Source organism: Siphateles boraxobius, unplaced genomic scaffold (assembly GCF_051911475.1).
Source record: "Siphateles boraxobius isolate OS27281-9 unplaced genomic scaffold, OSU_SipBor_1 8, whole genome shotgun sequence".
In the NCBI taxonomy this organism is placed as follows: domain Eukaryota; kingdom Metazoa; phylum Chordata; class Actinopteri; order Cypriniformes; family Leuciscidae; genus Siphateles; species Siphateles boraxobius.
In genome coordinates, this window is record NW_027509208.1 from 31,308,630 (window position 1) to 31,536,766 (window position 228,137).

The following is a 228,137-nucleotide window of genomic DNA, read 5'->3' on the forward strand; positions in this document are numbered from 1 at the left end:
GTCGCGTTTCTTCGTTTGTCTTATGAGGAAACTATTGTAGAAGCGAGGAAGACGTGAATGTCAGGTGTGACTCACTCCTCCAGAGACGGGAATAATGTCAGCTCTTCTCAGATGTGTGGATCTGCTCTTTGCACACCAGGTTTCAATATTGTAAACACTAGATGAGACGTGTGAGAGCAATAAAGAATGCCATCAACTTTAGCTGTGACAGTTCAATTACGAGTGACAACCGCTGAGATGCTCACACATCCTTATAAATGACAAAACAAGAATTGCGACAAATCCAATGTTGAGTTCAGCTAAAATGACCTTGTATCATATGACCTAGAATCAATACGGACACAAGAATACAAGTTGTATGAGTCTTACCCATTTCAACTGAGGCTATATATCATTTCTGAGCAGAAATATCTTGTATCAATCCGTTGTATGTAATGCTTTGTATGTGAAGGTACTGGCACCTGGCACTCTTTATTTTTGGATTTATTGCTTTAATATTTTTTCTTTCTCCAAAACAATGAGCCAAAAGATCCAGGAAAACTTAAATACACCTGGCATTTTTTAAGAAACAAAACCTGAGAAAAAAGGGTTGGGCGACATTTTCAAATGAGCAACATGACATACAAAACACTCATGATCCTATGGTTTACTGATCAGTGCTAAGAGTTACAGGTCTGGTGAAATTTCCACAGTGTTTTCAGTGTTTCAGGTCTGAATCTAGACAATCAAGCACATTTTACTGTTCTGTTCAGTAAAAAAAGTAGCTGCAGAACAAAAGAATGCAGAGAGAAGGAGCGCCTGTAACAAATACAGAACATAAAAAAGAAAAACAATGCAATTCATTTGAATTTTTATTCTTTTAAATAAGAACGTGCCTCGGCACTCAATGTTGAAACAAGCTCTCTCAACAGTGTCTTTAAATAGATCGTCAACATCATCAAGATCATAAGCCAAAGTCAGGCCAAAAAACACAACGTTCTACAAAAGTCTCTCCTCTTGCGGCGTGGACCGGCAGAGCTTCGGAACATTTTGGGAATAAAAAAATATCAAACTGGTTGAGTTGTGCCCCGTGGGCAGTGCGCTACTGCGGGATGCTGTGGTTGGCTTTCTTCGGGGGCGGGGGGGGCATCAGTTCGGAGTCGGCCGGGTGCTTGCGGGACTGCATCTGAGCGCACCGGTCCAGGAACTCGAAGAGAATCTGCTTTGTGACGGGATGCTGGATGCTGTTGCACACAGCTGTAAGGACAACAGGACACAGGTGAGAACAACAAACCTCAAAGTTTGCCTCAAAGAATCTTGCTGAGCAAGCCAAGTTGTCAGCTTGTTCATAGCTAACTATATGAATAATAACCTTTGGTTTAATGGTGCAAACATTAAATCCAACTCAGTAATATTGCATGGCTTGCGAGTATATACAGTCAAACCAAAAATTATTCAGACACCAGATATCATTTTTGATATTGTTTTACTAGTGGGTGCAGGACACTATAATTTATTTATGTAATTTAGGATAGCAAAATAAAGTAAACTGTGACATCTTATACTCAAAAATTCTTCATACAGAGACTACCATTAAAATTGATAAGAATTTGGGACCACAAAGGATTCAGAAACTTTGACCAGACCATGTGTTGCTGAAGTGTTTTTTCTTTAATTGCTAATGCAACCTTTTACAAAATTAAGCATTGCTTGGTAATCGGTTGACCTAAATTGGTATTATCTAATTGTGTAGTTAAATTTAACAGCTGACAGATATTCAACATAATTCATCTGTGAAACAGTCTAACAGAAGGATGGCCAAAACCAGTGAAATATCAACTGATTTGATAACTCCTTTTCATTTTCTATTACCATTTTCTAAACTATAGCGAATAAACTGTGATAATGTGAGAAATGTTGAAGTGAATGTCTGGAATACATTTAGGTTTGACTGTACTTCTAGCCTTAAGAGTGTGGTTTCATCTAGTCACCGAAACAGAAACTGAGCTTCATGTGAATCTTACCCATGGCTGTGTCATATGAGTTGGGGAAGCTCTTGTCAACCCTCTGCCGCATGAACACCCAGGTGTTATTGACGAACGTGCACTCGATTATTTTATTATCGTACTGTTTCAGGTCCTTTGATATCTGGAGCAAAAAACAATTTTGAGAAAGAGATTACACAGTTGCATCTTTCAAACCGAAAAACATTCTTGTAAACGTATACAAACCACATTGTTGAAGAGTTAATATTTTATTTCAGTAATATTTTAGATATTTTTTAATATTTAATATTTAATATTTTAGAAGTCCTGAATTGATACAGTTTAGCTTCAACAGCAATTTAAGGGGTGGTTGATTATGATTTCACTTTTTTAGCTTTAGCTAGTGTGTAATGTTGCTGTTTGAGCATAAACAACATCTGCAAAGTTACAACACTCAAAGTTCAAAGCAAAGGGATTCTCTTTTACAGAAATAACTTAAGGACTACAACAAACGGCTAGAGACTACACGAAATATGCTGATCAATGAGTAGAAGATAGTTAACTCCACATCAGCAACATACATTCATCAACTAAACATTCAGAAAAGTCCTGTTGCTTCTACATGTTGTCACTTCTTCTTGAGTCTCTCCATCTTTGCCCAACTCCGGTTAGAACATAAAAGACTAAAAGTTTTTGAAATTTTCACACACACACACACACACACACACACACACACACACACACACACACACACACACACACACACACACACACACACACACACACACACACACACACACACGCTGGGAGCAGCAGCTCATTTGCATTTAAAGGGACACAATTTTAAAACAACAAAAAAAATATCTGTGGGGTATCACATGATTTCACATACACACTCTGGGGACATCAGAGACTTATTTTACATCTTGTGAAAAGGGCATTATACCACCCCTTTAAACACACCTGAACCAGCTAATCAAGGGCTTCGGGATCACAAGACACTGTCAGGAACTTGTGTTGGGGCAAGTTGAGTCAAGCTTTGCAGGATGTCGGGCCTCCATGTGCAGGTTTGGACACCCCTGGATTCATTACAATTTGATTCATTACAAAGTCTTCTGACAGCATTGTTTTTCTGGTTTTCAACAGTGAATTTTGCGAAAAATTACTGCTTTATTTGACTTCATTAAGTTGTATTGCATCTGTTAAAAAAGTTTATTTGTTGACCACTACAAGAAATGATGCAGGAGGAGAGGGAATCAGTGTCGGGAGACGAAAACGGGATGGATACAAATATCCAATCTCTCTGCAGCTTGCCTGCTAACCACCAACCAAAATGTTGACAATTTTTGTAGGTTGTAAAGTAACTGCCGACGCGTGATGTGTAATTACTGCCACAACACAGATGTCTCAATACATGACAGTTTCACAAAGACCTTAAGAAAACAGGAGCGTGTTTGGCCCAAGTAAGCGAGAGAAAGGAATATCTCAAAGATAAAGAGACTCGATCCTCAGTAAAGCGCGGCAGGTTGGTGTGTGGAGGAGGACGTGAGCTGGCAGTAAAGCCGCCCCCTTCTGGGCCTATTGGCATGATGGGATGAGTAAATATCCTCACCATCCAACAGTGAAGGGCATCTGTGAGCACAGAGGGGAAGCTGAACATTTCAGTACTGACATTCACACACAATAATATTCAAAGATCAATTAACCTTTGGTGGTACGGTACCTTTTCACGCATCAGACGCGTCCTGCCTTGCCGTCGCTGAGAGAACGCAAACACGGGCAACTTAACAGTCTCCGGCTTGGCATAACAGAGCCAAATATAATAGAGGCGTCTGGCCAAAGATTCAGTGCACGCTTTCACACCCCACACAACTACACACGCACAACGGTGGCGCAGATCCAGGGATGTTGTTCGGCTTTCGTCTGGCACAGAACATGATGCTCCCGTTAGTTTTGGATGGGACCATCATAACACCCCGGTCACCCTCTTGAAGTCCTGGCACGCATTTACAAACTCCACACGATGCCGAAAGCAGCCAAATCCACTCCATTACAGCTAAAGCCTGCCAAACACCTTCATGGTTTGTAATGATAATACGGTAGTCGACAATACAAAAGTAAATCAATTTAATGAAAGTAACAGTCGGGGGCATCACAGCTCCTCCAACCACATTTTGGCAAATCATCATTATATTTTAAGAGTGCAAACAAAACAAGGTTGTATCGACAACATGCAAATACTACGACTACTGCCTATTCACCAACCAATCAGGTGTGACTATCACATAATTAATATTCATGAGTCAAGCATTTTTATACGGTTCATATACCTCTTTTTAAGAGAACCAATGACTTTAACAAGATTGTTAAAACGATCTCGTTAAATAGCAGGTCCATTAGTGATGCAACTGCAACTTCAGTTCAGATGTGCCCTGTCTTGTGGAAATCTAATTATTTGGGATGCTCTACATCAGACTTGACTTGGACTCATGAACAAAACTCTCTCTATATACAGGTCCTTCTCAAAAAATTAGCATATTGTGATAATGTTAATTATTTTCCATAATGTAATGATAAAAATTAAACTTTCATATAGTTTAGATTCATTGCACACCAACTGAAATATTTCAGGTCTTTTATTGTTTTAATACTGATGATTTTGGCATACAGCTCATGAAAACCCAAAATTCCTAACTCAAAAAATTAGCATATTTCATCCGACCAATAAAAGAAGTGTTTTTAATACAAAAAAAGAGTCAACCTTCAAATAATTATGTTCAGTTATGCACTCAATACTTGGTCGGGAATCCTTTTGCAGAAATGACTGCTTCAATGCGGCGTGGCACTGAGGCAATCAGCCTGTGGCACTGCTGAGGTGTTATGGAGGCCCAGGATGCTTCGATAGCGGCCTTAAGCTCATCCAGAGTGTTGGGTCTTGCGTCTCTCAACTTTCTCTTTACAATATCCCACAGATTCTCTATGGGGTTCAGGTCAGGAGAGTTGGCAGGCCAATTGAGCACAGTAATACCATGGTCAGTAAACCATTTACCAGTGGTTTTGGCACTGTGAGCAGGTGCCAGGTCGTGCTGAAAAATGAAATCTTCATCTCCATAAAGCTTTTCAGCAGATGGAAGCATGAAGTGCTCCAAAATCTCCTGATAGCTAGCTGCATTGCTGCCCTTGATAAAACACAGTGGACCAACACCAGCAGCTGACATGGCACCCCAGACCATCACTGACTGTGGGTACTTGACACTGGACTTCAGGCATTTTGGCATTTCCTTCTCCCCAGTCTTCCTTCAGACTCTGTCACCTTGATTTCCGAATGACATGCAAAATTTGCTTTCATCCGAAAAAAGTACTTTGGACCACTGAGCAACAGTCCAGTGCTGCTTCTCTGTAGCCCAGGTCAGGCGCTTCTGCCGCTGTTTCTGGTTCAAAAGTGGCTTGACCTGGGGAATGCGGCACCTGTAGCCCATTTCCTGCACACGCCTGTGCACGGTGGCTCTGGATGTTTCTATTCCAGACTCAGTCCACTGCTTCTGCAGGTCCCCCAAGGTCTGGAATCGGTCCTTCTCCACAATCTTCCTCAGGGTCCGTTCAGCTCTTCTCATTTTGCACCGTTTTTTGCCACACTTTTTCCTTCCCACAGACTTCCCACTGAGGTGCCTTGATACAGCACTCTGGGAACAGCCTATTTGTTCAGAAATTTCTTTCTGTGTCTTACCCTCTTGCTTGAGGGTGTCAATGATGGCCTTCTGGACAGCAGTCAGGTCGGCAGTCTTACCCATGATTGCGGTTTTGAGTAATGAAACAGGCTGGGAGTTTTTAAAAGCCTCAGGAATCTTTTGCAGGTGTTTAGAGTTAATTAGTTAATTCAGATGATTAGGTTAATAGCTCGTTTAGAGACCCTTTTCATGATATGCTAATTTTTTGAGATAGGAATTTTGGGTTTTCATGATGTGTATGCCAAAATCATCAGTATTAAAACAATAAAAGACCTGAAATATTTCAGTTGGTGTGCAATGAATCTAAAATATATGAAAGTTTAATTTTTATCATTACATTATGGAAAATAATGAACTTTATCACAATATGCTAATTTTTTGAGAAGGACCTGTATATATAACAAGGAGAAATGGCTATTTTCTTGAAACTGGGTGCCACAACTCACCCAGTATGAGTCTTTTGTCCGCTTTTTTTTCATGCGGCCGCTTCAGTGGCGAGGTCCAACAGGGAGGACCTTGGTGAAATAAAGTGGAGCTCTATTCTCTGCCTCCTCTCAGATTTCATTATTGAGTGAAATTTGAATACAATGAATATTTCTTTATCATTTATAAACGATATTTGCTTGTATTATACAGCACAATGTACAGCTGCGCAATTAATTGTACAATAACAGCACACATAAGTTCACTTTACTAGGTGTTAAACAGGACTGTTCCCAGCATGCACCATGGCACGAGTAAATCGTGTGGTGTTGGCTGCAGCTCTGTCCTTAAAAACTGATTGTTGAATGTCAGTCTAAAGCCCTGTTCAGGCAGTAATTGTTTCTCATGTGGACGTCCGTAAAAATAAATGAGCAATTCACCTCAGTGATAAAACTCATTCATTCAGATCCACGATGGACGAGCAAGTTTTGTATACAAGTCTTGTATTTTATCTCAAAATAATGGATGTAATTTTAAAAACATGGATATTAGCTGAAATAAAGTTAATAGCGGCCCATTTCAAATGTTTACATGCTCCTTTGAGCAGTGATGAAATATTGTTCTTATAAATACTTTCTTGCATTTCAGTAAAAAAAGTGTAGGGTAGATATTTAAAATGCATCCAACTTACAGTGAAGCGCACCAGTTATCGTACGGTGGTCAGCAGTGGTCAAAAAGGATTTAAACAGTAAATTATTAATTGATCTCTTCTTGTAAACTCAGAGATTCGGACAGCAATTAAATCACAACACAACCTTGGTGTTTGCCAAAAAAAAAAACAGTAGGTAATTCGGCCGGGCATTTGTGGGAGAAAAATACTGATATTCTGGATTCGGACGGCAATAAAATCACAGACTAGCCCCTGTAAATGTTGAAAATACTATACGACCCCATGAGAAACAATTACCGCCAGAACAGGGCTATAGTGTGTGTTGAATGTTAAGGATGCTACGTGCTAACTCAGATACCTTGGTCTATTCTGTTCATCATTATTTGTTCTGCAGAGTCTCTTTACCCACAGCTCACAAGGAAAAATATTACGTGTTGTTACTGTGTGGTTTTCTTTTTGCGTGTTTATTTCACTCAAACTGTGAAACAATTATTAGTCAGGATCAGTGGACAATGTAGCCAGCCACAACTAATAGAAATAGAGGTCACGTTTACACACGTTAAATAAAAATACACTTTTTCAATCATATGAAATGACATGCCAAACCATTAGTATATTCTTGCAGCTTGATTGACTGACTGGACATCATGTGGACTCTTGCCTGGGTCATTTGATTTCCTACAATGCCAATAACTGCTTTCATGTCCTAGTCTATAAAAACTGCTAGTCCGCCTGTGGAAATTTCATCACACAACGCATGCTAAATAAACAGAATAATCTAATACATGTTAAACGAAGGTAGAGACACAGTGAGCAGCACATCGTACGTGGTTTAGAGTGAAGGAAACAAATCAGTTATGAATGAGCAAATACCAGTTACCATGGTTACCCCCATTCATTTACTATTAAGTGTGCATTTTAGAGACAGTAAAAAAAAAAGCCTAAATGTTGTTTAATGGGTTTCTTGCCAGGTGAAGATAAAAATAAACTATTTTCAAAAAAGAAACTAGACTGGGATTTGAGACAAACACTTGAGATTTGTGAACATAGACATCTGACAAAATAATGGTCTTTATGTTAAGTTAAAGTTTATGGCAGAATCAACTCACAACTGATTCCAATAAAGTTGGCATTAGCATGTTGTTAACTCTGTAATTTGACAACTATAAAAACATGCAAATATAGGTGAAATAATCCTCAACATTTCTACACTAAATTAATGTTTTTATAATCAGGGCTTCTCTCACTTCATCTTCCATTCCTCCCTCTCCTTTTTATTAGTATTTATGGGAAATACAGTAAAATGTGTCAGATTTAGCCAGGATGGCTAATTTTCATCTGTAGTCCGGCAGGTTAATGCAAAAAGTAAAAAGATTACATTATACAAATACAAAACTATTACACTAAGATCCCTATAAATGTTCACATTTTTGATTAGACAACAACCGACTTTTTAATTTCTAGAGAAAACACAATGACTTATAAGATATTTTGAATCCTGTGAAAGTACATCTTCACCCCTTGTAACAGCTCTTTTAATGTACTGCTTGAATACGGGTTGAGCAAAAATCTTCAAAAACATCACTAAATCAGCAAATTGAATGAAGTGTTCCCAGTAGCTAAGAACTTGTTTATAGACAGTTTCATGAGGCTTAAAGGGTTATTTTACCCAAAAAAAGAAAATGCTTTACTCACCCTTTTGTCCTTCCAAACCCATAAGACTTTGGAAACACAAATTGAGGTATTTTCAATTAAACCTCCATTTGATAGTCCAGGTAACCAAAACTTATACAATCCAAAAAGGTCATAAAGGCGTCATAAAAATTTGTCAATAATAAATCAAGTGGTTTAATCAGTCTTGTGATGCGCAAGAACCAATGGGGTTTGTTCTAGAGTGACACGCACAAGTTTCAATGTTTACAAAATTTGATTAGCACTGTGTACCCTTGTGCAGAGGTGAATAAAAGCCTAAATCGAATCTGTTCATCATCAAGACATGGATTAAACCACTAAATTCATATGAATTTGTTTTATGACACCTTTATATAATTTTTTTGGGGGATTTCCTAAGTTTTGGCTAACTTGACTTTCAATGGAGGGACAGAAACCTCTCAGGTTTAATTAAAAAGACCTTCATTTGTGTTTTTCGAAGATTAACCAAAGTCTTACGAGTTTGAAATTTTCATTTTAGGGTGAACCAAGGATAGGCTTAGACGTTTCTGTACAATATGTTCCATCTTATACTGAGCTTGCCGCAGTGCATTCTGGGATTACCAGCTCCACTAAGGATATATGTGATGCATCAAAAAAGGCAACCTGTTTAGAGGCCTACTTTTCAGAAGTCTTCGAGTGAAGAGCGCACCTATGACGCCTCAAGCTGCAGTCTAAGTCAAGATCAGTGTTTCAGTAAAGACCTCGTGTGTGACACAATGTTCACCTGTCTGACTCAATTAATTAAAAGCACATCATGTAAAGAACACTTGAAAATGACATGACTATCTTTAGCAGCGCCTGCACTTGCGGTGGGAACGCTGACAGAAGGAATTATCAAAGAAGCAAACCAATGTTTCTCTCACCTTCATTTGTGCAAAGGGCATGTCATAGCTCCCCACGTACAGGAGACCCACCATCTGCGGGATCAGCCTGGAGGAAGAGACAAAATCAACATCGAAATTAAATTTCACATCCGGAAAAGCAAGCAATGTGATATTCCCCAAGACAGCGTAATTCTGGGAAATAATAGCAGCTCTGCTATGGAGGATGTCCTTCGATACTGCCCTGCAATTATTTGGGCTTCATAACAAGTGCCTGGAAGACTTTCACAGTCGGGATAAGGATCCGAGGGCTTTATGGATATGAGTGGGAATGTTCGGAAGGGAGTGTTTTTGAGGACAAGGATTTTAACATCAACATCGAAAATGACTTTGAATGGGATGACGGTAAATGTAGTACTGGCCCGATCGAGTCACTGAAATGAATGCACTGAATGACATCAAATAAATAAATGTCAATTTAACACATTCATTTAATGAATTAGTTATGAAAAAAATAGCGTGTGAAAATTATGAAGGCATTTAACACACCCGCCCCGCTCCAGACCTATGTAGGCCATCTTCATTCAGCTGATTGGTGACGCAGATTATGCAGGGCAACAACTCACTGCATGAAGCCTATAGAATGCAGTTATATGCACCTACAATTCAAGATATTGGGGCAAAAATGCTCCTGTAAGAGTTTTCGTCTCATATTTATCATATGATATAGGCTAGTTAAGCAATATCACACGAGTGCTGTTTTTGTTCCGAATAGCATGAGTGCAAATGTGATCCTGATTTTATACAACAGTTTAATATATATAAATATAAAGTTAATAATGTTTTATATTTTAGACACAATATTGTCTGTTTTTGTCAGCGGAAATATTACATATAAAGCCACAGCAGAACGATTGTGTGTCTCTGAGCAACACAGCAGTGTTGACAGACTAATGACTAATGACTACCTACTGGCAGTTTTAGTTTCTTATTTAGAGATTTATTTTTAAAAATAATTTCCTATTCCACATTAGTAAAAAAACCATTAAAGGAATAGTTAAAAAAATTATAATTCTGTCATAATTTACTCTCCCTCATGGCCATTGTAGCCTAAAAGTTTTTGTAATAAATTCTATGTTGAATCAAATATAATGTTTCTTTCTAAAGCTACTTTTTGTAATGTCTATTTGATTAATTTTATTTGATCACACTCTTGTACGGGAAAAACTCCATATCATTAAAGAGATTAAAGATTCCAGTTTGATATTTGACCACTGTTTATGATAAAACTAGGTTGCATTGGCATTCATTTCTTAATTTATGTCAGGAGTGCGAAATAATCAATCTCTAATCTTTGATATTTTAAAAAGAATATCAACACGCATATGAATTCATAAACTGTATATATTAGACTTGTGGGATTCACTTTAATTGTCGATATAAGTTGTTATACCAAATCCACATAATATTTTAGAGATTTAAAAATATATTCTTAATATTTTTATTTTTGTATTTTTATAGCTTATATTATCTTTTGGGGGTAATTTCTCAGCTAAATTTGCGTAATTAATTAGATTTAAAAAAATGTAATCGCTTGACAGCCCTAATATATTTAAAGAGGATATGGTTAGAACGATTTTTAATTATTTTGAAATAAGTCTCTTATGATCACAAAGGCCAAATTTAATTGATCAAAAGTGCAATAAAACTGTAATATTGTGAAATATTAAATACAAAAATAAATGTTTTCTATTGTAATATTGTAAAATGTAATTTACTCCTGTGATCAAAGATGAATTTTCAGTATCATTACTCCAGTTTTCAGTGTCACATGATCCTTCAGAAATCATTCTGATATGATGATCAAGAAACATTTCTGATTATTATTATCAATGATAAAAACATTCCAGCTGCTTAATATTTTGTGGAAAGCATGATACTTCTTTTTCAGGACTATTTGTTAAATATACAGTTCGAAAGAACAAAATTTAAATGAAATTGAAAACTTTGTAACATTTTAAATATTGGTGAGAATATTCACATTTAGCTTTGTATATTAACAAACACACACAGATCAATTAATTAAACAGTTGGACTACTTTTGCCTTCCAGACCCATATTTGGACGGTAAACAAAACAAAGTGATAGTCAAATGATCAATGATAAAAAATACAACAAAAGTCTTTTTATGTCTGTATACCACACCCACATATGTAACATCTTTAAATTATCCTCATTTGGGGGCTTTTGTCAGTCAATATTAATCTGCATATTGATAGCTATAATACTGGACTTCAAATGAAATGATCACATCATACCTGACATCTCATCTGAAAGCTGACAATCTACTCTAAATGATTCATCTGACTGAAAAATGAAGAAATTAGCACTGGAAATGGATTCAGAATTAGAATCAATGATCATTGCAAATGTTTTCTTTGTCTTTAATTTCCCTACAAACAGACTGTAGGACACTGCAGGCCTGTCCTCTCATCACCGGAGGTCTATAATGGTCCCAGCTGTTCACACGCACACGCCCACTAAAATGTGTTACCATCCAAAATAGTAGTAAATCACCGGGGAGGAGACCGGATCCAAACCCTGACACTGAGGGCTAAAGCACTGCCTGCCAGTCAAGCTAATGGTGCAGTATATCTGGAGCATCCTGAAACACTGAGACTGTTTTTTGCCTCTGTTACTGAGCGCTTGTTTGGTCCCTTTGAAATGCATATCACCTCACAGCTTTTTGTCAAATAATGAAACTCAGGCCATGTCCACACGAAGCCAGAGCTTTCCCTATCCAATCTTTTTTTTCCTCGTTCTAAAAAAAATTCCATAGGCTAAACACGGCGCCGTCTCAAGAAATATCTGCGTACACACGAAACCACTGAAACAGACTCAAACCGATGTAGTATACATGCCAGACCAGTATGAGGCACTGTATTTCTGACACAGATACACTAAAAACAGAGAAGAAGACTTGCGCATAAACCTTTTGCGCTTTATACAATAATATACAGTATGTAATATTGGACACAGTAGCTTTATTGAACAATATGAAAAACCATAAATGGCCTGGTACAAAATAGGAGATGAGTCACGATATTCGATTAGTTAGCTAAAGCATAAAGCTTGCCACAAAGAACCGGCAAATAGCCTAATCATTATGAATGTGTCAAATATAGCAAGGAGACATTTTAATTGTTTATTAATAAACTAGTGTTTTCTGTGATGATGCTGACTCGCCACCTTCGCAGTATTGTGAGAGAAATGCGCACTTCATACGGATTATAAGAGTTGTCTGTTTCTTTTCTTTTCTTTTTGAATTGTTTGTCTAAAAGTAGACATTTCAAGCTTAGATATATTTCTGAGTTTCTGTTCATTTATGAGACAAGCTCCAGTTCACGTGGGATGCAAGTTATATCGCGTCGGCGCCTCCGTGTCCTGATGGCTATTGTCTGCTATATTTGCTTCTTATTTATTAAATCCAGGAAATTGGTTGATGAAACATTGATTAGAATTAAGATACAATTTATACAAAACGAAATTCACTTTAAAGAAAGGCTTTATATAAAACAAAACTTAATGAAGTGGTCAAAATGATGTGTCTCGATATTGAACATCTTATGATTAGGCTTCTCACGCTGTTCACTTTTCATATAATCAACATATATGAAATGGAAAAAAATAACATAATATTTAAACATAAATATGAAACTAACTTTTCTTTAATGGCTACAACATGTAGGCCTACAGTACAGAGAAATTTAATGTCGGAGCGAACGCCGTGTCACTGGTGAGCATGAGGGGCAGAGGTGCGTTTTTTGAATAATAATAAAATAATTCCCAGCGATCGTCGAGTATTATTTTTGCTTGAAATGCCCATCCCTACAAAATACGAAATGTCTTAATCAGACAAAATACAAGCATCATAGCATAAGAAAGAAATATAAATAAATAAAGAAGTAAAATAAAGAAATAAAAATCCATTAAAGTAGGCCTAAATAATAAATAAAGAAATAAAAGAGGCTCAGTAGCTTCTGAAGCATGAACTCAAGCAAGTAGTCGCAGTTGTTGTTACTCATTTAGCGCGTCTGACTAGTCGACACGTGGGGTGATGACATCATCGTTTCACAAAATATACGGATTGGCCGTACACACGAAAACACAAGGGTGTCGTTTTTAGATTTATCCACCCTGGGACCCGGTTTCAAAAAATAGCGGTTTCAGTCTCCCAAAACGCCGGATCCGTCTGGACGGAACGCCGATCTGATAAAAAAATTGTACGTTTAGCTGTTTAGACAGCTAAACGCGTCTCCGTGTGGACAGGGCCTCAATGTAGTTGTTTACATGTCCACTGGAAATCAACTTCAGTGTGAACCAGACCTCAACCTCAAGCGACTGATTGTCCACAAAGGCTCATCCGGCTTGTGTGTTTGACGTCCTCTGTCTCTTTCTGCTCTTACTCTTTCAGCAGGTGTACTTCACACTGGGGTGTCATTACTGTTTCCAGAAATGGTGTAGCAATGTGTGAACTGCTGAAATGTGAAGTGCTCTCTTCCTATAATAATTAAGACCATCAAGCTCAACCATCTGTTGACTGCTCAAAAAAAAAAAAAAAAAAAAAAACATTTAGGAGTATCTGGTCGTCTTATTCACTTGATGATAATGTTTCAGAGGAAATTCTGTGAAATGTATTCATGAAACACTGACATCAACAGACTGGATGAACTGGATGGCTGCATGTCAACCGCAATCTGTGAAACTGCCGGATCACAAACGTAAAGTCCTGTTCACACTGACAGTGATTAAATGGTTACCACTGTATTCAACCCTATCAGTCACCAGATCACTCTGCAATATCATTGGTAGTTGCTGTAGTGTGTTACCGCTCATTTGCATGAGGACAAATAAGAGCGTCCTCAATAAAGAAAAGGAGAAAACCTGTTCAAAACATGTACCAAGTTCTTATGAATGTACTCTCTGTATTCAAGTTGGGTTCATATGGTTTCCTCAAAAAGTAAATAAATAAATAAACAGTTTAAATTGAATGATTTTTCATGTTCATGTGAATGTACTCATAGTATAATTCATCTTAGATTTGAATCTAATTTCCTAAAAAAATAATTACTTTTGGACTTTTGGATAGGCACCCAAGGACATTATATAACCTGAAGTAACCTTGTCATTAATGCATCAAAAAATCTGAAATATTAAGAGACTTATTGACCTTGACACACAGTCATGAGGGTCTACAGGTTTCCTCACTATATCTATGTTTTTTTTCTACACCGTGTTCAACAATTCTCAGAAATTGCTTACTGCAGTAGTTTGCCATAATCTTCTAGTATAACTTAGAAATATATATTAACAAAACTGCTTATTCATGTTTCAAAAACATTTGTTTTCCTATTAAAAGTCATGTTTGCTTTTATCTTTTATCATGTTCATATTTGAAATCAACCCAAACAAACACGCCCCCTCCCTTTATCCTAAATGCACGAACAAGCATTTGTCTCTTTTATCATAGAAAAAAAAAATGCTTCGCGAAAAATAAAGCAAAGATGACAAATGAAAAACAAGGAAGCACAAATCAAAACCAATATGTTATTTGCGTATGGAGCAGAAAGAACGCAACCTCTGCATCTGTTTTCATGCCCTGCCGCTTCAGTCTCAAAAGTGCTGGAAAGCTTTTCTGATATTAACACAGGTCCTAAAGCTCTTGCCTGATCATAACCCTTCTTTTTCCAATGATATTCCTCTGAACTTTTCTCTTTAATAATGTATTTCAGCCATCTAAAGTATTTCTTCAAATCTCCCTCTCTCTCCTCCCATCATGAGTGGACACGCCCCCCTACGACTGACTGTCTCACTCTCTCTCCTTCCATAAGTGGACACGCCCCCTACTGCTGAGTGGCTCACTCTCCATCCTCCCATCATTAGTGGACACGCCCCCTACAGCTGATTGGCTAACTCTCCTCCCATAATGTGTGGACACACCCCTACGGTTGATTGGCTCAATCTCTCTCCTCCCATAATGAGTGGACACACCCCTACGGTTGATTGGCTCAATCTCTCTCCTCCCATAATGAGTGGACACCCCCCCCTGCGGCTGATTGTATCACTCTCTCTCCTCCCATAATGAGTGGACACACCCCCTGCGGCTGATTGGCTCACTCTCTCTCCTCCCATATTAAGTGGACACGCTCCCTACGGCTGATTGGCTCTCTATCTCCTCCCATAATGAGTGGACAGGTCCCCTACAGCTGATTGGCTCACTCTCTCTCCTCCCATAATGAGTGGACACGCCCCTACGACAAAATGGCTCACTCTCTCTGCTACAATAATGAGTGGACACACCCCATACGGCTGATTGGCTCACTCTGTCTCCTCCCATAATGGGTGGACAAGCCCCCTACAGCTGATTGGCTCACTTGCTCTCCTCCCATCATGAGTGGACACACCCCCTACAGCTGATTGGCTACAAGTGTGTTGTGGTGTTCGGTCCGATCCACTTTCAACAGCGTTTTTCAAAAATCGCTTACTGCACCTTTAAGGTTGTCTTTTCAATGAATTTAAGACTTGTAATTCATCTTCCCCTTAATATATCAGGGACATGTTCTGAAAGAATTCTTTCTGCTGCTTTTAACACATGATGCGTGTTTGTGAAGCAGCTAGACTAATGAAATGTTTATCTGTTTTCAAACCGAACAAATTAATTTCCTTAAAAATTGTACCAAATGAAACCAAGGTGCTCTCATTACCGCTCTCCAGCATTCAGTCTATGCAAAGAGTCAGGGGTTCTTGTATTATTTTACCCATCTCATTTCAAAGCTCTCGACAAATATAGAGGGCATGGTGAGAGGGAACAACACTCACAGATAGAGAGAGAGAGAGGGAGAGAGAGAGAGAGATCTGTGTGTGGGAGGAGAGTGGAGATGTCATCTTTCTCAGTTTCCTGGCAGGGAAGTAACCCCGCTAATAACCTCAGTGCTCGCTGGCACATCTGCTGTGGGAAAGACAGGACTCTATGATGCTTCCTTGACACACACTGCCCATCGGCTTTCACAAAATATATATTTAACATACACGCTGGACAAAAAGGAAAGAAAAAAAAAAAGCTTGGGAAACCTTAAACATGTTAATCAAAGCTTAGAGAAAATTATCCACTGGGTAAAATCCTTATGATGATGTAGAAACGTTTACATGCGCAATTATTTGGTCATCAGAATCAAGTGGAAATTGGGCTTTTTCTTTTGAGTGAAGTCTTTCTTTTGAAGCAAGGAGGAGCTGCTATTTTCTTGTCAGTGTTGGATTATTGTGATATTAATTATTCAAAAGCCATTACCATTATTGTTTACCGTATGTCGGGTTGGATGGCCTGCATTGTCATCCCGTACTTAAGGACTGGTACATATTTATTTATAAAATGATTCTGGGTTTGCTTCCCTCTTATTCACAGAAGAATGCCACTCAAAAAGGTGTAAAGAACTCTTTTTTTAATTAATATCCTGTAAGTCCATAAAAATATAGGTAAAAGGGTGTTTAGTTGTGCTGCTCCGTTTCATTGGAACCAGTTACGATAAATGGTACTTTAAAGAGTTGTTCTCTCTAAATTAATTTATAATTATTAAGGGATATGTGTACATTTTGTATATGTAAAATTATGTATGAGTTTTATGTTTAAAGGACAAGTTCGGTATTTTACACTTAAAGCCCTGTTTTAAGATCGTTTCTGATGAAATAGAACGGTTAAGATTGAAATTTGGACAAATGCTCCTGTCCCGAGAATTTAGGATCCCCCCACCTCTACAATGGTTTCATAGGGGCACTGGAACAATCATTCATAAAATGCATTAAACTTTAGTTTACAAAGACGTGAAACTCACCGAGTGGTCTGGGGGGTTCACTGATAAGCTCACACAAAAATCGCTGCAAAAGAAGCTTCCCAACAGGTGTTTGGAGGTGGGGTGCTGCTACCACAGAGACCGAAAATTCTCGGGACAGCAGCATTTGTCCAAATTTCAAATTGTTCTGTTTTATTTCATCAGAAACAATCTTAAAACAGGGCTTTAAGTGTAAAATACCAAACTTGTCCTTTACATATCTTTTTATTAAGTGTGGTGCCTCTATTTTGGCCAGGACCCTCATGTAAAAGAGATCTCAAGACTTTTATTTCCTGGTTAAAGAAAAAGAAGCAACTAGTTAATAGTGAGAATTGGACTCTGAACTAAAGTGTTACCATTCTTTTTATTTTATAACAGCATAGATATTTTGTTTGTGAGTTTAAAACGCTTTTGCAAGCTGCCTTATAAATCCATCTTTGCCCCAAGAGTCAAGACTCAATTCATGCGTTCTGTCTGATCTATTTTTAAGTTCTGCTCTACGTATACATGCGTCAGACGAGCGTCTTTCTCCATAGCTACCATAGTTGATAAAATGGCTTGTCTTTTAATAATGCGTAGGGCATCCAAGTCAGTTTTTACGCCAATAGACCAATGAGAAGAGTGTGGGGGCGGGACACTGAGTATACAGTAACAACTGTGTATTTGCCTCAGGGTTTAGAAACTACATTTTTGGTGTGTTTGAGCAGAAAAAGCATTCTAGCCTCCTTTCCAGATGGATAATGTGAAATGAAAGAAAGCGCAATAACATTATTATTAAATGAAAGCTATATCCTTGAATACACAGATGCATATCTTGAGGCATTTAAATTCGACAAAAGTGTTGTGCAGAATCTGGCACTGGACAGGTGAACTCTTAACCTCATACTCTAAGAGCATGATGGAAAGCACGCAGAGCATGTTTTTGTTATCTTTGTGTTATCTTTATACTGCATGCATTTTCAATTGTTTTTCTATTTAAACATTTGGCAAAGTAACACAGCAAATGACCGCTGAGGTTCTTTGTGTTCTTTCCCATTCTGCTGTGCAGTACAGTATTTGCAGTTTGCAATTAGATTCTGGATTTAATGTCCTATCCGCAGACAGCATTTATTATCTGCAAGATTATAAATAAACCTTTTCTTTATAACTGCAAAGCTTAATGTAAAATTCTGTTACACACTAGACAAATTACCATCAATAAGCTTCAAAACAATTATTTCAAAGACACTGTCTCATTACATTGAACAAAATTAATCTTCCTTAAAACAGACTTCTATGGGCAAGGTTATCATAAAAATATTGTATTTTTCTGTGGATTATGGTGTTTTTGGGGAGACAAGGGAGGCATGAGAGAAATTGGAAGAGGGGATTTTGAACCATGAAATGATGCCATGAAAATGTAGTATGGTTGACTCAAATGATTATTGTTTCTCTAACATTCTGGAAATCGTTTTGTTGTTTATAGTTTTTGTTCCTTGAACTGTTCCAAATTTGCCTGCAGCAATGTCGTAATAGTAATATGCCACAATAATATCTTAATTATGGACAGTTGGAGATGTCAAGCCTGATTTCTAAAACATGTCCCGAATACCCGTTGTTCTGATCCATTCCACTGCACTGCTTAGCAAGAACACATCTAGCGTGTACCTTCCTCAAGGCAGAACATTACACACAAGGATTATCCAATTCCAATACCAAAACACAAACAAGCATTACAATATATGAATGAACCTCATGAAAACAAGTTCTAGTCAAGTTTAAAAATGTATATATATATTACATTTCCTCACCACTGCATTGCATCCAGATCTCCTACTTGTCGATGATTATAAGATTCCCATTACTGCAATAAAAATGTTGTGCCCCTATTATGGTTTTTTGAATATTACCTTTCATGCAGTGTGTAATAGAGCTGTTTGTGAATGTAAACGGTCTGCAAAGTTGTAAAATCGAAAGTGCACGATAAAGTTATTGTCTACCAAAAGAAAGAATCGACTCTCAACCGCCAATATGAGTCGTCAGGAATTTCAGTCTCATTTCCGTGACCTGCATACGTAAAACGGTAACATGAGCATAATGCTCGCCTATGGTCTGCATTGGCTGCCTGCTAACAACGTTTGATTTGACCCTCAAACACCGCAGCTGGTTCATGTTGTGTTCATGTTAAGAAGACCGTTTTCTGCTTTGAAAAGGCTAATTCTCCTTGTAAGAACTTCCAAAGGATGAGGATGTGAGAAATGGCCACAGCGATACAACAACAGGATAAACTTCTGACCACTGCTTCTCAAATCTCTGTGTGGATCTAAATGTCAACAGACTGAACCAGCTGACCAATCAGTGTAGAGTAGACCAATCACAACAGACTGAACCATCTGACCAATCAGGGCAGAGTAGACCAATCACAACAGACTGAGGCATCTGACCAATCAGAGCAGATTAGACTAATCACAACAGACTGAACCATCTGACCAATCGGAGCAGAGTAGACCAATCACAACAGACTGGGCCATCTGACCAATCAGAGCAGATTAGACCAATCACAAAAGACTGAACCATCTGACCAATCAGAGCAGAGTAGACCAATATAAACAGACTGGGCCATCTGACCAATCACAAAAGACTGAGCCATCTGACCAATCAGAGCAGAGCAGGCTCACGGAAAGTAGGGGTTTAGAGAGATTGATTCATCCATTGCGTTGTTTGAGAGTCATTGAAAAAGCGTTGTAAGAGACTCCAAAACAAAATTAGAAACCTTTAAAATGGTATAATAGGTGCACTTCAAAATCAGCATAAATTAAATGTTGTAAATCAAAATATAAATATATTGTTATTTTAAAATTACAGTGTCGTGCATTTGTGGGAAATAAAAAACATGCTCAATTGTCCTTATAAAAAACTTATTCTAACACAAAATTTGTTGTTGTTTTTTTCTTTTGATTTTTGGAGTGAAATATAAGCTGGACAAGTTCTTCACAGGATTTACACACGAGTAAAACAAAAACAGTGGCTTTGTTTGTGCAGAAGGGTCAGGGCTCTCCCTCTGGATCGCCTGCATTCTAAAGATAAGCTCATTTGAGGACAGTAATGCCTGTAGTCTGGACAGATGGAAAGAGAGAGGCGTAAAAGAGGAACGCTAGAGAACTCACACTTTATGAAAGAAATGTCAAGCCGCACATAATCAAAGTCACCAGTCTGTTCAGGAACGGGCCTCACAAATCATATTTTAGTGCATATAATGTTCCGAAAAGTGGCGACTCGAAAAGTTGCTAATGCTTCAACCACCTGCATGTGACTTTCATAATTGCTCAACACATCATAGAGACAAAGACAGCACACATGAGAAATCCTCCAGAAATACACGCGTGACCTGGATGTCTCTGTCTCCGTGTGAGTTGAGGAAGTTTGTACGGATGTGTTGTGATGTTTGGCATTGATGGGCGCGTAGTGAACGCAGTTGCCATGGCGACGATGACTCACCCCTCCCCGCCGACTTTGGTGATCTTGAGTCTGAAATCGACAGAGTTGTGGCTGGGCGGCTTCCACTTCAGGATGTCATCACATCTGCCCGGCTTATATTTCTACAGGGAAAACCACAAACACAGTCCAACTCACTTTATGACATAAACCAAACAATGCAGTGGGGAAAAAATCATCACTCCTTTATTATCTATAAAGAAAATTAATGTTACATATTATCAAACAGCAGCGCATCACAAATTCCCTCCTGAAAAACAAAACAGCCACATATATTGACTTCATAACCAACGTTTTTATCAGGCGAAACGGTCTCTATTTCCAAACCGTGAGTTGCCTATGTAGGCAACATGTTAACCCCATAAAGACTACTGTATCATATTTAATGCACAGGCCTCTAACCTTCTGTAGTCTGATCGGTAGTCTCAGTTTAGTGTTCCCCTTTAGCTTGTGCTTCACAGTCTCTTTACTGATTTTTATAAAGTAAACGTAAGAATTACTTTGATATTGTTAGTGATATTTCAATATGAACACTTACTGGAGTGCAGAAACTTAGCATTACTCGATTATGCATACATCATTTAAAAAAAAAAAAACATTTTTCAAATGTGATTATCAAGTATGATCCATCAGTCTTATGAGGAACGTTTATATGTTCATCTCTCAGTCATCATTGTATTGCATTGTATTGTATTGCATTGAAAAAGGTTTGATAAATTGTTCATTCCACTTCCATTGTTTCATTTTCTTACTATGATTTCATATGTCAGACATTAAAGTGTTAATGAGTGTTCAAAGGTGGCAGATCTTCAACCTGTGATTCGTTTTTACATTTTCGTTTAGTTTCATTTGGTGTGAAAAGGTCATTAAACACACAAATCTACTGTAGGTAGTGGCACATGCATCTTTTTATATTTACAGTATGTAGAATTTAATGCATCAAGCTATGTGAAAAACACATATTTGGGTTTTTGTTTTCACCCAAGAAATTTGTTTCACCCGGAAACGAAAATTCTGTCATCAGTTACTTGCCGTCATGTCATTCAAATCCTAACACAAATTAAGATATTCTTAATGAAACCTGAGAGATTTCAGTCCCTCCACTGAAAGTCAACATGAGGGTGAAAAAATTAAAGGACAGAAATTAAATTTTTGGGTGAATTATCTCTTGATTGTATCTCGTAGATTGTTAAGTATGACAACAGTGCAGTATGTCTAAGTTTTGTAACAGAGCCATATTGCTGACGGGGATAGTTATGTTATGGTGAGAAATGTAGCCCTGTCTTCAACCATTTACACTGTTTATTTTGCATTTTCACTGCTCTGCTACAATATTTTCTGTCCATCTTTCTAGATTTGAGTTATCTGGTGTAAGCCTGGTGGGCTTCACAAGTGTACAGAGGGTTAGTGCATCTAGACCGATCAGTAAACATTTGACATGATGTAAATGAGATGTGACGGGGTTAATAGAGCTCTAATCACAGTAAAGTAGCAGTTCTGTCATGAGAAAGACTTGCTATCTGTACACTGTGCATGAGAATCTGCAACCAACAGGTGAGCGTGGCATTATACAGCCATTGCAGTATAAATGGCTCTGGTAAAGGCAAATTAAACCATAATATAATTGCCAGCATTAGATCTTGAGGCTTTATATGACTTTATGTCTATGAATTTATAAAACTAAAGTGTTATTGTGAACTCATGTCTCACTTCATTGAAAACAACAATTAACAATCGACACAGAAATTATGCTTTTCTTTTAATAAAGAGGCCAAATAATAACAAGACAAAATGTCTTCCTAATTTGTAGTCATTGCTAGCTGTACTCATATTAACTGAATCAGTCGAGTGTTTTTTCAGAAATGCGCTATAAAAAAAACTGAATTCTGTCAAGTTATTATCTTTTTACTATACATTTAAAGCTCTTTATATTTAGGTGTCTTAAGCTAATGTTTTGTCTTTCAACGACTTAATAATCTTGTAAATTCTGTCATTACAAACCCTTGAGATCAAACTTAAATAAATAGCTTTTTCATTCTCAAAGACCAGGCATCAGGATGTGCTGGCTTTAATCCGGCCACCAGAACTCATTCGCATTCATGTTTACATTTACATTTAAATTACAGTCCTTCATTTAGCAGACGCTTCTATCCAAAGATGCTTACAAGAGAGGTAAGCTGCAACACAAGAATTAAACAAGTCACACTTTATATCAGGTGTCTTTAACTATTATGTACATTCATCAAAAATAAGTTCAATGTACGTATTGTGCTCATTATATTATGGTTCGTGACATTTAATCCTTACAATTCGATTTCATTGGCCTGCTTCCCAGTGCCAAAAGGGGAGGGGATGCGCTTTTATTTTTTGCCTTTAAAAAAACACAACTAGAAGTGTGGCACAGGTAATAGCAAACCAAATCATCCTTAACTGGGATGCACCGACTAAAATTGAATCTGATCAGAGAAGTAAATTTACAAGGAACAGAAGTATCACAGCCTTTTGCATGTCACAAGAGATCTGCACTTGTGTGAATTACACCACAAAAAAGCAAATGTTAAGCAGGCAACACCGAAACAGGTGAACTAATTTCTGCCCACAGATCTGCCTGTAAAGAGAGCAACTTTGAAATAAAGCCATGGGCATCGACCCATTTGATCTCATAAAAATATGAGTGAGAAAACCTCTGGTTAATCCAGAAATTTTCCCCAGCAGAACTGAGAGCTCTAATGCTCATGACACGGCAGACTGTGAAGGCTCCACTGCAAGAGCAGCTTTTAGGTGTCACACACTGCACTGAAACAACAGCAATATTTCAGACCTGATCAATGACACTCGGTTTCATGTGACAACTGGAATTAAAATTGCAATGGACATGATAATGGAGAAAGGAAAATAATTCCACATGTCTGAATTTGAAACTGTTGATTCTCTCTGCATTTGTTTCTGTCTCAGGTGTATTACTGCAATTCCTTGAAGGACGGATGCCAGGATGGGCCGGACCCAACCTGCATCAGGGCCAGGACAGCGGGATTGTTAGAACATAACCTGAGACTCGGGAGATGGGTGAAAAGACACTTCAAGAGGCCATTAACATCTCACAATAGCACATCACTATACAGTTTAAGCATGGTCTCCCAGTATAGAACTGGAACTAAATTTACAACACAATTATTAAAGGTTAGATTCCACCCATCTCCTAGACATGAACACTGAACACACTCCTCCATCACTACACCCTCACATCATCATCACCTAGAATAGATCAAGTCTATCCAGGCTGAACACAACACATCCTAAGAAGATAAAAAAGACATAGAGTCCAAAAGTGTCACCTCACTAAAGACCTATTGTACATCTTCACACTAACAGATCCGGATAGCTTCACACATTGGATGGTAAAGCTGATCCAATGATGACAGTCTAACAGAGACGCACATAGCATATGCTATTCACAACACACACAAAGACACTGTAATATACATATGAATGGCCACAGTCACAAATCGATGATGCAAATTATAAGCACAGACAGACCTGCTATTCAATTTTCAAAATGTTTACATTTTCTGAATGTTGTTAGGGTGGTTGGAAAATCGGAGGGCCCCTGATTTCTCAACATACCACTAATAACAGAAACATCATAAAAAACGGATAGATCTGAAGTGTGAGCGCTTCAATCAATTACAAAATTTACAATTTAACCTTTCATCAACTGTGACTTAGCCAGTAAACACACACAAAATTTACAATTTAACCCTTTCATCGACTGTGACTTAGAGAGAGTGTGTGTGAGAGTGTGTGTGAGAGTGTGTGTTCTGGCTATCTCTCTCTCTCTCTCTCTCTCTCTCTCTCTCTCTCTCTCTCTCTCTCCCACACACTCACACTCACTCACAACTGTTGCAAGGAATGAACTATCTATATTATTGAATGACTAAGCATGTCCCAAGTCACTTAGATCTGCATAGGTGGCTTGCATTAGAAGATTCCTGAACACAGTGATTATTATATATATATATATATATATATATATATATATATATATATATATATATATATATATATATGTATTTCTTCATAATTTTCGATATAATATTATTATTGTTATTACATGATTTATTGATGCATAGAATCTATTTGATTGTTTAGATTACACTGACCTCTTGCTGCATTTCCTTTGAATAATTCAGACCAAGAATATTTATAATTCCACTATCATTTAACTTTATCACAGTGGTAATGGAGAATTGGATATTAAAAATGAGACCACCTTACCATTCAGGACCTTTAGAAACACTCGAGACCAGATGTACCAATCGCACTTGCTGACATGAACCCATCTATTGTTTTGTTTTTTGTTTTGTTGCATTATGTGTTCGTATGCATTTCCTCACGTTTTTAAGTTCACAAGTGCTCAACCGTGAAGTGGACATTTAAGACGATTTTCAGGTGCCTCACACGAAGCAGTGTGGAACCAAGGAGAACGCCTTCATCCATCGAGGTCTGCCCATACATCCGCACCGCTGGAGGTGACAGGATTATCATTGAGTTTTATACATGTTTGGTATTATTTGAAATGTCTCGGTGCGACTGGTGCAAATGTCTCATTCCCAAAGAAGTAAACCAAAAGGTAATAAAGTTCTTAGGAAGTTTAGAAACATCTTCCACAATGGAGGGTGTGTCTTTGAGTTAACACCTTCTGACCATTTGACTGAATGCTAATTTTCCACTCCTAGCAAATGGTGACTTACAGGTAAAAATCCACTGTGGATGATTTTAAGATTTGAAATGAGGTCTGGGTATATAATGAAACGCAGCGAGAGCTCGGGGCCTTTTCTATATTTGAGATCGGCCCGTGAGGCTGAGAGTTGCGAGACTCTCAGCCTCACGCATTTCTTGTTGGGTAAACTTTTTCCTCTTTGTTCTAGAGCATTTGATGTTTTGCATTGATTATCCTTGAATTGATTATGAAATTATAATGATACATTTACCTGACATATTAAATTGTGACATTTGATTATTCTAATTGACTTTGACATTATTTTCATTCAAGAGTTTAAAAGAATAGTAAAACATTCGCTCACATTTAATGATGCACAGATATCATTAAAGCCTTTTCATTTATGGAGTCAGATGAAATAACGAGAAAATACATATGAGAAAATGTATTACTTTGCCGCGAGAAAAGACGGTAACACGCAAAGACCATCACCGCTAATTCGAATACCGCCATTGGATCGAGTTAGGCGGCTTACAAGTGTAATTATAGATGCAATTACAGCTATAACTACATGCAAGTATATATTTTTTGAATTATATGAGTACAATGTAAAAACATGTATGTACATGTATTTGTATGACTATTTGACATTGTGACTATGAGAACATTCATTATACATTCATGTCAACGTTCTGGACGTGATGAATCAAATCTGGAGAAACCGAGGAGTGAGAAGACAAAAATGAGGCGTTGTAACAGATGCGTTGCCAGGAAACACACTTTGAGCCAGCAAAACTGCTACATGTAGGAGGCTGGACCTTTAAAAGGCTCAGCGTAAGATTGGGGATGAAAGTACAGTTGTTACGGGTTAGAGTATCTAAACCACCTTCTCACTTTCCCACTGCAATAATCAAAGCAGTTTCCCAGCAGTGACACTAATGATGAAGAGAGGAAACAAACACCAGTTCATGAACGGTAAGAGCATCAACTCTTACGAGGAGAATAAAACCACATCGCCAACCAGTAACTTTTTGTAATAACAGCAACATGCGGGCATTGCATTTCAAATCTGCCAGAAAAAAAACTTTAGAAAATGGATAATTCTGATTAAGTCTGATAAATACAGAATTCCAGACACAAAAAAATACAATTTAGTAACTTAAAGAGTGACTTCGTTTTTTTGTTGTTGAGGATTTAAGTGCACAAGTTTAGTTAAAACAGCTGTAAAGCTGTTTATATCATATTTGTGTGTGTGATATTTTAGGTACAAAAGATATATTAATGCAACTGAGTATTTTAATGTTTACGGATTGGCCTCAATAACTTCTACTGTAAGTGTCTCATTGAAAATCAGAAATTCCTTTCTTTTAGTTTTTTAGAGGGACAAGCTTGATATTTTTTCTTTTGTGATAATCAACATTATGTCACAAATGTCGATAGAGTTAACTTGTACTGATCCCAGAACATTAATTTAACCAGCTTTCTATTTCTTTGGCTCCAGGCCAATAGAGGGCACTACTGACTTACCTGGCATTATAGCCTTGACTTAATTCAACTGTTGTCATTGTATGACAGTCAACCAATGTTTGCGGATACCATAGAAATGAATGAGAGACGTCGTAAACTGACTGCTACCTGTCGCAAAACTCTTTGTGTCTTCTCGTATTAAAAAAGCAATTTTTGTTGTAAATTCCAAAGACAGATTCATCGAAAATGACTGTTTAATGGCAAGCATGTTGAAGACAGACTGTCAATTCATTAAATGATAAGCTCTTTCCTCACAAAATCAGTTTATTCTGTGCTAAAAGCTCTCCTTAACTGACATACATTTAAAAAGCCTCTTGTCTCCACCCAAGTTTACCGTAGCATTACGCTTTTATTGCTCACCCTGGAGACTCGCCTTAAAGTGCTCTTTCCATACCAGCATCATTTACTGAAGTGACTAGGAGAACTGTAATTCAAGACAATATATTACCCCTTCTTATAACAAAGTACTATGGCATTGATATTATCATCAAAGTAACAAGTGTGATCAGTTATTATGAATCAGGAGTTGTAATTAAGGGCTAACAAACTGACAATCATCTGTCACCAAATGAGATTGAATGCAATGATAAACACAATCATAAAGTAAACTTCTGATTTAATTAACAACAGCATATGGAAAAACAGCTTTACACTTAAAGGTACTGTATGTAACTTTTTGTCTGTACTAAAGCACAAAAATGCCACAATAAGTTTGCAGATATTTAGGAAACATTCTAAGTTCACATACTTCGAATAATCTTGAATGCTTCGTCTTTTTTAAACTATTTCATGGGGCCGCAAAGCAAACAAGCATGTTGATTGTTATTTGTGCAGACTGACCACAAGTAGGGTATGACCACAAGTCATGAAATCTTTTAAATGTGAAAGTAAGAAATTGGTCGATGGAAAGAACTTAACATTATAGAGACATGTTTGCTAACTAAAAAATCCAATTAAAAGCCATTTGTGTGGTGTTGCTTTTGTGTTCATGGTTAAGTGCTAGTCTAATTTGCATTCATGCTAAAAACCAAGTGTTCTAGCGCGAAAATGTTGCCTATAAATAGTGTTGCGCGCCTTCTTATCAAATTCACATGATCAACCTCTCCTTCATTTTGCTTGGGAAATGTGGTCGGAACAAAAGTTTACTTGACGTTCTCTGGAGTCCTCTCAAGCTGAGCTCAACCAATCACAGTCTGAGGAGGAGGCGGCGGGAGGAACAACCCTCTCCAATATGGAGAGACTGCAATTTGGACTGCAGTACCTATTTCAACCGCTAGCATAGAGAATCTTACCAGCTGCATCTTTTAAGACCTGTTATGCATTATGAATACACTTTCCTCATGATCATTCTTCATCATCATAAGAGTCATGTACTTAGTTTACAATCCCCATCATCACTCCAGAAGAAATGCTTAGTGCAGAAAGCATATTTAACCTGTAAAATTATACACATGGAATTTCAAGTTGCGAAGTACAAAATGCTGTCAAAATAAGGGAAATAGTGCCCATAAGTGACTTAAGTTACCTAATGAGCAGGCCTGCTTCTTGACTGGGAAGTTCCCCTCTCAACAGTCACCAAAACATGCAAACAGTTGGTCAGTTGTCCACCATGGCATGTACATATAGTAGCTCTTTAGGCAACATGTGACATTTAAACTCAAATGCTGCCAAAATAGTAGGCCCAGTTACAATGTAAAAACGGATCCGGCCACAGTTTCACTCGTAGGTTCCCTGCCCTGACCCCACTGTAGGCCGCATGTATTTCACCAACACATCTTGCAGGCGATAGCCAATAAAAAGAAAATAATGATGAAAACCATTTACTCTCTCCTCAGTTAATGGCTCAAAGGGTTAAACACAAACTGTTAAGGAGCAGGTTAAGGAATTACGGTAAGGGATTCTAATTTAACAGAGACTTCCCAGTCCATCACTCTCACTAATGGCTTGACTGACAGCTGTCTGCCAGTTAGTCAGAGCTGAAACAGGTATAGACGTAACATACCCCAGCCTGACCACAGGTGTTGCTGAATCTATAATGGCTCTAAGAGTTCACAGCGCGGTATATTTCACTGAGACAAGCTTGAATGGCAGCACCAGAGCTGTTGAATACACCGCGATATTGTGACAGTCTTGAGAGAAGCCGACATGCTGTTGGTCTAACTGAAACAGATATACTAGATTGTGTGCAAAATACCTGCTTGTCACGACTGAGTATAAACCCAGCTTTGTGACATCAGTTATGGAGGCGTCACATATTGTCTGTCAACTGCTGAGTACAGAAGTACAGGAATCGCCTTTGTGCTTCAGGGAAGATAAAGCTGACAGCACATTTCTTTTAAACACCCCTGAAGCCAAAGATAATTTGTAAATGAAAACGTCTTGCGTTTGAGATGAAAGCGAAGGGGACACTGGTATTGAAGCTCAATGGGGAAGTGTAAATACGGGTTTTTAACTGAAAGACTGTGGATTATGCAATAGTAGATTTTCCATGGCAAACCAGTGTTTCAGTTCCACTATTCAGAGTACATCTGAGATTTCAGTTTCAGAGTATGAGTAACAGTGGGTATTTTAACATCTTCACAAGGACACGATGTGATGAACTGACTGTAATGGGGTCAGAGAACTTCTGAATAAAACCTGTTGTTTAAGTTGTGGTAGTCCTGCATGATTCAGAAAATGAGATTGTACTCTCCAAACCTGACAACATGTGGCTTTGCCATAGTATCCTGCTATTGAACCCAAAGACTACAGAAGTGCATTCAACAGTTGTGCAGTAGCAACATTTTGGTGAGTGAAGCGACGCGTTCGGACCAAGGATGCCATTCTGTTAAACATGTTAAAGGTGCAGTCTGAAAGAATGACAGTTAGTGGTCGAAATAGGTACTGCAGTCCAAATTGAAAATATCGGAGATCGTTGTTTCCCCCGCCCCCTCCTCCTGGCACTTGACGCAAACGCGGGTTGCCAGTTTGAGGATACACAACAGGAAAAAGTGCAATTGAAAATGAAAGCCAAGGAGACTTACACTCCATAAGTTGATTTATTCGTGTTTTAATATGTTCTCCTTCATAGAGATTTTTAGATGGATCCTGAGGCTTTTTAGGTTGGGTAGAATCTGCAATCTCTGACCCAGTTTGTTTCCAAGGCTGCAATACAGTGTGTTTTATGCCAACTAGCATCCTGGGGTGTGGAAAAACTATTGGGTGAACTGGAAGTGGGCGGAGTCACACAGACCAAAACAAAAACAGAAAATCTGACACGGAACGCACATTTCAAAGTAGAATAACTAGATGTAGAAGAGTTTTTCAGAGAAACGACAATGTGAACTCCTTAAATATGTCCTAAATATCTGCAAACATATTATGGTATTTTTATGCTTTAGTAGAATGAAAAAGTTACGTACAGCACCTTTAAGCCGTCCGTGTGTCTGCATTCCACATTCTAACATCTTGGATTTTGTCTTGGTAGAGAGCGGGAGAAAGTGAATAGTTTGCAATCACTTTCACAGACTTTTACCTGCTGGCCTAACTCAACTCGAGCAGCTTTAGCTACTTTCAAGAATCGGCTAAAGATGCATATTTTTCGTACTCAATTGACCCGTTAATATTAACACTTACTATTCTATTTCTATTCTATCTATTTAAAAAAAGTGCTAAGTGTATTGTGCTGGACTAACTAGGACTTGTTCCAGCATTTGCATATTGTTGAACTTTTTTGATCCACTTCAAATGTTGACTACTGTAGTTGGCAGGCTCTGCAAACCAACCAAACCCTAGTGCATTCCGCCCATTACTGCTATAAACAAGGTTTATTTCACTATGGGAAGAGGGCTAGACAACTTTTGGTCTCTTTCAATACAGGTACACCGCAGTATTATTTTTTAAATTCTCAATCTTATTATATGCATATATTTCCAGGACTGGAAAGGTCCACTTTGGAAAAAACAGCCTCAACCCAGAACAGAGAAGTAATGCTGTCAAAAGCTGGAAGCACAGAGCCCAGACAGCACACCACTCAAAGGTAAAGTCACTATCTAATAGGTTGCAGGAATACAGAAATGCTCTCAAAATAAAAAATCCTAATAGCTTTGCTCACCCCACTGCAGACTCCTAGCATGAGGTGAGATGATGAAAGAGGAAGTGATGATGTGCTTACAGAGTATAAATGTGAAGCACATCATCAACACGCCACAAGGTGACAACTTTGATGTTGGTTTCTCAGCAAGAAGAAGTGCATGATGCCATTTCCACTGACACATTACAGTTATTATCCTTTATTCACAGTTATTAATTTAATATTATGATAGTTATTTACAGTAATTTTCCTTGGAGCAAATGTAGTGCTTTAACAGATTTAAGCACTAGAGTCATGTGTGGGGATAAAAGGTACTGTCCTCAAGTGGTTTCAGTCTTATTTATCGAACAGAAAGTTTTTGGTCAAGATAGGTAATTTCTCCTCACCTCTCCTGTGCCTCACACTAGGATCTATCTTGGCACCCTACCTTTTCTCGCTGTATATGCTACCATTGGGTTCTTTTTTAAGAAGACATGGTGTTTCCTTCCATTTTTATGCTGACAACACCCAAATATATATATATACCGTATTTATATTTCAAGAGAAATTATCCGTCTGCATTAATTTCTCTTTTTTAATTTCTCTTAATTATGCTTAGATAAGGTTAGATCTTGGTTAGATCTAAAACTTTTTGTCTTTAAATGAAGACAAAACTGAGGTGATAGTTTTCGGACCGCTGATAATTATAAGACCACCAGCATCGATTTGAGGAGCTTATCTGCATTCAGATCTACGCATGTGCAGAATTTGGGTGTGCTTTTAGATGGGCCTTTAAAACTTGACAAACAAATATCTTTGGTAATTGGATCTAGTTTTTATCAACTCTGTCTTTCGTCTAAAATTAAACACTTCCTAACTGACAAAACACTAGAGATGGCTGTTCATGCTTTTATTACTTCTCGTTTAGACTACTGCAACTCATTGTATTGCGATATTTCTAAGTCACAAATCACTCGCCTTCGACTAATACAAATTGCTGCTGCAAGATTTATTCGCAAAAGTCGTAAATATGATCACATCACTCCAATCCTAAGACATCTTGACTGGCTGTCTATTCAGTATAGAATTGATTTTAAGATTCTTTTATTTGTATATAAATGTCTGCATAACCATGCTCCTATCTACTTATGAGAATTGCTGCATTCATATACCCCTTCCAGAAGCTTAAGATCAAGTGACCGTAACCTCCTCCTAGTCCCACACTCAAGACTCAAACGTAGAGGGGATTAAGCGTTTTCTGTGGTTGGGCCACGGTTATGGAACAACATGCCCTTAGAGATTAGAGTGGCATCTTCCCTGACAATTTTTAAGTCTCTTATTCATTCATTCAATCTAGCATGTAGGCCTATGAGTAAATTTAACCTAACAGATAATACGATCAAATCAGTCATTTTAAAACTTTCTGCGAGACGCAATTTCACAAACAGCGTGAGTGATTCTGCCAATGCCGCGTCTTCTCTGTCTCTTAAAATAGGTTACACAAGGCGAGCCAATCGCGCTGCAGCTGCAGGCGGCGACTCTAGACTCGCGTTTCAGGAGTCGGGACATTTGATGAAAATGTCACTTGCACAATCGGGCCATTGCATCGTCACTATTGTTTATAATTTGTGCGTCTTTTTAAGTCTTACCTATTTAAACATTTTTAACGATTTTAACCCGCATAACAAACAGCCCGTGAGTAACAAAACTGTTATTTTTCTTGAATTATAGCGCTTTAACGGTCAAAAGCACACAACATTGTCTAAATTCCAGTCTTGGGGAGTATCCTCTCAAACACAATCGGTTAGGTCTTAAAAAAATAATACAAAAAGAAAATGCATGTGACACTATAATGAAAACAGTATGGGCCGTTCACGTTACGTCTTTTGCGTGTTCATCCTTTGCTGAAACGTCTTCGTCTTCATGGAGAACGTGGCTCATGATTGCTTAGCAACAGGGAGCCCTTTTAAAAAAGAGGAGAAAGTGACGCGGACTACGCTTTACACGCAACATGTGAACATGGATCCGTGCACTAGCTCTTAAAGTGAGAGTAGCCTAAAATGTGTCTGTCATTATTGTATATAAAACAACAAAAGATAGCATTAATTGTAAGGAATCAGGATTAATAGCCTATGTATTCAAATTATACAGGACTAAAAGACTATTCCGTGCTATTTTACATTTGATTACTTTTTTCCGTTTCTAGCATTTCTGAATACTAGTGTTAGACCTAAACTTTTCTCTTTATTTCATGTATTTATTTGTGCTACTTTTTTCAATTTAATTCAAATATTGAAATCAAGCTTCCTTTTGTTGTGTAAACTAAAAAAAATGACCCCATTGTAAAAACACAAATACAATGAGTGAGCAAACATTTAGCTAAACATATTTTTTTAAAAATTGTCAGAAAAAAACTCCCCCCTTAAATTAAAAAATCCCCCCCATAAGAATAACCTAAAGGGGGATTTCCAACCTATTTTCCAAAACGAAATTCAGGCCCTGAGGAGGAAACACGATTCTGCATGTCAATATCCATGGATCACTGGATCTTTGGTAAGTTGTAAGGAACACTATATCGAGTCCAACCTTTAGTTTAAACTGATAATCGTTTGTTTTACTCGTGGTTTCACAGTTTCCCCTATTAAATCCAGTCCCGCAGCAGCTCTTCTGCCACTCACTCCCGCACATGGTAACGGTCGCTAATGTAAGACTGATGGATAAAGGCGGGGCTTAGTAAAGGGTCAAACTGAGGTTACATTAAGAACTTTCAAAAACTTTTACAGCCAAGGATAAAAACACACTCAGCTGAAGATAAACCAAAAGCTTTTTATTATTTTGAAAGCACTTGAGTTATGCAGAAGATTTTCAGCCCTGAAAATGTAACTCATATTTGCTGAGAGTGAAAGGCGTCTGGAACAATAACGCTTTTATGGGGATTGAGTTACTGCAGCGGCTCAAAATGCCTTGAGGTTTAGCATTTGAACACCGTATTGTATTAAAGCACGACAGACCAAGGTCGGCCTGTCGCTGCCGCAGATCTTCTTATGGTTTGTCAAAACATTAGGAAAGTCAGTTAGATTGCGTCTCTTTAATCAAATCAAGTCATTGAGTCACACAGTTATTCAGTCATGTGGTCGACTCACAAAGATCTCAAAAGCAGAGCATCGCTAGTCCTTGATGGAGTCAAGCGCAATGAATGCAGGGGTGAAAATCGATCAAGAGCGCAACACAAACCCGAAGTGTCACCATGGAAACAAGCGCAACCTGTTAGCATTCCTTCATGGCAGACTAACCTGTTTACCTGGAGCTTTCCACATCTTAGTAATGCATGATGTTGCTGTATGGTTTGTCTGTTAGCGTCCACATGCTTTCAACCACAGCAAACTCTTACTTCTCATTTACACAAAAGCTCTTCTGCTTCCATTTCCATCTAATAATTAAAGGATGGACATTGACAATCGTGTGGAAGACTGTCTGAATTAATCTCACCATCTGTCTCAGAAATGAACAGTTCTGAAATCGTGCCCTAACTTATCTTTCAGCATGAAGTCATTTGCTTGTCCTCGCTGAAAGTGGACATGCTGCATGACATGCCAGAATCTCAGCCAATGAGAACACAATTGATGTGTAAAAGATAGTTATGCAGAGTCAGATTTTGGAGGAATAGGATTTCGCAGCAGGCCGCAGAAGTGCAAACCAAGTGCCTGAACAAAATGTTCTGTAGCTCATCACGGCTGGTTAGGACACAGCCTGAGCGAGTCTCCTTCTGGTGCTAAAGACACAAAACCATCGGCTGCAAGCTGACAGGACAGAACCATCCTCCGAAAACAACACAATTCAGAGCAATCATTAGGCCTGTAAAGGGAATGAGACAAGGGAGAGTTTCCCAAAAGCTTTCTGATACCCATGGCATCATGGTTTCTAGGATTTACTTAGACTTGCAATGTTTTTGGGAAACGTTGCCCAGGACAGTTGACTACTCACCCAACAACCTACTACTCTATAGTGATAGATGTCAATGCAAGCTTTGTTATTGGTCTCTTATTGTTAGCGCTTCTGATGTTTAGGAATACTACCATCTACTCTAATTACCCTTTATTACCTCGGCAAGTTAAGAGTCACGAAATAGGCATCATTGACATGGAAATGCTCTAATGGCTGATCATGTGTAGTGTCATGTCGATTGGTTCTGATATCTGACATTAAAGCTCAGAGTCATTTTTGCTGTTTCATTTCAATAAATGCTCTTTTTGGATTGGTGAGGAAGCTTTGTGATCCTCATGACATGACGTCTTTAAGATAGTGGTAACATATTTGAAGCTTTAGTTTAATCAAAATGATAGAATAAAAGCCCATAATGTATGGTTAACATGTTTTGAAAGCACAATGACAAAGGTCTGCTGTTAGCAATCTTAAGAAGAAAACAAGTGCTGCGTGGGTGAGTTTCCACAAAGGGCCTTGTAAAATGCAACATTACCAAGATTACTAAGACTTTAAATTGAACCCTTTAAAAGCACTGTCACTAAAGGCATCAAAGCAGAACTTTCAAAATAAATTCATAACCTACAAATGTCAGGATAATTACTGTTGGACTTAAAATCATCTGCTGTGTTCAATGTTTCCATTATAATGGATAACCTATCATTCGTCTGTAAGGACAATTGGGTAACACTACAAGAATGTCCCATTAGTTAAAGTTATTTAATGCATTATTTGTTACAGTATATTTATTAATCTTTGTTAACATTAGTTAATAAAAATACAAACGCTCATTGTTAGTTCATGTCATCTCAGGTCCATTAAATATTATTAACAAATACTATGGTTTTCCACGACTAAAGATTTTTCCAGTCAACTAGTAGTCGTTTATTTAAGTCATTAGTCGACTAGTCGGACATTTATGATATTAAATTTAATGACTTTAATGATATAATGGGGGGTGGAATTGGAAATGCTTTTAGTTTCAGGGCTGAGAAATAATATTATATGTAACATTGCTAACATTGTTCTACATTATAGGGAAATACTAAACCATAATAATAAGGCTTTAAAATATAAAGTACAAGTGCACACATCAAGATTGGAGCAGCGAACTCACAACAGTAATGATTATGAAAGTGTTGGGGGGAAAAACATCAGAAAGTCTGAACATTTGTATCATTTATTAATAAGCAAGTGTTTTCTGAGTCAGTGTCGTATGACGACTCTGACAGCGTATAGTGGATGTGCATATAGAGAGAAACGCATGGCAGATTAAACGTCATGCAGTAAAACGCGGTACTAATTTATAGGGGTGTCACAATATATCACAATACAAAAATGCAACAATATGTATCGTGGATAGTGACAATATGTATTGTGTATAGTTCACAAGTATAGTGTAGAGTTTTAGGGTACTACATTAAACTACTATACATAATGTTGAATATAATGCATAATTATTTGGGATATTTGTGGGTCCTGATAATGTTAAATGTCTGATGTTACCAGTAAAAAGTGGCCTACATTATTTTAAATATATCTAGTTAGTGACAGAGTTCAAGCATATTCACCTAAAATAATTCAGTATTTCAGCTTCAGAATCATGAATATTGTTATTCTGGTGTCTCTATTGTCCTGTGCTTTGGGTTTCCAGCACCAAGTCCAAGCCTGTTAATTTACACACACAATGTAAAATCAAATTTAGCATTTTTTTTATGCAGTACATTTTTTGTTAACCTTTTACCATATGTCTTGGAGTATCGCAATAATATTGTGTCGTGAGTTCAGTATCGTGATATGTATCGAATCGTGACATGAGGGTATTGTTACAGCCCTACTTATTTAGTTTCCACACTCCACACAAACACTTGGACATGCGCCTAATGATAGTGCACATCTAACGTTAGAGCGAGCGGCCATGCAAAGTGGTTCACGTTAGGATACTCCTTTGTTTCACATGATAAGCCATGTTTGAGGATGACGAATGGCGAACGTTTGGATTTTCAGCCCGACATTATCACATGGACCAGCCGTGTTAACAATCTGTCCATCACAAACTGCATGACTTCTGCAATTCCTGTGGAGTTTTTGTTCTGAGACTACCTGACTAATTAAAACTTGGTCGACTTATGTTTAGTTGACTATTAGGGGCAGCCCTGACAGATACAACTTCAATTTTAATAATGTATAAGTAAATGTGGAAATAAACATCAATTAAGATTAATATATGCTTTAGAATTACTTTTCAATGCGAGTTCATGTTAGATATTGTAGATAAAAAATGGAATCCTATTGTGAAGTGTTACTGACTATTGTGCAAAAATGGTCCTAATGGCTATTGAACAGATATACTTCATATCCATATATGGTACAATGTCTGTACACACATGGCCCTAAACTGGCCTCATTTTGCATATCTTCCTTAACACAAACTACTCCATTAGTCATTCAGACAACACACTGATTAGTAGGTTTACAAACTGAGCCGTTTTAAATGCTGGAATAATAGAGGGATATCTGTTTGTAAAGATCAAGAGATGCGTTAGACAAACCCTTGACAGAAACATTTCATAGTGAATATGTTTCCCTTGCTGACCTCGCTCTTAATGACAGATTTTGAGAAGAAGAGCGTGTGAATAAATGACAGGTCACAGGTCAGCACAAAGCCAGCAGAGCTGTAACCTCTATACTGAGTGATATCAAACACCACAGGCAAAAGCTGATATTAAGCGCATCTATCTCTGTCACAGATATTCAATTACCACAGGGCAATTTCCTTATGCACACTGGAGAACCGGCCCGGTCGTCTGATCGCGTAATTCAGTTATTTATCTGAAATACAGTTTTCATAAAACAAACAAGGAGGACATGTTTATGAATTTTCATTACGACACTAATTGTGTAGTATTTTTGCTTTCATTTTAAAGGGTCAATGAAACCTTGACCCCATGTGAAGTGTTGTTTCTACAAACACTGTTCCCATGATAGGTATTAAAGTCAATCTGAAACCGCATTCGCAAACCCATGATGCTTCCCTAGTGTGACGAATAACAGGATACTCAGTGACAAACCTGTGCAAGGCAGGACTTGAATTTTTCCATGAGGATTTGACTCAATTCTGTCACAGCTGAATGAAAACCATGACTAAATAATTATTTGGTTTATGGTAAAGATTATTTGGCGTTGATGAATTCATTAAGTAGATTTCATCCTTCAGCCTCTTAATAAACAAGGTAATGAACGAATTCAATCGCCTCTTAATAAATGTGTGTTGTGATCTGCAATACATGTGCGTTTCCTTTCCAGATATCAAAGATGCTGAAACACCTGATGTGTGTTGGAAGTGCTGGTGTGTGTTGGATGTGCCGGTGTGTGTTGGATGTGCTGGTGTGTGTGTTGGATGTGTGTAAGAGCAGCTCAGGTGATGTGAAGTAACCCACATCAAAGGTATAAAGATCAAAACAGACTTAGTTTTGCTTGTTTATCAGGGGGTGGAGAGTGTGTGAGTGTGTGTGTGTGTGTGTGTGTGTGTGTGTGTGTGTGTGTGTGTGTGTGTGTGTGTGTGTGTGTGTGTGTGTGTGTGTGTGTGTGTGTGTGTGTGTGTGTGTGTGTGTGTGTGTGTTTGTTTCTACCGCCTAAACGTGACTCCTTGGCATTTCCCTGAAAATGTCATCAATAGCAGGAGAGGCAGAGATGTGCGATTGGCTGGTGTGTGGAGGGGTTATTATAAACTCTCTGTAAACAAAGCTGTCACTTTCCCATTGTCTTTCTGTGTGTTTTAGAGTAGACAGCTTCATTCATTATAATGTGAACAATTTAGTTTTGACACATTGCAAGGTCCAAACTAAATGTGTGGCCAACTGAGAACATTTACCGGCCATGAAAAATATATATTTTGTATCTATGACAATGGCTTGGTTTTTTTCTCCTATTCATACACGCACACAAACAGTGCAGGCAGTTATTTTATTCGCAGTAAAACTACACCTGTCAGAAAGATTAACACATAAGAAACTTGTCTTTGTACAAAATGGGGGGATTCAAGGTTTACAAGAGTGGCCTTGACAAACTTTTGTAGTGCAAAATTGAAGAGGAAAATTGCATTTCTCAGAAAATAAATGCCTTTGCAGATGCTCTCAATACACTTTTTTTATAGCACAATATAATACGTTGTTGGCAAATAAAGCTGCTTCTAAAATTTACTGAAACAAAAACAATCATTTTATGAGCAAGGGGATAACGCAGGAAGATTGTTTGAGCCTGGCAAATTAAACTGCCTTCTTGTTGAGATCTTCAAGAAACTGGGTGTTCCTCCCTGCTATGAAAAGCCCTAATATTGCCAAACCCAGGACAAGTCAAAACAATGTAGAAACATTCACTCTGTGGGCCTTTTTAATGTAGATAAGGTCTATTTCAAACACTAGGCAGCAGCTTCAGCTGGGTTTCCAAGTTTGATGCACATTTTACAAAGTGCACATAAGAATTCCTGACTGAAAGTGCTCGAAATGTGAATACTCGCATTCAAATTTGCATTAAAAATGTGATGCACTTGGCAAAAATGGATTATACAAACACTACATTACCCATGATGCTGTACAGAAAATTCCATCAATCAGAGTTGCTAATCAACTTTTGAACAGGATGAATATATTTTGTTTAAAGATCATATTTTTTTCATTTAGTACTGCCCTTCAGAAGCTACAGAAGATACGTACATGTTTCCCTGAAGACAAAAAAAAGTACAATTTACCTTGATCATCAAAATTTAAAAAAAGTATGTGATCATAGAGGCACACACCAAATGTGAAACAGAAAGCCAGCTATTGATAACACAGGCAGCGTCCTACGTGAAATGGACATTTACATCCAAGCATTCGGCAGACGCTTTTATCCAAAGCATCAGTGCACTAAGTATACATTTTGCCATTATGTGTGATCCCTGGGGATTGAACCCATGACCTTGATGTTGCAGGCGCCATGCTCTAACAGGTGAGCAAACACATACTGATTGATTTCAATGGTTCTACATGGAGAGAAAGCACATTGGATTCAATACAGGCAACAGGAGATTTCGCTTTGTTGTTCGTCCTGGATGTATTTTTTCACTGAGCTAAACTGCAACAAATTCTGGGATTCTATCCATTGGTTCATTGTCCATGATCAATGGTGTAGCGATGCACGAAACACCGGTTACTCAGAGGTCACTTCTAAACTCAGCTGTTTTTTATTGGTTAACGATGCGAAATCGCACATTGAAACTTGAACAACCTTGAATGCGACTCCTATTGAGACGACTGAATGTCACTGAACAAAGGTAAATGTAACAGCACCCTCAGAAATGGGCACAATAAAGGCGTCTTAGGAGGCAGCAAAGTTAAGTTGCTTGGTACCAAAACCCGAGAGGCGGTCACCGAGCAAAACCGTGTTCAAATTGTGGAAGGAAGACTTGCATCTATAATACTTGTATATTACCTAAAAGGGAATGACCAGAAGGACGGGATATTGTTCAGCATCAAAGAAGGAGTCTGACATGCGGTGCTATCAGTGGATGCACACAAGGGCTTTAGAAAGGGTTGAATGGGCCTGTCTTTTTGAAATGCTAAAGAGATTTGGATTGGTTTGTTCTATAAAAATCCTGTAGCTGCAGGGCTGATCAACAACATTGTGTCAAAGTCATTTAACATTTTCCAGAGGCAGGACTCCTCTGTCCTTTTTATAATTGCCACAGAAGCTTTTGTAGAGCATAAAATAGCCTTTGCGCTATTGATGTCTTTATCTATATAAACTGCCATGACAGATAATAATGTCTAATTATGTGCCAGATAATAATAAGCTGCACGATTTGATAGAATTAATATTTTGAAATTGAACCATATGGACCAACAGATGGTTAACTTTAATGTCATAATAAATAATAAAATCAAAAACTAATGCTCCCAGCACAACACAAAAACCTGATGTTATTTTGTAAGAGTGTTATTTGAGAATCTACATCTCTGGAATTTAACTCTTTTTTGCAACAAAGTTACTATCTCTGTATCTGTAGATTGTGTTTCTCACTCTGTCCTTCAGTGCATGCGCAGCGGTTGTGTTTGAAGATTCTAGTGCTCATTTTTAATGACCTACTTCACATCTATTGTATGATTCACAAATATTTAAATGATAAATGTGTCTTGGCCACACAACTAAGCATTTTTCTCCCGTGAATTTGCAGATAAGACAGAACGCAAATAGACAGGCTATAATTCAAAATGTAAGTCTGTCTGCATAATATGAATGAGTCCCACAAGCCTGATCATCTGGTTCAGGAGTGCTTGGTTTAGGTTGGATACTGCGCAGGAAGGATGTTGAATTAATGAGCATCCCTGCTAAGCATGTATATGGCAGCATTCCATTTATGTCTATTAACAATAAATCATTATATTACAGAAATAAGAATCCCCACTGTGTTTACTTTTAAATGTCTTTAGAAGGCCATATGTGAAATATTTATTTTAGCTTTTTTTTTTCTTGCAAAATATAGACTACCGTTCCAAAGTTTTGGGGTCGGTAAGATTTTCGAAATAATTCTTGTTTATTTGATAAAAAATGCAACAAAACCTATAATACTTTGACATAATATAACAATTCAAAAATATTTATACATTTATATTTTCAAAATTATTCCTGTGATTAAAACTATATATTATAATTATAATTTCATTTGTGTAATGTGCGCTGTGAGTGTTTATGAGATTCCTCGAGTAAAACCTTTCCATCCTTTCACTTTCACTGGAAATACTCAGGCTGACCTCAGGACAGTATTTATTTCATTAAAATCACAGTTAATCAGTTAATCGCAATAATTAAATAAAAAAAGATATCCCATAAAGCATGTTTGTCAAGTGTGTACCAGTACAAAGCTTCATATGTCCCTCTCATGCTCTCTGGAGAAGGTCATGTGGAATGACACATTATGCTGGTTTCAGGGTCACGTGATTCTCTCTTTCAATATGAGGAGCTGGAGGACATGTGGAAATGAGGATAGCACTGCATGTGAGGCTCGCTGAATACAAGATTGGAAATAGTACACTACACCTGGCTAATGTGCACTTTCTCCAGCATTGAGACGACAAGAGCAGCTCTGAGAGATGTCAGCAGAGAAATACATTACACTGTATAAATAGAAGGCTTCTGAAGCCTGTTTTTAAATATATTGATGTGACTGATCGTTTGTCACACAGGAATGTGGAGTGTATGTGTATGACCTTTACCTTGCATTTGCAAAAAGACTAAACAATTGGATTATTTTCATTTTTATTTTTTTGATGAGTATTTGTATGATTTCTGCAGCTGAAAGCGCCTCTCTCTTCTGTTGTGTTTCTAATCTGTCAAAGGCACATTGATGTGGAGCTTCTGTTTTTAATCTGGCACACCAGCGGTGAATCTCTCCTGGCTTTATCCTCCTGGGTCCTGTTTTTGTTTTTATGAATTTGTCTGCAACCATAGATGCCATGTTTTTAAAGTCACATGCCTGGTGAATTCTAATGTGGGCATTTTTCTGAGGGTTCAAATGTTCGGGGGTTTGGCTATAGGAATTGATTTATTTTTAAAAGCCTGCACAGCCCATTTTATAGAAAGATGAAAAATAGGAGTATGGGTTCATTATCATTATTCTTGTAAGTAAATATCTCAGTCTCAATATTCTGTGACTCCCCCTCCCCATTTAAATGTTATAAATTAGGAAATGAAATAAAAGCTAGAATGCACACAAGACTTACAACCTTTTTTATTATGACAGAAGGCATTCTAGAATAAATTTTGGCTAAAAATGTATTTGTTAAAGAAATGTAAATGTGCACCTGCAATATCTTTGTTTTCTCAAAAAGCACAATATAATAAATAATAGTTTAATAAATACAATTTTTAATAGGACAGTGTTTTTGTTGATATTTAATAGATCAGGCTTTTATGGCTAAGATAGTATGATAGTAATAGTAAGAATATGTAACTCATACTCGAGGAAGAAAAACACCTTGATTTTTTACAGAACCCCAAACTGAGCAAAAATATGAAATTTGATGCAGTTGCTGATATTTATAAGGACAAATACTAATGTAAATCAATGAGATCTTTATAACAGTACAGACTACTTAATAGCAGATAACAGCAGACTACTTACATAAAAAGCATGTAAATATCAGCTGTCACTCTATATCTGCCAATAACATGTCTTAGTAAGATATTAAAATGCTTAGTTTTATGAACAAAGCTCTGTAGTTTTAAAACACTTAATACAATGCAAATAAAATAAACCTAACGCTAAATGATCATATTTGATACATCTAAACAATTATGCACGGATAATCAAGTAAACCAAAGTTGCTTCAGTCTAGTAAGTGTTCATGTTGAAATAACAATATAAACTATTTAAATAGGCTATACGTTTAAAAAGACAAGTGAACCACGCGCTGAAGGTGGATGTTTTACAGTTATACTAAAAGGCCTTTTAATCGCTAAAAAAGCATAAACTATCATCAGACGACATGCAGTAGATTGTGTGCAACAGGTTTTACAGCAAAGTTTTGATTGTGTTGATAATTGAGGCTTTAGAAACTCATGTATCAAATATGATATAGAGGAACTAAGGGTGATTTCACACCTGCCTCATTTAGTTTGGTTGAATCGCACTAGAGTTCGTTTTCCCCCTTGGTGCGGTTCGTTTGGGCAGGTGTGAAAGCAGCAATCGCACTCAGGTGCGCACCAAAAGCGGACCAAACAAGCGTAGGAGGAGGTCTCGGTACGCTTTCAAACGAACTCTGGAGCGGTTCGTTTGTGGTGAGAACGTGATCCGACCTCGAACAGACCCAACTGACAAAGAACTGCACATTGCAGACTAAACCAGCTGCCGTAGTCAAAAAAAATTATTATTTAGGTTGTCAATAGCGCTCCCTTTAAGTCATGACTGACTTACCGCGTTCTGCACTCTCACTAAAATCTCATCATAAACACAGAAGTTGTCCGCACTGCACAGTGAATTTCTTATTTATATCGCGTCTAGACTGTTGTTTATGGGGGGATTAGCGAAAGGATAAAGCTTGTGCTGATTCTGAACATACATTGTGAGCGAATTCTCCGAATGTCTGCCGGATTTTCCTCTTTGTTTACTTCCGGGAGTTCTGTTGGAATTTTCCCGCACGTTAATTCTGACCAATTTAAGTGCAGTTGTGGAAATATGTTCAAGACACATCTGGTGGCCAACGAGTGATGTGGATGTTGTCACGTGACTGCATTTTGGTTCGTTTCATCAACTGATTCAGACCAGAGCAATCAGTGTGGTGTGAAAAGGAACCAAAACGCCTGAAAATGATACAAAGCATAATTTTTCGCCCTTAGTCCGGATCAAATGAACCAAACTACAGGTGTGAAAGCGCCCTAAGTCCTAGTGTAGCAGTTACACATGACACATACGTATATGATATTTGTGCGACATGCATATTTAATGTTTTTCTTCAAGCAAAGCAAAAAGTCTGTCTTTGGCTGAGAAGCTTCTCAAGATTTGATCGATTTGTTTAAAAATCAGTTTATTTTGCAGCTTGATAGTATTCGTGCCCTACACACTGTATAATACAGCATAGATGATTGGTTATTACCGCCATAAACTGAAATGTTTCTGAGGAAGCCTAAATAAACATAAAACACACCCTCTTATTTACTCTCTCGCACTGCAGGTAGTTACATCCTGCATTTGCAGTCCCTGTGTGTGTGTGTGTGTGTGTGTGTGTGTGTGTGTGTGTGTGTGTGTGTGTGTGTGTGTGTGTGTGTGTGTGTGTGTGTGTGTGTGTGTGTGTGTGTGTGTGTGTGTGTGTGTGTGTGTGTGTGTTTGTGTGTGTGTGTTTTGGTGTCAGACTCACCCCTATAGGCTGGAAGATAAGACCATCAACTTCATGGCTAACCTGCGAGGTGAAACTGCCCTCCAGGAGCTGCGAACAAAGAAGACAATGAGAATATATAATGTGTATTTGGAATAAAAAACATGTAGCCTGCGGGCAGAGACAATCTCTTGGACAGAGGACAAGACATAGCTTAAAAAAAACAGTAAAAAAAGGAAAGTTTCCAAAACAGATTTCTCAAACACTCTCTCCATCTGCCTTTGTTTGGGGGGAAGAAAATGTAGCACAGTCCCAAACTCACACCACTGAGCCAGAAGTTGACATGTCACACTGCTTCCACAAACACACTGAGTGTTGCAGAGGAAATCAACATATGAACTGGGATATGTCAGAGTATTATAACATCCAAAAATGTATGTTTGCACGCAAGCAGTAAATTCATCACAAAAACAAATAAAAAACCATGGCACTATCATAACATTATATTGTTTTGTTTGAGGAAGGGTGTGGCTCTGTCTGAATGACCAATGGCAGGACAGTATGTAAATTCAGAGACTTAGTTCACAGACTTAGGATAGTTGACCTAAAAATGACCATTCTGTTATCATTTACTCACCATGTCTTTCCAAAACCATTAGATCTTCGTTCATCTTCGAAGCAGATTTGCTGTGACTGTCCCTCCATTGAATGTCCATTCCACCAAAATTGACACTTCAAAAAGTTCATAAAGAGATTGTAAAAGTATGAATTAAGCGGTTTAAGTCTACTCAAGATTTACCAATTCTTCTGAAGAGAAACAATCACTTTTTATAATGAACATTGATCAATTCACATAGAGCAAATCAAATAGGAAGCTGTAATGAGATTGTTTGATGTGTAGGAACTATTGAGGTTTGTGCTCATGCGTCAAGCAAGTAAGGTTGAGCTTCTGTTTACCATCCTTGAGTGCTTTATGTATGTGTTTATCAATGCTTATATGTGAATAAAAGCCTCAATCAAATCTGTTCATTATATAAAGCGATCATTTACCATCCCTTTATGAACTGTCATACGAGGTCTCGAAGTGTCAAAGTTTTGGGTGTGTGAACTTTCAATGCATGGACAAAAAATCTCTTAGGTTTCATCAAAAGAATGTTAATTTTTGTTAAGAAGATGAATGAAAGTCTTATGGGTGTGCAATGACATGAGGGTGAGTACGAACTATAGGACGACAGCATTTTGGGTGAATGAACCCTTCAAATGTTCCTAAAAAAATTCAACGAAAAATGTAGGCAAGGACTATTTGATCCATTGGGAGTCAATTGGGATCTGATACAAAAATGGGCATTGTTTAATCTGCACTGATGCAGCAAGTAACAACAGAAACACTATAATAAAGTAAACAAGAGTCTAATTTGATTTCATGTTGACTTTGCAGAACATCCTTGAGAAATGGCGTCCAATATCATATGTAAACAATGCATTATACAAAGGAAGTGTAGAGAAACGACAGAAAGTACAGTGTGAAAAGGTGGCAGAGCTCTGGGATTTAGCGTGTTCATTAGCGTGGCCTTGTCTATAGAGCGGCTGTCGTAAATTAATTCCTTTCTCATAAATGTTTCGAGACCTTGAGCCTTTCTGTGTTTAAACTGCGATCTTGGCTTCACGACTCAGACAAGGTCTCCCACCCTGATATCACACTGTTCAATAGAAAAACCCTCCGCTTCTTTCATTACCGATAATCTGTTCCTCTACGACCTTCTCCATGTTATTTTAGCACCGCACACAGGGCTACAGCAGCAGAGAGATGAAGCAATACCCTCCACTCCACATTAGCTGCCTTATTTTCTCCTTTAATCTCTCAGAAACACGTCCGCTTGATGGCGTATTGAGATTCTGGTCAGTCAGTGAGTCTGCAGTCATGCCTCACACACCACGTCCTCAAAGCTCCTCTACCTGCAGTCTTCACAGTCTGCTCAGGTAAGAGGCCAGTTTCCACATCCAGCCCTGTTTAATGAGGAAATTAGCACTTAATGAGATCATTAACTCCCGCTAAACTCTTTCCGAGTGGTGAGTGAGATGAAAGGTTGGCTTTGAGCGCTGCAAACGTGTGGGACGAGTCTGAAACACTGAGGAACACTCTGTATGCTTTTGAAGCTCCAATCACAGATGAGCCTCTTTCTTCTCTTTCTTTTTGAATCTTATTTATTATATCTTTCTTTCTCTATCCTTTCTTCGTTTGTTCTTTCTGTATGATTTGAGTAGCACTTTATTTTACAGTCCCATTTCATATGTGCCCAATAACAATAACTGGGTAATAATAATAATAATAATAGGTACTAGTCCTGAATCTACCACTAAACCTCACCTTAACCCATGTAGTTGCCTTCTGTTACTTTCTTAGGGAAATACACTGAAAGTGCAAGTACTGGAAAATAAAGTGCAACCCTGATTGTTTCTCTCATTCATTCTTTTTTCTTTCGTTTGTTCATTCTCTTCCTTTCATCTCTTTCACTCTTTCGTTTTTAATCTTTTTTCTGTTGTTCGCTGCTATTGTCATTTTTTCACATTTTTTGTTCTCTCGCTTTCATTTGATTCTTTTTTCATACATTTCTGAACCCTTATCAAGGTCTGATCCATTCAGTTTGTTCGTTCTTTTTTTTGTAAATTTTATTTTCTCTCATTAATTCCTTCTTTTTCATTAACTATCTTTCATATAATCCTTTTTTTGGTCTTACTTATTCTTTCTTTCTAATTCTTGCATTTCATTTGGTGATTTGTTATCTTTAATTCATTCATTCCTTCTTTTTGTTCTTGTTTATTTATTTCCTTTTTTGTAATCGTTTCATTTCTTTTTTGTTTATTTTGGTCTAGTTCATTATTTTCATGCTTTTCATTATTATTGTTATTATTTTTTATTTTGTTTTGTTCTCTTCGTTTTATCTTTTGCTTATTGTTTCATTGCTTATTGTTTTCATTTGTGTTATTTTTCATGTTCTTTCATTTTGTTATTTTGTAATGTAATTCTTTCTTTTGTTATTTTGTTTGTTCTTTCTTTTGTCATTTAGTCTCATTTAATTTTTTTTCCGTTATTGTTTGTTGTATTGTTTGGTTATTCGTTCATTTGTTGTTCACAGTGAACTGACAGAGACACTTGATTGAGATCATCACTGTTTTCAACTGCAAGTCTCGTCGTCTCAGACTAATATTGCAGGAGAACATGTAAAGTACAAACATTTGTCTCAATGTTTACGGTTAAAAAATGTAAACATTAATTCATATAATGTTCATACTGACATACTTAAAAATGAAATAGGAAGAGCCATTTTATTGTATGTCATACACTGTAAAAAACGAAATTATGATCATTGAGTTTTTGAAATTTGATTATACCTAATTTAAAGCAGCAACCAAACTTACGTTTTTAAGTGGAAATAAGTGGAAATTTATTTATAGGTTGTTGCTGTTTGCCGTTCTGAAACTTTGAACTTGAAACTGTGTGTTATATTTGTTATTGGTAATTTGGCGTGCAGTTTTCATACTCTACGCTTTGCCCACCCTGGTTTATGAAGGCCCACCCCCTTAAATATTTTTGGCCTCACCCCTGATATGAACAGCTCACTTTTACACACGATTTGTCATTTTTGAAAGAAAAATTACATTTTTTTGAGTGGGGCTGTTATGCAATAACTTTAGCGGACAATTGTGACAATCATGTGTTTAACAACAGCAATAGCCAATCGTGTGACTTGACATAAGGATTCTACATCAATGCAGGAGCGCTGAAGGGTTTGATGGACCACTAAAACTATAGGAGACATCATTTTACTCAATAAATATATTCATTTTATTTAAAGATATACATATATAATACTATATATATATACATATATATAGCAACATTAAGCTGGATGTTAACTAGAGTTAAGTTAGTTACTTGAAGTACAAAGAGTAAAAAAAAAATGGTAACACTTTATTTTAAAGTGTACTTGTTACATATGTTACATATTAATAACAGTAAATTATGCATAATTACATGCAGCTAATCCTCAACCAAATCCTAGTCCTACCCTAACCCTAAAGTAAGTGCATGTTGTAAAATAATAATACTCAGTACTTAAATATATAATTACACTGTAACAATAACACCTTAAAATAAAGTGTAACCAAAAAAACTCCCTTATGTAACTGCTCTAAAGGCCAGTAAATTAGAATATATGTTATTATTGATGTTACACATTTCGTTTGATTTGTTTGAACCATCCATCCGTCCCAACCTTATAGAGGGCATCTTTGAATCATTAAATAAAAATGAATAAAAGTGTACTTAAAGCTAAATACCCGTATCTCCTCGGATCTGCAACGGTCACCTTTTTCACAGTGCTTCATCAGTTTTTAATTGTGTTTAAACGGCACATGAGTTTAATGGTTGAGTTTCTCTCCAGAGAATGTCAGAACAAAGGTAGGAAGAGCATTGTAGTAGCTGAAAATATATAAAATTAAAGAGGAATAATGGATGAAGGCCAGAGAAAGGAAAGTGGAAAGATTTTTAACCTTGACAGGATGATTGATAGGCTAGTTCATGGTGACAGGATGCACATAAATATGCAATAATTATAACTCAATTAGTGACTGGATATTTGTGTCTAGCGCACAGATGGATTTTGCCACAATAAATTGTATTTTTATGGAAAAAGGCATTGTTTGTGCTGGCAGGGCTTTAATGCCACATATACAATGGTGGAAAAATGTCAAAACCACACAAAGGCAAGCACTTGCGCTTGTCAGATAATCGTATAAATGTATGAGAAATACCATAAATCAATTCACTAATGCACAAATAATTTGCAACCAAATGTAGGTCATTTAGTATCTGTAACTGATTGTACAATTAAACGTAGAGCTGTTTGCATTTGCGCCTCTCAAGCTTTCAAAACAGTGAGCATTTCATATCTTCTTCATGCATTCATATCATACTGACCACAGAGGATTATTACTCACAAGCTGCTATATTTCTGACCTAGATTTCAGCAGACAGCAGAGTAAATGTATTTCTGAGAGTCAATCCTCATGCTGACATCGATGATGGAGGCTTCATTTCTGAGGGAATCGTGAGAGAAGGAATGAACTCTTAGACAAAAGCTCTTTGATCCTGAGGGTAGTCCGCAGTAGAGATGCCGTTCTGTGCCGATTACTGATGGGAATCTTCCTCTATTTTCCATTTCCTATCCGCACATCATACGACTGTGGACTCCAACAATGACACTCTCTCAGTTCTCAACAGCCTGCCATTATGACTTCATCCCGAAAGACTTCATCTTCAGATCAGACCCCGAACAAGACAAAGCCGAGACACACACACACACATCCAGCAAGTGTTCGGGGCACAGAGGAACCAGACGTATTCATGGTGAACAATGGACAGAGAATGAAATGTGTCCAGAAACGGGTTAGAAACTCTTCTTGCAGGACACTTCTCATGTTCATTTCACAGAAAATGATCCACTTATCCCTCATAGACATGAGCAGAAATGCTCGGATAATTGTCTGATGTTACTGATATTGAACTGTAGGGCCTTTGTAAGCCCGCAGGAAACATGCCTTTTTGTGGGGTTCATATCTGTGCATTACAGGTCTGAACAGCAATGGATACAGAAATGGCCCTGACATATCACTTGATATCAATATTTATCATGATATTCATTTCACACCATTAACTGGGAAGATGGAGCAGTCCACATGTTTGTTGGACCTCGAATATAACCATGCACCCAATATTTCTTTTGCCTGATGGTTTCCCCTCGGATCAGTTTAGTAAATCTCACTTATTTGTATTACATATATTATTAAAGGTCCCCTATTATGCCCCTTTTCACAAGATGTAAAATAAGTCATAGATGTCTCTGATCATTTTTTTACAGCATGTTTAAATTTTCATTTTTTGGTGCATCAGAAAAACGTGCTGTTTTAGTGTGTGCCCTTTAAATGCAAATGAGCACGGCACAGGGGGCGGAGCTTCAAGAGCTCGCGCTCAGTCTCAGGACAATTTCATCTCACAGAATGATGATAATAATATCAGAAACTCTCAGTAACGGTGTTCATTTCGACCCGGAGTTGGACAATAATGCCTACAGAGTCAGAGCGCTGTATAGAGATGGAACAGGTATAGTTTGGTAGTTTAATTACGGTTATAACGTATTTGTCATCTGCATGTATCCACCATTAATAGCCTACAAGTCTGCTTTTTCGGACCAGGTCCGAATGATGATCAAACATATACTGATGATGAGTTTAATAGAGTTTATTGTACATAACACAAAAGATGAAGCGCCAGTTTTACTTCAGAAACTCACCGTAAGAGCTGAGTAAACAGTAAGATATAAGAAGTGCGCAAGTAAATAAACGAATTTCGTTAGAGTTGAGGGAGCATTTTCTTTAAAAACAAAATAATTCCACCTCGTCTTCAGCGACTGCCTCAGATTTCGGGAGTAAATAGAGAGCTCTATGTGGATTAATACATCCAGCCACACACAACACCTACAACGCTGGGAGACATTCTCGTCAGTGCAGCAGATGTGAACTTGATCAGGGCTGTTCTATGTTAGAACGATACTCGGTTACTAACGTAACCTCGGTTCTCTCTAGAGAGGGAACGAGTATTGCGTAACCGGCCGTGCTCGCGCCACGATCGACTTCGCTTCAGTCGGCGAAAAACCAGGGAAGTCAGCCTACAGCCCCTACTTTTATACGCTAAGCCACGCCCATTCTGGCGGGCTGTGATGGTATGAAGGCGCGGGCGCCCTTCATTGGGCGTGACGTCACGCCGGGCGTCACGCCGGGCAGCAGTTGCCCGCAGGGCAGCCAATGAGCACGCGAGATGGCCTCCTCTATGTCTGCTAGCTGCTGCACTGCGTTGACAATGAATACAAAATTAAGGATAATTTTTTGGCTTCAATATCTCAAGAAGATGAGATGAATCTTTCCCGTAGCGTAAGCTAAACTTACGCAATACGAGAGAACTAGGGCTGGGCGATATGGCCAAAAAATCATATCTCGGTATTTTTTGGTTAAATGACGATATACGATATATATCTTGTTACTTTCTACGTTTTTCTATTTGGATAAAGAAAATGTATTTATTTAAAAAAAAAAATATTTCACATCCTGCTCAATGATATCCAAACAATGTTGATATTGAAGGATATGGAAACAAATAGGGAATGTAATGTAGGCTATGCAATATATTATGTGCAAAAAGGTGGTTAAAATCTCATTACATTCTAACTTTGTAACATTACAAACTAAAAACCAAAATAATGCTTTTGTTTTTAAAAATGACTAAAGGCTAAACTGAAAATGAAAATAAAAACAAAAGCACAAACTAATTATATTAGCCTGCATTTGATTACCCCATTATAATGGTCACTTTCATAAAAATATACTTGTAGGTTTAAAATTACACACATGGCACATTTATTGTCTCCAACAACAAATATTTTAGTAATATGTATTTTAGTCAGAATTATTGCGCTACTGTTCTACTGTGCTCGTCTGTTTGTCGCGCATGCGCGCGGCGGCGCTCATTCACGGAAGCTTGAATTTTAGCGGAGATTCATTTGCAGAAGCTTGTCCTCTCCTGACAGTGAAATGGACATATTTGTTTGACTTTCTAAGTTACAGATGGAGAATATACCTGTGAAATGTAAGTTAAGCACTGAGGAAAGCACCACGTCTCAAACCCATTAGACAGCGCCAGTATTTATCTTTCAGTCACTAACAGTAAGCTATCTGTCCCAGTATCTGACAGGCCAAGCTGCTGTAAACTTGTTAACTATATCTCACCAGTTATTTTGAAGCGCTTAATAAGCTTGTGTCATGTCTAGGACAAATTGTACTGTTCTTTCACTGCTGGAGCTCACACTGCGTACTCCACTATTTTTCAGATGTGCTCGTATCAAACTACTGTATTGATATAAACGATATTGCCTCATTCCATATCGTGGGGAAAAAAATATCGATATATTGTACAAACTCGATATACCGCCCAGCCCTAGAGAGAACCTCTCGTAAGAGAACGGCAGTGTCTGTCAACACTCGTGGGCGGGGGATGTACTTATGGCGCTTTCCACTACACAGTACCAGCTCGCCTCGGCTCGGCTCGACTCGACTCGCCTTTGTTTGGTTTTCCACTGTGTAAAAGTTGTACATGTACCTGCTTTCGGGTACTTTTTTTCGTACCACCTCCGGCGAGGTTCTAAGCGAGCTGAGGCGAGCTAAGGCGATACTAAAATGTGACGTGAAAACAATGCCGACTGCTGATTGGTCAGAGGGAATAGTCACTATTCACTGCGTCATCATTGCACGTGCCAGATGGAGTATCCAGAATAACCCCGCCTTTTTTAAATAGTTTAGCCAGAGATAGTTACTAAACTTACTACTATTATTATGGCAACTCGGAAGAATACGCCGTGGTCAAACGAGGAGGTGCAGACATTCGTTTCTTTGGTTGCCGAAGAGAGGATCCAGCGAGAGCTTGATGGGGCAACGAGGAACGAAAGGCGTCGCTATGACGACCGGGTACTATTTGTGGCGATACTTTCTGCAATGGAAAACGGAACGAAAAGCGAGCCGAGTCGAGGCGAGCCAAGGCGAGTCGAGTCGAGCTGGTACTGGTAATGGAAAAGCGCCATTAGTGACGTCACTAAAACAGCATTCTGAAAACAGGTCGTTGGGAGACACTGCTGATGATTTATGGGGATTAATAAAAAAGGAGTGAGTGGATTTTTATCACTATTGTGTGGTTGTGTACACACACTGCCAACACACATTTATGTCCAAACAGCATGCAAAAGTGAATTTTGCATAATATGGGACCTTTAATGGCAGCTAGGAAGATTATCACTGTGAACTGGATGAAGGTGCATGAACCTACTGTGACAGAACGGACACAAAGACTGAAACAGATCCATACATACATGTGTATATTTGAGAAAATGACTGCAGATTTGCAGTTGAAATCAGACTTTTTTCGACAATAAGTGGGCACTTATTGAAACATATTTGCTTGAAGGAAGAGAATGTACTGGTATGTGGTGTATTTACTGAAGTGCTTTCAAGGACTTTTGTATTTATTTTAACCTTGTGTTTTTTCTTTTCTTTTTTTCTTTCACTTTTTTATGTTTATTATTTATTTACTTTTTATTATTAATGTTATAAGTAAATGTTATGTAACAGTGTTTTTTTAAGTGCAATAAATACAGTTAAAAAAAAGAGAATGAACATAACCATAACTAATTTGTTAAAACGCAAACTCCACAGAATAAGCTACCTTTTAAATCTGAAATTATTCTATTTTTTCTGCATTCTGTGCTTTATAATTTAATACAAATGTATCATCAAAAATGGTGTCTAAAGAAATTAGTTCATAAAACGTCAACAATGCAATCAGTCTTTTACATGTACACTGCAAAAACTCAAAGTTGTAAATAAAAAAGTTTATTGGACTGCATTTTACAAGAAAGTAAATTATTTTCTGTTTTAAGTTCAGCATATGTTTTTATTATTAAACTGAGTTGTAGTGAAAACCTTTGAATTTCTGTGTTTATCTGACAGTTTTTCTCGAATGAAATGGTGAAATGCTGTTGAAGTGTCTCAGAGCAGCTCTGTAGATGAAAATGGGGTCTAAAGAAATGATTTCATAAAACTTCAACAATGCAATCAGTCTTTTAAAATGTAATTGCATTTATTTTAGCAAATATGTTTCTGCACAAGAGAACATGAATACTGCAAAAACTGACTTTTCAAAGTGGTAAATAAAAAAAGGTAATCCAATTTCAGTCTTTCTACTTCAAAATTGAACATTGGCGTTTATTTGAATATAATTGTGACATTTACAAGCAATTATTATTATTACTTTGAGAAGTACAATTTACAGTACAAAAGTAATATATTTCTGTCTTTTTTTTTTTTCAAATTAAACTGAATTGTAGAAGACCTTTGAGTTTCTGTGTGTATCTGACAATCAACTGAAAAGGTGAAATGCTGCTGAAGTAGCTCTGCAGATAAAGAGTGTATTCATGTCCTCATATTTATGAAACACCACAAGCGTCACGTGTTTTTTGTGTGTAGTGGACCAAACTGAGACACGCAGAACATGCAGACTTTTTAGGTGACATGCACCTGATGGTGTAGACCCAATCCTGCTCCTGCCAATCGAATGTTCCTGCACAGTTCATCTGCAACCCTGATCCTTAAGACATGAACTGGTTGCTTCAGGTGTGTATGACTGGAGATGAACTGTGCAGGATAGTCGATCGGCAGGAGCAGGATTGGGCAACCCTGGTCTAGATATTGTATATAAAATATAAAGTATTAAAAATGTCTCAAAGTTTATTATCGATATTGTGGTGGATTTATTTTTCCGATAAATATCGATCATTTATCAGCCAGCTCTCGTATAGGGGAAAGACATATAGTATGTGTGTTAAATCAGCTGAATCTTTTCTCCCGGGCAATGAGGGTGGAAATGTTTAATAGTTTGAACTAGAAATAACCACCACTATGTTCCAATTAAAGTTGAAGTCAAAACCAGACCCAGATCAATAACAGACCCCCTAAAGACCATCAACTGAACCAGTCTCCTAAAGGCCTACATCCAGAACCCGACGAGAGCTGTCGGTCCGAGAACGAGGATGGACGTTTTAATGAATTTAAACGGCACAATACGGAATATATTGCAATTTGTTGTCAATTGTCTGCAACTTGAGAGCGGTCTGTATGGTGAATGTCCCAGCCAGACTAACGTTTGAAGAGAATATTGTGTTTAGTACATTGGCAACAGTCCAGCCAGAAGAACCTAACCATTACACCAGTGGAATAACCAGACAAGCGATTCAAACTGTAACAGGTGCTGCTATTCATTTGATTATTCTGTTTTTTTTTCTGAGCTGTGACCTTCAAAAGGTTCAGATCATTTCTGAAAGAGCATCAGAGAGAAGCTTTCATTGAACAATACCTTTGCACTGCACGGCTACAGTGCGTTTTACCTCACAAACGGATTCAAAGCAGAGGACTCTTAAGTGGTCTTCACGTGCCCTTTCACAACACGACACAGCCACACACGTTTGCGGATGAATACCTTGCGTGCAGCGTGGATGTCGAAGAAAGGCTTATTCCTGACGCTGAAGGGCTCACTGGCTTTATCAATCTGTCCCAGCTTCATTTTCTCGAACCGTGGGGAGATGATCTCCTTCTCGATGCACAGCAGACGTCTGTTAAAGTCACACTGACCCACGGGCTGACCCTGAAAAACACATCACACAGATTCAACATGACTATCCCACACTTAAAATAAATAAATAAGATGATTAATCCAGTTTGGCTTTTCCAGTTGTAATTTGCAATGCCAGAAGATAACAAGATGTAACCCTGTGACCCCGATTTTATGTCAACGTGTCAGTTATTCAGCCTTGTGGTTTAATAACACTATTACTGATCTATATTAATATATTTGACGACTTCTTTTTAAAGGAAGATCTTACACTACAGTTGTGCTCTCATGATGTTAGTCAAGGTTTTCATGGCCATTTTACAGTGTTTTGTGTTTCTGTACTGCACCTTTGAGATGTACATGACACCTTGATTATAATTATCAAACCTCTGTGTGTAGTTCACAGTGTTCTTCATTCCTGTGTTGCTTAATACTGAATAAGTCCTGTGTACACGTGGTTAAGATGACAAATTTCAGAACGAGATGTTTTTGCAGCTTACATCATGTACTAAACAGGCATGAGACAATTGTCACGCCTTAACTAGCCACGACCAAGGAAAATAACAAGTGACATGACATGTTATTGGTCTTTGAGATTTTGAGTAATTCCGCCCACAGTGAAATTTCACTGGATTCACAAACAATTCTTAGGAATAAAATGATTCACCATTACAAGGGAGGAGCACGAGTAATCTGACCAGTGTTGGGTAACACATTACAAGCAAGGCGAATCATGTAATCGGATTACTTTTCCCAAGTAACTAGTAAAGTAACGCAATGTACACCATGTTACTTTTTCACATAAGTAGCTCAAATTACTTTGTTTTCCCATGTATTGACTGATAGCTCTCCTGTCCCCATGTTGAGGAAAATCATGAGTAAATGCAGAGGTGTTGTGTGCGCAGTAAACATGATGACTAAAATGTAAGTATTTACTCATCTCACTTCAGTATTCCTCAAATGCTAACTCGGATTATTACGCAAACCTGCAGCAATTAATATCTTGAAGAATACAAATATACTTTATGTATTTAAAGGTGCAATGTGTAATATTTCTGAGGATCTATTGACAGAAATGCAATATATGATCCATAACTATGTTTTCAGTGGTGTATAAAGACCTTGCATAATGAACAGTTATGTTTTTATTACCTTAGAATGAGATATTTATATCTCCATAACCGGGGGCACCCCCTTCTATGGAGGTCGACATATTGTGTCGTCATGTTTCTACCGTAGCCGACAGCGAACAAACCTTGAACTTGAACAGAAACCTTGAAACCTTCACTACCTTGAAAAAGAAGTTTTCAGTGGTGTATAAAGACCTTACTTAATGAACCGTTATATTTGTATTACCTTAGAATGAGCAGTTTCTATCTACATACACAACCTCACCACTAGATGCCGTGTGAACATTCATAAGTCAACACCAATGCTGAATGTTTTCTCTTTAAAACTGGAGTGAAACAAAGAAAGTCTCAAAAACACGGTTTGAAATCGCCCTGGTTCTCTACGTCACAAACTACCTTGTAACCAATCAGATCAATTGGTTGGGCTTTAGCAGATCATTAACTGCAGATCAAGCAATCTGAGCTGATGTGAGTGAGTGGAGGAGGGACAGCATTCAAGCTATTTTAAGGCATGTAAATTTGGGCTAATCTTCATAGTCATGAATCTTACACAATTACATTCAAAATATTTTAACATTAAGACATTTTTTATACTAAAAAAAAAGTTTTATGAGATGAAATTATTGACTACAGGGAACCTTAAAAATACGTTTTAAAAATGTCTTAACTTTTAACAAGATTTTCAACGAATCCAGCCCCAGACACGAGCTATGTTTCCATCCACCAATTTTTGTGTGCAATGTGGCATATCACATAATAAATAAATAAATAAAAATAAAAAAATGGGTGGAAACACCTAGATCCACATGAATTCTAAAAAATGTGCATAAAAAATGTGCTCGATTGAGGTGGATCATATTTGTATCTGATAAGCAGCATCGCACAGCATCTCAAATGTTGGTTTAGTAGATCTGAAACGCCAAAGAGTCAAAGTCTGTCATGAGAATGATTTGGTTTAATTCCCCCCAGAAGCGTCTCACACGATTGTGTTCCCAAACACCAGCATCCCAACGCAAGAGGACATGACAGCATTTGTTGCGGTTAGTCTGCCGCTCTGAGATGCAATTAATTTGGGGGGGAAAAAAAAGCCACAGTTTCCTACCCAAATGCAGTAACTTCCATTTTTATTACAGATATTTTGCGCCAATTTCTCAGGAAGTGATGATTTTGTTCTCTTGAACACATGGGATGGAAACTGTGCTTTATTTGCAAATGTTTTATGCAATAGTCCAATTTTACGCATAAGTTGCATTCGTAACTTTGAAAGAAAACACAAACACTTCGCTTGCCATTTTCGCTGTCAGCGTGGACAAACAAATGACAATGATGTCTCTTCTAAGAGGACACTGAGTTAAGAAACCTACAAACCTGCAAATCCACTGAGTCAACAGACTCTGATATAGGCATTAGACCAATAACAATTTCAGTTTGGGATCCCAATTTGCTGTATTCCCACTTGGTTTCAAAATGACCTGTCACTGTACAAACCCTCACAACGGATTCCCCCCCATTCCCCCCGGATTTCCCCCCGATTTCCTAACATCAAACTCAAAATGTCAAACTGTCTTTAGAGTGTAGGTCTCTGGGAGAACTGGGGAGCTTAAACGTTATGTCTACAGTCAGTGCACAAAAACCTTGCATTTGAAAAGATCAGGGGAAATTCGATTTATCTTGATATGCTCTCCTCAAGTGCGATCAGGGAACGTGTTGAAGGAACAGACGGCGTGTGTATCCGTGCATCAGGAGCTCTGGATATAATCCACCTCTCTCTCTTCCCATCACGACTGAGCCAGCCGTCTCCATGGAAACATCTCCACATAACGCTCTCCGGTCTCGGACACATCGCAGCGCTCCGATGGGATCCCATCCACGTCACCGCGACTAAACCAAGGCTTCAGCTCGTCACTTAACGCCGCAAAAAAGGCTAAGACTCGGTTAATGAAATGGATTTGAAGCGATCTATAGAAGACACGTCCAGTGGAACAAAACATCTGACAAGTTCCCGATCCTGAACCCATTCATCCTGGTGTAGACAGAAGACTCGTGTATTACACACGGACAACACTAATATCGCTTTAGGAAGCTTCTCTTGGGTCACTTTGTAATGGAACGAGTGACTCATTTAACTCTGTATTTGATGCACGACAGACTGTATTTCCATATATGTCCTGCAAATGATGCGTTTATGTGCATGCATGTCTTATGATGGACCAACATTAAAAGTGAGGGTAACACTTTCTATGAAGCCATGTTAAGCCATGTTTATAATGAATTATAGTCCCATTTATACTCATAATTATTACTATTATTCTATAAATATATTAATAAAGTCTCATTAAGACCTATACTGCATTATAAGAACAGTTATAGTTACATTTATGTTAATTGTATAATTCCTTATAAGTCATGCATTTGCTTTTCAGTGTGCATGCTCATAATCCATTATACACTGATTTATAAATGATAAAATATAAAATAGTACCAGAGACACTTGTTTGCTGTACCAATTAGTTATCAGTAGCGTATCTAATGGCTAATGTTTGCATCAAAGGTAATGAAGGTTAATTTCGATATGTTAAAATCTATATCTCCTCAGCCATATACACGGTATTGCTTATAGCAGTTTGGAATTATATTAAAAAATATTGTCGTAGTGTTTTGCTAGTATAAACATAAAAAAATATTTTTTTTCAACTATTTCTATTAATGATTTCTGTGTTTTCCCATTATTTTATTACAGGAATTATTGTTCATTGATTACATTTACAAGTAAACAACTATAATGATAATGTCTTCATGCTTTCTTAACATTTGCTTTAGGAAAATTGCATCCTACATTTTCACGTTACTTAATACAGTTACAAACCTCTATAAATGCATCATTGATGGCTTTATCACTCACAATTAGTATGTATACGAACATAACACAGCTTATAATAACAATATATTCACTTATTTGACAGATATAAATCTGAATGACTAAAAAGTAATTGTAACTATAATAGAATAGCAATGCAGGTTGCATTTTATAATTAAATTCATGGAACCATATGACTGACTCCTTCATACTTATAAATCAGTATATAATGGATTATGAACACGCACATTGAAAAAGCAAATCAGTGAATTAAAAGTAATTCTAAAAATAATATAAAATGTAACTATAACTGTTCTTATAATGCAGTATAGGTCTTAATGAGTCTTTATAAATAAGTATAAATGGAGCTATAATTCATTATAAGTATGGTCTTCATAGAAAGTGTTACCAAAGTGATTTCTCCTCAATCTGTATATATCTCCCTAATAATGTGTCCACAAATATAAATAAAAAGGTAGGTTTTTGGGGAAGAGAAGAGAGTAGATGGAGAGACGCCAAAGAATGAGATACAATTTAGCAGCAGATATCTTCCAAAACCAGACACCATAAAATTTACATATTATTTGCAATTTTCCAATTTCCCAGTTTCCCTATCACAGGAGCAGACACACCGGCAGCCTGACTCTCTGCTGCAACTTCCAGACTCAAACTGAGGAATAAAATGCTCGTCTATACTTAAGACTTTCCAGACATACACAGTCCATATCAAAAAATAACGAAAGCTTCTATAAATCCAGGGCCTGACAGAATAATGGAAACATTATGAGAAAAAGCAGTTTAACCCAATAAGATTCAAAGGTGAATTATATTAGATAAGCAGAAATGTCAGCATTAAAGACAACTAGCACGTCCATTCCCATTTCCTCTGTTTCCAATGGCAATGTAAATGATTTTGTGACAAACAAACGTCGCACTGCAGTATTTATTTACGACTAGCATGCTTTTTGAGAACATATCCACCTTTATTCCTGACGACCTTACTGCGTTTTGCATTATGAGTGGCACTTCCGGTTTGGGGAACTTACATTAAAAAAGGCTGAAACAATAATTTCAAATCATAAGGTTGTCCTACAAATAAAGCTGATCCGTCAGTTTGACTGGATGAGCTGTCAATTTTCTTTCATGATTAATTTTAAGACTCGTGAGAATAACGTTATACTTAGATGTTTTTGTTATAACATGTCACGTTAAAATACCATGGCAAGAGCTCTTTTCAGTCGCTGCTTTCTTTTTCTCATGATAATTTTCTTTTTTCCCCTACAATCCGCTGTAAAAATATGAAAAAGGACATATACTGCACATTTGTGGTCTGTTCTCCCAAGTTTAATTTACGATATATTCCATTAATAATTCACTGGAATGCATGAAGAATCTCTCGTTATTCTCCTCAAATCCTCACGTCTCTTTCCAGGTTTGTTTTCACAGGTAAATGCAATTTGTAATCTGTCAAAATGATGGAAATTACTTTGAAATAGTATCACGTTATGCTGAAGTTAATGAACATTTTTGATTAAGGTAACCAAAGACTCGCGATGTTGGGGTTATTTGGTCTGTTGAAAGTAGTGTTGATGCTTTTACACTTTTAAATTTCCTTTTAATGTTCGATGGTTGAAGTGTGAGTGGATTAATGTCATCTCATTGTGACACTTTTTTAACCTATTACGTTCATAGAGCGAGCCTTTCTGATTTTTCCAGCTTAACGGAAGTTACACCCATAATTCGCGCAAAGCGTCATGGGGCGTAGGAATACTGTGGATAGTAACAACCAAATCATTAATACATCACAACCGGTGATGTAATGATCAGAAACTTACATTTATAACAAATTCTAAATTTTAACAACAAATTTACATTGCAAAAAATTATTTTAATGAATCCAGATAAAAGTAAAGTGACTGGAGTCGCTCCACAGCATGACAGAAATAGAAATGGTGTGTTTGTCAATTGGGTGTCGCATCAAGTGTAGGGGAGTAAATAGGACAGTTCATGAAGATACGACACGATATTGATTCTCTCAGCCAACGATACGATATTTGCCGATACCTCCAAAAAATCTGTGATACGAGTACGATTCGATTCAATTAGATTCAGGGCTATATCAATCGATTTATCGATATTTAGATATTATGTGCCGAGTGTACACAACCAGTTACGTTTATTAACTCACAAATGCATCCAAAAATATATAACATGAAAGTTGAATTAAACTCTTTGAAAACATTGGGACATTTACAAGTTGTTTGTTACAAGTTACAAGTATAAAAAAAAACATGATATATGAAAATGAACAAGAATTGAGTTATCTGTTTTTGCAAATTAACTCTATAACAGAAGAGTTCATTTGCAAAAAACAGATAACCCCGTTCTTGTTCATTTTCATATATCATGTTTTTTTTTTGTTTTTTTTTTGTGCATTTCATATGTATATATGAATATCAATCAAACTGCAGCTGGGTTGTTTTGATTAAGTAATAATAGCAAAAAAAAATTCAGGTAACTTATAAAATTAAAGTTACCTGCGTATTTTATTTATATATACATAAATTTTTGTGTGTGTGTGTGTGTGTGTGTGCGTGTGTGTGTGTGTGTGTGTGCGTGTGTGTGTGTGTGTGTGTGTGTGTGTGTGTGTGTGTGTGTGTGTGTGTGTGTGTCAAAAGCCGATAACTCCACATTTCATGTTTCAGAGTTAAACAAAGCCAAGTAATTGCTATGATACATAATAAAACACTTAATCTTTGTAACGTTAATCTCATCAGCTGACATAGACGCCTGTCAAACTTTGTTGTTGTGATTAACGTACACACAATACAGAGAGAATTTCCCTCACCACAAACGTGCTGTTTTAGCAAGATTACGTGAAAAAGTTTCAGCTTTTATTTTCCTTTTACGCCCTGAAGAAGATATCACAGGTTCATCAAGTTCGTTGAAATCCATCCTCGATCACTTTTAATCAGCTTTGACGAAACTCCTCTCAGCTAGCGCGTCTGTTCAAAGTGACTAGCAGCCTTGTCACCTGACCTGAATACTGACGAAATCTTGTCATGCGTCTATTTCAGCTGAGAAAATTTACGCGAGGATGTGGAGAGTGTCAAAATAAAGGTATGGTATATCGATATTTTACGTGTAGCATCGATGCATCGATCCATATTGTCCATCGATCCAATATTGTCCATATTGCACCGATGTATTGTTACACCCCTAATCAAGTGGTCTATTTTTTTTCTGAATCAGTATATGCAGACTGGGTTATTGTCCATGTACATGGTGAAAATATTATCCATACCCCTAGAAACCAATCCTAGAGGTTCCTTCGAATTTCTGCCCCAATGGAAATTTGTGGAATGGGCTCAGATTGGGAATTGGCTTAATGTCAGCAGAAGAAAAAATGACAGGTGCATTGGTTACAAAAAGATACTCATTTAAAAGGTCATGACAATATATGCCAGATGTGTCAAACTGAGGTTAAAGTTCACCTACAGGGAGGGACGGACTCTATCCAGAGATCTGCTAAACGTCAAAAATAAAGCGAAGCAACATGTCAGTGAACCATGACTCTGTGGCAAAAACATCAGGCCTTGAGTTCCACAAAGCCAGAATCTGCAGAAGGCTGTCATTCATTCATATCCAAAGGAAAACACACAGACCTGTATCCTGGTGAGTGTGGAGAAATCAAAGGATGTCTTCAAACAATCAGATTTGCAGGCTTTATCACTCCTGAAAGCCTGTGCATTGACTTTATGTTATTACACGATTTTCTGGTGTATATGTCATGCAGTGTGCTAAATGTGTTTTTGAACAAATATTCAAAGGACGTGTAACTGAAATGGCCATGTTACGGTGGATGTGCCAGATTTGAGAGAAGGACCGAGGCCCTGACTCACGGTGGTTTGGTGTGTTGGCCGTCTGGCCACAGCTCTGAAGTGCCATATTGAGCATTTGGTTAAATCCAACCATGACACACAACCGACAAGAGAAAACATTTTATTTCCCAAACAAGGACAATTAACAGTAGATGTTAACAAATGTTAACTTAAAGTCCGCCTGTGGTGAAAATCAAGCTTTTAATGTAGTGTATATGTCTATGTGGCGTTTTTAATGTGCTTTGAGACAAACCATGTGTAAATTCATAAGTCAACAGCATTGCTGAGTATTATCTGCTTAAAACTGCAGTGAAACAAAGAACACGGTTTGAAATCGCTGGTGTTTCTGACGTCACAAACTACATTGTAACCAATCAGATCAACGTGTGATCGTCAACGAGTGGATCTCTGAGCTGCTGTGAGTGAGTGGAGGCGGGTCTCATTTGCATATTCATAGAACCTCATATACTAAATGAGGCAAGGGTGTCGAGTTACATTCAAGCTATTTTAAGGCATAAGAAAAAACGTTTAAATATGTCATTTTGGTGATCAAAGATGAGTTTTAAGGGAGACAATTATTGACCACAGGGGGACTTTAAAAAAACAGTGGTGCTTTTCAATGACACAACTAGGGCATTTCTATGTGGTTACTGAGGTGTTGTTGTTGGATGTATACTGCACTAGATCTTTATGATGTTCTGCTTTCTGGATATGGCTCAAGACAAATACCTTCTTCAGTGTCTGAAGTCTAGTTTTTTTTTCACCCACGTTACAATCTGGCAGGAGAAAATAAGTCTGATTACTTGGAAAAGTTACAGCACAAAGCTCAACAAACGCACAATTGAATGTGAGATTCACGTCCGCAGACCCAGTTCTACAGGCGTGCTTGAGGCAATAAATAAAGCAGTGTATAAAAAAGCACTTATAAGCTATGGCAAAGTAGTTTATGAAAAATATACATTATCTTTAAATGACATACACTTCCGTTCCAAAGTTTGGGGTCTGTACAATTTTTTGTTAATGGTTTTGAAAATAGTCTCTTCCGAGGTTTCCTGTGATCAAAGCTGAATTTTCAGCATCATTACTCCAGTCTTCAGTCACATGATCCTTCAGAAATCATTCTGATATGATGATTTGAAACATCAAGAAACATTTCATTGAAATTTAGAAGATTATTATCATTGATAATTATCAATGTTTAAAACAGTTATGCTGCTTCATATTTTTGTTGAAACCATGATTCTTTGATGAAAATAATATTTAAAATAACAACATTTATTTTAAACAGATTTTTTTTGTAACATTGTAAAAGTATTTATGTTCAAAATGATGCCCTTCATGAATACATTTTTTTTAATAAAAAATTATTACTGACCCCAAACCTTGAATAGAAGTGTATATAGCCACTTATTTTGTTATAGTTCTATTACAGTTTAATATTTTTGCTGACTAAAACATTACTTTCTTAAAAATTTGGCAGAATTTAGTAAAATTGACATGAAAATGTGGACATATATGAATAAAACAAAACAAAAACAAATCTATTAACATGTTAACACCTGCTCTAAAAATAAAGCTGCTGCTTTCTTCAATAAAGTATTTGCATTTGTCGTTGCACCCAACCCACATAAACATGGTCAAACCCTTTATAAAATGTTCCAATGTTTTGGCAAAATTGTTCAAAATGACAATAATTTATGTATTAAGAACTCCCTTCTCCTATACTAGTGCACTTTACTATTTTAATGAATGATGTGAGACAAGTTACCTTATGTTTAATACATAAGGTTAGTGGTTTGTTCAAATCACTGACTCTTAAGTAATAATAATGCTTCCCATAGCAGTGGGTGAATTAAAAGTACATTTAAACAAGCATTAAATTGAAATAATCCTGTGGTTTTCAATCCTGGTCCTGTAGACCCACCACTCTGCACATTTAGGATACGTTTAATCTATCGGTCCAAATGTGATTTTCCTGCAAATCTAATTGAAATCCTATCAAATTCAGCAAGTGTGAACAGCAAAAATTCTTACGAAATGCGATATTTACAAATCCTTTTCGAGCTACATTCATATTTGGTTTGAAATCCTATTCAAATTGAATTTCAATCAGTTACAGTCTGACTGCTCTGATTGGACTTCGTGTGATTTGTGTGACTTTCATCATTACCATAGAAACCAATTCAGATATTTCAGAAAATTAAAGCGCGCCACATACACAATGTGGACAGTCAATAATTTAGATTAGATTTTAGGGGTGTAACAATATATCATGTCAAAATATATCGCAATACAAAAATGCATCAATATGTATCGTGGATAGTTCACCCAAAATAAAAATGACTGTGTGAGAAAAAATTCAAGTTTACAGAGTTTTAGTGTCAGTACTACATTATACTACTATATATAATGTTGAATTTAATGTATAATAATGCAATAGGGGAATAATTGTGTAAAAGGTGGCCTACATTATTTTAAATATATCTAGTCTGTGATAGAGTTCAAGCATATTCGTCTAAAATAATTCAGTAATTTCAGCTTCAGAATCATGAATTAGTGTTGTGCGATATGCTCCATTTTCATATCGTCCAATCGTCAGCCTGTGAGATCGGCGATACACGATATTATCGTGAGGGGGCAGGGCTTACTTATTTCATTATTAACTTGATTATTTACTCATTAATTTGCTTGTTTTATTGCTTCATTTTATATGAGAATATTTTTTTTAATTTTGCTAGCAAAGGTGGAGTGTTTATTACTAGGCTATCAGGTTATTTCCCTGTAGTAGCCTATAGTGAGGTAAAAAAAAGATCCTAATCATTTTTGTATCTGACTCGAGTATTTCAACATGTCAGCGGGAAATTTAGCGGCAGAAGTCGATCGGTTTATACTTAAACTTATGACTTGACTCCGATAAAGGAAAACAGGTTAATGCGTTTACATGACCACATGCATTGTCAGTTTATTCAGAATAATCGTGTTGGAACGTGCATGTAAACGCACTCATTCTCTGAAAGTGAAAGTAGAAACTGATAGAGCTTTCAACATCTGTTGCTGCATTAACGCCGCGTTCTCTCAGAGACGACGGCGATTATTTTAATTTACTGGCTTAATATTTCTCTTGTGGACCTATATGGTGACAGTGAAAAAATTAGAAGAATATTTCTTCTTAAACAAGTGTTTGAAACTGCTTTTGATTTTCATAGATGGCAGAGTTGTGCTGTGTTCGTGAACTAAAGACTGGCCTATATAATTTTAGTGATATTATTATTATTATTATTATAAATATTGAATTATATTGTTTTTAGTGTTATTAGTGTCATTAAACATTTTGTTAATGTGCTATGGAAACAAAATACTGATGAACAACGATGCCGTTTTCATCTTGGATCTGTATAAGATATGTGTGCGTCTGTTAAAACAAGCACTCTTGACAATTTGTGAATGGATCACCCTGCAAATCAATTTTGATGTGGGATGTAGGCCTAGTTTTTCATTCTGTTTTAAAAACATTTTCTTAGAGGAGTCCTCATAAGCGTGTGTCGGTGTTGTCGCAAGTGTTAGGCTATGCGGTGATGTCGTTATGAATTAGGCAAGGCAAATTAATTGTAGTTCCTAATATAAATTTAATAACAATACTAGCTTTATAATAATACTACTAATAATAATTTAATACGTTCATGGTAAAACCAATTATCGTTTTGATATCGTCAAAAGCATCTGCCATCGGCGAAATCTCAGACTATCGTCGATACACGATACTATCGTCTATCGGCACAACCCTATCATGAATATTTTTATTCTGGTGTCTCTATTGTCCTGTGCATTAGGTCCAAGCCTATTCATTTACACACACAATCTAAAATCAAATTTAGCATGTTAATCAACAGTGTATTTTTTACCATATGTCTTGGAGTATCGCGATAATATCGAATCGTGAGTTCAGTATTGAGATATGTATCGAATCGTGACATGAGGGGATCGGATACACAAATATTTATCTAACACCTGATTCAAATCATCAGCTCTTTGGGAAATATCTCCGTGAACTGAACTGATTGTGTCGGATAAGAGAGACAAACTAAATTTTGCAGAGCGGTGGGTCGCCAGGACCAGGATCGAAAACCACGTAAATAATCAATACATTGAAATGGTTTATTTTGATTAGTTGTAAACGGCAGTCGGTAAAAGTAGGTCTCAGATGACATTATCTGATGATATCTTTGCAGAACCAAGCAAACACATGTATCAAACAACCTTAGTTCTGACACAGCAGAGACCATCTAATAGAGTGGCATTTTGCTGCAAACTATACACTGGGATCATCCACACATGATCTCACTAACCTTCTTCAATACATCTGAGGTGCAGAAGAGCTGAAAACCTCACAGAAACATCAAACTGTCTGCTATGTTAGTCTGCTAAGAGGAATGATGTTGTGAAATTTACATCCAGCACTAATTTCATGGGCGTGTTTGCACTGTTACTTCATTTGCATATTTCCTTTTGTGAACCAGGGGATGAAACAACTCCAACAGTGTGTGAAAATAACACTAACAGCAGGCACAATCCATCCAGGAGTGTAATAAGGAAAATAAAAGACAGGACCATTAGCTTTCATTTCTTCTACATCCCAGAGGCCACAAATCATCACTACAGGAATAGAGTGTAAGAACCGGTAGGAAACTTTAAGCCTAAATCATCAAGAAAACACAAAGAGATTAGGTATTTTAAAATAAGAGCTGTTCATTCAGCATTGCTGGGCCAGAGACTGCCATATGAAGCAGAACAGCAGGGCCCCTGGGAGCTTTGGTGCATTTAGTGGTGCTGACGCATTGAGTGCATTTACCACTCGAGACCCCACTACTATTTACAGAAATCTAAAATTTGCCTTCCAAATCAGCTTTGTCCTCGGTTTCTTCTTCTAAAGCCTCTCACTTATCATACAGTAGGATGAGGGGTGTTCAGTGCCATGTGGTGTGTTCGAAAGGCAAAGACGTTGTGTTTGAACACCAGAAATGAAAGTATCTCTGGGCTTCACAAGATTAGATGCCAGATGGCAAAACACGGCCGGAGCTGATGCTGTCTGCCTCGCTCGCTGTCTAATAAGATGCATCTCAATCTAAGATGGTGGACGTGTTGAAAGATTCTAGTCCAGTCCAAACGCAAATCTGACGGCAAATAATAATCAGTTCACATGGAAAGAGTGTTTACATGATACAGTTTTCTTACAGTGAGGACTAGACTAGTCATCACTGGATTTGAGATGTTAGCTATATTCATGACACTAGATTTTTTTAATGTGTTTTTTTATGTGGTTGAGGTGCTCAGTAATACACTGGGAATCACAGTGAACCTCACGATATTATACACGGCTCACGATACCGTTAATACCACGATACAGCAATTCTGCAATAATCAATATTTTGCTAAACAATCCTTTAATCAAGGGTGCACGTAACGTTTTTGGTCTGGTTTTCAAGGGAGCTACTGGAGATGCTGTTTGGTACTCACACTTTTCACGGCACACTTATCCTAGAAGCTGTCATAAATTAACATTAATAACATAAACAACAGTAGGAATATTAGTCTGCAGTAACTTTAAGACCAAATGCACAGGCCGAATATACTGGCGCACATCCGGTTTCTTTATCAACTGTTAACTTAGGACATAACCAGGGCTCCATAATGCGACTAAAACTGTCGGACCAAAAATGTTCATTTGCGAGTGATATTTTTGCTGAGATCGGAACTGGCGACAATATAAATTTACATGTTATGATTAAAAATTGCGAGCCTTTTTACCTGCATGTCCTGTGATGAGTAGCTAATCACATCTTTTGTTTTTTTGCAAAGTTGCAGTGGGGAAAAAAAACAAGTGCAAAAATTCGAAGGGGGACAGCAAAGATTAGCTGTCCGCGTCACAAACGAGTGTCGAAATGAAAAACATCAGAATTTTCAAAGAACTTATCTCTATCGAGCAACAACGCTGACGACTGTGCCAGCATGAGAGAGATAGAGAACGACAGAGACATGTCAATGAATGAACATGCAAGTACAGTAAGTGCAGGAATAACGGCAACAGATAAACATGTCAGGTGTGTGGACGCAAACTAATTCTATTTATGCCTTGTAAAGCTTTTACAAAGGAGATTTAAAGGCTCATTTATCTTCTAAACAGAAAAAGGAAACAAACACAACGATACAGAACATAAAAACATTTAACTGCGCCTTTAAATCTCCTTTATAAAACCTTTACGAGGCATAAATAGTCCTCCTCACTTTAGATGAGCTCACAAAAATAGTTAACTGAATACTACTAAATGCTTTATAACTACCTGAATTAACCCTGAATTACAGTAGAAATATATGTTAATAAAGCATTTATTAACACACTAAGTAACTGTTACTATATGTCTGAATAATAAGATGTATGAATGTACATTTAAATAGTTTATTAATCATTTACTCACACTTTCTAAGTGATCTTATGAATCACTGACAACTAAATAACTGGTTTGTAAATAGTGCAATACTTCATTAAGAAATTATATTGATCATTAATAAAGTATGAAAATACAATTATTAAACAAATTATAGATATGCTTACATCAAGAATAAAGCATTTATAGCTGTATTTACAAACTGCTTCTTAATGTCTATTAATGCTTTATAAATGATGAATTAACTGTTTACTAATGCTTAACGAATGATTAAGAGCGTGCAGTTATTATAAAGTGTTACCCAGATATTGTGTTCCAATTTCCCAGGAAGTGACGACTTTGTTCTCTTGAACACATGGGATGGAAACTAAGCTTTATTTGCAAATGTTTTATAAGATAGTCCAATTTTGCACATAAGTGAAATTTTCAATTTTGGTTGGAAACAGCTAATATTGGAAAGGGTTGAAATATGCAGAACATGCTATAAAACCTAAATGCTAAAGAACAGTGAGCAATTTAACAGCTCAGGACAAACAAAAGGACTCATGAACAATCTAGCAAAAAATGTTTTGTACTGTATTAAGAATCCAGCATATGTATACTTCAGAACCATCTCTCTTTTTTATTTTTTATTCAGCTATAAACGCCACACCAGCAACAGCAATCAGGGATAATTCAGTAGCTTAATTCATCTAAAATTTGACCATCTCCCACAGTGACCCAGTGCAACAGTAGTTGTTTGCACCGTCCAGAAAATCCATCAAATTCATTAGCAAGTGAACAACTTGTTACTTGTACTAAGATGAGCAAATGGCTTCCAAAACCTGTAAAATGTAACCCTTTATCCATGTAAATAGTTTTAGCATGTTTTTTTGTACTGTAATTTAACTTTTTCTATTTAAATATTTTCCATCTATTCTACTGTTGAAGTTTAGAATAACTGAAACAGTTTTTAAAGGAACCAATTCTTCAGGGTTGCATTAAACAGAGTAATACCATAGACTGCTTACAAATGACTAAATCAAATCAATTCTGTTCTTCAAAAAAAAAGTCTTCCTCCTCTTGTGCTGCACAAGCCCGATCAACTGAGCAGATATTAATAAAGCAGCACAGCACCAAATTAGCATGTTTTAAGGGTGAGATGATACCATGTTTTCTTCAGAGACTGGAGTAATGGGTGCTTTGCAATAACACGGAAAGATTGGATTAAAATGTATTTTAAACATCAATAATCATTTTAATTATTACTAATGTCTTTGGCTGTATTGTTAAACAATTAAATGCTGCTACAGAAACCAGAAGTATCAATTTCCTTGATCCAGACTCTTGAGCCGTTCACCCAGTCTTACAATCCCCCCCATCTTTTCCCACCCTTTCTAAGCATCTTTTGCAGCATCTTGGCATTTTAAGAATGGCGTGTCAAGTTAAAATTGAACTTTTAAAAAAGCGCATCTCCAGACCATTCAACTGCCCGGTTTCATGTTTTTAAATGCAACTGCGTTCTGTGTGAATGGCCCCTACGTATTTCCATAGGCTAATATGCTATAAGTTTAAACCTGTGTAAATTTGAAAGCAATCATTATTGTCACATACTATCACATACTCTGATGCACTGTATTATATTGTTTATGTGCAGATAACTCAACTTTGATTCGGACCCGTGTCATTTCTCAGCCCACCCAGTTTAATGTCCTTTCATCATTGTCTTATCTAATAAAAAGGTAAAAAAAAAAAAAAAAAATTAGAAAACTATCATATCACTTATGAATGCCCTTCGCAGTACAAATATTTGTGTATATATATTTGACATTTTTTACATTTTTGCATTTAAAATACATTTTTTTCGATCAAGTAATTATTGTGAAATATTATTACGATTAAAAATAACTATAACATATATTCCAGTCATGTCACATGATCCTTCAGAAATCATTCTTATATGATGATTTGATGCTCAAGAAACATTTATCAGGGTTGAAAACAGTTGTGCTGCATACATATTTTTAGGATTTTTTAAAGACTTTTAGGCCATTCGCACACATGAACACGGCTGCCATCACTCTACTGACACAATGACGGCAAACAACCAATCATCGGAAGAATCCAGGCATTGCTTCCTCTCAAGTGACTTCTCTCCTGGATTTTGCCGCTCCACCCTCATATTCATGTCAGTTATAGGACCTCAAAGAGAACGCAATGAGCTTGAGAGAGGAAAACGAGACGCTGGTTTCCTCTGCAACTTTATCTGCTGTTGAAAAATAACTGCTTTACACACCATTTGAAGTCTTATTTTTGCAATGTGTTTTTTGTAGTGTCAATTATTTCCTATTTTGAATTTTCCTGAGATGCCACTGCGTCCTTTCCTTCCTCAGAGAAAACAGCCCTGCTCAGAAAATGGCATAATTATGTTGTTTAACTTTTGGAACCGGTTTTGTGTCGCATGATTGTGATTCCTAAAAATGCTGTCTGGGGAGGCGGAGAGTCACTGAGACATTTAACAGAAGTCGAATCTGCACATATAAATGCAAGTTCTGTCAATGCAACCTGGTATATTACAAGACTATCAATATGATGTGCGAGAACAAATGATATATTAAAATCCACTATCCCTCAAGATCCCTCCTATCAAGATGCAACTGTATTTTTGGAAACACTGATTCATGAGAAGGCAGGGGTAAGGTATCGCCTGCCAAGCCCAACAGGGAGACACAAGAGAAGCAGACCTACAACAGGCCAGAACACAGCATGAGGATTCATAAGACCCGCAGGAAGTCTTGGCCAAGGAAAGAGGAACGCCACAATCCTTTGTTTTCATACCATATGCCACACACGTCTAAGAGGAGAAGCTTAACTCTTCACACTACAGGGGCTATTATCTTTGAAAGCTATATTATACAATGACCTGCTTATATTTTACAAGTGAAATTTAGTGGAGCTTGACCTTGCCAAATTGTCCACATTGTCTAGTGTGCTTGCGTGTTTTGTCTTTTGTTGGGAGCGCACAGGTTGAGTGTTTTCGGTGTTCACTGGTCAGCACGCGGCTCATGTTTTTCATCGTCGTCATGTTTTGTGTGGACACGCAGTCGGTGAGAGCTCTTATTGGCTGTGTTCTTGTGTCATGTTTTGTGTGAGCACATGGCTTCGTTTTGTTTGTTTCTATGTACCATGTGCTCCGTTGTCCATTGTCTTGACCCCGTCTTCTTGTTACCTGATTATTAGTTTATTTGCCCCTTCTGCCCACCGTTGTTACTCTCCTCATTTCTTTTTCTATGAACTCCCCTTTTGTTTTCTCTGCTGGTTCATTTTGTTTCCCTACTCATGCTTCCCGTTGCCGGTAAGTCTAGTCTAGTCTTTGGAATCTTTTATCCATTTTTCCCTCGTGTTTTGTCATTTTTTGTTATTGGTTTTACCCATAGACTATAAAAAAATATAGACTTAGTGTCCGTGATGTCACCCATAGGTTTCTGAAGAGCATTTCTGAAGCCCAAAGTGGGCGGAGCCAGCCGTCGCCATGTTGGCAGCGTGTCAAGATAACCGTAAATGGGCAAAAAGGCAAGATTAGCTGAGGTGACGTGACGCTAAAAGACAGCAGACAAACGGCTAGTAGTGAAGCAGCCGCAATCCACCAGTCACTCAAGTGGCCACGCCCTTAATTATACAGATCTGTAAGGCTTCATATAATTTAAACGGATGAGTTATAAAAATACAAAAAATCACCCCCATCACAGTTTTAATGAGGGCAAAATTAGCTATATAGACTAAAACCACCTTTTGTACGAGGCTGTAAACATATTTTTTATCTGCTGTAGAGTTGGGCATTTTAACATGGGGGTTAATGGGATCGAGTCTCTTCTGTAGCCTGTCTCTAGCGGCCAGTCGAGGAATTGCAGTTTAAGTCTTTTCCGGGTTGGATTCAAGAGAGAGAGCGGTTGCCGCTTGGTTTTGCTCTACCACAGGTCATTTTTTTTACAACCATGTTGGCTGTAGTTGGGCTTCTGTTTTCTGTAGTAATGGAGTCTGCCATTTTGAATTGTATATTATAATGAATTGATATTTTGTGTTTAACGAAGCACATTCTCGCATATTTCTGAACATGAATTGCTAAATAAATTTTATTTTGACATAGAAATGCAGTCAAACTGTGTCTGCATTGCAAAAGCCAGCTGCGCACTGTGATGCTAGAAAATCTTCGCTCACAATTACAATAAAAAAAGCTGCCAACACACGTTCATAATACAACACGATTGACAAGACAGACAGCTGCAACAGTAAAATGTGTCTAATGTTATGAGAGAGTGAAGGAGGATACAACAGCCTGCATCATCATAACCTGAGAGCTCACCTGTTACATACGGTCGCTCATACGGTCAAACTCTTTTGAAATCAAACTGCCTTGTGCGATTGTGAAGACTATATCTAAAATAACCCCATAGTGCAAATTAAAAATAATTAAAAAAACAAAGCACCATCTAGCATCCAAGTTATATGCTTCTAAGTTTCTGTTATTGGCAAATTTACATATCTTCCTAAAACAATATAAATATGATTCAGCACATACAATTCATATTTGTAAAAGACAAAGTACAGTGTCACCTTTGACCTATTTATTAGGGTGAACAATAAAAAAACATTTAAAAAAAATCTTACCAACCCCAAAAGTTTGAATGGTTGTGTATATAAATATTTTTATGGACATATAACCATCAAATATTTTTAATATTTGAAGCTCAAAAAGCCTAAAACAGAATTGCACAGAGTCTCTGTTGCAGGGGAGAAAGAAAAGAGCACTTTTAGTTTAATAACCCATCCACAACACACTCGACCAGTGCAGAGAGGAGCTAAACGCAACACACTCCAGAATCTCCAGCACGCTGGTTGTGGATAAGAAATCCAAAAATATTTTAAGAGACATATCTGCATTAGTCTTTAATGTACTCATATTTTAAAGGAAAACATAATAAATAAAGTTGATGACACGAGCTCAATGCATACATGAGCACTGTAACTGAATTGAATAATTAGTCTTCCCAAGCATCACTGGACAAGCTCAATTAATGTGCCGTCTATATTTATCCATGGGGTTGCCTGTGGCATCAATCTTAAAAATGAAGGATCAGCGTTGCATTTTTGAAAAAAAAAATCCTTTCGGCACGGTAACCAAGCAAGACGAATCCACGCGTCCTGTCTCAAGTGCACACCGTGTAGCAGACGATTGCCTGGATTTATTTAATGCGTACTGCAGAAAATGATGCAAGAACATGCTATGATCTAGCCTACTCAATCCCTGCCAAAACTAAGATGAATGTGAATTATAACCTAAAATGAACTGAACTACATAATTTATAGACATCCATTCAATATGAATTCAAAACAGACTCTATTTTCTGTCCTAATACACATTGCTGGTCTTACTGTGTGAAATAGCATGCAGTGCTAAATCATTCAAAGGAAAAAAATAAGAGAAATCTCACCAAATCTGCACAGCTTCGATTTAGGAAGAAAACATTCACAGAAAATCCACCTTACCTTAAAGCTCCTCTGAAACAATACATGTTGTGAAAAGTGCTCTACAAATCAAACTTACTTCAATTGATTTCCTTTTCGCTTGATGTCACCAAGCAGTTTTTTTTATAAATATTCCATTTCATGAAGAATTGTCAAATTATAGAAGTAAAATTGGCTGCATATGCCGTTTCATGACCTATATGAGTTTCTTTCTTCTGTGCATAAGCACAAATATAAATTTAGAAGAATATGTATGCAGTCCGCTTGATTTATGTGCTATATTCCAAGTAGTCTGAAGCCATACAACCATAATTTGGCTGAGAGGAAGAATATACAGGGGAAGATCATCAATAAATTCAAGCCTGCCGTGTCTAAAGGTGCCATTTTTGAATGTAATCTACTTATCGATATACAAGTTGCCATATGAACTACTTTTATGATAATGATTTTATATTTTTACGGTGCTTTTTGTCCTTTTTGGAGCTGACAATATCTTACACTTAACCTTTCCTTTTGTGTTTCACAGGTTTGGAAAAGCATGATGGATAGTAAACAATGCCAATTTGAATTGCTGGGTGAGACACTTCTGTTCTTGCTCATTGTCATTTTGCATTAGGTCTACTGCCAACAGTAATTATTAATTAAATAAAGAACAAACAGGACAGTGTTTTTGTTGTTATTGAAAGGCACTCACAGTAAATTTGATGATGTCGTAGATGAGATAGCGTGGGACGGGCTGGCCGTTCACTTTGTCGATTATCATCTCCTGCAAAAAAAAAAAGATGAAGACAATAAGAAATGCACATATACTGCCCATAAATCCATCCAATAAAAAAAAACGAAAAAAAATTTTTTTTCAACCATGCAAACAAAAGATTTAGGATTTGTTAAACAAACCAAAGTTATGATTAGTGCTGCAGAGTGTAATCAATAATAAATAATGAAAACAGTCAACACCGATCTGTGGCAAAGTTGATCAGTTGACCTTTACACTGAAAAACACTTTTATGAAAGAAAAACAGACTAGATTGCACTGCACACACATAGTCTGGAGCATGGGATCACTTCATATAAGGTTGGGAGTATAGATACATGCTGCAGATTCTTACAGTTGTAATGATGAACCGAGAGTGAAGTTTCTTCTGCGCTCCTATAGTCAGTCTAACAGTCGAGCGGCTAAAGGTGTCTGGGGATTCATTAGAGGAACACACTGTACCAGCATCAATTCCTTATTTATTCAGTCTATCAGATATTCCTGTCAGTCTTGGTGTTGAACAAACCATTCTTCTGTTTCTTTGTTTTCCACATCACGTTTGTGAAATTGCTATTAAGACTTGTCTGAGCACATGATGAAGCGAAGAGACATTAATTTCTACTAAAATAGCTTGCCAAAACATTTTTCACTCGTGTTCATAGACATTTTAAGTCATTTATTATCAAAATGTGAAGTAATTTATGTTTAAATCGATGTTTTGGCATACAGAGCCACAATAATCTTAGGGTGGGTTGCACCAAAAAGGACTGATCTTAAACATAGATTAAATCGTGATTTATCTAATAATTAAAATAAGGTTTACATGAAAGCCTCATTGTACTCTTGTTTTTTTTTACCGTAAACCTAATTAACTCAAAATTAATTAAACTTTAATTAACTAAATCCTGTTGTTCCATTACTTTAAACTTAGATTTAAATCACAGTTAGTGATTACCTTGAACTTCCAGCTGTTGAAGTTTAAATAAGAAAAAAAGGCATAATTGGACACTAAAATTAAAGTTAACTAAAAACAATTACAGACTGAGTAAAGCAGGTGTGGTGTCAGGACTCTGAGATACGATAAATATATTTACAATAAATAAAAAAGTACATCAAATATTAAAAAGCTGGATTAGGTGACTCATCTCAGTGGAGACGTGGATTGCTGGAACATTAGAGGACATCCAGTTCCTGGATCAACATTTACATCAACCAATCATATTTGAGGGACAAGTTTACAGCTTATGTGAAGTTTAGGGTTATGTGCTTCTACATCAGTGATACCACATCATTTCCCTCTGATTTTAAGGGTAACTTATGGATAGGATTAGGTTATGGTTAGGGACACATGCTGCTGCGACACTTCTCAGCCTGCTTGATCCGTCCAGGGGTGCGTTTCCCAAAGCCAACTATGGTCGCAAGTTACGTCGTTACCAATAGAGTTCAATGGAAATTGCGATCATAGTTGGCCAACGATGCTTTTGGGAAACACACCCCAGGCCGGTTGCACCAGCTGTGCGTAAGTTACAACTTAGCTTAGTTGTCATGTAAAGGGGGACTAAGGGCCCTTTCACTCCTACCTTGTTTGGTCCGGACTTTCGGACTTTCCAGTTTGGTCCGAATCAAAATTACAGGTGTGAAACCTACCCCGGACCACGGTCCAGACCAAACAGATGAAATTTGGTCCGACGAAAATAGGTAGTCTCGGTCCGGATCAAACTGAACAAAGGTTTGGTTCGTTTCTAGTGTGAAAGCATTTCTGTATGGTTCGGACTTTCAGACCTTTCACAGGAAGTTCCGGTGATTCCCGCATAGCCGAAAAAACAGAAGGTGGCAGGAAAAATGAGCCGTGGTAGCACATGGGGAGATGAGGAGACGAGGTTTTTAATTGAAGTATGGTCTGATGACATAACAGTTAATAAGTCGTCAACTGGAAAAAACGCACAAAAAAAGAGCTAACATGATTGCTTAAAATGTTCGCACGACGAGGACGTTCATTTGGCGAATTTGAACTAGCCTTGTGTATAGTTGGTACTGCAGGTAATTATGCCATAAAAATAACAATACCGTTGCAACGATATGCGTCTGTTCATTCATGTTGTTGAAGTTACTCGCCGAATTGACAACACGCTGACGTCAGACGCACGTCCATTTACAAACCCATCAATGTCAAGATGCAGCCCACATAGATGATGACGACAGGACGCAAGTATGTCACGTAAAGTTCTATAGTGCGCTCGGACCTTGGTGCAGACCTTCAGGTGTGAAAACGCCCTAAGTTACAACTGACGCACAACTACATATTTTTCTTTTGCACCATTACAAGTAGAGGTATGTTTCAACTAAGTTTAAACTTAATATTTAGGGAAGCCTCCAATCAGGAGTAACGGTTGGAATAAAATAGCAGACAGACTGAACTGCATCCATAAGCTCTTGTTTTACCTGACAGACTTCAATCGTTTGGACATATATGATAATGCTGACATTTACACTTGCTTACCTTTTAAGAGAGAGAACATTATGTTAATAAATGACTTGCAGCTCTTCAAAATGAAACACAAAACGAAACACCGTGCCATTGTCTGCAATGGTCCGTTCTGCGTGTAAAATAATATTAGTCATAATACATAAATGTCCTTTTTAATGTTTTTTTTAAAAAATCTGTATTTATTCATTGCTCCTTGTTCATTTCAAATAAAGTTTTTGAACGTAATTGAGATAAAAATATATTTTATGTTATTTCTTGATTAAGTATCGTATTTCAATGGAATCTTATTTTTACTGTTAGTTACATGAGGCAAAAGTGAAAATTAGCTCATGATTTACTCACCCTCAAGTGAGTCTTCTTTCAGACTAACACAGAGTTATATAAAAAAAATATATCATTGCTCTTCCAAGCGTTATAATGGTAGTGAATGGAAAGTTCATCTATCCGTCATAAAAGTGCTCCATACTGCTCCAGGGGTTAATAAAGGCATTCTGAAGAGAAGCCATGAGTTTTTGTAAGAAAAATATCCATATTTAACACTCCATAGACTGAAATATCTAGCTTACGGCAGAAGGCCTAAGCAATTCGACTTACGCCAAAGAAGTAACCCCTGATGCGATGTAGGATGTAGGAGTACCATAAGCTCGATGCCTCCTGCAGTTCAAACAAACAAACTCAAGCTCCTCTTCTCTTATATTGAAATCTGATTTTTCTCTTTAAATATTCTCCTTTTATACTTCGAATTTGTGACCGGTGTTTTGTTTTTCTCCATCCTCTGCACTTCCGTATTCGTCATTACGTCATGTGTCGGGCCAGAGGTCACTCTTTCAACATAAATCACTGCGTATGGAAGATACCGTCTGTCGGAAGATAGTTATTTTAGTTGGATAACGTTTCAAATATGGATATTTTTCTTACACAAAAGCTTCGCTTCAGAAGGCCTTTATTAACCCATTGGAGTCGTATGGATTACTTTTATGATGGATGGATACGCTTTTTTGGACATCAAAATCAGGACCGCCATTAACTACAATTATAAAGCTTGGAAAGAGCCGGGACATTTTTTAATTCGTCTCCGATTGTATTCATCTGAAATAAGAAATTCATATACACCTAGGATGGCTTGAGGGTGAATAAATCATGGGGTATTTTCTATTTTTAAGGGGAAATATCCCTTTAAGTGGAGCAACACAATTTGCAACAAATTAAAGTCAAACCTGGATCAAGACTTGCTTAATTGAACCTTTATATGTGAAACCCACACTTGCTATTTCTCCAGTGCTGTGTATGATGTTTTGAGTGAGCTAATAAATGCTTTGAGAGCAAGATCCTCTTTAAAATTTAAAGAATTAACTCACAACACTGGCTTATTTTTGACCCTCTCATGTAAGCCAAACTGTAGGCATCCATTAAGTACAGGAATAGAGTAGATCCTCTCTTCCTAACCCGATTATCAGGCTTTCAAACCATGCAATAACTCACCCCATCCAAAAGCGTGTTGGAAAGGTGGATGCGAAGATCCTTCCGGAAAGGAAACTCCAGGTTGGCTATGTGAAAGACCGAGTTGTCTCTGTCAATCATAAAGACTTCGTTTTTTCCATCTATTAACATCATGTACCTGTAAAAACACAAGAGACAAAGTGAGGATTTCTGACCAACTCAAACCTTTCCGTAACCATAAGATTAACATTCTTTACATGTGCACTCCAGTGCTATTGTAGCAACAGTAAGATACTATTATATTTGTATTCATATTTTAAATTTTTTATTTAAAATTAATTTAATTTTTTTATTTTATTTTGTGTTCTTGTTTAGTTAAAGTGAATTGTGTTTTTGTAATTTTTATTACTTTTAAAAAAAAATCTCTATATATATTTTTTAAACAGTTTCATATTTTTTGTTATTTTAGACATTCCTTGCAAATTGGCTGAAATATAAGAAACAAAATGTTATTGTTTGGTTTTAGTTAACTATCATTAAGATGAAGCTCACGTGTAAATGGACACAGTGCCGCTCTTCACTCTGAAACCTGCAGTGCATATGTTTAATTTATTCGCAGCCTTAGAAATTTGATAATCATAATAAGCCATATCATGATACAAAATATATGTCAATATACCATGCATCCCAAGATCAGACCAGTAACGCCTACCCAGTTTCATTATGATAGACTGTTTTCTGTTTTTGCTGTCCTTGTTAGGGTTCTATAGGAGTGAATTTGGAACAGTGGCAAAAATTCTGTGTGACGGTACTTCTAATTTTGGTCAAAACTGGAGAAGATTTGTAATAAGCATGTAGTTACAAGAAACATCTCAATATGATGATCATATTGCTGAGTGATGTTTCAAAGAGATTTATGTTTCTAGGCCAAAGCGTTAAAAAGTGAAAATCAAACTTTTGATTAATGGTGATGCAAAAGGTTTCGGCACAGAGACCAGCAAATACATTGGGGAAACTAAAAGTAACAAACTGTTAAAAAAACAGAAGATTTTGTGGCTACAACACAAGAAAGAACAAGACGGAAACAAGTCTGGACAAATTTATCACTTCTTCTCTGTTTATGAGCAGAAATGATCAACTAAAAAAAAGAAGCTCTGATTGAGAACACGTATCCCGGTGGCACTGAAACTGCAGGAATTGATGAGCTGCGATGATTAACAACAATGCCTTGTTTCATGTGCTTCACTTCCATCAGAGAAAAAAAGATAAACACTTTTCATAATAGGTATAATTGTACAAAGAAAGAAAAGAGTCAGGTAAGGTTTAGTCAAGTGAAATTGAGCAATCACTGCAGGGGTGTTCTTCCAGACATGTTTCCAGCATAGATGATAAAGGTAAGATTTAAAACCAAAATACAAACAGGACTCAAAGCAAAAGGAGGTCCTTCTCAAAAGAGAGGCACATGAGTTTAGGGATATAAGCTGCATCAAGATGTAAAATAACGGATGCAAACTGAATGTATGAAAGATGGACTGACAGCTGGTTTGTATGATAAATCCTTACTTTCAAAGATTCTTTAGGCTCAAGCAGAGCCTTCCAGTACCACCGTACCATGACAGAACCACTGACTTAGAAACAGGTTTAAAGGTGCAGTAACATTTTGTGGGCCAAAAGGTCAATTGTGTATGGATGTGTGAAGCACAGCTCATTGGGAACTACATTGGGAAAATCTTTCGCCCTCAAGCAAAATTACCTATTGCACGGATTCCTATTGAAACGACTTCACTGCGACTGCGAAAATTCACTGAAAATGGAAAATGTAACCACACCATAAGACCACGTACACCTTTAAGAAAATGAATGGCGAGTGGGTTGCTTCAGGCGATGGAAACCCTTATGTCAGGCTGGAATAGCCACCAGATATACCTTGAGCTGGTATCTGGTTTCTTGACAGGCTGGCTGAAGCTGAACACCTTTGACTTTGGTTAGGCTCTTGAAATCATTGTTGGGAAGTCATGATCACCAGCATTCAGAAATACAAGAGTTATCATATATATATATATATATATATATCAAAGTCTGTGCACTTACGGGTACATTAACGTTTCATGTTCTTACTTGTTGCAATTACTAGGCAACAATTGATCCAATTTCTCTGCTTAAAGGCCCTGAAATGAAAGAAAGAACTGGCGTGATGTCATTTCGAAAAAAAATCAGTGCGTTTGAAGTTTAAAACAGCTTGCCGGAATCTGGTAAACATCTTCACATCACCACTGGTCTGTGGTGATGATGTAATAGGTGGGTGTGGCTCCAAGGCTCCGCCTTCTTCGAGGTGGAAATCTTCTGTTCAGTCCATTGAGGTCAAATGTCCAAGAGTAAAAACATGACCGGGCTGCATTATAGTAGAAATTTAATTTGTAATTTTAAATTCAAAGCGGCTTGTTTTAAAGCAAATATATTGTATAAAATGCCCTATATGTAACTTGAATGGAGTGTCAAATTGCAAAGCTGGTGCAAACATATCCACATAGCTACAATCAGATGATGTCGTTTTCTCACCACTGTCATTTTTGTTCTATGTTTATTTGATTATTATATACATATTCATCTAAATGTGGCTCTCAGCAGTGTGGGCGGCGTTGGGATGTTTGCTAACATATACTGCTTTTACTTAAAATGATATTCACCCAAAAATTCTGTCATCATTTACTCAAGTTATTCCAAACCTGTATTAATTTCTTTCTTCTGATGAACACAAAAGAAGATATTTTAAAGAATATGGGTAACCAAACAGTTTATGGGCCCCATTGACAGCCAAGTCAATGAAAGAAATGTATACAGGTTTGGAACAACTTGAGGGTGAGTGAATGATAGAATTTTCATTTTTGGGTGAACTATCCCTTTAACAAATTTTGACCCCTAAGTGAAGAACGAAAAAGAACTTCGCCATTAGTATATCAGGGCCAACAGAGCTGTCGACAAAGTGCTAATTGAAAGTCAAAAGAGCCATTCTGGTGTGGAAAATTCCCAGACATGAGTATGCATTTCACATTTCAAAAAGCAAGATATCAAATAAGGTAGAAACCCTTTCATTAAAGAAGTAATTAAATCTGGTAAACACAACTAAGAAACGTCCTTTTTTTTACTTTTGTCAGTAACCCGATGACTGCCACGAACCGTTAAGCAGTGCTTGTCTTGTCAATGTGGCAGGATGGTGTTCTCAGAGTGCAGTGAGGAGCTAAAGATCACATGCCATCAAATTTATATTCAGCACGTCTGTCCATGGCATTATGCGCTATTGGCCTTTTAGATGTCAATAAAGGTATCTTCAGGGAATTATGTGAGAGTGCAATATCCTAGTCATGTATCGTACCGACTGAATGGGAAAACTTTAGACTTTGTCTTCTCTCAAATGTTTACAATGTCTGCACACACTGTAAACAAATGCACTGTAAAAAAAAAGGGCCAAATTCTGACACTAACACTGTTTTCCATTAAAATAGTAATGTGCTGTAGAAAACGACTCGGTTACTAACGTAACCTCGGTTCCCTGAGAGGAGGGAACGAGTATTGCGTAAGTAGCTTACGCTATGGGAAAACTCCTTTTCTCGAGAATATTGAAGTCTTTATGTAAAACGCATTGCAGCTGCACAGCTGACAGCAATGAACGAAGGCAGCTCGGTCATTGGCTGTGCTGCGGCAACTTGCTCGAACCAATGACGGGGCGACTCTGAATGCGCGACCAATGAGCGCGCTTCGCGCCCGCGCGCGTCAGAGCCCGCCAGGATGGGCGTGGCCAAGAGCTATATATTGGGCGCCCCGTCATGAGAGTTCTTTAGGTTAAAACGACTGAAGCGAACTAACCAAGCACAAGCACGGCAGCTTACGCAATACTCGTTCCCTCCTCTCAGGGAACCGAGGTTACGTTAGTAACCGAGTCGTTCCCTTTCGAGAGGTCTCTCCTATTGCGTAAGTAGCTTACGCTATGGGAACACCATGCAAAACGCCGTGCGTGCTGAACTTCGCCTTATGATAGCCAGAGGCAGGTGCCTGGGCTAAAAAAGCAAAGTTATCATCCAACTAGCCGGCAGAGGCGAGCTTTATATGTGGGAAAGAATACAGAGCGGCTAGAAGGCGCTCAGTGTGACACAAGCACATACATAATCTAGATACGAACTCGTAGTTCAACTAGCATCATGCTGATAGTACATTGGAATGCAGTGTCGGGACCTGTAGGTTGTAGAACCTGATAAATGTGGACGGTGAGGCCCAGCCTCCCGCCGCACAAATATCCTCGATCGGTATCCCGATCGACCATGCCCAGGAAGAAGCCACACTCCTGGTGAGTGTGCTTTGACTCCCCAGGGGCATTGAAGTCCCTTAGCTTCATAAGCCAGCGCTATAGCTTCAACTATCCAGTGAGAGATTCTCTGCTTTGAAACGGCGGAACCTTTCGTACGGCCGCCAAAGCATACAAACAGTTGTTCTGTCTGTCTGAATAGGGCAGAACGCTCCAAATACACTCTGAGAGCCCTAACGGGGCAGAGTAGATTAGCATCGTGTTCGTCTGCTGGGGACGATAGCGCAGTTTAGGGAGATAACCTGTGCTCTGAAGGGAGTGGTGAGCACTTTAGGAATATACCCATGTTTCGGTCTAAGGACGACCCTGCAGTCGTTAGGTCCGAATTCTAGGCAGGCAGCGCTTGTCGAAAGCGCGTGCAGGTCGCCCACTCTCTTGACCGAGGCGAGTGCCAGCAAGAGCGCAGTCTTGAGCGAGAGCTGTTTAAGGTGCACGGTTCGGAGTGGTTCGAACGGAGGCCCTTTAAGAGCGTCTAGGACAGTAGCTAGGTCCCAGATCGGCACTGAGGGGGGGCGTGAAGGGTTCATCCTCCTAGCGCCCCTTAGGAAACGAATAATTAGGTCGTTTCTTCCCAATGGACGTTCCATTACAGGGTTGTGTGACGCTGTGATGGCCGCCACATATACTTTGAGCGTGGAGGGGGCGCGGCCCGCCTCCAGAAGCCCTTGTAGAAAAGCGAGTACGTTCGTAATCTCGCATGTTTCAGGGTTCAGGCCCTTGGCATTACACCAGACACTGAACACTTTCCATTTCTGGGCATATAAGCGTCTCGTGGAGGGCGCCCGCGCCTCAGCGATGGTTTTTAGTGCTCCGCTCGTGAGGTTCCTGGGAACCCGTTGAGGGGCCATGCATGAAGGGCCCACAGATCGGGGCGGGGATGAAATATCATCCCGTTGGCCTGACTGAGGAGGTCTGGCCTCAGTGGAATCGGCCGTGGTGCAGATTGCATTTGCATCAGATCTGGAAACCATGTTTGGTTCTTCCAGAGTGGGGCTATCAGCAGCACTGCGTCTTTCTCCTCTCTGACCCGACTGATGACCTGCGGTAGCATCGCAATCGGGGGAAAGGCATATAAGGGACGGCTCGGCCAGCTCTGGGCGAGCGCATCCATGCTTTTCGTGAAGAAAAGAGGGCAGTGCGCGTTCTCCTTGGAGGCGAAGAGGTCGATCTCCGCTTTGCCAAAGGTTTTCCATAACCAGTGAATCGTCAGCGGGTTGAGAGCCCATTCTCCTGGGAGAATTTTGTCTCTGGATAGCATGTCCGCCCCCTGGTTCAGGGCACCTGGCACATGCGCTGCTCTCAGCGAGCGCAAGTTGTGCTGGGACCATAAAATGAGTCTCCTGGCCATTGAATGCATGGAGCTCGACCTGAGTCCACCCTGGCGATTTATGTACGATACTACCGTCATGTTGTCCGTTCGGACCAAGACGTGTTCGTTTCTCAGCTGTGGGAGCAGGGCTCTGAGAGCCAAAGCGACCGCTTTCATTTCCAGACAGTTTATGTGTAGGCGCTTCTCCGGGTTTGACCAAAAGCCGGAGACAGGCCTGCCCTCGTAAAGGGCCCCCCAACCTATTTTGGAGGCATCTGTCGTTATCATCTTTCTCCTTGTGTTCACACCCAGATTCACGCCTGACTGGTACCAGTCGGCGGCTTTCCAGTGCGTCAGGGCTTTTATACAGCCGTGGTTCGCTCTGATTAAAAGGTGGCCCGAACGCCACGCGTGAGTAGGGACGCGGCTCTTGAGCCAGCGTTGGAGAGGGCGCATATGCAACAATCCTAGCTGGAGTACGGCCGATGCTGAGGCCATGAGACCGAGCATCCTCTGAAACCGCTTGACGGGGGCGAGCGCGCCCGCCCTGAATGATGTTGCAAGGCGCCGGATGGTGAGCGCGCGCTCTGATGAGAGACGCGCTGTCATGTGCATCGAGTCTAGAACTATTCCCAGGAAAGAAATCCTCTGGCTGGGAGATAGTATGCTTTTTGCAAAATTGATTCTTAGACCCAGGCATTCTAAATGGCTGATAATCCAAGATCTGTGTGTTATTAACTGACTCTCTGATTGTGCTAGAATCAGCCAATCGTCGAGATAATTCAGTATTCGCACTCCCCTTCGCCTTAGGGGGGAAAGTGCTGCATCCATACATTTCGTGAATGTACGGGGAGCCAGGGACAGGCCGAACGGAAGTACTGTGTACTGGTACGACTGTCCCTCGAAAGCGAATCTCAGAAACGGCCTGTGATGAGGCGCTATTGGAATGTGAAAGTAAGCATCTTTCAGATCCACTGAGAGAAACCAATCTCCTGGGCGTACTTGCGCGAGGATATGCTTGGTTGTTAACATTCTGAACGAGCGAATCATTAGTGCTTTGTTCAGGTGTCTGAGATCTAGGATGGGGCGGAGACCGCCATCCTTTTTCGGGACGAGAAAATAGCGGCTGTAAAAACCTGCCTCGCTCAGAGAGGGGGGAACAGTTTCCACAGCGCCCTTTTCTATTAGTTTGCGCACCTCGGTGCGTAGAACATGTGAGCACTCTTTTCTCACTTTCGTCTCGACCACAGTCGTAAAACGTGGTGGTCTGCGAGCGAACTGGAGCGAGTATCCGTGCTTTACTATATTCAATACCCATTTCGGCATATCTGGAATATTTTCCCATGCCGCTGCGTGTACAGATATGGGCTGAATACAGGCTAGGGGCGGGCCGCTGTGACGCAGGGACCCGGCCAGCGAATCGCCTGAGCTCATAGCTCTCAGAGGCGCGGGCGCGCGCTGAGCAGCTGAGTGAATGGGCGCGTGTGTGATTACAGCAGCGCACGCTGTGTCTGTAAAACTCGCAGCCTGGGCTGGGGTTGTGTTTGACACTGTAAGGACAGTGTTTATAAGTGGGGGTGCATAAACAGTGGTAGGCACACGCGTCACTTTTATAATGGTTCCCGCTTTCCTGGGGATGAATTTATAACTGTGTGAACAGTGCTTGTGTGTAGTGGTGCGTACATGACCGTAGGCACGTAATCTACATTCATGGGGTGCGCAGCTTGAGCTGGGAATGAATTTGGCACTGTTTTGACAGTATCTGGGAATGCACACCTTGTGGACATGTGAACCCTTAGTGACACAGGCAGAAAAAGACTCTTTTTGTGTTTTCTGTGCGTCGCCGTAAAAACGGCGTTTGTTTGCAGGTGAGCGAGCTCTGTGACTGGCCCATTGACTGCTGTATGAACATATCCAGCCGCCTGTAAGGGGACTGGGTAATGCTTGAGCTTTTGCAGAGAGAGTGGTCCGGCTTTTGCGAGACACGCACTCTCTCTTTTCATTCTTGTGGCTAGGACGGCTTTCGAGGCTCGGGGTTCAGCACAATCTTGGGCCGAGGACCCCGTCGCTCAGAAGGCGGCTTGCGGTTGTGAGAGCGCGAGCGGCGTCGAGCGTCAGCCTGAGGCGCGGGCTGAGAGGCGGTGGGGGCTGTTCTAGCCCGCTGCGGCTGCGGCGGCCTCTGTCTGCTCTGCGATGAGCTGGAGCGCTTGGGTAGGAAATGCCGCATAGCTTGTGAAGCATTCTGGGCCTCAGTGAAGCGTTCGGCGAAACCCTTAACCGCCGGTCCAAACAGCCCGCTGGTGGAGATAGGTGCGTCGAGAAATGGCGCCTTATCCGCGTCCTTCATCTCAGTCAGAGTTAACCACAGATGGCGCTCGAGAACAGTCAAATTAGCCATGGCACGGCCGATAGACTGGGCGGTGGCCTTCGTGGCTCGCAGGGCTATGTCAGTCGCGCTGCGTAGGTCCTTAAAGGCTTCGGGTTCGGGGCCAGACTCGTCCATAGAGCGGAGAAGCTTGGCTTGGAACACTTGAAGTACCGCCATAGAGTGAAGCGCTGATGCAGCTTGGCCGGCGGCGGCGTAGGTGCGACCGGGGAGAGCTGAAGTAGTGCGGCAGGGCTTCGAGGGGTGGGAAGCTTTGGCTTTCCATCCGGTGGTGGAGGGCGGGCAGAGATGATTGGCCACGGCCTCCTCGAGGGGCGGTGTTCCCTCGTAGCCTCTTTCCTTCGCGCCGTCCACAGAGGAGAGCGAGGAAGAAAAAGAAGGCTTTAGGCGCGCAGAGTGGGGGGCTTTCCACGACTTGGTGAGTTCGTCGTGAACTTCCGGGAAGAAGGGAGAAGGCCTTTGCCGAGGGGCCTGCTGGCGCCCCTGCAGAAACCACTCATCCAGTCGGCTCCGGGTTGGTTCTTCGGGAGAAGACCAATCGAGCCCGAGGTCTTCCACGGCCTTAGAGAGAACGCGGATAATCTCGCTATCCATGGTGGAGCCCCCGCTCGCGCTAGCTAGCGTCGACGGGGCGGGGTCGAGAGTGGAGCCCGGCCAGTCGTCCGATGCAGCGTCGATTGACAAGCTGTCATCCATTCCCCCGTCGTCCTCGGACGCGCCGAAAGTCACAAGGCCCACCGCTCTGCTAGAGGGGTGTGGGTCCGGCTGGGTGAACTGAACCGGCGGTGGGGAAGGCAAGAGCGGCGGTGAAGCACGCGGAGACTGGCTCGGCGTGACGTCACTGAGCTCAGGTTCAGGAAGCCTCTGTGAGCGGCGCTTTTTCTTAGTGCGCGGCTCGAACAGAGGGATGGCGGCGATGGGCTCGCTCAAGGCGAAAGCGGCGAGGCGAGCCCGCAGTGCGGAGAGACCCAGGTCGTCACATTCGGGGCATCCGCCCTTGGTCAAAGCAGCTTCTGCGTGGTCCCGGCCCAGGCAGCGAGCGCAGATGATGTGACGATCCCCGTCCGGGAGAAGGTCTCTGCACGACGCGCAGGAAGGCATTTGAAACAACGCCTTGGAAAATTTGCTCTTTTACAAGTGTCGCAGAGCGAACAGATGTAAATACTTGCGTGAGCAGTACGCCGGATGGCTCAGTAGGATCGCGTTAGAAGGCGGCTGAAGGTGCCGACGTCCTCGTAGCAAATCCCGCTGGTATGCTTTTCGACGGCGAAGCTTCAATAATCCGGAGGATCCAGCGAAGAAGGTGTTCGCTGAAGGAGATTAAATCTGAAGAACTCTCATGACGGGGCGCCCAATATATAGCTCTTGGCCACGCCCATCCTGGCGGGCTCTGACGCGCGCGGGCGCGAAGCGCGCTCATTGGTCGCGCATTCAGAGTCGCCCCGTCATTGGTTCGAGCAAGTTGCCGCAGCACAGCCAATGACCGAGCTGCCTTCGTTCATTGCTGTCAGCTGTGCAGCTGCAATGCGTTTTACATAAAGACTTCAATATTCTCGAGAAAAGGAGTTTTCCCATAGCGTAAGCTACTTACGCAATAGGAGAGACCTCTCGAAAGGGAACAATACATTCTGGGCAATATTTTTCACAATAAGCAACTGCTGTTAATTTACAGCCCATTTTTAACACTGATCTACTGTATGCATTGTGGCTGGTGCATTTTGAAGCAAGCATAATGGCGCTGAACTTTCAGAGGAGCTTGAGTACGAGTAAGTCTTCCTATCTGTGTTCGCGGATGCTAATGACAGGAATATACGTGGAAAATGTATTTATTTATTTGAAACTGGCTGCAGCGTTCTTAAAAAAACTTGAGGCTTCGGTCGGAGAGTTTTCTCTCACATAAAAATGACTCGAACGGTGACTAATGAGGAACCGAACAAGCCGGAACAGCATTTGAGAGTGAAGTGCGTGATTATAAACGCATTAAACAAAGAGGGTAAAATCCTATTGATTCACATAATTTATTCCCAAATGTCAGTGTTTATTAAGGCTTTCACACTGTGTATTCCTGATGGTTTTGGCCATCAATTGCTCGTTGGCGAGAGAAAACCATAATCGAAATAACTGGTCAAATCTGTTCTTTAACATTGTTGATTCTTAAACTTTTTAAACGCAATTTCGTTTAACGGTATAAGCTATACAACAGAGTTCACGTTGATTTTATTATATTTTTGTTCATTTTGGGTATTCTTGCCTATAAACAAATGTTCACCTTTTTATTAGCCTATTACTGTTGTCTTTTTACTGTAGAATTTTCCTGTGTGATTTTAGTTTCCAACCTATTTTGTGGTTCCCTTTTTTTGACCTCGAGCTGTGTTGCTAAAATGACTTAAATTGGGTTGTTTTTTACCTCACCATTGTTTAGTGTATTGTAAATTGAAATAATCAGAGAGATATGTTGCATGTTTTCATTTTAACGGTAATAAGCTGTAAAGCAATTTCACAGTATTCATACCGTAGAATTAGAGTATATTGCTGGCGTCTCTGCTGCCAGTATTTTACTGTAAAATAAAAAATACTGGAAAGTACTGTATTTTGTTTTTACGGTAATAAGCTGTAAAGCAATTTCACAGTATTCATACCGTAGAATTACAGTATATTGCTGGCTTCTCTGCTGCCAGTATTTTACTGTAAAACAAAAATACTGAAAAAGTACTGTTTTTTCGTTTTAAAGCTACAATATGTTTGTTTTTTTTCGCCGCTAGGGGTCGCTAACCTCTTACAATAACAAAGGCGTAGGTTTTTGACGCAGTGATAAGCTGAATGATGGCACTCGCTGTCAAGCTGATGGATCTAATAATGTTTATGGATGAGTGAAAACATTCATGTTTTTTAACATTACAATGGTATGAAGCAGGTCACGATTGCTAATAAGAGACAGATATCACACGCGAGTCCCGCGGATATAAAGGAATAAGGACGTTTAATTCTACCGAACTACCCGCAAGTGCTGGATTACTACTCACACTGGTCAGTTTATTAGACGAATTAAACTTGTGAGTTAACGCAGCGCTGTTTCACTTGGTCTAACGTTACACTATCACACTAAACATCATTTAAATGTGTGTTAGTTCGTTTGCTATATGAAACTAGCAGTAAGCTAGATCAACATTAGAATAACATACTGACATACTGTTGAGCTATATAACACAGGGTTCCTGCACACTTTTTAAAGTCAAATTTAAGGCTTTTTAAGACCTTTTTAAGACCTGAAGAAATCAAAACTAATACCGTACATTAGGGGTGTGCAATATTGACAAAAATATATCACGATATTTTAAAAGTTTTGTTGATAATAATTAGATGATATTTTACTGATTGTGTTTTTGTGCTGGTGCATTGGCTGGTATATTTGCCACCTTAAATTGATTTCCAGGGGCATTTTCACCTATATATAGACATTTTTTCTAAACTTATTTAGAGTTATGCATCACCTTTTATGTCAAATACTAACATTCAAATTATTCAAATTAAATTATACAGTAATTATACTTATTTATACAATAATACTTACTTACACAATAATTATACAGTACCACCGTTACCAGTCAAATTAAATCATTCAATCAAAATCCATCTTTAGAGTGCAGAGGTGACACAGAAGCGGCATTAGAAGTGGCATTAATATTTACACTCCTTTTACAATTGCATAAATAAAGCTATGATATAGTTTTTTTAAATCAATATTCAATATTTAAATATGAAATGATTTCTAATTTTAACGTTTTAATTAAAGGGTACTTTAAATAGGAAACTAAAACCGCCAGTAGGCGGCAGCAAGTCACTGTCTTAATACCGTAAGCGAGTTGAGGGGGTCATTCATTCATTCAACCGATTTGTTCAAACGGCTGATTCATTCGGGAAAGAAACAAGTGATTGTTCATTGAATCGTTAAAATGACTCGTTCAAAACGTGGATTTCAGTCAAGAAATCATCGCTATCTGTTGCATTGAGACTCTGCTACGGTTTCATTTTGAAATTCTAGTCGACGAAATAAAGGGAAAACAAACAATATTGACAAAATGGTGTCTAAAAAGTAACTCACGATGTTAATTTATTTTAATTTAACTATTGTATAACATAGATATATCACACTTGTGCACGAGAAAACGGCACTCTTACTGATGTGATATTATAATATAAGAACATAATATGATATAAATATAAGACAAAAACTAATTTGGGGACATAGGCCTACCTATAACTGCACTGACGCAGTGAAAGCTTGAGAGACAAATGCGATGTCAGCTCACAGTGCCTCGTATATCGTTAAAACAATGATTACAATATCATAGTAGACAATACACATCGCACACCCCTACGCACATAAAGAATGAACTTACGACTGAACTGACATTTGCCAACTTTCTTCTTCTCTCCTCTCTCGCGTGCAGGAGACAGACGTTATTCTGCCGCAAATGTGAAGCGAATTGTCACGTGAACAAGCAAATCCACAAAGATAGAATAATAAAAAATAATACTACGCTAATTACATAGTTTTAATTTGGAAAACATTTAGATATGTCTAAGTCGAAGTGTCATCTAAAATTTAAGTGAAGACCTTTCATAAGTAAAAATAAGACTTTATAAGAATTTTTATGGGCTTATAATTTAAAAATCTAATTTAAGACTTTTTAAGGATCCGCGGGAACCCTGTAACATTGATTTGTTTTATGTGCATTTGCTCACCTGTCTAATAAAGTATATGCAAGAGTGTTGTCGCTGTCAAGTCGTGACTCGTGAAGCTCTGTCAAGTCCAAGTCAGCCGCGGACGCTAGCTCTCGGCATCTCGAAAACACCACGCCGATATTGATCCTCATTTTAGTTCTCCTTTTTTGTCCCAAAGTCTGCTTACCATGGTCAATAATGTTTGAACGAAACAAGAACAGCGTGCCGCTAAATGTTACGCACTACGCAGTTGTCCACGTCTGTCGCCATGGTTACGTCATGCTATGGCAGTATGAGCGGAAACCGAGGATACCGCGGATATTGCGTAATTGACAGGCGACATTTTTTTCCGGGACGATCAATTATTTAAAATTGGAATTTCTCTGAAATAAAAAATCTTTGGAGACTTTTGGGATATTGTAAGAACACAACTGCAGGAAATATATCACACTGTGCAAGTGATTTTTGGATATTTTTTTACAAAATTCTTACATATTGTACATTTAACGTCAATAAGCTGTAAAGCAATTTCACAGTATTCATACCGTAGAATTACAGTATATTGCTGGCGACTCTACTACTAGTACTTTACAGAGCAATTTTTTACAGTTTATGCCAGTGAAAAATATTACAGTGAAAAATGGTAGAAAAAAAACATGGTTTTGGATATACTAGCACTGGTATCAAAAAACAATCGTGCAGCCCTTCTTAAAAACAACAATCCCTTTCTTTGCCTTGAGCTTGAACTTTAATATACACTCGTTTGGTCATTATTAAAGAGGGCTTTGCTGGACGTCCCCAGAGCAAACGCATCAGTGGCCAAAGCACAGGATAATGGGCTTGTTACAACGGATCTCCAGTTAAAGAGATCAGCTGCGCCTTTTGAATGTCTCAGTGACGGAGCCAAGTGTTTTTCTATCAAAGAGCCACGGATGTTCTGCTCAACTTTCAGCTAATTTTGGATCACTATGACACACCAAACCAGCTCATTCGCTGCTGCCATGGCATAAAACATTCTGCAAGGTGCCAACCGTGGTGCATCTGAGCAGATCCGTCCAATGGATGAGTGTTTAATGATGTTCACGCAGACGTTTGAGCGCATGAGCCAGCGGGAGTGAAGAGAGACGGCTCACATCATTACAGCAGACAAGCTCAAGCAGAGCTGCCATACAATGACCTGTAGCATCATTAAATGGCCCTACGCCAACATTATAGAAACCGCATGACACAATTATACTGAAGATCATTTGAAGAGGTGCTACAACATCAAAAAAACGATGAAAAAAACATTAAATGTATTTAGGCACCAATGTTATTATCGCTAACTAAATCTATTTCCAAAGACAAAAAACTGAACCAATGCTGTATGGCCTGACTTAATCTCGTCTAGGCCTTACTTCTGGCTATCGGTGCATTAGAGTATTAAGTATTAATATTAATTATAATAAACTTATAAATAAAAGTTTGGGGTTAGTACACATTTTTTTCATGTTTTTGAAAGAAGCCTCTTATGGAATGGAAAATTTAAAAAATATTTGGGCATTATTTTACTTCAATACTTTGCCTCCTATGCTCACCTAGGCTTGTTCAAAAATACAGTGACAACTGTAATATTGTGAAATATTATTTGATGAAAAGAGAGTTCAAAAGGTCATCATTTATTTGTAATAGAAATCTTTTGTAAAATTTTAAATGTCTTACTGTCAAAAAAAGTATCTTTTTTTTAATCTTACTGACCTCCAACTTTTGAACAAATAGCATTCAAATTTTAAACCAACAGTTGTAAAATCAGTAATGCATCATTCAAACTAATTCAATCAAAATTGAAATCCAAAATACAAGATGAATTAGAGAGAAGATGGAAAAGTGTAAAAAAAAAAAATAGTAAACAAAACTTCATGAAAATACTTTAGGATTTCAAGAGATAAATTGCTACAAAAGTGTAATACGGCTATAAAAAAAAACTTGAGAACATGTACAATACATGTTTGATTGCCCTCTTTCAGTTCTCTTTGCTTGTTTTTCAACTGAAATCTTGAGGTTCTGGAGCGCAACAGCAAGTCTGCAAACATTTAGCTAAGAGCATGTGTGTTGATGTGTTAGCATAGCGTGTCTTTAGAACGACACACTACTTCAGTCGATGGACTCACCGTGTGCCGTCCGCTTTCCAGCTGACTTTATAAGCGTTCTTCTCCAACAGACGAATGTTCCTGCGGTCCATCGATACGGGCTGAGCACCAGGAAAACCGGATCTGACAGACAAACATTTTTTTGATAATGGGACACATTGCTGGGTGGTTTTAATTGATCTCCAGTCATCAATGAAAGTAATCATGGCTGATAAAAACACACGGCAGAACTCAGCTGAGACGCGTTCCATTAATAGGCTACAAATATGTTTCCAATTAATTATTAGGCGCTTAAAGGCACAAATGTCCTTTACCTTACTTTTGCCAAAAATATGCAACCCTGTTACCCATTCTGGTGTATTTTTATTATATTTTAATTAATTAATTTATTTTATTATTTTTTCTTTCTCTATTCGAGAATGTTTTCTTTCGTTACATTTTATGAATGTTATTTATATTATATGTTTATTACTAGAATATTTTCAAATTTGGTAACAGGGTTGCAAAAATTTCCAACCTCATATAAAGTAAAAGTAAAATAAAACAGCTCATATAATATTCAGTTCAACCTCCTGAGGTTTCCCACATTTCCTGTAGGATAAGCACTTTATTTTATTGAGCCTCTTTTTTTTTGAGGTTTAGTTCTTATTTTTAAGGTTTAGTTCTTATTTTGGTAACACTTTACAATAAGGTTCCTTAGTTAACATTAGTTAATGTATTAACTAAAATGAACTAACAATGAGCAATACATCTGTTACTGTATTTATTAATATTTGTTAATGTTAGTTAATAAAAATCCAACTGTTCATTGTTTGTTCATTTTAGTTCACGGTGCATTAACTAATTTTAACAAATACAACCTTTGATTTAAATAATATATTAGTAAATGTTGAAATTAATATTAACTAAGATTAATTAATGCTATAGAAGTGTTGTTCATTCTTAGTTCATGTTAACTAATGAACCTTTGTAAAGTGTTTCCCTTATTTTTTACCCAATTTCCGCCCCACACATTCCCAGTCCTCACCATCTGACACTCTGGATTACTTGACATGTCAGTTAAACGGGCTCAGAGCTTGTGAGCGTCTGCGGGGTGTAAAACACACACACACACTCACTTGTCCCACTCGGAGAACTCCTGACATTTGCGCTGGATGGTGCCGAGCTTGGGCTGTGACGTGACTTGAGAGACTCCTTTGACTGACACTCCCTCCAGAAACACAGCGCCCTGAAACACACACACAGACAACAGTCACGTGTGCACACTAAACGCACACTCATCACTAATATCCTAGATGACCCGTGCTGTGTCGGACCAGGGATAATCCTTTAGGACTGTGAAAGCATGAGCTGAAATGAGTTTTCCGCACCACTTTTAGTCGTTCTTTCTTCTTCTTGCCCTGACTGGAGTGAGAGGAGCTGGGCTCGGACCCCTGAGCGCTGGCGTTCCCGTCGTCATCCACATCTTCCTCCTCCTCGTCATCGAAGCACCACTCGGGGAGAGCGGGGGCGGCTGGGGCGTCCTCCACATCCCCGTAGCGCCGGAAGAGCTCCTTCAGGTAGTCTCCTTTATAGATGCCCGGGGAGCGAGCCTGAGCGAACGCTGCCACAGCCGCCTCCACACTGACGACAGGAAACACATCACGCACATCATTCAGGATACACTGCACTCAATGCAATACTACATACATTCACACTAGGGATGCACTTACCGATAATTCGTTATATTCGATAACCAATATATTGGCCGATAAACCTTAATCCAAATGTGTATATCATTTTTGAGAGCCTGATTACACAAACAAAAGTCTCACCATTAAAAGCACAAACGTTTAATGTTTTCATTATAAATGTATGTAGCCTATATGACAGACTGTACATGTTGCACTTTACTGTATTATCCTGCTTTTGAAGTGATTCCAATCATATTTCAAAGCAATTCAAAACCCTCATGTTGAAAAGTGCGCATCTGAAGTGTCTCAGCTGAAGGAAATAATACATTATTTATCGGTTTTAATATATCGGCCAAAACTTTCTTATCGGGCCTAAAAAGATAACATTAAAAATGAACATATATCAACCGATACCGATATGGTGGCCGATATATCGTGCATCCCTAATTCATATACTGCAAGGTTAATTACTCTGATTATTATTATATTAATTATTCAAGAAAATGTTAATAAAAAAATCAAATTCACAAAAAGATGCTCATTTAATTCATGACGTTAAATGTATCAATAAAATAAAACGGTAAATCATGTTTAAAAGCAACTTTTACTCTACATTTCCATCGACTAATCAGTTAAAAAAATGCCACAGGTAAGACTTTTAAGTTCATTTCTCTTTCTTTGTGGCATTTTTAGTGCTGAGTGGCATTTTTGTAGCTCTAGACCTTTTAAGTTGCTAACCATGTCAAAGCAATTTTATATTACATAAATAAAATGTAAAATATAAAAGTATCAATTTTTTTTTAAATAAATAATTAAATGACGTGACATGGCAAGCAGTGACACTATTCTGTGGAATAATTTTTATTTTAAAACGTTTCTATTTATTAACTATAAACAACTTTCTCTTATTTTATATTTAAAACTGAATATTTCTTTAAATCAAATTTACTTTTTATATATAACAACAATTACTTCACTTTCATTCAAAAGTTTGGGGTCAGTACGATTTAAAACTTTTATTCAGCAAGGATGCATTAAATTGATGAAAGGTGTCAGTAAAGGCATTTATAATGTTACAAAAGATTTCTATTTCAAATAAATGCTGTTTTTTAAACTTTATATTCATCAAAGAATCCTGAAAAAGTGTTTCCACAAAAATATGAAGCAGCACAACTATTTTTCAACATTAATAATAATCATAAATGTTTCTTGAGCATCAGATCATCATATTAGAATGATTTCTGAAGGATCATGTGACACTGAAGACTGGAGGAATGATGCTGATCCTTTCACAGGAATAAATGACAAATATATTACAATAGAAAATTATTATTTTTAATTGTATTTTCATAATATTACTATCAGTTTTTACTGAATTTATGATCAAATAAATGCATTGGTGAGCACAAGTACCCCCGAAATTATGTTAAGTCAAAATCCCAATAGGATTTTAGACATCTCATCCTTTCTCAAGTTAGTGCAGAATGCCCCACTAATAATAAAGATCAAAGTGAATAAACATTATTAATGCATCAGTTATTATGAGAACAGCTAAACAGCTGAAGTTTCAGAAATCTGCATCTGTCTTATTATATGAAAACCTAAAAATGACAGAAGAACTGCTTTAAGCTACAGCAGTATGTCTTCACTTACTGGGGGAAAACAACCACATGGCAATACCATAAAATTCAAACAATTAAATTTTTTCCTCAAGACAACACAGCCCTTTCTACTAGCATGCTTGACTGAATATAATGAAGAATATAATGAAGAATCGATTAGCCAACCAAGGTGTGGAAGAAGCGGATTTAAAACCCAAGAGTAAATATAAGTATATCAATATAAATGTAAGACCAACTGCTTTTGCTCCAGGACCAAAACATGGATCCAGTGGCAACCCAAAACTTTATTCAAACTGATCATCATACAAAAGTTAAAAAAAAAATTGCTAAACCTCAAAAACTTAAATAATGTTTACATGCATTAGTGCACATGCACAATAATATGCCTAGTAATTAATATGAAAGGCTGATCTGATTATTTGGTTTCTAAATGTCTCTCAAATCCTGATGGTTTCATGCTCTCAGCAGTTCATAAATGACCAAACAAAACTCACTGTGGCGAGTCAGATAATATATTCTGCATCATTGCACGGTTTTGTTCGTGGTGTCTGAAGATGAGGGCATTTCATGCAGCCTATCCATACTGGCATTTTCTCCTCCTTTTTACATTTATTTTGCTATCCTAACGTTGCACGATTCATTTCATTTTAATTTGCATTTAGCATATTTTCTGTGCAGTCCACGACCTCATACGCACATGCGATGAGAGATGCGGGCAATGGTGAGGGCTTATACATGCTCAAAACCAATGTTATTTCTCAAACACTTTTCAGAGACGCATTGAAAGCTTCAGTGAGAGAAACACCAGGAACGGCAAACACAATGAAGAAGACTCAAGCCTGAAGACTTAAGACGGACTTCAACATGCTGGCCTTCACACACGTGACAAAACTAGCATTATGAGTACATCTTTAGCGAAGGCAGTTTGTCAAACTCGGTGTTATTCACTGTACTGCTGTGAGTGACCTAGTTAGTCCCTATATTATGGACATTTCAGGGTCAGGATTTTATAAGTGTACAATGCCAACACGTCTCCTTCAAGTACTTTAATACGTTGCTATTTGACTGCTTCCCATTAGGTCATGTTGCTCGGTTAAGCAAGCTTCCCAAAGCGTCCAGTCAAGAAATTAATATTCATGGGCCAAGCTTTCTTTCCAAATCATGCCTGTCAGCTCATCAAGCAGGCCTACAGAGCAAACACCGTGCAACATAATTCATATTCATGAGCCAAGACTTCGTTTATGAACTCGAACAGTCTGTACTACTGATGAGACAGTTTGGGTATTTCCCTCATACATTTTTTTGACATCTCAAATCTAAATTAGACCATTGAAAAAGTCAAATTTGGGAGAAAAAAAACAAATCAGTTAAAAAAATGTGTTAGAGTGGGTCAGACTGTATCTGCTAGCACTGTTTTATATTCTCAGGATTTTAGCCATGTACGGTCACGAACACTGACCGAAGGTGATAGAAGTAAAGCCTTCACTTCTCCACATGTTTTTTTAATGCGCCCTCATTGATATTTCAGCAGAACTCTCCAAGGCAGACCTACAACTGTTCCAAGCCTTCCATTTATAGATTACAACTCAGACTCGGAGACTTGAAATGACTTTTAACTTCTTCCACAGTGAAAGACGTCAGCAGTGCTTTTCTGTAAAACGAACACACAATTTTTATGCTAGAAGAGTGACTCTGATTGTAAGGGGGAATGATATCAAACCGACTCTGATCACGTCTCACGATGATCAATGGGAGTTGACAAATAAAAGGGACAAGAGCACTTTTGGTTTATTCAGCATGAAGAGTTTGCTGATATTGAGATCAATTGACATAAGCAAAGAAGTGTAACATTTTGTAATTTTACCAGGATGTGTGATCAAGTGATTTTAGTCGAAATGCAATAGACACATTGGGCATATCATATTTCTTTTTTTCATTTATGGACAAAGACAGGAGGTGCTTTGAGTATTACAACAACAAAATGAAGAACAAACGATGCTTTACGTGTTTTTAATTGGCGCTTAATGTCATTGACTTTGAAAAAAAGTGTCCATGCAAACGTACTATTGACTGTTTACATGTGCAGCAGCATTGCAATATTTTACAATAATCAGTATAGTAAATATGTAACTATTCAACCTGCGGGGCGGGGCTTTTCCTCTTTATTATTTTTAAGGGAAGTTGATTTTTAGAAGGCACAAGGCAGCTGTCTGACTCTGAGAAGGCAAATGCGAACATGTCACATTAGCAACATTAATAGCTGATAACGTACTAATATCAATTATCACATCAATTACCGTTATGTGTCGACTTCTATTTAAATTCTGAATGGATTAAATTTAGCCTAGAAAACGTTCAAAAAACACTTTAAAATCACTCAAAAAGCTGTCACTTATCTCAGTTCATGATCTCAAAAAGTTCTAGTATTATCAAAGTTGTCTACACTGCACTGAATATCTTATTTACTTTGTGTCTACACTTGGTTAATGATAGGATCCGCAAGCGTGCAGAACTCAGCGCTTGTTTTTGAGGCTTTGAACCCGGGCTCACTGTCCCGCAGATGGCGCCACGAGCTCGTGCAGAGCTGTCAAAAGCAATCCGTGCATGAAATAAATTAAGTAGAAAATATCATTTTGCAGTTTGTTAAGTAATTATTTAAGGTAATTTGGTGATTTCAATCATCATAGAGTTACCAGCCACACAGCAGCATATAGAGATGATATGCAAATGAGGGTATGCATAGTAAAACTTCATATATGGTTATTTTTGGGTGCAGATTTTATAAATCTGAATCTTGTGTAAGCACACCTTTAGGATGAAATCTACATGAAGTTTTATATATGATGCCCCTGGTGTTCAGGCACCTCAGCCGTTTAGGGCTTCAGGTCAACTGGGAAAAGAGCAAACTCTACCCAGTGCAGTGCATCTCTTTTCCCGGGATGGAGTCGACATGACAGCGCATCTCACGAACGAGCAGTCAGTCAATGCTGAACTCCCTGAAGACGTTCAGGGGAAAACAGCTGTTCCACTGAAACCCTTTGCAAAGGCTCCTGGGTCACATGGCGTCCTCAGAGACGGTTACACCTTGAGTTTGGTCCGGCATACTCCCACGTGCTCCTGAGACCCCTGCCCGGGGACGTGCCCAAAGTTCACACAACCCCCTTTAGGGACCAAGTTGTGAGCACTGCCTCGGGATGCTGACTGTTATTGCTGTGTCCAGTACACACTCTGAGTGTTTACTTGGACCGCAAGCAGAGCTCATATACATGAATATCAGATGATGTCACCAACGTCTCCTCACTGACGTCACTCGCTTCTAAAACTTGTCTTCCGACATTTTGAGTACCTGATTCGGCAAGATCGAAACCTCAGTCACAAAGGAACTAGAGCTTAGATTATCTGCCCGAGCCCGAACTTGACCTGGCCCGACCCGATATTTCCTGTCACTATCCTCGGGGTCGGGCCCTTGGTCTAGAGACGTGCACTCCCAACGCAAAAGAGTGCGGTGCGGGACTAGATTTTATGGCCGAGTGCGAGCGCGGGCGGTAATGCACTCAGTCTGTGTGTGCTGGTTGCGGAGAATAAACGATTGGCGGGACTCCCCCAAACTAGAAACAACGTTATCTATGAATAAAATATATAAAAACTAATACATTTTTGTACATTACAAAATAGAAACGATTTACAGGCCAGAGTTCTCTTTTTATAACATGTTTGCAGTGTTGAGCGATTTAGCCAATCACAGACATATGTGTTGATTTCTTGAACGCAAAGGCCAATCAGAAGCATTTAAGATAGACTCCCCTCTTCGCTCAAAACTGACTTTTTGTTCAGAGCTGAATTCTGCATGCTGGCAAATCTTCTAACTATAACAAACAAAGTGTATATATTATGAAAGATTTATTGTGCAGTCAGCTTCATTGATAATATCAGAGATATGTGAGATTACGATGAACTGATGTCAGCTTTTTAGGAATTAAGGGAGCGCACTTTGCACGCATTCAGTCATATCATGCCAGACCATGCACGCAGTAGCTGCTTGCTTTTATGTTATAATTGTGTGTGCAAACTCTCTGTGCAGTGTTCATTTTGTCTGTTGTGAGTGGATGTAAATATATTGCTGTTAATGAGCTAACGCTAGCTTAGGGGTGTGCGATATCACGATAATATCTCCATGATCTGCTTTTGAAGAAATGTCGAAACGTTATATTGTGCATTTTATCAGTTGCATTTCTGGCGCCTCCGTCTCAGCATAGGCTACAACGCGACGTATATTCACATCAAATGTTAACGCAGAGGAAGGGACACTGCAGTTTACAAAAGTTAACTATTTGCATGTGCTTTAAAGCCTTGCTGGTTAAACAAGTCATTCACGTGTTGATGCGCGGCTCTAACGTGCGCTTTTCTGAGCGCAGACACCCGAAGCGCACGTGCACTAAGCCCGTCTAACAACAGCGACAGGTTACTGAACCAAGTTATCTTTCTAATCTTATTGCGCTAATACTGTCAAATACACACAAGGTTTACATAAAGAAAGTTGGTTATGTATAAAGTGAAACAAACAGAGAAAATTGAGAGAAAATCTGCTTGTCAAATGTCAAGGCTGGAAGTAGCTACTACGCATCAGGTATCGCGTAAGGATCACACCCTAACGATGATATTTTTTTAAAGTAATGTTTCTTTTCATGGTAATCTAGGTGCGAAATGTTGTCTTTCGTAGCCATTTACTGTATCCATATGAAGCTCTAAATCGTAGCAAGCTAGATAGCTAATGCTTGTCAGGTACTCAAGATGGCGGCAGTCAACTGGAAAAAGAGCGGATGACGTAAGAGGTCACATGACTGACATTCATGTATACTGGACCGTACGCAGAAATTACTACGTGCTTATATAATATATAGAATATATATTAACATATACACTACATACTTTTAATATTTGAAAAAAGAATTTTATGCTCACCATGTCCATATTTATTACATTATTTTAAAGCATTAATTATATTATTTTAAAATGTCATATATTTCTGTGAGAGTATTATTACTCCAGTCTTCAGTGTCACATGATCATTCAGAAAACATTCTAATATTATGATTTGATGCTCAAGAAACATTTCATATTTCTGTAGAAACCATGACTGTTTTTTATTTTTGTTTCTCAGGATTATTTCATGTATAGAAAGTTTATTATTAAAGAGAAGCATTAATAGAAATCATTTGTACCATTAAAAATGTCAGACATTTTCGATCATTCAAATTGCGCTTGTTGAGTATTTATTTATTTATTTATTTTTAAATCTTAAATGACCCCAAACTTTAAATGGTTGAAATTAACATCTAGCACCAGATGAATGTGGGTACATTTTAGGCTGCGGCAGGTCTACCCTTACATTTTATTGCGTAGACACGAGACAATTATATTTAGTGTGATGTGTAAGTTTGCAGTCTGTATTAAATGTGATGAGAGAAAAAAATGTGTGGCAAGAAAATGTCTTTCTGTCATGTCGTCCTCGTGGGCTGCACAGAAAAACAAACACACAGCATGAAGTCTGATGCACAAACAAATGATCCTCATGAATCTGTTCTTTTAGTTACGGTTTGAATTAGTCTGTCTAATAATTAACTGATGAGGGTATTTATTTATTGATACTTAATAAATATAATTTGCTGGTCAGCAAAAAAGGTTCATTCTACATGTGGCCAGTCTACATGTGTTCATTAGGTGCGTGCTCGTGTGTGTTTTCTAACCTCCAGTCCATTTTCTCCACCAGGTAGGCACATATTAAGAAGCCCGTGCGGTTGAAGCCATGTGTGCAGTGAACGCCTGCGGGAGACAGAACACAACAAGTGACTTAAACAAAACTGAATCACACAGACCACCCACCTGCCAAACCAATCATTTCTGGGCACATGAACGATTTTCATCCTTCACTGGAATCAATGTCATCATTTTTGGTTATTTATGCAGTCTGTGTGCAGGGGCGGATCTAGACACTGGCCTTTGGAAAGATGCAGTGGTAATTGATGACAAAACAAAGCCCCTCATTTTGAGAGGATTGCTCTCCTCTTCATTGATACACATATTAAATATGCAGCACTGAGCGCTGAACTCTGCTCAAGCCAGCCGCAGCTTGAAAATAGCTGTGAACTTATTAAGATAATTACAGTCATCAGCGGGATGTGGCGAGAGACGGGCTTTACGAGTACTTCTTTCATAGAGCTGGCCTTTTGTTTTGAGTTTGCCATTTTTGTGACAGGGTAATGATCCAACATAGTAATGAAAAACAGTGAGATGCAAAGGCCATAGCCATCCATCTAATGCACATGAACATAGTAGGGGCTTCACAATATCTTGGTACTGGCTGATATACTTAAAAAGTGAAATACTGATATTGTATTAATACTTAACATACAATAATATTGTAATTAATCCAGCGCCAGGTGGCGGTATGACATATTAAAGGTCCCTATATACTTACATAGAAATTAGAAATTATTTTTCATTCTTAACTTTAGGGAAAAAGGATGTTAGAAATAACTTTTCAGCGATATACAGTTAGCAAACATCCCAACGCCTAGCTTACTCTGCTAAGAGTGTAATTTAGATGAATATGTTATTAAGTGCTGAGCACTTTACTCTCAATAATACAATAAACTCAACAAATATAACATCAGTGAGAAAACAGCAGTTAAGAAAGCATCTGATCAAAGAAATTCGGTACTCCAGTCAAGTCACGTTTATTATATAGCACTTTATACAATAGATTGTTTAGAAGAAGCAGGTTTACAGTATTAAACTTTCAATTATCATTGCTTTCAATTATAATTAAAACTTTAGTCCCAACTATAAAGCGGCTCTCCAGTGTGTTCATGTTATCACTCAGGTCTGAAGATTTACACCTCAGAAGAGGCGGAGCACCAGAGCCACTCCCACCGATTACATCATCCTCACCACTGACCAATGGTAGTTCAAAGGGGTTTAAGTTTGCTTTGGCAACTTCAAACTCAGAAAAAACCTTCAAACAAACTTCCTTTAGGCCTGATTTAGTTTGAAGTGTTTTCACACCAGTTAATTCTTCGATTTTAAGTATATTGGGGGCTTAATGCTGGTTGCCAACCGTAGTAAAAAAGTTTCTAAAAAAGATGACGACGCAGTGTGTGGCTAATACTGCCCACAAAATCATTTCGAAGGAGAGGGCAGAAGAATGAGAGGTACCAGAAAAAAAAGTTAATTTACACAGTTGTTTAGATAAAATAAAAAACAGTGCAGATCAACAGTAAGTTCTTTCTGTGCGCTTTTGTACAGTTATAGTTACCTACATTTGTATGTTGTGCGGGAGTCAATGACCAAAACAGAGAAAACACAACATAAAGTTAAAGATGAATTTGACTAATAGACTTTTTTGTCCTTCAAATCCACAGAAATAATGGCAACCCACTGCTCCAGATGTGTCCACGGTTTGCAGTGTGTGTGTGTGTGTGTGTGTGTGTGTGTGTGTGTGTGTGTGTGTGTGTGTGTGTGTGTGTGTGTGTGTGTGTGTGTGTGTGTGTGTGTGTGTGTGCACTAACCTAGATAAATGCAGAGGACAAATTCTGACAAAGGACTGCCAGATTTGGCTGCCTGAATCATAATCATACACTGTTGGTTCGTTGGCCAGAGGAGGACATTCCTGTTATCTCTGTAAAGCTGCTTTGAAACAATCTGTATTGTAAAAAGCGCTATATAAATAAATGTGACTTGACTAGTACATAGACAGATTTTTTTGCTCTAGGGTTTTTCTCAATTGAACCTCTAAACTGAGCCCATATTCATTCTTTATTCCTAAAGTGAGATTCAAATTTCATTTGCCAGAGTGTAAATGTACAGGCTTGTCAGCCAAATTGCGACTATGTTAAAAAGTTATTAAAGGATTTGATGCACAACATTTTATGAAATCTGCTGCTCGTTGTTAGACTGATTCACAGCCGGGTGTGTTTGACTACTAGCTGAAATAAAATAGGTTTTATTTATTGTTTTCTTTCAGTTCAAGTTTATTTTATGGTAGAATTGTTTAGTTAACTATAATAACCCTAGGTGCAACATTTGAGATATCCAGTAATGACAGCCAGGCCTCAACTCCCTTCTTTATTACCGGGGGGAAACCAAATATAACATCAGATGGGTCATACTGTGTTGTTCTGTTTGTGTGTAGCATTTGTCAAGGCACTGCATGTGATGGAGGGACTCTTGAAAAGGTCAGAGACTCCTGAACTCAACCCAGCTTTGGTTATAAGGTTTGCAATAAAACAGGTGACCAGCTGTGAGTCACCTCAAAGTCTGAGCAGCAATTACAGGAAATGCTTGGTGGAGGTTATTGCTATCAAAAGATGGTCAACCGTTTATTAAATTTAAGGGTTCACATACACTACCATTCAAAAGTTAATACTAAAAGTTAATGAAATACTAAAGTGAGAGTAAAGACTTTTATAATGTTACAATGTTCTTTCTATTCATCAAAGAATGACAAAAATATGAAGCGGCACAAATATTTTCACCATTGATGATAATCAGAAATGTTTCTTGAGCAGCAAATCATCATATTGGAATGATTTCCGAATGATCATGTGACACTGAAGACTGGAGTAATGATGCTGAAAATTCAGCTTTGATCACAGGAATACATTTTACAATAGATTCCCATAGAATATAGTTATTCTAAATTGTAATAATATTTCATAATATACAGTTTTTACTGTATTATTGATCAAATAAATGCAGCTTCGGTGACGTTGACTTTCAAAAAAATGTATAAAATGTTACTGACCCCGAAACTTCTGAATGTTAGTTATTTTTCACCAATATACATTGTGAATGTATAAGCGTGTGTTCAATAAGGATGTAAAAACAATGCGTGTACATTGTTGGAGCATATGATCTTAGTCTAATGTTGTGACTCAAAAACAAAACAGACTAATTTATGCAGAAATCAACGTAATGTCACGGTGGGGTTGCAGTATAGTTAATGAAACGGATCTAAATCGCAGCAGTCAAAGTTTTATTTAACACAGAACTCAAGGGGTTCAGAAAATAGCCATGACAGTCTAGGAAAGGTTAGATGAAAATAAGAGTCGTTTCAGAGGTGGCGTGAGTTATTACATTTTGGTTAAAAAATTCGAATAATAACATACAGATGTGCCCTTATGAAACAATAATGTTTCCAATAAGACATACACCATCTTTATACATTCCCCTGTGAGTGACACTGTCCGTTCATCCGTACAAGTGGACAAGAATTTATCATATTATCTACAGACCCTGATAAAGTGTCTTTATTAGTAAATCATAGGCAACGGGAAATGTTTTCTTTTTTCAAAAGTGGACGCTAGCCAAATGTCAAATGATGGCAAAATGAACAGATTCAACCAAGCGTAATGTCTATTAGTTCTTGATCAGCCTGCCTTCACATGAACATCATATTTATACTTACAATGACTCGACAAAGTATCACTAAATGAGATTTCTTATCAAAGCGTTCTCACATGGGTGCAGCTGTATTGGTATTTCTGGGATTATATCCTCTGGCGATAGAAAAATAAAGATTTCATCAGAGGCGAACACGGCAAATGCCACACACTCATCGGTGTGACTTCATATCAAACCCCACAGCTGTCCCAGTCATTAGATAGTGATTTAACAAAAAACCCTTCAGACCACACTGATGCAAAAAGCGAAGTCTAAGCCACTCCACAGATGCTCAACTCACTGATGTCTGGGCTTTAATGGGCGTCTGAGGGTCTTTGTAGGGATTTACTGTATTATTTATACACTTGAACATCTACAGATAGGGTTTTTCGCTTACAGCATCATGGTGTGGTCTGGGAAAACTCCCAAACACAACAGAAACACACTGAAAGGGTTGAAGTAACAGCACTGGGGACACTGGGCTGTGATCTGCCATTAGCTGCATGCACATTCATCACCTGGACTGTAAAAGACACATCGTTTGAAGAGTAAAAAACAGCCAATGCCCAGAAGCTCACAGTTTCAGGTATTCCATATTTATTGGTATCTGCATATTTTACAACTTCCGTATATTTCATTAAGTGATATAATGTTAATGTACCAGTTAACTTGAACTATTAACTTCTGCTTTGTAAGTTAATGTACTAATAACATGCAAATGTACTGGATAAATATAAAGCCACATGATAATTCATCATAGTTCATCATAAGTAGCCTGTCCATAAAACATGGTGAATACTCATACGTTTCAGGGTAACACACTACACTAAAATAATGCAATAAACATTAACTAAAATGTAACACAAAACACCCTTATGTACATTACTGTTTACAAAAATAAGAAGAAACTAGACAATCTAAAAAATATATAATTATATGTGATGTGATGTGATGTGTAAAGCAGGGACTTCTGGGAATGCTCTTTAACGGTTTTTCACTTTAACTTATAAGGAAATTCAAAGTCTGTAACTCATAATTATAAATTTGACAGTACTTAACAGTAGAAATTAAGGATGCACCAAAAAATTTTCATTTTATTTTTTGGCTGATAACGATTTTAACAAACAATTATTGGCCAATTCTGAAATCAATATTTTTAACTTGCTCTCTTATTTTAACTTTTGACAATAAAATAGATTGTTGTTTTGATCATGTTCCAAAACACATGCATTACGGTATACTAGCTAGCTTATTGCTATATCACCAAATCATTTCTATTGAACATGGATTGGATCCATTTAACATTCAACAGGCCACCATAATACATAAATAAAACAGAGCAAAGCCACACATGAAATAATGCTTTTCAGGTAGGTCTAACAGTAGTTTTCAGGTACCGAAATAAAGTAATCAAATGTAAAATATATTCTTCATTGCATAAATTAAATATACATTAATCCTTATTAAAGTTACAAAAGTTATTCAGTCAAGAGCAGTGAGCAATTTTTTGCACATTAAAACAGACAACAGCAGGAATATTAGGCTGCTGTCACTTTAAGAGCTGAACCGATCCAATATACTGTTACACATGCGTTTTATTTCTCAGCTGTTTACAATCTACTATGCTAATATCTACTAACTAATCTAATACTATCCAAGAAGGGCATTTTCATATAATTGTGTTTGAATTAGAAGAAGTGAAAGAGAACTCGATTCAGTATTTGCACTAAAACGCTTTTATTTTCTGGTTGGTCACTTTGGATCAGTGCGCCAAAAACGTCTCAAAAACATGTTAAAAAAAAGGCTTAAAAACATGCAAAGGAAAACCTTTCGTGAAGATGCAGCACTGGCCGATCAGGACAGTGAGAGTTCTGTCAATCGTCCCGAGCATTGTTCACGCTGGCCCCGGGCAGTCTTTATTGTCGAGCCCTGCTGTATTTTGAACATATTTCATTTTGTTTTAGCAAATATTTAATTATCTTACCCATAAAAAAAACGTTAGATTATGCAACAGACATTATACAACTCAAAGCCTTAATTCAGTTACTTAATAACCCATCCGTTTGGCCTTTCTCATGTTATAGCCAATATGCCAATTGATCAAAAATCTGCCGATTAATATCAGCGTCTGATACATCAGTGCAAATCTAGTCAAATGACACACACGTTAAACCATTTAAAATTGCCGTTTATGGTAAAAATAGCTTGCAGATAACCAATAAGCAGGTTTTTACAGTAGTATTTTTTTTTAAGCCACACACTACACCTAAAACAGTTTCTGACAGGGATGTGCCAATCAATCCAATCCAAGAAAAAGGTTTGGATGAAGTTGTGTTATGCTTCGGTCAGCTCGCTTTCTGATTGAGTATTGTTTCGTTTCACGTGGCAGTCTACAGAGCGCATTTGTCCTCGAGGTTCCCCACACACAACAGGATTTCTGATTTTTTATTGAAAATATTCAACATGTTTCCGACGTTCTTCTGAGCAGATTCAATCACTCTTAACACACCTCACACACCAGAGGAAAATCTGATAAAATAATCCGTAGAACCATCGAGATTATCAGGACGTTACCTAGGACTGTCGGAAGGGGAGAAATCGGCCCAAAATCGGTCCTAATATCTTGTAATCTGAGCTAGAGTCAAGTTGTGTATGTGAACCGCTTGCATCTTCAAACTTTTTAAAAACGGCGCAAGGTTGTGTGGTTTTTGTGGTTTCTGCTGTTTGTGTAAATGCAATGAGAGATCAGCATAAAACAAAACAAAAACAACTGTTTCCATGTAAATCAATAGCAAACGAAAAAAGTACAACAATTAGTAAAGATAATTAAGTGTATTTACTCTTTACTATGTAAAATTTAAATTAATCATTTGATCAAATGTTTTATCATGTACATATATTTTTTTTTTAGATATACCTGCATGTAATTACAGCTGTAATTAATTTCTGTAATTACATCTAATAATCCCATCTCATTAGCATTTTGCAATACAACATGAACACAATAGGTACACTGTACCTAACAATAAACGTGCAAAGTAATTAAAGACACCTAATATAAAGTGGGAGTACGTACAGTACATTTATATAAAGAACATTTCTCCAGAATGAAAGTCTTTCTCATTTAAGAGAAGTGCTGAAAACAGTTCTTTGGCTAACTTAAGCGCTCGCTACTCTTCACCAGGGTTACGCTTCATTTCACACTCCCACAACGCTTCAGAAGTCATGTGACAATTTTACATACATACACCATCCTACAACTGATGAAACCAGAAACCACGCCAGAGGTTCTTTCCTGAGAATAAACAACCAGAAATTCATTCATCACAAGCTCAAATCATCGTGGTATCACTCAACTAAGAGAATAATTACCTCTGCTAACTCACAAACACACACGCGACAGCATGCTTCTCACCAGCTGAAAGTCACCATGAAATCTAAATGGGCATTTCTTATTTTTTGTATGGAATATAGCTGTTTCACTTTAATATCCGACACAATAGGGAAAGAAAAGACTGGCGCAACCTTTTTTTCATGACGGATTTAAAAACTTTCAGATATAAATGCTTATATGCTTAAAGGTGCTATAAGTGATGTCACGCATTTTTTAGGCCAAAACATTTTTTGTCACATACAGCAAACATCTCCTATCTATCCGCTAGCTGCCTGTCCCCTGAACACACTGTAAAAAAACGCGGTCTCTGCAGACACCCCAGGCTCCACACGCGGCAACAAAAACAAACTGAGCTAACCCGCACCACGAAACATACACACTGTTCCAGCCAATAACCGACAAGAAGGATTTGGGGGTGGGGTTTGGGGGGTTAGGGGGGGTTAGTGCGCGGATGAGGAGGAGGGAGGGTCTAGCTAGCCTTCGTTTTGTTTGACAATACTTTGAACGTCAACAAGAAGTGACGTCACCGACATGGCTTAAAGCACCTTTAAATGCCTGAAAATTATTTTATACAAGTTCACATTTCTTTACAAAACTAAACTTCATATATTTTTTTAAATGAGAATGGACTCCTTCCATATGGTTTAGTCACAACGAAATCAAAATTGACAATTCTTACTTTTTAAGAATTGGAATACTGCAGTGTTTATTATAAATGATGTATACGTGAGCACAATTAAAAAAAAAAAAAAAAAACATCCCCTCCTAATCCGTAATTCTGCACCTCTACTTACATCAAACTACAATTAATTCCCAATGGATAAAATCAAGTCCTGTCCCATGTGTCCCTTTTTCCCCTCCTGTTAAGCTGTTTCACTTGGTATACGTCAATAGGAAAGAAAAGCCGGTCGCAATTTCTGATTTAAAAGCATCCCAAGATGCACCTTGATTGCAATCGTCCAGAGTCAGCAGAACTGGAATCTAGACCAAGGCTGGCACTCTTGAAGAAGCGCATGTATACCATATGGTTTATATTTTAATTGATATTCGCTTCTCCTGTTTGGTCGTAATTTTTTTGTTCATTAGTGTATATTGTGATTATTTCGTCATATATCATTTCATATGAAAATGCCTCGTATTGCTATTGCAATGAAACATCCAGATACACAGAACAAAGACTCTACTGCTAATAGACACTTATTTTTAAGGTTGATCAATCTTTATGAGAACTAACTAACACGACAAGTCACGATACAAATATTCATCTTTCTAATATGGCAGATTATTGGCTGAAATGCTGTAAACTTCTGTCCACAAAAATGTTGGAAATGTGAATGCAAGTAAGAGTACCCGGTGCACAACAAGTTCCCAGATGTGTGTTAGTTAAACTCACAGCGCTTGCAGAAGCAGCATTTACTGTGAACCAAGCTGATCTGAAAACACACGATTAGAAGCTGCGCATGTGTAAAAAACACACTGAAACATACAGCGCGCAACCTTTGATTTGATATCACAATTCGATATTATATCGCAAATCAATTTCAGTTTGATTTCGATGACTTGTGCTGAATGATTTACTTATAATGAATGATGAGCTTTTCATCACCTCGTGAGCCCTAGCTTAGACACCTTCCAGTCTTTGTGATATTCCTTCCCTCCTTCAGTCAAAGTCTACAGCATTTGATTATTTTTTGCCTGTTTATAGTGCTTGCAAACACGAATTATGAATATTCCAGGTTAAATACATCATGTCCCGTGCTGTAAGTGTAGCTAATGTACCTGATTAACAATCGGAGACGGGCAATAAGAGTAATCTAGTGCTTTACATGTGCTCCTCTGCTGCCCTGAGCTCAGACTCTCTCCATGACCGTTTCCATGTTCCCTGCGGTGTCAATCACACTGTTGCCGTGGTGATAACAATGACATTCATAATACTCCATCCTCAGCCTCGCATCTCATTCAGCAGGATCTGAGAAACTCAAGAGCGCCTCCAACAGGACACACTCAGACAGAGCTTTATCAGGGATCACCACTAAACTAAACCTCAAGTTTAGAGATGGAAAAATTTTCAATATGAATTTAAACTACTGTTTAGGGTCAGCAAGGTTTTTTGTTCACATCAAAAAGACATTTAATAATGCTACAAACGATTTCTATTTCAAATAAATGCTGTTCATGTGAACCTTCTATTCCTGAAATCCTGAAAAAAAATGGTTTCCACAGAAATATGAACTATTTTCAACACTGATAATACCCGCAATCAGAAATGTTCTCCTGGTATCAGAATGATTTCTGAAGGATCATGTGACACTGAAGACTGGAGTAATGATGCTGAAAATTCAGCTTTACTTTCACAGGAATAAAATACATTTTAAAATGTATTAACATTAAAAAAAAAAAAAAAACATTTATTTTAAATTGCAACTGAATATTAAATAATTATTAAAATAATTATTAAATAATATTAAATATTACTGAACTTGACTGTATTTTTGATAGCATATATGCAGCCTTGATGAGCAGAAAAGACTTCTTTCAAAAACATTAAGAACTTTACCGACCCCAAACTTAGTAAAGCATCTAATGATGAATTAGTCATTTTCATGTAGTTCACTCAGCACAGACTGTGACTTCTGCTTGTTATTGGCACAGTCACTTTGATTTGAGTGGAATATGAACGCCTGCAGATGTTACACTCCGCCACCTCTGTATTTCATATATATATATATATATATATATATATTTCACCTCAGTCATTTGCTGCACATAAGCAATGATGAGAATTATTCATAGAGTTCACTGTGTGTCACTGACTCAATAAAGTCTGCATCTGTCACCGATCTCCCATGATGCATCATTCATCAGGTCATCGCTCAGTGCATCACGACTGGATGGTTCACATATTCTTTCACATATTTAAGCATTAGGTCTGCATGTAATGTAATTTTACTTTCATTGTATTGTACATTGTACATACATCTATTCTTGCCTTGATCATATCATAGATCTAAACGCGTAGCAGACCTTATTAAATCCACATTAATTTTAGCTAAATGAAAAATAAGAAAAGAGGTTTTATTTGTGCTTTGATGATTTTAATTTATTTACAACAATTAAAAAGCAAACCTGTTGATTTAAAATTATATAAAATCCATTTAAATGTTTAAATTATGTATAAATGAAATTATTTCGAGGGGGGGGGGGGGGTGTTTAACAAGTGTACTAAACAAATGTTATGTGACAGCGAGCGACAAATGACCAGATGCAACCAGCAAAAGGATATTTTTTTGTTGGGCTTGGTTTCTATTTCTGTTTAATATTAAATATGAAATATATTCTGGCTGGCTCTAAATGTGTTGCTTAGCTTAGCACAGCATTTTCACTTTCAGTAACTCTAAAATGTCATTCGCACTTTGACACGCGCATTCAATTACTACACACCCAGAACCGGTGGCTTTTAGTGTCAAACTATAGTGTCTCCTACAATACATGTGATTGGTCTACTCTGCTCTGATTGGTCAGATGCCTCAGTCTGTTGTGATTGGTCTACTCTGCTCTGATTGGTCAGATGCCTCAGTCTGTTGTGATTGGTCTACTCTGCTATGATTGGTCAGATGCCTCAGTCTGTTGTGATTGGTCTACTCTGCTCTGATTGGTCAGATGCCTCAGTCTGTTGTGATTGGTCTACTCTGCTCTGATTGGTCAGATGCCTCAGTCTGTTGTGATTGGTCTACTCTGCTATGATTGGTCAGATGCCTCAGTCTGTTGTGATTGGTCTACTCTGCTATCATTGGTCAGATGCCTCAGTCTGTTGTGATTGGTCTACTCTGCTCTGATTGGTCAGATGGATCAGTCTGTTGTGATTGGTCTACTCTGCTCTGATTGGTCAGATGGTTCAGTCTGTTGTGATTGGTCTACTCTGCTCTGATTGGTCAGATGGTTCAGTCTGTTGTGATTGGTCTACTCTGCTCTGATTGGTCAGATGGCTCAGTCTGTTGTGATTGGTCTACTCTGCTCTGATTGGTCAGATGCCTCAGTCTGTTGTGATTGGTCTACTCTGCTCTGATTGGTCAGATGGCTCAGTCTGTTGTGATTGGTCTACTCTGCTCTGATTGGTCAGATGGATCAGTCTATTGTGATTGGTCTACTCTGTTCTGATTGGTCAGATGGTTCAGTCTGTTGTGATTGGTCTACTGCTAACAGCCCATGTCAGAAAACAAATGCCCTTTACCATATCTGAATTTCAGCTCCAGATCTTCCTCAGCACTTGATACAGTGATATAAACAGTAACTATGGCATTGGTTTTACCGTATCAATCTCGTCCTTTGAATATGAACAACACAAACCAAACTCTTCCGAGCCTCAGCTACAACTACAGTGTTTGAATGTAGGTTCAACCAGGGAGTAAGACTGGAAAAGAAATACTGACGACTCGTTTCAGGTAGGTCAGAATCACGTCTTTCTTTTGGGAGGCAATAACTCCATTTATCAGCACTTCGATCTATAAAACTGTGCAGACCCTTTACGTTCACAAACAGCTGTATTAATGCATGAAAGATCATATCAGATAAAACATAATAGGGGCAATTTAAAATAAACGGCAGTCTGTTCCTCAAGTGAGAAATATAACTCTTGGAAATTAGAAATCAGCATAAAAGTCATATAGACGACTGACAGTACTCTCATCAAGAAAAATGCATGTTGCGTTGGGACTAGATAGTACACAGTGTAATTGTTGGAATAAGGGTTTGCAAAAACAAAATCAAGCAAAAGTGTCAAAGTTGAGCCGGCTGGTCTTACCAATGAGCTCGGTGGGCGTCTTCTCTATGAAGTGTTCACACAGTCTGATGAACATCTCTGTAGTCTCTGCTGTGGGGCATTCACCATGGCTGAATGAGACAAACACATGACATGAGTATGACAGATCAATGCTAGCATGTCAGCTACAGCAGAGAGGCTCGAACGGCACACAGACATAGATTAGTAATGACATCATACAGCAGGCACCAGGTCTGACGTCTGTGAGTGGCTAAGCAACACCATCTCCAGCAGTGAAGAGATCATGTTCACACAGAATAAAAGTGATGCATGAAGGTCTATTCATACTAAGATTAAAATGAAAAGGCAGCCTGAGCACACACACACTTTCATGCTAATTCACAATATAATTTAATTATAATAAAAATTCTAATTCTGTTTAAAAACAATGTAGTTTTGTATTGTATTTTAATCATAAAAATAAGTTTACACATTATATTACTTTAAAACACATTTTTCCAAAATATTTATTTTGATTGTTAGAAAAAAACACACACAAGACAAATTTGTGACTTAAGGAGCTTTCCCCTTTAGTTGAACTTTACAGTTTGTAACCCAATAACTTTTTTGTGATTTGTTTTGATTATTTATTAACTTATATATTAGGGCTGTGAAATGATTAATTGCGTCCAAAATAAAAGTTAATGTTTACATTATATATATATGTGTGTGTATTGTGTATAATTATTTTGTATAGACTATATAAATACATACACATGCATGTATACATTTAAGAAAAATGTGTTATTTATATATAAAATATTTATATTTTATATTAATTATACAGTATATACATGCATGCTGGGGTCTTCTCTTATGCACTGTTACATTTCAGATGCAAAGGACAAAAAACACAGTATTCATATGCTGAGGTCCACATACCCTTTACAGGAAAGTTTCACATATTTGATTCCTTCTTTTTCTATCTCGGCTCGATCATAGAAGCGACTGGTGTTGGTCAGGTCCACCAGCAAACCCATCTTCACCTGCGGACAGGTGAGCATCACATCAACACAGCTCAGTCCGAACAAGAGCATTACAGAACCGTTTAAGAGGAACCTCCATATACCTTCAAGCTTTTGAGATAGTTGGACAGCATGCTGGGATGAAACCGGTTCTCCTCGGGCACTTTATCATCATACCGAGGTCCAAGCATGGTTTTCATGGGCAGAAATTTACCTGAAGAGAGAAATCATCGTAGAAGTTCATGTCATGACACTCACGATGATGGCTTGGTTCAGTGAAACCAGAAGAAAGTACTTCTGTGGTACCACAGTACAATGTTGGTATCGGGCTGTAATACCATGGTATTAACAATAATATTCATAACATGTAGGAAATTTAAAGGAATAGTTCACTTAAAAATGAACTCACCCTCAAGTTTTTTCAAACCTGTATGAATTTATTTCTTCTGCTGAGCACAAAGGAAGATATTTTGAAGGATATGGGTAATCAAACAGTTGATGGACCCCATTGACTTCCATAGTATTTTTTTCTTACCTTTTTCCTACTATGGAAGCCAATGGGGTCCATCAACTTGTTTGATTACACATATTCTTCAAAATATCTTCCTTTGTGTTCAGCAGAAGAAATAAATTCATACAGGTTTGAAACAACTTGAGGGTGAGTACATTCAGCAGACCAAATAGGTTAGGAACCGCTGCTGTGCAAAACACTGCAAGCTGAAGTCTTAGCTCTTTAATATTTATTACGTCATCATAGCGTACAAGGAGGTCGAGTCAGTCCTACGCCATAGTGCGATTCGTTACAATCCTGCCGACGGCTGGCTCTCAGCGAATCAGCATACCGAACGTCACATTGCGTGATTAATATTCATAAATCAGTGTCCAGTGACGTAAATTGTGTTGATCTGCGTGTAGCGAGCTAATCTGGCTAGCCACTCCATTTAAAAAAACCAGACCCAACAAACAAGTTTAGAGTGCCCCTCGTTTGTATCTTGACGTCGTACATGCTCCCATTTTAAAACACACGCAAATTAAGTCATCATTAGTTAATTTAGGCAAAGTTATCATTGGTTAATTTTGGCAAACGACGCAGTGCACTGGTTAGTGCTATAGCCGAGCACAGGCTTTCGGTAGCTTTCAGTTAGACTGAAAGCAGTTTAATCTGGTTTCACTGAAGCTGCAGTCGCACAGTTCATTGATTGAGTGCATTCATGCTCTCCATAATAGCCTAACTGTAAGAAACTGAATAATTGCATTAATGAGACTGAGTGTGGATTAGCAGAGCAGCTTGGTTGACAGCAGTCTGGTATATGCTCACCAGCCACAGGTTGTCCTCTCCTGGGACAGTTCCTCCACCGAGGAGGCGCTCCGGTTTGAGCCATGCTCTCGAGCGGGACTCCGCGTTCAGCTGCCCCGGGTCTCAAGCCTATCGAGCGGGCTGGATGAGCTTCTGTGAGCCGCTGCCTGGGCCTTTGACACACACACACACAGTGCTGTTGGCGTTTACCCGCTGTATCAAGAGCTCCGTGCGGTAGAAAGGCTAACTTTCATGAGATGAGCTCCATGAGGCGAGCGCTTCCCAAACCCTGCTCAGAAGTAAACAGTAATATTCCCCACGCTCACTGTCCCGCAGTTCTGTGCGTTACTTACATATACAACCGACAGCAGTGACTCCAGGCGGCCAGCAGGGGGCGCTACACCTCTAGATAGATAGATAGATAGATAGATAGATAGATAGATAGATAGATAGATAGATAGATAGATAGATAGATAGATAGATAGATAGATAGATAGATAGATAGATAGATAGATGGATGGATGGATGGATGGATGGATGGATGGATGGATGGATGGATGGATGGATAGATAGGGTCTAATTTAGTTGTTAAAGCACAAAATGTCAAATATTAAAAAGAGGGATAAGATGGTCCCTACCCTGGATAAAGTTTATAGCATGTGCAAACGACTTTTAATATAATTCTTATTAATATATATATAAATCAACTACTCTATACATTTTATTTTCCCAAATGAGTTGATAATAATTGAGTAACCGATGCAGAATCCCCGTTAAACAGATTCATCTGAAAGGTAAAATGATGATGTGCCTTATATAGGCACTTTTTATATAGGCCAATTTTTAACTAAAGATATGTAATAATAGCAACACTATGAATGCAAACTGAATGATTTCACATATTTAATGAAAGCAAAGATGTCTGAAATGTGTTCAGTGTTCAATTTATTCAGTGTTCTGAATAATAACCCCATTGATTACAATGATTATTAAAAAAATAATAACAACACTATGGCACTTGGGGCCTTCTGTGCCAAATATAAGTGGCCCATCTGACCCCAATGGTCTAATTTTATACTTTTACTTCACAAATAAACGCTACAACTTTACTCCACAAATCCAAAAACAAATTGTCCACAAATTTCTCATGAACAAATAGACACACAAAAAAAACATATTTAACATGATGACTTCATACTATTTTCAAGAGACACAAAACTAGATCAATACACTTCATAACTGTTTCGGCTGACTAAATTTTACATATGTTGATATTCAAATTAAATGACAAAATTAAACAGCGTAGCCATTCATCAAAAGTGCTGAGATGAGAGAAGAAGAAAAAATTAAGGGTGGGTCATCTTACCCCAGTTAGTTCAGTCATTTTAAGCCAAAATGGGGGTCAAACTTGAACAAATTGCAACAGAAGCAAACTCAACTGATTTTGTATCCTCAGTATGTCCTGAATAAGAAAAAAAAGCCCCGAAGAATCCCACTAGGGGAAAGTTTCGAAAAAGATCCAAATCTAGCCTATTCATACGCCTATTCTTTCTTTTTCTCACGTGAATAGGGTAAAAATTTGAACCTTTAGATATCACCATGAAAATTATTGAGTTGATTACTTACCTCAAGACAAAAAATGTATTACAATTTTTTTTTAAATTGTTTGTTAACATGGACAATCGGTGCATAATCTAATTACGTATGTCCTAATTTGCATAAATACCAGAACATATCTAAACATTGGGTAGCCTATAGCCAGGTGAAAATGTCTTGTAGAATATTGTTGAATATTTTATACATGAAAATATACATGTTTCTATTGAGCCAGATAAAAGTTGCTAAGCACAAATTAAAACACACACCTAAAACTTTAGATTTAGTTTTATACGGTCAATACTTTGGTGGTGACATGTAAGTGTTATACTTGTGACTCTTATTTCTTCCTATATTATTTCAAATCTAATGTTTTCAAACTGATATGATGTAATAGAGGGCGCATGCGCAATAAGTGCCTGAGTGGCCATTTCGGGGGAGGAAAAGGAAACGGCGATGGTTTCACATTTGCACCGCGTTAAAGACGGATATTTTTAATAGAATTGCCGAAGACAGAGATCAAAATATTTGATTTAGAAAACTTCCTTGGCCGTCACCTTCTGCGGACCTCACATACGACCAAACATCCCACAACATCTTCACCAGCATCAGCAGCACCATCAGTTTCTGTTTACATCTGGGCGTATTTGACACAAAGTTATCTGTATAGTGCAGCTGATATCATGCTGGGCGATGCTTTTGGAAATCGTGTCGAATCAAGCGTGGAGAATAAAGCAATGAAGATAAGCAGATCAAAACAAGCGCTCTTGAAGAAGAGAGGACGAAACGTTCATAGTAAACACAACAAAGCATCAGCAAACAGCAACAAAAGCAGCTTTAAATCTCCATTAACCACCAATGAAGAGCTCAAACCAGCTCAGTCTAAACCAGCCACGAATAAACAACAGGTAACATGCTTTATTATTGCCCTGGTGATAACAGGCTTTTTGAGCATGTGCCGTGGCGCTTCCGCATGTTCAGTGATATTTACCTTGGACTAAACGCGGATAGTATATGTTTAGTCAATGTAATAGTTTGTAAATAGGTTGATTACTAAAATGTTGTGGGTTCGAATCCCACAAGTCTTGATCTATAAATCATCATCCTATGCTTTTGAATCCTGGCAGACTCTATATCAGCATCAAATGAGTCACAGAACCCTGTATTAGATGAATGACCTGTAATTAGGGGTTCAATCACAGAAGTGTGTTTGTACTGATTCTTTCTTTCCCTGTTCTTCTCCATCATCATCTTCTTTTCTGCCATAAAATGTATGCAGGATCATCAGATGGTCCCAAATGTACGCATCTGCTCAGGTGCAAAGAGACACACACCCGTCCAACACTATAATTGGACAATTTGCATTTTGGGTCTTAACTCTGAAACCCTGGGGGTTAAAAATAAGATTATTTTTTTACTACACCTGCATCCTTGAGTCTGATTGTATTGCCTTCTATATAAAGCTTGGCGATATGGCTAAAAAAAATTGTCATGAAAACATTTTTCATATCACTTCAGGGCTCAACGCTAAAGATTTTTTTTCTTCTGGCCCACCACATAAAAAATTAATAATTAAACAAATAAAATAGGCCTCGTTATTGTTTTAGGCCTAGTTGTTTTTGATCCATGTAACCTTAATAAATAAGGTTATGACACCAAAAACTGCTAGCCTAACTCGAATACATTTATATATATAAAAAAACAGTCAGTAATAAAATAAGAACAAATAATCAAATTACGAGCAATAGCACAAAAAATATAACCGAACAAACTAAATAAACAGTTCTTTTCAGGTTTTTCATGTAGGGGTAAACTAGATTTTCAGGTACAGAAATAGTAAACAAATGTAAAATATCACTGCATAGACTTCACTGTATAAATGTAGATTAACCCTTATTAAAATTATTCAGTCAAGATTATTTTTTTCTGTTTTGTTTATTTTACATATAAAAATAGAGGAAAATAGAGGCAGGAATATTAGGCTGATGAAATGTCAAAATTAAACCGCGTAGCCATTCATCAAAAGTGCTGAGATGAGATATTTGGTCAGAAAAAAAAATTGGAGCGGGGTCATCTTACCCCAACGCCTGCTTTACTCATGTGGATATTTGTATGTATAAATATGCCCCTATTTATACATAAAAATATACACATTACTATTGAGCCACCAGATAGAAGCTGCTTGGCGCAAATTAAACATAAAAATAGATGGCAGGAATATTAAGCTGCTGTCACTTTAAGAGCTGCACGGATCCAATACTGTTACACACGCATCTTATCTCATGTTTACTTTCCCTTAAAACATAATGGACTATGTTTACGATGATACTCAACAAGACGGGCAATTTAACATAGTTTTGTGCAAATATGTCCATGCAAGCTCAGGAAGACTTGAAAGAGTATTCATGAGTACCAATCTGATAGACACAGGTACTTTCACTTCTATATGTGCGCTTGAAGATTTAAATTGACATGGCTTAAAAATTCGCAAATTATCAATTTCTGTTAAGATGCAGCACTGGCCCGATCAGGCAAGAAAGAGTTCTGTCAACTGGCCCGAGTGTCTTTCATGCTGGTCCTTATTGTCGAGCCCTGCAGTCAATATCAATAATTATCGCTATAAATGTCAAATCTTTATTTCTTTCAATTTTCAAGGCAGATTTTTGCTCCTGAGTGACAGTTGTAGAAACCAGACCATTAATTGTTGTTTTAAACAACTCTTTATTGTCAGAACGACAAACACTTCACGTTTTTGAATTCTTTATACCTTCCAGTCATTTTTCCTTAAAATAAATATCTTAATAGAAAAAATAATTTCTTAGTTGTGCTTTCGTATATGTGCTAACGGGTGATTTTGTTAAAGTCATGATACAGGTTTGTGTTTCCTGACTTTGATGACGTGTATCTTCAGCACAGTTTGCAGTGGAGACTGCAATATTAATAATATTACGTGTTTTGTCCCTTAGAAATGCACACTTGTCAGTAGGTTGAGTTGACAGTAGTAGTAGCTTGAGTTAGGATGCAGATGTAAATTTATGTCCATTATCAAAAACAGTAACATTTGTAAAAACTGTAACAACCTCATTTTTATACAGCAACATTTAAATATTCTAAAATATGCATTATTTTAATAAAACTCAAACAGTCAGAATATTTAAATTTGTATCATACATTTAGATCATGATAACCACAGTTAGAACCATGTATGTATACCACCTCAATACCATGGTAAAATGTAACTGGGTCATTGACAAATAAGATTTTTAAAAGTGAAAAAAAAATGAATGGAGATATAATTAATTTTGAAACCATTTTCTTCGGACGGTTAAACCGAATGACCTTTTGACATTTCAAAATCTTTAAAATACCTTTATATGTAGTAAAACATATTTAAAACCTATTGGATTCAATAAAAGAGATCAAGTTGTAGTACGTTGGATGTCATATTTTTGTTTTTTATTATTATTAAGGCCTTTGGACAAAGAAATTACCCGTCACGTCATTGACCCTATGGTTTCTGTGGTATTTGTATGAAAAACAGGAGCCTAAATACATTTAGTATAAATGCACAAATGCTATAGCTTAATCACACAAAAATACTGTTTATATTCCATTACTCCTTTAATACATTTAATATGTCTACATTAATGCTATAATAGAATTCAATATGAATATCCCACATTTCTGCCTTAATACCATGGTGTAGTGAGTGTTACTACAGTAAATCCATGGTAAATGATGGCCATTTGTAGATTGAAAAGACTTCTGACTGTATCAGTGTATCTTTTGGTGCATAAACATTGTATCAAGCATTTATCGAACTTAACTTATTTATCTTTTTACTGTTTTATTGAGGAAAATTATATCGACTTCTCTCGCGAAAATATACTTCTATATTTTTATTTCATCCAAACTTCAATAAATTTTGCACATAGTTGATAGGGTCAGTTTTGGGTGTAACGCATTACGAGTTACGTACTCAGATTACTTTGTTTTTTCAAGTAACTAGTAAAGTAACGCATTATTTTTAAATTTACAACAAAATATCTGAGTTACTTTTTCAAATAAGTAACGCAAGTTACTTTGTTTTCCCATTTCATGACCTCATGTTGAGAGAAATCGTGAGTAAATTGATGGCTATTGTAGTTCTAGACTAGCCGCGTTTCCACTGTCGGGCCGGGGCTAACAGCGAACCGAGCCGAGCCAGTGACCTCAGGCCTTAAGCACTGGGCTTGCGTTTCCACTGCCGGGCCAGTAGCCTCGCAACGCTGCCCTAAACCCCGCCCCTAACACGCCTTTCTGGATCAAACGTCATATAACCCAACCCATTTCAGGGGGTATTATGAATTTATTTATTTTTTAAGTTAGGAAGATAGCATGTATATTAACTCACCGGCCGTGGCTGCAATAGTGTCCCGACTTGTCTCGCGAGTCGCCACTAACAGAGGGACGGTGACCCAGCACACCGTCCATCAAGTCGAACCATGGAAAGTTTCTACTCTGAGCTCCGCTTTGTCCATTGTGCGTTTTAATCGCCTTGTACAATACTGCGCCTTCAACTTTTTTATTTTTTCCCGAACTTGAAGCGTTGCTCGCTGAATGCTTAGCTTAGTAAATTCAGCAACGATGTATTTTATAACGTTCTCGTTTCTTCATACGCCGTCAAATTGATGTTGTACCCTTTCTTCTGCCCAAATGCTCAGAACAGCTTTGGTATCTTCGACAGACCGGTACAGGCGATTCTCCATTTCGAGCAGCGATTATTTTGCACGATATAAAAAAGTGAAATGTGCATCTTGCGGGTTTGCCGCAGACCATAACTTTCCCTAACACCGATAAACTCCGCCTTTTACCTTGCCCACGCCTCTAGCCCGAGCTGACCCGCTTTGGCCCAAGGTATTCGACGGGCCAGAAATCCTGGCCGTTGGCCCTTAGTAAGCCCCGATCAAGCCCTGGAAGTGACAGTGGAAACGCGACTGGCCCTGGCACGCACTAGCACGGCTCGAACCTGGCCCAGCAGTGGAAACGCGGCTATTGTGTGCCTTTACTCATCTCACTGGCAAAAAAAACCAACTAATTCAGAATTCCTCAAAATGAATAAAATCAGTGAAATGCAAAATCAGATTACTACGCAAACTTCAATAATTAAATATGTTAAATAAAACAAATATTTTTATGCATTTAATCTTACTTTATTGACCAATGTACTTGCTGCTGAACTTCGATGATTCAGTTAAACTGAAATGATTGTTTGAGCTGCGTGAATTTGCATTTTCTTCAGCCTTATTTAAAATTTAAAATAAAAAAAACAAGCCCAGTAACGCAATATTGTAATGCACTACTTTTCAAAGTAACTTTCCCCAACACTGCTAGGCATGGTGCTGGCATAAAGTTATCAAAAGAGTTTTATAGCTGGACTAGCCGATAGCTGGACAATAACTTTATTCTAGAGCTGTGGTAAAGCCTAAACAATCTGTTACGGTAATTTCTATTATCACTGTACAGCTGCTTTGAAACCATCCATTCTGTTTAAAGCGCTTTATAAATGAAGGTGACTTGACTTGACTTGACTCGTGTTGCAAAGATATAACTGAATTAACAGTCTGGGCCCGCTCGCTTTTCATGAACTGACCTTTATCTCCTTGAATGCGATGCCCAAACTTAACAAAACGCATAAATCACGGGAAATTCTAAGGACACATAACCGTTTGATCAGTGAAGTTGAAATCTTCTTCGGTGGATGTTGTAACATATCCTGTAATGGCAAAAACATGGCCGCCAGCAGCCAATCAAACTTTAGCAGCTAATAACTTCAAATATGAATGTCCAACCGTTACAAAAACGGACATATGTGTACATCGTGTGAAAATGAATTTGTGTACTAATTACATTTTGTGAAAATCATCTAAAAATGTCTCTGTAATAAGCAATTTTGTTTTCTCTAATAACTGCAACCTTGCGTGATATAATCAAAATTCTTGTTTCTTCTAAATCCTTGCTTTAATCCTTAATAATTGTATGTATCATATTTATATTTATACTATGTTTTTCTCCCAACTCCTTATGATCATTTAAGACTTTTTGACTTTAATAAGACTGTGTGTGCTTATGAGGATACTTGCCAAAAATAATAATTCAATTTGAGTTTGTCAGTTCAAGCACGATAAGACTTAAAGGGATAGTTCGGCCAAAAATGATATTTAACCCATGCATTACTCACCCTCAAGCCGTTCGAGATGCATATGTCAATCTTGTTTCAGACGAACACATTTTCAGTTATTTTAGAAAATGTCTTAGACCCTTCAGTGGATATAATGTGAAGCAATGGGGTCCACCTCCTTCAAGTCCCAAAATGTGCATACATCCTTCACAAAAGTAATCCATCCGGCTCCAGGGGGATAAACGAAGGCCTTCTGAGGGTAATCCATGGGGTTTTGTCCTAAAAATATACATATTTAAAACTTTATAAATGAAAATATCTGACTTCCGGCAACTATCGACGCGCGTTCACGGGTGATGGAAGTCAGCGTACGAGGTATGACGTAGCGTAGGAACCGTCGTGACGCAGAACGAACGCGCCAGCGCAGCCAGAGAGCAGAGCAAAACAAAACTACGTCATACCTCGTACGCCGACTTCCATAAAATAACTGAAAATGTGTTCGTCTGAAACAAGATTGACATATGCATCTAGAACGGCTTGAGGGTGAGTAATGCATGGGTTAAATATCATTTTTGGCCGAACTATCCCTTTAAGAGACTCGCGATAAGAGAACTCAAATCGGTACTGGCGCTGTCTGAGAAGCGGCTTTCTGTGCGTGCATAACATTTGACATATTACATATTGTTTCAACACCAGTTAGTTAGTTAGTTAGTTCTCACTACAGTTTAAAAAAAATGCTACAGAAATGGGCATGGTAATAGACTGACAACACAACAATGGCTTTTGATTCAGTTTTATTTCGCTCTTATTGCGTTAAAAGCATCAAAGATTCCCACAAATTCCCACTGCAATTCACCATTACATGCAACAAAATGAACAAATATTTAATACATGGTTTTGTAAGCTCACTGTAAACTACACAAATACATACACATCCTGTGACAGCTAGCACAGCTAGTTTAAAGCACCAATAAATGCAGTTGTTCACATTTGTACTATGCATCAACTATATATATATATATATATATATATATATATATATATATATGAATACGCTGTTGCCTCTTTTATACATTTTGAGGCTTATTTTGCTGCATTTTTATATGCCATTTGATCGGTTATGGAGCCGTAAAGTCTAGTTACACTCACAGTGTGGATGAATCTGGATCTATTGAAGAGAATTTATGTGACGCACAAACTCTTGTAAAGCAAAAAAAAACTCATTTTTGATCCATTAATGCATCTCTCACTTACTTTGTGCGATCACACTGATTGAAGCACCTGTCATAGGAAACCAATGCGATGCTAATTTTTGACAGGAATGAAAACGAGGCTGTGAGGGATAGAAGTCCAGTGTTGTTTAACAAGATACTGATTGTTTGGAAAAAACTTGCAGTAGACAAAAACTCCATAAGTTGTGAGTTCTGAAGATGATGTGATCAAGGAACTTTATACAGTGCTTGCCATCGTAAAGGATATAAGTCTATCCCTCAAAGCCTCGTTTTCTTTCGCATTAAATTCAATATGGCGTCTAACCCGAATAAGGTCTATAGGTGTGAGAAAACAACACATCCTGTGACAGTGACACGAAGACAAATTTAAACCCGGAGGATCAAAATAGCGCAAAAAAAGCCTAGCAGTGGCTGTTTACTTCCAGGTCTTGAATGCAACATGCCCATCAAAATTTAGCGTTCGAAAGAGATTGAACTCCCCGATTGTTCAGACTTCCATTTTTATTACAGATATTTTGCACCAATTTCCAAGGAAGTGACGATTTTATTATCTTGAACACATGAGATGAAACGCTGCTTTATTAGCAAATGTTTCATGCGATATTCCAACTTTGTGCATGGATAAGAAACAAATCTTAATACGGTGATTTTGTTACAGTGAAATTACTCAAATTAGTACTGTGTAATCTATCTATAAATTACAGGAACGTGTGTGTGTGTGTGTGTGTGTGTGTGTGTGTGTGTGTGTGTGTGTGTGTGTGTGTGTGTGTGTGTGTGTGTGTGTGTGTGTGTGTGTGTGTGTGTGTGTGTTATTCGCATATCTCTCGAACGGTTAATCCGATCGATTTCAAACTTGACAGGTGTCTTGCTACGGGCACGAGTAAGTGCAGTGCCAAGTTTGTCATTGTTTGGATTAGAAATGCAAAATATATCGGTAAATATATAGGTAAAAGAAGCACTTAAAAGGTTGTGGTTTAAAAATAAAGAGTCTGACATAAACACTCTGTCAGCTAAACATTAAGTCAGCTACACTGTTTACTTCTAAATATTATATTTTATTCATGGCCATCATGTGTAGTAGCCTATTCACAAACCATTTGCTCAAGCGTAGCGTTTTCTCTGAGTTCACTGTGTAGCTGATCCCTGAATCGTGTAGTTCAATTTTCCACATTTATTGTATGTCATTATGTCAGTATCAGTATTTGCTTTCTACCATGCACAAATAAAAATGTCACTGAACTTTTGCTGTTTAATTGTAACAATGAGCAATGAGCACTCAAACACACCAAACCAACAATTACTAAAAACACACACAAAAACTGATTTTGCACGGGCACTTTGCACTAGTATTAATTAACTACATGTACTTACTATATACTTACTTGTAATTAATTATGCAGAATTTACTGTTATTACTACAATAAGTACATGTAATGTGTGTAAAAATAAGTGGGTTAAACTTTATTTGAAGGTGTCTTTGTTACTGTGTAGTTATATAGTTAAGTACTGAGTAATATTAAGCAACAACATGTACTTACTATAGGGTTAGGGTAGGATTAGGATTTGGTTGAGGATTAGTTGCCTGTAATTATGCATAATTTCCTGCTATTACTATGCTAAGTACATGTAACATATGTAACAAGTAAACCAAATAAAGTGAACCCGTTGCTTGTGTGTCTTCAGCTGCCGAAGTCAAAAAGCGAGTGTGATGAGCAAGGAAGCCAGTGTGTCCACAGCTTGAGCAGGCTTGAGCAAACCAGCGAGAACCTGAACAAGCGCAGACAGTGGAGCAAGCAGAAGAACACGCCAGACAACACTCAGATCTCCATGCGCTCAGAGAAGATCCCGCTGAGGAGGGTGAGCATCTCCGCTCCTGAGCTCCAGACGTACGCCGGAGCCAAGTTCAGCGAGCCGCCCTCGCCCAGCGTCCTCCCCAAACCGCCCCGCCACTGGGTGGGCGAGCGCCGGCTCCAGCACGACTGCAGCAGAGAGCAGATGTCCGAGCACCTGAAGAGCTTGCTCAAGGTCCAGGCAGAGCCCTGACAAACATGAGACTGGTGACGTCTGGTTGCAGAGAACTGTTGTTTCGGAAAGCACTCTCAAGTTAAACTTAAAGTGTAAAAAAAAGAAAAGTGTATATTTTTTCATGTTAATTTACTTGAAAAGTCAATTTAGTTTTGTTACTGAAGCTTATAATCCTGTTTTGTTTTCTTTTTTGCATTTGTGTTACACCACCAGTATACGTGTAACATTTTGCACAAGAATAAAAAGTGTATAAGAGATATTTGGGGCAGATGCCCACTTGGACAATCAAAATGAAGAACTGGACAGCTGATAGTGAGAAAATGGTGTGTTTTTGACCTTATATTGAAGCACAGTGGAAAGGTAACATCTTGTTGCTGAGAACTATTGAACCGTGCTGTTGTTTCAGAAAGACCTCTTAAGTTAAACTTAAAGACTTGTGGAAGTGTAAAATAAAAAGTATATTTTTTTGTGTTAATTTACTTTAAAAGTCAATTTAGTTTTGTTACTGAAGCTTATAGTCCTTTTTGCATTAGTGTAAGACCAGTATACGTGTAACATTATGCACAAGAATGAAAAGTGTAAAAGAGATATTTGGGCAGATGCCCACTTGGACAATCACCATGAAGAATTGGACAGCTGATAGTGAGAAAATAGAATGGTGTGTTTTTAACCTTGTATTGAAGCACAGTGGACAGTAAGGAACTACTTATGCCAATCTTCAAGCAATGATTTGTTTTATTTCAATTGCTCTTTGTTTTTAATTGACTTAAGAATGTACCATCTTGCACATGGTCTGTTAGTGTCAGGATGTCTCATTTTCTCACTGCCTTTCTGTTGTATCATCTGCATCAGTTCAAAATGGAAAAAAAGGATACAGTAATAATTTTTAACTTTTTATTCTGCCCATTTGAAATAAAGAGTTTTGGTCGCTAGTGTGTGTGTGTGTGTGTGTGTGTGTGTGTGTGTGTGTGTGTGTGTGTGTGTGTGTGTGTGTGTGTGTGTGTGTGTGTGTGTGTGTGTGTGTGTGTGTTTTAGACTTGGTCTGTTGATGTTTTTGTGCAGTGTGTTGCAAAAGTGTTCATTCCTAATGTAAGTTATTCTCCCATTACTGAATAACCAATTTATCACAGCTTATTTTCTAAGCACTCAAAACTAAATATTCTTGTGCCCAATCAAAGGTCAATATTCCCCTCAAGTTAAAGTCCCCCTGTAGTGAAAATCAAGATTTTATTGTTGTTTATATGTCTATGTGGTGTTTTTAATTTGTTTTAAGACAAACCATGTGCAAATTCATAGGTAAACAATATTGCTGAGTATTTTAAAACTCCATTGAACCAAAGACCGTTTTAAAAACACAGTTTGAAATCGCTGGTGTTTCTCAGGTCAACGTGCCGGCGGGCTTTAGCATATCATTAACTGCAAAGTCACAAGAGAAGCCAGGTTATCCCAGTGTATTTTTTTGGTGTTATGAAAAATCGGGAAGATTTAGCAATATAGCAAGTGCATGATGTATATTACGATGTTTTGATGAATGTGCCTTTCTCCACTGACGTTCTGTGATGTTCAAAGTGTTTCTAAGGATGCTGTTCTCTTTCACCTATGGGAAGGGCATCCGTACCTGACCTCTGCAGAAACATCCAATTGCACCAAGTCTGGCTAGACAGACAGAAGCGCACAGCCGCCCACGCTCTCACATCTTCTCATCTGTTTCCCTTTACACGGCTGCCCGCCATGGATTTTTCTGAGTTTTTTTTCCGGTATGTCGCTCTATAAATCTGCCGCCTCTCCCAGGAACAGCCTATCACAGGCCTGCCCGGCCACGTGTGGTGTGCTGATTGCTGCGAAGGACCTCCACCGGTTCTGTGTGGTCTGCTTGGGCCATAAGCACGCGAAGAGGATTTGGAGAACCGCAGTCATTGCATGATGCTGCCGAAAAAACTCCTGCGACACCGCCTTAAAGTTGCCGCGACCCAGTGTGTCGAGCTCGGCCTTTCGAACTCAGATGGGTGACACGATGACAACGACGTGCTACCGGGGCGCGACTTCTTTCATCTGGGCTGACCAGCCCAATCCCTGAAGAAGAGATCTTCACGGGCAATCTCCTGCTCGTCGACGAACCTGCTGGTTCGGGTGATGACGACGGGCCTTCTCAGGGTCTCAGAGGACGAGGAGGCCATCCCGCCCTCTGGCATTCCCCAGGCCAATGCCCCCGCAGCCTTGCCTCAGTCCATCCTCCTGGAAGTTTGTGAGCGAGCAGCTACTCGCCTCAACATTGAGTTGCCGGCTCCACAGAGCGCCACCGACCAGGAGAGGGGCATTTATGACAGGAAAGTGCTGGGACCCCCTCCTGGTCCGAGAAAACAACTCTTCCCCGTCCTCCCAGCATGCGCGAAGCACATGAGGCACTACTGCGACCCGCTCGATCTCAAACACGGTCTTGTGGGTCTAGAGGTGAGGGAAATGACGGCTCTCGGCATGGGTGATCCCCCGCTATCGAGCCATCCATCGCTGGCACCTCAAACCAGTTCAGGGCGGACTGCTCGCTCCCCCGAAGCCGGTCTTGCCTAACAAAATTGACCATTTTTTTTGGACGACTTAGGCCAACAGATGGACAGGGGATCCCCTCATCCGCGCTGTGGAAGGAGATCATTACTGTTAATGACCTCGTCCTCCGTAACGCGCGTCAGGCCGTCTAAACTTGCGGGCACTCCATGGCGCTTTCTGTGGTGGGAGAGCGCGCGCTCTGGCTGAACCTGTCGGGCCTTCCTGACAGTGAGAAGAGGCGCATCGCGGGCACCCCGGTAAAGCACGGCCAGGCTGTTTTTGGCCCCGACGTCGCACTAGTGCAGCAACGATGCGACGACAAGAAGAAGGAAGACGAGGTCTTCAGGCTATGCCTTCCCAGGAAGGAGGCCCAACGCCAGGCGCCCCCTGCGCGTTTGTCTAACCCCCCTGTCTCGGGACGTAATTTCCATCAGGGTAAGGAAAGGCCCCGCAACAAACCCCAGCCACGACAGAGCAAACCACCTTGTGTTTTTTGTGTTGTGTGTTTCCTCCCCACGTTCAGGGGGTCTGTGGTGAGGAAAAGTGCAAAAGCAGTGTCACCACACAGAATATACTGTGTTTCCCTCACCCAGTTAATAAAGGCTTCGGCCCCAGTGTTCCCCAACATAAAACATTAAAACAAACGAATCAAATGAATTTGTTACAGAGAGAGCACCTCTCTCCCCGCAGAGAGAGATCTCCCTGCAGAGAGAGGAAATCTCTTTGAAACCCTGCATGTCACCCCTAGTTCGTCCACTAAAGGGCGCCATTGCATCACAAATAAGCCAGCTGGGTATACGCAGCGCTGCTTCGGCTCGGGTGGGAATACTCGCGAGTCATGAATTGGCTTGGCAAACTGTTTCGGCTCCCGAATGGGTGACGCGTACAATAATGCAGACTTTTACAATAGCGCAGACTTTTACGCACAGAGAACCCCTGTGGGGACGGTTATGATGCGGAAAGTTGTGACGACAGATGCGTCCCTAACAGGCTGGGGTGCCACCCAGGAGGGCAGAACGGTGAACATTTTGTGGCCGAGCAGACTACTTTCAGCGCACATAAATTATTTAGAGCTTATGACCATATGGAAAGCTCTAAATCATTTTCTGCCTCGTCTGCAGGGACATCATGTGCTCATACGCTGCGACAATACTACGGCACTGGCTCACATCAACTGTCGATGTGGCGTGCGCTCCTCGAAACTTTACGCTCTAGCACACAAGCTTTAGGTGTGGAGCAGACGTTTTTTTCTGTCGTTACGCGCGACTCATTATCCAGGAATTCTGAATAGAGGCACGGACCTGCTATCGAGGAGGAACTCAATTTATGGAGATTGGCGCCTCCACCCTCAGATAGTGGGTATGATATGGATGAGATTCAGACAGGCAACTGTAGATCTATAACCACCATTGTCATATGTTCTTCTCGCTATAGGGCGTGGCACCCATGCCCCAAAGTGCTGTTTTATGCTTTTCCTCCCCTGTGCCTGGTAATTCCCAAACTGGCCAGTGTGAGCGAGCAGGGCCTGTCTCTCATTCTGATAGCACCCAGGTGGCCCAAAGCACCATGGCTGACGGAGATAATCCCACTGTTATTCTCCCAGCAGTGGCGCCTCCCCGTCCACAAAGACCTATTGTCCCAAGCGAACAGGGAGATTTATCACCCACACCTGGACAGGGTGGCTCTCTGGGCCTGGCCCGTGAGAGGATGAACCTAAACGCACTAGGGCGTAGGAGGAACCTCGTGTGGTTGCTACTATACAGAACGCCAGGGCCGTTTCTAGGCGGTCCTTATACGGCTGTAAGAGGCAAGTGTTCGAAGGGTGGTGTGATGGGCATGGTCTCACATCTTATCAGTGTGCAGTTCCTGATATTTTGTGTTTCTTTCAAGACCTCATGGATAAGGGTAGGTCCTTTTCCACGATTAAGGTCTACCTGGTTGCAATTTCTGCTTGTCATGTGGGTTTTGAGGGCTCAATGGTTGGGCCCATCGCTCTTTGCCAGTCATCAGATCAGTCCCTGAATAGGACCTCTCCATGGTGCTGGAGGCTATCTCCCAATTCCCATTAAATATTTCCTTAAAGCTGCTGTCACTCAAGACGGCTTTGGTCTTGGCCTTGGCGTCAGCTAAATGTATCAGTGAGCTACATTTACTCTCGGTCCATTCCTCGTGCACTAAATTCTCTCTTGGTGGAGATACGGTTTTCCTTAAGCCTAATCCAGCCTACATGCCGAAATGCTTCCCTGCGTTCACATAGGAGGTGTTGGAGCTGCTTTTCACCCTCCACCTTTTTCCTCTGCGGAGGATCAAAGGCTGAATGCCCTGTGTCCGGTTCTCTGAAACATTGTGTGGAGAGATCCACCAGCTTTGCCCAGCGAGAAGCGAATGTACTTACTGGAGAACAGCAATGCTTGCAGGCGATATATGCCCTCAGGTAAGGGGGTGGGACCTTACCTGGCATTGGCTGCGCGCTTCTGTCGGTCTAGCCAGACTTGGTGAAATTGGATGCTTCTGCAGAGGTCAGGTACGGATGCCCTTCCCATAGGTGGATCTCTCCACTCAATGTTTCAGAGAACCGGGGTTACGACAGTAACCTATTGGTTTTTAGAAGGCAGCTGTCTGACTCTGAGATGAGGAATGGAAACATGGTTTGTGTAACATTAGCAACACATTATTGGCTGTTTGATAACGTAGTCAAGAAAAGGATAATGTTATGCGGGTAAGTGAGGACCCAAAAGCGTTTTAACAGGAACAGAATCTTTTAATGACAACACAGGGTAGTACACAGATCTTCTTCTTGAATGATAATGGAGAAAACAAACAACCCGCAGAGAGGGCGATAACAGGAACATAAAAGTCTCTCAGGTAACTTCAAAAGCTTTAGACAGCAGTAGAGAATAGCCGAGTAGCGGCGACAGGCTGCAGGTCTCTCAGAGAGGACGCGGGTCGAAGATAGACTGTGACTACCAGGTCTCTCGTAGCATCAGATGAACTAGACAGAGTAAATAATAAGATGATTAGCTGAGAACAGATTGCACTTGCCAGGCGGATGCCAACAGGACAGGACAGGACAGGACTGGACAATGTAGAAATGAACGAGACAGTAGTTTGCTTCTAGCATGAGAAACTCAAATGAGAATCTGACAAAGAAAGCAGCAAGAACAGAGAGGGAAATAGAGACCTAATCAGAGGAGAAAGGGAACAGGTGGGAAGAGAGTGAACGAGGTAGTTAGAGGAGATAAGGAACAGCTGGGAGAGCAGAGAAAGAGAAAGTAACCTATGATGACCAGCAGAGGGGAACAGAGTAACAAGAACAGGAACCAGACACAACATGACAAGACATAACAGTACCCCCCACTCAACGAGCGCCCCCTGGTGCTTCCGAGGAGGGAACCTGGCGGCTACGGAGGAAATCATCGATCAGCGAACGGTCCAGCACGTCCCGAGAGGGAACCCAACTCCTCTCCTCAGGTCCGTACCCCTCCCAATCCACCAGAAACTGATGACCACGGCCCCGAGGACGCATGTCTAGAATCCTGCAAACCCTGTAGATAGGAGCGCCTTCGACAAGAATGGGGGAAGAAGGGGAACGAGCGGGGGCGCGGAGGACGGGTTTAACACAAGAGACGTGGAATACCGGGTGGACGTGACGAAGATAACGAGGGAGAAGAAGTCGCACCGCGACAGGACTAATGACCTGAGAAATACGGAACGGACCAATGAACCGCGGGGTCAGTTTACGAGAAGCTGTCTTAAGGGGAAGGTTAAGAGTGGAGAGCCATACTCTTTGACCGCGACAATATCTAGGGCTCTTAGTTCTACGCTTGTTAGCGGCTCTCACAGTCTGAACCCTACAACGGCAAAGTGCAGACCTGACAATACTCCAGGTGCGCTTACAACGTTGGACAAAAGCCTGAGCGGACGGAACGCAGGACTCGGCGATTTGAGACGAGAACAGCGGAGGTTGGTACCCGAGGCTACTCTGAAAAGGCGATAGACCGGTCGCAGACGAAGGAAGCGAGTTGTGTGTGTATTCTGCCCAAGGAAGTTGCTCTGACCAAGACGCAGGGTTACGGAAAGAAAGGCTGCGTAGGATGCGACCGACAGTCTGATTGGCCCGTTCGGCTTGACCGTTAGACTGAGGGTGGAAGCCTGACGAGAGACTGACGGAAGCCCCAATCAAACGACAAAACTCCCTCCAAAATTGAGACGTGAACTGCGGGCCCCTGTCCGAAACGACGTCCGACGGAAGGCCATGAATTCTAAAGACATTCTCGACGATTATTTGTGCCGGCTCTTTAACCGAAGGGAGCTTAGCGAGGGGAATAAAATGAGCCGCCTTAGAGAAACGATCGATAACCGTAAGAATAACTGTCTTACCCGCTGACGAAGGCAGACCGGTGATAAAGTCTAAGGCGATGTGTGACCACGGTCGAGAGGGCATAGGAAGCGGTCTGAGAAGGCCGGCAGGAGGGGAGTTCCCAGACTTAGTCTGCGCGCAGACCGAGCAAGCGGCCACGAAACGGCGCGTGTCACGTTCCCGAGTGGGCCACCAAAAACGCTGACGGATGGAAGCCAGCGTACCCCGAACACCGGGATGGCCAGCTAACTTGGCAGAGTGAGCCCACTGAAGAACGGCCTGACGAGTAGGAACGGGAACGAAAAGAAGATTCCTAGGACAAGCGCGCGGCGACGGAGTGTGAGTGAGCGCTCGTTTTACCTGCCTCTCAATTCCCCAGACAGTCAACCCGACGACACGCCCCTTAGGGAGAATCCCCTCGGGGTCAGTGGAGACTTCTGAAGAATTGAAGAGACGAGATAAAGCATCAGGCTTGGTGTTCTTAGAGCCCGGACGATAAGAAATTACAAATTCGAAACGAGCGAAAAACAGAGCCCAACGAGCCTGACGTGCATTAAGTCGCTTGGCAGAACGAATGTACTCAAGGTTCCTATGGTCAGTCCAAACGACGAAAGGAACGGTTGCCCCCTCTAACCACTGTCGCCACTCACCTAGGGCTAAGCGGATGGCGAGCAATTCGCGGTTACCCACATCATAGTTACGTTCTGACGGCGACAAGCGGTGGGAAAAATACGCGCAAGGATGGACCTTGTTGTCTGAGAGCGATCGCTGAGAAAGAATGGCACCCACGCCCACCTCTGACGCGTCAACCTCAACAACGAACTGTCTAGAGATGTCAGGTGTAACAAGGATCGGTGCGGATGTAAAACGACTCTTGAGGAGATCAAAAGCCCCCTGGGCGGAAGCAGACCATGTAAAGCGCGTCTTGACAGAAGTAAGAGCTGTGAGGGGAGCAGCCACCTGACTGAAATTACGGATGAATCGACGATAGAAATTCGCGAAGCCGAGAAAGCGCTGAAGCTCGACGCGTGACTTAGGAACGGGCCAATCAATGACAGCTTGGACCTTAGCGGGGTCCATCCTAACGCCTTCAGCGGAAATAACGGAACCAAGAAAGGTGACGGAGGAGGCATGGAAAGTGCACTTCTCAGCCTTCACATAAAGACAATTCTCTAAAAGGCGCTGGAGAACGCGTCGAACGTGCTGAACATGAATCTGGAGTGACGGTGAAAAAATCAATATATCGTCAAGGTAAACGAAAACAAAGATGTTCAGCATGTCTCTCAGGACATCATTAATCAACGCCTGAAAGACAGCTGGAGCGTTTACGAGACCGAAAGGAAGAACCCGGTATTCAAAGTGACCTAACGGAGTGTTAAACGCCGTCTTCCACTCGTCCCCTTCCCTAATGCGCACGAGATGGTAAGCGTTACGAAGGTCCAGCTTAGTAAAAAACCTGGCTCCCTGCAGGATCTCGAAGGCTGAAGACATAAGAGGGAGCGGATAACGATTCTTAACTGTTATGTCATTCAGCCCCCGATAATCAATGCAGGGGCGCAGGCCACCGTCCTTCTTCTGAACAAAAAAAAACCCCGCTCCGGCGGGAGAGGAGGAGGGAACTATTGTACCGGCATCGAGAGCTACAGATAAATAATCCTCGAGAGCCTTGCGTTCAGGAGCCGAGAGCGAGTATAGTCTTCCCCGGGGTGGAGTGGTCCCCGGAAGAAGATCTATACAACAATCATACGAACGGTGTGGAGGGAGAGAAGTGGCCCGGGACCGACTGAACACCGTGCGCAGATCGTGATATTCCTCCGGCACCCCCGTCAAATCACCAGGCTCCTCCTGTGAAGAAGAGATAGAAGAAACAGGAGGTACAGCAGACATTAAACATTCCACATGACAAGAGACATTCCAAGAGAGGATAGTATTCCTAGACCAATTAATAGAGGGATTATGACGAACTAGCCAGGGATGGCCCAAAACAACAGGTGAGAAAGGTGACTGAAAAATTGAAAAAGAAATGGTCTCGCTATGATTACCAGAGACAGTGAGGTTTAAAGGTAGCGTCTCTCGCTGAATCCTGGGGAGAGAACTACCGTCCAATGCGAATAAGGCCGTGGAATCCTCTAACTCCTGGAGAGGAATGTCATGTTCCCGAGCCCAGGTCTCGTCCATAAAACAGCCCTCCGCCCAAGAGTCTATCAACGCATTGCAGGTGGCAGACGAGCCGGTCCAGCGGAGATGGACCGAAAAGGTAGTGCAGGATCTTGAAGGAGAGACCCGAGTAGTCGCGCTCACCAGTAGCCCTCCTCTTACTGATGAGCTCTGGCTTTTACTGGACATGAGTTAACAAAATGTGCAGCAGAACCGCAATAGAGACAGAGGCGGTTGGTGATTCTCCGTGATTCTCCGGACGCCTCCCAGCTGCATGGGCTCAGAACTCGAACTGGCGGAGGGAGATGGTAGTGATGCGGAGAGGGGAGCAGCGGAGAAAGCGAACTCCTTTCCTCGAACTCGACGGCGAAGGTCGAACCGTCGCTCGATGCGAATAGCGAGTTCAATCAAGGAATCCACCCTGGAAGGAACCTCCCGGGAGAGAACTTCATCTTTAACATCCACGCGGAGACCCTCCAGAAACCGGGCGAGTAAAGCCGGCTCGTTCCAGTCACAGGAGGCAGCAAGAGTGCGAAATTCTATGGAGTAATCTGTTATGGAACGATTACCTTGAGTTAGGGAAGACAAGACCCGGGAAGCTTCTTCACCGAAAACAGAACGGTCAAATACCCGAATCATTTCCTCCTTAAAGTCCTGATACTGGTTAGTGCACTCAGCCTCCGCCTCCCAGATTGCCGTTCCCCACTCTCGAGCCCGTCCAGTAAGGAGAGATATCACGTAGGCGATACGAGCTCTGTTCTTGGAGTAAGTGTTGGGCTGGAGAGAAAAGACAACATCACATTGAGTGAGAAACGGGCGGCATTCTGTGGGCTCACCCGCGTAACACGGTGGGTTATTGATTCGGGGTTCAAGAGATTCGGAAGCCCTGGAAGCGACCGGTGGATCGAGGCGGAGATGATTGATCTGTCTTGTGAGATCGGAGACTTGGGCGGCCAGGGTCTCAACTGCATGTCGAGCAGCAGACAATTCTTCCTCGTGTCTGCCAATCATCGCTCCCTGGATCTCGACGGCTGACTGGAAATGATCCGGAGTCGCTGGGTCCATCTTGGTCAGATTCTTCTGTTATGCGGGTAAGTGAGGACCCAAAAGCGTTTTAACAGGAACAGAATCTTTTAATGACAACACAGGGTAGTACAAAGATCTTCTTCTTGAATGATAATGGAGAAAACAAATAACCCGCAGAGAGGGCGATAACAGGAACATAAAAGTCTCTCAGGTAACTTCAAAAGCTTTAGACAGCAGTAGAGAATAGCCGAGTAGCGGCGACAGGCTGCAGGTCTCTCAGAGAGGACGCGGGTCGAAGATAGACTGTGACTACCAGGTCTCTCGTAGCATCAGATGAACTAGACAGAGTAAATAATAAGATGATTAGCTGAGAACAGATTGCACTTGCCAGGCGGATGCCAACAGGACAGGACAGGACAGGACTGGACAATTTAGAAATGAACGAGACAGTAGTTTGCTTCTAGCATGAGAAACTCAAATGAGAATCTGACAAAGAAAGCAGCAAGAACAGAGAGGGAAATAGAGACCTAATCAGAGGAGAAAGGGAACAGGTGGGAAGAGAGTGAACGAGGTAGTTAGAGGAGATAAGGAACAGCTGGGAGAGCAGAGAAAGAGAAAGTAACCTATGATGACCAGCAGAGGGGAACAGAGTAACAAGAACAGGAACCAGACACAACATGACAAGACATAACAGATAATCATATTAATTAGTTATGTGTCCGACATTGTAAAGAGCGATATCATTGTGCAGCATTTTACCACAGTAAGTTGGCTGAGTGGATCTCTGAGCTTCTGTGAGTGAGTGGAGGTGGGGCTAATTTGCATATTCATAGAACCTGTTTACTAAATGAGGCAAGGGTGTAGTTACATTCAAGCAATTTTAAGGCATGAAGGGTTTTTTTCCACAGGATTTTTTTTTTAAATATTAATGTCATTTTTGTGATCAAAGATGAGTTTTAAGGGATATAATTATTGACTACAGGAGGCCTTTTAAGAAACCCCTTAAAGCCCATGTTGCAGGTTAACCACCACTGTCGATTATTGGGAACATAAATCACTCAAGATATGTATATCATTTTTAAAATGTCTCAAAAATGGTCTTAAAGACCATTTTTTATGTTTTTGGTATTAAAGTTTTTTTAAACGCAATTCGGTGATGACATCACGTTGGGGAGAAGTGGAGGAAAGGTAGCCTCAGCCTAGTATTAGAACTATGGCGACTGACTGGGATGAGGAAGAGGTGGCAAGAGCCAACATGTATGATGGCCCGCAGCCGTATTATTTCGAACCTGCCAGACGTGAGAGGGCGAATGAGGAATTGCCAAGAACTGATGGCCGTCAAAGCCAATTAAATGCATGGTCCGAGGAGAATGAGTGGAGAGTTGGTGAAGTGTCCTGGTGAATTGCTATCATTTAGCAACGCAGCAATGAGCACTGGAGCTAGTCTACGAGCAGCAGTGCACAATAACGACACATTTTTACTGTCATTGAATAGCACAGAGTGAAAAATCAACATTTTCTTTATATCTAGTGGCAGTGATAATGACGTTAGTTCAGATAAGTAACGGTAACCTTTGTCATAGTGTCGTAGTACTGGTAAAATGTGTCGTTTTCATCTAGAAATAGAAGGCATCATGCTAGCTATATGGGCGTTTCTAAGCGTTTATCTCTTCCTCCGGTGAAAATGTTGTCGCAAACGTAGCCGCCGCATGTCTGTCGCTGTGTTTGGCAGGTGCTTGTGTGGGCGGTATAGAGAGAGATAGGCAGACAGCCAGATAGCATAACATTAGCATAGATAGCTAGCAGCTACATAGATAATAGAGATAGAAATATATGGTAGGTAGATTGACAACAAAGAGTTGGTCGCACATCAGAGGCGCCCGCGACATTGGATGCGCAGATGGCGCATTTACTAGCCTATCTATCTATATCTATATATCTGTCTGTCTATCTATATATCTAGTCTATCTATCTATATCTATGTATTTATCTATTTATCTATAATCTGGACTATCTGAATACTCTCGTCTCGTCTACTACTCGTCTCTCTAGTCACTCTCAATGCTCTCAAGGCGGGCTTTGGTAAATTCTCTCCCCAAGGTGACGTAATGCAATGCATTGTGGGGTAAAGGAGAATCGTTGCAAACCGCTGTAAGGTAGTACCTACTTTTTCGTATTATATTCCGTTTTGTGATACCCAACAACATAAAATACAATGGATAACAGTTTAAATGTTTATTACCAACAAGCAAATTGAACAAATTTGTTGAAAAATTAAGGATAATTAGTTTCTAATTTTTTTTTAAATCTTTGTTGCCACCAGGCCCAGGCCACAATCCAATCTGGAATAATGTAAAGCATACTGTAAATCTCTATGAGAAGTCAACAGCATATATTCCATATGGCCATAATAGTGATCAAGAACACTCAAAGCTGTAACTGCTGCCAGAGCATGTCCAATAAAATGTGAACACATTGTTTTCAATTAAGTTTAGTTTTCACCTTTTTTAATAATCTTTTTACGTTTACAAATTAATTTCAGTGGTTCTGAGGTGTTACAAATTAATAGTTAAAGTATGGATATTTCATATAGATTATAAATAATATGCACTTTTTGTGCTAATATGCACTATAATATGCAGTAATTACATGCAAATAATATGCACTTTCATTTTAATGTAACACACTGTACATTTCAAGTTATTCAGCTATTTTGACACATGATCAGACCATTACACATGATTCCCATACACGGTATCAAGACAAATACACTGTAAAAAATAAAATCTTTAAAAAATGATCAATTACTGTCAGCTACGGCTGCCAAACAAAAAACGTAAAAATAAAGTAAAATATCCTATTTTAAATAAAGTGCAAAAACGTTTACAGAAATTTCCCTTAATGTTTTACAGAAAAACACAGTTATTTGACAGCTACTTCCTGAATTATTACGATCAAACACCTTCACTGTACAGAAAACCCCACACAAAAAACAGTCAAATGACTGTCAGCAATGGCTGCCATCAAAAAATCTAAAAATGAATGTAAAATATTAAATAAAGTGCAAAAGGCTTTTAAAGAAATCTTCATTAAACATTTGAACAGAAACACAGTTATTTCACTTATATTTAAACTCTTGCAGTTAACTACTTTCATGATTTACTGTGATTATACTGTCTGTTAAATAAAGCAACACGCAGCAAATCATTAGTGTTTCTTTGCTCATCCTGGACTGAAGCACAGGCTCTACTCTTCAACACAATGGTGAGCCACAAAACAGATTATACAGAAACACTTTAACAGAACTTTAAACACTAACAGATCTCTCAAGATCTTAGCATCTTCACTTATTAACCAGACTTTATTTCTTTCATACTAATCATTCTTATGTCACCATTTTGATGATGAGTGTTTGCTTTAGTTGGGCTCTGACCCTTCCGATTTTAACTTTAGTTTTTTTCTGGATGCTTAACTCTGTGTCTCTGATACATATTTGTTATTATAGGAAATAAGGAAAAGAAACTCAGATCAGATTATCTTGGTCACTTTTTAGACATCATGTAGTGGCCTGATTTATTGATACCACCTGAAGGCTAATATCTGATTAAGTCATTAAACATTAGTTATTAATTTGCATGTCAATACTAGTGCAGAAAATCCTGCAGTGTTGTGATACTCAGATAGATTTTATGAAGTCATTATACAGAAAATGTTTTGACAGGCATACAGACTCACTCAGACGTCAATCAGCGTATGAATTGCAACAATGGTGACAATGAAAAAAATTCAGATCAACTCCAAACTCATCACAAAACAAGCTACTAAAGTCACAAAAAAGCTTTGTTGATTGTCGCTATTGTTGAGATTCATTTGTTGATTCTTCATGTCTCTATACTCCTAAATAAATAAACCAGCTCAAAACATTTTCTTTATTTTCAGAATATCATATTGTTATGATACTAATGCCACAATATTACAAGGGTCGTGTGAAAAATTATGACATTAATCACACTCTTTGTATAAAACTAAAGTCTTAATTATGTAACCTAAGCTAAAATAATCAGAGATATGATTCAAAATCATATCAGGGCATCAGGTAACCATCACCAATAAGTGATAATCATCACCTGATGAGATTTTCTCCTGCATTAATTGCCAAAACAAATGTGTATCAAAAAACAAAGTTAAAGCAGCCAGTGAAAAACTAATGTTAATGATTCTAGGACCAAGAGCCCAACTAAAGCAAATACTGATCTCAATCATGGTGACATCAAATTGCTGTTAAAGTTTTTTGCACTTTATTTAAATGAGCATATTTTACTTTAATTTTATGTTTTTTGTCTGCCAGTCATTTGACCCTTTTTATGATTTTTTTTTACAATTAACATCTACATTTACATTAACATAATTCAGGAAACACCTGTGAAATAACAGTGTTTTTTCGGTTTATTTAAATTAGAATATTTTACTTTAATTTTACGTTTTTTTTGTTTGGCAGCCAGTCATTTGACCATTTTTTTACGATTGTTCTTTACAATGAAGGTATATCGTGATAATACAAGAAATACCAGTAAAATAACAGTGTTTTTCAGTTTATTTAATTTAGGATGTTTTACTTTAATGTTACAGGGTTTCTTTTGGGCTGCCAGTCATTTAACGGTTTTATCATTTAACTGTTTTGTTACTGCTTAATTACAGATTATATTAGTAATTTAATTATAAAGTAATTTAAGAAAAATAGAGTAACTTTTCTGTATAAAAAAATGTGAATTACTGGAATTTGTCATTAATGTCACAACACCTAAATTAACAGCTGTATTTTTAATTTACAGATATTATTTGTAATTTTACAGAGTTTTAAGTACAATTTAAAATGAAAGAAAATGATCGTCAAAAAAATCAGTTATTTTCTGTAAAATTCGGATTTGTTTTTACAGTGTATGTAAACCATATTTCCTTGTGGAAGGATGAGTAGCGTGTTCATAGTACCTTGTTACCCATGTAACCCCCTGATCTATGTTGAACAATTTTCTCTATTTTCCGGTTCATGGTGAGGTACAATTTCCGAGATTTACTTGAAATTTCTAAACAAATCACATCTGAATAGGCAATTTGATATTTATTCCAGGAAAAAAGAAAATTCTATATTTTTTGCTATTCATCCTAACAATGATATAAGAAGAAAAAAAACCTTTTTCTTATAGACAGGTCATGTCAACTGCCCACATATACACAACATGTATTCTTTAATTGCTAACTGGCAAAAATGTATTACATGTTGCAACATAATAAAAAAGAACAAACTTAGTTTTTTATTGGTAATTTGCATTCCCGAGACTCGTGTGGTAAAGCAGCAGCAGTCACTGCAGGTAGATGGACCAGTATATTATGTTGAAGAGTGAGTACGCTCCGGGGAAGATGACCCGCGAGTATTTGTCTATGGCATGAGTGTCTATTAAGCTGCTTTTTGAGGTAACAGCAGGTCTTTGAGTTCCCTGCTCATTATCCAGGACCAGATGAACCAGGAACTGCTCATGTTTGTCCGCGTTCAGCTCCGACATGCCGTAGTTTCCCGTGGTCATCATGTCCATGTCACTGTAGCTGCTGCTCATCATCTGACCAGGATGGGTCATTCCACATGAACACGGCAACTGCTGGATCATACAAGCACATATTACATGTAATATTACAGTATGTACTCGGAATTTAAATCACATTGATCAAGTGAAATTTTCTTCTTAAGAAAAAAAGTTTAAAGAAAATTCTTAAGAGGTTTTCTTATGAAATTCTTAGAATTTATCGTATCCCTATTAAGCCTATTGTATCAAATTTGGCCTTGTGTATGATTTGTATGATGAAAATGTCCCCCCTCAGGTTGTTGCTGTTTTTTGTTTTAAACTACAGACAAGTACTATGCAAAAAGCACAAGACAAATATAAGGCATTGTGGTACAGTTCAGAATGTGTAAAACAATGTGTAAACATTGTGTAAAACAATGAATAATAACAGCTAAAATATAAAATGAAAGTAAAATACTAGTGCATTACATGAATATTCACGAGCAAGGACAAAGCCACAACCATTAATGTTAAAAATAATTTATTGAAGAGAGTTGGGGAAGAATAGGGAAAGGATGAAGTGGAAGGGGAAAAGGGATGATAGTCAGGTTGATCTGGGCGTCTGGTGTTCGTGGCCAGGAGACTTAGAGTGGGGGCATCATCCCAGTTAAATGTAGGCCGTGAGATTAGGACCCCCAAAGATTAGAAGAGCTGAGGTAAGCTTGGCTTGACGGAGGTCGTTGAGATTGTTACAAATGTAAGAGCTTCTGAAGATCAACAGCTAAGGAGTCGGATCGTCTCGTCTGAGATACCTCGTCTGGCCACTGAGGTTGCTGTTCCGATGCCGAAGGAATCTATTGAGTACTATTCTGGAGATATGCCGGTGATACGGAGGATTGATAGAGTCTTGTGGCCAGGTTTCGATAAGAAAGAGCAGATCTCCTGGCTCACCAGATGATTCATTATAAATGTATAAATAGGGCTTATATCACTCCTAGTGTATTGTATAAGATGAAGGTTAGATCTGATCCATATTGTCATCTATGCAACACATCTACACTATGTTCTTATTTGCACATGTTTTGGGAATGCCCAACAGTGGTTCCTTTTTGGACTTTTGTAAGTACTGTTCTTTCGGATATTCTGGATCTGGATATACCCCAAGACCCTTTGCTATTTCTTTCTACTTTTAGATGACTCTGCTCTCCAGTTGAATGCTCAACAAAAAAGGACCTTATTGGCAGCAAGCACTGCTGCCAAAAAGACTATTTTAAAGCTATGGATAGAACCAAGCATACCTACAACTTTCGTTTGGCTGTCTTATTTTAGAGACATTGTATTGCTGGAAGGTACCACTGCCAAGGTCAATGGCGCAAAAGACAAGACTATTCAGAGCTGGACAAAAATTTGTTAGACAAGCTGAGATTTTGACATCCTACTTTACCCTCTCTTTTTTTCCTTCCCCCACATTCTACATATCCCCTTCTATATATTTTTTTTTTTTGTTTTGTTTCTTTTCTTCTCTATTTATATGTGGACAGTTTTCATGACATCTGGCTGTACATAGTTCATGTGAGCTTTGATATGTTCCTGGTATGGTAAATAAAATAAAAATTTTGATCACAAAAAAAGAAAGAGCGTATCTTAGGACAATGTTTCCCAAACCTGTCCTGAAGGACCACCAACACTGCACATTTTCTTTGTCTCCCTAATCAAACACACCTGATTTAACTCATCAGCTCATTAACCCATGTGATAACCCATGTGTTTGATTAGGGAGACAAAGAAAACGTACAGTGTTGGTGATCCTTCAGGACAGGTTTGGGAAACACTGTCTTAGGAGATGTTAGATAGAAATTACAAAGATGCAGGGATGGATGTAGAGATCGAAGATGGATGAAATAGGGGTACATTTTTTAAATATTATAGGAAGCCAAAAAGGCAACCAGGAACATGGACTTTAGGTTCAGCCAATGACGGGGTTTAAATAGCCTGAGCGTAGGGGAGAGGATGCAGAGGCTAAGTAGGTCGGTTGACGAAAACGGCAGGACCAGTGTTGGATGAATGTCCGATTCTTGAGCCAAAAGTCTGAATTTCTCGACCATTCATGAACCCCAAAAGGATGGTGGCTATGATTAAGGAGTATTTTTTGTAAAGTGCTGAGGAGAACACGCCTGACTGCCAGTTGAGAGAACTGAACTTTGGGGGCCATTTGGAGGCAAACCGGCACCCACCATAATAACCTCTGAAACCTCTGAAGGGTGCTGCGTCAGAGTATAATTTGGAGTCATCGGGATAAGTCATTGTAGAAAATAATGAATGCCATTCCAAGATGAGGATTGTTGCCAGAAGCGCATTTCAATTTGTATGCGTCATTTAACATGACTGTTGTGGTGATAGAGGATAGACTGGTTGAAAATTGAGATGGATGTTGAAGGAGTCCAGATTGGCCTACATGAGGTAGAATTCCTTGGGTACTAGAAGGTATCTAGTCTGAAGTGTTAGCTGAAATATTAGAGTAAACGGTAAACATATTGCTGAGGACAGCTGAAGGAAGGGTAGAGGAATGGAGCTTGGGATGAAAGCATAGGAGCTGATCCCGAGTACCCACGGAAATGGTCGAGCACCCACAGAAAAATATTTCTACTATTTGAAAAATAGTATCAAAGGGAGTTATTCTCCCTTGATTTTAACCAAAAAAAAACAAACAAAACAAACAAAAAAATCGCATGCAGCTTTCAGACACGATTATCAAATGAAACTGTCACATTTAACATGAAAGACAAAGGGGAATTTGTTGCATGTGTATAATAACTTTGGCACTGGGCACACACTGGCAGAAACAAATAATATGGATGAAAGGATGTGTATGAGTGGGGTTTTGAGTCAATTGTGGGTATGGAGAAGAATGATGAAATTATGTGAGAAAGATCAGGGGCCGGTTTCACAAAGATAGACTTTGACTATGGCTTAGATATAGTAGATAATCAGACTTTAGATAGACATTTAAATCAGACCGTTGCACAAAGCACTTAAGACTCATATCATAATCATATCGCAATCGCGATTTCAAGCCAATGCGATTATATGACGCAAAATGCTGCGATTTTATCAACCTGTTTCCAGGGGGCGCCAGTGTAAAAAATAAAGTGGGTGCAACTTCCGGTCAGGCGGCGGAAGTAGCATACCAATGGTATTTTGTGTGCTATTTAGCGAAGAGGCTAGGTTTTTTCTTTTTTTTTTCGGATATTTTTTTACTATTTAAACTAAGTCGCAAACCTTTATGAGAGATGTCGTTACGGAGCTCATGGACAACGTGCTAATTCAGTGGCCAATTATATAAACATCTCCATGTTTTCGGTGCTGATGCAGACGTGTTCATGTAACATGTAAGGGTGGCGCTGCAAATAAAACACCTAAAAGCTGTCACAAAGAACCGGCAAAAGTAATGATTATGAATATGTAAAATATAGCAATGATACATTTTAATTAGGCTATTTATTAATAAACAAGTGTTTTCTGTGTCGATGCTGACTCGCGATCTTCACAGTAGAGAACGCGCCGGAGAAAAATGCACACTTCATACGGATTACATAGTTTTCTTTCGTTTTGAATTGTTCCGTTTAAGACATTTCAAGCGTTCTGTAGATAATATATATATATATATATTTCTCAGGTCTGTAAAGCAAGTAGACTATGCTGAGTTTCGGTTCATTTATGAGACGAGCTGCAGTTCAGGCGCCGGCGCCTTCGTGTGGTGATATTATTGTCTGCTATATTTACTTATTATTTATTAAATCCAGGTAATTTGTGGATGAAACATTGATTAAAATGAAGATACAATTAATACAAAACAAAATTAACTTTAAAGAAAGGCTTAGTGCTTTCTGTTTGAGGTCTGTAAAAGTTTTAAAGCAGTCTTTTAGTAGGCTAATGCTTTCAGGGAACTCTCACGTCCGTAACATTGTTTTTTCCTCATAAATGCGAACACGAAAAATAAAATGAATATTTTATTTTCTGTGGAGAGCCAACCCTTTTTCATCCCGTGTGTAGTATTACTTTAGGTTGCGCAGTGTAATTCACACATTTCACAGAATTACTAAAAAAACATTTTGCCACCTAAAAAAATATTTACGATTTTTTTGTGTCACGTCTGTAACGCATGTGTATTTCCCTCATATTAAATATAAAATGCATGTGTTATATTTTTCTAATGTCTGGACTCCTTTATTAATGGAGTATGATATACTCACAGAAGTTTTAATATATTAAATGCATTTTTTGTGGTATTGTATTGTATAATGTTAACTTCAAATTGTCACAAGTCTGTCCTGTCATATGTAGCACATGTGGTGTTCTGTGTTCCTGTCTCTGTCTTGACTCCTCCTTCCTTGTTATCTGATTATTGGTTAATTTTTCTCACCTGTTTTTCCTCGTTACCTTCCTTGTTTGCTCCCCTATTTAGTCTCCCTGTGTTTGTAGTCCTGTGCTGGTTCGTTGTTATCATGTTCCTTGTCTTTCCTGCTGATCTGATTTATTCTTTTTCTGTTTTTGTTTGTTAGTTTTTGTATTTATATTTACTTTATTAAATCCTCTTCCTGCACTTGAGTCCTCGATCCTTTCCACTACCCAGCCGTGACAGAACGAACAGCCCTGATGAGGACTCAGCGGAAGACTTCGGGTCAACCACCAGTCGTGCCGATTGACTGCCCGCACTATGACCGGATCATGAAGGTCTCTGCATTGGTTTCCTTGCACCAGGAGGGGAGGAATGTGAGAGACTTTGCCCGGGAATTTTTCTCCGCCAGTAAGGGTTTAGGGTTGGGAAAGACGGCTCTTAAAGACCTCTTTAATTATGCCCTGGATAAGCCATTTGATGTGTCGGAGATGGAAGTGCTGAGAGCTTTTGACTTTTGGGCTTTTATTAACGTTTTAGACACACAAGGGAAACCGCCGTTGTGGCAACAGGCAGCACCTCCGGAGGCAGTTCATCCCACACCGTCTCACATTTGTCGGCGGAGGAGAAGGAAGAAACCCTCCGTACCAGTTCCTGTGGTCCCGAGTTCGGTGGTCCCGAGTCTGGTGGTCCCAGTCCCGGTGGTCCCGAGTCCGGTGGTCCCGAGTCCGGTGGTCCCGAGTCTGGTGGTCCCGAGTCCGGTGGTCCGGAGAAGGAGGAGACACGCCCCGTCTGCCCAGTCAGATACTGTTCAGGTCAGGTCTGCCCAGCCAGAGACTGTTCACGCCCCGTCTGCCCAGTCAGAGACTGTTCACGCCCCGTCTGCCCAGTCAGAGACTGTTCACGTCCCGTCTGCCCAGTCAGAGACTGTTCACATCCCGTCTGCCCAGTCAGAGACTGTTCACGTCCCGTCTGCCCAGTCAGAGACTGTTCACGTGCCCGTGTCCATTCCAGAGCCGGTGGTCCCGAGTCTGGTGGTCCCGAGTCTGGTGGTCCCGAGTCTGGTGGTCCGGAGAAGGAGGACACACGTCCCGTCTGCCCAGTCAGATACTGTTCAGGTCAGGTCTGCCCAGCCAGAGACTGTTCACGCCCCGTCTGCCCAGTCAGAGACTGTTCACGCCCCGTCTGCCCAGTCAGAGACTGTTCACGTCCCGTCTGCCCAGTCAGAGACTGTTCACGTCCCGTCTGCCGAGTCAGAGACTGTTCACGTGCCCGTGTCCGTTCCAGAGGCGGAGGCAGAGCCAGTGCCCGTTTCAGAGCCGGAGGCAGAGCCAGTGCCCGTTCCAGAGCCGGAGGCAGAGCCAGTGCCCGTTCCAGAGCCGGAGGCAGAGCCAGTGCCCGTTCCAGAGCCGGAGGCAGAGCCAGTGCCCGTTCCAGAAGCCGGAGGCAGAGCCAGTGCCAGTTCCAGAGCCGGAGGGAGAGCCAGTGCCAGTTCCAGGGCCGGAGCCAGTGTCTGTTCCAGGGCCGGAGCCAGTGTCTGTTCCAGGGCCGGAGCCAGTGTCTGTTCCAGGGCCGGAGCCAGTGTCTGTTCCAGGGCCGGAGCCAGTGTCTGTTCCAGGGCCGGAGCCAGTGCCTGTTCCAGGGCCGGAGGCAGAGCCAGTGCCTGTTCCAGAGCCGGAGGCAGAGCCAAGGCCTGTTCCAGAGCTGGAGCCAATGTCTGTTCCATAGCCAGAGCCAGTGTTAGTTTCTGTGTTTGTGTCTGTTCTTGTGACTGTTACAGCTCTTGTGTCTGTTCCTGAGCCGGTGTCTGTTGTTCCTGAGCCGGTGTCTGCTGTACCTGAGCCGGTGTCTGCTGTACCTGAGCCGGTGTCTGCTGTACCTGAGCCGGTGTCTGCTGTACCTGAGCCGGTGTCTGCTGTACCTGAGCCGGTGTCTGCTGTACCTGAGCCGGTGTCTGCTGTACCTGAGCCGGTGTCTGCTGTAACTGAGCCGGTGTCTGCTGTAACTGAGCCGGTGTCTGCTGTTCCTGAGCCGGTGTCTGCTGTTCCTGAGCCGGTGTCTGCTGTTCCTGAGCCGGTGTCTGCTGTTCCTGAGCCGGTGTCTGCTGTTCCTGCGCCTGAGTCACTGCCCTGGCCGCCCGAGGGGTCTCCACCGCCCTGGCCGCCCGAGGGGTCTCCACCGCCCTGGCCGCCCGAGGGGTCTCCACCGCCCTGGCCGCCCGAGGGGTCTTCACCGCCCTGGCCGCCCGAGGGGTCTTCACCGCCCTGGCCGCCCGAGGGGTCTTCACCTTCGCCCTGGCCGCCCGAGAGGTCTTCACCTTCGCCCTGGCCGCCCGATGTGTCGTCTGCTTCGCCCTGGCCGTCCGATTGGTCGTCTGCTTCGCCCTGGCCGCCCGATTGGTCGTCTGCTTCGCCCTGGCCGCCCGATGGGTCGTCTGCTTCGCCCTGGCCGCCCGATGGGTCGTCTGCTTCGCCCTGGCCGCCCGATGGGTCGTCTGCTTCGCCCTGGCCTGGCCGCCCGAGGGGTCTTCACCGCCCTGGCCGCCCGAGGGGTCTTCACCTTCGCCTGGCCGCCCGATGGGTCGTCTGCTTCGCCCTGGCCGCCCGATGGGTCGTCTGCTTCGCCCTGGCCGCCCGATGGGTCGTCTGCTTCGCCCTGGCCGCCCGATGGGTCGTCTGCTTCGCCCTGGCCGCCCGATGGGTCGTCTGCTTCGCCCTGGCCGCCCGATGGGTCGTCTGCTTCGCCCTGCCCTGGCCGCCCGAGGGGTCTTCACCGCCCTGGCCGCCCGATGGGTCGTCTGCTTCGCCCTGGCCGCCCGATGGGTCGTCTGCTTCGCCCTGGCCGCCCGATGGGTCGTCTGCTTCGCCCTGCCCTGGCCGCCCGAGGGGTCTTCACCGCCCTGGCCGCCCGATGGGTCGTCTGCTTCGCCCTGGCCGCCCGATGGGTCGTCTGCTTCGCCCTGGCCGCCCGATGGGTCGTCTGCTTCGCCCTGGCCGCCCGATGGGTCGTCTGCTTCGCCCTGGCCGCCCGATGGGTCGTCTGCTTCGCCCTGGCCGCCCGATGGACTGTCTGCTTCGCCCTGGCCGCCCGATGGACTGTCTGCTTTCGCCCTGGCCGCCGGTTTAACCATCACCCCCTGTCTCTGTTCCCTTCCATGGACCTGGCCCCTCATCCCTCCCCCTGATCCTCCACCGTGTCACCTCCCGCCTGGACTCTTGTTTTGTATTTTACGTCTTGGAGCGTCTGGTAGCCGCTCCTTAAGGAGGGGGTAATGTCACAAGTCTGTCCTGTCATATGTAGCACATGTGGTGTTCTGTATTTCCTGTCTCTGTCTTGACTCCTCTTTCCTTGTTATCTGATTATTGGTTAATTTGTCTCACCTGTTTTTCCTCGTTACCTTCCTTGTTTGCTCCCCTATTTAGTCTCCCTGTGTTTGTAGTCCTGTGCTGGTTCGTTGTTATCATGTTCCTTGTGTTTCCTGCTGATCTGATTTATTCTTTTTTTGTTTTTGTTTGTTAGTTTTTGTATTTATATTTACTTTATTAAATCCTCTTCCTGCACTTGAGTCCTCGATCCTTTCCACTACCCAGCCGTGACACAAATAATAGGCTACTAATAGTAATTTAAAGATATGCTATTGCCTATTGGATCTGGACGGGAAGGATAACTCTGGAGTTGAAATTCTCCCTTCACACATCGCGACACACGTTCGTGGATCGATTTCGGTTTTATATCGCGTATGTTACAGCATATTTAACATGATTATTTTTTTATTATTATTTAGGAACAAACGAGGGTCTCCGTTTAAGAAACGCCGGCTGTCAGCAGCAGGTTCCAGAGCACCGCAGCGCATCTTCAAGTTTAGCCTAACCTCCAGTTTAACTGCCACAAGTTGATCTTCTAGTAATAAAGAATTCATCGTGGAAAAACACGTTGTATTTTTATTGCATTTTTAATTTATAAAAAGTTAAATAATAATAAATTTTAATATAAATATTAGTTTAGCCTATAACGTTAAGGTGATGATACACAGGGCAACTTTTTGAGCAATGTTGCTGGGCAATCTTGCCGAGCGATTGTTGCTTGGGCACTTTCCCATTGAAAATGGGCAATATATTTCTATCTGGATAATTTAGATCGGTTGTGGGCCCTGTGTCTCATCTGGGTGCCCGTTGACGGCAACATTGCCCATCAACATTGCTCAAAAAGTTGCCCTGTGTATCATCACCTTCAGTTGATCGTTAATTCTCCCGACGATCGACTAAGAAAATGTAATCGAATGCCCATCCCTAGTAGTCTAAGTTACTGCTATTTCACCCTTTTTTAATTTCGTTGAGGTTATGTTCCCACATCGTTAGCAAGTTTGGATCGCTAACGTTGCATCTTGAATGACTGTCAACTGTTGAATGAAAGAACGAGTGTTCCGTCAGGTCTCGCTTGTTTACTTCGAACCGGAAGGCGCGCCCACTTTTGACGCAAGGCCTCATAGGACGTAGGAAACTTGTGGATATGAAATAAACAAATTAGGGCTGTTAACGCAATTAACGCAGCATCTGCTATTTTTTATCATCCTTTGGCTAGTGTTACACAATCCCGCTCTTATTCGTGCGAATGCTTTTAAACCATTCATGCGAGAAAAGTCAAAAGAGAGCGCGCTGCCTGTGAATATCCTGACTGTGACTCACAGAAAGATGCGCACCAGTATCATGCGCATGCACAGACAGCACGCCAGAATACAGTTCTCTTTCACACAATAACACACAAGTATGCCAAAATGTCGTTTTGTCGAGTATCTTCATAACATAAGAGCAGTCTTACGATGGACGTAAAGAGTTGTGAGAGAATGAGGATTGTGTGAGATCTGCATACTGTCAGGAAAGGCTGCTCTTAAAGGGCCAGCAGCCAATAAAGCTTTCTGTCAGTAAAGTTAATAAAAGAACAAAGGGAACAGAGACAATTACTCACTATAGCTTTTGATAAGGATTAGTATATATATAATTTATGCAGCGCAGGCTGTTTGATAACTTTATTCAATTTCTGTATATGTCCTACCTGTTAGGAAAGGAAAGGCACAGGTAAATATGACATTTATTATGGGTTTATATGAGGATTGTTTGAAGTTCACTTAAATTAAAAGCTGTTATATTGTTTTAAGCCTAATAAATGTTTTAAAAAATTGATAGCTTTCAATTGTAATGACGGAATAACTGTAATGTTGGATGGCTATAATTAATGTTTAAAATGTGGAGGGGAGGGGGGCATTTTTATCCAGACATCAATGGCTTATTGATCATTATAGGTGTTATCAATCATTTAGTTGTTGTTGCTAATTTGAGTTGAGAAATACACATTTCAGAATTATCACTAATCTGTGTGTGCATTTTGCTTTAGAACCAAGCAAGTTGACTCATGAAACCATTTGTTTATTATATCGCAATCGCATATCTCAATCGCAATATTGACCTCAATAATCGCAATATGACATTTTCCCCAAATCGTGCAGCCCTACTCTGACTATCTTAAAGGTGTGGTAAAACACGATTTCACTTTTTTAACTTTAGCTAGTGTGTAATGTTGCTGTTTGAGCATAAACAACATCTGCAAAGTTAAAGCGCTCAAAGGAAGATATTTGCTTTTAAAATCAATTTCTAAGGATTACAGCAAACGACCGGTTTTGGACTACACAACATTCCTCCGGGTTTGCTGACGTCAGTATATCCCATTATTTACATAGAGCTTCCTCCGAGTATACTTAATAAGTGGGGCGAGGCCATTTTATATTGCTGTTTTGGAGATGAGTTCTCGCAATGCCGTCGAAACGCTGCTGTTATTTTCATACGGATTGTAGGTCCGCTTTGTTCAGCCTTCATAGGGATGAGGGAGTTAGGGATCAATGGTTAAAATTTTTTTTTAACTCTGTCCCTCATAATTATGACCCAAATCTCTTAACGTTATCTGACAAACACCTAACGTTACAAACTTTTTTTTAATCTCAACAGCGAACTTGGAATTAGTGTAAATTATTCTTTGATTAGAGCTTTTATGTTTATCTACATGCTTGTTTATCTACAGGCATGCTAAACATGGTTCTGTGTTTGATTTGAAAGCCGATGTTTAGTGTTCGTTTCGGGTTAATAGTTCTGTCGACAGATATTTGTCTACAATCGTTCTAAAAATACAAATGTAACGATGGCATAAAGTCAGAAACGATCACTATAGATCCGCAGTCTTTACTTTACAGTCTTTAAAAAATCCCTTTGAGGACTGTAGTATAATTTGTTAGAACGATTATATGAAATTCTTGTTTATGAAGCTTATTTTTTTTGTAATACTATAATAATTAGTACAATTAAATAAAAGCATATCTAAAAAGTAATGAGAGAACAACAAAAAACAAACCTTTCTGAAACGTCGTTTAACAGCCGTTCTTGGACTGGTTCTTATCTATCATCTTCACTAATGTTTCCCCGGGTCCGATTGGTTTTATTGACGCCATTGTTTATAATACACCAAAGCGCAATCTACCGGTAAAGTTACGGGGCGTGATGTTTCCGGCATGCACTAGACGGTTAGCGAATCACAACTCACTGGGCCAGCTAACCAATCTGAGCCCATTGCGTAGTTTTGAGGGACTGGCTTCACAGAACCCGGAAACCATCAGACTGTTTTTACAAGGAGGGGAAGAACAGTGTAGAATAAAGGTAAAATATATGAAAAATAATGCAATTTTTAAAAAACCAAGCATGAACACATTACAGTGCACCCCACAAACATAATCAAGCCTTCAAAAAAATACGTTTTACCACCCCTTTAAGTAGGACTGCACACTGTGCAGTCTGGGTAAAATAAGACATTTCAAAACAAAAAACATGGCGGATCAAGTAAGCACATTCAACCGCTCAGTGCAGTTTACCCCAGTGGAAAATATGTGTTTGTTGGAGGAGTATAACAGTTACATGGAAATTTAGCGGAGAATGTAGTAACAAGAAGAAATGTTTAATTTGGAAAAAGATTGTTACGACAGTTAACAGCGTTAATCCGACCGTTGAGCGGAGCGTTAAAGACGTACAGAAAAGAAAAGTCCTCATTATTATATATTTCCAGTAGGTTACTGCGGTCCCTAAAACCCCCTTCCCTTCTCATAGCTCTCTCCATAACGTCGTCAGCAAACCACAAATTATGAGCCATTTTCCCTTTTCTTTTGGCTGTTTGTAATGTAACTGATTGTTACTGCTGGTTGCCAAGGTAACAGATTCTTAGACCCAAGTTAGCCTGGGGGTAAGGTGTCTAATTTTTTTGTGGTCTAAATTAAGTCAGTCTTTATTTTTGTGAAACAGTCTAACTTGCATTAGACTAGTCTATGAGGAAATTTTAGACTTGTCTAACACTATAGACCGGTCTAAAATAGCTTTGTAAAACCGGTCACTTTTTTTGTGGACTAGATGAGCTGGGCTAGATCTATAAATTACCAGCTAAAATTTGCTAGTGTAAGTGCTGAGACTGGAGAACATGATGGGTAGCTGAAGCTGGAAGAGTAGGTGGCGCAGCTCTAGCTATTTATATAGGTTGTTGCTAGATGGCAGGATGTAGGATGTTGGGGGAGGGAGGGGTTGAGGTTGAGAAAGGAGTGAGGGGGAATAGGATAGACCGGTTAAATAGAAATGGAGGTTGAAGGAGTCCAGATTGGCCCGTGCAGAATTCCTTGGGGCGCTGGATGAGGTATCTGGACTGAAGAGTTAAGCGGCGGTCACACTACTTCTCTTTCCATTGATTTCCTGAATTGGGGTAGGGAGGGAGGGAGGGATGGATGGATGAATGGACGGATAGACAGATGAATGGATTGCAAACATGTATTCATTTACTTCAATGAGATTGTTTCTGCCTTAAATTATTACATTGTTTAAAATAATAAAATTTTAGCTAACTTTTGTGATTTGTATATGTACATCTCAGAATACATAACTTATACATTTCCCTCTAAAAACAGATCACTCTAAATTGTGATGTGGATGCACAAACAAGTTGTTTTGGAACTATATGTATTGTGAAAAGCGCTTTTCAAATAAATGTAAATTAAATTGGATGGATGGAGGGAGGGAGGGAGGGATGGATGGATGAATGGATGATGGATGGATGGATAGAGAGATGGAGAGATGGATGGCGGGACAGATGAAAGGATGAGGGAGGGATGGATAGATGGGTGGATAAATAAATAGATTGAGAAATATGAGAGTAAGCGTATAAATGCATTGCTGTGAATTGAAGGAGATGTAGAGGAATGGATGTTGGGATGATGACCATGCCGAAGAATGATGAATTCTTAGAGAAAGATGAGATGGAGCGAGTGCCGGTGGAAATACAGCTTGGATTCCGCTAGGGGGAGCTAGAGCTGCAGTGTGAGGCTGTTGTGAAGGAGAATGACTTGTGACGTCACAGGTGACAGAGAGTGGCATGTTTGCTCTTGCCGAAGGCTCTGAAGCACTGAAGGCTCGGAGTTTGTTTGACAGAAGTTTTGGTGGATGCTGCATACAGTTGGAATAATCTCATATAGTTGTCTGAACGATTGGAGTTGATACCTATGCGATTAAGAGTGCGTTGAAGGCGAGCCACAGTCCCATTCCTGATGTTGTCCCCGGATCTGGTAGACACGCGGCGGCCGCGGGAGCGCCGAGGAGGGTTTTTGGGAATTGAGTGGTGGGGATGTGGCTGGCGAGGAGAACAATGAAGCCATATTCCGCATCTGCTATGAGTATGGTGATCTCGGTTCATGGTCTTGAAGGCGGAGAAGAGTGAGTCTGGGAACGAGTCGGAGATGGTTTTGGACAAGAATGCTCACGGTGGGATGTGAGTGTCACCGGCCGGGGTGGGGGCAGAGCCCAGTAGCCCACCACCCGTACCAACTACCACTCTGAGGAGCTACACCAAGGGAACACCATAAGACAGGACACGAGATAAGATAAATGAGTTTAGTATCAACTTGGAGAACTGAACTCCTTCTATTCTTCCGAGCGACCAGGGAACTCAGGATGCTCAACACCTAAGGATCTTCAGTCGAGTAACTCAGAACAGCAGGAGGAGCTGGCTTGCTCTGCTTCTTCAGGACAGCGGTGGAGTTCAGAATGATCAGACTACGAGGGTCTTCAGGTACATAACTCAGAGCAACGTGAGTGACTGGCTTTCTCTGTTTCCTCAGGACAGCGGTGGAGCTCAGAATACTCGGACTAAGAGGATCTTCAGGTGAGTAACCCGGAACAGCAGGAGGAGCTGGCTTGCTCTGCTTCTTCAGGACAGCCGTGGAGTTCAGAATGATCAGACTAGGAGGGTCTTCAGGTAAGTAACTCAGAGCAGCATGAGTGACTGGTTTTCTCTGTTTCTTCACTACAGTAATAGAGCTCGAAATACCTGAGGTGCAGGGTCTTTGGAACTACCAGGAAGCTCAGAGGGTGGCGGTCTTCAAGGTTGGTGAACTCAAGGTGGCGTGAGTGACTGGTTTTCTCTGTTTCTTCAATACAGCAATGGACACCTGCACACATCTACACACACAGTCAAATTGTAGAACCTCCCCACACCCCACGGGGCTGGATGATCCCAGGGAAGATTTAGAGCGACGGAATATTTCAATCTTCCTCACACTTGTGCATACATCAATCCCTCCACAATCCCACACGTGAACACTTCAATTCGTAAGCACTGCAACTCTACAAATACCTCACAGTGGATTTAAGCCTTCACTCCATTTGCCCTGGATCATTCCACCAGCAGCTGGTATTCAGACAGGAGGGGGGTGTAACATTATTATGACTGCATGGAGCTTTATACGAGAAAATTAACGTGCCTTCCAATCACCAACTTCAACCACACGAAAGAGAGAAACAGCAAACAGGTACGAGCCCTCCAATATATCACAAGGCCTCCATGAACACAGACGAGGTGCTTCTAAAACAATTAGGAATCATGTACTTAACTTCTTTCAAGAGGATGATCTTCACACTCACAATGACAATCTTCTTCCCAGCCAGCTCTGGTATTCTCAATCACTCGCTCCCTTCTGCCTTGTACTTTGCGTCCTACTTCTTCCTCTAACTTTTTTTCAGATTCTCAAATCTCTGCTTTTATATCCCCTCTGGAAATGCGCGTCCTCTTTGCCACCATAATCAACTCCGATTTAATGCAGCAGCTGCTAATTTCCCCGTTTACCTTTCTGGTCGGCCATGACAGCGAACCGGAACCGGCCTGGTGTTACCCCGGAAGTGCTCCCCAAGGGAATCACGCGCTGATTTTTAGTTCCGCCTTCGTCACCCGGTGACATGAGATAATCATTGATGGGGTGGAATCAGTTTTCAGTCATTGTCTTTACTTGTCTTTTGTAAAGCTGTTGCATTTCCGTTCACTGTTTTGGATTATCTATTATCTATTATGGATTATTATTTATGTTTCCAAGTTTGGATTTTGCCCTTGGCTGTCTCATTTAAATTATCTTAGTTTTAGTGTTTCTTTAATAAAGACTGCTTGCATTAGAGCCTTGCCTCTCCCCGTCCCTGCATCAATGTGGCAAGGTCAAGCTTTAAAGCCATTTCTAAAATTCTTTTTAAAGATTTTATTGAATCCGGCTTTATGGATTTTCTTTAATGGAAGATTTTGTTTAACACTGTATTTTTTGGTATTATTTTTTATTATTTTTAAGTATTAATTTGGAGAATTTGTGCTGATCAGGACTTAAATATAATTATTTAATTATATAATTATTATTAAATATAATTAAGGAAATGGTGAAGTTTTGCCAAACAAGAGCTTTTACTTTAAATAAATGTTGATTTAAAAGAAGCCTACTTCAATGCAATATGTTACCATATCATCAAGCATAACACTGAGAATTAGAATAATTGCAATGCGATAGTCGGTTGCAGATTTCTAAATCTGAGAAGATCATACTGTAGGTTCAGGTGGGTGGCAGGTGGATGATTTATTTCTAACTGCAAGATTTTGGTGATGTTAGAAATAATCCGCACATCTCTAGTAGCCAACAAGACAGGCCCATCTATGCTTGTCCCTAAATATTAATGATTAGTCTTGCTAAAATGCTGTATTAATTGCAGAACAAGTACACCTTAATAAATGATAACTAAACTGTCTTAGCTTAGCTTAGCTTAGCTTACCCTGCTGCTTTGTATTTTGCGCTCCTGCACCGTGGATAGGTAATTGACAGCGGCGTACTCTATCACAGAGAGGAAGACGAAGACGAAGCTGACCCACAGGTAAATGTCCACGGCTTTGATGTAGGAGACTCTTGGCATGGAGGCGTTCACTCCAGTGATGATGGTGGACATGGTGAGCACCGTCGTAATGCCTACAGAGAGATCAGTCTGATCAGTCTCTTCAAAAGTGCATGCTGCAAAATGTGTAACTTGGGGCAGGCAAGTGTGTATGGGTGTGTGTGGTGTGTATGGGTGTGTGTGACTTGACTTGGTTTGCAGTTACACAATTAATTTAAAACATCTCACCGAGAGGAACCCTGGCAGGAACGGCTCGCCGGTCGATCCAGAAGGACACCCATGACAGCATGACCATCAGAGTGGCGGGAAAGTACGTCTGAAGCAGGAAGAAGAAGATATGACGACGCAGAGTGAAGTTGATGTACAGACGATTGTACCAACCTGCAGGAGAAGATTGAAGGGGAAAAGTGTGCAGTTTTAGTCATAACAAAGCACCAACAATCATGGTGTACAGCAGGGCTTTTCAATCCTATTTCCATAGGGCCACAGAGTTTAGATCTAACCCCAATCAAACACACACTCCCGTAATAATGGAGTAATTCTGAAGACCTTGATTAGCTGGTTCTGATGTGTTTAATTAGGGTTGGAACTAAACTCTCCGGTACGAACAGAATTGAAAAGCCCAACTGTCCGAGCAGAATGCCAGCAAAATTAACAAAGAAGCTAGTGCCCTAAAAATGATCCTGCACAATTAAACTAAATGAAAATGAAAAGTGTTGATTGCAGTGTTACATTTAGATCTGCTAACATTGCATCAGATTTCTTTTTATACTTTTTTTTTGTTTGCAGTGTGGAAAAGTTTATTTCTGACCCTAGGTTCTTTTTAGCATTTTTCTCAAACAAATGGAATGATTTATGTGAATTCAATTTAATGTAAATTGCAATATAAACAATATGTAATTGCACTAAGAATTATACTTAAAATCAGGATGTAACAAGTAACCGTTGATTCCGTATCATGAAGTATCCAAGTAAAACTGTTCTTTGAAAAAGAAAAAAAATGTAGAGCAGGACATGGTTTTATCCAGCGGTTGATGGAGGCAGATCTGAATGCAAGCTTGCAGTGGATTATAGGAAAGTAACTAAATGATTGGAGATGACCAGCATACGTCACTAGAGAGAAGTCTGTCATTTCACCGGAAGATTAAGTTATGACATTCTGATTACAAATTATGAAGTAAAAAAAAAAATGTTACAGTAAAAGAATATGCATGGATGGACTTTTCATTTCATGCTGACCTTTTTTTTAATGTTTGATTTGATTTGATGTTTTACCACTATGTGAGTGAAGCCAATTAGGCGTTCTGACAAAGCGTCCCCTTTTGATCCTCACTTTTAAACTTTAAACAGATTAATCTCTTTTGAAAGCAATTATGTGATATCATAGGTGTAAGTTAAGGTTGTCCAAATCTGCTCCTTGAGGACAAATTCCTGTAGAGATATGTTCAGGGTTACTGTCTAGTAACCTCTTTACTTACAGTACTATCACACTAGAATCATCTGAATCAGTAAATAAATGAACTGACATGTAGGTTTGCATTGCAAATGTAGGTGTTCCTACTTTGGGAATGTAATAATCATAGAGATAAGCATAATCCACATCATGGACTTTAGATTTATTTGAAGGTTTGATAAAAGAATATACTGTTTAGTGTGATATTGCACATACTGTGCGTTTTCCTGCATATACTGTATATTCACTCTAGATACCTACATTTTACTTTTACTGAACTATCTTTAACTGTTGAAGCCATGCCGTTGTGGTTACTTTTACAGGACATAAAAATAGTCTCCAAATAGTTTTAACTATTTAGACAAATAAGATTAGACAAATTCTTAGATAAATATAAAATACTTTCTGACAATCAATATGGCTTTAGATCAAATAGTTCAACATCACTGGCATTAATTGTTTCAATTGAGGAAATTACAAACGCTTTAGAACACAAACAGTATACAGTTGGAGTTTTCATCGATCTCAAAAAAGCTTTTGACACAATCAATCATAATATATTAATTAATAAATTGGAACGGTATGGGATCAGGGGCGTAGTGTTGCAATGGGTGAAAAGTTATTTAAGTGGTAGGAAAAAATTTGTGAAGTTGGGGGAATACTCATCGTCGTACTTGGACATTACTTGTGGCGTCCCCCAGGGGTCAGTTCTGGGTCCAAAATTGTTTTTGTTATATATAAATGATATATGTAAAGTTACAAAGACAGTAAAACTAGTGCTATTTGCGGATGACACAAATATGTTTTGTTCTGGGGGGAATTGACAGGAACTAGAGGAGATTACTACTTCAGCAATGTATAATTTAAAAAGATGGTTTGATACAAATAAATTATCATAAAAACATTAATAAAACTAACTTCATGTTATTTGGTAAATGTAAAAAGAGTATACAAATTCGGATACAGGTAGATGGGGTGGACATAGAACGGGTTAATGAAAATAAGTTTCTTGGAGTGATAATAGATGACAAAATATGTTGGAAATCTCACATAAAACATGTACACAATACACTTTCAAGAAGTATTTCAATATTGAACAAAGCGAAACATGTTCTGAACCACAAATCACTTCACATTCTTTACTGTGCACTGATATTACCATATCTAAACTATTGTGCGGAGGTTTGGGGTAATACTTACAGATGCAGACTATTATCTGTATTTAGGTTGCAAAAAAGAGCCATAAGGATGATTCATGGTGCTGGTTATAGAGATCACACAAATGTATTTTTTTTTAAATCCAAGACATTGAAATTTACTGATCTGGTTTATGTTCAAACAGCACAAATAATGTATAAAGCAAAAAATAACTTACTCCCTGGTAATATTCAACAACTGTTTTTTAATAGAGAAGGGAGATATAATATTAGGGGTGAGAGCAACTTTAAACAATTATGTGTCCGTACAACATTAAAAAGTTTTTGTGTTTCGATATGTGGAGTGAAGTTGTGAAACAGATTAAGTTCAGTACTTAAACAATGCCCAAGTATGACTCAGTTTAAAAAGCATTGTAAAAATAGATTTTTGCAAGGTATAGAGAGGATGAAGGTTATTAGTTAGGTGAAAGTTTATTTATATTTTTTCTTTTTTTTCTTTTATTATTATTTTTTCTCTATTTTCTTATGTAATGTTTTATTGAAGATGTATATAAACATAGGTAAATATGTATGTTGGTTTTGTTTTTTTGGTGTGTAGAGACAAATAGATCAAAATGTTCGGTCAACCGGTTAATTAGCTAATTAATTATTAAAAAGTAGTGGAGATGGGGTAGGATTGAATAAGCTTATGCTTCTTCCTACTCCTTTTCGGACATGTATAAGTTAAAATTGTTTTTTATTAATTGTTTTTTGTTATTAATTGTTTTTTTCTACATGTTCGAAATAAAAACTTTTCATTCATTCAACTGCTTTAACAAGCAGGAATTGTTAAAGGAATTACGGAATTACGCAACATGACTTACATTATGAGAAAATGTGGAGGGTAGCAACAGCTGTCAATGTAGGACTGATCCATAGTGGTTTTAAAGTAGGATTAGTGAAGGATCAGTTCAGACAACCCTGGGCCTGGAGTAGGGCTGGCACCATTACGACATGTGGCTGACGATTCATTGTCTAAAGCTCTATAAGGATTGAATTAGTTTAGCAAGGGTAGATGGAGTAATGTCATTTTATCACAGGACGTCTGTAGTAATAATAGGCAACTCACACGGGATAAGAAATCTCAGTAAACCTATCAGAAGTGGGAAGGGTAACTTTACGCACCGGCGTCACCTTCCTGTCTTCATGTGTGTATTACTTTACTTCCTGATATCACGTGCACAAAATTTATATAAAACAATTATGTCCGGCGAATTTATTAATTAAAGTAATTAAATTCAGATTGGATTATATTGGTAATAGGCACTTACCTAATGCTAAAAGAAGTTACGTGCTTCTAACAAGTGCTTGTGACCTTTTTTATCTGAATGGTGTGTGGAAAACACTTGAGTTTTGCCACAGATTTGTCCCACTGCCTAGAACGCAACTAAATGCTTTTTCAAGCGCCTCCATACTTGAGAAACTGTGGAAAACTACTTTTAAACTGGAAATGAGGGAATATTTACATACATATTTACCAGTGGGTCTATTCGCACAGGATAAGCATTACCTGAGGTAATTTTTCCAGACCTTTTTACACATAGACTGTTTACATGAAGTTAAATGACATTGTCCGCAATGATTACTGAGATGCACATTCGGACGGGACTAAAATCACTGAGAAGCTCTGGTAATATCCCACCTCTCCATGTTAAACTAATCCCCTCCGACTAGGGCTTTATAAATATTGCGATTATGAGGATTAATTGTCTCTTTTAGGGCTTTGACGATTAATTGTCATTCAAACTGTTGTGATTATTTAAAATTATTTAAATTAATCGTCAGGGCCCAGTTGTTCAAAAAGTTTAATCTGGATCTGAATGATCTGCATTTGGAAATCCCAAGTTTTGCTATCCAGGATCAGGTAATACTTTTTTTTTTTGTGGCAGTTTTTCAAAGCAAAATTGTATTGATCACCCTGATCCAGAAACACACTTTTTCAGATTAGCAAATCTGGATTACTAGTCCCTAAAGGGGAAAAATATGAGTATATAATAAAATATAAAAATATTTCAATATTTGCATTCTCTCAGAAAAGTTTTGCATAGCGTTCAGTCGAGAAACTTTGCGTTCAAAACTTTTGACTGGTTGATCTCCTATGATAATTTACAAACAGTGATAAACTATATTATATAAAATATATTATAATATATACTATATTAAATATATTATAAATTATATAAAAAATATATATTTTTGTTTAATATTTACAGCTCTTTGGTGATTATTTTATGGTGCCAAAATAATTTTTTTTTACTTTACTGTAGACTACCGAAAGGCTTCATATAGGTAGCCTAATGAATACTTCTAATTTATTGCTTGAACAGTTAAACTAATCAAGAGATTAGTTTGTATATATTACATGATACAAATGTTGTATTTTTTTTGACCAGTTTTAAAGTTTTGTTAAAAATCTTTTCCTGAAATCCACACTTCTGCTGGGATCAGGATAATCCTGATTTTTTTTTTGGATCAATGGTATAACTCAATATTACTAAAAGGTTTTGAAGAATACAAACTGACTTTTTGATCCAAATCTGATTTCAGAAACTTTTTTTTTTTTAACAACCCATTTTCAAGATTTGATCCAATTCGATATAGGCGAAATCCGATTAGATTACTTTTGAAAAACTGGGCCCAGGTTTAAAGGGGTCCTCTTATGCTTTTTTACTTTTTCAACTTTAGTTACTGTATAATGTTGCTGTTTGAGCATAAAGAAGATCTGAAAGGTTGCAAAGCTCAAAATCCGCTCCAAAGGGAGTTATTTTATTAAACAGAATCCACTTTCCAAGAACTACAATGATCGACTCGTTTGCACTAAAGCGCATTTTTTTTCTGGGCTTTGTGAAGTCATAATGTTCCTCATTTAAATAATCCCCCCCCCCCCCCCCCCCCCCCCCACGGAATAGGCCAAAAAAGCTAGATGAGCTGCTGCTACACAACTCATTTGTTTGAACTTCCTCAGGCTGACAAACTTAGAGTAGTTAAAATGTATTTTAAACACTGTTCCTGAACATTATAATCCCAACGTTTATCTGTACACTTCACATTTTATGGAAAACTTCTTTCAGAACCTAAGAGAGTACAATGTAGGCCATATGCAAAAAAGCTTCTCCTGAAACCGAGCAGTTCCCACTTCCCAGTCTGTTGTTTGTGGATCATAACTTTTAAGTATATATTATTATTTGTAGTTGCGTTTTCTATTAAAAGTTTCAATTATAAGATTTATGTTGTTGCTACGCTCGCTTGCTAGCCAATATTAGTGTTGACGTAGTGTTTACTATAGCTTTTGTAAGACTGTTCACCGCCCCTTTGGAAAATTAACCATGGTTTTGTGATCGATTACTGTTCGCATTACCATAGTTTTCTGACAAATATCATGATTAAATAATGGATAACATCATATCTAAAATGTATAAGAAAATTACAACAACAAAAAAAAAAAACACTCTGAAACATCCTGTGAAATCCATGCAAGAAATCAATTCTTGTCAATCCTCTTATTTGTTAACATTCTTAAGTCTGAATCTTGAAATGGATGCCATCCTTAATATTCACATAATCTGTAGTAGAGGCAAAGGCTGACCTTCAAATTGGGGATATCGTGGGACAGGTACAGCATGGAAGAGGGGGTTTTGGGCTCAGTTTAGCTCCTCCTAAATGGCACAAGGCAGGCCCAGCTCAAAGGAGGAAGCTGGTAGTCAACGAGGTGCGAAAGCAGGAGGAGAGGATGAGATGTATAAAGGCCATTTCCCAGGCCAAGCAGGGAGAGTGGATGAGATGGGAGAGTGTGGAACAACGAAAAATGGGATGGCAAGACCTTTGGTCAATGGAAGAGAGTAGGATCAGTTTCCTTATTAGGTCAACATATGATGCTCTCCCATCACCGCAGAACCTAAACCTCTGGGTAGGAGAGGATCCCTCTTGTCCTTTGTGTTCATCACCTGCCACATTAAGGCACATTTTGACAGGATGTAAGGTGGCTCTTAGCCAAGGTCGGTTTACTTGGCGCCATGACCAAGTATTGCGATGTTTGGCTTTAGCATTGGAAGGCAAGCGTAGTATGACCAATAAGTTGCCGCCTGTTCTAGCAAAACATTACACGCAGAAGACAATATTCCTCCGCCCAGGCGAGCAACCACCAAGAAAAGGTGCTAACACCAATTCTCGCCCAGGACAACTGGAAGCTGCTAGGGACTGGAAGATGCTGGCTGATCTTGATCAACGGCTTATTTTTCCACCTGAGATTGCCACCACTAACCTACGACCAGATATTGTTTTGTGGTCTGGATCAGCACGCATTGTTCAACTGATAGAGTTAACAGTGCCATGGGAGGATGCGGTAGATGAGGCAAATGAGAGGAAGAAATTGCGGTATGCTCATCTGGCCAATGAAGCAGAACAGCGAGGATGGAGAGTCCAGGTTTATCCAGTGGAAGTGGGTTGTCGAGGTTTTGTGGCACACTCTACAACCCGGTTCCTCAGAGACGTCGGATTCAGTGGTCAAGAGTTGCGTCGCACAGTAAAGAACTTATCTGAAGCAGCAGAAAGGAGCAGCAACTGGCTGTGGTTGAGACGGAAAGATTCTAGCTGGCTGAGTACAGGCCGCCATGCTACGGTTTCGTAGAATTCTTGAAAACTTGAAGGGTGTTGGTTTATTTGTATAGGTTGTATAGTATTTACAGTCATTACGTTCCTGTGTATATTGCGTGAATGACGGGAAGTTGGGCAGATATTGTGTTTTGCGCTAGGTGGTATGCCATACGGAACCGTTGCCACTGAAACTGCATATTAACGCACCAGTGGGGCTCGACAGCCTTAGTCAAACGGGTTGGCGCGTATGGTTGGGTTGCGGAGAGATTGTGAGATTGTGGTTAGGTCTCAGCAGCAAGAGGGAAGTAGAGGTCAGTAAGCTGGGCTGAGTTGAGTGGGGGACGGAGGGGGGTGACTCTGGAACGCCAGAGTCACTGTCGAGCCCTCTTGAGGTGTCGTGGGCTAGTCGACGAAACACTGAGGACGGAAGGTGCCCACTTGAAGACCCTAGAGATGTTCCCTACTCCGCTCAATCCAGAGGGTTGTTATGGGGGGACCGCACTGTGGTTGCAGCCGTTGTGTGTGCTGACGCGCAAATACACTATTAACACCAGACAGAAGGAGATTCACGTCACCAGATGGAAAGAAGCGTAAATGGATGGAGAAGCATAAGTTACTGTAAAGCTACGTCTTAGTTGGTGCTTATCTTGGCGAAAGCCGAGTACAAACCAGCATGAAGTTTTAACATCTACTCTCGTGTAATGGAAATCACATCTGAGCAGATGAAACTCACGGTTATGAAGGGTGTAACGTTTTCCGAACTTGCGCTAAGCGCTGCCAATCACAACACACTATGTCAGGTTTTGGGTAGGTGAAAGGAGCGAGGACTGAAGTGCAGGACAATGGGTATTTAATGATAATAAAATAAAACAAAACAGACAACAAAAACTACACAGAGGGGGAAGGCTTGACTTGACTTGACTTGACAGCAGGGAAACACATGGCTCTGTCAGGGCTCTGTCACTAAAACAAGAAATAGACTAGACAGAAGTAACAGAACCCTGACACACTGGGCCAGCTAACCAATCACAGCCCATTTCGTATTTCGGAAGGAGGGGCTTCATCGAAACCGGAACTAAACGACGCGTTCAGGCCAGACTGGGGAGAGAGGTGCTGTAATAATGTAAAATATGTGAAAAATAGTGGGTTTTTTGAACAATGAAGCATGAAAGCATATTCTAGTACATCTCAAAAACTAAATCAAGACTTTATAAAAGGACATAATAGGACCACTTTAAAACCAAAATGTGATTCGGCTTCAAAATTAAATCCATCTTTGTTGAATAATTGCATTGCTATGATTCAAAATGATGGATAAATCAACAGGGCAATTAGAAAACCCCTGTTTTTTTTTCGATAAAAACTTGTCTGTAGATATACCATATATATTGTCCATATATACCTTCTACCCTCATGTTTGTCTTGCACAAACGGCAATAGTCGCTGAACGCCATCGTGTACACATAAATCTCTGACCCATCGTCTTCTTCCTTGTCTAATTTCTGTCGCTCTACATACGTCATCTGGTATAATTAAAACGATTGGCTATGAGCTACGTACACGCGCATTTGATAGACATTCATAGCACCCAATAAACGGCTCTGGGCATTCGTAAACCATACCTCAAATACAAGAAAATGAACATGTGGTTCCCAGACCCACGTCTCAATGAGACTAGGTCTGACGTTAGCCATTTGATGTATGTCATTTGAACATAACTCAAGTAATTGCTCAGCGTAATCCATTAAGAGCGAGACCAGTGGAAGTAGGGAAGAGGGGCGGGTACTATACAGCGCCCCCCTTGTGTCTTCTAATGGTGATCAATAATTACTGTTACCTGACATGGCCACGGTTAGACCAATTAATCAACGGTTATTTAAAAATCGTGACAGACCTGTCCTGGAGCACCACCAACTCTGCACATTTTGTGTGTCTCTCTAATCAAACACAGCTAATTCAGCTCGTCAGCTCATTAGTATAAACTTCAAGGACCTGGGTTGGGAGCCACTGCTTTAACTGTACTGGAGGGCCAGTCATCAGTACCTGTGCTGCTGTAGAAAGCTAGTTTTGTGGTGGTGTGAAACTCCTGAATGAGGAACTGAGACAGAGAGATCTTCTCATCCGTCTGCAGAGATTTGTTTCCTCTCTTCCAGTACAGCATGAGGTCGTCATCAGTATAGGCATCTGCAAAGAATATAATACAAATACAAATGAACTCACAAACACTAGATAAACACTGAATTTCTCCTTTACTCTGAAATTTGTCACATTACTCTGTGAAATGTTTAATTCAGTCATGAAAATGTTGTGTTTAGACTCACAGCTCTCGATCTCCAGTGAGCATGTCTGGGTGTCCAGCGGAAAGTGACTGAGATCCATATTGCACATCGCTGTGACTGTGACCCTGTTGAGAGTGTATTAAAACGTGTGTCACAGATATATAGGACAAATACACTGTATAGAAACCGTCTTGTTTATTTGGAACAGCCCCATCAGGAATTCAGCAGCAGTGCAGCCTTTTCCCCTCTTAACATTTTCATATTCATCCAAAAAAAAAATCCATGGAATTATTTAAATGATTAAAATTTGCAATTTAAATACATGAGCAAATAAAATTAAATTAAATGTTATTTAATTTGTTTCATTCATAATCCATTTATAATTCATAATTTTAGGAGTTCTCTTGTATCAAAATAAAACTAAATGAATGAAACAGTATGCCGTTTATGCAAAGACCATAAATGCTGTCTCTGTATGTTAAAAGTATGGATGTTTAATTTTATTATCAACCCATCAGAACTCTTAAGCAAGCACTTAGCATCCCCAACAACAACAAAAAAATAGAGCTGCCAATATACCACAATAAAAGGCTAGAAAAAATCTGTCAGTCAATTTTGTTCTAGGCCATCCAATCACAAACAGCACTGTACTTGAAATCCACTGACACGCACCTGGGTGCATGATCAAACCTGATAGTAATTCCTTTCAAGTAGAGCCCCACAAAAGCAGGCTTGGATTCCAAGATACATCGAGTGGAGAATGCGGGCAGCTTTAGTGAAGGTAGACCATCTCACTTCTTCTGATCTACTGTTTTATATTCATTGAATAAATGATTATGGTCTGCCTATCTCTTTTTCCTTTTTGACAGCATTTTGCTGATGAGGATGAATATGACCCCACCAAGCTTTTTAGAGACATTTAAATATGACAAAACTTAAAACAAGAAAACTGAACCAGGCTGTTGCTGAATTCATATGGATCAAGTTCTTGTCTACGCACTCGGAAAAGATGGATTCCAGCAAATGCTTTAACAGTTCAATTTTAAGTCTCAGCTAGTAGGGCTGCACGATTTGGGGAAAATATCATATTGCGATTATTGAGGTCAATTTTGCGATATGTGATTGCGATATAATAAACAAGTGGTTTCATGAGTCAGCTTGCTTTGTTCTCAAGGAAATGTATATTCTTGTATTTCTCAACTCAAACTAGCAACAACAACTAAATGCACAGTGTTTTCAAATTAAAATAATGTTTTACTAAATTAAATAATGACATATTTGCATTACTGCAAACTTGTTATTGTCTCAATAGTACAATAGTATAAAATAAATGCTCATGAAAACAAGATATTTTGAACATTGTGTCCAGACAAACAGGGACATTTAAGCAGGATGCAACATATATGCTTTGTATAAACTCAGTCTGTGGATAATTTTTTGTGTAAGTGAATTGTGATTGTCAAAACATTTGGTAACAGAATTTTGTTAAGTTTTTTGACAACTTTTTACAATGTTTACATGGTATAATGACTGTAAGGCTACTGTTTTTATTATTGCTTGACACAAATTTCATGATTTTAATTCAAATTTTCTGATTTGATTCCGATCTTGATTCAATATCGATTCATTTGGATAATTATTAGGTACAGTAGATAATTATGCTTGTTTATGTTACAAGTTAACATATGTTAACTTAATAATTATAACATAAACATGTTATGCTGTAAACATACAGAAAACCCTGTCAGCTGGTATTATTAAAGTTTTATTATTAAATTATTAAATTATTAAACTCATGTGTAAAATAACAATACATGTTTTTTTACTAGGCTATAATAACAACGTTACACTATTTTAATGATACAAGTAAAAATATAATAAATATTTCATTTGGTGCAAATATTTAGCAAAATATTCCTCTCTATATATAATTTGTCTAATCAACTAACGTGCTATCATCAAATGGCTTTCCTGAGGTAAATGTGACGTTATGTGACATTGTTCTCCAGCTGTTTTATTGAAATCTTTCTGTGGTTGAAAAACACTGATTGATCGGTATTATGTATAAGGCATAACATTTCGATAAGTTGTACTGTATCTTTCAACACACCTATTGTTCATTCGTTTTTATAATATTTACTATTAACTAGTAAAGAGCAAGAGATGTTCGGTTCACGACCACGATCTGTCACGTCACATTTACAAGTGCCAAAATGCTATTGTTTGAATTTTGCAATAAATTTGACAGAATCTGAGAGCTGAGAATTAGTTTCCTATCAAAAGTAACCAGCTCTGTCTAGTCTGTCGGTGTCAGTGTCCTCTTTGAAAAAATAAAAATGGGTGGCGTGAAAACGTGTGAAAAGTGTCAATTGTGTGAGTCTCACGTCACTGAATGAGTGAGAGTTGGCAGCCCTGCTCTCTCTGCTCAGTGTCGGTTATCTTATAGCCAGAATATCGGCATATAACAGAGGTAGAATTTTTTCTGGCCACCAGTTCAGTGTCTGTCTGCTCGACGTCAGCTTCACCTGTTCTCCATCCTGCACACCGGAGAAAGTCACGGCGTGACCATAAGCGCCACACGTGCCACTGCCTAAACTGAAACTGACTGGTCTTCTTTTTATTAGCGGTGTAGAAAATGTGCAAACAACTCTCAAAGAGAATGGGTTGTCATGTCCACAAATGTATTTATTTATTTCATAAATTCGCAGCATTTTGCATCATATTATCGCATAGGCTTGGCGATATGATAATTCGTGCAACACTACTTCCAAGTCAAAATTATTTCATGTAAAAAGATATACCTCACATCTATAATGAAACCAAACACCTCATAATTCAGCATTTCTGAGAGAAACCATTTTGCAACTCACCTGTGGACACAAAGGCCCTGTTTACACCTGGTATATTAAGATGTGTTTTGGTCAATCGGATCACAAGTGGACAAGGCTAAATACAGGTGTAAACGGGGTCTAAAACATTTTGAGCTCGTCCACTTCCCACCACTTCCAGTGGTAGTCGAGAACACATTTGACCAGATTGCTTTCGTAAATGTAAACTATATATGTAAACATTCATGTGGTCGAATGTGTTCCAACAGCCACAAAAGACCGTCTACTCTCTACGGGAACATTATGGGAAGAGCGCTAGCCAGACGGGATTTAAACTTTGTTGGCTGAAGACTCAAGTTTGGTTTGAAGAGGAAAAGCGTACCAAGCACAATGTTCTCTCACCATTGCTGATTTCTAACACACACTCACAGCGTTCGGCTGGTCTCGCATCTGTCAAAGCAGAAACTAAAGCTGATGGTCTCCGTATGTTTTTCCAGTCGTCTCCGGTCAAGTTCATATAAACTGCTTAAGCTTATTTTGTCCATTAGATTGAAAGATCTGAAAAAGCCCATATCTTCCCCCTCAAAGAAATTAGGACAGAAGTAGTTTAAAGTTGAAACAAAAGAGACAGCATTAAAAAGACTTGAAGCAATAAAACACCAGGAGTAAACGGGAATGTGTCGCCCTCGTTTACTTGTGATCAGATCGACCAAAACTTATCTCAATATCATTTCCATTTATCTGACGCTTTTATCCAAAGCGACTTACAATTGCTATATTTCAGAGGTCAGACGCCTCAGGAGCCACTAGGCGTTAAGTGTCTTGCTCAGGGACACATTGATGTCTCACAGTGGATTCAAACCCGGGTCTCTCACACCAAAGGCATGTGTCTTATCCACTGCGCCATCACCACCCCATCAGGTGTAAACAGGGTCTGAGATTACTCTGCGGCACATAAATTAGTCAGGGAAACTGCCATTGTGGTTTCTTGGCTGTTGTGAGTTTACACACAGATCTGCAACATCTCATAGTGTACCTCACTGAGAAACATCCTGCTCGAGTCGTCCTTGCGATGGAGGTTCGGGTTGAATAACTAGTTCTTCATCATCGGACTCGAACTTGGATTGATATGGTAAAATCGATGCCATTGTTACTGTGTTTAAAGTGTGTACAATCGCTGAGCTTTAATAAGTCTCTGGAAAGAGCTGAAGTTCACTTATGGTAATGGGGCATTTTGTTTTCTAAAAGGCGCTGTAAGCGCTAGACCAATCACAACAGACTGGGCCATCTGACCAATCAGAGCAGAGTAGACCAATCACAACAGACTGGGCTATCTGACCAATCAGAGCAGAGTAGACCAATCACAACAGACTGAGCCATCTGACCAATCAGAGCAAAGTAGACCAATCACAACAGACTGAGCCATCTGATCAATCAGAGCAGAGTAGACCAATCATAACAGACTGATCCATGAAAAGACAGGTCCCCCCGAGTTTTAAAGCGGGTTTTGGGGACCATCAGGAGGTTTTGACCTGAGGACCGGAGAGTGCGGGAGGAGGAGTAGGGGGTCAACAGGTCTATGATGTACTGGGGACCTGTCCATATAGTGCTCTAAAAGTCTAAACTAAAATTTTAAAATCAGTTCTACATTTGACTGAAAGCCAATGGAGTGTGGATAAAACAGGTGTAATGTGTGTCCTTCTGTTGGCTCCTGTTAAAAGCCTGGCTGCAGTGTTTTGCACCATTTGGAGATGACTCAGAGAAGATTTGTTAAAACAAGTAAAAAGAAAATTACAATAATCCAAAGGAGAAGAAATAAAAGCATGAATAATCATCTCCATGTCAGCTTTGGACAACAGTGTTCTAAATTTAGAAATATTTCTCAAATCATAAAAACAGTTTCTGATCAACTGTCTAGAATGACCATCCAGAGACATCGCTTGGTCGAACAAGACACCAAGATTTCTTAGGCTCAAGGTTTCTATGTCTGTCATTGTCTATGTTGGAAATGTGGTTAGTGTACTCCAACATAAAATGTAAAAAAAAGAAAAAAAAAGAGGAAGAAAGGGTCTGAATATGTTCTCAATGCACAGTAAATAGCAAAACCCTAGGGATCATCCATCTGGCCTGGGATAAATGTACAGATACTGGATGAAATGGTTGAGAGGGAGGAGCTACCCTTGACACAACAGATTGACTTATAGATTGTAAATTGAGATGTGCATAGAAGAAAAAAGTCATTTTGTCCAGCAGACTGGGTGTGGGACGGATCTGAGATTAAAGCTCACCAATGAGCCAGCTTTGAGTCTGAATAGACATGTGGGTTGCATTAATCCCACAGATTCCCACGTATTAATCCACACGTTCACTCATTGAAAGCAAGAACAAGAATCAGTATCTGAGCCTCCTGGAGAAGACAGATCTTGGTCAATTAAAAATTAGAATATAGCAAACATGGAAATCCTAAATGCCAGTAAAGTGGCATTTATATCTTTTATGGAAAACCAGAGATCTTTTTGTTTCAGCAAATCAGAGTCTCTCCCACTGATTAGGTTTAGACTCAGCCATGTCATACAGCAAAGCTGGACGTAACATAACTCTTCTGATGGCTGGCAGTCTGTTTGTTGAGCTTTGATCGGGATTAAATTGAGCGTATCCACAGTTCTGAGGGGGCAAATGTTAAATACAAAAAAGAAAAAGCAAAGCCTGAATAAAATGTCAGAGCTTTGTTGTAACACAAGATCCTCAGTGTGTATGCGTGTGTACGTGTGATTTGAAACAGTTACCTCAAGCTGTAGAGCACTTTGCCATCGGGATGGACTCGGAGCATGACGTTCTCCGTGGTGGTGTCATGGATGAAGGATCGTTTGGAATGGACAAAAAATGTGTCGGGTACCCAAATTTTCTTTACCAGCCGGCCATCGAAGGTCATGCTCTGATTGGTGTTGCTGGGAAAGGACAGTCGCTCGTCCTTCCAGTAATGTCTCAGGTACAGGGTTATGGTGAAGTCCTGCAACAACACACAGTCCAATCATATATTCATCTTAACAACCGATTAAAAACAATTTACAGTACAGTACAGTACTCAATTTACCACAACAACAGTAGCCATATTTATATCCAAAGAGCCCTCTATAAGAAAAAAGAAAAAAGACAATGCATCTAGGGTGCTTGGAAATGTTGAATTAGAGCTTTTGCTATTATCCAAAACCAGTGGCAGTTCAGATCATGATGACACTCAATCATTAATGATGCAAGATCTTTAACACTGTCAGCCATATTTATAAAGACGTGTCAATCTCCTACCATGTCAACTTCAGAGATGGTGTCCAGACTCTCAAGCTGAACATCAACACCCACTGGTATCGCGGCACCTGAAATCAAGCACAAATGTTCCTTTTTAAATCATGATACATCAAAACAAAAATGTGCACACTTCAATGAGCTTTAAACTGTTTTACAATACAAACAAGATCAAAGTAATAGTTAAATGTGTAATTATGAACAAATTTAACCACAGATGTAAATAATCTGCTCATCAAATGTATCCATTTATAATCCCCTTCAGTAATTATTAGATCAGGTGTGTCCAATCCTGCTCCTGGAGGGTCACTATCCAGCAGAGTTCAGCTCCAGTCCTAATTAAACACCTGAACCAGATAATTAAGTTCTAACGACACACTAGAAACTTCTAAGCAGGTGTGTTGAGGCTGGAGCTGAACTCTGCAGGACAGTGACCCTCTGAGAGCAGGTTTGGAGCAAACAGTTCTGATAGATTATTATGTCTATATGCCTATGTACACTTCAGTAAGGGGTGGACAACTCTGGCCCTCGAGATTCAGGCTGTGTCTGAAATCACCCCCTATACCCTTAGGGCATTACTTGAGAGAACAGCCATTTGTAGTGGTGCCGAAACCATAGTGGACGTTATCGAGCGACTCATTCAATCACACAATGGCTGTTCAATCGATGTACGCTCAACAGTGAATAAATTCCTGTGTCCTATCAGAAGAAGCTGAATCATCCATCCATCCATTTTAGAAATTGGTGTTCCAATCTGTCTACATCGTAATATCATACAGGTATAAATTATTTTTATTTGAATATTAAATTGTTCAATTAAGGTTTATAAATGCCAGTTTCCATGATAGAGTTCTAGATAAATCTTTTCATTACTACTGGAGCTGCCAGTTTGCTAAGTTTCAAATGATTATTAAACAGCAAACACAAATTATGCAAAAGCAGCAGTCCTTCTGGCACACTCAGTGTCCGAGCTCACTCACTCATTTTCATTCACTCCTTCAAGTGGACTATATTAGTGGAGTAATGTAGGGAACAGTGAATGAGGGTATAGGGGGCGATTTCGTACACAGCCAATGTCTTCAGGATAACTACAGGCATGCAGGTGAGTTTGATCAGGGTTGGAGTTAAACTCTGCAGGGAAATGGATCTCGAGGGCCAGAGTTGCCAGACCTGTTTAAGGTATTAATAAGCACCGTTTAGGGGTAAATGGGTTACAAAGGTGTACCTTTTGAAAGGGTACCTCCTCTTTTTTACCATTTTCTTCTGAGAGTGAACTGTTCCATCATCTAGATCAGATGACCCGCATATTTAAAAATAACACATCAACTACCATATGAAACAATTTAACAATTAATATTACAATAAGACTCAATGTTTGACAGTGTGTTTTTGTCCTGGGACTCTTGTTTTGAAGGTTATTATTTTTTTGGTTAACTATTTAGCTCCTGCGTTCATTTCCTGTTTCCTAGTTGCTAGAATAATAGCAATTATTGTGTCCGAAATCACATACTCTTGAGTAGATAATTATTTTGAGTAAGTAATTACTAAACCATTGTTACTGAGTAAGTAATTACCGCTAAAAAAGTATGTTCTATATAATATGAGTGTGTGTCGTATGAATGTAATAGACGCCATGTTGTCATTATCATGTGACCTTCCAGCATCAGTAGCGTCGCTTCACTGTCATTCACAAATCCTCTCCCGTGACCTCATTTGATAGTAAAGTGTCCATCGTATGCACACAGAATCTCATCAGAGGCAGTAGATCATCCGGGTCCCACATAGCAACATTTTATCAACACATGCAGCGTGGAATGACGGCCCTTGGGCGGACCACTCCTGTTTGCCAGATCTGGGCCACAAGCAGGCCATAGCAATGCCACATGTCAGCCAAGAGCAAAGAAATAAACCAGAACTGGACCTTATCTGAGCCACAAAATCTGTGAATATTAAATATGGAGTCATTTCAGCCTTAATAAGCCTGTTAACAAGAAGAATCACTGAAGGAAAGAAGATAACAGAAAAAGAGACGAGCAGAAACACAAGAACTACAACTGACTTCCAGCCGAAGCCTTAGATGAAATCAACCGAAGATAAAAGAGGACATTAAATTGTCACCATTGTTGAGATTCATGTGCTGATTGTTGATGTATATGTGTGTCATTGTAGATTAGCTTTTCATGCTCATGTTTGTTAAAAGATTTTAACTGATTGTTATAATACTGCTGGATCTCATGCTGCAGTAACACAGGGCTTGTGATGTGAAAATATTAATGGTACAAAACAGTTGTTGGATTCAAAAAGACATCAGTGAATCAGTCTATTTCATGATGATTATAAAACCATCAACAGTTGACCGTCATCACCTGATCTCATTTCACTTTAGCTTTCTTTGCTGCAGCAAATGTGTTTGACAAACACACTGTCACAACGGTCAAAACAGACAAGAGATATAATAAGTGTTAAGAGCCCAACTATTGGAAACACTAATCACTGTTATGGTGACTTCAAATGAAACAGAGTTAAACCCCTGTTAATTCTCAATAAAACCTTTTGTAGACGTCTGAGAGAAATACAGTCAGTCTGGTTAGTAATAAGTGAAGCTGGTAATGCTGTTTGTGGAGTTGTTTAATCCTCCTCTATCTTCAGAGATTTAATGTCTTCTTTTCTCTTCAGTTGATTTCATCTAAGGCGGAAATACAAGAACTACAACTGACTTCAGGCACACTGAAGTCAGTTGTAGTTCTTGTATTTCTGCTCGTCTCTTTTCCTGTTCTCTTCTTTCCTTCAGTGATTCTGCTTGTTAACAGGTTTATTAAGGCTGAGATTACTCCATATTTAATATACAAAGATTTTGTGGTTCAGATAAGGTCCAGTTCTGTATTTCTTTGTTCTGACATGGGGCATTGCTATGGCCGGCTTGTGGCCCAGATCTGGCAAACAGGAGTGAGCAATCCAAGGGCCGTCATTCCACGCTGCATGTGGGCCAGATCATCTTTCCACGTGTCAAAATTTTTGTTATGTGTGGTACCTTTTGCTACTCTTTTATGAGTACTGTGAACTCAGACATCTTTCTTTTGTCACATAATGTTTTTTTTTTGTCTATTAGTAGGGAAGTATGCGATTTCAGATGCAGTCGAATATGTTCTCATTTGTTTCTATAGTTAGCTATTGAGTTCACCTATTGCTGGTTTATTCTGCAAATACAGAAATACTGCATACTGTGTTTTGTTAACCTGTTGTATTTTGGTTAGTTTTCGCCTGCCGTTAGGATATCTTCTTTGTGTAAATAAAAGACTGTTTGCACATTGATCTATACTTTAATGCTCTTCTGGACCATTTAGTCCAAATTGAACCATTTTGTTGAGCAAATGTCCACACTCAAATAGCTATATGAAATGCTCATGTTACTTCATAAAATACAAAGATTAATGATCTTAATTGATCAGAATAGATTTTAAAAAGTGCAACACTGTATTAAATAAAAAACGAAACCTCACAGAAAATTAAATAAAATTTTGCCACAATGCATTTTTGCAATAGACCATCCAATCATCAACTACAAACCACAGAACAAGACTTTGTGATTTTAAGGTGATTCTTAATCTGTCTGTCTTCTGCTTTATATCTCACTTAACACCAGGGTTCAGCTGAAATGTAAAATGACTTAACTTATAAAGCTATTTAAATGCAGATATATATTGACTCACCATACCATCAGACATGTCTTGCAAATCTCTGTGTTCATCTATGGCACTCAAGGAACAAAAAAACTTGCATGAAACTTGTGAAAGGCAAAATAAAATTTATGAAAACCCCTAAATGTCCTTTTTTCTCCTCAGGATCACATTTTCATAACCCTTAATCTGGTTTTGATCTGAGCGTATAGTATTTACAGTTTGCGTGAACTTTAGTGAAGATACGGGCCAATAATTGAATGCTCATGGCACAGAGCCACAGTAAATCAGTGTCATAATCTGCCATGAGCTTATGTAAAGCTGACTGCTTGTGATGTCAGTCCAAATCCTGCATAAGTCTGAGTCTTGTGGTGTTTATTAAGATCTTGGTATTTCATATCTGCCATTAATGCAGTAATGAAAACCATAGGTTGCTTATTAGTCCATATGCACCATAAATAAAGGCAATAAAATCATGCTTAGAGCAAGCAGAAATCATTTAAAAAGAAAACAAGTAATCATCCATTTATTTTGCAATAAAATGTACTAAAAACTCAAATGTAACACTTAATAAAATTTGATTCTGTAGAATAACCAACAATAAGCTTGATTATTTATATATTTTAGAGTTAAACTATAATATGTTTATATTGTTTTAGACAACTGCCCATAATTTCTACCTGAGCCTGGAAACTCTTCTCAACATATCTGTCAGTGGTTTCTTACATCTTTTCATCATTTCAACGTTTTCTTCTTGTCTCACCTCCGAAGCCAGGCCTCATGGTGAAGTCATGGTCATCTAACTTGAGGAGCTGTTCTGATTTTGTGAAGGGAGCTTTTGTGACGTCTGGACTTCTCATCAGTAAGGTGCTGTTAAACAGAGAAATAAACAAGTAAAAGAAGTCACAAAAAATTTATAGTAAAGGTCTGGATCAAATTCCAAAAGTCAAAAACTTACATTATCAAAACAAAAGCATTCAGGAGAACAATATCCAAGACAGGAGAACAAAAAACACTCTACATGCAACGAGAACCAACAAACACAACTGAGAACTGAAGGGTAAAAATACATACAGGTAAGCAAAAAACTAAACGAGAAACGAGGTGAAAAGCATAGGTTACTATGGAGGAAAAAAAAGGCTTAATAACAGAAAAGAAGCAAGAAAATAGGGATCAATTTTTAACCTGAGAATTCTTGCAAATTATATGGTATATTCTTTTTTTCTATAGAAGAAAATGTAATGATAAATTTGAGAGTATTGTTGTTCTACCTGCCAGGTTTACGAGCTTCTCTCTCTGTTCGGCTGGTTTCTCGTTTGGATCTGACAAATGCAGGAAGTGACATGATCATTAGATATGAGACATTGCAACAATTCATTAGTCACATTCATGATTATGCTGTGAAAGAATTTTTGTAAGCATGATTTTGAATATTAATACCCAAGTACAGTGGAGATCCCTGGTCTTAGTAGTTGTTATATCCATTTTTGCTTTAATAATGCCAGCACTTGTGATGACCATGTTTTTCAGCACGATTTGAGAATAATCCAAATAGCATCATGCTTTAGTAAAAATCGTTTTACTAAAAATCGTTTAAACTTTTGTATCGAAACTATGGCAGACATAGCAATACAAAAATACAAACAAGAAATAATTATTGAATACACAAAGTGAATCATGCCATCATCATCATCACTGCAGTGGCAGTGGCATATAGGCATCCCGTCTGCACTTCAGCGCGCGACTACTTTCTCGTTTTTTCCACTCTAGCCATGAATAACCAACGCTATCTCATGACCAATTTGTACGAGTGAACTGATAAACGCACGAGTGTGTAGACGCTCTCACCTGGTTTGGTTTGAACTGATGAACGCATGAGTGTGTAGATGCTCTCACCTGGTTTGGCTGCAGGTCTGAAGCGCTCCGGTGGAGAGGAAGCACGCGCACAGTAGAAAGCTGACATCCGCGTGCATGATGCGCGCCTCAACATACAGCCATGCAGGCGAATGTTTATAGAAGCAGTTAAAAAGTTCAAATCACCATCATTGCCACCGGAACCTTAAAGACGGTCCTGTGCCATCTAATGCACTCTGCGTATTCATGTGAAGGTCAGATATGTTGTTTGCTGCACCAGGAGGGGCTTTCACAGTTTGCAGGGGGAAACAGACATTTGCTGACTGGATATTATGTAATGTTATGTGGGTATTACGTGTTATTTGAATTACACTTACATAATCCAGTGGTATAGTCACTGAACATTGTTCTAGTTTCCTCCAAATGGTAGCCTATCTCTGTCTGGAATAATTTTTTATAAAGGTGTTAAAAGTCAACCTTTTTACAATATTTAATCATATTCGTGATAATTTGGAGGTTAGGCTATGTGAATTTCTTTACAAAAGAAAACAAATTAATAATTAAATAAATAATTTCTTCATCAATAATTATAAAATATATACATTTAATTAAAAATATTTTTTTTTTATTTAGTTGTGAATAGTAAAGGAAAAGCAGCTAACAAATGTCTAGCATGTTCCTCCACCTCCAATACTGAATAATACTCAGTTATAAAATAATTTTCATTTGGTATTTATTTTTGGTTGGACTATTATTATAAAATGTGGGAAACAGTCATAATAAAGAATAAATGTGTGTCCAAACTTTTCACTGGTTTAATGTTTGTACAAAAAATAAATAAATAAAACAAAGTAGTCAGTTACTAACGTAACCTCGGTTACCCTGAGAGTAGGGAACGAGTATTGCGTAGCTAATACGCAGTGGGGAAACTCCTTTTCCTCAAAATATTGAAGCAATAATTTAAAACGCAGTGCAGCTGCACTGTGAAACACAGCAGAGCGTCTAGCTCACTCATTGGCTGTGCTGCGGCAACTGCACATCCAATGACCGAGCGCCTCAGACGCGCGACCCAATCAACTGACTTGGTGCAGAGTACGTCAGAGGGAGCCTAAATGGGCGTGGCCTAAGCCTATAAAGATCGCTCATTTAGGCCAATATATCAGGTTTAAATCGACTGAAGTGACACATCCTGACAGATTGCAATTGTGCGGCAGGCTACGCAATACTCGTTCCATTACTCTCAGGGAACCGAGGTTATGTTAGTAACCGAGTACGTTCCCTTTCGAGAACGGTCACTTCGTATTGCGTGGCTAATACGCAGTGAGGACGCAATGTAAAATGCCGCACATTAGCAACTGGAGCCTAGGGAAAACCCTCCGAGGCTCAACAGAACAAGCCAAAATAAGTCTTCCAGTATAAGTGACACTAACCGGACAGGGTCGGGTTTCATGAATAAAAACTGGGGCTCATTAACAGTACTAGGACTACCTGTACTTATGGACAGTAACATATTAGACAGATAAAAACCAGACACCGTCGGGTCAATTGTCATACTGAGAGGACCCTGGCCTGCAGGCACGGTACCTCCAGGTTATAAAATCTGACAAATGTGGATGGCGAGGACCAACCGGCCACTGCACAAATGTCTTGAATTGGCACACCACTGGGCTTTTGGGCCTATGGGACAATCCTGGCCCACAGAGGCGTATGCCAGCGAGATGGCGTCCACTATCCATCCGGATAGTCTCTGCTTCGTGACCGGTAACCCTTTGGTGCGGCTGCCAAAGCAAACAAAGAGCTGTTCTGACTGTCTTAATGGCGCAGAATGCTCTAAGTATATTTTTATAGCCCTAACGGGACAAAGCAGATTAGCCTCCCCATCGTTCTCAGAGGGTGGAAGTGCTAATAATGTAATAACCTGAGCTCTGAATGGGGTTGAGAGCACATTAGGTACATAACCGTGGGTTGAGAATGACCCTGGAGTCATTTATCCCAAATTCCAGGCAGGAGGGGCTCACAGAGAGCGCCTGCAAATCCCCCACTCGCTTGACTGATGCCAAAGCCAGTAGCAGAGCAGTCTTCAGCGAAAGTGGTTTGAGACCAACCGACTGTAGTGGTTCTAACGGGAGACCCTTCAGGGCCCCAAGGACCGTGGAAAGGTCCCATGCCGGTATGGTGGGAGGCCTGGGGGGATTCAACCTCCTGGCTCCTTTGAGAAAACGAACGATAAGGTCGTTTCTCCCCAGCGACTGGCACACTTTGAGCGTGGATGGGGAGCAACCCACATTCAAAAGCTCTTGTAAGAAGGAGAGCACCACTGATACGTCGCTTGAGATCTCTGGCTGACCAGCCAGTGAATACAGACCACTTCTGAGCATAAAGGCACCTTGTAGACGGTGCTCTAGCCTCAGTGATGGTATTTAAGACTTTTTCTGGGAGGTCCCCAGATACCCGTTGAGGGGCCATACATGGAGGGCCCATAAGTCGGGTGAGGGTGCCAGATCGTCCTGTTCGCCTGTGTGAGGAGGTCCTTCTTCATTGGCACTGGCCAGGGAACAGTGTCCGTCATTTGTGCCAGTTCTGGAAACCACGCTTGTGTTTTCCAGAGGGGGGCTACTAGGAGGACCCAAGCATGATGTGTCTGAGTCAAGGAGAGGGCTCTGCGTGACGTGCCGAACGGGAGGACGCGGTAGCTCCCTTGACATAAAGAGAGCTAGGTGCGCGCACATCTAACCGCACGCTTCTTCCGTCATGGCTCGACGAGGGAAAGGAAGCGTGGGGTGCGTGAGAAACGGTTTGCCGTCCGAAAGGAGAGTTAGCCGCAAGCGCGGGAAGTAAATAAGCAGGCTGTCGCAATTCTGGAACAGCCGCCCCCTTGTGAAGTGCGGCCTGTGTGTGGTGAAGCCCAGACACAAGCCGCGCTCAAGTGTCCATCTGCCTCGTGCAGAGAGGCTCCGCACGAGGCACAGTAGACAAGGCTGCATGAAGAGCGAGGCATTTGGAACAACGCCTCACGAAAACTTGCTCTTTCACAAAACTGAGTGGCGCAGAGCGAACACAACAGTAGCAGAAAAAGGATATAGCGTTTTTTCTTGCCGGATGGCCACAGGAGAGCAGCGACAGAAGAGGAGCGGCTTCCGGGTGAGGATCTTCGCTCTAGCTGATTTGGCTTGTTTCGACGGCGAAAGGCTTCAGGAGGACTAAGAGACGTGAAGTGTCGCTGAAGTTGAGTAAATCTGATATATTGGCTGAAATGAGTGATCTTTATAGGCTTAGGCCAGGCCCATTTAGGCGCGCTCTAAACAAAAATATACGTCATCTAATTGTAGCACAATAAAAAAATCTTATGATAATATTGTTACAGAAGCAGACTCAAGAGATGGATATGAAGTTAACAGGAGTTGACAACACAGAGCCAGAACAAAATGCAGGTAAGTGATATGAACAAAGATATGGAGAGTGGTGTGCAGGTGATGAGTGGAATTAATCTTTTTACAGGTATGAAGACTGAAGGTGTATGAGACGGACGACAGGAACGCTGGAGACCAATGGAGATACTGGAGTTGAGAATGGTTGTTGGAGAATCAAGGTTATCTGTAGCTGGGTAAGTAGCCCTCTTCGTATGAACGAGACTGGACAGTGAACTGTGTGAAGAGGTGAAGAGTGTGTCTTTATAATGGTGGTGATGATGAAGTTTAATATAATCATATGTTGAATGAAAATGTAAAATGTACAATTGAGTCAACGTGTTTTCTTTCAGCATTCACATGCATTTATGTGTCACTTGTACAAACACATTTGTTCTAACTGATTAACTGATAGATTTCTCCATTGATTAGTCTAATTCTATTCCATTGTGCCACTTTGATTGTGCCATTCTCCAGGGATGATGCTGAAAGGTTTGCCATCATAAAGGGCAATTCGTTTCAATGTAAACATTCAAATCTCATATCCTACAGTCACCAGTGCTTATGAAATTCTGAATGATACAGAATTATGTCAATTGTGTCTTTTGAGGATGCAAACAGTATGCAGAATTTTAATTAAAATGGAAAACAATTGTAACGCTGGGTGCAAGGAAAGCAAGTGAAGAAGTGTATTAAGTTCATGGATTAATAATAATCCAAACAGAACAACCAGGAAATGCAGAGAGAATTGGAAGCTGATATATGCATGAAACGCCAAACATCAACTGACAAACCACAAGGGCTCTATATACACAAAGGGTAATGAGATGAACAAGACACACCGGGGAACAATCAGGGACTAATCAACATGAACAACTACAGTACAAAGGACTACAAACATGAAACAGTAACAGGAAAAAACACAAAAGTCCAAACAACACACTTTATTTCTCCACATATTGCTAAGTTATTTTTTTATTTAATACCTTTTATTGTACAGATTCCATTATTTAGTAGTCTTTTGGTTTTTGACTAGATTTGTTGATGCAGTCTTCAACTGCAGCAAGCGAGGTCAATCTATCTAGAACTGACCATCTGACGACACCTGAGTTTATGTCCATGATGTTGGGTAGGCTAGCCCACAATGCCTTCCCTGACCCTGTAAGGCTTCACGCTACCAGGCAGGCATAGTTACTCCCATGGCTATTATGCAATTAAATGAGCTACTGTCAATAGGGAGATTGGCCAAGATATTTGTAACAATTTTTAATCTGATCTTTGAAAAAAGGAGGCACTATCAAGGTGTTTTTTTTAATCACGTGTATCTAGGTGTGTGTTTCATCTCTTATGTGTCCTTTAATCCATGATTATACCCATATTTCCACTATTGTTCAGACAGAGGTCGTTGTCCTCACACAATGTCCTTGTTTCAACTTCCTCTCTTTATACGTCCTCTGCACCGTCTGTGATCAGTGACATTATATCATCCACAAACTTCAATGACAATGACATCCATATAAATATTTAATTCACAGTAACTGGCTATCACAATGCTATTACTATCAAAGTTTTAATTTATATCTCATCTTTTTTGTTTTACTACAAGTCTATCATTTAATCCAAATAATCTTAATGTTTAATCAATTGGTATGTCTATAGCAGGGCTGTCCTTACTGTTGTTTTAAATTAAGCATCAAAAGGGCCATCATTCTTGACCATATTTAACAGAGGCCTTACCATGGTAGAGACTGCTAGGTTAGTTCACCGTAACCTACAAAGATCTACAAGTCTGCTTACTATTCACAATACCTTTATGGTACAGTGAATGGCATTACTATATAATCTAGTGCATAAAGTATGAGGGAAGTGTCTCAATGTGAGTGGCTAAATATGAAGATGGTACGGCAGGCTGTACACCATTTTTTGGATCATATGACACTGAGAGTTTTTCAAAATGAACTTGAGCAGGCCTGTCAGGGTGAAGAAATCACCTGTCTTGTGTTATTTTGTTGGGACAATGTCAGTTTCCATCATGCAGAGCTGGTTTGGGAATAGTTTTAGGATCATCTTCGGTTCATGACCCTACAGTATGTCTCTCACCATATTACCTTTCCTCAACCCATTGAGGAACACTTCTGTGCTTGGAGGTGGAAGGTGTATGATGGCCATCCCCATGAGCATGTCACGCTCCTTCACGCCATAGATTACGCTTGAAATGACAACAGAGCAATGTCAAACATGACTTAATCATGCATGAAGGTTTTTCCCACATGGAAACAAGGATATTCAACAAGGATTTTACCGAAGTGTGGAACTTTGTTTAACAGCCTCAAGCTTTAATGAATATGCATCTCTCAGTGCAATAGTCAGATGTGATTGTGTCGTAATAGTTTGTGTAAAACAGCATGCACTTACTTTTTGCATTAATACTTTGTGTGATTCCAGTGAGTCTACAGTCGACTACAGCCGAGTTTACATTGTATTAATTCTAACTTGTTTTCTAACTTACCCTAAACTGTTTCTGCTGCGCAGCAGAAAATAACAGACAGACACAAGATGTTAGTATAATTCATATCTTTATTGTTAGATGTTAAAAACATGGTTAATTTACTATTCAGTTTAAAATCAAAATGTAAAACAGTGTCGTCTACTATCTGAACAAGATGACTAAATCTAGTTCTACCAGAAAGACATGGGAGATAAATTGAATAACAAGCGTATATTTATTAACAGCTCAGCAAGTATACATTTATAAAGTTCTTTGGCGTAGGCCCCGTCCTTTGCGTGCAATGCGAGGGTAGCCGAATCTGCATGTCCTGCCTGAAGATGAAGGCAGGGGCGCAGCCGACCCCCCTGGAGGTAAAGGAAGGGACCATCCTGGCGGTGGTGGGGAGGATGAAGGGGAAGGTACCATCTTGGTGGTGGTGGGGAGGATGAAGGGGAAGGTACCATCTTGGTGGTAGTGGGGAGGATGAAGGGGAAGGTACCATCTTGATGGTGGTTGGGGAGGATGGAGGTAATTGGCAGCGTCAGTATCTGCAAACTCGCACTGCTTTTTCTTAAAAACACTGCGTCAGATGTATTTGGTAGCATGATTATCTTGTTTAATCGTGTATTAAGTACATATTTATCAGGCTCATATTTGTAGAAATAAGCAAAGTAAATTTATAAAACAAAAAGAACCAGTTAATGGCCTTGCATCAGAACACAACAAGTATGAAGATATGTTTGTTTTTTAAGTTTTTATTCTAACTTTTAAACTAGATTATCCTTTGAAAAGTGTAATACAGTATTTGATTTTGGGGGAAAATCTGGAAAACTACCTTACGCATGCAGTGTTTTCACCAATTGCCGTTGACCACCCTTAATGCTGTCATTGTGAGTTGAACTGTTTGGAGTATTGCAGCACCTATTTCTTTGCAAAAACATTGCATCAGACATATCACATTTTTTCCTTTATACTTGCTCGGAAAACTGAAACTGAACCTTTGTATAAATAAGAAAAGTACATTTTAATAGAAGATTAAAAGAAAAAGTACCAATTGATGACATTGTGTCAGACCACAGCAAATATGAAGTAGTTTGGGTTCAAATTTAAATGCAAGATTATCCTTTAAAAAAGTGTAATACAAATCGTATAGAGTATTTGATTTTGGGGGGAATGCTGGAAACTAGTGTAATTTAGCTTAATCTTTGTTTTTAAGGGAAATTAAATATTCTCAGGAGACCCATTGAGCCCTGAAGTTATGACTTCTGAAGACCTCTCATGTGTAGATTCACTCGGCTGAAAAATGCTGTTTTGCAATTTACACATCTGAAATAAAAGGTACAACCATTTTTCTTTCAAGTATTTTATTAGCTAAAATTAATGTCTTTATTCATAAATATGATCTCATTGATCTGACTTATCCTCGTAAGCGAATAATTTCTTATCTTTATTTACATGGTACAGGTAAGTCCATGGAGGCTTGCATGTCGTTCCGCCATCTTGAAAAACTATAATAGCAGAAAGGGACAAAAAGCACTAGCCTCGACGCATTTCCACAACACGTTTTCGTTCAGAGCCGGCTGACTGAAACCAGCTGAAGCGGCCAAGGTGAGAGGCGTTTGTCACTCCCCGGCAAATTTGAAAGGCTGCACTGCCTGCACGGTACTTCATAATGCAATCCTCGTAGCCAAAAAGCAATCACTTTAATTTAAAAGGAAACGTCACCGGTGAATTCAAAACGAGGGTAAATATTGTGATAGCTTTTCCCAGGTGGATAGAGCTAATGAAGGAGAAAGACTTTGAAAGGGACGCTGAAGTTGCCTGCTTTCTTCTCGACAGGTAAGTCAGGTCTAAATTACATGCTTTTTTCTTTGCTTGGTTGTGTAATTCATTATATAGGCAGCATAACAGTAGAACATGTATAGTTAAATATAGTTAAAGTTAAATATATATATATATATATATATATATATAAATTCATTTAGCTAAAACTATGTTTAAATTGTTTGAATACATTTTAGCAACATATTTGTTATTATTCATTGAGTTATACACTCATCTAAAGGATTATTAGGAACACCATACTAATACTGTGTTTGACCCCCTTTCGCCTTCAGAACTGCCTTAATTCTACGTGGCATTGATTCAACAAGGTGCTGAAAGCATTCTTTAGAAATGTTGGCCCATATTGATAGGATAGCATCTTGCAGTTGATGGATATTTGTGGGATGCACATCTAGGGCACGAAGCTCCCGTTCCACCAAATCCCATAGATGCTCTATTGGGTTGAGATCTGGTGACTGTGGGGGCCATTTTAGTACAGTGAACTCATTGTCATGTTCAAGAAACCAATTTGAAATGATTCGAGCTTTGTGACATGGTGCATTATCCTGCTGGAAGTAGCCATCAGAGGATGGGTACATGGTGACCATAAAGGGATGGACATGGTCAGAAACAATGCTCAGGTAGGCCGTGGCATTTAAACGATGCCCAATTGGCACTAAGGGGCCTAAAGTGTGCCAAGAAAACATTCCCCACACCATTAGACCACCACCACCAGCCTGCACAATGGTAACAAGGCATGATGGATCCATGTTCTCATTCTGTTTACGCCAAATTCTGACTCTACCATCTGAATGTCTCAACAGAAATCGAGACTCATCAGACCAGGCAACAGACAGGACCACACCCCTAAATGCATTGAAGCAACTGCCATGTGATTGGTTGATTAGATAATTGCATTAATGAGAAATTGAACAGGTGATCATAATAATCCTTTAGGTGAGTGTATACTTTATTTCTAATCATTTAATTAAAAAATAGAGATTAGTTAATTTTTTAGAACCAACTTAGTGTGTGTGAATGCAAAACAGCTTAGAAATGATATTAAATGATTTATTTATTTATTTTTGAAAATGTAAAAATGCAGTTTTCTGTGATGGTCGTGTTTAGTTGTATGGGATAGAATAAGCTGTTACAGTACAAAAATCGTATATATTAATATATATATATATATATATATATATATATATATATACACACATATATATTGGCTATATTAATCAAAATTATACTTTAATACAGTTACGTTCTAAAAGATAAATAGAAGATACGAATGTATTAAAACTTTAAAGATTGAATTTAAACAATCTTTTCACTTTAAAAGATCATATTTAAACATTTACGATTATGCTTTGAAATAAATTTAGTACGACCAAAACGTTGGCTGTGGAAAGTCGTTAGCAGACTAACATTACACGATGCACAGAGGCTCATCTGCTCTGTCACCCTATATCCTGAAGCTAAAATTATTGTCAAGTAACGTATTTCTCTGAAGATGTGCTGGTGATTGGAAGGACCTTATAAGCAGCCTATCAATGGGGGCCGGCCTGAGGCATCACAGATTCTAAATGTCTTCATTGGTATTCTCTCACTAAAGATAGGCCTGTGTGATGATTTTCTCAAAGATACTTCTTAAGGAATTATTAAACATTTCACACAATTTGCGAGATGGCTTTTGAGACCCCAAAATTCAAAGTTCTTTGCATGCACCCTGATAAGTAAAAACTATAGTCACGTTTTTCCACAGACCATCAATGTAGAATATTTGTTTTTATTAATTCATTGAATTTAATTAAAAACATTTTTATTTTTAAAAGATCTAATTTAAACTTTTAATGCTTATACTATGAAATAAGATTAAAACTAATCGAACACATGCAATGTCTCTTCTGATCGCTGAACAAACACACACACACACACACACACACACACACACACACGGGGGTGTGAGAGGGAAACACTCGGGGATCTTTTCAACTTTAAACTCATTGCATTTTTGTAAACCATTCATACGTTGTATGGACATCTAATGTTAGGAGCTACTTCTTCAACTCGATGAAAATTGATTTTTTATTTTTAATAATTATTTTAAAGGATGATTTATTTATTTTATTTATCTAAAATAATTGGATCAGTAAATTTAGTAAGATATTTATTTTTATAACCATTTCATTTATATACTTTTAAAGAGCAGAATGTTTTTCAACTTTAGTATGAAATATATGTCATTATTAGAAAACCTCTTTTTCTCACTTCCACTGTGCTCAGGAATGTGGAGGGTGGGAGGGGGCAGCATGTGACACACACATCCTGATAACAGATTGTTTTTAAAAGAAAAATAACCCTCATAACTTTCATTATATCAAAAATCAAATATGAAACAATGAATCCCTTATACTCACGAGGTCATACACATATTATCCTATTATTAAATTACACACAAGGTCATAAACATATTATCCTATTATCCAGTTATTCAATTACACACAAGGTCACCGCTAGGTCAAGGGCAGGTCAGGGGGGAGGGGCAAAGTCAAAAGGTCAAACCCATCAATCATCATTAATTAAAAAGCCATCAGTCATTATGACACAAGCTGTATCATAACAATACTTGCGGCTCCACAATCTCCTTTAACTCCAGTGCATCTTTAGCCCTGTTGTACCCTACATCTGATAGCTGCTTGTACCTGTCCTCAGGATCAATGCCAGGACACTTGTGCTGGATTCGAATCCGATCTGCATCATATCATGTTGTCTCTTTACGTCAATCAATAACAAAAACAATTTTTTATTTTACTTTCGTTAATATATAAGCAGTATAATATACTACAACAATAATTAATCCCTTTGCAAGGCAACTCAGCAGTACACAGACCAGTAGATGAGATTGAAGAATATAAAGGCCCCTGGGAAGATCATGCGAGAGTAGGCATCAATGGCGTGAGTGTTTTGGATGATACGGAAGCCTCTGAGGGTCTTCTTTTTGGCTGCTGTGGCCTCATTTGCCAAAGACAGGCACACCACCATGTGTTCCTGTTTATCCTCAGAGGAGACGGGAGCCTGGGTATATCCTGCCAGGCCATTGACATCAGACTTACTGTACGTGTCATTGAGCAACATAGTCCTTGTGTGAGATATGTCACATGTGCAGGGTAAAGGCTAAAATGGATAAACACAAACACTTTCGTTACCATTTAGAAAACTTTTATCTTGGCTGCAAGGTGCAAGATATGGCTTATTTAATTTAGGCTTGAATAAGACCAACAGGTATCCCCCCTAATATTACCTAAAGTTACATGTAACTTTCAACAAGAGTCAAGTACTGTAAGATGAACTGAATATCGGCTTCACAAACTCCTGAAAACCAAAAAAAGAGAAGATTTGAAGTTTGAAGTGATATAGGCCTTGCTATAGCCTGACTGGTTGCTTGGCAGTTGTGAGGACATTGCTATATGGATATTTGTCACTTGAGCCCTTATGCATTCTTGGTATTTTCAACATTAACAAGGGCAAGGCATGTGATAGCCATCCAAATCCAGAATGTCAGTGTTTTTCTACTACCACCCGGGTGAGATATCATGGCCAAATGATTGATTATTGAACTTACAAAAAAGGATCGGTAACACTTTATTTTGATGGTCCCTTTTGAACATTCTACATGAGTAATTAGACATGTAGCTGCAAAGTAACTTATAGTCAACAGAATGCATTAAAGGGACCATCAAAATAAAGTGAAACCAAAGGATCAATCCAAAAGTTTTGTACATTTTTTTTTTTGATCACTGCTAAGCTCCATATGGTAACTATTACCACAAAGGTAATGTGCATGCGTTTTAACACTTTCCCCGCCATTGACAGAATTTTCCAACAATACATGTTTTCATTATTGTACAGTAGGGATATCATCTTACACATCTTCTGAAAGAGTACCGAAACGCCGGATCCAAACACACGTGAAGAGGAAGCAGAAACGAGCGATAAAAGTATTGCTTATGCACATATGTCTTTGACAAAAACATGATTTTCTCAGAATTTTTCTCAAAATTTAGATTTTTCATTAAATTTACACACATTCATGTGTTGATTTAAAAGAAATGCATGAAAATAGAATAAAACAGTGTTTTTTTTAAGCAGAGGATCTGTTCTTTCTTTTGATATATTGCATGTTTAGATATTCATACAACAAATAAATTCTGGGTGCCATGCAATTTTTGTGAAAATGATTTAAAAAAATATATATTTTTTAAATGCTGGCGGGGAAAGAGTTAAAAATAGACTTATTTACAGAAACTGTTTACAAAAATAATATTATGTCACCACTCAAATACAGCGAGTAAGAAGAAAAAGAAGAAAGAGAACTAAATCATGTAAACTTCTAAATTATAAACTTCCTTTATTATTATGATTATTTATCATGACCACAACGCATCCCTGAAGTGTCAGCAGGGATTGTGTCAACTATACTCAACTAGGCCTCATCGACACGACAGCCATCGGCACTGATCCTAAACAAACTCGTCTCCATACGCACGTGATGACTCCGGTCTTCAACCAGATGAACTGCATAATATAATGTTCCGATCCAATCTGACTTCTGACCTGTAATGCTGCCTGAATCATAATCATACACTGGTCGTTCGTTGGCCAGAGGAGATCTGGACCCCGACTGAGCCTGGTTTCTCCCAAGGTTTTTTACTCCATTCTGTCACTGATGGAGTTTTGGTTCCTTGCCACTGTCGCCTTTTTTCGCCATTGTCGACAATGGCTTTTGGCTTGCTTAGTTGGGGACATTTAATTTTATATTTAACAATATTATTTTCCTGTTATCTCTGTAAAGCTGATTTGAAACAATCTGCATTGTAAAAAGCACTATATAAATAAAGGTTATAAATATATAAATATATATTTACACAATATAAGTAAAGCAATTATCACCTTGTTTTCCTATAGTTCAAACAGTAGAGCGTTGGCGCTTGCAATGCCAAGGTCATGGGTTTGATTCCCAGGGAAAGCAAGAATTGATAAGAATGTGTACCTTGAAATGAACTGTAAGTCGATTTGGATAAAAGTGTCTGCCAAATGGGTAAATATATTATGGCAGCAACAGGTGTAAGATTTGAAAATATGTATACCTTTATATCAATTAGGACTTGGCCGACTAATCATTTTACTAGTCCAAGTAGCCAGGTGAAGTGTTACCGTATAAATAATAGGTTGTGTTAACTTCTTTCTGATCATTTCCACATTTTTAAAACGGCATCCTGTTTGGAGAGATAAAACCATTTAAACCAAAGCGCATTGATTTTCCAATAAATAAATGTAAATGTTGTAAATCTTGGGGGTTCCCAACAATATGTTTTGTCAAGCCAACATAATAAAGATGACAAAATGAAGGTTAATAATAAAGGCAAGTAATAGAGGAGATTAAATAAGAATAAATAAGGAGATTATCTGAAAATTATGTATTGTGTATTTACCTTCTCTCTTAACTTGCGATCCTTCCCATCATGCACTGTGGTCAAGTAGTTTACGGCAGCATACTCAAGTACCGATAAAAAGACGAAGACAAAGCTGACCCACAGGTAAATGTCCACGGCTTTGATGTAGGAGACTCTTGGCATGGAGGCGTTCACTCCAGTGATGATGGTGGACATGGTGAGCACCGTCGTAATGCCTACAGGAAATGACAGTCAAATTCTCCCACAAATAGTGTGTCTCTATTTCATCTCCACACCAACTACTCATTTTGCATTTCAATGATGTGTCTTTTTCTTTCTTTAGTCTGCACTGTGGCATGTTTTATTGCAGTGGTAACTGATTTTAAGGGATAGTTCACCCAAAAATTAAATTTGTCCTTAACTTTCACCCTTATGTCGTTTCAAACCCGTAAGACCTTCGTTCATCTTTGCAACACAAACTAAGATATTTTTGATGAAATCCTTTCTGTCCCTCCATAGGCTACAATGTTATGATCACTTTCAAGGCCCAGAAAGGTAGTCAAGACATTGTTAAAATAGTCCATGTGACTATTTTACACGGCCCGGTTCGCTTTAGCTCGGTTGCTTTTCTACTGCAGTTAGTATCGCTTCAAAGTGGGTGGGATTATGACTGATCGTTATAGTTTATCCGCTCCTCGGCAACCAACAAGAGGAAAGTCTGCACTTCTCGTCCACTGACCACGATACAGCCATTTCTTTTTTGGAAGTTTTTTTTCTTCAAGCAAGTCAAGCAAGTAGTTTTAAAACAGGTGGTACAGTGGTGGCTGTTACTAGCTATTTAAATCTAGCGGGTTTGATGTCTCGCAAATACAATGACACTGGTAGTGACGATTCTGTCTGTCTGACCAATCAGTGATCTGCAGTGTTTTCACGTCACATTTTAGTATCGGTACGGTATGCTTGGAACCTCAACAGAGGTGGTACCATTTAAAGCGAGCCGAAGCGAGCCGTACCGTACCGTACCATGCAGTGGAAAAGCTCCAAAGCGTGCCATACCGAACCGAACTGTACCGTACCATGCAGTGGAAAATTGCCAATTGATTAATTTACTGGGATCACATGCTAAATAGTTTTCAAACTTGATTCAAATACAGACCAATTAATAAACACTCTTTGCACCCCAGGATGGTTGGAAAAAGAAGTAAACCCAGTCCCCTTCAAATCTACGCTTGTAGTTAGCATTGTTATATTTGTCTAAAATAATTAATAGGCTATTCTTGAATGTAACACAATATTCTAAGATTATAAATGAGAATATTTGTATCTAGAACTGTCAGATGCAATGCCAATCGACAAAAACTGTTGAGTTTTACAACCCCACTGGTTTCACCTAACGAGACTCTGGCAGGAACGGCTCGCCGGTCGATCCAGAAGGACACCCATGACAGCATGACCATCAGAGTGGCGGGAAAGTACGTCTGAAGCAGGAAGAAGAAGATATGACGACGCAGAGTGAAGTTGATGTAAAGACGATTGTACCAACCTGCAGGAGATATGAAATTAGAGCAAAGAATAAAATTAAAAGAAAAAGTATTCTGATTCTGAAGACTGAGCAAAGACTGACTTAATTCTTAAAGAAATAGTTCACCCAAATATGTAAATTCTGTTATAATTTACTCTTGTTCGTTATGCTGTTCCAACCCCGTAAGAATTTTATTTATCATCGTAACTCAAATTAAGATATTTTAAAATGAAACAATGAGGTTCATTCTCATGTTACGCAGCACGTTTGAGCTTCAGAAAGAACCAATGAGGTTCATTCTTGTGTTACGTAGCTTGTTTGTGCTTCTGCAAGAAACAACGAGGTTCATTCTCGTGTTACGCAGGACGTTTGAGCTTCTGCAAGAACCAATGAAGTTCATTCTCGTGATACGCAGCATGTTTGAGCCTCAGCAAGAACCAATGAGGTTCATTATCGTTTTACGCAGCACGTTTGAGCCTCAGCAAGAACCAATGAGGTTCATTATCGTGTTACGCAGCACGTTTGAGCTTCTGCAAGAACCAACGAGGTTCATTCTCATGTTACGCAGCATGTTTGAGCTTCAGCAAGTTATGCAGCACGTTTGAGCTTCAGCAAGAACCAATGAAGTTCATTCTCGTGTTACGCAGCATGTTTGAGCTTCTGCAAGAACCAATGAAGTTCATTCTCGTGTTACGCAGCATGTTTGAGCTTCAGCAAGAACCAATGAGGTTCATTCTCGTGTTACGCAGCACGTTTGAGCTTTTGCAAGAACCAATGAGGTTCATTCTTATGTTGCGCAGCACGTTTGAGCTTTTGCAAGAACCAATGAGGTTCATTCTCGTGTTATGCAGCATGTTTAAGCTTTTGTGAGAACGAATGAGGTCCATTCTCGTGTTACGCAGCATGTTTGAGCTTCAGAGAGAACCAATGAGGTTCATTCTCATGTTACGCAGCACGTTTGAGCTTTTGTGAGAACCAATGAGGTTCATTCTCGTGTTACGCAACACATTTGAGCTTCTGCAAGAACCAATGAGGTTCATTCTCGTGTTACGCAGCACGTTTGAGCTTCTGCGAGAACCAATGAGGTTCATTCTCGTGTTACGCAACACATTTGAGCTTCTGCAAGAACCAATGAGGTTCATTCTCGTGTTACACAGCACGTTTGAGCTTCAGCAAGAACCAAAGCGGTTCATTCTCGTGTTACACAACACATTTGAGCTTCTGCAAGAACCAATGAGGTTCATTCTCGTAAGTTACGCAGAACGTTTGAGCTTCAGCGAGAACCAATGAGGTTCATTCTCGTGTTACGCTGCACGTTTGAGCTTCAGCAAGAACCAAAGCGGTTCATTCTCGTGTTACACAACACATTTGAGCTTCTGCAAGAACCAATGAGGTTCATTCTCGTAAGTTACACAGCACGTTTGAGCTTCAGCGAGAACCAACGAGGTTCATTCTCGTGTTACGCTGCACGTTTGAGCTTCAGCAAGAACCAAAGCGGTTCATTCTCATGTTACACAACACATTTGAGCTTCTGCAAGAACCAATGAGGTTCATTCTCGTAAGTTACACAGCACGTTTGAGCTTCAGCGAGAACCAACGAGGTTCATTCTCGTGTTACGCAGCACGTCTGAGCTTCAGCAAGAACCAAAGCGGTTCATTCTCGTGTTACGCAGCACGTTTGAGCTTCTGCAAGAACCAATGAGGTTCATTCTCGTGTTACGCTGCACGTTTGAGCCTCAGCAAGAACCAATGAGGTTCATTCTCGTGTTACGCAGCACGTTTGAGCTTCTGCAAGAACCAATGAGGTTCATTCTCATGTTACGCTGCACGTTTGAGCTTCTGCAAGAACCAATGAGGTTCATTCTCGTGTTACGCTGCACGTTTGAGCTTCAGCGAGAACCGACGAGGTTCATTCTTGTGTTACGCTGCACGTTTGAGCTTCAGCGAGAACCAATGAGAATCATTCTCATGTTATGCAGCACGTTTGAGCTTTTGTGAGAACCAATGAGGTTCATTCTCATGTTACGCAGCACGTTTGAGCTTTTGTGAGAACCAATGAGGTTCATTCTCATGTTACGCAGCACGTTTGAGCTTTTGTGAGAACCAATGAGGTTCAATCTCATGTTACGCAGCACGTTTGAGCTTTTGTGAGAACCAATGAGGTTCATTCTCATGTTACGCAGAACGTTTGAGCTTCTGCAAGAACCAATGAATGAGGTTCATTCTCGTGTGATAATTGTTTATGTTAATAAAAGTCTAAATTCAATCTGTTCATTATATAAAGCGATCGAGTCTCTTCAGAAAATCTTGACTAAACCGCTTAATTTAGCTTTCAATGGAGAGACAGAAATCTTCATCAAAAAGATCTTCATTTGTGTTCCGAAGATGAATGAAAGTCTTACGGGTTTGGAACGAAAGGAGCGAGATTAATTAATGACAGAATTTGCATTTTTTGGTAAACTAACTGTTGGAAAAGCCGAGTCACGTGCGTATGCGCTACTTTCTGCCAATCATCATCAGCAGAGAGAGTGACTCAGCGGAAGGTGCAAGCGAGACTGTGTGTGTAAAGTGTGCGTCAATAAACAAATGTAAGTTGACTGTATACCAAGTTAACGATAAATGCTTGTTAAGGAGTTTGTAAAGCCTTGATACAATGTCATCCTTTCACAAAGTGATGCGTATTTAACAGAGATGAAGCCGTTTATGGCGCGCTATCGAATGCATGTGAATGTGCCGATTATGTTCAATATTACTTGCAATTTATAGTATTTATATTGCACTCAGTGTTTGATTTGTATGTATGTATGTATGTGTGATCATCACATTAATAGCTGAAACTCTTGTTATTTCAAGTTTAAGAACGCCATGTTTCTGATTATCACCTCATGATGAGTTTCAGTTTTGAATGTTTTACCATTTGCGTGGCTTTGTTGCAGAATAATTTCATTGCCTGTATTTTGATTTCTTTATTTATTCTAGAATTGAACTTGATAATTCTTTATTTGAGAGATTGGTAGCTTTTTGGAAATAATGCAGGTGTAATAATAATCAAGACATTTGTTAATATATATATATATATATATATATATATATATATATATCTTCCTTTCCCTTTGTACATGTAAATACACTATGAAGCTGTAAGCCTGTGCACTGCTGTGTTGTGTACAGCCAAAGACTGTCATCAATAACCCTCTTTTGCATGGAAGTGATCGAATCCAGTGTGTTCTGATCGACACCCCATTGAGGAAAGCTAGAAATAAACCATCATCTATTACAGTCCAACCCTTTACAGTCCTACAATCGAACACTAACACTTTAATTGTATTTTTGAGCAGCTAAAACCTTGAAAAATGACACTTCACTGCTTCATCTACATTAAAACAGTCATCACATCATTTTTCACAATGCTGTGTAAACTCAAACACGATGATGAAGAGCAAATGCAGTCCTTTAATAAATCCAAAGGCATAAAGGTAAACCCAAACAGAGAGCGCGATAAACACACATAATTAGATAGAAGATACCTGATAATGAAAAAAACTGAACTGAACTTAAGAACACGTGATAATGAGGGAGATAATGAGTGCACAGCTGAACATAATGAGTGACCAAGACAACAAAAGACTAACACAAACATAAAAAGTCCAAACTAACAGAACCATGAAAATAATGATATGTATTATTGTGTTGATTTTGAAGATTGTGAGTTATTGCAATGACAAGCTTTGGATTTGGTAACAAGTTAGCTAGCCCAGTTAAGTCAGATGGTAATTAATTTTAAGATGTAAAAGTTTTAAAATTAATTAAATTTTTTCTGTTTTTTTTTGTCTCGTCAGTGATTCTCCTTGCTAACCCGTATTAGTAATGGTCAATCACTCAGCAGTTGCAGATCGAACCTGCTTTATTCATTAACTGCAAAATCCACTACTTTTACTCTCTGCTGATTTCTGTTTATTTAACATTGTGATGAGTGTTTACGGATAACATATTTACAGTATTTTCTTTACATGAGCTCCAACTTAATCACAGCCATAATCGCGTTATAATTGTGCCCATAAAGTGCATGCAAAAAGAAGCCACTGATGACCAAATTAAAAATGAGAGGGATTTAAATTTAAGTCAATATAAATGTTAAAACAACATTCAAATCAGATGGCAAATAAACAGTTTTGTATGAAGGTAAAATGATGACATAAAGAATTGCATGCGCAGGGTAAGATTTGTGAAAGTGTACATAAGATTGCAAGCGTAAATTAAATTTGCATGTGCAAGAGAAGATTTGTAAAGGTGTAAATCGCAATTCAAGTGTAAGAAAAAAATATTTGCAGCATGTAACTGTTATTTTGTAAGTGTAATTCATGTATTTTGAAACTGCAGCTTCATGCTAATGCAAAATAAATAGGATCTGTATTCTTCAGACTTTCATTTTTCCGCGCTTATACTTTTGGCACGGTTTTTGCGCACAAATGCGGTCAAAAGCACTGCAAGCCTGTGAAAAGCAATTTACAAGCGAAAACGACAGAGGCAGGAACTGCCAAACAGATTAATTGCGTAAAATCAAACTTTGTGTAAAAAAATAAACTGTTGCACATGTCTACATGACTCTTTGTGTGCATGAGGAAAAAAGTTTCCGAAATAACCCGATTTGTACAGTTGCGTCTATCATTTTCCTGCGCTTCCACTTTTGGCACGATTCTCTCACTGAGTTTTGCAAGCGCGAAGAGGAGGGCGGGTCCACCTTCATGTAGCCAATCAGATGAGCTTCTCGCTGACTCTCGTTTTACTCTGATCTGATTGGTTCAACAAACACGCCAGTCACCAGAACACATCTTTATCTTCATTTGGCTCAGAAATGTCCTCATTGCCGAAATGGTACTTTTAATGCACACATACATATTAACTAATTATTAAGTAAATAAATGAAAAAATTAATAAATAAATCATGATTTCTTAATAAGCTGTGCACCAGGCTGACTGACATTCATATTGAATTTCGAGCTGGTGTTAATATTATTGGATTGAAATTGTATATCTTATATAATCTGTTACACCACTGAGCTGATGTTAAACTTTACAATCAAAACATTTAGTACCCATTCTTTATGTAATAATACCATTCTGATGCAGTGTTTTTCTCATCATGTCTCTGTTCATGGTATTTAACACTCAATTATATATTTTGAAATATTGTCTTGCACTGTCAATATTGATTCTGATTACATGCGTGTGACTGATCAAGATATTATATGTAGATAGATAGTATGATTACCAAAATGCTTTCTCTGTGTCCAGATTTGACTGTAATGAAAAACTGATACTAAATCAACATGAACTCAACTTTGACAAAAAGTAACTAATTATGTCTGAATAAAAACCCAGCAACCAGGGAATACACAGCATAGATATGTTTATATATAGGGTTATACAGCCATCTAGTGGTTACACGATGGAATTGCAGGTGATAAATGGTGCATAATTTAGAGATGCTCTTGTGTTAAAGCTCCAGTAGGTAGCTTTTGTAAACAAATATTTGTTAAAACTGTCATTATGTCCTGAAAGTAGAATATGAGACAGATAATCTGTGAAAAAAATCAAGCTCCTCTGGCTCCTTCCAGTCGTTCTATTGCCATTTGCAGAAATACACCGCTCCCGGTCAGAAACAACCAATCAGAGCCAGGAGGAATGTCTTAGCAGTGTCAATCACGCTCGTGTATGCGCTGATCACCTCTCTCTTGCACAGTGTACCGTCGTTCGTGACTCTCCTGTTCGAACTCGTTCATCCAAATGAACGAATCTTTTTTCGAGATTCTTTGAATGAACGAAATGACTCGAAAAAAGATTTGTTCATTTTGAACGAGTCTTTTTCAGAGTCATTTCTTTCATTCAACGAACGAAATGACTCGAAAAAAGATTCGTTCATTTGGATGAACGAGTTCGAACAGGATCACGAACGTGCATCACAGAACAGAGCAAGGCGAGCATTTGTGCTTATAAAACTTAAAGTTTTTTATTTATTTTTGAAATGGCCGATCGTTTCGCTAGATAAGACCCTTATTCATCGTCTGGTATCGTTTAAAGCCCTTTGAACCTGCGCTGAAACTGTCATTTGGTCCTTGAAACGTTTGTTTCCTATTGAAGTCCATTATATGGAGAAAAAGCCTGGAATGTTTTCATCAAAAACCTTAATTTCTTTTCGACTGAAGAAAGGAAGACATGGACATCTTGGATGACATGGGGGTGAGTAAATTATCAGCAAAAGTTTTTTTTAAAAGTGAACTAATCCTTTAACGTTATCTTAGTAGCTATTTATAACTTATAGAAAGAGTGCAACCTTATAAAGTTACATGTATTGCAAAATACATAATGATTTGAGGACCAAGTTTGTAGTCAAAGTATGGGCAGGCTATAGTCAATGTAAAGCATATTGTTGATGTTTCGTCCCTATTAGTGAATGTTCCATAACTGTTTATAATCCGCCGTCATCGGTGGTCCTGCTTACTAGCCTGCACGTTCACGGCAGGCTCCACTGTGGGGGAGGAGCTGTGGAGGGAGGAGCTGTGGAGGGAGGAGCTATGGAGGGAGGAGCTGTGGGGGAGGAGCTGTGGAGGAGGAGCTGTGGAGGGAGGAGCTGTGGAGGGAGGAGCTGTGGAGGGAGGAGCTGTGGGGGAGGAGCTGTGGAGGGAGGAGCTGTGGAGGGAGGAGCTGTGGGGGAGGAGCTGTGGAGGGAGGAGCTGTGGAGGGAGGAGCTGTGGGGGAGGAGGTGTGGGGGAGGAGCTGTGGGGGAGGAGCTGTGGAGGGAGGAGCTGTGGGGGAGGAGCTGTGGAGGGAGGAGCTGTGGAAGGAGGAGCTGTGGAGGAAGGAGCTGTGGAGGGAGGAGCTGTGGGGGAGGAGCTGTGGAGGGAGGAGCTGTGGAGGGAGGAGCTGTGGGGGAGGAGCTGTGGAGGGAGGAGCTGTGGGGGAGGAGCTGTGGAGGGAGGAGCTGTGGGGGAGGAGCTGTGGAGGGAGGAGCTGTGGGGGAGGAGCTGTGGAGGGAGGAGCTGTGGAGGGAGGAGCTGTGGGGGAGGAGCTGTGGAGGGAGGAGCTGTGGAGGGAGGAGCTGTGGGGGAGGAGCTGTGGGGGAGGAGCTGTGGAGGGAGGAGCTGTGGGGGAGGAGCTGTGGAGGGAGGAGCTGTGGAGGGAGGAGCTGTGGAGGGAGGAGCTGTGGGGGAGGAGCTGTGGAGGGAGGAGCTGTGGAGGGAGGAGCTGTGGGGGAGGAGCTGTGGAGGGAGGAGCTGTGGAGGGAGGAGCTGTGGGGGAGGAGCTGTGGGGGAGGAGCTGTGGAGGGAGGAGCTGTGGAGGGAGGAGCTGTGGAGGGAGGAGCTGTGGGGGAGGAGCTGTGGAGGGAGGAGCTGTGGAGGGAGGAGCTGTGGAGGGAGGAGCTGTGGGGGAGGAGCTGTGGAGGGAGGAGCTGTGGAGGGAGGAGCTGTGGGGGAGGAGCTGTGGAGGGAGGAGCTGTGGAGGGAGGAGCTGTGGAGGGAGGAGCTGTGGGGGAGGAGCTGTGGGGGAGGAGCTGTGGAGGGAGGAGCTGTGGAGGGAGGAGCTGTGGAGGGAGGGCTGTAGCACAGCAGAGAGCAAGGGGGTTGGACCTGTATGTTGTGCTTCTTCAAATTTTCAGGCTAAGTCAACATTTTCTCAAAACTCCCTACTGCAGCTTTAAAGGGAAAAAATATTATTGTAACTCATTTTAGTAAAATAATAATAATAATTCTGGAATCCCCCCTGATCAGTAGACCAGTGAAATTATGCATGCAGTAGTGCAGATACTAGGCCCACATTCAGCATCAAAATTATAAACTGATATGGCCCGATGAGGAGGAGGATGATGACCAGGATACATGCACTGGATAGACAAATATGTCCTTTCTTAACACACCAGCTCGAAATTCAGTTTTGGCTCATATAGTCAGCCTAATGGTGCACAGACTATTAAGAAATCATGATGTATTTATTTATTTATTTGTTTGTTTATTTATTTATTTAACATGTGTGCATTAAAAGTACAATTTCGGCAATGAGAACATTTCTGAGCCAAATGAAGATAAAGATGTGTTCTGGTGACTGGCGTGTTTGTTGAACCAATCAGATCAGAGTAAAACGAGAGTCAGCGAGAAGCTCATCTGATTGGCTACATGAAGGTGGACCCGCCCTCCTCTTCGCGCTTGCAAAACTCAGTGAGAGAATCGTGCCAAAAGTGGAAGCGCAGGAAAATGAAAGACGCAACTGTACAAATCGGGTTTTTTCGGAAACTTTTTTCCTCATGCACACAAAGAGTCATGTAGACATGTGCAACAGTTTATTTTTTTACACAAAGTTTGATTTTACGCAATTAATCTGTTTTGCAGTTCCTGCCTCTGTCGTTTTCGCTTGTAAATTGCTGTTCACAGGCTTGCAGTGCTTTTGACCGCATTTGTGCGCAAAAACCGTGCCAAAAGTATAAGCGCGGAAAAATGAAAGTCTGAAGAATACAGATCCTATTTATTTTGCATTAGCATGAAGCTGCAGTTTCAAAATACATGAATTACACTTACGAATAACAGTTAAATGCTGCAAATATTTTTTTCTTACACTTGAATTGCGATTTACACCTTTACAAATCTTCTCTTGCACATGCAAATTTAATTTACGCTTGCAATCTTATGTACACTTTCACAAATCTTACCCTGCGCATGCGATTCTTTATGTCATCATTTTACCTTCATAGTTTTGACCTTTATTTGCATGCAACAAAAATACAATTTGTCCAAGATGTCTGGGTAACTAATAAACCATTAGAGTGCAAAGCGGCGACAGCACGTTATGCACTAGTAGACAACTGAAACTGAAACCGAACTGTGTAGTTTACTCTTTTAAAAATAAGCGTGTGCACCTGTGCTGCTGTAGAAGGCCAGTCTGGAGGTGGTGTGGAACTTCTGAATGAGGAACTGAGACAGAGAGATCTTGTCATCCGTGCTCAGAGATTCATCACCACTCTTCCAGTAGAGCATCAGGTCTTCATCAGTGTAAGCATCTGGACACACAGCAGATGAACGGATGTTTGCAGAGACTCAAGATGTGAAACTGGACATCAACGTCAGGAGAACTGTACATCACTCACAGCTCTCCAGCTCTAACGTGCAGGTCTGCGTGTCCAGCGGGAACCGGCTGAAGTCCATATTACACGCTGAAGTCACAGTCACCCTGACACAATGAAAAAACACTTTCAAAACAGGATTGTGACAGCAGAATAAAAGCTACATCTGCGTAAGCATGCAGGTTGAGGTATCCAAGCATTCGTGTTGGTATACTTGAGTAGATTGTTTGTTGTACTGACCTGAGGCTGTAGAGCACGTGTCCATCGGGGTAGACCCTGATCATGATGTTCTCCGTGGTGGTGTCGTGAATGAAGGATCGTTTGGAATGGACAAAGAACACGTCAGGAACCCAGATTTTTTTCACCAATCTACCATCAAAAGTCATGCTTTTATTGGTTTTACTGGGAAAAGATAATCGCTCGTCCTTCCAGTAGTGTCTCAGGTACAGGGTCATGGTGAAGTCCTGTATGAAAAGCACAACATGGATTGACTTTTCAAGCTCATTGTGTACTGTTTTGTTTGTTAACAATAATAAATGTGAACATACTTTCTCCTATCCCAATTTAGCATGCAGAGTAAGCTTTACGTAAGTAAGCCATTCTTAGGTTAATTGTGGCTCTGTCAAAACATTGTTCTTTTTGTTTGATCACCCCTTTCAGAAACTATTGATATTTGATACATCAGGCTCTTATGGTGCATATAGTCATATCTCAGTGAGATCTTTATAACAGTATAGCAGATACATAAAAGGCATATAAATATCATCTGTCACTCTATATCTGTCAATAAAAGCTCTGTAGTTTTAAAACATATAATGCAATGCAATACAATGATGATTGAGAGATGAACAAATAAACATTGATGATCATATTTGATACTCAAGGATAATCAAAGTAAACCTAATTGCTTCAGTTCAGTAAGTGTTAATTTTATAATGTTATAACAATATGAAAGTTATTCTTATGTTTACTACGTTTAAAATCAGTACAGATTTCACAGCAAAAAGACATGTGAACCATGAACTAAAGGTGGTACTAAAAGCACTTTTACTTGCTAAAAAAGTATTAACTATCAATCAGAGGGCAGGTAGAAGGCGGCATGTGTGCAACAGGTTTTTTCAGCAATGATTTATTCATTGATAATTTAGGAGCCTTATAGGTTAAGTAACATTATGAAGTACATGTCCATAAACTTCGCTTTCATTGCGGCTGAATTTGTGCAGATGTCCAGAATGCACATTAATATTCAATAATTGAACATCTGTTGTCAGTTATTCTTCATGCATGGTTCTAAGATGAGTCAGTATTATTTCAAAGAATGACCCAGTAATGTTTTGTTAATATGTGGCTGGCTGAAATTACAGTGGTCTTATTACTAAAACTGTACCATCAGATCATGTGATCGCAACCATGACAGATGACGATCCTTAAGTAGAATAAAACCGCTTAGATCACCTTTACCAATGCAGATTAGTAAAAAAAAAATAATAGCTCAGTCCGATTTAAGCCTGAAAAAATTGGTTCACTTAATTTTGATGGTCCTGTGTACACATTCTGTTGACTAAACGTAACATTACACCTACATGTCTACTAACTGTCATTATTGTGTTAGTAGAGTATTAGTAGACTGGTAGTAGAGTTAGTAGAGCGAGTTGACATGTTGTTGCAAAGTTACTTATAGTTAACAGAATGTTCAAATGGGACCATCAAAATAAAACGTTACCAAAAATGTATGCAAGGTGTTGACATGCATTTCCAAACTGCTTAGATCCTTGTGAAATATTACCATCTGTTGGCATTACTGAGGGATGCCAGCACTTTTACCAGTCTTCATCAAGCCGGATGAACCGCACATTCTGATTGGATGATTTCTTGTGATGTCACAGGGTAAACCTCATGGATTATCCTCTACGTGACTCATTGCATATTATGTAACAAATCCACGCTCACTCTGAAACATCGGCACTGATATGATAAATAAAAGCATATCTAGACACGTATCTGATGCTTTCAGATGGGATATTAATCACAAGCGCTGAGATCCATATATAATCTTTGCAATCTCTCAATGACTACAAGCCCACTTCAACATGAATAACAATCACATTCTCATTATAGTAATGCGTAAAAATGATACATTATTTCAAGAAAAAACTTAATGGCTATATTTTATTCATGCATAACATTTTGTTTATGTAATATGCCTTGCATAATAATGAATAATTCATAACAATCACAGATCTTACCATATCTACTTCTGAGATACTGTCCAAACTCTCTACCTGCACATCCACACCCACCGGTACTGCTGGGCCTGAGAAGAAGAGAACATTGTTAGTTTCAAAGGTTCTATAATGTGCATTTTGATATTTCAAGGATTATTAAAAATCAGGAACTATTTACACCCCCACAGCATAAATAATAACTATGAAACAAGAAATCCAAGGCACTCAAGTTATTGAAAAAGCTTTAATTAATTTAAATAGTATTAAAACTTAATATCACTGACATGTTACGCTAGAAGAGCATTCATCAGGGTGTGGATTTCAGACAAACCAACTATTTTAACAAAGAGATATTGTGTATGATCATGCAACGTCAAATGTATACCATATGTTAAGCCCTCATTTGATAGAGACATAACACGAAATAATGCCACAAAGAAATTGTTCCAATCAAAAAAAAAAAAGAAGTGAAAAAAAGCATTTAGTCAGTCTTTGTCCGTCTCCACCTAGTGTCAGCCTCAGACATCAAGTCAACGAACCGTTGGCTGACTGTCTGTTGCATAAGACACACAAAATTAAAAACACTTTAGGAGTTTTGGAGTAGCCATCTGGGAGACGTGTTTGTCATGTTCTTTAATGGCCCGCCTGAAACAAAGCCGTGTACAATTGTGACAATGAGCAATTATCAACTAAATGCTGGATGTCAGGGTTGCTGTGTGTATAATCCAAAAGATTGGTGCGTGAAGCAGAATGAATAATAAAGATAGTTTTTAATAGCAAGCAACTTTATGTCAGCATTGGTTGCAGGAGAGATGAAACAGGATCTAAGTGCAGGTGTCTTTATTTAGAAACAAACTCAAAACTTCACAAAACAGAATCTCCAGGACATGAACAAGATCAGGAACAGAACAACCAACTTAATTTGATGTAGAACTGACAATGAACTGAAAGAAACACAGAGCTTAAATAGACAGCTAACAAGGTGTGCTAATTAAAGGGATAGTTCACCCAAAAATGAAAATTCTGTCAGTATTTACTCACCCTCATGTTGTTCCAACCCCGTAAGACCTTCGTTTATCTTCGGAACACGAATTAAGATATTTTTGATGAAACCTGAGAGCTGGATCACTCCTCCATAGGCTTCAAAAGGATTGAAACTTGCCGGCCTCGAAAAGTTATTAAAGACATCGTTATAATAGTCCAAGTGACTATAGTGGCTCAATCTTAAGTTTATCAAGCGAAAAGAAAACTTTTTGTGCGCAAAAACAAACAAAAATAACGACTTTATTTAGACTATACATTTCCTTCTCTGATGGCCTCTAGTCAGTTAACTTAGTGTACTAGCGTAGAGCTACATCACATGTACAACAACAGAAGCTTACGCTATTTCACTAGTGAACTGACTCGAGGCCCACAGAGAAGGACATGGTTGAAATAAAGTCGTTATTTTTGTTTTTTTGCGCACAAAAAGTATTCTCGTTGTTTGATAAACTTAAGATTGAGCCACTGTAGTCACTTGGACTATTTTAACGATGTCTGTAATAACTTTTCGGGGCCTGCAAGTTCAATCCCTGAAGAAGCCTATGGACTAGTATGGAGGAGTGATCCAGCTCTCAGATTTCATCAAAAATATCTTAATTCGTGTTCCGAAGATGAACGAAGGTCTTAGGGGGTTGGAACAACATGAGGGTGAGTAAATACTGACAGAATTTTCATTTTTGGGTGAACTAACCCTTTAACTAAACACCCCTGAACAGAACTAAACCAATCTGTAACCATGGAGACATACAAGCAGGGGAAGAGGAAGACTAATTAACAAAAACTACCTAAGCCTTTTCACACTTAGGCTATGTTTACATGCAAATGATCTGCAGAGAATACGCTAAATTGGAGTTGCGTTATCACTTTTTATTCTGCCTTTAGACGAGCGTTATTAATAAATGTCACGCCCTGCTCATTCTGCGTCTGGGTCTCCCCAATCTGAATCCTGACAGCGAGGGACCTTTAAAAGTTGTTGATCTGAAGAACTGGGGACTCTTGAAGGAGAGTAGGGAATAAGAAGATCACTAATGTACTGAGGTGGAAACCTGATAATGCCTTGTAGACAAACAGGAGGATTTTGAATTCAATCCTGAAATTAACTGGAAGCCAATGTAAGGATTGCAGTACAGGGGTAATATGGTCCCTCTTTCTCGTCTCTTTTAAAAGCCTTGCTGCTGCATTTGCACTAACTGCAGGTGGTCTAATGCAGTCTGGGGGAAACCAATATAGTAAGAATTACAGAAATCTATCCTTGATGAGATAAGGAGTGAACCACAATTTCCAAGTCCTTTCAGGAGAGAAAATGTTTTAATTTAGCAATTGATCTCAGGTTAAAAAAAGCTACCTTTAACAACGGCACCAATCTGTTTGTTAACGTTTAGTGATGAGTCCATAATTACCCCTAAACCGACACTTTAAAAGAAGTCCAAGAGATTTACACACTGGTCTCTTTTTGTGAGGACATCGACATCTGACTATTGATGTGCAAATTGCAAGAGTGCTTGCTGGGTATAATGCATGGACAGCTTATACTGTTTATCCAACACACTCCTTGGACACATCTGGCACTGTCACATATTCCCTGTTCTGTGTCTTGTTTTGGACTTTTGTGTTGAAGTTTTGGTTCCTTGGTTTCCTTTCTTAGCTGTAGTCTGTACATCCAGGGCAGGATGCTCCCGTTCCACCACATCCCAAATATCCTCTATTAGGTTGAGATCTGGTGACTGTGGGGGCCATTTTAGTACAGTGAACTCATTTTCATGTTCAAGAAACCAATTTGAAATGATTCGAGCTTTGTGACATGGTGCATTATCCTGCTGGAAGTAGCAATCAGAGGATGGGTACATGGTGGCCATAAAAGGATGGACATGGTCAGAAAAAATGCTCAGTTAGGCCGTGGCATTTAAACAATGCCCAATTTGCACTAAGGGGCCTAAAGTGTGCCGAGAAAACAACCCCCATACCATTACACCACCACCAGCAGCCTGCACAATGGTAACAAGGCATGATGGATCCATGTTCTCATTCTGTTTACGCCAAATTCTGACTCTACCATCTGAATGTCTCAACAGAAATCGAGACTCATCAGACCAGAAAACATTATTCCAGTCTTCAACTGTCCAATTTTGGTGAGCTCTTGCAAATTGTAGCCTCTTTTTCCTATTTGTAGTGGAGATGAGTGGTACCCGGTGGGGTCTTCTGCTGTTGTAGCCCATCTGCCTCAAGGTTGTATGTGTTGTGGCTTCACAAATAATTTGCTGCATACCTCGGTTGTAACGAGTGGTTATTTCAGTCAACGTTGCTCTTCTATCAGCTTGAATCAGTCGGCCCATTTTCCTCCGACTTCTAGCATCAACAAGGCATTTTCGCCCACATCCATACTGGATGTTTTTCCCTTTTCACACCATTCTTTGTAAACGCTAGAAATGGTTGTTCGTGAAAATCCCAGTAACTGAGCAGATTGTGAAATACTCAGACCGGCCCATCTGGCACCAACAACCATGCCACGCTCAAAATTGCTTAAATCACCTTTCTTTCCCATTCTGATATTCAGTTTGGAGTTCAGGAGATTGTCTTGACCAGGACCACACCCCTAAATGCATTTAAGCAACTGCCATGTGATTGGTTGATTAGATAATTGTATTAATGAGAAATTGAACAGGTGTTCCTAATAATCCTTTAGGTGAGTGTATAGCCCTTGTATTTCTTTGATCTTTGCGAGGTCTTAAGGCCCTTGCACACTGAGTCCGAAATTTTCGTATGCGTTTTTTCGGATTTGTAATTCGGTGGCTTTGAATTGTCTAAACACCATTCAAACACCATTCAAACTGCCTGCTACGGATGCGAAAAATGCAGAAAATCGAAGCCGATACGACTTTTTTTTATGACGGACGAACGTTTCGGAGGCAGTGTGCAAGCGTGATTGACATAAGTTGGTCGTATTCATTTTTTAACTTGCGGAAATTTCGGACTCAGTGTGCAAGGGCCTTTAGGGTGTAAGAATGAGTGTACCCATTTTGCATAAAATGTGTCTGAACTACATTTAAAACTGACTGAAGTTCATTTATTGTACAACTACACAGAATTTCCAAGTGTCTGACTGGTTATGAAGGTCTCATGCAGCCTGTCAGTAGGCAGAAGTAAAGCTTAAAGGGATACTTCAGCTCTGGGAAGATGGATGTGTATTTAATAGTAATCATTTATTCAATTCAATTCAATTCAATTCAAATTTATTTATATAGTGCTTTTCACAATACATTTTGTTTGAAAGCAGCTTTACAGAAAGTGCATTTCAGAAATGGACATAGAAAAAATACAGTTAGTTAATCATGTAGTAATTTAGGGCATAACATATCGCCGGCGTTGAGTCGTCTCTTCACAGGCGTCGAGTCGTCTCTTCACAGGCGTTTAGTCATCTCATCGCAGGTGTTGGGGCATCTGAAGTCTCTGTGAAAGGCTGTATACAAACTGGAGCTGACGAACGCTATTTACCTCAGGACTAGCGTCCCGAGATAACAGCACAAGAGCAGTTGGGAGATAATTAGCATAGCTGCTGTTCATAATATTAATGCATTCAATCTAATTCGAAAGTAGTATAAAAAAGTAAGCATTATGTGAATGCTTGGCTAAAAAGATGCGTCTTTAATCTAGTTTTAAACTGGGACAGCGAGTCTGAGCCTCGAACAATATCAGGAAGGCTATTCCAGAGTTTAGGAGCTAAATGTGAGAACGCCCTCCCTCCTTTAGTGGACTTAGATATCCTAGGAATGACCAGAAGCCTCGAATTTAGTGATCTTAAAGAACGCAATGGATTGTAGGGCGATAGAAGGTCCATTAAATACACAGGAGCTAAACCATTTAGGGCTTTATAGATCAGTAGTAGTACTTTGTAATTGATACAGAACTTAATAGGTAACCAGTGTAGAGATGATAAAATTGGTGTTATATGATCATATTTTCTTGACCTAGTAAAAACTCTAGCAGCTGCATTTTGCACTAACTGTAGCTTGTTTATTGAGGATGCAGGATGTTACGTAGCTTAGCAATGTTTCTAAGGTGGAAAAATGCTGTTCTTGTAACATATGAAATATGATTTTCGAAAGACAAGTTGCGGTCTAGTATAACACCCAGGTCTTTTACTGTAGAGAATAAAGTAACAGGACATCCTTCTAAATTAAAGTTGTTTTGTACAAGGTTTTGTGGGTAGTTTTTTGGACCAATAAGTAATACCTCCGTTTTATCTGAATTTAGTAGCAGGAAATTACACGTCATTTATAAGTTTGAGGATAGCATGCGCGTGCTTTGTGTTTGGAGCTCCGTCGAATTGATTCATTAATCCCTGATTTTCTTCTTTACCACTCATTTATAAACAAGCACTTTCTATTTTTATATCATGTGAACTTATCCTCGACACTATTCCTTATAAAAAACAATCGGATTGCTCTGCTATCGCTACTTAGATCCAACTTTCCGAATCTCGGCTACTAGCCTTTAGCCCGCTAGCATTTCACGCGTGGCCTCGCGCCTTTCGACCCTCTCATTTTACACCCGTTTCACTGAAAGGATACGGGTTATATCCATCATTTCAGTCCTAAATTAGTAGTGATATTGGTAGTATAACTACTAATTTACTGTTCATCTGTTATAATGGCGAACATATCGGATGTGTGTCTAACGTTACCTCTGAGTGCAGGTGAGGACACATTCGAGCTGTTTTCGGTACGATTGGAGCTGGAGTCGGTGGAGAAGCAGATCCGTGTTCTGCTGGTGAAGCAAGCCGAGCTGCGAGATCGGCGATCAGCGCTTGAAACATCACGCGCCGATGCTCACAAGTCAGTGGTTAGAAACTTTTTGACTCCGACTTCGTCTACTCCGTGCGTTTCTCTGCCCAGGAGGACGCGATCATCTCTGCCTTCACTCACTCTGGCACCGAGGCAACACCATGGACCCTGGGTGATCCCACAGCGGAAGACACGAGCCAGGACCAGACCAAGGACTTCCCCGCCCCTCCCGGTCTTCAAGATCTCCACCCGGAACCGCTTCTCCCCTCTTCGCGAGCCGGAACGTGACGCCGCCGTGATCATCGGCACTTCCATGGTCCGTCATGTCCGTGCTACCTCAGGTAAGCGTAAGGTGCGCACTCACTGCTTTCCTGGTGCTCGTGTTCTTGATGTCGCTGCACAGATTCCCGAGATCCTGAACGGTGACGAGCGCGTCGGAGCTTTGGTGCTACACGCGGGGACGAACGACATCAGGCTGCGGCAGACGGAGGTTCTGAAGAAGGACTACAGAAGCCTGATCGAGACGGTTCGCAGCACATCTCCTGAAGCAACGATCATCGTGTCTGGACCGCTTCCCACGTACCGACTAGGACAAGAAAGGTTCAGTAGATTATTTGCTCTAAATGAATGGTTAATGTCATGGTGTAATGAACAGAAACTGCTCTTTGCAAATAATTGGAATCTGTTCTGGGAACGACCTAGGCTCTACCGCGCTGATGGCCTGCACCCCAGCAGAATCGGAGCGGCTGTTCTGTCGGACAACATCTCCAAGACGTTACACACCATATGACTAGTAAGTCAAAGTCCAAATCACAGTCTTTGCTGTCCCAACTTAATTGATATAAGTAGTGTAGAACATCATATAGAAACTGTGTCTATTCCTCGCTTAGTGAGGCCAAACAATAAATCTAGTGTAGGATCTAGCAAAAATCTTATTGTAATTAAACCAGAAAACCTAAATATCAGTGAACAAAAACAATTTCTACAGCTAGGTCTTCTAAACATTAGATCGCTCACACCTAAGGCGGTCATTGTAAATGAAATGGTCACAGATAATAGTTTCAATGTACTTTGCCTTACTGAAACCTGGCTTAAACCAAATGATTATTTCGGTCTAAATGAGTCTACTCCACCAGGATACTGTTATAAGCATGAGCCCCGTCTGATCGGTCGTGGCGGCGGTGTTGCAACAATCTATAGAGATATTCTTAATGTTACTCAGAAAACAGGTCACAGGTTTAATTCGTTTGAAGTACTTGTGCTCAATGTTACGCTCTTAGATGTAAGAAACAAATCCATATTATCTCTAGCCTTGGCTACTCTATATAGACCTCCAGGGCCCTATGCTGACTTCCTAAAAGAGTTTGCATACTTTCTCTCAGATCTATTGGTCAATGTCGATAAAGCAATAATTGTTGGAGACTTTAACATACTCGTAGATAATACAAATGATGCGTTAGGGGCTGCGTTTACAGATTTATTAAACTCCTTTGGGGTCACGCAAAACGTCAGTGGTCCCACTCATCGTCTAAATCATACACTAGATTTAATTATATCATATGGAACCAATCCAACTGATATAAATATTATACTGCAAAGTGACGATCTCACTGATCATTACATGGTATCTTGCGTAATACGTACTGCTGAAATTTGTCATGTTGCGCCACGTTATCGACCAGGCAGAACAATCCTTCCAAACCACTATAGATAGATTCTCAAATAGCTTACCTGATCTATCTCAGCAGCGCAGTGCACCCAAACAAACAGATGAACTAGAGGAAATGACTCGCAGTTTGAGCACCATGTTCTCTAGTACACTAGATATTGGTGCACCAATTAGATTAAAAAAGGTCAGAGAGAAAACTAAAGCACCATGGTACAACAGTGCTACGCATGCAATCAAGAGAGAAATTCGTAACTTAGAGCGTAAATGGAAACAAACTAATTTAGAGGTCTTTAGAATCGCGTGGAAAGACAGTATGTCACGTTATAAAAAGGCTCTAAAAGCAGCCAGGGCTGAGCATCTCCGCAAACTAATAGAAAATAACCAAAATAATCCAAGGTTTTTATTCAACACCGTGGCTAGACTAACAAATAAACAAACATCACCAGAGCAAAATATTCCGTTACAATATAGTAGTAATGATTTTATGAATTACTTCAATGAGAAAATAGAAAGCATCCGACACACAATTGTAAATATACAATCCTCTATGATGTCTTATGATTCGGCCTCAATTATGGCCCCTCTAGAACAACTACACCGCTTTACAACTATAGGACAGGAAGAGCTAAATAAACTTATCATTGCATCTAAACCAACAACATGTTTATTAGATCCAATACCCACTAAACTACTGAAAGAAGTGTTACCTGTAGTGGAAGAGCCTCTTCTTAATATTATTAACTCATCTTTATTTTTAGGTCATGTTCCAAAAATATTCAAGCTGGCAGTAATAAAACCTCTCATTAAGAAACCGCAATTAGATCCAAATAACGTAGCAAATTACAGACCCATCTCAAATCTTCCATTTATGTCTAAAATACTAGAAAAGTTGTGTCCGCTCAATTGTGCTCTTTCTTGGAAGAAAATGATATCTATGAAAAATTCCAGTCGGGATTCAGACCGCATCATAGCACAGAAACTGCGCTAGTTAAAATTACAAATGATTTACTTTTAGCTTCTGACCAAGGCTGTATCTCAATACTAGTTCTACTCGATCTTAGCGCTGCGTTCTACACTATAGATCATAAAATACTCTTGGATCGACTACAAAACTACACTGGTGTTCAGGGACAGGCATTAAGCTGGTTTAGATCGTACTTATCAGACCGTTACCATTTTGTCTGTTTAAATGGGGAAAAATCAAAGATAACGTCAGTAGACTATGGAGTGCCGCAAGGATCGGTGTTAGGCCCTCTGTTATTCTCAATATACATGCTGCCACTTGGTAATATTATAAGAAAACATGGAATTAATTTCCACTGTTATGCTGATGACACTCAATTATATATCTCATCACGACCAGATGAAAACACTAACTTATCTAAATTGACAGAGTGTCTAAATGATATAAAATGCTGGATGACGTGTAATTTCCTGCTATTAAATTCAGATAAAACGGAGGTACTACTTATTGGTCGAAAAAACTACCCACAAAATCCCTTACAATACAACTTTAATTTAGAAGGATGTCCTGTTACTTTATCCACTACAGTAAAAGACCTGGGTGTTATACTAGACCGCAACTTGACTTTCGAAAATCATATTTCATATATTACAAGAACAGCCTTTTTCCACCTTAGAAACATTGCTAAGCTACGTAACATGCTATCTGTTTCTGATGCAGAAAAGTTAGTTCATGCATTCATGACCTCGAGACTAGATTACTGTAATGCTTTATTAGCTGGCTGTCCTGCATCCTCAATAAACAAGCTACAGTTAGTGCAAAATGCAGCTGCTAGAGTTTTTACTAGGTCAAGAAAATATGATCATATAACACCAATTTTATCATCTCTACACTGGTTACCTATTAAGTTCTGTATCAATTACAAAGTACTACTACTGATCTATAAAGCCCTAAATGGTTTAGCTCCTGTGTATTTAATGGACCTTCTATCGCCCTACAATCCATTGCGTTCTTTAAGATCACTAAATTCGAGGCTTCTGGTCATTCCTAGGATATCTAAGTCCACTAAAGGAGGGAGGGCGTTCTCACATTTAGCTCCTAAACTCTGGAATAGCCTTCCTGATATTGTTCGAGGCTCAGACTCGCTGTCCCAGTTTAAAACTAGATTAAAGACGCATCTCTTTAACCAAGCATTCACTTAATGCTTAACCTTTAATACTACTGCTGAATTAGTTCGAATGCATTAACATTATGAACATCAGCTATGCTAATTATTTCCCATCTGCCTTTCTGCTGTTATCTCGGGACGCTAGTCCCGAGGTAAATAGCGTTCGTCAGCTCCAGTTTGTATCCAGCCTCTCACGGAGACTTCAGATGCCCCAATGCCTGTGAAGAGACGACTCGACGCCTGTGAAGAGACGACTCAAAGCCGGCGATATGTTATGCCATAAATTAATACATGATTAACTAACTGTATTTTTCTATGTACATTTCCGAAATGCACTTTCTGTAAAGCTGCTTTGAGACAATGTGTATTGTGAAAAGCGCTATACAAATAAATTTGAATTGAATTAAATTATATAGTAGAAATGTGAAATTATTTTTGAAATTGAAGCATTGTAGACTGAGAAAAGGCAGAAAATGTATTTTTTACTCATGTGGCAGAAAGACAACAACTCCCAGAATGCACTTGCTTTGCTGCCCTTACGAGGCCAGGCCACTCCCTAACCACGCCTACCGGTTACAGGCGGCAGTATCCGAAAAATTTCTCCACACATTCTATAGGCTAATACTCTAGTAAGAGTAAAGGTTTATAAAAAGAACCACAACCAATGTGAGTTATAACTTTTAATTAAAAAATTAATTAATATTAACACTTTTACACTCAAAGCTCTTCCAGAGCTTCAGCTGTTTCCTTATATTCACAGTATTGCCCGTCAGGAGCTGAATATCTCCGTCAGATATCCTGGACAACACAGGTGGGCAAAACGAGACGCCAGTCTTTACCAAGTCGCTCGCATTGCAGGACCCATTCCATAAAGTGACGATAGGCTGTTAGGCGATATTGTCTACAAAACAGTAAGCACAACGTGAGCAATGCGAACTATTTGCACATACAGTATGCTATAATGTAAAAATAACAACAATTGCTCAGCTGACTACGCGGGAAGAACATTGTGATAATGCCGGGTGTCCAGACTCTGTACATTACGTCTCGGTAAAAAAAGAAAAACAAACCAAATAACGTTACTCACTTTACACTAAGCCGTCCGTTTGTCCCTGCGGGCTTTGGCTGGCGTTTCCAATTTATCTCGTCCAGAAGAAAATGGGATCGCTGAAATTCGCGACAGCAATAAGACTCTCTATCTGTTTCCATAGGCGCACAGCGAGAGCACTGACACCACCAGTCCGCCCCAGCTGGAGTCTGGCCGGGCTCGAATCAGGTCTTGCTCCCCTGCAGCAGCAGCTGCTCCGGCAAGAGGCTTGTTCCTCCATCTCCCGCAACTGTTCGTCGCTGTATTGCGGCTCGTACAGGTAGCCGCGAGCATCAGATTCGCGCAACAGATCTTCGAAATCCCCTTCTGCCATTTCAACTTCAAAACTAACGTTACCTTCCACCATCGTGATTAGCCTACAAACTTTCTACACAGAGCAAGAGGCTGTTAGCTTGGCTTCTACAGCAAGATGGCTGACACTACCTTTACTTTCTGTGAGTGAGATCCCGCCCCATATGGGCATGGTGAAAAAATGCGGAACTAGCTACTAGTGCTGGCTGTAGTTTTAAGCCTCTGGCCCAAAAATCCTCCGATGACGCAAAATGACGATTTTTTTCGTCATCTGAGGATTTTTTCCAGACTAAAAATACATAAATCTCTCACATTAGGGGGAAATGAGGGGGGGAAGCACAGTAATGAAGTAAGTGGCGGCTCCAACACTACACCTTCAAAACTGTGCATATGCTTATGAAAGATGAAGCTGTTAGAAATGTGGGGTTTATTTTTAGCAACATGCCTGAACAATCGAACAAAATTGTTTATGCTTATTATTTGTCTCTACGTTGCTTTCTCGTTTGTTGAGTATTCTCTTTTGCTTTGTAAACAAAGTAATGGCCGCTATTAGATCCACTTCACCTCCCCTCGTCAGCTTCCTCTGACCAGACATTAGTCTAATTTCACGACAGACTCTTCATTCTTTCTCAATAATTTCTTAATTATTCTCAAGAAGCTGCTGGTTTGTCTAAATACCTTGTATTAAAAGCTAAGGTAGTGTCAAATATTTTGTCCTCAGAGGCAATCGTTGTGATTGCATGAGTTCATTTTAATGTGACACAGGTTCACACATATACAGCTGTATTTAAGAGTTGGCCATCTCGAGCATCAAAACACACATGCTGTGGATGATACAGTGAAGTTCACCAATCACAGCAGACAACTTTGTTATCTTCATAAGCCAACCTCCATTTGCATAATATAGAGATAGTGTCCATTCTTCCAGTCACAGCAAGAATTGATGATCTGAAAACACCACTGGGAGAGCTGTGATTCGAAGACTGAATTCTCTGTAGACATTCAACTTCCTGTTAGGGTGACAAGCACATCGGCTCTCACTGGAAAGAGATTAGCAACCTTAGATTGCAAAAGCTTGTTGTCCAGTGAATGAGTATTTGCTGGCACAATTTTCTGTCTGGGCTTTCATAGTCAGGATCCTGCCCTGACAGTCTTGTCTGTCATGTCATTGTTCAATGTTTCTTTGTTTGTCTTGTGCTTGAGCACATGGATTTGTCTTTGTTTGTGTCGGCCATGTGCTCCTCTCATCCCGCCTCCTTATTTAGTCATTGTTGGCCTAATTGTGTTCACCTGTTCATCATATGCTCTGCTCCCTTTATATTTGTCTCATTTCCCTCATGTTTTGCTGGTTTATTGTTTGCTAGTTCCCTTCTTTTGTTTTATTTTTTGCTTACAAATTCCAGTCATTTATTTCTTTTTTGTGTGGGTTTCTCTAGTCATAGTTCTTTACGTCAGTTTTTATTTTGCCTGGTTTCATTTTCTTGCTTTATCTTGCTGTGTCTTGTCTTGTTCATTGTGAGTTAATTAATTGTGAGTAAATTTGAATTTTCATCAAATTGTGCCGAAAAACAGTTCATTAGTCAAACTTTTAACACAATGCGCATTAGCAACATCTGGTGGTCAGACTTGTTTTCTCCACCATATCTAACAAAACAGCAGAAAAAGTATGTGACCAAACAAAGCTTCGGCAGTCCGTGACATACAAGAGTGGAAACAATCTGAGATAAATACAATTCTATCTTCTGATCTAATCGTATCTAGATTAATTTGATTCAATGAGACCACAACTCGTGTCATGTGTAGCCTGCTCAACAGATTCACATATTGATCAATAATATAAGCCCGGTGTCACCCAGGACTGGTGTCAGTGGTCTTCCTGACTGCCTGTCATGGTGTTGTCGCCCTGCCCTATACTCTATAAACTGCGTTTCACGCCTTGCTCTCCTTGTTGTGCCCTGTCTACAGTCTGGTCAATAAAACACCATCACTGCTCATTCTCCATCTGGGTCCTCTCTGGCAGAGCCGTGACATTCATAGTATTGTAGCTTTTGAGCTATCAAAAATACACAGTGGCAGAATTGTTTATTAAACTTATGCATCAGAAAACGTGCATCTATCCACCCCCCAAACTTTAATGAACTCCTTCTTAAAGGTGAAATGTGTAATATTTCTGAGGATCTATTGACAGAAATGCAATATAAGATCCATAACTACATTTTCAGTGTTGTAAAAAGACCTTGCATAATGAACCGTTATGTTTTTATTACCTTAGAATGAGACATTTATATCTCCATAACCGCGGGCACCCCCTTCTATGAAGGTCGACATATTGTGTCGTCATGTTTCTACCGTAGCCGACAGCGAACACACAGCGCTACAGAGCGTGTTTCGTCACTACCTTGAAAAAGAAGTTTTCAGTGGTGTATAAAGACCTTACTTAATGAACCGTTATATTTGTATTACATTAGAATGAGCAGTTTCTATCGACATACACCGCGGGTCCCCTTACACTGAAATGCGCCGACATGTTTCTACAGTAGCCCTAAACGGACAAACGCGTTTCGTTACTATGTTGCTCTTCGTGCAAGATGACACAATGATGAACAAGTAACAATAATATTCGCAATAACATATAGTTTTACTGAATAATTAGGTAAACATAATTTCTTAATTTATCCTTGTAAAGAAACCTCAGTGCTGAACTGGCTACTCTCTGCTGTCTCAGATGACGACATCACTTCCTGTCGGCCACAGTAACTTTTGTTGGTTGCAATTCGTAACATCACCTCACCATGCCGCTAAAAATCACACACTGCACCTTTAAAAGGGACGTGTAAATATGCATGCGTGTCGGTGATGTGTGAATTATGTCCGTAGATCAGTGATGTGTGAGCTTGTATCTGCCCTTACAATATAGACAAAGAGCTCCATTACTCTTTGTAAACAATGGGTCAACAGTGAGGAACTTGGTCAGCTGTAGACTACATCCAGCACACAAAAAAACAAGATTTAAAGACAAAAGGTAATTCAGTGGATCCAATACGCATTATCATCGCCCTCCTGAGAAACCACTACATTTTCAGGATAAAACCCCCACAGGAATCCATGTTCAGGTTGTGAATTTGAATTGAATTGACTGCTGTGATAATGAAGACAGAGAAGCATTCTGAAGAAGTAAGAAGCAAAACCAATGTGTAAATTAGAAAAGCCCTGAACGTCCCAGTGGCGCTGATGACTCAATTAACACTAGGAGTAACTTCCTAGAAGAGGTCATGCCTCAAATCTCTGCAGGAACAATGAGGTGTCAACTCCAGATGTCAATAGCTATGAACTTTTGCCAAATTATGTGATAGTGACCTAGATGTGACATGGGAAAGGATTGTGTTGAATGTTTGCAGATGAGACCAAGAAAACCTTCACCATTATTCGATGTGACATGAAGAGCACTGCCTAAAACTTAGTACACATCGTCCCTGGGTGTTTCCAAATCTTAAAATGCATTATTAAGGCTTTAAAACTATGATAATCTAAGCAAAGACTTACACTAGTAAGGACTTGAAATCAGTAATTTTATTCCAAAACAAATTCAATTGCCACTTGTCATATGTGGAGGAAATGATGTCACCAACAATGACATAATCTTCTTTAATGCATGTCCACTGATGGACATTGTCAGAACACAAACTTAAAAGAGTCTAAAAGAGTTTATTGTCTGAAAGTTCACCGGGCCAGAAACACTTTTCCAAATTCCTAATGGTCATAAAATATGCTTTGTTTTCTTTAAACGATTTTGGGGCCAAATATGAGTCTTGAGAAGTTTTGTAACTTTCATCGTGATATTTTAAGTATAAAGAATTGACGATGATAAAGAGATACAACAAGAGAACATGTTTGCATTGCATCAGTTCATAAATTTGACATTACTCGAATGTTGTGTGGTATAAATGTCATATAAATAATGAGAATGACCTGTAGCACATGTCTGGAAGAATGAGCCAAAATCTCAGTTGAAAAGTGTGAGAAGCTCGAACATACTGCAAAATATTCACATCTGCTATTCTGGCAAAGCACCGCTTTCAGAAGTACTATAATGTGTATAGATATCCTACTGTAGGGTCAAATGTGAAATGAGAGTATTCATTTACTTATATTAATTGTTACTTCCATAAAATGTATGGGTAACACTTTATAATAAAGTTCATTGGTTAGTTAGTTAACATGAACTAAGAATGAACAATACTTCTTCAGCATTTATTAAAGGGGTTGTAAAACACAATTTCACTTTTCTAACTTTAGCTAGTGTGTAATGTTGCTGTTTGAGCATAAACAACATCTGCAAAGTTACAGCGCTCAAAGTTCAAAGCAAAGGTAGATATTTGCTTTTAAAGAAATCAATTTCTAAGGACTACAGCAATCGCCCGGTAGGGACTACATGACATTCCTCCAGGGTTGCTGACATCACTAACCCTACTAAACCCCTTCCCCCGAGAATAATAAATAAGGGGGGCGAGGCCATTTTAGATTGCTATGGAGAAGAGTTGTTGTGGTGTATTAGGCTGGAGTGTTGTTGTCGTCGAAATGCCTTCGAAACGCTGTTATTTTCATCCGGATTGCAGGTCCACTTTGTTCAGCCTTCCTAGGGTCGGGGGAGTTAGGGATCAATGGTTAAAATTTATTTTTAACTCGGTCCCTCATAATTATTACCCAAATCTCGCTCTCTGTGCTGCACACGGAGGAAAGCTTCCACAATCTTCGCGAGTTCAATGCAGGATTCACACAACGGCTTGTCCTGAAAGATGGAGCAGTTCCAACTTTAAGAACAGAAGCTGTTGTTTACGGGCCACAACCTGTAAGTGTGATTTATTTTTCGTCTATGTATTTTCCTGTAATAGTTCGTATAGTTAATTGTACGTTGTAGCAAGGAAGTAAACAAATGACACACTGTTTAGCTCTGCAAACAAGCTTGTTAAATGCTCATTCATACTTAATGTTATCTGACAAACACCTAACGTTACCAACTTTTTTTAATCTCAACCGCGAACTTGGAATTAATGTAAATTATTCTTTGATTAGAGCTTTTATGTATTGTTTATCGCTTGTTTATCTACAGGCATGCTAAACATGGTTCTGTTTGATTTGGCTAACTTACTGTAGTAACGTTAAAGCCAATGTTTAGTGTTTGTTTTGGGTTATTAGTTCTGGCGACAGATATTTGGCTACAATCGATCTAAAAATACAAAAGTAACGGTGCCATACAGTCAGTAACGATCACTATAGATCCGCAGTCTTTACTCCAAAAAAATCCCTTTGAGGACTGTAACGTTAGTATCATTTGTTAGAACGATTAGATGAAATTCTTTTTTATGAAGCTTATTTTTTGTAATACTATAATAATTAGTACAATTAAAGAACAGCGTATCTAAAAAGTAATGAGACAACAACAACAAAAAACAAACCTTTCTGAAATGTCATTTAACAGCTGTTCTTGAACAGGTTCTGCTCGATCATCTTCACTAACATTCTCTGGGCCCGACTGGTTTTATTGATGCCATCGTTTATAATACACCAAAGCACAAACTACTGGTAAAGGTAAGGGGCGTGACGTTTCCGAAAACTAGACGGTTAGCGAATCACAACACACTGGGCCAGCTAACCAATCTGAGCCCATTGTGTATTTTTGAGGGACTGGCTTCATAGAACCCGGAAACCATCAGACCATTAATACAAAGAGGGACAGAGCAGTGAAGAATAAAGGTAAAATATATGACAAATAATGCAATTTTTTAAAAACGAAGCATGAACACATGTTACAGTGTACACCACAAACACAATCAAGCCTTCGAAAAAATGTGTTTTACCACCCCTTTAATCTTAGTTAATATTAATTTCAACATTTACTAATACATTATTAAAATCAAAGGTTGTATTTGTTTACATTAATTAATGCACTGTGAACTAACATGAACAAACAATGAACAGCTGGATTTTTATTAACTAACATTAACAAAGATTAATAAATAATTACATATGCATTGTTCATTATTAGTTCATGTTAGTTAATACATTAACTAATGTTAACTAATGAACCTTCTTGTAAAGTGTTACCAATTTATGTCATACAATAAAAATAAGGGAAAAAATATGCATAAAATGAAAGTCTAAAATCAGTATAAAATTGACAATCTATATGAAAAAACAACTTTTCATTGATTTTTATGCAATGCAGTAAGACACACACACACACACACGCACGCACACATGCAGATTTTACCTGCAAATGCTGGTCTCATAGTGAAGTCATGATCATCAACACGCAGTAGATGGTCTGATTTCAGCTGATGTGTCTTGGTTTCATCCAACATCTTGAAAAGTGGACTGTAAAAGAACATCTCAGGACTTCAATACGAGCTCATAGAAAGACACCTCAGTGAGCAACTACTCCATGATGAAGTCAATGACATGAACTGAGACACTAGCATAAAGGGTGTTTCCCTATTCAACAACCCTCTTCAGGTTTTCAGGCTAAAATTACCTATTTAACAGTAATAAAATAATGATCTAGAATCAAGTGCAGTCAACGTTATTATTTTTATATGCACACTAGTATATATTAGCAGTGATTTTAAAAATAATAAGTATTTTATTTAAATGGGATGTTATTAATAGAAATAGAAATAAGGGATTCTCAAGCAACATATAGTATTTTGACATTAATTAAGTCAATTATTGTCTGTAAAATGTTTGTTCCTGACTTTTGGTGTCCAGATGCTTATTAGACTAGTGAGAATATAGGGCTAGTGGTGTAAGTTATGAATATTTCTCAAGGTTTGTTTTTGAAAGTCTGTTTTTATATAAACATACAGTATCTTAAAGTATTGACAAAAAAATCCAGAAGAAAACAGTATAACTCATAAGTCATTTCATTTGGTTGTCATGATATAGTTTTCACAACAGGAAAGCTAATAAATTGCCTACTGTAAAACAATTTAATGCAGACAATTATGTTTATGAAAGAGCAAAAATATAAATGGACACATCAAAAATATCTTTATTCTGCCAGCACAAATAATAATTCGTCTTATATATTTAATTAAAGACCAACATTTATGATAAATACTCCCAACAAAAACACAAGCATTTTTGTAATTGTGACATGGCACAGCTCCCAAATTATTTTAAGCAACCTGTAAATAATAGTTTGCCAGACTTCATCTCGTTATTGTCCTCTATGCTCTCTAGATTCCGAGCTTATGTGAAAACTGTGATAATAAATTGAAATGGCACTTACGTTCCGTGATGGTGATGTTGTACAGATGTTCTCCTGACGCCGAGCTTCATCTTCCCGCACTGACCGCACAAACTTACACACAACAGAAGAAAAGCAGCGTTCATAGTGAAGGAGAGGTTAGACAGTCACCCGTGCTGGAGAGCATCTTCAGTCACTGCCGTTCCCGCACAATGATGAACTGAGTTATGCGTCGCGTTGCTAAACGCGCGCCCTGATTGGCCGCGCACATCGATTCGTCGAGTCGCTTCAGTTACACACGAACACAGCAGAACTGTCGGCGTTGGAAAAGAGCGCACTTGGGTCGAGATGTAGCTAATTTGTTTTAAAAGATGAGCTATTTAACTAATGAGACATCCGTCTTACAAAGCTAGACCGCACTCAACGATTATAGCGCACATTGATCAACTTTTCAAAAATGATGTGAATAGTTGTTCTCAAACGGAGGGCCGCCAGATGGCGCACGAAATAATTAAATAATTGAATTAAAATATGTAAATGAAATGTTCGATATTAATCTGCATACTAAATTAATGTTCAATATTATTCGCTTCTGTTAAGTTCTACCGAGTAGCACCGGCAGTGTTAAGCCAAAACACATTTAGGCTATGTGCCCGATTCTGACATTTTACAGAGTCCATTGCTTTGGAGCATTGAGGAAACACAGATATTAGAGAAGCATCTAGCATCTATTATTTTCTATATTTAGTTCATACCTGTCAAGTATCCCGTTTTGGCCGGGAAAGACCCGTATTTAACCCTTCTTTCCCGCCGTCCTCCCGTATTAGTATTTTCCCGTAAACCTCCCGTATTTTAACCTGCGCTATTAAAAAATAATAATGGCCCGGGCGGATTAAAAAAAAACAAAAAACAAAAACATTCCCAATCTGAGCTCTGTCACTATAGCCACGCGATAACTGCCACCTGCAGTAGCCTACTACAGGCATAGACATCATAGATATCTATGACTACAGGTACTGTAGGTGGCAGTTGTCGCGAGGTTAGTGTGTGAGGTCAGATGATGAGTGACAACGCGGGGGGAAAAAAGAAAAAAAAATCGGAGACGGATGATGGACGCTACGACAGAGACGGAAGGCACTCCTGCCACAAAACCAAAACCCTCATGTAAATACCGCGATCAATGGGACAGCGAATTTACTTTTCTGAAGAGGAGCAGGGTAGGGGACAGTCACGCGTTTTGTAACTGCGACTTTAGCATCTTAAAACCTGTTAACCGTTGCCAGTGCGCCGGCGCACTGAAGCGTTTTTTTTTTGTTTGTTTAAATAGTTCAAAGTTACTATCAGATTTAATGTTATTACCTTGACAAACTATACATCATTAAAAATATATATATAACACTCAAGTTTCAGTATTTGACCACTATTGTATTCTCAGAAACTTTGAAGATGTTTCATACAAAATAAATTTCTAATACTATTAATAACTATTTTTTCATTATGACAATAATTAATTCTACATTTACAATAACTGCCAGGTGTCAGCTTTCAAATGACATCATACTTGTGATTTTAGTGCAAAGTGTTTATGAACTGTAGGCTATCTGTTTCAGTTTGGGTATGCCATTTCTG

The 228,137-nt window shown here is 39.2% G+C and overlaps 4 protein-coding genes across 5 annotated transcripts; 1 reads left to right on the forward strand and 3 right to left on the reverse strand.

The window, feature by feature from the left end:
• Positions 1–470: 470 nt before the first annotated feature.
• rngtt (RNA guanylyltransferase and 5'-phosphatase) lies at positions 471–119,085 on the reverse strand. Its single transcript, XM_077219653.1, has 16 exons — positions 118,718–119,085; positions 117,504–117,613; positions 117,317–117,420; positions 116,417–116,505; positions 104,528–104,603; positions 96,856–97,108; positions 96,604–96,713; positions 95,507–95,608; positions 80,619–80,754; positions 76,589–76,660; positions 55,947–56,111; positions 44,852–44,920; positions 20,683–20,783; positions 9,362–9,428; positions 2,004–2,127; positions 471–1,236 (listed from the first exon to the last, which is right to left on the reverse strand). Exons 1-16 carry the CDS (start codon positions 118,779–118,781, stop codon positions 1,082–1,084), a joined length of 1,797 nt encoding a protein of 598 aa, XP_077075768.1. The 5' UTR covers positions 118,782–119,085; the 3' UTR covers positions 471–1,081.
• A 1,620-nt stretch (positions 119,086–120,705) lies between these two features.
• pnrc1 (proline-rich nuclear receptor coactivator 1) lies at positions 120,706–130,641 on the forward strand. The gene is made up of 2 exons (XM_077219576.1): positions 120,706–121,200; positions 129,368–130,641. Exons 1-2 carry the CDS (start codon positions 120,976–120,978, stop codon positions 129,725–129,727), a joined length of 585 nt encoding a protein of 194 aa, XP_077075691.1. The 5' UTR covers positions 120,706–120,975; the 3' UTR covers positions 129,728–130,641.
• A 14,365-nt stretch (positions 130,642–145,006) lies between these two features.
• On the reverse strand, positions 145,007–182,442 carry gabrr1 (gamma-aminobutyric acid type A receptor subunit rho1). Of its 2 annotated transcripts, none has more exons than XM_077219664.1 (10): positions 182,249–182,442; positions 181,624–181,674; positions 181,116–181,222; positions 176,679–176,746; positions 176,159–176,382; positions 170,587–170,669; positions 170,309–170,449; positions 161,252–161,404; positions 160,907–161,097; positions 145,007–145,447 (listed from the first exon to the last, which is right to left on the reverse strand). In XM_077219664.1, the coding sequence occupies exons 1-10, from the start codon at positions 182,323–182,325 to the stop codon at positions 145,157–145,159; spliced, it is 1,386 nt and encodes a 461-aa protein (XP_077075779.1). In that variant the 5' UTR covers positions 182,326–182,442; the 3' UTR covers positions 145,007–145,156. The 2 variants fall into 2 exon arrangements, with proteins under 2 accessions (XP_077075779.1, XP_077075778.1); XM_077219663.1 differs by having other exon boundaries at positions 145,007–145,450.
• Positions 182,443–192,082: 9,640 nt separating this feature from the next.
• On the reverse strand, positions 192,083–226,903 carry gabrr2b (gamma-aminobutyric acid type A receptor subunit rho2b). The gene is made up of 9 exons (XM_077219665.1): positions 226,551–226,903; positions 225,534–225,637; positions 208,262–208,329; positions 206,256–206,479; positions 206,040–206,122; positions 205,812–205,952; positions 196,772–196,924; positions 195,421–195,617; positions 192,083–193,102 (listed from the first exon to the last, which is right to left on the reverse strand). The coding sequence occupies exons 1-9, from the start codon at positions 226,652–226,654 to the stop codon at positions 192,803–192,805; spliced, it is 1,374 nt and encodes a 457-aa protein (XP_077075780.1). The 5' UTR covers positions 226,655–226,903; the 3' UTR covers positions 192,083–192,802.
• Positions 226,904–228,137: the final 1,234 nt, after the last annotated feature.

What these genes read in the sequence shown, in the direction of transcription:
- rngtt (XM_077219653.1), bottom strand. Translation starts at nt 118,781, where the DNA reads ATGGCTCAAACCGGAGCGCCTCCTCGGTGGAGGAACTGTCCCAGGAGA. An exon ending in TTATCTTCCAGCCTATAGGG is followed by an intron (nt 20,784 to 44,851) that starts GTGAGTCTGACA and finishes TTTTCCCTGTAG; the next exon opens with AAATATAAGCCGGGCAGATG. An exon ending in TGCCCTTTGCACAAATGAAG is followed by an intron (nt 2,128 to 9,361) that starts GTGAGAGAAACA and finishes TTTTTGCTCCAG; the next exon opens with ATATCAAAGGACCTGAAACA.
- pnrc1 (XM_077219576.1), top strand. Translation starts at nt 120,976, where the DNA reads ATGCTGGGCGATGCTTTTGGAAATCGTGTCGAATCAAGCGTGGAGAAT. An exon ending in CAGCCACGAATAAACAACAG is followed by an intron (nt 121,201 to 129,367) that starts GTAACATGCTTT and finishes GTGTGTCTTCAG; the next exon opens with CTGCCGAAGTCAAAAAGCGA.
- gabrr1 (XM_077219663.1), bottom strand. Translation starts at nt 182,325, where the DNA reads ATGCACGCGGATGTCAGCTTTCTACTGTGCGCGTGCTTCCTCTCCACC. An exon ending in CCATCTCTGAAGTTGACATG is followed by an intron (nt 176,383 to 176,678) that starts GTAGGAGATTGA and finishes GTGTTGTTGCAG; the next exon opens with GACTTCACCATAACCCTGTA. An exon ending in TCCTGCCAGGGTTCCTCTCG is followed by an intron (nt 161,098 to 161,251) that starts GTGAGATGTTTT and finishes ATCTCTCTGTAG; the next exon opens with GCATTACGACGGTGCTCACC.
- gabrr2b (XM_077219665.1), bottom strand. Translation starts at nt 226,654, where the DNA reads ATGAACGCTGCTTTTCTTCTGTTGTGTGTAAGTTTGTGCGGTCAGTGC. An exon ending in TATGAGACCAGCATTTGCAG is followed by an intron (nt 208,330 to 225,533) that starts GTAAAATCTGCA and finishes TCTTCTTCTCAG; the next exon opens with GCCCAGCAGTACCGGTGGGT. An exon ending in CACGTGCTCTACAGCCTCAG is followed by an intron (nt 206,123 to 206,255) that starts GTCAGTACAACA and finishes TCATTGTGTCAG; the next exon opens with GGTGACTGTGACTTCAGCGT.